Source organism: Panthera pardus, unplaced genomic scaffold, assembly GCF_024362965.1.
Source record: "Panthera pardus isolate Hobbes unplaced genomic scaffold, ASM2436296v1 HiC_scaffold_17, whole genome shotgun sequence".
Taxonomy (NCBI): domain Eukaryota; kingdom Metazoa; phylum Chordata; class Mammalia; order Carnivora; family Felidae; genus Panthera; species Panthera pardus.
In genome coordinates this window covers 79,090,041-79,378,398 of record NW_026526732.1, presented here as the reverse complement: position 1 = coordinate 79,378,398, position 288,358 = coordinate 79,090,041, and the positions used below count along the sequence as shown (strand labels likewise).

The 288,358-nt window shown below is 37.9% G+C and overlaps 1 protein-coding gene and 2 pseudogenes across 4 annotated transcripts; 1 reads left to right on the top strand and 2 right to left on the bottom strand.

The window, feature by feature from the left end:
• Positions 1-26,511: 26,511 nt before the first annotated feature.
• On the bottom strand, positions 26,512-27,989 carry LOC109263331 (cyclin-G1-like; annotated as a pseudogene).
• A 31,564-nt stretch (positions 27,990-59,553) lies between these two features.
• Positions 59,554-262,535, top strand: BCKDHB (branched chain keto acid dehydrogenase E1 subunit beta). 4 transcript variants are annotated; one of them, XM_019442718.2, is made up of 11 exons: positions 59,557-59,806; positions 71,997-72,074; positions 73,975-74,043; positions 107,640-107,773; positions 108,015-108,170; positions 110,755-110,863; positions 123,519-123,616; positions 125,693-125,803; positions 198,563-198,649; positions 260,100-260,248; positions 262,306-262,535. In XM_019442718.2, exons 1-10 carry the CDS (start codon positions 59,611-59,613, stop codon positions 260,238-260,240), a joined length of 1,179 nt encoding a protein of 392 aa, XP_019298263.1. In that variant the 5' UTR covers positions 59,557-59,610; the 3' UTR covers positions 260,241-260,248; positions 262,306-262,535. The 4 variants fall into 4 exon arrangements, 2 of the variants coding, with proteins under 2 accessions (XP_019298263.1, XP_019298264.1); XM_019442719.2 differs by having other exon boundaries at positions 262,239-262,535; XR_002078162.2 differs by lacking the exons at positions 198,563-198,649; positions 260,100-260,248; positions 262,306-262,535 and adding exons at positions 128,706-128,790; positions 129,653-129,729 and having other exon boundaries at positions 59,554-59,806.
• LOC109263333 (60S ribosomal protein L35a-like) lies at positions 187,556-187,935 on the bottom strand (annotated as a pseudogene).
• Positions 262,536-288,358: the final 25,823 nt, after the last annotated feature.

The following is a 288,358-nucleotide window of genomic DNA, read 5'->3' as shown; positions in this document are numbered from 1 at the left end:
TATATAAATATGTTTAAAATACCACTTTCAGTTGCTAAGTTAAGTTCATTTTTGCCTTATATATTTTGAGGCTATTTTGCTAGGTGCATGCATAATTAGTTTTTTTATCTTCCTGGTTAATTATGATGTTTACCATTTCATAGGGATCTCCTCAATTTCTAGATATGTATTTATTTCTTCTAAATGTGTCCTTTTCAGGTTTCTCTTGGTTAATAGTTCCCTGATTGTGTGTGTGTGTGTGTGTAATTTTAACTCAGCTTTTCTATGGCCTTTTAGGAATATCCTTTGTAAATAACATACTGAATTTTACTTTATATCCAGTCATTGATAATTTGTCTCTTTTGCCTGACAAATTTAATCTATTAATATTTGTTATGATTATAGTAAATATGTTTCTACTATAATATGTTTGCATTTCTATCTGATCCACTTGTGTCCTTCCTTTTTTTTTAATTTTTTTGTTTACATTTATTTATTTTTGAGAGAGTGAGACAGTGCATGAGTGGGGGAGGGGCAGAGAGAGAAGGAGACACAGAATCCGAAGTAGGCTCCACACTCGGAGCAAGCTGTCAGCACAGAGCCCGATGCGGGGCTCGAATCCACTGTGAGAGCCTGAACTGAGATGAAGTTGGATGCTTAACCGACTGAGCCACCCAGGCGCCCCTCCTTTATTCTTGTTCCTCCCTCCCCCTCCTTTTTAGTTTTGTGTTTGTTGTTCTATTCTATAATTTTCCCTCTGATGGCTTGGAAGGTTTAGAGTCTTGGTTTTTTTGGTTTGTTTTTAGTGATTAGTCTTAAATGTTACTGTTATTTAATTTAACAAAGACTTAAGTATCTCAGCCTTCTCAACCAAACAAGAAAGATTGTAATGTATTTTAACCACATTAGCACAACTTCTGTGACAATCGTGGTATATTTTAGTTTTATCCTATTATAACCCCAAGACTACTATTAGGATTTTATACAGAAATACTTACTTAGATTCACAGAAACATTTGCTATTTTATACATTCCTTGTACCTCAAATTATGCTTTTGAGAGGATCTCCTCTCTTTTTGAAGTATGCTTTTGGAAAATTACTTTAGCAAAAATCCATTGATAATAAAATTATCTTTTTGCTTACTTGAAAATGTTTTAATTCAGCCTTGTTTTCAAGGAGATTGTTTTTTTCAGAGTCTGTCCATCTGATTATTATTTCTAATATCCATCTATTTCTATATAAGTGATCTTCCTTTTTCCTCTGGCTACTTTTAATATCTAAAGCTCTGTGATCTGTTTCACTAAAATATGGCCAGTTATTGATTTTGTTTTGTTTTTAATCTTGTTTGGTATATATTATGCTTCCCAAGTCTGTGGAATCATATATCTTCTTAATTCTGAAAAATTCTCAGCCATTATCTCTTTAAACTTTTTCATTTTTAGAAATTTCCTTTGGTTACTTTTCAAATCTGCTTGTTCTTCCTCGATGGTTATTTGCTTCCTCCTCAAATGTGTGATTCTTATCATTTATTTCTTTAGTCATTTTACATGGAACAATTTTATTTTCCATATCTGCAATTCTAGTACTTGAAGTTTTTGAATTAAAATCTCTTTTGTTGTCTAATTCTGTCATTGGTTTCTAACTGTGTTGGAGGTCTCTAAGATCACCCCCAAAGTTTGATGATTTGCTAGAACTCACAGGATTTGGTCACATTCATGGCCATGATTTATTACTAGTGGATGGATATAAAGCAAAATCAGCAAAGGGAAAAGGTGTGAAGGTATGAAGGTGCATGAAGCAAAGTCTGCAGGAAACAAGCCACAGGTTTCCAAGTGCCCTTTCCCAGTGACTCATATAGGATGCACTTAATTGCCCAGTGATAAGTTGTGACAATACCTACTAAATGTTGTCTATGACAGAAGCTTATTACAGACTTGTCACTCTAAGTGTCTTGGGGGACTGGTCATGTACTGCCTAACATGTGCTGAAATTTTAGGCTCCCAGAAGGAAAGGAGGTATTTAGCATACACCACATTGTTTATACCTCACAAATCAGGCACTGGGAGCCTACTCATTATTTAGGCAATGGTGGGAACACTCCTCAAATCTGAGTTCCAAGATTCTGGCCAAAGGCAACCTTCCAAGCAGACCTTTTTAAGGACAGCAGTCTGAAGCTTGCAATGTTTACTCTTTACACTTACCTTCTTGTGAATTTGTTAGCCTTCATGATCTCCGATTTGCTTGATCTCAATTGTTGGAAATTCCAGAGGAAGCCAGTGTTAATCTTAAAAAATAAAACTGACAGTTATTTTACCAGCAAAAGATGGTTTTATTTGGGAATAGCAGAGAATTGCAATCTGGAACAAGCAAGCTACAGCAGAATCATAGGCAAGTCCATAGAACAAGACAGAGGAGCACTTTTGTAGAGGAAGGGGATGTTTGGAAGGCTGATATAAACAAAAAGTCTATTGGAGTAAAGTGGCAGTTTAAAGTATAGTGGCTTTTCATTGGCTGAGCTGTTGCCAGGCGAAGGAGGAAAGCTTTTATTCTTACTGAGATAGCAAAGTAGTATCCATATGCTAGGTCCATCTCTTCTGTTGGATTTGTAATTAACAACAGTGTTAGGACATAAGACCTCCCACTGCCCAACCTCCTGACTCCATTCTAAATGAGATTTCCTTTTAATTTTCACACCAGCATTTGCTATTAAACGAGTATCAGTATCAATCAGGGTAGGTTAGGTTTTGCCATGGTAACAAGTAACCCTGAAAGATGTCCATAACTTTAAACAATGAAATTTTATTTCTCACTAATGTCTGTGGGAGAGGGAGGAGTAGGATGTTGCTCTGCATTGCCCTCACTCTTGGACCCAGGCTATCTGGTGCCCCACTGTTGTTTGCTGTGGCAGACAGAAAGGGAAAGCATGATAAATTATTGCTTCTTAAAATTACCACTCAAAGGGGCACCTGGGTGGCTCAGTTAAGCGTCCGACTCTTGGTTTCAGCTCAGGACATGATCTCACAATTCGTGAGTTCGAGGCCTGCATTGGGCTCTGTGCCCATCCTTTTCACAATTCATTGGCTAAAGAAGTTGCATGGTTTAATGTAATGATCATGCGTCCAGAAAGAGGGCTAAAAAATACACGATGAACAGCACTAAAATTTATAAGAAGATACGGCAATACTCTTTCTTACTTTGCGTCAGTCAGGGATTCTTTCCCTGTATTCAGGGCCTCCTAGGACTACTAGGTATTGAGTGACACAGAGAGAATAAAAATATTCTGCTTTTTCTTGTCATGGCATTTTGGAGGGTTTTTAATTGATGCTACTTTCCCAAAGTATTGCAAACAAGTTTGGGATGCTTTCTATGGTTCTTTGCCCTTCCTCTTTATTTTCTTCCTTTCTTCCTCTCTGCTCTACTTGTCCAGAAAGAAAGTGTATTGTTTTGAAAAGAGAAATGTATTAGTAATCATATTGACTAGTTGTTTAGTAAAAGTAATAATAATGTTTATTATGTTACAATGTTTGTAGAGTCGTATGGGTGTATATATGGGAGTGATTTGTGTACTATGTTATTAGAAAAACACTAAATTAGCCAATTTGAGATAACAAGGTCAGCCCCTGTAGTCATAGGTGAAATGAGGAGGTGATTGTGAATGGTTTACATTCTTGCTACTACAAGAGGCAGGGAACACAGTTGTCTTTCTATCAAGTGGAACAGAGGATCCAGTGGAAACTCTGTTCCAAAGGCTCCACTTAGTTTAAGGATATTATAATCCTCTTTGAAAATAAAAAGCATATGCAGGGGAGCCTGGGTGGCTCAGTTGGTTGAGCGTCCAACTTCGCAGGTCATGATCTCACAGTTTGTGGGTTCGAGCCCCGTGTCAGGCTCTGTGCTGACAGCTCAGAGCCTGGAGCCTGTTTCAGATTCTGTGTCTCCTTCTCTCTCTGCCCCTCCCCCACTCACACTCTGTCTCTGTCTCTGTCTCTCTCTCAAAAATAAATGAACATTGCCAAAAAAATTTTTTTTAAAGCATATGAAGATGAAGAAAATGATAATTAGTCATGGAGCAACTATGGACTAGACGGAGGAAAATATAATAGAAGTTTGGTGGTGAAGCATGGGGTGGTGTGAAAAGACACCTTTGGAGAAGAGTTGGGAACACTGGGGTTGCATATGTGTGGGGGGGACTCGCGCATGCTGCCTCTCTTCCGTTTGGTGGCACTCTGATCAGCCTAAATAAACCTGGTACATTGCCTCTATCTCGTCTTGTTGGGTACATGTAAAGCAACTATAGATAGAGACTGTTGCTTGTGAAATATTCAATAGTGGTTTTTTTTTTAATGTTACTATCAAAGGAAAATAATAGTCTCATCTTAATCTACTTGAAAAGTATAATAGAAGCATAAATAACTCCCAGTCCTATCATCCTCAGTTAATTACTATTAACAGTTGGCATATTTGCACCGAGATAATATAACTTTATACTCTTTATTTTTCCACCTACCTTTCTCAAGCATTTTCCTAAGTCATTTAAACCCTTCATAAATATAATTTTTAATTCCTGTGTAATATCCTATGATGTGAATGTATAAGGATATTTCTCTATTTTTTGTTTTGTGTAAAATAATTCAGAACTGATGGGAATGGAAATTAATATTCGTCCTAAAACATAACTAATAACATAAACCCATAGATAAATAAAGATTGTGATACCATCATGGAAACTTTTTTTTATCAGCAATTTGATATTAGATTTGGCAATTGAAATTTGGGTTCACATTTAAGCTGTCGCTGATGTGTGGTGGCCAACCTATTATCTTTGTGAGTAGGTTTAATTAATATTTCAGGGCGGAGACAAAGGCTATTTAACCAGAAAATTCTGTTGATTCCATTTTCAATATATATCTAGAATTCAAACATTCCTCCCCACCAGCACCTACGTCACCTTGGGTCATTGCAATAACTTTCTAACTGTTCGCTGTGCTTTCACTCTTGTCCCTACATGTTCTGTTCTTTATAGGACAGCCAGAGTGATTTGTTCCAATATGAGTCAGGCACTTTGCTCTCTCTTCAGTACCTTCCAACTGACTCCCATCTAATTCAGAGTAAATGCCCATGTCCGTGAAGGATAGGGCTCTTGCTGTATGCAGGCGTATCTTGAGTGTGGTAGGCACACTCCTACCTTATGGCGCTTGGACTTGCTGTTCCCTCTTCTAGAGTGCTTTCTCCTTGGTAGCCACTAGGCTTTTTCCCTCATCTTCCTCTGTTTGTTCAAGTGTCATTTTCCTAATGAAGCCTTCCTTAAATAGCATATTTAAAGTCATTATCCCCTTCCCCTTCCACTCCATAATCCCCTTCCTTGCTGCTTTATTACTTTTTGTGTATTTGTCCTTCTAACATTCCCCAGAACGGATTTAGATTTTTTTTATTTTACTATTTATCCCTCTTTCCCTCCCCCACCCTCAGTATAATACCGGTTGTCAGGATGTAAAGCTTTTTTATCAGTTTTGTTCACTACTATATTCTCAGAGCCTAATATAATGCCTGCTCCATAGCTGACACTTGATAAATATTGGTTGAATACAGAGAAAACCAATATTGGCTATATCAGCAACCTGGCAAGCACAATGGACTGATGTAATCCTAGAGTAGTAGACAAAATAAGATGTCCTTCATGGTCACCACCCATTCCAAGTGACTTACTTTGCAACACTTGGATTTTAGGAATGAAGGATGTTCACAGATGCAGACCATTTTTTCCAGAAATAACCTTAACTGACAGGGAGGATTTCATACAGAATTAGGGATTTACCTTTCCACAGAGGCATCACATGTTACATGCCCCTACACGAAGTATGTCTATATTCAAATAAATGAAGTAAACTGAAGTTCCTGCCCTCCAGGTGCTTATTTCTGTGTTTCTCCTCTTCCATGATATGAAAAGGAATTTTTTTTTTTTTTTTTTTTTTTTGGCTGTAGCCCAGATGTCCTAGCATTGACTTTCTAGTTCTCATTGATAGTATGGTAGAGCGAGTACATAGAAGTGTTGACAGAACACAAGGGGCAAGCAGTGTGCCCCAGTGTGCCTGCAGGATCTGGGAGGCTGGTGAGGGCAGGATGTGGGAGTGCTGTCCTCTCTCCCCACTCTGTTGCTGTCTCTGAGGGGATCCTGGTTCCCCTTCTGGTGGGGACTCCCCAAGGGCCGACTCTGTCATAACCAGATATTCTCCCCACCCTGGGCTGGAGGCTTCTCCATACTCTGAGGCTAGCCAGAATTCTCTGTAGGGCTGGAAAGGGCCCCCTTGTGGTAAGGACAAGAGATACTGAGATGTCACCCATGCCTGAAGTTTGGGAGCTGTGGCCTAGTGAGTCAAGGTTCACAGCCAGCAGGTAGGAGTGGATTGACAGTGACAACAGTTGTGGTTCTGGTCCTAAGCAGGATTTTCTGGTTTGGGTGGGAGTTTACGTAAATGACTGATTTGAAACAATGCTGCAGGGCTCAGCCAGGGACTGATGGCTAACTGGGTCAGGTCAGGTTGGAAGACATTGTCACTCACTGATTACCCAATCTATCCAGTGAGCGCCCAGAGCACTTTCTTGCACTCTTGTGAATCTCTGCATTCCTTTTGTCCTCACCGGCTGGTCCTTGCTGCTTAATTGTCTGCGATCAGGGGCCACATGGAACCGGACAAGAAGGATTCAAGTCAAGCAGCAGCTCCTTATAAGAGACTGAACTTTTCGTCTTCCTAAAATCAAGATGGCTCTATATTCAACATTCTTCTTTTCTTTTTTGTGCTATTTTGGTCCACAGATTTGAACTCTAAATAATTTTATCTCCCTTTCTTCCTGCTTTGCCTATCCACACCCATCCGAACCACACATCAGTTTCTTTCATAATTCCTTCCTTTCGTTCCTATTTTAAAACCACCACTATTGTCTTGGCACTCAGGCATCCCCACCTCTTTATTGTGCTCTCCAATCCATCACTGGTACAACAGTGGTTCTCACTGCGTGGTTCCTGGACTAGCAGCATCTGTATTGCTTGGAAACTTTTTAGAAATGCAAATTCTCATGCTTCTCCATCGGAAACTTGAGGTGGGGCTGGGCCCTCTAGGTGAGAACCTCTGAGCCACTGATAAACGTGATAGCCAGACTCATCTGCTAGCAACATTGTTTTATCTGTTGCCCCCTAGCTCAAACATCTTGAATGGTTCCCCAGCCCCTACATGATTAAGTTGAAATTTAGCAACTCCTCTCTTACGTATTTCCTTTGCTCCATGTTTGCTGACATTTCTGCCATTCCATGCACTCCTCCCTCCATGCTCTCCATACTTAATCATGTCCTTGTGTCTTCAGCAGCATAGCCCAAGTCTTCCTTCTGGGCCCAGCCCAGAGCTCTCTTCTCCCCCTGAACTTATTCTGATCTTATGTACTTTTATGGTCTAACGCATTTATTTATCCCACCTTGTAATGTAATGTAAAAATCCCATTTTTAGTTTGGATCTAGTTTCCCCAAATAGATTACAAGCTTCTTAAGGTTTATAATAGTTAACTTCTTAGTGTCACACTCACAATGCCTGATTCCTTTCTTATACTTCACAGGAGTCTTTCCAAAACTGGCTTGATAATAAGAACGCCTGGCATATTTGTGAAAAACATGGATTCTCTAAGGCCCCACCATAGACCTTCTGAACTAGATTCTTCAGGGGAGATTCCTGAAGATCCATAGTTTGAATAAGTACCCACATGTTTCCCATCATGAAGCATGCTTAGGAAACATGGCTGTCAACAGTAAATGCTCAAATTTTGATTTTTTAAATGTTTATTTTTGAGAGAGTGCAAGTGGGGGAGGGGCAGAGAGAGAGGAGCAGAGAATATGAAATGGGCTCTGCACTGACAGCAGCGAGCTCGACGTGGAGCTTGAACTCATGAACCACAAGATCATGACCTGAGCCGAAGTCGGACACTCAACCAACTGAGCCACCCAGGTACCCATCAATTTTTGATTTTTTTTTTAAGGAGGTGACTTTTTGATTAAAAGAAATAGGGAAGAAAAGAGCCCTTGTTAGATATACCCTGTGAACACTTGATAAGTACTTGCTGAGTGCCTGAGTCTCTACAAGGGGTTGAAGAGAAACAGTCAAGGAAGGCAAATGGGGGTCAAACACCAGGAGATAGCAGCGGGGTGGGGGGATTGGGAAGGGGAGTGACAGGGAAACGGTGCAAGTGGACAGTCTGAATTAAGGGGCATGCCACTCGCATTTTAGTTGGTGAGTAGGAATCCAAATAGTGAAGTGGACATGTGAGTAGGAATCAAGGGAGATGTTGATAAAGTGCAACTCCCTTTTATTATGTCTCATGCTGTGAGCTGAGTGATTTTGATATTCACGAGCCACCAGGAGCCAGTGAATTACTCTCTCCCTGAATCATACATTGCAGCAATCCCTAAGAGGACAGTCTTGTTTTTAGAATGATATCATTCAGGCCAACCTGTGCCACCTTGTACATGAAGAAACTGAGTCCAGAAAACTAACTTGTCCCAAACTGCACTGCTGTTTATTTTCAGAGCAGAAACTGGAATTTAGGTCTTCTGACTCAACCATCCTAGGCCTCTTTTTTTTTTTTTTCCTTTTTAAAATCTGTACAGCTTTTTAAAAGGTAATTATATTTTTTAAGAGTTTATATCTCATGAATCTTTGTCTGGACAAGAATAATTAATACCTAATGTCATCCCAAGTTTTCAGAAGTGAGACCTAATCCTAACAAAATGTTAGTAACAGAGATGAAGTGAAATAATGATGAAAAAGCACCTGTGACAGTGTCTGGTATATATTTGACTTTTAACGCCTGTGTGTTCTTTTGGTCTTTGAATGGTAATTCACCTCATCTGAAAGTTTATTTCCATTGTTTGCATAAGTAAGGGCATTGGCTTTGGAGTTATTCAGATCTGAATTTGAATCCTGGCTCTGTCATGCACTGTGTAATTTTGTACATAATCGCTTAATCTTTCTAAGCCTTGGTTTTTCTACCTACAAAATAGGAATAATAATACTTTGCATGATTGCTCTGATTAGTAAATGTTAGATGCTTGAAAGTGCTTAGTACAATGCCAGACATTTAATAAGTACTTAATAAATATGAGTTGTTTCTGTCATTGACTTGTAGCAAAACTTTATTCTGATTTGTACCTTCTCAAAGAGACAGTAATGGAAAGAGAGTGTAACTGCCCAATTCTGAATCTTGGACCTGCCATTTACTTATTACTCGTGTGATCATGGAAGTGTCATTTAACTGTTCCATGCCTTAGTTATTATCCCCATTTTATAGATGAAGACCTTGTACCTACTTTGTGGGGTCATTGTGAGGAATGAATGAGTTAATATATGGAAAAGTGTTTGGTACAGTGCTCGGTACAACATAAACAATAAATATTAGCTGTCATTAATGTATTTCTTGTTATACTTATTGGCCTTGAGATTTTGCTGAGTCTCAAGAGATCTCTTCTTCTTGGCAAGACTGAACTTGGAAAACTTTCCCTTTTTTCTGTTTCTGTGTTAGAGTTTATACCTGATGGCCTATATCTCCAAGTCTGTCATTTCATCCCTACGTTGCAGAATCCAATGGTCAGAAAGTAACCAATTATGCATGAAAGACACAGTCAACAGTAAAGGAACAAGAAAACTGCTGGCAATATATTAGACATTTAAAACAATTTTGAAAATGAAAAAAAAGACATGATTTTCGGGAATATTAAAAAATGAGTTACAGGGCGCCTGGCTGACTCATTTGGAAGAGCATGCAACTCTTGATATTGGGGTCATGAGTTCAAGCCCCATGTTGGGTGTAGAGGTAGGTAGAGAGAGAGAGAGAGAGGGAGAGAAATTAAAAGAGTTAATCATCCAGACAGCATACAAACTGTGCTAAAATCCCTTGATAATAACCTATTTTCCTGGCATGTGAAGGAAATAATATAGCATCTTTCTGCTTGCCCAAAGATAAGTTCTTTTATCTTTGTAGCCCTGAAAATTCTCATTTTGATCTACTTACCTATTGATCCAATCCTGTCCCCATTAGTGCCTTCCCTTGCTATGGTGATCTTTCCAGAACATTGCTCCCTCCTTATCTTGGTGTGCTAGGTAGCCGCACTAATTACCTACTCGTTACCTTCCCCCCTTCTTGCTGGGGACAGGACTCTAATTCTCTAAGGGTACCCAACCCTCCTCCAAGAGACTCAGAGAAGAGTGGCTCTGTTCTCAGTTCTAGGGGTTAATCCTGATTGGCCTAAGCCCAACTTGGTCTCATTCATCTGTCAGTGATTGGTTTAGGCCTGGACATATATCTTCTGGCAAATGCAACATGAAGGAAATCTGCTAGGAGACTCTAGGAAATATATCTTTGGTCTTAAAAATAAATTCATGGGAAGGGGCGCCTGGGTGGCTCAGTTGGTTAAGGGTCTGACTTCAGCTCAGGTCATGATCTCCCGGTCTATGAGTTCGAGCCCTGCGTTGGGCTCTGTGCTGACAGCCTGGAGCCTGGAGCCTGCTTTGGATTCTGTGTCTCCCTCTCTCTCTGCCCCTCCCCTGCTCGCACTCTGTCTCTGTCTCTCAAAAATAAACATTTAAAATAAATACATACATACATAAATAAATAAGTTCATGGGAAGAAGCAATACGTATTTTTCTTCTGGATATGGTTATATCTGCATTTAATATCATGAACTACAGTAGCTTTCTTGCAACCACAGAAAAACTAGGAGTAAAAGGGCAAACCATGAGGGTGCAAAAATCATGGGTCCTGGTGGTATTCTAGAGCATGAAGTTAATCCAGAAGCCATCTGACCTTGAGAATTCTTGCTATATGAGATACATTTTCCTTAATATTTAAGCCAAGCTGAGTTTTATATTATCTGTTTTATGAAGTTGGAAGCATCCTAAATAATATATAAGCCCTTGTTCTGCTTATTAGACAAAGACATTTTCTCTGGGCCCCATAAGTTTTAAGTTCTATTATCTCTGTGAAGCAGCCCAGAAAGTCCAGCCCAAAATAAGCCCTCTCCTCTGAACTCCTTTTATCGACTCAGTTTGGCATCTCTCTCTCTTTCCATCTCTTCCTGCAAATTCAAGATCCTATGATAACTTTTTGGAATACTTAATTTCTAGTACAACACAAACACTTTAACATTTCTTTGGTGGTATTTAGAATAGAATGAGAATAATTTTGGCCTTTACAGTCTGCACATTGGTTTGCCCTGATTTGCATGATTGACAGTATGTTTTAATGTAAAGAGTGTAGAGATGGGGGCTGACCCGCTTGACCACAAGCTCCATCGTGTCCTAACTGTGGGTTCTCATGCAACTTGCTTAGTCTGTCTAGATTTCTGTTTTCTCTTATGTAAAGTGTGATTACTAATACCTTGCAACATTATTTTGAAGGTTAAATGAAACAATGAATGTGAAATGCCCAGGACATAATAGAGAGTCAATGATATCATGTAGAACACTTACCTATGTGTATCTAGATACACAGCTTTTCCATAATTTATTTGTGATTGCTGTAAGGGAAAACTCCTCCAAAGAGGACCATCAGCAGTGGGAGAAGTGGAGAATGAGATGATATTTAGAACTTATCTCACTAAAATTCTCATTGTACTAATGAGGAAAAGGGGGTCTAGGAATGTCCTAAGATTCACCCCAAATTTTACTGCTCTTTGGTGCATTTTAATGACACAGATGAGCTTCTTGCCCCAGCACATTGGTTTTAATGACTAAGATACATCTATTTTCCCACTTTATCCCTTTTGTTTGCACTGAGATTTGGATCAGGCAACAAAGGGGGAGATGTCAATGTGAAACACTTTCAAGACCAGGCCTAATGGAATTGGGTAAGAGAATACCTGCCCCCCAAAAATTACAAAAAATTACATTAACTTACCACAGAGACACAAAATAAAAATTGGGAATGTGAACAATTAACCATAGCAAAGAATAAGGGGAAATGGGATCATCTGTATTCTAGTTTTGATATTGGGATAGATGTTACAATCTCAGCAATCGATTAATCTTATTTTTCTTATCTATAAATGGTTTTGCTGCCTTAATTTCCTCCTTATTATTTGAAACAGCACAATAAATGGGAGAAGAAGAGTGGAAGCAAGGAAAATAAGAATGTGGAATGCCTTGGTCACCACTAAGTTTACCTTAAATTGAACACCAGCATCTCACAGGACTCTTGACTTACTCAAACTCATCATATTATTGAAATTTGCTCAGGGGATATTCAGTCCTCTTTTGCAATCCAGGTTTAGAAGGATTTGTAATATTGAGAAATAGAAAAAATTAGATCTGGCTTGTATATTTGCTTGTACATTTAGTGAACAGGTGTCCCTGGATGAGGAGGCTGAATATTTTTGAATTCAGAAGTCATAACATAAACATGTCCTAAGGCCAATCATTGGTAGGGTGGGAAAGGGAAAAAAGGCCCAAGTAGATCTTGGATTCCCAGAGCAGAAGCAGAGGAGGCTTGGCAGTTCATGTACCCAGTTGCAAGGGAAAGGGAAAGACTATTGCTGTTGCATAAGTGAGCATGACATACAGCGATGTGGGTGAGCAACATACATGATGTAACTGTATTTACATTTAAGTTAAGAAATCAATTCCAGAAGTCAACCATGGATCTTGCCAGTCTTTCTTCTTCTTTACTTCCCACTACACATACCCCAGAAGTAGCAAAAGGAAAATGGATATTCCTATAATTCAGCCAGTTTTCCCCATACTCTTCCTGTCGCGTACTCTCCAGGCTGTTAGTTTGCAAACTGACACTCGTATACACAGGGGAAGAGGAGACTGAGGAGAGAGGCTTAGACTACTCCAAATTTGTAGGTGAGCATGTTTAGTAAAGAAGGGAACTTACTCTGAGGTTTGTCTTAGGCAGCCACAAGATGAGTAGATCTCTTCAACCATCCACCAAATCTTAAAAAATCTATAGATAGACCTTAACTGGTTTTAGTCACATATACCACTTAGGTGGTCTCAACAACACATTGCTCTCTCAAGGCTGTGTCCTTGCAAACAGCTCCCACTGTGGGAATGGTGGGGAGAGTGTACATTTCAAGCACGGGGGAAGGAGTGAGGACCCTCCAATCGCTTGGGTCCAATCGCTTGGGTCAACCGGTGGTCACGGCTTGTCAATTTTCTTCTCCAACAGACACATCTATATTGATGATTCTTCTATTATTTTCCTTCTATAAAAAGTAACTTTGGGGACGCCTGGGTGGCTCAGTGGGTTAAGCATCCAACTTCAGGTCATGACCTTGCAGTTCAGAAGTTCGAGCCCTGCATCAGGCTCTGTGCTGATGGCTCAGAACCTGGAACCTACTTCGGATTCTGTTTCCCTCTTTCTCTGCCCCTCCTCCACTCATGCTTTGTCTCTCTCTGTCATAAATAAATAAACATTTTTTAAAAATGTAATTTTTTTTCATTTTAAACTCATTTATATTCCTGATTTCATTTTCCTTTACTCCCTTCTTTCTGTCTTAGATGGTACAGACCATATTTCAACTATTTTATTACAATAATATTTCTCATTTAAGTTGTTCTTCAATAATTTCAATTAGAATTGTTAAGCTTTTGAGTCTAAACAATCATTCCCAGAGAAACATTCAAAAATGTTATGACAACACATTTATGAGCAAGGAAATAGAGGTAATCTGGGTATCTGTTATGGGGGATATGGGGAGGTTAATGTGGGGAATGCTGTCACCAGAGTAGACTAGATGTCCATGGGCCACCATGTATATATCTTAAAAACATTGCTAAGAAAGTAGGAAACAGAAGTTCATTAAAATAAAGACACGCAGGAAAATACATATTTTATAAGGAAATATGCAAATAAAATGATGTACATCAAATACTAAATTGGGTGCACATATGAGGGAAGGCAATGGTAGTGGATATAGGGGGAAATGAGTAAATTGATATAAAAATCAATAGAAGATTTTTGCATGTGTTAGCAGTGATAATGTTCCATAAATGGGACAGTAATGTGATTAGTATGGATTAACTCAGTGCTCTGCTCTCTTGTTCCAAATAAACATATAAATAAATAGCTAAGGAGATGATTATATATAGTGGGAGGATAGATGTTTTTGCCTGGGCTGATAAGAATCAGAGATGCTATTTCTATTAAGAGGCAGACTTGATGTGTCCCAGGAATTGCACTATCTAAAGCCACACAAATGACAGTCCTGTGGGATGCTGGTGTTTGATTTATTTGCAAGTTGATGTAAATGTCAACACGATTGTCATGCCATCAGGGATGTTGCCATGCAGTTGCGTCATTGTAGATGGATAGCAAATACTCCTAAGGCAATTTTTTCAGCATTCTGTTACAAATAATAATCCATTGGTATGACATTTTAAATTATTCAAAGTACTTCTGTGTTATAATTCCAGTTGATCCTCCTGAATGAGACCAAGTGAAATATGATTATACATTTCACAGATGAGAACTCTGAAGCACAGAGTGGCTCAGTTACTGTCCTAAGGTCACACAAATTAGAAAAGACCTGTTCTAGAGCCCGTGTCTCCTGATCAACTGGTATGCTATGTTCTTTCTCCTGCTGAAAACAGATAGCTGACTGGTGGATACCCCTTTTTGCTTTGATTTCCAGGAAGCTCAGCATTAGATTTGAAGCTCTGATGAATTATATCTGATCTTATCATCTGTACATTTGTGTTCTTTTTTCCTTGGTCTTGAACTCTTTTTTCCCCGATTTTTCCTGGTCATAATTATTTCTACTTCTATTTTATCCTTATTTTATTCTATAGCAAATAGCACAGACTACACCAAATCATTTGTGAAAGTGGTAGGAGTATAAATACACGCATAAATGTAAAAGGGGGAAAGAAGCCCACAATCCTCAAATAAAGCGCATTTTCCTGGAAAGAAGATCAAATAGCTAGCTCTAATGAGGCTGGCCACATTTAGAAAATCCCTGTGTTTGGATTATACATGACTTGACTAGCATTTTGAAAACTGGTTAGGAAGAGGACTACATCTGCAGCACTGAATGAAAAGTGTGATTCTGTATTTCGAAACTTAATCAAAATGACCCTTGCGAAGTATTCCCTATTGCTTCATGGATAAAAAACAGGCATCCAGTGCCTCTCCACTCTGGAGAGGTCTGGTTTCTGAGCATCAGATTAGGGTACTGGCTTTATGACTTGTCCTCCATTAATTATTTAGATTGCCCTTCACACTGGATCATCTGTCCTCCACCTACTTGTCCAGCTTCATTACCAGCCCCCACCCCCACCCCACCTCTCATCTGGCACCTAATATGCCATGAATTCCCAAACTTCTTGCCAGTATTCACACTGGGTCCTCTGATGGATAACCCTTCACCGTTTTTCCTTAAAGGCCGGTTCATGCTACCTCCCTTAAAAAGCTTTCCTTGATTTGGCCTCCTTGTTGGTCCCAACACTCAAGCTCCTTCTTTGTGTTTCACAGCATTTTGAATATGCCACCATATTATAATTATCAACGGCTTATTTGTCCTGCTAGATTGTGAACTCCTTAATACCTATTTCATGGTCATCTAGGCCTCCTGTCACCCAGCATAGTGCTTGGCACATAGGAGGGACTCAGTTTAGCTTTGATAATGTGCACCTGGGTGAAATGATGTCTAATGAGTTGCCACATACATAGGTCAACAAGACCTTCTATCAGGTCATAGCTACACTTTGTTCAGGTATGCTTTCCTTTGGCCTGATCTTTACTCCTTGGGCCTCCAAACACAGTGTCTCCTTGCCTAGCCTTTTGTTTTGTTTTGTTTTTTGTTTTGGGGGGGGGGGTGGTCTTCAGTACTCTTCATTTTCAATTATTCTAATTTTTAATTGTCACTCTTTAATAAAAAACATCTCATTTTTTATCTGGCAAAAAGATATAAACGTCAATATGTTTATTGTGCTAAATGATGTTTTTAGGAAGCAGATAAAACTTAAAACAGATGTTTAGGAGATAAATGTATTTATGTTCTATGAAATATGCCTATGTGTGTATATATATATATATATATATATATATATATACATAATATACACACATATATACACATATCTGTACATCTATATAAAATATGTTTTCTATGACCACTTTCTAAGTGTTGAAATTGAGCTTTAGCTAACTTTGAAGTTTCAATGTGACAATCTGAAATAAATTTGAACCATTCATAGAAAATTCAGAGCTACAAAGTATCTTTTTATTTTTTCTTTGTTTATTTATTTATTTATTTATTTAGGTTTATTTATTTTTGAGAGAGAGAGAGAGACAGAGCACAAGCAGGGGAGGGGCAGAGAGAGAAGGAGACACAGAATCCGATGCAGGCTCCAGGCTCCAAGCTGTCAGCATAGAACCCTATGCGGGGCTCGAACTCATGAACCACGAGATCATGACCTGAGCCAAAGTCGGATGTTTAACCGACTGAACCACCCAGGTGCCCCTAAAAAGTATCTTTTTAAAATTCACGCTTCTTACTATATGCAAGCCTTCCCTTATTGTGCAAACATTTATCAAATCCGGGAGTGGGATAAGTGCTGGGGATGCAAAAATAAAGCTTCTATCCTTGTGAAACTGGTAGGGTCACAGCAGGAGCTGAGGCTGGAGCCAGGAGTAAGGGCCAGATGGGAAGAACTGTGTATACAATGCTAAGGACTTGGTTCTTTTCCCACCACTAACTGGGAATCGGTAAAGCCTTTCAAGCAGGATGGAGACATATTTGTCTCCATTTGTACTTTAAAATGTCTCTTTAATTCTTTGAGGACAATGGAATAGTGAGGACATGAGCAAATAGGTTTTTGCTAAAAGCTATGAGTGACAGTGAGGGCTTACACCCAGTTGATCAGGGGTGGGGAGAAGAGGATGGATTAGTAAATAAGATGGTCACTGTAGTTGGGGAAGGGGGGAAAAGAGAAGGGCAATTGTAGGCTTCCAGCTTGGGCAGTGTGGGGTGCCATTTATGGGAATAAGGAACATAGGAGACCAAAATTAAATAAGAATCCATAATATAAAAGTAACCACCCCTCCAAAATAGCTACATTTGAAAGTAAAAATAAAGTCACTTCAATTATTATTTAAAGGTCAAGATCCTGAAAACAACACTTTATACTGTACTTGTAATTGAACTGCAGGGGAGTGTATCATGTTTCTTTGGTCAGGCTACATTTTTCCCTTCTAGATCCTTGCACACAACTACATTGCTTGAGAGAGAAGCTGGGGCTGACCAATGACTTGGGTCCAGCCATTCTGAATTGCTGTTGTGCCACGCTATGTGTGAGAAACAGGGATCACAGTCAAAAATCCACATATAACTTTTGACTTATCTAAAACTTAACTACTAATAGTCTACTGCTGATCAGACGCCTTATGAAAAACATAAACAGCCAGTTAACATAATAGCATGTATCATATACATGTCAATGTGTTATTCTTACAATAATACAATATTGTATAATAATAATGTATTATTCTTACAATAAGGTAAGCTAGAGAAAGGGAAATGTTATTAAGAAAATCATAAGGAACAGAAAATACATGTACAGTATTACACTGTATTTATTCAAAAAATCCACATGTAAGTGGACCAGCTCAGTTCAATCCCGAGTTGTTCAAAGGCCCACTGTTCTTATAAAGCTCATGGATCTGTACCTTCTACCCACTCACAGTGAGGAGCGGGAGGAAGGAAGGCAGGAACTCCAGTAAACTAAATACCCCAGGAATCGTAACTTTAAGTCATGGAAAGTGCCCTGAGGCCTTTACTCTGAAGTCTGATTTCTGGCTAATGTGACCTTCCTTAGAGCCCCCTGGGTATGAAGTATAGTTAAGGTGACAGTCCTGGTTTGCCAGTGGCTTTTCTGGTTTTAGCAGTGGAAGTGTCACATCTTGGGAAACCTCTCAGTCCTAGGTAACGCCTTGGACCTGACCAAACCTGGCTAGTTAGTGTCCCTCGTACTATAGCTTGGTCTTTCTCCAGTCCAGGTGAAATGCCTGGAAACGTTCCTCTCTCTGCAGCCTCTGCTTTGGGTTTACTATTCTTCAGTGTCAAACCCTCCCTTTCCCCTTATTCTTAGAGTTTACATGATTGTCTTTATTCTTACAGTTTTTGAAGCTCTCCCTCAATTCAAACAAAGATCTGAGACCATCATTTACATTTACAACTCATTCATATGAGCAGGTTAATTCTTCCAGGTTTTGGTAATTTAAGCCCTTTAGTCTCAATTCTGAAAAGACATCTGAGGGAATTCGGGTGGCTGTGGGAGGTCATTTTGCAAGGGCGGGCATGTGCATTGCCTGGAAACACACGGTGGCAGCACTTGGTATTTTGAGGACTCTTGCAGGAAGAGGTTCAGAACAGACAGTACACGTGCTTCCATTTCTTCACCCAAGATTCCCATTCCATTCTCTCTGTGCCCTTGACCCTCTTTTATGCCTTGCAACTATAGGCCAAAATAGGCTGCCCTCAGCCTTAAGAGACAGAATCAGTGAGAAATTTAAAGGACTTCCTTTGAGCAAAAGTGTAACTTTTCCTGTGCTAAAAACAAAACAAAACAAAACACCCCCGAAACAAAAGACACCAATAACTCTTATTTCTCCTCACTGCAATTTTAAGCGACAAAGCCAAGCTAAACGGGCATAGGTTGATTTACTCTTGAAGAGCTAGAATCAGAGTCTTTTAAGTGATCAAGGGCTTTTCTTGTTTCTAGAGTTATCTGGATGCCTTAGTTACCTCTTTGCCTCCCTAGTCTCAGAACTGATATTTTTCAGGATGAGGTAGAATAGAAGATAAATGTTCTCGAAACCTGAAGAGAGATTTCCCCCTTTTGGTCAAGATCTTTTGAAGAAAGCAGCGCTCATCTAGAGTCAAGTTTTTTGTATTTAGTGGTTTTTGTCCCTTGGTGCCAGAAAAGACCTTTCCTGGTTGTCATGTACCTTGAGGGAAAGTACATAGCAGTTGAAAACCGCTTAAGGCCACATTTGAGTAGCAAGGAAGGTTAGGAGAGAGAGAAATCTCAGGCATTTCTTTTCTAAAGTCTTATCAAGGTGATAAACATTGGAGATCCTCTCCAAGCACTAAGCTAGCATCACCCTATTGGGTATGCCTTTTTTCACAAAGGTTTGACAGGCGACAGGTACAAAACTTAAAAATAATTATGCAAAGCAGAATCAAAACTAATATGATAAATCCAATTTAGACCGTCTTCAAAACCAGGAGCCCAAACCTGAAGGTAACTGGCTAAATAGGTCAAAAGACTAGAGGTCATTTGATAAAATTTGTTGTAATGGGTGGCCTTATTCCCTGATCTTGTGTAATTGAATTTCTACCTGTCCAGAGGCATTTATCCATGTGCAACAGGTCGTATTTGCTATTGCACAAATACCTTTTTGTTCAGCAAGTAAATAATCAAGGGTTATGCGATTGTCCAAAACTACTTTAACCAATGCCTGAAGTGATCATAGTTGGGCTGTTACTGCTTTGGCTATGGAATCAGCCAGCTCTTCTATTTCAGAAGAAGTTCCCAATCATGTACTCATTGACACTTACTCCAACAGAAGGGAGAAAGACTCTCCCTATGAAGGCAAACCTGCAGTCATGACTACTTCCTGGAAGTTCCTGTTTAAGTTAGCTCTAGAGGATGAGTGGGCAGATCAATGGGGGATTTCGGATTTATGGATGTTGACAGGGACAGCTAAATATCTCAGTAAGTTCCCCAGCTATCTAAACATTCATATGCCCTTGGGAAAGGCTAACCACAAACAAAAAAGATACCAGGTGGAGAACAGATGACTGCAACTAAGGTCTGGTCATTGATAGATCCATTGGCTGGAATTTCCTAATTGGCCATTTTAAGCCAGGGATCAGAGGAATTAGGATGACATTCTGTGAGGCACCATCCCATCCTTAAGGGGTCTTTTCTAAAAGCCTTAAATGAGGACTCGTCCCATTCATATTCCATTTGAGTATGCGGAATAGATTACAAGAGAAATGGGTTACAGTAAGACTAAAGGATCTCAGATATCATGAACAGATTGGAGTTCCTGTTGACAGATCCAACAGTCAGAAAGGTTTCTCCCTTTTGCAATAGACTGGGAAATACCGGTAAGATCATTGTCTTTCCAAAAAGGAGAGAAAAATTAATGTAGGAAGCAACAATGAGAAAAAGGTATACAGACTGGTCTGGATATCTTGGGAAAGCTGTCTTTATAAGATGCCATCTGGTTTCGTTACTGGCAATATTTACTTTTAGGTCACTAGTTTGTGTGCAGGGCCATTTGGGGTTTGCTGTTTTCTTTAGATGTGACACATGAATCTAGGAGTCTATTCCCTAAAGTTTGACAGCACAGTGTTGGTTAACAGTACCTGTAGGGGTCCTTCCAGCAAGGTTGAAGAGAGTCTTTTTGGAGGTGTCTTTTCCAATAGGCTAAATCTCTAGGTGGCAAGGTATGATGCTAAAGGTCTTTGTCTTGTGGGAGTGTTCTGTGAAACCATTATTCTACTAAAGCATGGTTATTCTCAACTAAGGCAGTTAGGTCTTTACGGTATTGGAGTGTATCTCCTTTTATCGGCTGTGGCTCCAAAGAGGCAGGGCCAGGTGCATCGGGTGCCCTGTGACTATCTGAAAAGGTGAGAGTCTATGAGTTCCAAAGGGGATGGATCTCATATTTAGAAGGACCAATGGCAATGCTTTTAGCTAAGGCATTTGAAGGGTCTCTACAAATTTTGTTGATTGAGTCTGAATGGTGCTGTTAGTGCATTCTACTAGCTCTGAGGGTTGAAGTTGGTAAGTAAAGTGTTGTAGGACCAGCCAAACAGCACACATCTATTAAAGTACTTGACTAGGGGCGCCTGGGTGGCGCAGTCGGTTAAGCGTCCGACTTCAGCCAGGTCACGATCTCGCGGTCCGTGAGTTCGAGCCCTGCGTCAGGCTCTGGGCTGATGGCTCGGAGCCTGGAGCCTGTTTCCGATTCTGTGTCTCCCTCTCTCTCTGCCCCTCCCCCGTTCATGCTCTGTCTCTCTCTGTCCCAAAAATAAATAAAAAACGTTGAAAAAAAAATTAAAAAAAAAATAAAGCACTTGACTAGTGAAGTGGGTCATCAAGTGGCTGCGAAACTCAAGTGGGGTTCCCCAGGTAGTAGTAGTCTTTTCTAACAGACTTTTTGCCACAGAAGCCCCCAGGTAGTAGTAGTCTTTTCTAACAGACTTTTTGCCACAGAAGCAGCAGTGGTCTATATACAAGGGAAAGCTTCATTCCAGTGAGAAAACATACAAACTATGACTAAAACATATTCAGATCCATGAGATGGGGTAAACTGTATGAAATCTGTTTATCAAACCTCAAATGGTCCACTGGTCAATTTAAAATCCTATAGGGCAGTGTGGGCAGGTTTCCAAGGACTGTATTTAGGACAGGCAGGACAAGCTAGATAGGCATTTCTTGCAGCCTTATTAATATTTTCCTACCAATATTTGTTCATGAGTGCTATCATTTTGTCAGTAGACCAATGGCTTAATTCTTGTACAATGAGTGGTAAGTAGTGGAAATTTGGGAAATTTTGGTAGGGCTGGATTGTTGTTTGGTCCAATCCAGAGTTATCTCTTTTTATCAAACCAATAATTATTAGATTTCCAATATTTTTTTTTCTTTTTTTTTTCTTTTTTCTTTTCTGGGGCCAATTGTTGGGTGTCTCTGGCCAATTTTTCCAGATTATCACTTAGGAGGACATCCCTTTAGACCATGATGGAAAGTTGGTATTGGTGTCCTTGACAGAAACATTTTTGGCTGAAACCTCAGCAAGGTAGTTTCCTTTGGGGGTCGAGTCTGGAAAGCCCGGGACTCATAATAATATCCAGAGCAGCGAGCAAAAGTATGGCATCTGATAAATTTTGGAGATGGGAGCCATTTTTAATTTTATCCCCAATGGAGGAGAGGAAACTTCGCTATTTCCATAACGTCTCAAAGTCATGAGCTATCCCAAAGGCATACTGCCTATCTGTGTAAATATTTGCAGTTTCACCCTTGGCTAAGGTGCAAACCTGAGTAAGGGCATACAACTGAGTCTGTTGGGCCAGAGCTGCCAAAGGTAAAATTGTCAAAGGTAAAACCTTGACAACTTCAAAAGGAATTGTTGCAATAGCATACCCAGTATGATATTCACCATTTTCATCCTTTAAATAAGACTATCAGTATACCATGAAAAATCTGCATTGGTTAGAGTTTTCTGTAAATTATCACAGGGAATCAGAAGGTGATTTGTCGGCATCAAGCAGGGGTGAGGGGTTTTATCAGCTAAAGAGGGGAGAAGGACAGCGGGGCTTAGGTTATCACAGTGAGGAAGAGTTACGTGAGGAGCAGTTGGCAAAAGGATTTCATAGAAGGTGAGATGGCCGGCCAAAAGATATTGAGGGGGTGAGTATTCAGAGGGGCTTCTGCATGGGGCGCAGGATGGTTAAAGGGGATCCTGTGATTATTTCTTCAGTGGTCTTATCCAAAAGGGCAGTGGCAGGAATGGCTCTGAGGCAAAGGGGGTCCTTGTGCCACAGAGTCCAGTCGTTGGCTATAATATCCTATGAATTGATGATGGACCCCATGTTTTTGGATGAGTACTCCAAGGACATTGCCTTCCTTCTCATATACAAAGAGAAAAAAGGGGAGTTGATGATCAAGTGTCCAAGCACGAGGGGCTTTGTCAAGCTTTTCTTTAAAGTTCCAAAAGCTATGTCAGCCCGATCTTTCCAAATAAGATCAAGTTTGTCATTTTTCAGTGAAGCATATAGAGATTGAGACATAAGAGAGAAATTTGGAATTGAATTTTGAAAGTAGCCAGTTAGTCAGAGAAAACCTCATAATTGGCACGTAATTTTGCATTGGGGAAGTTCAGGATACCGTGAAGCCTTGCCGGGTATAAATGTAGCCCCTGTTCCAAGGTCAGGTGCCCTGAATGCCAAGTCTGAGCAAAACTGCAATATTTCTTTGGAGACTTTATATCCCTTTAAGGCTGAAAGTTTTAACTGGTGGATGCTGTCTCCTCTGAAGAGAGGTTTGAGAAGAAAAGAGAAGCAAGTCATTTACATATTGTAACAAAGTAAAACGTGCAGAAAACTTTGTCATCCAAATCAGTCTTTAAAGTTTGTGAAAAGTAAGGAAGATTCTCATTAAAACTCTGGGGCATTACACTCTGGAAAGCAGTGTGGAGGTTCCTCAGAAAATTAAAAATAGACCTACCCTATGACCCAGCAATAGCACTGCTAGGAATTTATCCAAGGGATACAGGAGTACTGATGCATAGGGGCACCTGTACCCCAATGTTTATAGCGGCACTCTCAACAATAGCCAAATTATGGAAAGAGCCTAAATGTCCATCAACTGATGAATGGATAAAGAAATTGTGGTTTATATACACAATGGAATACTACGTGGCAATGAGCAAGAATGAAATATGGCCTTTTGTAGCAACGTGGATGGAACTGGAGAGTGTGATGCTAAGTGAAATAAGCCATACAGAGAAAGACAGATACCATATGGTTTCACTCTTATGTGGATCCTGAGAAACATAACAGAAACCCATGGGGGAGGGGAAGGGAGAAAAAAAAAAAAAAAAAAAGAGGTTAGAGTGGGAGAGAGCCAAAGCATAAGAGACTGTTAAAAACTGAGAACAAACTGAGGGTTGATGGGGGGTGGGAGGGAGGGCAGGGTGGGAGGGAGGGCAGGGTGGGTGATGGGTATTGAGGAGGGCACCTTTTGGGATGAGCACTGGGTGTTGTATGGAAACCAATTTGACAGTAAATTTCATATATTAAAAAATAAAAAAAATAAAAAAATAAAAAAATAAAATACTTAGGCATAGACCATAAAAAAAAAAACAAAAAAAAAAACTCTGGGGCATTAGTGTTCAGGTTTATTATGGCTCTTTCTAAGTGAAAGCAAAAAAAAAAAAAATACTGGCTAGCCTTATCAACTAGAATACTAAAAAATACACTACATGTATCAATTATAGTGAAAGATTTGCCTCAATGGGAATGGATGTCAGTAGCGTATAGAGGTTAGGAACAACAGAGTGCCAAGGGATAACAATGTCATTTATTGCTCACAGGTCTTGAACAAAACTCCATCCAAGGCCACTGGTTTTCTCGTAGGTAAAATAGAGTAAAGTTAGAAGGAACAATGCAGGTGATAATGAGGCCCTGAGCATTGTAATCTATTATGAGCTTGATGCCTTAAAAGCCTTCTTTATTTATAGATATTGATTAATTCTGGGGAGAGGTTTTCAGGGGTCTATTTGAATCTTCACGGAAGGTGCACCGTGGATTCTGCCAATATTAGTTGAAGATTTTGTCCAGAAGGAGGGTGGTAGCTGATCCAGTAGGCACAGCTTATCAGTGCCCTCAGACTCAGCTATAAAGCAAATAAAAGATGTTGAAGTGGGATTCAATTCACCTGGCTGGCTATTTTGATTACTACCATAAAATTCTAACATTATTTCCCTCTTTTTGGAGAAAGAAATTCCAGCATGATATTTTTCTAAGAATCTTGGCCCAATAAATGAATAGGGGTAGAGGGACTAAGGAGAAACGGGTGGTTATCTCTTGAAGGGCCTTGACAAAAGGGAATAGGTTCAGAGACAGGAACCTGTGGAGGGTTATTACAGACCCACACTATTTGAATCATTTTAGTACTCTGAGGCAGGGGCTGCTTTATAAAAGTGGTCCTGAGCATGGAGAATGTAGTTCCAGTGTCAAAAAGAACAGAGAGCGATTCCTCCTCAATCTGAAGAGTTGTTTCTCCTAGTCAATTAAGGGGGGGGGGGGGATTAGAAAAAAACCCTGTACTTCCTTGGAGCTCCATCATTTGGAATTAGGAGGACACTAGGAAGGCTGGCTAGAAGGTGGAAGGCATCTGGAGGGCTTAAGTTTGTAACAGTCTTTTCTCCAATGTCCTGGCTCTTTGCAATAATAGCAGAGACCTTTACATTTTTGGTTTTGTTGAGAGGCCTCCATTTGCCAGAGTTGAATAGTAAGAATTTTGGTGGACTTTCTTTTGGTTGAATCATGTAGGCTGCTGGCAAGGTGATTGGCCAAATTAAATTTGGAGTGGACCTAGTTCCCCATTCCATCCTGGTCCTTTTAACTAGAAGAGAAAGATCCCAGTGGGTTCAGCCCATTGATGAACATAGAGTTACAAGACCCCGACTGGATTCAACATTTAAAGGTAGACCAGATTTTTCTTTAAAAACAATTTGGAGGGGCACCCTGGTGGCTCAGTAGGATAAGCATCCAACTCTTGGTTTTGGCTCGGGTCATGATCTCACAGTTTGTGAGTTTGAGCCCTGCATTTGGCTCTGTGCTAACAGTTCAGAGCCTGTTGGGGATTCTCTGTCTCCCTCTTTCCTGCCCCTTCTGCACTCTCTCTCAAAATAAATAAATAAACTTAAAACAACAACAATTTGGAGCTGGCTATAATAATCATACATGGGCTCACCGGGCTTCTGGGCATAAGCCTGAATCTTATTCCAATTAGTAGGTTTGGGGAAAGCCCTAGCAACGGACTGGTGAGGTTGCTTAGCAGAAGTTGCATGAACGTGATCATATAACAAGGCAGATGGTCATGCCTTGTAGTTCTCAGACTTCTAGAGACCTTCCAAGATTGTCCCAATTGACAGTGTTCATCCAGAGTTATGCCTGGCTCTGCTGAAAAGCATGTGGACCTGATATAAAAGTGAGAAACTGGGTTGATAAGTCTCAGTAACTATGTTAAACTCCTCAGCAAATTTTTGAGGATCCTCAATCACTTTGGGAAAGTGTTTGTCCCTTGTAGTTCAGCTTTAGGTAGGGACTGTCAGAAATTCGGGGTTTAGCATTTGGCTCCTCAGAGGGTCTGCCTTTAAAGGAGCAGGTTTTTTTTTTTTTAATTTTTTTTTTTTTTGTTGTTGTTGTTTTTTTTTTTGAGAGCGTGCCAGTGGGGGAGGCACTCTCCCCAAGAGAGAGAAGGCAGCAGAGGACCTAAAGCAGGCTCTGCATTGACAGCAGAGGGCACAATGCAGGGCTCACAAACCTGAGCCAAAGTTGGATGCTTAACTGACTGAGCCACTCAGTGCCCCTAGAATAGCAAGTTTTATAAAAACAGCCCTTAGTAAAAACTTATGGAGTGTTAAGTCAAGTTTTTGGACCAAAGTTAATTTATGTTGAATTTCACAATAAAACCAGTTTTTCTTGATGGGATTAGATGGAGACAGTGGATATTGTATAAGTTTTGTCACAGATACAAATATTACCTGTTTTTTAGAAAAATATTAAAGATCACCTAATATGCCAAAATGACTAGGTCTGTAGTTTTGCTTTTATAAAATGCCCTCAAATTTAAATGTAATTCCCAAGTAGCAATAAAGTCCACATCTCTGGATTATCTATTATTTGCGCTACAGGTACCAAGAAACCATTTTCCCTGCCTAGAATAGTAACCCTTATTATGCCTTAGAAGTGCATTTGTGAAATGTTGGTTTAATGTATACCTCATAATTTAGAATTTAATTAGGTTACCACTTTTAATACTATCTAAATACAATATACTGACCCAATCTAGAAAGTTGGATCAAAGTTTGAAATGAAGATTCACAGTTTACCTTCCTAGGCTTGTTATTAACATTTCACATTTATACTCTTAGCTTTGACTTGTATGCCTCACAGATGAATTCAAGTTTAATTATAATTCCACTACACCATGTTAATTAGGTAGCTTTCCCAAATCTGAGAACATCAATGCTAATCTCTTCGTGATGTTTTGAGGCTTCACAGCTTAAATCCATTATAGTATTATGGAATCTATAGTTTAGGATTGTGGAGAAAGGCTTCAGAGGAGTATTTTGTTGTTGTAACAATCCAATTAAGGGACCATTTCAGGAATTGTTGGAAGGTGGGTTATTCTGTAGTAACTATGCTTCAACTGTCATGCAGTACATCCAGAAACAATCCATTTCAACTTCTGAACATTTGGTTTGGAACACTTGTTTGATGAATTTTCAGTTAAACACTTGGATACAAGCTCTTACTTACCAGAAGGTCAAATCTCTGCCGTTTATCTTGGAATGTGTCTAAAGACATTCTATTCCTTCTGTTAACTCTACACACTTGTGTGCTTGGATCTCCAGTGCAATGATAGACAACGCCAACACAGAAGGCTTGGCTTTAGAAAATATGATCCTGCAGTGGCATGCCTTAAGTTGAGCTTCTAGTCTTTCAAAATTAAGGGTATTCTTCTTTCAATTGGCAAGTTCTCTTGAGTGAATGAATAGTAGAGTTGCAGAAATTGAAAGGCAATAGTAGCTTTGACTTTCCAACATACCTTCTCCGATACAATCTTTTCCATTCTCATCAAGTCTGAAACCGTGAACCTATGCCGGCTTATTCGGATCAAGTCAGTTGCCAATGGGACATTCCTTTCCTCTTCTACTGGTTTTACAGCCCAACAGAAGCAGCTCAGCCCAACACACCCAAGGTCTGTACCTTTGTTTGGGACAGGAATCTGTCCAGTAAATTCACAGCTAGAGAAAGTGTCTCTGTGTCAAAGCCAAAGAACTGAGTTAGACCAGGAAGATCTTTTACTTCGAAGTCCCTTAGCCTTGCAGTCATTCTGAGGCCATTATCGTGTGCAGATTCAATTAGTCTCAAGCCACAGACCTTTGGCTGACATCTGCACTCCTGCTCCAACAGAGCATTCAGCTGGTGTAGCAGTTTCTGAGAGTCAGTTGTTGTCACTACCTCTATCATCTTGACTGTGACTGTGGCTCCTCTGCGGTAACCTCCCTCCCTGGGCCTGCTCTCACCTCACCCCACGATATCAAATCCGACATGCTCACGAGGCGAAGGGACTCGACGGTAAGAGGTGAGCAGCCCGGGGAGGGGGGGCCGTCTTGGGTGGAGGTCTCTGCAATGCTCCCAGACGACAGTGCCCATCACAGAGTCAGCTCCTAGCCCTAAAAGAGCAGGTTTGTAATAGGTTGGGGAGAGGAAGAAATGGGTGAGGTTTGAAGAAAAAGGGAAGTTCCATGAAAAGATTAGAATGAAGAAATAGAGGGTATAAAGAATGTGGAGCCAGTGCAGGAGGAAAAAAGAGAGATGGTGTCAGGACATCTGGCATAAAATGCCTGTTGCATACCTGGAGACAAAGAAGGAGGGGGAGGTGAGCAAGAGGGTGCCTGACACAAAGAGCATGGAAGAAGGGAGAAAGGCCTCAGGAGTTTTTTGTCTTCCATTAATTGTTCACCTTGGTTAATTTGTAAATGATATTTTGTAAAGAGGTGTTAGAATCCTGAAAATGTCTGGAAGCCTCAGGTTACAAGTTAAAATAGGCATCGTATTATTATTATTATTATTATTATTATTATCATTTCATTTAGAGCCATGGCAATTTAATTCTGAAAAAAACGTTTGGGGAGGTTGAAAGTTCCCTGTAATAGCCATTCTGGTTTAAATTATCTTTAGCTAAATTGGCCCATGTAATTAAAAATGTTCATGAGGAGGGCCATAGTGTTTAAACCGTAGGGTTTAAAACTAAGTGAGGGTCCCAGAAAAATGGCTCTCCTGAGACAGTTTAGAGGATTGGGATTTCATTACTCAAAACCAAGGTTCAACAAAACAAAAAAGAACTCACCAGAAAAGACAAAGCTTTCACAAAAACAGAAAAGATAAAGCTTTTAAGCAGATCCCAAATTAAGCCTGGAGAGCTCAAAACACATAGAGAGTAGGTCTTTAATCCAGGAGAAAACTTACCTCAAACTCCAGCATCAACCAAAAAGCAGTTAGAGCTCACTGGGTTCAATGGGTACCACCACCTGTTTCTCACCAGCCTTGGAGTTGCTGGGGTTCTACTCTGGATCCTACTCATCTGACACCAAGTAATATCGACCTTAGAACATTCAGTTATTTTACCAGCAAAATGACTTTATTCAGGAATAACAGAAGAGTCGCAATTCAGGTCATGTGAGCTATGGTAAAACCACAGGCAAATCTGGAGATCAAAGGAAAGGAGTGTTGCTTTGCAGAGAAAAGGGGGACCCTGGGGGGGCTGCTTTGAACAAAAGTCTACTGGAGGAAAACAAGAGTACAGAGTGGTGACAGTTTCTCATTGACTGAGTTGTGGTCTTTTCTCATTGGCTGAGGTAGTTGCTGGCATGGAGAAATTCTTCCTCCTGCTGGAGTGGTAAAGTACGTTTCTTCCTACTTAATGCAAGATACATCTCTTCGGATTGGGAACTGCAGTTGAAGAGAATGGTATGAAGTGAGAACTTCTCCCAGCCTCACTACCCCGTTTTAAATGAGGTTTCCTCTATTCAATTTCATAACTGCTACCAAAGAGATAGACCAGACAGGAATGCGGAAGTGGGTCCAGGGGAGTCTAAATTAAGAGGAGGTAGGGGCACCTGGGTGGCTCAGTCGGTTAAGCGTCCGACTTCAGCTCAGGTCACGATCTCACAGACTGTGAGTTCGAGCCCCGCGTCGGGCTCTGGGCTGATGGCTCAGAGTCTGGAGCCTGCTTCCGGTTCTGTGTCTCCCTCTCTGTCTGCCCCTCCCCCGTTCATGCTCTGTCTCTCTCTGTCTCAAAAATAAACGTAAAAAAAAAAAAAAATTAAAATTAAGAGGAGGTAGGGAAAGTGTCAAAAGCCTGGGAATTCCAGCTATTGGGGTGGGCTCTCTGGTGCTTGAAATGTATATTTGTAAGGAAGATGATAATTCACATGAGGTATCAGAAAATAACTGAAATTAGATGAGCAAAATTGTAAAGTAGGTTAAGGATGTTAAGGATTCTGATTCTAACTGCTTATGTGAGTTGCTTATAGTTTTAAGCAAAAAATGATATATGATTATACAACATAATATCTCTATATATCAAGTTAACCTGGTTGCTTTTTTGATTGAAACGGTAAATTCTACTTGTGTGTGCTTTCTGTAAATTTGTATTCATGGAACATGACCCTTTATTTACTACTTGAAGCAGCAAAGCAGGAATTCCTTAGAGTTTATTTTGGATGCAATATATCTGTGATGCTTTGGCATTGTCCTGAACATTTTACAAGCATTAGCTCATTTAATTCTGACAATAGTCCTCTGCTGTACTGTGATTAAGCTCGTTTCACACATAAGAAAAGGAGACATAGAAAGGTTAAAAAAACACAGACAAGGGGCGCCTGGGTGGCTCAGTCGGTTAAGCCGCCGACTTCGGCTCAGGTCATGATCTCGCAGTCCGTTGAGTTCAAGCCCCGCGTCGGGCTCTGTGCTGACAGCTCAGAGCCTGGAGCCTGTTTCAGATTCTGTGTCTCCCTCTCTCTGACCCTCCCCCGTTCATGCTCTGTCTCTCTCTGTCTCAAAAATAAATAAACGTTAAAAAAAAAATTAAAAAAAAAACCACGGACAAGTGAAATAATATATCATTGGTGGTGGCAATGTGATTTGTCTCTGGTGCCTTTGCTCTGCTCTTAAGCATTAAGTTGTGGCGTCTCTAGGTAGAACTGCTGCCTGGTTCTTTAGTCCTCAGTGGAGTGGGATCAGTGTTCGAAGTGGAAAATGCTCTAGGGCTGAATCTGTGAAAGCTTGTTAGCTTAACAGGAAGAGAGAAGGCAAAAACAATATAATAAAAAGAGGACAGATTTCAAAAAAGCAAAGTCATCTGGGACATTTGTGTACAATGCTTTTGTAGAAGGAGTTAACTACCATTGGGAAATTTGGGGTGTTATTTAGTATTTACAAAGTCACTTCTAAGAAAAGGGCTTGAAATTCTATCAGGTAAATCAACCAAAACTATCCCTCAGGTGACTTTAGTCCAAAAAAGCTTTTCTTACAGAACAGTACAATAATGATACCGGGCATAATGATAACCTGGAGACAGTAAGAACCCCCTTCCATACACACATATGCATATACTTTCATATATGCAACTTAATAAGGCAGAGTTGTGTGTGATTCAGTTTAAAACATTTCCATGAATATCAAGTTAAAGCTTTTTTGATGCATCTTTGGATAAATATGATATATGTACAGTTCTTTAGTTCCCTGATTTTTTCTAAATAACCCTCAGAACTGCAATTTTATATAGTATTTTAGTGTAGTTAATTCACCTGTACCAATCCATCCATCTTCATAAGTTATCAATATTTTACCACTATTATATCCCTATCCACTCTCCACCCCTTCCTGATTATTATTTATACTTCATTTTATATAAAATGTATATACCTTTATTGAAATGTGCACATCTTAGGTATACAGTTTGAACAAAGATATGTACACATGTCATTTGTGTATTTATTATACTATAGAACATTTGTAATTCACCAGAAAGTTTCCTCCCAGTTAACCCCTAATCCTTATGGTAGCCAGCCTCTAAGATAGTCCACAGAGATCACCATATTCCCTTGTACAGTCTCCTCCCACACTAAATAAGATTGACTAAGGTAACCCATAGGACGTTATAGATATGATGCAGTATATCTTTAAAGACATTTCAGATTTCATCTTGCTCTCTTTTGGATCACTTTTTCTGGGAAAGGTCAGCTGTCATGCTGTGAAGATACTCAAGGCACTGTGGCAAGGAACTGAGGCCTACTGAGGCCCGAGTCAGTAGGGACCTGAAACCTTTGCCAACAACCATCTGAGCGAGCCATATTAGCAATAAATCAGCCAGCCGTGGTCAAACCATTAGATGACTGCAGTCCTGGCCATTCTCCCGATTTGAGTCTCATGAGAGATTCTGAACCAGACCTTTTGGGCTATGGCACTCGCAAATTTCAGAAACTATTTGATAATAATTGTTTGTTATTTTAATCTGTTAAATTGGGGGTAATTTCTGGTATGGCAACAGATACTACTGCATTCTCAATATATTTGTTCTGAGTTTTTATATTATTATTAATTTGCCTATTCTAGAACTTCATATAAATGGAATCATACTGTGTGTCATTAGTAATTGATTTTTTTTATCTCTCTCTCTCTCTCTCTCTCTCTCTCTCTCTCTCTCTCTCTCTCTCTATTATGTAATCTCCATGACCAACATGGGGCTCAAACTCACAACCTCGAGATCAAGACTCACATTCTCTTTGACTGAGCCAACTAGGTGCCCCAGTAATTGATTTTAAAATATAATTTTATCTTTAATAGTTTGAACTTTACTTGAAAAGTTTCTGAAGGAATTAGTTATTCATTGAATTACCAAAGAAGCAATGTCCAATGGATAATAGTTTTTAATTGCCTTAGCAATTTCTTATTCATGTATGTGCGTGTGTGTGTGTGTGTTTGTGTAACCCATTATTTATTTAGCCTTTTCATCACATTTGTTTGTTTGTTTATTTATTTATTTATTTAATATATATAATTTATTGTGAAATTGGTTTCCATACAACACCCAGTGCTCATCCCAACAGGTGCCCTCCTCAATGCCCATCACCCACTTTCCCTTCCCCCCCCACCCCCCATCACCCCTCAGTTTATTCTCAGTATTTAAGAGTCTCTTGTGGTTTGCCTCCTTGCCTCTCTGTAACCTTTTTTTTCTTCCCCCTTCTGCTCCCCCCGGTCTTCTGTTGAGTTTCTCAGTATCCACATATGAGTGAAAACATATGGTATCTGTCTTTCTCTGCCTGACTTATTTCACTTAGCATAACACTCTCCAGTTCCATCCACGTTGCTACAAATGGCCAGATTTCATTCTTTCTCATTGCCAAGTAGTATTACATTGTATATATAAACCACATCTTTTTTTTTTAATATGAAATTTATTGTATAAAAAAACCCACATCTTTATCCATTCATCAGTTGATGGACATTTAGGCTCTTTCCATAATTTGGCTATTGTTGACAGTGCTGCTATAAACATTGGGGTACAAGTGCCCCTATGCATCAGTACTCCTGTATCCCTTGGGTAAATTCCTAGCAGTGATTTTGCTGGGTCATAGGGTAGATCTACTTTTAATTTTTTTGAGGAACCTCCACACTGTTTTCCAGAGCGGCTGCACCAGTTTGCATTCCCATCAACAGTGCAAGAGTGTTCCCATTTCTCCACATCCTCTCCAGCATCTATAGACTCCTGAGTTGTGCATTTTAGCCACTCTGACTGGCGTGAGGTTGTATCTCAGTGTGGTTTTGATTTGTATTTCCCTGATGAGAAGGGACGTTGAGCATCTTTTCTTGTGCCTGTTGGCCATCTGGATGTCTTCTTTAGAAAAGTGTCTATTCATGTCTTATGCCCATTTCTTCACTAGATTATTTGTTTCTTGGGTGTGGAGTTTGGTGAGTTCTTTATAGATTTTGGATACTAGCCCTTTGTCTGATATGTCATTTGCAAATATCTTTTCCCATTCCATTGGTTGCCTTTTAGTTTTGTTAATTGTTTCCTTTGCAGTGCAGAAGCTTTTTATCTTCCTGAGGTCCCAATAGTTCATTTTTGCTTTTAATTCCCTTGCCTTTGGAGATGTGTCAAGTAAGAAATTCCTGCAGCTGAGGTCACAGAGGTTTTTTTCCTGCTTTCTCCTCTAGGGTCTTGATGGTTTCCTGTCTCACATTCAGGTCCTTCATCCATTTTGAGTTTATTTTTCTGAATGGTGTAACAAAGTGGTCTAGTTTCATTCTTCTGCATGTTGTTGTCCTGTTCTCCCAGCACCATTTGTTAAAGAGACTGTCTTTTTTCCATCGGATATTCTTTCCTGCTTTGTCAAAGATTAGTTGGCCATACATTTGTGGGTCCAATTCTGGAGTCTCTATTCTATTCCATTGGCCCATGTATCTGTTTTGTGCCAATACCATGCTGCCTTGATGATGACAGCTTTGTAGTAGAGGCTAAAGTCTGGGATTGTGATGCCTCCCGCTTCTTTTTCAATATTACTTTGGCTATTACTGTGGTTCCATACAAATTTTAGGATTGCTTGTTCTAGCTTCGAGAAGAATGTTTGTGCAATTTTGATTGGGATTGCATTGAATGTGTAGATAGCTTTGGGTAGTATTGACATTTTAACAATATTTATTCTTCCAATCCATGAGCATGGAATGTTTTTCCATTTCTTTATATCTTCTTCAATTTCTTTCATAAGCTTTCTATAGTTTTCAGCATACAGATATTTACATCTTTGGTTAGGTTTATTCCTAGGTATTTTATGATTCTTGGTGCAGTTGTAAATGGGATCAGTTTCTTTGTCTTTCTGTTGCTTCATTATTAGTGTATAAGAATGAAACTGGTTTCTGTACATTGATTTTGTATCCTGAGACATTGCTGAATTCATGTAACAGTTCTAGCAGACTTATGGTGGAGTCTGTCGGGTTTCCTATGTATAGTATCATGTCATCTGCAAAAAGCGAAAGCTTGACTTCATATTTGCCAATTTTGATGCCTTTGATTTCCTTTTGTTGTCTGATTACTGATGCTAGAACTTCCAACATCATGTTAAACAACAGCTGTGAGAGTGGACATCCTGTCGTGTTCCTGATCTCAGGGGGAAAGCTCTCAGTTTTTCCCCATTGAGGATGATATTAGCTGTATGATTTATTATCATAAATGGCTTTTATGATATTTAAGTATGTTCCTTCTATCCCGACTTTCTCGAGGGTTTTTATTAAGAAAAAATGCTGAACTGTGTCAAACGCTTTTTCTGCATCGATTGACAAGATCGTATGGTTCTTAACTTTTTTCTTTTATTAATGTGATGTATGAATAATTCTTTTTATATGCTGTTGAATTTGATTTGCGAGTATCTTGTTGAGAATTTTTGCATCCATATTCATCAGGGATATTGGCTTGTAGTTCTCTTTTTTTTGCTGGGTCTCTGTCTGGTTTAGGAATCAAAGTAATGCTGGCTTCATAGAGTGAGTCTAGAAGTTTTCCTTCCCTTTCTATTTTTTGGAACAGCTTGAGAAGGATAGGTATTTTCTCTGCTTTAAATGTCTGGTAGAATTCCCCAGGGAAGCCATCTGCTCCTGGACTCTTATTTGTTGGGAGATTTTTGATAACTGATTCAATTTCTTCACTGGTTATGGGTCTGTTCAAATTTTCTACTTCTTCCTTTTTGAGTTTTGGAAGTGTGTGGATGCTTAGGAATTTGTCCATTTCTTCCAGGTTGTCCAGTTTGTTGGCATATACTTTTTCATATTATTCCCCGAAAATTGCTTGTATTTCTGAGGGATTGGTTGTAATAATTCCATTTTCATTTGTGATTTTATCTATTTGGGTCTTCTCCCTTTTCTTTTTGAGAAGCCTGGCTAGAGGTTTATCAATTTTGTTCATTTTTCAAAAAAACCAACTCTTAGTCTCATTGATATGCTCTACTGTGTTTTTAGATTCTATATTGTTTATTTCTGCTCTGATCTTTATTATTTCTCTTCTTCTGCTGGGTTTGTGGTGTCTTTGCTGTTCTGCTTCTATTTCCTTTAGATGTGCTGTTAGGTTTTGTACTTGGGATTTTTCTTGTTTCTTGAGATAGGCCTGGATTGCAGTGTATTTTCCTCTCAGGACTGCCTTCGCTACATCCCAAAGCATTTGGATTGTTGTATTTTCAGTTTTTATTTTTGTTTCAATATATTTTTAAATTTCTTCTCTAATTGTCTGGTTGACCCATTCATTCTTTAGTAGGATGTTCTTTAACCTGCATGCTTTTGGAGGCTTTCCAGACTTTTCCTGTGATTGATTTCAAGTTTCATAGCACTGTGGTCTGAAAGTGTGGATGGTATGCTCTCAATTCTTTTATACTTATTAAGGGCTATTTTGTGACCCAGTATGTGATCTATCTTGGAGAATGTTCCATGTGCACTTGAGAAGAAAGTATATTCTGTCACTTTGGGATGGAGAGTTCTAAATATATCTGTCAAGTCCATCTGATCCAATATATCATTCAGGGCCCTTGTTTCTTTATTTATTGTCACATCTAGACAGTGCATAGACGCTTATAATTGTTAGCTCTTCCTGATGGATAGACCCTGTAATTATTATATAATGCCCTTTTTCAACTCTTGTTACAGCTTTTAATTTAAAAATTTTTTTTTTCAACGTTTTTTTATTTATTTTTGGGACAGAGAGAGACAGACCATGAACGGGGGAGGGGCAGAGAGAGAGGGAGACACAGAATCGGAAACAGGCTCCAGGCTCCGAGCCATCAGCCCAGAGCCTGACGCGGGGCTCGAACTCACGGACCGCGAGATCGTGACCTGGCTGAAGTCGGACGCTTAACCGACTGCGCCATCCAGGCGCCCCACAGCTTTTAATTTAAAGTCTAGTTTGTCTGATATAAGTATGGCTACTCCAGCTTTCTTTTGACTTCCAGTAGCATGATAGATGGTTCTCCATTCCCTCACTTTCAATCTGAAGGTGTTCTCAGGTCTAAAATGAGTCTCTTGTAGACAGCAAATAGATGGGTCTTGTTTTTTAATCCATTCTGATACCCTATGTCCTTTGGTTAGAGCATTTAGTCCATGTACATTCAGTGTTATTATAGAAAGATATGGGTTTAGAGTCATTGTTGTGTCTGTAGGTTTCATGCTTGTAGTGATGTCTCTAGTACTTTGTGGTCCTTGAAACATTTCACTCACAGAATCCCCCTTAGGATCTCTTGTAGGGCTGGTTTAGTGGTGATGAATTCCTTCAGTTTTTGTTTGGGAAACCCTTTCTCTCTCCTTCTATTCTGAATGACAGACTTGCTGGGTAAAGGATTCTTGGCTGCATATTTTTTTCTGTTCATCACTTTGAAGATTTCCTGCCATTCCTTTCTGGCCTGCCAAGTTTCAGTAGATAGGTCTGCTACTACACTACCCTTATGTGTCTACCTTCGTATGTTAAGGCCCATTTATTCCTAGCTGCTTTCAGAATTCTCTCTTTATCCTTGTATTTTGCCAGTTTCACTATGATATGTCATGCAGAAGATCGATTCAAGTTACATCTGAAGGAAGTTCTCTGTGCCTCTTGGATTTCATTGCCTTTTTCCTTCCCCAGATCAGGGAAGTTCTCAGCTATGATTTGTTCAAGTACACCTTCAGCCCCTTCTCTTCTCTCTTCTTCGTCCGGAATTCCTATGATACAGATACCGTTCTCTTTGATTGCATCACTTAGTTCTCTAATTCTCACCTCGTACTCCTGGATTTTTTTATCTCTTTTTTTCTCAGTTTCCTCTTTTTCCATAATTTTATCTTCTAATTCACCTATTCTCTCCTCTGCCTCTTCAATCTGCACTGTGGCCACCTCCATTTTATTTTGGAGCTCATTTACAGCATTTTTTAGCTCCTCGTGACTATTTCTCAGTCCCTTGATCTCTTTAGCAGTAGATTCTCTGCTGTCCTCTATGCTTTTTTCAAGCCCAGCGATTAATTTTATGACTATTATTCTAAATTCTTGTTCTGTTATATTGCTTAAATTGGTTTTGATTCATTCATTAGCTGTCGCTACTTCCTGGAATTTCTTTTGAGGAAGTTTCTTCCGTTTCATCATTTTGGCTAGTTTTTTGTCCCTTATGCGTTTTAAAAGCTTGTTGTGTGCTCTGCACCTGTGAGCACTGCTATATTAAATGGGGGTCATACACTGTCCAGGGCCTGGACCTTCAGGAGGTGTTTTTTTGGAGATTGTTACTTGCTCTCTGTTGTTGTGTTTGGTTATTTTCTTACCCTACTTGTAGTAATATTTTGGACCCTCCCCCAGGTGTGCTTTGATTTGTTACTTGGAGTAGCCCTGTAAAGGAAACAGATAAACAGGAGACAAAAACGTACAAACGCACAAACAACACAAACAAACGAATAAACAAAAACAAAAATCTAAAGACTAAAAACAAAAAACCCAAAAACGCTGACGACAAGTAAAGAAGAAGGTGAGGCGGTGCTGATGGAAGAGGACATACAAAGAGAGAAATGACAGAAACGGGGGTGCTGGGGGGGGGGGGGTGGTGAAGAAAAAATAAACATTGACTAGGCGGAGAGACTGAAAGGCTTAATCCAGAGAGAGTGAAAGTAAGATAAAGAAGGAGGCGGGGAAAACGAAAGGAAGATAAAATTACCCAGACCGGGAATCTATATGGCTAGATTATTCCAGAGAAAGAGAAAAGAGTGTAAAGAAGGAGATATAGAACATGTATCAAGATAATATATAAAATATGCCTGTTTAGACAGACCAATAACCTGAGTAACCGGCCTAAGGGAGGGAAGAGATAAGGAGGAGAAACGGGGGGGGGGGGGGGGGGGGTAATATATCAATATATCCAGAATTGACCTATAGTTAATCCTGGCAATACTGCATCACTTGTCTCCAGTAGCTGTCCTCAGGGTCTGTGCCGCTTGGGTGCATACACAGTTACCCAGTGCAAAGGGGCGTGGTTTGGTGTAATCTGAACCCACTTCCACTATGTGCCCCAGGAGTGATCCCTAAGGCCCTGCCTCGGTGGTGGTGGGGGAGGGGGGAATGATGACTCCGAGTCTCTTCTCCACAGAGTCAGACCGGTGGACTCAGTTTGAGTCGTCCTCACTGTGCTGTGGGAGCAGAGGGGCCGGTCCTTCTCGCTCCACGAACTCCCGGGACCCTGTGCTTGGGTAGGATTCAGAGTCCTGCTCCGTGAGGTCTGGCGCTGGAGAAGCGCCTCTCAGTGCGGCGATATGTGGTACCAGCTGGCTTTGTCTGTGCCATAGCACTTCAGGGAGGACCGTCTTCTCCTACTGCAGACTGAGCCTCCCGCCTCTCCACCACGAGGCCTCGCCACCACGAGCCCCGCGGGTGGTGGACGCAGGCTGGCTTTGTCTTTTCCCACAGCACTCCAGGGAAACAGTGGCCTTTTCCTCCTACAGACTGTGCCCTTGGCCCGGCCACTGTGTTCGGGAGTGGCAGATGCAGGTAGGTTCTGTACTATCGCGCAGCCCTCCAGGGAGGGATCCACTTTCTCCAGCTGCGGACTGAACCCCTGACCTACCACTGCACCCAGGCCTGGTTCCCCTCCTCCCCAGGTGCTCGAGCAGGGAGCTGGCTCCAGTCCCAAGAAAGCCCCACAGTTTGAGATCGGATCCCTCTCAGTCTCAGTCTGAGGTCTTTCTCCTGTCCAGCTATGGTCCTGCACTTCCCTAGGCGCTCTTTCTCTTCCCTTTGTCTCTCTGCAGAAGGGGGTCCCTCCCCTCCGTGCCAACATGGCCTTTTTTCATCTCCCCCAGTTCACAATTACCCACCTATCTTTTTTCCAGCTTTCCCATTCTCTTCCTAGTAGATTCAGTCTCTTTGCCTCCCAGGCTCTGGTGTTCAAAGTCCTTTGGCTTCTACACTTCTTTGTTTGAGAGACACGGGAAGTATGGATTCCTCCTACTTCGCCATGTTGGCCAATGTCTCATCACATTTATTTAAATAAAATTACTTATTTAATCCTTAGGAATGATCCTTTTGGGATATTCCACTAGGACCTAGCTCAGGGCCTTAAACCCAGTTTGTGCTCATTAATACATGGTAAGTAAATACACAACTAAGCCAGTCAGTTATTGCCAACAATTCCAAATGTCTGGGTGATAAAGGATTAGATTGTGTGGTTCTTCCTACCTGTTGTTCATTTTGTCACTCATGCTTGCTGACCTGTAACTTGTGTCACAAACCATAACAGAAGTAGGTGTTGGACAGGGCCAGTTTGAGATTTCTGTAGCAATCAAAAGCAGCTGGGACAGGGTCTTGCATCATTGTGGACCCAAAACACATACCACCTGCAGATTTTGGCTGGTAATTCTTAAGTCGGGAATGTCAGGATGATATCACAAAAATGGACAAAATGTAGTTTCTCTTTTCTGAATCCAAGTTTTACCAGTGTCTCTGGATAATGCTACCACTTATTTTTGAGAACATACACATTGTTTAATTCCAAAGACATTAAGATAGGAAAATCTAGGTCCATTGTATTCATAACCAATATGGGGTATGAAAATTCTATTCTATAATAGAGTTTTGAAATTTGTTGCTTAAGGAGATAGAGGTGAAATTGTTGAATTCTGTTCTCAGTGATAACAACCTCTTGGAAGTCCCTGGGTCTCTGCTTACCTTTAGAAGACCACCTCAAATGTAAATCTTTGCATCCAGTTACAAGTGAATCTTTAATTTAAAGCACTGCAAAGATAGTCTTTTATAGTCATACTCAAATGGCTAAGTTCACCTTGTGTTGATTTTTCTTTTTTTCCTTGAATATATTTCTCTCTTATTATTATTATTATTATTTATATACAGCTAAAAGTGGTCAATATTCTTTGAAACCCAGTCACTAGGTAAGTGGAAAAGTAGGTAACCAGAATATAAATTCTCAAGCCTCAAAATATGATGGGAAGAAGTCAAAAAAGACAAAAGAGCCAGTTTCAAGGGGCTCGCAGTGGTTCAATCTGGGACAATTGAAAAAACATAGTAATGATGATACTAATGAATTATAACACGTGAGTATAACAAAAATCCATGGGTCCATGCTGACATAAGTACATTGAATAAATAATTACATGAAGGATAAGGAACTGCTATTTATTAAAGGAGAATTCTAAGTAATAAGTGTGGAAAGAATGATGAAAATAGAAAAGTCATATTTGGCAAAAAGGAGAGGAATAATTGTTTTAGGCAAGCATCATCAAATGGGTGCTAAAATTAGCACATGAAAGTATTTACATAGACCTGAAGTATCTTCCCACAAGATATTTATTAGTTACAAAGAGAAAAATAGTAACATTATAGTACAGAAACCTGGCAGACATCCCTTTAATCAAAGTTACCCTCAACTTTAAAGAGATAAATTGATATCATGTGCCTTGTGATAATCCCCATGAGGAGGACACAACATCATTTCACTGGCATTCTTGCCAAAAAATGCATATCCTGAATTTAATCACAAGCAAATATCAATCAAACCCAAACTGAGGGATATCCTACAAAACAATAGGCCTCTATTCTCTAAATATATCACATTCTTAGAAGACAGACACTAAGCAAGTGTCTAGATCAGTGTTCTAGAACTTTAGCATATATCATAAATATCTGGGAGGGTTTGCTAAAATGCATATTGGTGTTTCCCACCCTTCCCCCTAAGAATTTCTGATTCCGAGGTCCAGAATAGGGCCTGAAAATCTGCATATCTAATAAGTTCCTGGGTTATACACATGCTGGTGGTCTAAGGACCACACTTTGAGAACCAGTGGTCTACAATGGACAAACTATAGCCCATCAGCTAAATCTACCTGGTTGTTTTTCTAAATAAAATTGTATCAGGACATAGCCACACCCATTTGTTTATGTACTGTTTGTGGTTGCTTTCGGCCAAATTGAACAGTATTGCTAGATATCATCGGGCCCACAGAGCATAACATATTTATCACTTGTCCCTTTACAGAATATGTTTCCTCACCTCTGATATAGAATCTGGTTTAATTATGCAACATGAGAACTAAATATATGTCTCTTGAATTAGAACCTGGATAAGAACAGTGATATCAGTGGGAAACTTAGCAAAATTGTATGAGATCTGCAGACTAGGTAGTAGAGTTTATCAATATTTTTCTGTTTTTGATGGTTGGACTGTGGTTATGTAAGATGCTAGCATTTCAAGAATCTGAGTGGAGGCTATATGGGAATTCTTTGTATGACGTTTGCAACTTTGTGTAAGTCTGACATTTTTCTGAAATAAAATGTTTAAAGTATACCATAAGACAACTAAAAAATCCCAAAATTGTGTCCTTTGTAAGCTGACTGTTACACACGTGATCAGGTTAAAGATGTGCTGAGAGAGTACCTGGGTTGTAAATGATGAGAGAAGCTACTCCAATACGAATTGCTCCCTGAATAACAAGGAAAATTCCATTACATTATAGAACAAGTTTCAACTTATGGACCCAAAATTGATTGCACCTTCTACCCGGATGGAATAAAGTGCAAGAGGCATCCTCTCTGAATTTAGAGGGGAAAAAAGCATTGACACCCAATTTAGCTCTCAACTGCACCCCCTTGTCAGGAAATACTGCATGTCAGGACCTTTTGTGGGCAAAACAGTACTTGACTGGCTCATAATAAACATTCTCTATTATTATTTGTTCTTATTGTTTCTATCATCATGCTTGGTTTTGTTGTAATGAAATCCCCGGATTGTAAGCTGACATCTTCGGAGGGCCCAAAGAGGCACTGTTAGGTACACATCTCACATGTGGCTATTGCAGGGAATTAAGTAGTGTGGGAATTCAGGAGTGGGAAAGGCATTCAGCTTTGAGTACACTCTATTCCCTGTGGATCTCTCTATACCTGATTATCTTGCTTCTTTCCAGCTTCTCCCTACAGATGGCAAAAAGGGATTCATTCTGATTTCTTTTCTTTCCTACCCCAAACCTTGCTAAGCCATCACAGATTTTTCCTGGTAGCAGAACAATTCAGTGATTTTTCTATAATAAGCTAATAGCTTCAACAATTCTAATCTTCACACATTTAAAAATTAAGTGTGTGTGTGTGTATATATATATATATATATATACATATACACGTGTGTGTGTGTGTGTGTGTGTGTATAAATGTATGTATAAACAAACAAGTGGGGTAATATGCAATTTTCTTTTTTCTTTATGTAGCTTTTTACTTTTAGTTTGTACTTGAAATTTCCCCATGATGTGTCTCCGGCCTGGTACTGAAGCCTGCCTTAGGCACTGAACTCAAGGAAACTCTCACTCTCCAGAGGGAAAATGGAGCTCCTGCCCCACTGTCACTTGATCCCTTGTCACGATCGTGCTTTATGAACGACCTGAGACTATGTTTCTAACCTCCTTACATTTTATGACCAGGGATAGAAAAAAAGAGAAGAGGGCAGAAGTCACACCAACTCCAAAAAGGGATCACAAGCAAAAGGTGGGGGATGGAACTCTAGTGAATCTCTAGAAGCATATTCCACCCACTACAACCTTGTTTGTAGAGGATGAGTTCTACTGAGTCCTGTTTATGCACATTTTTTCTAGTCCTCACTGCATGCCACTAATGAGAGGTAGGCTTCAGCATCCCCATTTCCAAGGTGAGGAAACCAACCATTAGGGATGGATGACTTAGCCGGGCTACACAGCTTTCAAGTCACAGCTTGTTCCTATTTAGCTCATTTTTGTAGTTGTTTTGTTTCATTTTTTAAATCAAAGATTATAGGTAATATGCCAAGAGCCCTGTCATGCATACCACGCAAGGTTCCTGATCTTCACAGCTTCAGTCTGTGACTGAAGTCTGGTGACTGAAATCTTTTCAAGCATCCCCTACTATTTTCTAATTCCCTTTTTCACACAAGTCAAGACTTATAGTAATAGACTCCCCCCTCCCCCGCAACAACAAACATAATGCCGGTTTCTCCATGCTTCTATGATGGGGGAATGTCTAGCTTCCTTGAGTCTCTTACATGTGTCACACCTTCTCCCATTCCAGTCTCACTCATCTAAGAGTATCTTTGGAAGAGAAAGCAGAAAGAGACAGAGATAACCTTTCATCCTGGTTTAAGGGTTAAATTGTACTGTAAGGCTAATGCTTAGCTTAAAAGATAACAACTTTGTTCTGACACTGAAGGTCAAAAGATAACAGCCTTGCTTTTACTCTTGTAAATCATACTTCATACTCTTGTGAATCAGGCTTTACCAATGAAGGAAACAAAAGCTCAAAAAAGAGCATCAGAGACAAGGTCAAGGAGATCACTGGTTGCAACTTAGCGGCAGAAAGTCTAAAATAATCACCTCATTCGATAACTGTTTCTGACTCATCTGACAACTGTTTCTAACTCATCTGGGAACTGTTTCTCTGTTCTGTTCCCAGATAATGATAAAACGATGTGATCGGCTTTAAAAACTCTGTACCCCGGCTGTTTGGGGCCACACTCTTATCAAGAGTGTTGGTCCCAATCGGTCGGCCACACTCTTGTCAAGAGTGTTGGTCCCGATCGGTCGGCCACACTCTTATCAAGAGTGTTGGTCCCGATCGGTCGGCCACACTCTTATCAAGAGTGTTGGTCCCGATCGGTCAGCCTTGCCTCTCATTGTAATAAACTTTGTTGCAACTGTCACTGGTGCCCGTAGCATTCTGTTTCAGGAGTTGCGTGGATGCAACACTGGGAGTGGGCATTTTCGTTTGCAGGAGAACTGGTTGGCTGACTGCCTCCTGCCTCCTGCCTCCTGTCACCTGATGCTGACGCTTGCAAGTCCTGGAAGCTGTCGGGGATACTGAACAGCTGGAGCCTCCACTTTGTTGGATTTGAGGGCATCTCCAGGGGTTGCAAGGAGGTACTGTGTTGCATTTCAAAATAATTTCCTTGGCAAAATTAATTTTTTCTGTTAATTTTAACTCTTAAAAATCATTGGAGGAACTGAATATTGTGGTGTGATAATGGCAATGTAATTATGTACGAAAATACAAATGTTAAAAAAAATTTCAAAAATAGGTGAAGCAGTTGAGCAAAGTCTTGATAATTGCTAAATCTGGGTCATGGGGTTCATTGGACCATTAACTTTACTTTTGAGTATAGTCTTTGAATTTTTCATAATTAACAATTTATTTTTTATTATTTATTTTTTTATTTTTTTGAGAGAGAAAGAGAGAGAGAATGTGCATGTGTGCAAGTAAGCAAGAAGGGGCAGAGGGAGCAGGAGAGAGAGAATCTTAAGCAGGCCCCACGCTTAATGCAGACCCCGGACACCAGGTTCGATCTCACGACCCTGAGATCATGACCTGAGTGAGCTGAAATCAAGAGTAGAAGCCTTAACTGACTGACCCACCCAGGTGCCCCTATTTTTCACTTGTTTTAAAGTCACTTATATTTTTAGGAAGTGGTAAAAATATCATGAAATCCAACAAACAGAAAGTGTGCAATCCCTAAAAGGTTGGAGCCTTCTATCTGGGTCTCTGTTATATTGTTTAGAACACAAATTTAATTATATCTTTTAAGCCCTAACTGAAAAGCTGCTTCTTAAGTATAAACAATATAAAAATATAATAAACACATTGATATTTGTTATAAACAATAGAATGATAAATAGTAATATAATAAGTAATACAGTATAACATATATGATTACATATAATAATAAACTATGGTACTACTATAAATAATTATTCTTATTTATTATTATAATTAATAATTATAAATAGCTATAGTAAATACTGGTCCTCCACTAGTATGGTGCTATTGCTATCTTTGTGTACAGTTGAGGAAACAGCAGTTGGCCATGTGGCCCTCGGCCTTCTTTCAGGTGTTGTAGGCAGCCTGGTTCATTTATGCTGGGGTAACAAGTCTCACTTGCTTCACCCAGTTTATCCTCCATGTCTGTTGTGTCACAAGGTCTTGTGAAATGGACATATAACACCTAGTTTTCAGATTACCACAGCAGAGGAAGAGAAAACGGGGGGGGGGGGGGGGGCGGGGAGGGGTCATTTGGCCCAGAAATAGGAAGTATCCCTTTGAAAAATTAGTGCATTGTCTATAACTAGTTACAGGGCTTTACCTAGCTGCAAGGAGAGTGGGAGTAGGGCATGGCCATTTAGTGAGCGATAACATTTCTCTGACATGGGTGGATATATGACAACCCATGATCTGAATATGAGAGCGCTTCTGGCAGCAAAGATCCAAAAGCCTTGGGAAAGGAACATTGTTTTTACTGGATCTCCTAGAATGAACAGCCTCTGGAGAAGCAGTGTTGGGAGTGGAAGGATGGTGGTGGGAGGAAGGTACCTGCCAATAAAGTACTAAATGTTTTAGAGATCTGTTTTGCTAAAAAGGACAGGCTCTGTAGGAAGTTCTGGGAATGACGTTTAGAAATCATCAGTCGATTATATAGAGTCATATATACTATGCTAATAGGTTTATACTGTAGACAAACTTACTGAAAGGTGTTTTTTTTTTTAAAGTTTAAGTGTGTTTAAGTAAGTTTAAGTTCGTTTTTAAGTTTGCTCGTTTATTTATTTACATAATCTCAAAAAAAATTTTGTGGGGCTCACAACTCAGGACCCTGACATCAAGCGTCTCATGCTCTTCTGACTGAGCCAGCCAGGCGCCCAAAAATTTCCTGAAAGTTTTTGACACTTGAACTGATATTATGGAATAGGTAGGGGCAGTTTAACTGTGCCATGCCATAGATGAGGATTCCCTAAATGTAGAAAAGTATGGTGACTTGTGTAGGGCCATATAGGTAATTAGTAAAAGAACTAGGGTTCAAATTTCTGTTTCCTCATTCCAAGTTCAGATTTTGTTTAGCTATTTCTTGACTATGAGATGATTTTGGAAGATTAATCCAGTAGTGGTGTACAGAATGGATAAGGTGATAGGAAGGCCAGAGATGGGAAGACCAATTTAGCTAATAAGTTTTTTCTAAATGATGGCGAAAGGACTCTGAACTAGGCTGTTTTTCAAGAGGTATGGAGAGAGATATGATTGGAGCTTGAATGAGAGAAGTGCCCTCCCATTGGAGTCAGAGAACACTTCTCCATGCCTTTATGACTTCATGGACCAGGATGTCAGCCACATTCGTACTTCTACCTCTAGTGAGGTTGCAAGGGGGAAATGAAGCTGTGTGGCTCAATCCCACATTTTCTCCCCTTATTTTCCTTCTCTGCCATGCAGTAGGGGGATGGGGGCCTGTGGTGGTCAAGCTCAGCTTTGCAACTGGTGGGTGAGTAGAATTCTGTGTTGGAGGGGAGAGTGTTAGCATATTCATGTGGCCATGGATTTCAAGCCACATTTTCAGGCTCAGCACTGTCAATGAAATTGCTATTCTTCTGGTCACCATTTGTGTCTCTAGTGTGTTTTTATTTTTTAGTTGGTTCTAAACTCAGGAAAAGAAAGGGTGGTTATTTATTACCCTCCTCAAGCTGCAACAGAAAGAATAGAGGCTGTACAAAGGGAATCATAACTTTGGGATGGAAAAGACCTTGGAAATTTTCCGGGTCAACACTTTCTTTTTATAAGAAAAAGAACTGAGTTGTAGAAAGTTTGGCATACTTGAGGTCACAGTTACAGCTGAGTGAAGTGTTGAATACTATTAATTCAGAGATCTTTCTCTTTCTAGATAAGGATACAATGATAATGGGAAAATAGTCAACTATAAACAGCCAGCAGCATGCGTAGCAGGGAGGTGGATATAGGCCCAGAGCTGTATATTTAAGAGATTTTTTCCACCCCCTGTGGAAGTTTTATGTGTTTGTAATTGAATCTCTCACTAATTTCTTTTTGCTTTCCAAGTGTTATGTAAATATGTATCTAGAAAATAGAAGTCAATACAGAAAACACAAATATATGTTATATATATATGTGTGTGTGTGTATATATATGTATATATATATATATATATATACATATATATATACATATATATGTATATAAAATGTAGGCAAATATTTATAGTTTGTTTTTTTACATCACAAACCTTAACCCAATTGGAATTTTGATATGGCATGAGGTAGGACATGTTTAAATTTTCATGTCAAAATATTGTTTAATTAATTTGCTGAAAATATTATTTGTTGGAAAAACCATTTTTTCTCACTCATATGAAATAACACCTGTATCATATATCATCTCTTATATATACTTGGTACTTTTCCAAACTTACCTTTCTGTCCATTGATCTGTCTGGCTTGTATCTTTGCCAATTTCATTCTGCTGTAGGTAGTTTGAACTGCACCTGACAATCATCATGGACAGCATGGGAAAAGGTCAGGCATTGGGTTCAAGCTTACCTGGGTTTGAATCCAAAGTATCTCACTTGTAGATGTATATCCATATGGAAGTGAATTAACTCTCTGAGCCTCTGAGTGTATTCATTGGAGAATGATAAGAATTGTCATTAACTAACAGAATTTCCATAAAGGTCAGGGAAAATACATGTAAAGCACTTACACTTAACACTCTTGGATAGGAATATTATATAAATACTTTGCATTATTAATAAGCTTTCACTTAAAAATTCTTTATACTATGTTAAATTCAATATTGTGCATCCACATGCAAGCTTATAAAGCATAATAAACATGGAGATTGCTTCTTTTATTTTCCTGGAAAAGAGTTACTTTAGTTATGTCTTTATTCATTCTTCTTTAGAGGAATTAAGGATGATGAGAGTCGATGTAACAATTTGTTTAAATTTTTTTTAACGTTTATTTGTTTTTGAGAGAGAGAGACAGAGCACGAGGAGGAGAGGGAGACACAGAATCCGAAGCAGGCTCCAGGCTCCGAGCTGCCGGCACAGAGCCCTATGCGGGACTCAAATTCACAAATTACGAGATCATGACCTGAGCTGAAGTCGGTTGCTTAACTGACTGAGCCACCTGGGTGCCCCTTGATGTAACCTAATTTTTAAAGACATTTCTGTCAAGGCTTGGTTTGAATCCCATTTTTTCCCTAAGCTTCAGTTTTCTCATCTATAGAGTTAGTACCTAACTCCTAGGTGAGTTGAGGATAAAATAAAATAAGGTGTGTAATATTTGGGGCTTGAGCTGACATAAGCAAGGCAGAAGCAAAGCCTGACAGAAGCAAAGGCAGATACACTGAAATACTGACATGAAATTGCTACTAGAAGATGAATTAATACAGGCATTTTGAAATTTATATGTTGACTTAGCAAATTTGAATCTCAACCTTTTATGAACATATGTAATATGCAAATCATTATACAATTGTATTCTGAAGAGCATTATCAAGTGGCAATAATTTTTATTATCTCATGCCACCTGGTGCCTTGACCAAGTTACTACAACCCATAATTGTGAGTTGTTAATGAAAATAATCATAGCTAATATTTATTGGATATTTTTCTGTGCCAGGACCTGTGTTAAACCTTTTTTATATGTTAATTAGCTAATTGATTCAACAAATATTTATTGAACGACTGCTATGTATCAGCCTCTTGTATGTGTTCTGTGATTTTATCAACATGGCATCCCTCTAGGTCAGTTTTAATGTTCTCCCTGTGAGACTCAGAGAGATTGATATACCCAAGGCCATACAGCCAGACATAGAAGGACTGGTATTTAAACCTATTTCTTCTTTCACTGCCTTAGTAGCATATAATAATTAATTTATTCTATACTATATATTCTATAGTCTATAGAGTGTGCTGTACTCTATTTATGTAGTCATTTTTCTTTTACAAGATGATAATGATGATTTCAATATGACAACCATATCAATAATCTTTTAGTAGGTTTTCTTGCTTTGGGGTTAACTAAATATTTATTTCATTTTAATTCCTTTGTTAACTTCTTGGCTATACTTCTTTGAAAGCTTTTTTAGTGGTTGCTCTAGGGATTGCAATACTCACTCTTTATATATTACTGTTAATCAAAACAGTATGGTATTGGCATAAAACATATACATAGATCAATGTAACAAAGCAGAGATTTCAAAAATGACCATGCATTTATGGTCAATTAATTTACAACAAAGGAGCCATGAATATACACCAGGGAAGAGATAGTCTGTTTAAGAAATAACATTGAGAAAACTGGACAGCCAAATGCAAAAGAACGAAGCTGAACCATTATTTTACATCATACACAAAAATCAACTCAAAATTGATTAAAGACTTTACGTATCAGTGTCTACTTAGACTTAGTATCAGATCATTTCATACACACTGTAAGAAATTTGAACAGTGTAATTCCATTTATTCTCCCATTCTTTATGCTATTGTCACATATTTTATACCTGAATACATCATAAACCTCACAGTACAATGTTATGATTTTTTACTTTAAACAAACATTTGCATTTTGATGGAGTTAAGAAATGGAAAGGATAACTATTTTTTAAGTTTTATTTTTATTTTGAGGGAGAAAGAGACAGCACAAGTTGGGGAGGAGGAGGAGGAGGAAGAGGAGGAGGAGGAGGGGAGAGAGAGAGAGAGAGAGAGAGAGAGAGAGAGAGAGAGAGAGAGAACTGCAGGCAGGCTCCACACTGCCAGTGCAGAGCCTGATGTGGGGCTCGAACCCGCAAAACTGTGACCTGAGCTGAAACCAAGAATCAGAGGCTTAACTGACTGAGCCACCCAGGTGCCCCAGAAAGGTAACTTTTATATTCATACAACTATTAACCATTTTTAAATCCTTGGCATTCCTTTTACTTGACATCGTTTCCTTTATTTCATTTCTGATTCTAGTAATTTGATTCTTTTCTCTCTCTCTCTTTTTATAAGTAATCTCTACCCCCAACATGGGATTTGAATTCACAACCCCAAGATTAAGAGTCGCATGCTCAGTCAGTCATCTATTTCTTTTCTAATTTTCTGCCTAGTTGTTCTTTCCATTACTGAAAGCAGAGTATGAAGTCGTTGTTATTGTTGAATTGTCTATTTCTCCCCTTCATTTACATTAACTTTTGCTTTGTGTGTTTTGGTGTTCTGTGTTTATATTGCATATATAATTGTTTTATCTTCCTGATGGATTGATGCTTTTATCATTATGAAGTGTCCCTATTTATCCTTAGTAATTTTGTTTTAAAATTTATTTTATCTGATATTAGTACAGCTGCTCTGCCTTTCTTGTGGTTGTTGTTTGCATGATATATCTTTTCTTTCCTTTTATTTTCATGTGTATGAATGTAAAGTGTGTCATTATATGGATAGCACTTAGCTGGGTTTTTGTTTTTTATCTCGTTTGACAATCAATCCCAGCCTTTTGATTGTCTATGCTTTTTCTGCTTCTATTGAAATGAACACTTTTTTTTTTTTTTTAGTCTCTTGGTGTAGTCAATTGTGCTGATTTTTATTTTTATTATTATTATTTTTAATATATAAAATTTATTGTCAAATTGGTTTCCATACAACACCCAGTGCTCATCCCAAAAGGTGCCCTCCTCAAGAGAGCCTTTTGCTTTGGCTCTCTCCCACTCTAACCTTTTTTTTTTTTTTCCTTCCCCTCCCCCATGGGTTTCTGTTAAGTTTCTCAGGATCCACATAAGAGTGAAACCATATGGTATCTGTCTTTCTCTGTATGGCTTATTTCACTTAGCATCACACTCTCCAGTTCCATCCACGTTGCTACAAAAGGCCATATTTCATTCTTGCTCATTGCCAAGTAGTATTCCATTGTGTATATAAACCACAATTTCTTTATCCATTCATCAGTTGATGGACATTTAGGCTCTTTCCATAATTTGGCTATTGTTGAGAGTGCTGCTATAAACATTGGGGTACAAGTGCCCCTATGCATCAGTACTCCTGTATCCCTTGGATAAATTCCTAGCAGTGCTATTGCTGGGTCATAGGGTAGGTCTATTTTTAATTTTCTGAGGAACCTCCACACTGCTTTCCAGAGCGGCTGCACCAATTTGCATTCCCACCAACAGTGCAAGAGGGTTCCCGTTTCTCCACATCCTCTCCAGCATCTATAGTCTCCTGATTTTGTACTGATTGATTTTTAAATGTTAAACCAACCTTGCATTCCCATGTTTGACTCCATTTGGTCATGATGTATTATCTTTTTGTATATATTGCTTTATTATACTTGACAGGATTTTGTTGAGGATTTTTGGGTCTATGTCCACAAAGAATATTTGGTTTTAGTTTTCTTTCTTTATAGTGTCTTTCTCTGATTTTAATATTAGGGTAATGCTGTCATCATAGAATGAGTAGGAAAGTGTTACCTTATGTTCTATATCTTGGACTTTTTAAATGGAATTGGTAATATTTCTTCCTTAAATGTTTGACTGAGTTCCCCAGTGAAGCCATTTGAGCCTGGAGTTTTCTCTGTTGGAATGTTTTAAAGTATGAATTTAATTTATTCAATAGATACCGGATTATTCACATTATTTTCTTGCTCTAAACAAAGCTTTTCCTAAACTTCTCCCACCTGTGTGAGCCAATGACAAGTTTTTAAATTTCTCACTCACACATGAATTTGGACTTTGTAGACATCTGTGTGTTCTTATGTTCTAACTATTCTGTAGATTAAGTTTTGTGTGTTTAATTTCTCTTGCTTTCCCTTTTACTCTCTTTCTTTTTTAGGAAAACGTGTACAGGGATTCAGATTTATGAAGCCAAAATTATTCTGCAGAAATTCAGAAGCATTTTAAAGTGCTCTTTTAGTGATAACGTTCCAGTAATGAACTATGTTTCATAGTGAGGAATCCATAAGGAGGACTTTTCTGGTGAAATTTTCTTCACTGGAGGGACCACACAGGCACTTCCCAGGCAGGATGACTATATGGTCATTAGGTGTTCTTTTGGCTTCTAAGTACCAATTCCCCATTTGCTTGGTAGCAGCTCCTTGAGTTATGTTTGGGTAATCTTTTTTACTTTGTATATAGTATTGGTCAACAAAATACCCTCTCTTCTTTAGTCATGGGGTAGCAATGAACTAATCTGGGCTAACCAGATGCTCTCCCCGAGGAACTAAATCTTGAACAGAATCAAAGACAGGTGAGTCAATTCAAGCTAGAGGTTTTAATATCTTTGTAAGTCTCTAAATTACTTTCTGTTACCTGGATCTCTGGGTCTGCACTGGTGTCAGCTCTTTCTGAGCTGTTTGTTTCCTCAATTTTCGTGAGCCATCCCATATCTTATAAAGTAATTATAGTTCTGCGTAAATTAGCCACAGGTAATTCCAGTAGTTTGTAACTAAATAACCCTAACTGGGGGTAAGATGGTGGCTGTTCTTCTCTAGACAGGGAACATAGTGTATAGCAAGGCTGTATGGGATTTATAGGGTTTGTCTATACGATATGTGGACCAACCTTATCAAAGACACCAGGTAGGGAAAGCTTATTAAGAATGCAGATGCTCTACTCCAGGCCTAATGAGTAAGAATTTCTCAGTGTGGGGTTCAGGAAGTCTGAAATGTGAACAAATTGCTCAGAGATTATTCTGCAAAATACATTTGAGAAACACAACATAAGGGTACAGGTCTTGAAATCTGAAAAACAGAGATTAGAATGCTTTATGCTGTTTTAACTGGGGTTAGCCAATTAGTCCCACTGGGCTTGTTTTCTCATCTGTAAGATGAGGATTGTAAGACCTTGTTCATCAAGTTGTTTAAAGGATTGAAATATGCATGTAGAGATTTTCATATTGCCTCAACAGAGGAAAGCTGCATCATTACTGGGTGTTTATATCCCAAAATCTAATATGTCTTAGGCAAAAATTGTGACTAGCAAAAATTATGGTTGAAGATCATGTAAATCTATGATAGTAACCTATGGTCACAGTTATGCATCATGTTGGGGACAAATGTATGGTCTTTCACCATGTATATAACTAAGAATCTCCCTGAACAGTTAGAATAGGTTAGAGTAGCTAAACACCATGTAAAGTAGTTGGCTTGTGCTTAGAAGTCGTGTGCTATTAAAACAAACACATAATTTTTTTTTATTTTTTATTTAAAAAAAAATTTTTTTTAAGTTTATTTATTTTTGAGACAGAGAGAGACAGAGCATGAATGGGGGAGGGTCAGAGAGAGAGGGAGACACAGAATCGGAAGCAGGCTCCAGACTCTGAGCCATCAGCCCAGAGCCCGACGCGGGGCTCGAACTCACGGACCGCGAGATCGTGACCTGAGCTGAAGTCGGACGCTTTAACCGACTGAGCTACCCAGGCACCCCACACATAATTTTTTAAAGTATGTATGTATGTATGTATTTAGAGAGAGAGAGAGAGAGAGAGTGCGCGCACACAAGTGGGGGAGGGGCAGAGAGACAGGGAGAGAGAAACCCAAGCACAGAGGCCAACCGAGAGCTCCATCCCATGAACTGCGAAATCATGACCTGAACCTCATACTGAGAAATTCTTATTCATTAGGCCTGGAGTAGAGATAAATGGGTAAAAGTTACATCAACAACAAAAATTGAGACAACGTTAAGTGTGGGTGTCAAAAATTTCTTTTGGTCCCAGTACTCATGATTATGTAAGCCATAACTTCAGGCAGGCTTTTAGAAACCTGGCAATACTGGCAGGTATACAAATTATGGCAATACAAATTATGCGGGGAGTTAAAAAAAATCAAGGGGTGCCTGGGTGGTTCAGTTGGTTAAGTGTCCAACTCTTGATTTCAGCTCAGCTCATGATCTCACAGTTCATGAGTTTGAGCCCTGCATTGGGCTCTGTACTGACAGGGGGGAGTCTGTTTGGGATTCTCTGTCTCCCTCTCTGCCCCTCCCCTGCTTGCCCTTTATCTCCCCCCCCCCCCAAATAAATGAATAAACATTAAAAAATCAAGGTGGCACGTATTTCTGTTTATGGATAAATGGCTCTGCCTCTTACATATGCATGCAGATATCAATATTTGGAGGAGTTTTCTGAGTCATCATTTGTATCTAAATCCTTCCACCAGGCTAAGCACAAATGCCAGATAACGTCACTTTGAAAGATGTCCTTTCTCTGGTGTCTACTCACAAGATTTCTATCCAGGTAGATAATTCAGGTTCCTGAAAGATTGATCCCAAGTGTATCTCAAGCCCCTGCCGGAGATGAGAAGTCAGAGAGAAGTTGTCTGGATGCTTGAGAAGAGCAGAAAAAGGGATAATTCATATGCTGGATGGTATAGTAAGCTTAGATCCATTGGTTGGCTTAAAATAATGTTCATTAAAACACAGTACCTGGCACATGCAAGGCTTTCAATGCACACTAGTGAATAGTAGAATCAGATTCTTAAAATTAGAAAGACCATAAACAACACCTAAATGAAGCAGAAGGCCTCTGAAGAGGCTCCTCCCATAGTGTTCATCCAGCCTGTGCCTGCCTATCTCTAATGATAGAGAATTCATTACACCCAAAGACAATCTACTTAACAAGAAGTTCTTTATACAGAGATGGAATTTATTTCTTCTGTTTCTTGTTCTTCTCTCTGGGACCAAACAACAAATTTAGTCCTTTTTCTACAAGGGAGCCACCAAACATTTAAGGAGAATTAATACATCACTTTAAAAGTCTCATGTAGAAAAAACATCTTATGTAGACCAAATATCTCTAGTTTCTTTAACTCTACTCCAAATCACAGAATTCTGTATTGGAAGAAATATATTAAACAATGTACAAAAACTCTTTAATAATGCAGGCATCTCCAGAAAGTTCATCAAAAGCATCTATTCAGCTTCGTTTCTACCACAAAATCTCTGGCTGTTATGGATGAACTGTACCCATTCCCCCAAAAGATATGTTGAACCTAACCTCCAGTACCTAGTACCTCAGAACACGACCTTATTTGGAAATTGAGGTGTTGGAGACATAATTAGTTAAGATGAGATCATACTGGAGTAGGGTGGGCTCATGATCCAATAGAACTGGATGTGTCCTTACAAGATGGCCCTGTGAAGATACCAGAGACAAGAAAGGAAGAACAGTGAGTGAGAACATCTTGTGAGGACGAAGACGAGATTGAGTTATGCAAGTCAAGGAACACCAGAGACTGTCGGTAAAACACCAGAAGCTAGGAAGAGACAAGGAAGGATTGCCCTACAGCTTTCAGAGGGAGTATGAGTCTGCCAACCCCTTCATCTTGTACTTCTAGCTCCAGAACTGTGGGACAATGACTTTCTGTACCCAGTTTGTGGTACTTTGTTACAGCAGCCCTAGGAAACAAACACGTTGGCTTTGACTATATTTTGAATTTTCTTTTCAGAATGATACCGACAGCATTATTCCACATGGTAATAATCAGCAAAGCAAGCAAATGCTAAAGCTCTTCCATCTAAGTATTTCCAGCCCTGAATTGAAACCAATTTCAAACAGTCTATGAACTCACATACATGTCGTCAAATACATGCTGCAGGGGAATGAATCTCCTAAGCTACTTAGCTGTACAAATATAACTAACATTATTTTCCTACAACTTGATTTTGAAACAATAGCTTTGCTGAGATATAATTGTTACTAAATTCACTATTTTAGTGTACATTTCACTGGTTTTTAGTACATTCACAAAGTTGTGCGACCATCACCATTATATAATTTTAGAATATTTTCATTACCTCAAAAAGAAACTCCATACCTAATAGCAACCACTCCTCACCCTACTCCCTTTCCCTAGCCCCTGGAAACCACTAATCTACTTTCTGTTTCCACTGATTTCGCTATGCTGGACATTTCATATAAATGGAATTGTATACTATGTGACTGGCTTCTTTCACTTAGGACTATGCATTTAAGGTTCCTTTATGTCTTTTCATGACTCAACAGCTTATTTCTTTTTAGTGCCAAATCGATTACATTGTCTGGATATACCACAGTTTATTTATCCAACCCGATTGTTTATCCATGTAATGACAGAGATCTTGGTTCCTTTCAAATTTTGGCAATCATGAATAAAGCTGCAATAAATACTTGTGGGCAGTTTTTTGTATAGGTATACATTTTCATCTCCTTTGGGTAAATACCAAGAAGCATGATTGCTGGATTGTATGGCTACAGTATGCTTAGTTTCATAAGAAACCTTCAAACTGTCTTCCAAAGTGACTGTGCCATTTTGCATTCCCACTACCAATGGATGAGTTATTTGTTTATTTTTTAATTAGGTAACTTATCTTTTTATTATTAAGCTTAAGAATTTTGAAAAAGCATATTCTGGATACAAATGCCTTATCATTCTGACTGCTGGGCCTTCTTAAGTTCTCTGGACATTGATGCCACAACTGCATCTCTCTTGGCCATGTAAGAAAAGCATTCTGCTGTTCCAAATGCCATCCCATGGTGGGGAGTTTGGGGACTCTGTGGTACTCCTAGGTCTATCTACAAAGAAATACACCTACAGTTCTTTTGTGTTCTATGGGTTTGCTTCCATGGAAGGTGGGAAAAACTGGCTCTTAAATTAGCATGCTTTTTATAATATTTTGTTTAGATCATGAATTTTGTGCCCTAAGTCATTCAGGTTCTCTAAGTTTAACACTCAGAAACCAGTCTTTAAAACTCAAACTCTTCTCTCAAATTATTGTTTCTGCCATCAACATTACAATCTACTTTAAAATTCTAATGCAAGGATTTGAGCCCTTGGCTACTTGTGTCCCTGATGCCTCTAGTCAAGTTTGAGTGGGAACAGGGCCCAGGACATAAGGATATAATACTACAAATATTATGTTGCTACACATGAAGGGTTTCCAAAAGCAAGCTGAATTTAAACAGGTACAGACCTGTATAGGTAGTGAAGCTCAGTGACAAAGAATAAGCCAAGAGTCATCTGAAGAATGATGAGCAACTTCTCCTTGTGTTCCCTCCGGAGTCATGGGTTCTGTAGGTGTTCAGGGAAGTTAAGGTTCCAGAAACATAATTAGAAGTAAATATTATAGAGCAGAATCTATTTTAAGGGTATCATGGCATCTCATAGTCTCATGGAAACCCAGGACCTGAAAGTACATAGGCCTCAGGAACAAAAAGCATCAGGAACTCACATGTAGTCATATTTTTCACCTTTTCTGGTCCACCAGATTTCTGAAAAGTTTAAATTTTTGCATCTCCTAGTGGTATTTAAAGATACCTTGCCTTTCCAAAATAACCTTCCAAAATTCCCAGAAAATGACAGTTTTCCAACTTAATATCAATGAAACCTGGCCAGGGGGGGGCCCACTATAGGAACAAAGATATTTCCATGGTTACCAGGCAGAGGGTGTGGTGGGGATAGATAAAATTTAAGAAAATTATATTTTGCTCGGCGGACAAATCTTTTGGGTGTTCTCTTTGTTGTTCCTGACTATATGTAGTTAAGTCCATCCTTCTTAGACCAGCATATGAAGACCTTGAAAATATCCCTCCAATTTATTTTTCCTACTGCTGTTAATCTTTATACCCCAAGTCTAGCAGCTACCAAACTGTTTTCTCTTTATTGAATCCACTCTGTTCCTTCTGGCCCTGTTAGTTTTTGCATTTTTTTTTTCTTTGTCTAGAATACCTTTTCCTCCCTAGTTTGATAATTTCTACTCGTCTTTTAGCTAAGCTGAAAGCTGAGCATTACTTCTAGAAGCATTCTTGATTTCTAAAAACAGAGGTTATTGCTCTTTGAATGTTTCACTTTGTTCACACTGTTCTAGACCCCCTATCAGATTGTAGTTGTCATGTAATTTGTCCCCTTTCCCTACCAACTAGGACATCCTTACAGGCAAGATTATATATTGAATGTATTTGTCTCAATGGCAGCTCATCTTTGGCCAGCATATAGCAAAGTCTCAATACATTCTCACTAGTCCTTTTATTATTTTTCTGTTTCTCCCAGGCTGAAATCATCTCAGTACCCCAGCTCCCCAGACTATTAGCAGACACAAAATAAAGTTTGATTCATTTTTATCTTTGCTCTTTGTTCTCTTCTTTTTTAAATGAAAATGTAGCTATGGCAATGTAATTTAATTTTTTCTGCTTCTCCTCCGTTAAAAAATAATAAAAAATATCACACACATAAAAATGAAAAACAATACAGCACCCACACCATCAAACGGAAGTAAATGGTAACAGAATCCAAGAATAAAAATCCCCCGAAGGTTGCATTTTTGAGCTTGGTGTAGGAGTTAGGAATAATGGATATAATTCTGGTTCCCTGTAGCAGTTTTTAATTTCTGTCTCTCAGTTCCAATCAGAAAACAGGCAGTTGGTTCATCTCCTGCCCTTTCTCCTCACCCCATTTCTTCTCTTTGCTCTCTTGCCCCCCATGTAAAACCAAACATAGTTTGGGAGGCCAAGAATGACGGAAGAGGAACATTCTTTTCCCCTTTTTCTTCCTCTTCATTTTCTCCCAGTCTTCTCCAAATTCTGTTTGGGCTGGTCCTTCCCCCCCCCCTCCCATCTTCATCTGATGGAAACACTTTCACTTTTGTCTCATTCTACTGTGATTTTTACATTCATGAGCAGGGAAGGTATACTTTTAAACGTGTGGATTTTTAAAAAAAAGTTTGCGAAGTTGATTATTAGAAATGTAAATTAACCATTCGAATTCTCCAAGTTTTTAAGCTAGAGTAAGCCGGTCAGGTCCATTTTCCCTGCACCTGGGCAAAAATGCATCTGAATTCCTACTAAGTGGATTTATAGGCTGAAATCTAAGTTTATCTCTCCAACTATCCTCTAAATCCTGAAAAACAAAACCAGCAAAAATGTATACATGCTTATTAAGCATTCAAGGAAGATATGAAAAAAGAGCGGAAGCTTTGAGCAGTGATTCCCCCAGTTTTCTGAAACCCAAAACCAATAACCAAGGCCAATCAGTAACCCTTTACATTTTTTACTTATAAAATAATACAGATAAAGAATAGGAGAGGAGAAAAAAGGTTACATTTTAAAAGAAAGTATAAATCTTAAAATGAAAAAGTTATCGGAGGTAACAATGCAAATGACATCAGAAAATAACAAATCTAGGACTGGCGAGTCACATTACAGACACGCCTCCGCGTCCCGAGCCCACGCAGCGACTTTGAGAAGACTCCACCTTCAGGAACAATTTCATTGGAGCTCACCTGCCCGCTCGACCCCACCCCGTTTCCTCTGCCGCATGCGCACTACAGGCAAACGCCTGTGGCCTCCTCTCGTCACCTTCCCCACCCCCGAATTCCGAACTCGGATTGGTCTATTCCATGGGTCCGCCCCTTAGACTCAACCAATGCAGAAGTCGCCTCGGTGCTCCGCCCTCCCTGCCGGCAGTGTGCGGCCGCGTAGCTCGCAACCCTGGGCTGCAAGTGGGGATGGCGGCGTTTGCGGCGACTGCGGGGAGGCTGTTGGGGCTGCGTGCGGCTGGGACAGAGGGACGGTTGCTTCGGCTGCGAGGCGCGGGGCTGCAGCGGGCCTTGTTGCAGCCCGCCTCGGCCACTGGAGATGCGGCACAGAGGCGGCAGGTGGCTCACTTCACTTTCCAGCCCGACCCGGAGCCTCAGGAGTATGGTGAGCTAGGGGCTGCCCTGTCTGCTCCTGGTGCAACCCAGACTCCCAGGCCTGTGGGCGCCTCGCCAGGAGTGCCATCCTGCTCGTGTCGGCGGCGGCCGGCAGGCTGATCTCCTTGCATCTTGGTGTAATTCCTTCCCTGCTTTCTGGAGCCTCCCTACTATAGGGTTTGATTGTAGTTTCCACCTCGCTCTATTTTTGTGACTGAGCAACCCACGAGAGGCAGACCCTCAGAACCCTCGAGTTGGGTGAGAGGGCATGCCGCGGTCTGGAGAGGTCGAGGGTGGAGGGATGGTGCCCAGGGAACCCCTCCTTTTCTCATTTCTCCATCCTCGCTTTCTCAGCCGTGGCCCTAGGTGTTGTCTGTTCGTCCGGAGCTGGGCCATTAACTACAGGTAGCGGTATTTAAAAGAGAAATTTTTTTTTCTTCTTTTTAAAATTTTCTTTTATTACTTTTTTTTTTTTTTTTTTTTTTGCTTTGGCAGAGAAGAGGAAACGGAAGGATTAAGTAATTGAATTGATTTTTCCCAAGGTCTTAAAACAGGTTGTTCTTAGACATGGGAAAGAACCCAGGTTTTCCATTTGAGTCTAGCAATGAGCCTGTGCTGGACTAGGCTGCCATTTAGCCAAGGAGCAGGTAATTGGTGAAGGTGACCGGAAGAGGAGGCCACTAACACTCTCATTGGTAGGAAGGGCGCTAGCAAACTCTTCACAGTATGACAATTGCATGACTTTTACCATTTCTTCTGCAAGTTTTATGTGATCTCTGAAAGATCGAGTGTCTATTATCAGAACATTGGGAACATTTACCTTTTCTTTGTCTGATAACTTCTCACATGCTAGAGTGATATTTTTGGAAGGGTGTCTGTACTTGTGAATAATAAGTGTGAACATATATTGAGTGCTTACTGTAGGCAGGTACTATGCTGAAAAATTTACATTTGTTATTTCATTTGATGCTTAGCACAACTTTTAAAAGTGAGTAATGTTAACTGAGGTCTTGACATAGTTTGTCCAAGGTTACACAGATAAGTTAGTGATAGCTTCTGCTTTGGATTTTAATTATTCAGATTCTAGAGCTTCCATTCTAAACAATGGGCTATAATGCATGTAGAAATAATTTACTAAGAGGTGTCACACTTTTGTGAAACAGTAGATACCATGGTGAGTAGCAAGTTTTTCTCACCAACAAGATGAACCTTGAATTCTGTCTTCAAAGCAAAGAAACTTTAGCCCAATACGTAAGGAATAGAATACAGTTCTTCTTCATCCCCCACCCCCCTTCCACAACTGTGAAATTACTAAAGTCCAGGTAGAATGATAATCATGTTTATATGTTTGTTCTTATTATAAAAATAATAAACACATGTTATATTAATTTGGATAATAGAAAAAAGTAAGAAAAAGTAATCTCACCACCCACTACTATTTGTAAATACTGCTAACATTTTGGTGTGTATCCTTCCAGGTATTTCCTTTCAGTTTAGTAGAATTAAATTTTCCTGTAATTGTAGTTGTTTTTTTTTTTTTTCAATATATGAAGTTTATTGTCAAATTGGTTTCCATACAACACCCAGTGCTCATCCCAAAATGTGCCCTCCTCAATACCCATCACCCACCCTCCCCTCCCTCCCACCCCCCCCTCCCTCCCACCCCCCATCAACCCTCAATTTGTTCTCAGTTTTTAAGAGTCTGTTATGCTTTGGCTCTCTTCCACTCTAACCTCTTTTTGTAATTGTAGTTTTAATACAGATACAATCTGCATTCTTTAGTCAGAGGTATTTTCCCATATTATTGCATAATTTTCATAACCTTCTTTAGAAGACAGTGTGTTCTGTGGAGTAGAAACACTGTAGTCCAGTGGTTGAAATCTTGGCCCTAGAATCAGATTGTCCTAGGATTGGTTTTGGCCCTGCTACCTATGCCTTTGGACTACTCACTTACCCTCTATAAGCCTCAGTTTCTTTGTAAGTAAGGAGTTACTAATAATACGTACTTCACAGGTTGCTATGAGGAGTGAAGACAATTTTGCACAATGTCCACAAACCCAGTTTTGTCTGCTAAGAAACACTCATTAAGTGGAAACTTTTAATAATTACCATTATGCTTTTGTTTTACACTTTTGCAGTGTTATAAACAATGTGGATAGAAACGTTTGTGGATAGAAATGTTTCATGTATCTTTTGTGTATCTGAGATTATTTCTTTAGGATAAATTCTAGGGATGAAATTTCTGACTCAAAGATATGAACAGTTTAATGGATTTTTAATGCAGAGTTCAAATTATCAGTTTATATTTCCATCTGTGTGTATAGGAGGGTGAATATTGGGTGTCATGATAAAATCATGATTGTGCTGTGATACTGTGATTTATAATAAGAAATACATATTGGTCTTTGTCCCCTTTTCCTGGCACAGAGCTCCTGAAACCTTTGAAATTTCTTTTGATGAGAGTAATAAAGATGTCTTGTTATGCTGATGGTAACTTTTTTGGAAGCTCCTTGTTCATCTAAGGGTGGGAGCTGGTCACTAGAGGAGTCAGTTGTGAGATTAGAGGGTTGGGACTTTCAGTTCTGGAGGTTCTGGAGGTTGAATGCATTTGATCAATCATGCCTACGTAATGAGGCATCCTGTGGAAACCAAAAAGGATGGGATTTAGAGAGCTTTTGGGTTGGTGAATAGGTATTGGGTGAATAGAGGATTGGGGATAGTGGCATGCTCAGAGAACGTGGGAGCTCCATACCTTGCCCTATGCATCTCTTACACCAGGCCATTCCTGAGTTACATCCTTTTATATTAAGCCAGTAATCTAGTAAGTAAAATATTTCTCTGAGTTCTGTGAGCCATTCTAGCAAGTTAATTGAACACAAAGAGAGGGCTGTTGGGACCTCCAGTCAGAAGCACAGGTGACGACCTGGATTTGCAGCTGGCCTCTGAACTGGGAGGTAGGCACAGTCTTACAAGGACTGAGCCCTTAATGTGTGGGATCCGATGGTAGCTCCAGGTCAATAGTGTCAGAATTGAGGTGAGTTGTAGGAGACTCAGCTGGTGTTGCAGAATTGCTTGGCTGTGTGTTAAAACACACACACACACACACACACACACACACACACACACACACACACACACAGGAATTGGTATCAGAATTGTGTGTGTGCACACATGCTTGGATATTATGTGCTCACAGCATTTTGTTTTAATATATATTTGTTTTATTTCTATTAAGGAATAGTTACCAGATATTTGTTTGCTATATTTCTTTTTTTCTTATGAATTGGATGTTCCTTGTTTTTGCACATTGAAAAATTTGTATCATGATAATCTTTTTCTATCAATACTGATCCTATGTACCATTATTGAACAACTGCTATATTCCACATGTGTGGTGGACATCAGTCTATAACCCTCACAGTAACCTTGTGACCTAGAGAGTATTATGCTCATTTTGTAGATGGGAAAATTGAAGCTCAGAGATGTTAGTGGCCTGCCCAAGTCTGAGTAGTGGCAGGGCCAGAATTTGAACCCAAATATGTCTACCTTTAAAGTCTCCCACACTACTTTTGTGTTAATGTTTTGTATATTAAAGATATTAATGAAGATAATAACTCTTTGTCTTTCGTGGATGCTGCAAATAGATTTATTTTTGAAATTTTGGTTACTTTGACACATGATAAAGACTGCTTAAATAGAGTGATGGGCAAGGTTGACTCTGAGGAGGTGACATTTAAACTTCACTGTGAGGAATGACAAAGGAACTACCTCCACAAAGACCAGGGTAGAACAGTCTTTTCCTGAAAGAAATAAGGACAAAGAATGATGAAATCCCTGAGGTAAGGTAAGCTCGTTCACTGGTGACCAGGGAAAGCCATCACCGTTGGGGAGATAGGCAGTTCTCAGAAAGATAGGCAGTTGTTCAAGGGTAATGAAGAGTCCTCTTTGTGAGAATGAAGGTCTTCTTTCCAGTATTAGAATTTGTAGAGAAGGGAACAACACAAGTAAAGAGAGGCTAGAAAGCCTAGGGTTTTATGAGGAATGAGAAGTAGTGATTTTATCTAGAGGAAAAAGGGGAGGGGTAGAAATAAGTTTGGAAAGCCAGAAAAAAGGTTGGGGGGGGGCGTGGAGAAAAGATTGAATGTGGCTAATGTAGCTGACACTGTGCCGAGTGCATTACACGCAGGTTCAGATTTTATTCTGTGGGCTGTGGAGAGCCGTTGATTGTTTATAGGCAAGAGAGTGACTTGACGTGTGCTTGAATGAGATTCTTGGGAGAGTTTATAGAATTGATTAGGAAAGTAAGGAGGCAGAGATCAGTTAGAGGGATGTTGTACTGTCCATGAGGGAGGATGTAATTGTTTAAACTTGGGGAGTGCCAATGGGAATAGTTGTGCTTTCGAAGGAATTGGCTGCATTTGGTGCTGTTTTGCCCATGGGGGCTAAGAGAAAGGGGTATCAAAGATGACTTTGCCATTTCTCGCCCGGGAGGCTGAAAGGATGGTAGAGTAGTGGTATCACTCAAACAAATGAGGGATACTGGGGGAGAGGAGAGTGGTTTTGAAGAGAGGATGACTTAGGTTTGGATATGTTGATTGGATGTCTTAGTCCTTTTGGGCTGCTGTAACAAAATACCGTAGGCTGGTGGCTTGTAAACAACAGTAATTTATTTTTCACAGTTCTAGAGGCTGGGAAGTCCAAGGTCAAGGCATTGACAGATTCTATGTCTGGTGAGGCCCCGCTTTCTGGTTCTCAGTCAGCTGTCTCATCACTGTGACATTGTATATAATGGAAAGAGTGAGGGAGCTCTGTGGGGTCTCTTTCTAAGGGCACAGATCCCTTTCATCAGGGCTCTACCTTCATGACCTATTCCTCACCCAAAGCACCCCCCCCCCCCAAGTACCATTATATTGGGGATGAGGTTTCAACATACGAATTTGGGAGGGGAACACAAACATTTATTCTATAGCATTGGCAGTGTTGGCAGAATATAGCATCCTGAGGTCGGCTAGTCTGAGTGCTAGTCTGGCACCAAAACAACCATGTCAAAAGTTGGGACCTTTGAGACTAGATAATTCTCTTCATATCTCTTTTCCCAGTCTTATCAGAATTGCCCCCAACTGTGTCCTTCCTTTTTTCTCTTCCTACTGTGTTTCCTTATTCTTTATCATTGCTCATCCAGACTTCTCCACGGCACCCCACCAAATGATAATAATGATGACAGAAGACACTTTTATAAGAGGTCACCTGGTACCAAGCACTATTCTGAGTGCCTTTCATGTAGCAATTCGTTTAATCCTTATATAACAGTGCTGTGGCAGGTATCCTATTATCAACCATATTTTACAATGAAGAAACTTAGATACAAAGAGGTTAAACTTCTACTTTTTGACACTTGGGTGATGGGTATTAAGAAGGGCACTGGTTGTGATGAGCACTGGGTGTTTTATGGGAGTGATAAATCACGTGAAGCGAATATGACACTGTATGTTAACTCACTGGAATTTAAATATAAACTTGGAGAAAAAAACCCAAACTTCCCCAAGTGACACTATCTGTACGAGGTGAAGCCAGGCTTCATTTTTAAGTAGTGTGCTCAGTTTGCTCTAAGAGGCCATGCCCCTGAGCTCTCAACCACACTGTCTTTTGCATTATTTGTACAGTTTCTTCACACCACACTTTGCCCGCTCTTAACCCTACCTCAAACCTGGCTTTCCCCAAATTTGTTGCATCTTTTGTGTCTCATTTGAACAGAGACTCCTGTCCTCCTTTATTACTGTTATTTACCCACCTTCAAGTTTCTTTACTTATGGTCCAGGAACTTGCTTATTAGTTTCTCACCTCATCCCCGCACCTTTTTTTCATTTCCAGTGTCCAACACATTGATTCAGTAATTCTATACACTACTCAGTGTTCACCCAGATAAGTAAGATCACCATCTGTCAGCATACACCATTATTACAGTATTATTGACTGTATTTCCTCTGCTCTATTTTTCATCCCATTCGTACTCCATTTTTGCTATCATTTGGGAAATTGCAACTTTCTGGAGGCACTATTGCACGGAAGCTGAGAGCTGGGGTTCTTAAGTCAAACGTGCCTAAATTTGAGCCCCACTTTACAACTTAGCATTGTAAGATTGGCCGGGTTTATTAGTCTTCGTAAGCTTTCTTTTCTTCATCTGTTCTGCCTCAGAGCATCGCTGGAGGAACCCAGCGAGGTAAGTCATGTAATTATTGGTGCCTGGTACTGGTTGTGCTAGATTCGGTCTCCCGATTCTAGAGTAGATGCTCTTAAATATTTGACCTTTGATAGTAATCATCTCGCTGAATTCCCACACTGGCCCTAGACATTAGATATTATTCCTGTTTTATGGAGTAGGCAATGGAGTGTCAGTGGTTAAGTAACTTTCCCAATGGCCTCACAGATTCCAGGCCAGGCGTGCATGATTATGCCAGTGTGTGTGCTGCCTTCATTGCTCTGTGTTGCTCCCCAAGAACACATCGGGGCCTCTCCCTGCCCCTGATTTTGGACATTGTGTGCATGCGTGTAGGTTTCTGTATTCATTCTGTGCATTGTAGTTTTCTTCTGGCTGCCAAACTTTGTGCTAGGTGCTTAGCACAAAACACAAATGTGGAAATGGACCTGTCCTCATGGAATTTAAGTCTAGTGGGGGAGATGGACGAAAAATAGCAAGTAAATGCATACTTAAATCAATCCCAATTGCAATGAATGCCCTGTAAGACATGTTCAGGTGCTGGGAAAGAGAATAATAGAGACCTAACAAGGCCCCTAAGAAGAGGTTAGTATTTGACCACCCTCTAAGCGATCAGGAAAGAGTATCCAAGGAGGTGTGAAGGAGGTGCGAGGCAGAGGACCCAACATGCGTGAAGGTTCTGACGTAGCAGGGAGCTTGCTGTGGTGGAGCTGAGAGAAGACTCAGGTGGTGAGCCTTGGGGACAGTGGTGCAAAATAGGGCTTTTGAAGTGAACAAGGATGAGATCAAGCAGGGCTTTGTGGATGTGATGAGGAGTAGGGCTTTATTCCAGGTGCAGTCAGAGAACTTGGAAGAATTTTGAGCAGAGGAGTAACATATGCCATGCATTGCTTTTTAGGACTTCTTATAGCAGCTCTTTGATGAATGAGGGATGAAGGAGTAGAAGTGAGGAGGTGGTACTCTGGTCTGAATATATCATTTCCCCATTACTATGTTGAAGCCCTAATCCCCAGTGTGATTGTATTTGGAGATGGGGTCCTTGGGAAGTAATTAGGTCATGAGGGTGGAGGCTTCGTTAATGGGATTAGAACCCTTATAAGAAAAGACACAAGAGAGATTATCTCTCTACCTTGTGAGGATACAGCAAGAAGATGGCCTTCTGCAAACTAGAAAGAGGGTTTTCATCAGGAACTCACCTTGATTTTGGATTTGGCAACCCCCCAAACAGTGAGAGATAAGTTTCTGTCGTTTAAGCCACTCAATCTGTGTGGTATTTTGTTACAGAGGCCAGAGCTGACTAAGGCCGTTAGGAGATGTTTTTCAGAAACAGGAAAGACATGGTGAGTTCTGGAATTAGGACATGGTTGGTAGTACTAGACTTTAAGCTATATGTTGGAAGGAATATATTTGGAAGCTGGATTGGATGGATTGAATGTACAAAATGAATAAAAGGAAGACATTCAAGGATGCTTCCTCAATTTCTGGCCTGGATGCTTGGGTGGAGGATAGTGCTGTTCGCTGAGATGCAGAAGACTGGTTTGGGAGCAGACATCAAGCTTTCGGTTGTGTGCTTACTGAGTTAGAAAAGCCTGACACCCAAGTGGGGAATTGGTGATGGTTGGATATAAATCAGGAATTCAGAGGAGGAGTCTGGATTAGAGATACTCATTTGGGAGTGACCAGCATACAGAAGAGTTTAAAAAGCATTTAGAGACTGAGGAGAGAAGTGTCCAGCTAAAGGGAGGGAAACAACTGTAGTTTGTTATACCATGACATGAGTTACCAGGTGCCCTGAGATGGGGACCCAGGGCTCCTAGCCATAGTTTCTTCAACTTTAAGGCTTTCTTAGGTCCTCCCAATGTTGGCCTTAGGTGGCAGCCCCCTCCCCCTTTACTGGCACCTTAAAAAGGCATTTGTGTTTATAGATCCTTCATTTATATTTTAATATAAAAGATCCTGTCCCTCATATTTGAATGCTCCATGAAACTTACTTTATGGGTTAGAGTTTGGGAAACCCCATAGTAGGGATTAGAGTGGGTTAGAGGTACATTTCTGGCACATAGAAAGGGATTCCTGAAGAACAGGCATCTGGAGGGGTGGAAGAAGTTCTGTTGGATGAAAATAGGTAGTTTCTTAGGCATCTTGCCATTTTACAGTGTGGTTAATGCCAGATTATGCCACTAAAATCATCCATCATGCTTCAACAAGCAAATACTGATGGTCGTGTTTGTGTTAGGCACTAAATGCTGAGGTTTCTAAGGAATATGACATGAAAATGCTGTAATACACATCAAGGACTAGGCAGCTCCGAGGAGGGCCAGTGCTGAATGTGCTGGCAGAAACTTCGGTTTCTGAAAGTAGACCCTAACTTTCCATATCATAGCTGTGTATTTTTTAAAAATGTTTACTCAGAGAGAGAGAGAGAGAGAGAGAGAGAGAGAGAACATGAGTCGGGGGAGGGGGAGGGACAGAGAGAGAGGGAGAGAGAATCCCAAGCAGGCTCTGTGCTTACAGTGCAGAGCCCAACGGGGGCTCAGTCCCACCAACCACAATGACCTGAGCTGAAATCAAGAGTCAGGTGCTTAACCGACTGAGCCACCCAGGTGCCCCCATAGCTGTGTATTTTTATTTGTTCAGGATCTAACTACAAACATACTTACTGTTAAACATGCCCTGCTGTTGACCTGATTTATTTCTAGAGACTGCTCCTTGGGCACTCATTTGCCATTTTTGTCTTACATGCTCTAGCTGTGTGGAAGGCTTCTGTCTTCAATGCTACTGCATACTGAGTAGTTAGTCAGAATAACTGAAGATGCCATAGCAGTATCACTTCTGCCTCATTCCCCTGCTCCTGCAGTCTGACTTTGAATTGTAACACTGGTAGATGTTTTATCCTACTGTATTTCTTTCTCTTTAAGCAGTCCATTAGCAATATGCTTTGTAGATTTTATCTTTATTGAACCAGCCTCATATGTTCATTTGTGCGGTCATTCCACAAATATTTATTGAGCACCTGCTACATGTCAGACATTGTTATGAGCACTAAGCATATACCTCTGATCAAAAACAGATAGGAATCCCTGACCTCTTAGGGCTCATGTTCTATTGTGTTCCTATTGTGTTCTGACCCTGCATTACCTGCCACTTTATCTTTGCAGCAGTGGTGATGGCCTATTTTTTCACATGCTCTACTTAGGATAATTTCGAGTGAGTAGCTTACTTCTAGCCATAAAGCTGTCTTACCAGTGGGTGCCCATTAGCTTGTATCCTTGACTAGGGAAGTTGAACTGCTATGTATATTTTTGTTTTGTTATAACTTTTTATCTGGGAAAGAAGAGATGTCAGTCTGGTTTAGTAGCTTTTTATTAATATTGGTAATTGCATGATTGGGCAGCAGTGTTGAATAATTTTTAAGTGCTCATAGTTACATGTGCTACAGGCACATACTTTGTCATGAGGAACCATAGGCATATCTTACCATGGTCTTTAATGTAACCTGTAGGAGAATAAGTAATTCTAAGGGAAATAATTATTTGAAATGATCTTACCTGTGAATAATTTGTGATTTCTTCCTGACCCATTCACAGACCATACTGCCACCTTAAAAATAGTTGGGAGTAGATGTTACTATATTAAAATTATTTAAATCTTTTAAAAGCATCTGGTAGAATAGCAGTTAATCCAACCCCCTAAAATTTTGAATCTATTTGAAAAATATTCAGGAGTAGAAGTTTTTGTGCTTACATGGAAATAAAACCTTTAAATACTCTTATACATTGTTTTCATACAAGATGAGTCAATTCTTGGTGGTAATTAAGCAATACTTTCCAGATTTACTTGGTGTGTTTTTTTATTGTTAAAGTCTTTGCTTTCTTTGTACCTAAAACTTGTCGAATAGCGATGAAATAAGATGTCTCGGAGGCATTCCGGATTAATTCAGATGGTCAGCATACTTGAAATAAATATCACCTTAGGTGTTTAGGCATTTTTATCCTCCTTAGCTCCTTAGCTGTGAAAATCATAATAGACAAAAAAAAAAAATCTGACTTTAGGAAATGTATGAAATGGGAGAAGGAATGGGAATATCATGGCAGTCAGAAAAAAAGTTTTCCCTAAACCATTATCACCTGATGCTGGGTACCAATAAACACTATTAAAGAGTTTTTAGCGAATGGAGAAGGATTAAAGGCAAGCATCTATTTAAATGATATAGCCTTAGCCTGAAGAAAAATAAATTTTGAAGTTATCACAGACATGTGGTTTGATTATGTATCCTTTGGTATAGATGGCATAACAGTACTGTACTTTCTTGAATGAATTCCCATTATCCCCACCAAAAATAAGAGTAGAAACAGGACTTTATTCTTGGCACAGATGGCAGCAGGGCATTTTTGAGTGGATATTGCCAAGACTTGAAGCCTGGGCATTCAGCAGTGCGGAAGGGGTCAGAGCAGTTAAGAGAAGGTTGAGCGTCAGTGGATATTGGGAGATGGAAGATGTCATAGATCAGAGCCTGCTGTGGATCCAGGCTGGGCTTGGGACAAAGATGAGTCTTCAAGAAAAGGGTGAGTGACCAGCATGTGTCATGGCCAGAGCGTTGATGGCAACAGCACTAGCTGTTGTGACCCACATTGTGAATTAGATCTTGGCTTTTGGGACACAACAAGTTACCAAGGAGTACAGAGGTTAGATGGGACAGTAGTCAGGGTAATTAGCGGTATTCAAGGGATTTGCTACCAGCATGGCTAGCTATGGGTTAATGTGAAGATGGCCTGTGGATCAGAGAAGATTCAGGCAGAAGCCTCTCTCCATCCTGAAGAGTACTTTGGGAGAGGAGCTGACCTAAAGTTCTGGGATGTCTGTAGGTCCTGGGCAGCACCAAGACTTAAATCTCTAAAGTATGATGTTTCTGAGTTCCAACATTTGGAACTTTATTAAACAAAGTTTTCTACCATTAAGAATAATGCCAAAGTCAAGATGAAGGGCATGGAAAAAGTCCAGATTCTAATAATAAATAACTCATATTTGTTCAGCACTTACTGTGTTTGGGCACTGTTCTAACTTTACATGTATTGTTACATTTAACCATCCTATCTGTCTATTTAGGGAACTAGAAGTTGGCTTGCAGAGAGTCTACTTGAGCAGTGAGACAGTAGGAAGGACCGAGTCTGGTGTGTTGAGGCATGGGATTATAGTATTCTCTAAACACCAGCCTTCCTCATTGTTTTATGGCCCATGACCATTTGCTGTTACTGACATATTTAACACGTGCCTTGAGTCACGTGTATTTGTCAGGGATATATATATATATATATATATATATATATATATATACACACACACACACACACACACACACTTATGTAATGTTTATATACTTTTGAGAGAGAGTGAGAGAGAGAGAGAGAGAGAGAGAGAGTGTGAGTTGGGGAGAGGCAGAGAGAGGAGACACAGAACCCGAAGCAGGCTCCAGGCTTTGAGCGGTCAGCACAGAGCCCAGTGCAGGGTTTGAACCCATGAACCTTGAGATCATGGCCTGAGCTAAAGTCAGACGCTCAACTGACTGAGCCGCCTAGGTGCCCCTCGGTTTTATATTCTTAACACCTGTCCAGAATATAATCTCAGACCACTTTCACTCTGGCTGGTTATCTTTTCTGGCTTTTATTTATGGTCTACACACACTTGGTGACTGGATTATATTCATTTTTCCTTTTTTATACTTGTTTTTTAATTGTTTAATATGTGTCACTTTTGCTTCGTCGTCAAGCTCCGAAGTCTGTATTGCTTTTGTAATTTCTACAGAACCAGCATCATTGTGAATAATCCAATAAATTCACATAGTATATTCTATACTTTCTTTTCTACGTTGATTTTAATCATGTTGTAATCAACTGTTAAGAAACTGGTTATTTTTAATATATTTTACAATGTAGGGAATGTTACTTAAATTTTTTTTTTTTTTTTTTTTTTTTAATTTTCACAGGGCAAACTCAGAAAATGAATCTTTTCCAGGCGATAACAAGTGCTTTGGATAACTCATTGGCTAAAGATCCTACGGCAGGTAAAATTCCTTTCTGCTTGACTACGGTAGCTGTGTTAATTCAGAATCAAAAATTTGCTGGAAATGTTGAGTCTGGAGCTCAGTGGTTAACATTACATTTACCTGAAATTTTTTAAAAGATCTGATCAAATGATTAAGGTTATCAGATCATGCTATTAACACATTTTTTATTTTTTTTTAATTAATTTATTTTTTTATTTTATTTATTTATTTTTTTTCTACGGTAATTCTATTTTTTTATTTTTCGAGGGACCTCCATACTGTCTTCCAGAGAGGCTGCACCAGTTTGCATTCCCCCCAATAGTGCACAAGCGTTCTTTATTCTCTACGTCCTCACCAACACTGATTATTTCTTGTCATCTTGATTTAGCCATTCTGACAGGATTAACACATTTTTTAAATTAATTCATGGTGAATTAGTTCTGATGTATATCTAACATCTTCAAGTCAACTTTTTCCCATAGTGTGTGTGGTTTTGATATTATATTAATACTTTCTGGATTAATACCTACTGGGTACTTCTGTTTCTCCAGCATATAAAAAAAAAATGGGAAGTACCACTTCATTCAGATTTATGAATCTGTTTATGAAATGAAGATTTGATTCCATGCTTTCCTTTGAAATACATTGTCATTCAACTTAAGATATTTTGGAAATAACTGTAATAAATAAGTAGCTTATCAAATTTAATCATTGGTATAAAAACAGTTGTCCTGCTGTATGTTTTCTAAATTTGATTGGCTTTACTTATATGTGTTAGTATATATAAATATATATATATTTGGTATACCTTGGGCTTCCACTTGAAAATCCCTAGTTTTTATTATTAAGTTTTTTAAATGTGTTATCATTTGTTTTTGAGAGAAAGACAGAGTATGAGCAGGGGAGGGGCAGAGAGAGAGGGAGACACAGAATCTGAAGCAGGCTCCAGCTCCGAGCTGTCAGCACAGAGCCTGATGTGGGGCTCAAACTCACAAGCTGTGAGATCATGACCTAAGCCAGAGTCAGACACTTAACTGACTGAGCCACCCAGGTGCCCCTGAAAATCCCTAGTTTTAAGGTCAAGTGAAGAACGTGTTATTTTGTTAGGAGGAAGTAAGAACTATAATAGTGGATGATTAGATTTGGCTTTGTTTGAATGCTGAGAATGATCTTGAGTAAATAAGGGTGAATTGTTTCCTTGAGGTTCACAGAGCTGGTCAGATGCATATATAGGAATAGAATTCACCTCTGTGAACACCCGTTTTTATTTTCTTTGCCTTGCTCACTATGTCCCACCATACTTGCCTCCTTTTACTTGATTTAAGTCCTTTTCCTATTTGTGACTGTTCTCTCAGCTTGGGATATTTTTCCTTCAGCCCTTCAGAGTGTTGACTTTTATTATATACCATATATGAAAGAAAACAACCACTGGCCAGACACTCAGGAGGCTGGAGTGTGAGTCATAGTTCTGCCTCTTGCTTTCTTTCTGACTTGTCAAGTTACTTTACTACTTCTCTGGCCTCATTTTCTTCATGGGTAAAACAAAATGACGTCCTAGACTGGTGGTTCTTAATCAGTTGGGATGATTTTAATCCCCCTTCCTCCTCTCATGTTTAACAAAGTCTCCAGACACTCTTGGCTGTCAGGACTGTGTGTGTGTGGGGGGGCAACTGTCATCCATGGGATAGGGAGCAGGGATGCTGCTGTATATCTACAATGTATAGAATAGGCTGTTACAAGAAAAGAATTATCCAGTCCAGAACGTCGGTAATGTTGAAGTTTAGAAACCTTATTTTAAACCTTTGGTCTATTTCTGTTTTCTACTTTAAAATGTAAACATTGAAATTACTTATTTTTCATTGTTAGTATCATTTAGGGATTATCAGATAAAATATGTTCTTTAAACATTGTTTTTCAGTAATATTTGGTGAAGATGTTGCCTTTGGTGGAGTCTTTAGATGTACTGTTGGCTTGCGAGACAAATATGGTAAGTTAACATCTTTATGTATGAATAGTATTCCTGTATAACTTTTATTTAAGTATCTTGAAAATAGAGAATATTCCTGTTAAATTGTTTGCCATATCTTTATTGTATAAATAGTTGTCGGTTTTGTTTTTGCATTTGTTTTCTTCCATCCACAGAATGCTTTGGTCTAGAGTTCTTCCAATGTGTTCTAACTGTAGCATCCCTCTGACCTGGTTCATATTACACATATTATGGATGCCAAAATAATCGTAGTTAAATGTATTGTTTATTATGGCATTCAAATCCAGGAAGCTTTCATCTCTTACTACTGCCTACCTTAGCCATTTTCACTTCCATTGCCTCTAGTTCAAGATTGTGCCTGATTGGTCTCTGTTAATAGATTTCATCTTTTATTACCTGTACTAATCACGGTTCTCCAGAGAATTAGAAGCATTAGGATTTATCTGCATAACTATATCTATATATGTGTGTGTATATAGGTATTATATATGCATCTATATCTATTTGTATGTATATGTACCTCTGTATATTTATAATCTATGTCTATACCTGTATCTATATGCCTCTACCTATATCTATATTGAGAGAGAGAAATTTATTTTTTAAGGAATTGACTCACACAGTGAGGGGGCTGGCAAGTCTGAAATCTGTAGGGTAAGCCAGCAAGCTGGAAACCCAGGCAGTGTTTCTGTGTTGCAGCCTTCAGGCTGAATTTCTTCTTGTTTGGGAGACCTGCCTCTTCTCCTAAGGCCTTCAAATAATTGGATGAGGCCCATCCATATTATGAAGACTTATCCGCTTCACTGAAAGTCTACTGATTTAAATGTTAATCACATCTAAAAAATACTCTCATAGTAATATCTACTCTGGTATTTGACCAAATAACTGGGCACCATCACTTAGCCAAGTTGACCCATAAATTAACGGTCCCATTATCCTTCCAGATATTTTACCTCGGCTGATCAATGCCTTTTGCTTGGAGTGTGATTGATTTCTGTCTATTGCTTTCACTTACTTCATTTGACTCAGACTTCATACTGTTAGAGTACATTTTGGCCCATCCCAGCACCCCCCACTCCTGCCCTGCCCTGACTTGCTGTGTAAGGAATGTATTTCAACTCCTTATTGTTAGGGGTGACTTTGAGGTGATTTGACTTCATTCATTTCTTCTCTGAGTCTTAACTGATCTGGAAGTCAGCAAGGCACTTATGTTTAGGGGGAGGAGTTGACTCCTACCTTTCTTCTTACTTTTGCCACTGCCCTCTGAAGCTCATGGGTGCATGCAAGTAAGGAGGGAGGGTCTTTCCGATATTTTTTTCCTAATTGTTGTTCCTTCTTGTTCTTCTCTTCTCTGAGGTTATATTATATTTGGATCCAAGATACCATGGCATGGCCCATCTTGTTTACCAGGAAGTCCTTTTCTCTTTATAGCAGGTTGATTTTCTGAGTCCTGTCCCTCTGTTGTCTCCTGTTTCTAACAGCTGTTTAGATTTTGAGATGGTTGGGCCAATCTCAACTACCTCACACTATCTCAGTTCCAGCGACTTCAGACTCCGACAAACTTTAGCTCTTAAAAAAAATTAAAAACCTTTAAACATTTGATTTCAAAAGCAATGCATATACATTGTAGAAAATATGGAAAATATAAAAAAGCATAAAGGAGAACATAAAAATTGTCCATACTTCTAAAGTATGAAAAAAAACAATGGTACCCATCTTGATGCACACACTTCTAGACCATATTTGAATATATCTGAGTATATTTGCATATAGTAACTAATGTTTAAAACATAGAATTATACTTTTGTTTTCTTCTTAGGATTTTCAGCTCTATTTACATTGCCCATCAGTTCTTACATGCTGTTTACTTTATGCACTGGAGCCCTTAGCGCATTAATTATGGTTGTTCTAAATTCCTGGTCTGACAATTCCAATCCCTGCCATGTCTGGTTCTGTTGCTTACTCTGTCTCTTCGAATTGTGATTTTTGGTTTTTGGTTTGCCTTGTAATTTTCTCTTGATAGCTAGACATGATGCACTGGGTAAAAGGAATTGCTGTAAATAGGCCTTTAGGGATGCGGGAGTGAGGTGTATGGGGATGGGAAGCATTATATAGCCTTGTGATAGGTCTAAGTCCTTTATTGAGCCGATGCCTCTGGACTGTGAACTTCACAAGTGTTTTTTCTTCCCTGTCAGGTGGGACAGGATGGATGGAGCTGACTAGAGTTGGCCATTTTCCTTTTCCCATGTCAATTACACTAATTATACATACCCAGCAGATTAGGCTCTAGTTAACTGGTTTCACTTGAGGTCAGGCCTTTTTAAGAAGGGGGTGCTGTGGGGCACATGGGTGGCTCAGTAGGTTGAGTGTCCAACTTTGGTTCAGGTCATAAACTTGCAGTTTGTGAGTTCAAGCCCTGCATTGGGCTTGCTACTGTCAGCTCAGAGCCCACTTCGAATCCTCTGTTGCCCTCACTCTCTGCCCCTCCCCCGCTCATGCTCATGCTCTTTCTCAAAAATAAGTAAACATTAAAAAAAAAAAAAAAAAAGGGAGTGCTGTGGCAAGTTTCAAAATGGCTCCTTGTCCGCTTCCCCAGCTGGAAGCAACAGGGGATTTTTCTCCGATGTTTATCAGAGCTTCTGGAGGAGAGCCTCACAGAACTGTGGAGGCCTCTCTCTGACTGGATTCCTTGGAATTTTTAACTCTCAGACTTGTACACACTGAACCTCCATCAATTCCTCAAGTACAGTTCAAGTTTTCCTATCCTGGCACTGGCTCTTGCAGTGGTTTTTGCTCGTCAGTCTCTGCTCTGGTAAGTCAAGATTCCCTATATTCATCTGTCTGTCTCTTTAGTCTTGAGGACAACAGTTTTCTCTGTGTCGTCCCTTGCCTTGTGGGCAAGAGTTGTTGATTTTTTTAGTCTGTTCAGTTTTTCGCTTGCTGTTAGGACAGAGTGGCTACTTCCAAGCTCCTTGCATGTGGAACTGGAAACCAGAGGTCAAATTATACTTTTGTTTACTTAGTCTTGTCTACATCTGGTGTAGCTATGCTTCTGAGCAGACTCTAGCCCTCACTAGTCTGTCTTGCCTTAGCCAATGTGGTAACATGCTGAGCGCTTGTTTAAGCTGGCGAGTCTTCTGTTGGTTGTCTGCCAGGTTCTCTCTCATCCATGGTGCTCTTCTCACTGTACCCATTCTGTCTGGGGCGTTTCATCCACGTCCCCCGCTACTCACACACAAGTGACTTCAGATTTTCTAAATCCAGTCTAGACCTCTGGCTTGGGCTTCAGATCTGTGTATTCATTGTTCCACGGTACACCTTCACCTCAGTGTTCCAGCCACTTCAAACTCAGCATTTCCAAACTCCGGTTTTCAAACTCCACCCAGCAAATCCACGGCTCCCACCGCATTTCCTGTCTCAGTGAACATACCACTATCCATTCAGTTACCTGAGCCAGAAACTGGGGGGGATTCTAGTCTCTTCCTCCTTTCTCATTCTTCACCCCCAGTCACGTCCTACAAATTCATCTTCACAGCTTATCTCTGATATGGTCTCTGTATTCTTGCTTTCCTGGTCTGCTTTCAGATCCTTAATCCTCCCTGCTTGGAGATTTTTACCCCTTTTCTTAGCAATCACCCTCCCTCCAGTCCCTACTTTGCTGTGATAATTCTAAAAGGCACATTTCTTGGTGGGATGTACAAAAGACTGAGCTCTGCCCTCTACCTACCTACCTAACCTCATTCATTGTATTCTTTTTTTTTTTAATTCATTTTATTCTTTAAAAAATTTTTTATTTTATGTTTATTCATTTTTGAAAGAGAGAGACAGAGCACAAGCAGGGGTGGGGCAGAGAGAGAGGGGGACACAATCTGAAGCAGGCTTCAGGCTCTGAGCTGTCAGCACAGAGCCCGACGCGGGGCTCAAACTCACGGACCGCGAGATCACGACCTGAGCCACCCAGGCACCCCTAATTCATTTTATTCTTTACCGATATTGAATTGCTAGATGTTTTCTCTGAGCCTCTGCCTTTTGTTCCATCTCTCTTCCTTTGCACACACCATTTGGATCTTTCTCTCCCATCTGATTACTTGGTAAGCTCCAATTTTGCCTTCAGAAGCTTCCTCTCTGGAGCTCTTCCTGACCCTCCCAAACAAACCCAAGGGCTAGTTTTCACTGTTCAGATTTCATGTCTTTCACATATTGCAGGTTGCATTGCAGTTGTGTCCCTACCAGATCTCTGCAGCAGACAACTTCAGGAAGGCAACAGATATTTAAGTCATCTGTGCATCCCTAGCTCCTAATATTGTGTCTGGCAGTACTTATTAAGTGAATGTGGTTCACCCTCTCACCAAGACAGTGGCCTATTGCCTGAGAGAGGGGATTTCCTTATCTCCCTGTAATGATGTTGGTTAGTCTGATTGTTTTTCTTTTAAAAATGTTAAAACAGGGAGAAACTCTCACTTGAAAAAGTCCTCTACTCCTAGAGGGCACCTGCAGATTTATGTTTCTACGACAGGGGGTTGAGCTGATTAAGGGCTAGCTTTTTTAGCTTTATTGTCAGCAGCTGCTGTGAGTTTTTCTAAGCACTTTAGGACTATGACTTGAAGTTTTGAATAATTCCAGGTTGATCAATGTGAACAATTAAATCACCAGCTCTGTGTAATGAGAAGGAGTGAGCTTCAATTTTTAAGAGTAAAGAATAAAGGGAATGGTGGAGAGAAATATATTAAAATAGAACTTTTTCTGTATTAAAAAAATGGCATGTATCTTTTAAAAATAATTCTCTGCCCTTTTGAGTACAGGCCAGGGTGTTTAGCTATACAGAGGCATGTTTGTATTTTTTGAAGTTAAAAGCATTTGTATTTAAGAGATTATATTGATATAGTTGAATGCATTGCTTTAAATGGCATAGCAAAGAACATCTTGCAAGGAATTGTTTAGCTTTCTGGGGAGGAGCTGAATGTTGGGAGAATGGATCACAGTCGGTAGGTGGCAGCCTACACTTTGAAATGACACTGTCCTTGTTGGCCTGGTACCAATACTTTGGAACTGCTGAGGAGCCTTTTAAATTCCATCAGAAGGGAGAATTTGAAGAATTGCAGGTTACTGACTTACTACTGTGATGCTGAATGCTACTTAATATTAAAGAGAAGGAGCTGTGTAATTAGGGACCATGCTGTTAAAAAAAGAGAGGGAGAGAGAGAGAGAGAGAGCTCTTTTGTACTCCAGACAGTCCAGATGGGTGAGTTTACCACCACTCAACCATTTTTCTCCTTCCTTATCCTTTGATGGAACAAAATAATAGGGGTGGTTTGAAAACTGAAAATAGATAGTTTGACCTCATTGACACATTGCACACCAAATGTCAGCTTTAGCCTCTTTAAGCAAGAGATCCCTTGCTTGGGAGAACAGTTAGAACTAGGTGTGTTCTAGGGAAGCAGTGGGTAGGAGAGGGCAATTCAAAAAGTAGTTGATTTTTTAGGGTATGTATGATTTTATGTTGAATGTCACACATCCTTTCATTTATATAAGATTCCACGTGTCATACAAAATCTGTCCTCATTATTGTCCTTCTCTATATTGTCTGTGTTTTATTCACGTAACACTTTGGTATGTCAGGTTTAGCGTACGCTTTTATTTAATACTATTCTATATTAATGTGAACATTGCTGGGCTGTGGTTCGTAAGGCTCTGTTTTGGTTCACTTATTGGGGGAAACTTAGGTGAGAAAAGGAATAGCAGAGGACTTGCTGAATTAGTCTGTTGGCCCAAACATCTGCCTTTTCATGGGATTTGATGGTTTTCCATTACCATATTCATTCCTGTACACCACAACTGTGGCCTGTCCTAGCAGCTTGGGAAAACGAATATAACCACTTGTTTGTTTTCCTATGTAAATATCATAGAAATTGTATAACCAGACACTTCAATACACTGGATTCAGGAAGGAAAACTAGGGCAGGCATGTGGAGAAGATATGTTCTCCTCTATAATATGTCAGTATTTGGGAGTTGATTTTCAGCCTCTGTGGCCTCATCAGTAAAGGAAAGAGCTAGATGTTCCTTATGAGCTCATATTTTGGTATTCTTTGTGATTGTGTGTCTCTTTCAAAAGAGGAGTACATTTGCTTTATGTTTCAATTTCCTTTATATTTAAGGGTTTTAGGAGTATAGCAATTGTTCTGTCCTTTGAGAATCATGAGCACGTTAGGCCCTTAATTTTCTCATAAGTCCTTTTCCAGTATAAGTTTTAAATTTGGGGGATGAAAGGAAAAATCTTTTGACAAGTCTCTAATACTTTTACGTGAATTATGAAATTAACCTCTTCAACAGCAAAAGTGACCTTCTGCAGAGAAAGGATTACTTGGGTGATAATCATCCTTGCGGACATAATGTCAGGAATATCAATCTGTGAAAGAACGCTTGGCTTCTAGGCAGTTGAAACTAATTTTACTGAAGCAAAAACTTGGTAAAATAATGGCAATTCCTGAGGGAAATGCAGTACGTGATTTATTTTCCCTATGAAGTGTATACATTTATGACTTCATAGCAGATTGAACACCAGACGTAGGTTGTAAGATATTTAAATGTTCCATGAATTTAGAGTAAAACCAGGTATTGAGATGGTGTAAACTTTTTTCCTAATATGCTTATTAAAAAATATTTTAAAAGAATTGTTAGCTTTAAATGTCTTTCTTCCCAAAAGTCAAGCACTTTATATTGCTCTTGGTATTACAAGGCCCTTTGTTTTCTATATAAAAAAAAAATTTTTTTAACGTTCATTCATTTAAAAAAAAAATTTTTTTTTTTAACGTTTTATTTTATTTTTGAGACAGAGAGAGACAGAGCATGAATGGAGGAGGGTCAGAGAGAGGGAGACACAGAATTGAAACAGGCTCCGGGCTCTGAGCTGTCAGCACAGGGGCCCGATGCGGGGCTCGAACTCACGGACCGCGAGATCCTAACCTGAGCCGAAGTCGGCGCTCAACCAACTGAGCCACCCAGGCGCCCCAACGTTCATTCATTTTTGAGAGAGACAGAGTGTGAGCAGGGGAGGGACAGAAAGGGAGGGAGACACAGAATCTGAAGCAGGGTCCAGGCTCTGAGCTGTCAGCACAGAGCCTGATGTGGGGCTCAAACTTACAAACTGTGAGATCATGACCTGAGCTGAAGTCGGACGCTTAACTGACTGAGCCACCCAGGCACCCCACATGGATGAGAGCCCCTAAAAGTACACATTGGATAGACTAGATTAAAAATAAAATAATATAAAATAAAAGGATTTTAAATGTGTCCTTTATCTCTTTTTTCCAGTTGAAGGAGTTACCCTAGAAAATGGGATGAGAATATTGTTGAGATATACTTCATTTACATTTGTTTTCCTTATAAATTGTTTTGATGTTCTTTTGTGAATTTTCATTCCCAAAAGACTTTAGAATCTACTAAAATTAGAATTGGTACAAGTTGTTATTGTATTTTAATTTATCTAAAAATCAAAATCATGTCTCACAATTGGCATGTTGACCAGTGTCTTAACAAATAACATTTAAGAAAATAAGATTGAAGGGGCACCTGAGTGGCTCAGTTGGTTAAGCAGCCTTCATCTCAGGTCATGATCTCACGGTCTGTGAGTTTGAGCCCCTTGTTGGGCTCTGTGCTGATAGCTGGGAGCCTGGAACCTGCTTCTGTTTCTGTGTCTCCCTCTCTCTCTGCCCCTCCCCTGCTTGCTCCTCTGTCTGTCTCTCAAAAATAATAAACATTAAAAAAAAAAAAAAAAGAAAATAAGATTGAATATATTTTGTAGAATATCAGAGCTGGAATCAGTCCGGTGATTCTCAACTGGGGGTGATTTTGCACAACTGGAGACAGGAGTCTAGAGACATGTTTGTCACAACAGGGGGTTGCTACTGGCATGTAGTAGGTAGAGGTCAGAGATACAGAGGTCTTACAGTGCACAGGGCAGCCCCTCCCTCCCATAATGTCAATAAAGCTGAGGTTGAGAAACCTGGATCTAGTCCTCCACATAATCTAGAAACTGAAGTTCTGAGAAGTTAGATAGTACCAAACTGTTGAGTGGTGAGTGAGTGAGACAGATCCCAAGCTCAAGCTTCCCAGAACCCGGTTCTGAGCTTTTTGCATTATGTTGTTTTTCCTTCTACTTGTAAATGAGCGACTCTTATAAAACATGAAGAATGGAAGGAATATATAAGGAATTTTAATGAACAATGCTTAAGGGCTTTGATTTGAGTAGGAATAACCCATCCGTAGCCATCAATAACCCCTATGAAAAAGTTGTTAAAAATTCTTTTTGTGATTCTTTTGTGAACACGTTTTCTGATTAGTGCATTAAGTTGTTCTGGGATGGCAGCTGCTGCTTCAACTAGTTTTTCTGTTTTTCCATAGCTGATCAAACAGTAAATGTTAGAGCTACCAACAGGTGTTCTCTTTGACATTTTGAACATCCGAGTGTAATGCCCTTAAGCCAGTTTTTCTCAACCTTATTTGACAATGGCAGGCTTTTAAAATTATCAAATATGAGCACCAACAGGGCTTAGGAGATAGGCTTGAACTGAAGGAGACCAGAAAAAATGGGATTATAGGTCATTATTGTCAGAACCTATAAAAATTAAGTCATATTTTTGTAAACATCACAATAATTAGAAAAATGAAACTATATTGAAAACACGTTAAGGAGAGTAAAAGATCCTTTGTTTTACACTTTCACTGTCCAGTATGCCATATATCATATGTCCTTAATATTAAGGATGATGCTGTGAAATTAGCTTCCGATTTAAATCTGGTGTCAAGTCTTATGAATCTCCTCTTCCAGACTGGTACCTTTTTTTTTTTCTTTTTTTAAGATTTTATTTTTAAGTAATCTCCACACCCAATGTGGGGCTCAAACTCATAACCCCAAGATCAAGAGTCTCATGCTCTACTGACTGAGCCAGCTGGGCGCCCCAGACTGGTACTTTTGACAATGGGAAGAACGCACACTTTTCTTCAGTATTTAGTATTTCTTGAATGTGGAGGCGGTAGATATTATTAATTGTTTTATTTTGGACAGCTCACTTTCTAACTTTTACATATTGCAGCCGGTGATTTTTTTTTAACCTTTCATATATTCAGAATTGCTGCTTATTTGATTCAAATATACTTTTGGAATTATAAGGTTTTTTTAGATCTCAGAAAGTATCAGGGATGAAAGGGGGTCAGCAGGATAACAATTCTCATATACATTTCAGATTGTAGATCTGGGAGTCCCTGGCCCCCCCAATTCTGTGCTGTTCAGCTCGAGGAAGCCAATCACAAGCCCATTAAATTACAACTGAGAATGCTTTTCCCTCTAGAAGTAGCTTGCCTCATGGGCTTGTTAGCCCTGTGTTGACACTGCGCTCAGATATTGAGCTGTTATTGTCACTTACCTGAGGTCACATACCTGTCTCAAGAGGTTTGAATTTAAGTGCGTAGGTTGTTACATAGCTCTACAGTCTGTGCTTCGTTTCTAACTTGTAATTCCACTGTCTAGTGACTTCAGTGCAATTAGAAATTCATGTAATAATTAAATTCACCAGGAAAAATGATTTTCCAGTCCAATTGGAAGTAGCCAGTACAAACAGCCCCGCATGGAAGATAGCCTTAATGTCATTTGACAGGTATTTGTTGAACGAAGCCTCGTATGTAAAGTCCTAGAGGACTGGAGCGAGTGCTTTGTTTTCTGTTCCCGTTTAGTGTAGATGAAATTTCTTGGTTGCTTTGATTGGCAGAGTGGATAAGGGATCAGTTAGGTAAAGGTTGGCAAATGTCATGTGCTAAGGAATCACTTGGGAAGCTTGTTGGACAAAAAGTTTTCAGTTTCCTAGTGAGCAGCTACACCCAAAGGCAGCTTTAGCAATGAAGTGCTTGACCTTCTCTGGTGGCGTCCTGCCATCCCTCTCCCCCCGAGGTCCTCTGGCCACCAGCCAGAAATGGTGGCATCTGGCCAACCTTAAATTAGCCAAAAGATTCTTTTTCTGCAGTTTTGGCTCCGGGACACTCAAGCATCATTGGTAATAAGGGATTTCTCCCACTCTCAATTTCTGGGCACGCTGCTCATTTAACCCTCATGTTTTCCTCTTCTGGTCTCTGCCAGTGGGGAGTCCAGCAGAAACAAAGACACTAGTTTCTAAGCCAGAAACACAAACATGGTATTACATTCTTAATTAATCAAGACCCTGTAGCTGCTAAATTTGAGCATTTTGTTCTGGAAGACGTGGGGCTCCTTAAAATTCGAAAGGAAACTTTTAAATCACTTTGGAAACATGTTAATTCTTAAAAGGGAGAAAGGAACATTTAAATGGCATACACCATTTTATATCTATTCAGATCTAAATTGAATACTGATAGGTAGACATTAAAGAGAGAAGTTCTGTAGGATTCTCAACCAACAGTTTCCTAAGTCTGATAGGGCAAATCAGTCATTTGTCTGAAGAAGTCACCTTTTTCTTCTGTCAAAGATTCTGGAGGTTCCTCCCAAGGACCATGTAGCCGTTGAGCTTTTTATTGTTTTGTTTTTAATTCTATAATATTCTGTAATTAATATGTTAATTATATAAAATAATTACTTTACTTTTCTACTTTCAATATTGAAGGTTGCAACTCTGCTCATAGTGTGTTTTAACTCTGTATATAAAAAGAGAAAAGTTAGGGGCACCTGGCTGACTCAGTCAGAGGAGCTTGCAACTCTCGATCTCGGGTCGTTGGTTCAAGTCCCACGTGGGTGTCGAGATTACAAGACAAAGACAGAAAAGAAAAAAAAAGAAAAGTTAGATACTGTGGCTACAATGATTGCACTTCTGTTCGGAAATGGTGAAGAGCTGTACGTCCACTCTTCTCACTGCAAGACATGGATCTAACGTGTCAGGATTTCCTTGTTCAGTTTTGTTTTTTTCAGGTCCCCTTCTGGTATTATTTGTATCTATTTGTGGTTTCTAGCAGAGGCTTTGTTCAATAGCAACAGCGTCTCCTCCCTAATTCTGCTAAAGGATTCGGCCTAGTGGGTAGCATTGGATATATTTTCTCCCTTCCAGATCACGTGGCATCTGTCCCCCCCCGTCGCCTTCTCGTGGGTCTCCTTTTGGAGGCTTTAGTGGTTTGTCACAGTTTGGCCTTGCCTGTCCTTTTCTTGCCATCACTACGTGTGCAGCCCTAAGTGGCCTGATGTCCAGCCTCTGGAGGACAGCCAAAAAAGGCAATGAACAGTCCTCGGTTGATGGTGCAGGATCTGTGGTTCCTGATTTTGCTAATGTTGAGGTCTCAGGGGTGCTTGAGGTGACTTTAATCTTCACAGTTTCCCCAAACCATCTCATGCGTACATAAAATCTAAGTTAAAACAGCAGGGTAGCTATGAAAATGTAAGATTAGGACAAGCTGTCTGGCTCTATTCTCCAACCACAATGCTTCTCCTAAGCCTCTCCTATATAGATATTCTGGAGTCTCTGCTGCCTGGCAACTCCACCAGTTTTCTTTGTTTGGGTCAGTTTTATAGTTTCTGCAGAACTGGAAGGTTGCCACTCAAAACAGCCCTAGGTCCCTTCAAGCATGTGATCTGGATTGTGAGGCCAAGTGCTCACAAGTAATGAAGGGATAATGAAGGCAGCGGTGGGCGGGAGCGTGCTCAGCAGAGAAAGGCCCCCATTGACCCTTACCATTGCTACATTGAGCGGTGGGTGCAGGAAGTAAGTGGTTACTGTTAAAGTGTCCTCCAAAGGTTGTCTTGGGCTAAGGCACTTCTTTACTATGTCCTGGTATTACTCAGATTATTTTCCTGTGACCAGTTTACGGTGCCTTAAGAGTTTGTCAAAGATGCCATTCCAGGCAGGTAGATGCCTTTCAGTTGTATGTGTACACATGTGGGATAAGTGTTTGAAGTGGGTCTCCAGACAGCAGCAGCACTGTTCACAGTGGTGCTTCTCTGCCTGGCCCCTGTGTTGCAGGACACCCCAGAGATACGGGTCTCACCCCAGAGATTCTGGGTTACTGCTCTGGGTGCGGCCAGGGTGTTGGAGTTTTAAAAGGTCCCCAGGTGATTCAAATGTGCAGCCAAGTTTGAGAACTACTGCTCTAGAAGGTACTAAAACTTTTAAGATGTGGTCTCTGCCTTTAAGGAAATCCCAGTACACTTACTGGGCCAAAGCATAATTACATGGTGAGTAAAATAACAGTGTAAGAATGAAATCACAATATAAAACTATGTAAGAAGGTGCCTAGTAACTTTGTTTCTTTTATTTAGGCCAGAATTTAAATGCCAGGGGGTGAACTAAGTGGTACACTGGGAGAGTTTTTATAGAAAATGGCACCTGAAAGTTCTGGAAAAAGAGAGAATTGAACATAAGCATCTATTTTTGTTCCTTCCCTAAACCCCACTAAAATGTTAGGGGATCCTCTTTTGTAGACGCCTAAATCCTCAAGGATGGGGAGAGTGGGATTGGAGACCATGTGAACAAAGTGTTGGACTCTGGAAGGTAAAGGGCTTAATAGGCTTGGAAAAACAGAACCTGGAAGGGGCAGTGGAGTGGCCAAGAACCAGCCCAGTTTATGTTGCACAATTACCCAAAGGCTCAGGAATTGGCAACACCAAGTTCCTCTGGGAATAGGGATGAAGGGAATGATGCTCTTGAATAAGGAAAATTGGTCGAAAGTGTTTTTCAGAAGCTCTTAGCTCTCCACAACCAGGCAGCATCCTAGAGGTTATTCTCCATGGGGAGGGTAGGTATAAATGCACCTAGAGGTGAGGGAGGCTGGGAAATGTAGTATTTATTCTGTGCGGGTGTGTGCTCAGCTAAAACCATGGGGTTCTGTCACTGTAGAAAAGTAGAAAAAAGGGAGAATGGATATCGGGGGGTACCTAGCGGTCAGTACCATGCTTACATGTACAGGTATTAGCTACATTAGTATAATAACATTAGTAATAGTGATGATTAATAGCAGCAAATTCTTTTTTTATTTTTATTTTATTTATTTATTTTTTAACAATTCTTTTTTTTTTTTTTTAATGTTTATTTGTTTTTGAGAGAGAGAGAGAGAGAGACAGAGCGCGAGCAGGGGAGGGGCAGAGAGAGAGGGAGACACCGATTCTGAAGCAGGCTCCAGGCTCTGAGCAGTCAGCACAGAGCCCGACACGGGGCTCGAACTCGCAAACTGTGAGATCATGACCTGAGCCAAAATCAAGAGTCAGAGGCTTAACCAACTGAGCCACCCAGGTGCACCAGCAACAAACTCTTAAGATGCTTTCTGTGTGGCCAACGCTGTCCTGGGAACTTTATGTATATTAACTCATCTAATTCTCACAATCTCACAAGATATGAAATTCTATTATCCCATTTTGCAGATGTGGAAACTGAGGCACAGAGAGGATAAGTAACTTCCTCAAGGTTTCACAGTTATGACCAGGCCTGCCACTTCATCTTTCTGTGATTAAACCTGACATTGTGATTAAGTTTCAGAAAAACCTGATTGCCAGTTAATATTGTTTAATGTTCTGGTTTTGTGTTCTCTTTGAAAAAAAAAATGATTATACTGACATATGCTTGGTAAATATAAGGAATTAATGCTAGTTTTATAAGACTATATTATGTGTTCACAAATTCAAATAACATTAAAATACAAATTTAATTTAACATTTGAGGTCTTAGTTTTTTCTGTTTAAAATGGGTTCATATAATTTGAATACTATTGTAGAAAATGGCGAATGACATAATTAAACTGGTAATTTAGAAGGTGACTCTGGCCACAGCATGGGGAGCTAGCTGTGAGACTAAAGTCAGGGAGCCCAGGTGTTCTTAAACTTGAGCATGCATCCGAATCATCTGGAAGGCTTGCCTAAGCACAGATTACTGGGCCCTACCCCAGAGTTTCTGGCTCAGTAGGTCTCAAGTAGGGCCCAAGAATTTTTACTTCTTTTGTTTTTAAATTTTTTTAACATTTATTTAATTTTGAGAGAGAAAGAGAGTATAAGCAGGGGAAGGGAAGAGAGTTAGGGAGACAGAGGATCCAAAGCAGGCTCTGCACTGACAGCAGAGTCTGATGCAGGGCTTGAACTCATGAACCATGAGATCGTGACCTGAGCTGAAGTGGACGCTTAACCAACTGAGCCACCCAGGCGCTCCCCAAGAATTTTTACATGTAACAGGTTTCCAGATGGTGCTGCTACTGGCTGGTCTGAAGACCACAGTTTGAGAACTGTGGCATCTGAGTGGTAATGAGAATGTAATGTATGGCAGTGGAGGGAAGATGAAGTCAGGAAGGGGGGCAGTGAAGTCGGGGAAGAACTGATGAGACTTGCCATTCTTTGGAAGCTGGGACAAATGGAAAGGAAAGGACCTAGGGCTGTTGGCAGGGGTTAAACATTGAATGAAAGATAGACTGAGAAGTGTTGATTGGGTATGCAGTGAAGAGCCCATTGGTGACTTGCTGACCTAAAGAAAATTTTCGTGGCAAAGGGGGGTCCGAAATAGACTACTGAGGCTTTGAGGAGCTAACGATTATCCTGTTCCAGCATATAGAATTTAGAGTTCTTTAATTTTGAAGCCCTGGACTATGCTGTGTATCATGGCTTATTTTAGCTGGACATCTGGTTTGGACCAAACTAAAGGCTTCCATCATGTTATGCATCATGATACTGTCTGGCTTTCCTCCTGACCTTTTGTTTAGAAATAGATCTGACACTAAAAAGTGTCCAGTTTATTTGAAGTGAAACTCCCCCTTTTGCATATGTGCGTATTAGTTTTAGATCAATGTGGAAACTGTTTTCCTTGCATTTTATTATGTATAGTGACTTTCAAGCTCTATCTGCTTCTTGCATCCTGCTTCTGGATCTTCAAAAGAACTCAGATTTAAGGGGCACCTGGGTGGCTCAGTTGATTAAGCAGCCAACTTTGGCTCAGGTCATGGTCTCACGGCTTGTGGGTTCGAGCCCCATGTTGGGTTCTGTGCTGGCAGCTCAGAGCCTGGAGCCTGCTTCAGATTCTGTGTCTCCCTCTCTCTCTCTGTCCCTCCCCCACTCACACTCTTCTCTCTCTCAAAATTAAATAAACATTAAAAAAAAAAAAAGAACTCAGATTTAAAACTAGATATTGTCAAATTCTGTTGGCTTTACCCTGGGTTTTCTCTCACTACTGTCCCTAGCATAGTTCATGCGCACTTAGTACCTTTGATCTGAATGATTATAATATTTGTCATAAGAGCCTTTGTTCTCACTCTCCTCCCTACTCTAGTTCATATTGTGTACATCTGTGAGTTTTCCCAGAATGCAGTTCTGATCACACTATATCCTTCCTTGAAACTTTCCCCATGTTTGGTACTAAAGTCCAGTGTTCTTAGCTTAGCATTTAAGATCTTAAGTGATTTGGCTTTGACTTTTCTTTCCAACATTAGTTTCCCTCCCCCATATTCTTGGCTGCATCCACAGTGCTCGCCAGTTGTACCCATGGGGAAGTCTTCCCTGGGCTTCAAATCTGATTTATGCTACCAGACCTAGCACATCTTCCTCACAGCCTTCGCGACCTAGAAGTCATTTCTCTTAGTTATTCTCATCGGTTTCCATCTAGTGCTGCATCCATAACTCATCATGTTTATTTTGACCCCTATTTTACTTGTACATAAAATTCATTTTCATATCTCTTGTGATGCTCGTAATAGTGACACAGAAGTTGTTTGAATGAATGGAAAAAAGGGAAGCCAGTTGTCATGATCTAGTGCGAATAAAGTGGTGAGTCGTTTAACTGACACAGTAAGAGTATTGCATACCAGCAAATGCCTTTTACTGGAATTTTCTAATACTGCTGCGAGTGAGGCTCTAAGGGGACTTTGTAATGTTTTTTGGTCAGAAGTCTTTTATTTGACTGACTAGTTTTTGGTTGTTCTAGATATTTTAGTGAGCTGAGTAGCATCCTTATTGTAAGATGTCCCTTTTCCATTATCCTGTTTATGGCAAGCTTGGTAAGCATTATCCAGAAGACACATGTATGTATAAATACACATGTACGTACATAAATTCACACATTTTTACCTGAGATAAATATGGTGATGAACCGTGTTTTTCTACACAGTAGATAATAGTTAGATGGACTAATGGATTCACTAGCCTGATTAATGATCTGGACCAGTTATTTTTTGCCTTTTGATAAATTCCATTGTTGTTTTCTGATTCTGCTTTCATTTACTCATTGGAGTGTGAACTAGAAAAGTGCTTTCCATAAGTGAATAGATTATAGAAGTGATGCAGGGTTTGTTGGGTATGATTGATTTTAGAGGAAGAAACATCTAGAACTAGCATAAGAAATTGTAATGCTGTAAATTATAAAAATCATCAAACATTTCATATTTAGAAGAGAATGACTTCGAAAATAACTGGCTTTAATTTTGACTGAATATCAATCATTTGGGGCTTTTAAATTGTGTTACTTTGGGGACCATATTAAGGATCATAATTACGGTATCTCTGTGTATCTCTGCCTGTGTGCGTATATTGAATTAGTTTCTATAGCAGTGAGACTCACAGATATTTTTAAAAGAGCTGATAGTGAATGTTTATTTTCTGGTTAAAACCGGTTCTCGATTCTCTTGAGCTTTATTTTATTAATAGCTCTTCAATTTGGACTTAGAATTGGTTTAATGTCAACTTTCTCCTGTTTACAAAGGGGAAAGCTCATTTATTTTTCATGCTTCTTTGTCATGTTGTTCCCTTTGCTTCTGAGAAAAGGGCACCAACCTATTTAGATAGGGAAGTTTAGGCTATTTATAAAGCTAGGCAGGTTAATTGAAGTTGACAGCTTGGTAATGTCCTCCTTGTTGAATGACGCACATGGGTTTTAGACGATGTTGGCATGCTGTTTTCACTTATAGTCAGGAATCAGCTGGCGGAATTTGTGTGCTTTGAGCTTTAGTGTTGACGTAGGTACTGGGTACAGATATGTTTTAGGAAACATCTCATTTCCATATAAATGAATGAAGACTAAAAAAAAAAAAAAAAAAATTAGATGGCTTGCCCTTAAATTCCAGCTGGTATCACAAGGATGACGAAGATATTTCTTTTGACTTTCTGGAAAAACAGCTTTGGTTGTATTCAAGCAAAGTGAAGTTATTACAGCTTTATTCAGAAATACTTCTTATATTCATTTTTTGGGAGTCATTTTCAACATCAGCTATGTGTACATATATTTGAAAAATTATATTTTTGTGTACATTTCCCTGAACTCCAGCTTTCATCTCTTAACTTTTAGATAGCTTCACTTAAGAAATTTATAGTCACATCAATAACCATGTCAATTTAATTTTAATAAAAGGTAGAGGAGCCACAGTATTCATCTTTCTTACATGATAAAACTGTGGGTTTTGGTTGTTGTTGTTTTTTAAGACTAAATAACAATTTGACTGAAATGGGTTTTTGTGGTTTTTCTTTCCAAGTGTCACTTAAATTTTTTTTTTTAATGTTTATTTATTTTTGAGAGAGACAGAGACAGAATGCGAGTGGGTTAGGGGCAGAGAGAGAGGGAGACGCAGAAGCAGGCTCCAGGCTCTGAGCTGTCAGCACAAGAGCCCAATGCCGGGCTCGAGCTCACAAGCTGTGAGATCATGACCTGAGCCGAAGTCAGACGCTCAACCGACTAAGCCACCCAGGCACCCCCAACCACCCCCCTCCCCAAACTGTCACTTAAAGGAGAGTTGAACATACGCTTAGTGTGATAGTACATATTTCCTAGAACCCAAACATTCAGATTACACTTATTTAAATTCAATTTCATTTAAGATAAGGTGATTTCATAAGTGAGAATTGTATCTCTTTAAATCACATTGATCATGCTCAAAAACAAAATTTTAGTTTCTGTTCAGGTGTCAAAATGCCAGTGGTTGATTTATTACTGGTTATGATACGTCTTTCCTAGGTCCATAGTCCTCATCAAAGCCAGAGCTGGGCAGTTCCTGAGGATGTGCAGGGCTCTGAGAATGCTAAGTTGGTTCCATGCTGCTGTAAGGGTCATACTCAAATGTATAGTGAAAGCACACAACACACCTTTTAGGGACCAGTTGTTGCTTTGCTCAGGTACCCTTGAGGGGAGTAATATAGATGCCATTGCTTCCAAGAGGATGGCGTTTATTTACTTTGAGAGAGAGAGACTGTGCGTGCACATGAGGGAGGGGTAGATAGTGAGGAAGACAGAGAATACCAAGCAGGCTCCACACTGTCAGCACAGAGCCTGATGCAGGGCTCAGACTCACGAACTGTGAGATCATGACCTGAGCTGAAACCGAGAGTTGGATGCTTAACTGACTGAGCCAGTCAGGCGCCCCTGGGTGCTTGTTTAAATAGAACCGTGGTCTGTTGGGATCAACGGGGCCCTCATTTCCAAGCAGCACACTGGAAGACGTTAGGCTCCCTGGGATCCAGTCCTTGACCTGTGTGGTCTCCAGGCCTCTGCAGATACATGGCAGCAGCAGCATTCATTCATTTCTCAACTCAGGAGTTGATTTGATCACCAACTCTATATTCTCACCCCTGGGTTGTTTCTTGCAGGTTAGCAGAAGCCAGGCCTCCTGTTCATAACCCCCTTCAGCTCAGTGGTAATCCTTGGGATCTTTGGATAAAGATGCATGCATATAGACCTCCTGCTGTACCTGTTTGTGGTCTTGCTAATGGAACAAGATTTGGTTCCTAGTTTAGAATTGCCAGTCACCAAAGCTAACCTTCCTTCCCTAACCCACTCTTCACCCCAGATAAACAGAGAACTGACTGTGGAGGTCAAAGTGCACTCACCTCTTCGAGCTGTGATGGATTGGGGTTGAACGTGTGCAGGATGCAATGCTGAGTGGGTTCTTCCACCTGATGGTCTGGGGATCTTGAAGACCTCATATGGTCCCAGTACCTCTCAGTGCCAACCCTTAGCCTCCCAACTAACAACCATTAAATCCCATTGATTGTGTGGTGTTCTCAAACCCTTTTTATTTACTATTATCCTGATAATAATCACATTTTTATAATGCTTTCTGATTTGCAAAGAACTTGTACATGGCTTCTCTTATTACACCTCACATCAACCCCAGTTCTAGGGAGGTTCATTATTTTTATTGTCATTTGAGGATATGAATGAACAAACTGAAGCACAGTCTAAACTGACACAACCAGAAAGTGGAGTCCCATCTAAACCCACCCCTTTAACTACTGCTGACTTGCATACACACAGCAAACCTTTCCACCTTCATCTCCCACTAATGCCTCTAATCCCTTTATGCTTCAGCTTCCTTGGTTCATTTCCCAAACTCTGAGCTTCATGCCCTACCTCTGTGCCTTCAGTCACTATCCCCTCTTCCTCAAAAGGGGCCCATTCTTGAGTGGCCAATGGCATGCCTTCTCTTTCATGAAATGTTGCATGATCCCTCTGTGCCCATCTCTCCGAAAGAATTTCACTTCCCCCTCTCTTGTAATAGTATTTTATTTTTATATTATTTCCTGTGTCATAGTTATTTCCAGTTGACTTCTGTCCTTGTTACATAAGTTTTTCGAGTGTTTAAACGTTTGTAGTTGTTTAAATGATATCTTGCTTATCTCAATCATTTGTAGTATCCAACTACAGTGCCTTGTAGATGGTCAGGTACGTATTTTGTGTAAATATTGCATTGGGTACAACAAATCCTATCAAGTTATCTTTTACTGTGTCAGAATTAAAGCCTCTGATGATGTCAAGAGGATTCGGGAGGCCTTGATATTGTCCCTTCCCACACTTCTCCAACAGGCTTGTTTAGGAGGGTATGCTTGAGATATCTTATTCTTATTCTATCCTCAGTTTGGTCCACCTCTTAAAATCTTTAATGAATCAGTTGTATCCCATCTAAATGATGCTGCTGAGCACTTTGTTCATCTTAAAATAATTTCATCCCAATGTTCCATATTTATACTCGTCTCTCATCTGGTAATTGCTAATTGTAATTGAATTTCTTGGCAAACAAAAGAAGATCCAATTTCCAAGTATCAAAATCATTTTTGTTTTACCCTTTAAGATTTCTTTATTATTCATTAAAAAGTAAAAATCTGTTTAAAGTTGATGCATAACTTCGGGAACATAGCAAGCTGGAAATGTTGAATGCAATGAAAGATTTTTAGAACTAACTCTTATCATAATTAATATCATTTGAACTATGAAACTGATACAGTCAGTTGGGCATGCAGGTGAATCTGAACTGATGTGAGGACTTTCTCTAAAATTCCCTTGGTGTCTATGTAGTTGCTCCCTTTTTCCTGAGAGTGGATGGTGTAAAAACCACTTGATTCTTTACTCAAAATCTTATTTTTATGCACAGTTTGGAGATTTTATACTACTCTTTCTAGACAGAAACATGTATACATTTATACCGAGTAACATTGCTATCTTACTCTACAATTATTGACTCAAAGTTTAAAGAAGCCCTTTTAAAAGTTCTTAAGTTCTCAGTTGTTTTCATGATAATTTTTAAAGTTTACATATTTATTTTGAGAGAGACAGAGAGAGTGGGGGAGGGACAGAGAGAGGGAGACAGAGAAACCCGAAGCAGGCTCCGCACTGTCAGTGCAGAGCCCCATGTGGGGCTCGAATCCACGAACCATGAGATCATGACCTGAGCCGAAATCAAGAGTCAGACACTTAACCAACTAAGCCACCCAGGCACCCCCTTGATAATTTTTAATTACTGTTTTCTTTTAAAGGTGTTTTTTTTCTTTCACTTCACTGTTAGAAACTAAGTCATGTAATTTGAAGGCTTAACCCAGCTGTCTTTTTTGCTTAAACTTTTTGGGAAAACATTTGAGGGAATTTTAGCCTGTAAAGACTTAGTACATATACATTAAATGTTCAAAACTATTTTGCATCTGTGGCTGTAGTGCCAGATAATTAAGGTCTACTTTGGTACATTTTCGCATTTGAGTATAGAACCAATTTAGGAAAGAAGTTTCTCTAGCAGAGTGGCTCAGGCTTTAATTAGAACACCAAGACTGCCCATTACTGGCTGTTGTCCTTGGGCAAGTCACATAAATCGACTAAGTTTCCTCATTTGAAGAATGAGGGGCTGGTAGGCAGGTACTCAATGGTGCTAGGGTTTTGTGATTCTGTAATTTGTTATTCTGCTTGTTCTTATTCTACCCAACTTTTACATAATCATTACATTTTTCTCGTGGATTCTCTACCTAGTTTTTCTTTTTTTATTTAAAAAATATAGTTTTACCCCTTGTGAAATTTCTTATAGGTATAACTTTGAATTTTCCCCTAATAGATACAATATAGTTGTGTCCCTATATTTTCTTTAATTTAGGAATCTTTGTTTAAATTTTTTTAATGTTTTAGTTTTTGAGAGACAGAGAGAGATAGCGCAAGCAAGGGAGGGGCAGAGAGGGAGACACAGAGTCCAAAGCTGTCAGCTGAGCTGTTAGCACAGAGCCTGATGTGGGGCTTGAACCCTGGCCTGAGATTATGACCTGAGCTGAAGTCAGATGCGCAAATGACTGAGCCACCCAGGTGCCCCTAGGAATCTTTGTTTAAATGAAAAATGAACTTACCCCATGTGACTTATTTTTTCCAGTTAACCATGCAAAGTTAAAAAAAAAAAAAGCAAAACAACTTTTGGTTATTAATACTAATGTTTTTAAACAGTTGCCACACTCTCCATGTGTAATTTATTTTAAAAATACTTTTTTCAGTTTTATTTCCAAGCAGAATTTTTTTTTCTAAAATTGAACAGTAAAGTTGATTATTTGCTATTATTCTATTCCTGGGATATTGTTTCTCTAACTGCTGCTAGCTAACTCTGTAAGTCCATGGATATTCTGGGAGTTTTCATATTGTCAGTGAGATTTTAAAATTTTGGGGGTTTTTAATATCCGTGATAATAGTTAAAAAAAACAACAACAAAAAACCACATTCTGGGTCATCCAGACACCTGCCATATACTTGGTTAAGTATTACCACATGATAAAATTGGGGTTTGTGTTTATTGCTGTGTTTGTGCCATGTGAAGTCGAACTACTTCACAGTGTCTGAAGTGTATGAAGCTCTCACTGAGCTTCAAATAACACGCAGTGATAGGAGCATTCCTGTATGCCACACCCAAAGGATGTGGATTATCCTGCATTATCGCAGGAGCATAGTGATAACGTATTCAAGTTAGAGTCAGATGAGTTTCACAGATTCCATTTTTTAATGCATACCTTTCAATAGTTCACTAGCAGTAAGTTTATCAGTAATTATACACTGAAGAACTTTCTTCACCTGATTCCAGCAATAATTGAATAGCTACACATTTAATGCTGATTTTGATATGACTGTGATAACAACTTTCTCCTGAAGCAGCTTTCTTAAAATTATCATTCAAGGAATGCTTGCGGGTGGATTTATTTAGTAAGTCTGATTATCTTAACCTAGTAAAGAAAGCCATGAGGTCACACATACCATTTTGTAGGGTAACTTTAAGTGAAAAGGCATTGTTTCCCCATTAGAATGATTACAGTAAAAAAAAAAAAAAAAAAAAAAAAATCTAAAAGTACATTGGTACTGTGATTTTAGCAGGAAACCATGGTCTGTTACACTCTGTCTTTTCTGTTAATCTGAATTTAATTGGTTATGTAGTTGTTTTTGTATTTATAAATTTGTTTTGTCTTTGTTTTATCAGAGCAATAAATACTAAGTTTAATTTTGTGTGTATTAAAATAACATAATAAAACTGATTGAACTTGACATTAGGAGTGCAAGTGAATGTTTCTTTTAACCAAGTTGTCCATCTAGTACTGGTTTGAGAAAGCTTGGTCTATGATGTTGACCGTTATTTTATCATAATCATAATGGCTAACCTTCAGCCAGATGTTACCCCTGTGAGTCTTGACGAGTTGCTTAAAATTAACTCTTTTGCTTTTCTGTCAATTTCCAAAACTTATTTCTCTAAGATGTGGCCACTAAAATATGGCGATGAAATAAATAAGCCATTAATTTTGTGTGTGGATAATTGGATTTTCAAGATATTATGATCTAGTCTGATTTTATAATTTTCCCTGACTTGGGCTATCATTTTTATTTTAATATTATTTTGATCACTTTTTCATTCACTCACCTAGTTAAATATTTTTTAGATGTTGCCATGTTTAAGAACTGGTACTTGATAGAGATAATTGAGTGTAATTCTTATCTTTATGCTTGAGTGGTCCCTCCTTGTGGTCTCATTTTCCTATTCTATATTAAAAGAAAAAAATTCATGTATATGTTACTTAGTACATGTCTATTTCAACGAGATTTCTTTTTGCCTTGATGTCATATCTACGTGTCTTCAGTAATTGGTGGGACATTACCACATTCTGATTGCCACAGACTTAAATGCCTTTTCAACCCAAGCATGATGGGTCTTTTAAGCTTGTTCATTCAAGTAATAATATTCAATGACTAGTAAATTCAAGACATTGTGCTAGATACTATTGAATGTCCAAAGATGAAGGAAGCAGTCTGTGTTCTCAGGAAAGGACCTTACAACTTTTAATCTAGTCATTGAATCCTTGGAACTGATTGTCGAATCTGTGGGTATTTTTGGATCTGCTCCCAGAATTGTAGACTTCTCGATGACAAAGGGACTTTGCATTTCATCCCTCCATCTGTTCACTCAGTAAACATTTACTAAGCATATGTAATTGCTCCTGATTGACTTTCATCTTTTAATTTTCCTCTCTCCCATTATAATGACTCAGATCTCTTTGCCAAGAGTATTCTGAGAAAGAGGTAGAATCTATAGGATAAGGCTCACAAACAGCCCTTTCTACCCATTGTTGCCTGGAGGCATTTGGAAAACATTGTAAGATCGTTGTAAATACAGGTGAACTTCCTAAATCTGGAAACCTTAGAACCTGGAGTCATCTGGAACCATAAATATAGTGTTACTTTCAAGTCAAAGCAGGATGAGGCAGAGGGAGATGTCCAGAAGTGATAGAGGTCCTAGGACCACCTTGGCAAACCCTGTGGGATCTCTAGAGTCATGATGACCCTTTCGATTTTTTCTAATTGTGCTGAAATGACCAGGCCTTTATACTGTCACACTTATTAATCATTGGATGGTGGCCACCGAGCATGACCTCGAACTAGAAAGTTTATTACAGTTGATACAGCCCCTGTAAGGGCTGACCACTGATGTCTGTTTGCCCACAGCATTCTCAGCAAGCAGGGCAACAAGTTCTCCATGCCTGGGGAGCTGGGCTGCAGGCATCATGGTGCTGCCCTGGACAGTAAACTGTGACCATTACCTTGATGGTAGAATGGCTTATTCAATTCATCTTTTAATTTTCCAGCTCTGAATCATGAATTTCCTAATTTAGGATGCTAATACATGGTAGATTACTTATGGCTAAGGTGAGCACTTGGCTTTATATTTTCCTTATTTTTATAGGGATGATAATATTACTTAACTCTAAGAATAGTGACTATAAGTCTTGGTTTATTCAGAACAGCTCTGTTTTTCCTGAGACTACTCAGTTTAGGCCTGTTGAGATCAATTAACATCTGATAATTATTTTTAGTATCCATAACACTTCTAGACATTACAGTTTGGACCATGAATTGTATAGTCATTCTACTTAGTATTTCTTTTTTAAAAATTTGTTTGCATGTTTATTCTCTAAATGTTTTTCTGGTGAATGGAATACTCTATTTACTTTTCTACTTATTTTAAGAGGTAGCAGTGATCTTCTAGATTAACTTTTTTATTTTTCTTGACCCTGAAGTAAATGCTTTTCATCTTTATCAAAGTCTTTATCAGCAAACTTTAAAATGTAACATCACAACATACTCCAGAAAGTCTGTGACTGAAATTATTGCGATATGTTATCTACCCTCTTTGCCCCCTGCCACCCCCGTCCAAAATCGTATCTATAATGGCTTTTCCTCTGGTTTATTTTGTAGCTTCGTCACGAATGTTTCATGTCCTTATTTACCCTTTTGCTCAGGAAATCTGGGACTCATGTTTCCCTTATGGAGTTGATCTCTTTTCTGGAAGAATACTCTCACCTATTCAGATTTGTGTCCTAAGGAAATCATGTTGCTCAGAGATGGGCAGTTTTAAAGCTGCCTTTTCAGAAGTTTTATGGGAATAAAAATTTTAATTCTACACAAGGTAGATTGAATAACTTGCAGGACCACTATGTTCACAAGGAAAGCTCATTTGAAACTAGTTCTGGGTTCCAAAAAATGGGCACTAAACAGATGGAGGTACTCAATGACTTCTGTAACCTCCCAGGAGGTCATTGGTTGTCGCCTTAACCCATGGTTGGTGCTGCTTTTTTCTAATCGTTGTTTCTTTGCACTCTTCTCACTGTTTCTGCGCTAGTTGTGGCCTCAATGTTGTGGTAGGGAGCAGGGTTCACTGGTGGACTCAGTTCTGTCTACTTGTGTTTCTTTGGCTAGAAAAGCCATCTGCTGGTTTTCTTTTGATATTCGACATTACGTGGTGGACAGTATCTTTAATGTCTCGGTGTGCTGCCAGTGATGTGAAACTTCTTAATCATGTTCCCTTTACAAAAGAAAAAACCTATTATAAAGTGGTGCTACAACTTTATGCCCTGATTTTTGTCAACATATGAGATATTGATGTGCCAGTTATTTAAACGGTCAAACGTCTGGCAATCTACTAGACCCATGTTTGTGTGGACTCGAGATCATGGAATTATACAAAGAGAGAACCTAAAATTTAAGCACAGGTAGCAAAACTTAAGAAGAAGATGGCATGTTGTATGAATGTCCTTTCTTCTAGGTATCTGCAGTATCTGTAGCAGTAAGTTTATCTGAAATGTTAATTGAACTTTACTCTGTTATTTAAGGTTTAGGAAGAAGTAATTCAGATAGTATTTCCTTTTTTTCTGACCTAGTCAAAGCTTGTTGGGCACTGAAGAACTTTCAGAGTAGGGATAGTTTTTTCCTTCTTATGAAATCAAAGCCACTGGCTACCTATCAGAACATTTATTCAGCTTGATTGACAGCACTTTGATGAAGCCTCCTCCCTGCAGCTCTGCTTAAGCTTAGAAACTATGGTGTCATTAGATGCAAGCTGTCTTTGAGGGTTAGGAATTGCAACTGGTCTTAGATTTTATTTATCATCTGGATAAAGATTTCAAATTTTCATGTGTTTCAGGGCTATCCATTCTATGTACAACCTGACCTGCAGTAACGGAGGTCCCTCCAAGATCTCAGTTTAAAGCATCTCCAACTCAGACTTCCACTTTGACCTCCCCAGCTCACTGCTTCTAGTACCTGTAATTCAATAACCCTTTGACCTTATTTATTCTTAAAAGCCCTGTATTCTACCACCTTGTCACTTTATCTCACTTTCCTGATGACCTTTCTTCCCTTTATACCTAGTTTAAATTCCATGTCATTATTTGCTTGACAAAATCCAATTGTAGCTAACTCCTCAATTATCTATCTATTTAAATTTTAGTTAACATACAGTGTGATAGTGAGTTCAGGGGTAGAATTCAGTGATTCATCACTTACATACAACACTCAGTGCTCATCCCATCAAGTGCCTCCTTAATACCCATCACACATCTAGCCCCTCCCCCATCCACCTCCCTCCAACAAGCCATAGTTCGTTCTCTAATTGTTAAGAGTCTCCTGTGGTTTGTTTCCCTCTCTTCTCTTCCCCTCAACTTCCCATGTGTTCATCTGCTTTGTTTTTTAAATCCCACATATGAGTGAAATCATGTGATATCTGTCTTTCTCTGATTGACTTATTTTCCTTAACATAATACATTCTAGCTCCTTCCATATCATGGCAAATAGCAAGATTTCATTCTATTTGGTGGCTGAGTAATATTCCATTGAATGTATATACCACATTTTTATCCATTCATCATTTGATGGACACTTGGGCTCTCTCCATAGTTTGGCTGTTGTTGATAATGCTGCTGAAACATTGGGGTGCATGTAGCCCTTCAAATCTGTATTTTTGTATCCTTGGGGTAAATACCTAATAGTGCAATTGCTGGATTTTAGGGTAGCTCTATTTTTTGAGGCTCCTCCATACTGTTCTCCAGAGTGGCTGTACCAGTTTGCATTCCCACCAGCAGTGCAAGAGGGTTCCCCTTTGTCCACATCCTCGCCAACACCTGTTATTTCTTGTGTTGTTAATTTTAGCCATTCTGACTGGTGTGAGGTGGTATCTCATTGTGGTTGATTTGTCTGTCCCTAATGATGAGTGATGTTGAGCATCTTTTCATGCATCTGTTAACCATCTGGATGTCTTCTTTGGAAAAGTGTCAGTTCATGTCTTCTGCCCATTTCTTAACTGGGTTGTTTGTTTTTTGGGTGTTGAATTTGGTAAGTTCGTTATAGATTTTGGGTACTGCAAAGTTATAGGATATAAAATCAATGTGGAGAAATCTGTTGCATCTTTATCCACCAGTAATGAAGTGGAAGAAAAAGAATCAAGGAATTGATCCCACTTGCAATAACACCAAAAACCATAAGATACCTAGGAATAAACCTAACTGAATAGGTAAAAGGTCTGTATTCTGAAAACTATAGAACACTTATGAAAGAAAATTGAAGAGAATAAAAAGAAATGAAAGAGCATGGATTGGAAGAACAAACATTGTTAAAATGTCTATGCTACCCAGAGCAATCTATGTATTCAATGCAATCCCTATCAAAATACCACTAGCATTTTTCACAGAGCTAGAACAAATAGTAAAATTTGTATGGAACCACAAAGGACCCCAAATAGCTGAAGTAATCCTGAGAAAGAAAAACAAAACTGAAGGCATTACGATTCTAGATTTTAAGCTGTATTACAAAGCTGTAGTCATCAAGACAGTGGAATGAAATAGAAAACCCAGAAAAGGACCCACAACTATATGGCCAACTAATCTTCGACAAAGCAGAAAAGAATATCCAATGGAAAAAAGACAGTCTCTTCAAATGGTGTTGGGAAAACTGGACGGCAACATGCAGAAGAATGAAACTGGACCACTTTCTTACACCATACACAAAAATAAATTCAAAATGGATGAAAGACCTGAATATGAGAAAGGAAACCATCAAAATCCTGGAGGAGAACACAGGCAGCAACTTCTTTGACCTAGGCAAAGCAAGTTCTTACTAAAGATGTCTCCAGAGGCAAGGGAAACAAAAGCAAAAGGAACTGTTGGGACCTCATCAAGATAAAAACCTTCTGCACAGGGAAGAAAACAATCAACAAAACTAAAAGGCAACGAACAGAATGGGAGAGAATATTTGCAAATTACATATCTGATAAAGGGTTAGTGTTCCAAAATCTATAAACCCTCAATCTTAAACAGAATGTTGCTGGGGGAAAAAAGTCCTCTTGTAGCTGATGTCACTTTTAGTTACAGACTAGTACTCTCCAGGGGATACTTACACTACCTCCCATTGTGCTGCATGTTCTTGGTCCATTCACTCCTCCATTTTCCCAGATGACTATTTCCTACCTTTCTCTCCTCAACACTGCCTCCCCCATCCTTACTCTTTACTAATAATATAGTTTCATATTTTGCCAAGAAGGTAGATGCAGTGAAGAGAGAACTTTGACAAGCTCTTACCCCAACACATGTTCATGTACCTATGTCAGTGCCCATACACTTTCCTCTTGCACCCTGACTGAATGCAGGGGTTCCTGTTAACTTCTCCATACTAGACCCCTTCCTTCCCATCAGAGACATAGTTCCAGTTGTTCTTCTGTCTCTCCATTTCATTAATTTTCTCAACTATTTCTTCCTTTCTTATCATTTTTATCTGCCTGCAAATATACTTTTTTTTGTCCTACAAAAAAATTCCCTTTATTAATACCATATTTTTGTGCCGCTAGTTATGTATGACTCCTTTTTTTTTCTTTACAGCAAAATTTCTCCAAATAATGATCATTGCTCATTGTCTCCAATCTCTCTTCTCCCACTCCCTCTGGATGTAGGTTTTTATTTTCTCTGTCCCTCCTACTTTGCACATACTGCTAATGTCAATATCATACAATTCTCAGCCCTCATTTCACATTGAATTGGTAACAAACAGCACAAGTTGATTACTCTCACTTCTTAGGAGAGGCTTCTAGCCAGCATATTCTCCTAGTTTTCCTCTAAACTGTGGCTATTTTTTCTTTTCAATTTTGATTATATTAGTTCTCATCTCTTGTCTTTTTAATGTTGGATCTTTCCTCTATGTACTCATTTAAATTTGCTTGGCAGTCTCATCCAGTCCTGTGTTTTTAGTGCTATCTTTATGCTGAAGACTTTCAACTCCTGTATCCAACAGTCTATTTGATAGCTTTGCCTTAACATCTGAGGGCATCTTAAATTTAACATCTCCAAAACTGAACTCCTGATATCTCATCCCAACATACTTCATAGTTTGCCCTTTCTTAGTTAAGGGCAACTCTCTCCTTCAGGTTGCTTGACCTGGGCCAAAAGCCTTTAAATCATCCTTGGCATTTTTCTCTGACTCATACTCTACATCCATTTCATCAGCAAATCCTTTTGACTCTATCTTTAGACTATATACAGTCTCATACCTTTTCTGCAATTATGTGTCATCATCTCCCAACTGGAATTATTGCAGTATCCTGTAATCAGACTTGCTGTGTCCCTCTTGCCTTGTTAGAAGCTATTCACCAAATACCAGCTAAAGAGATGGAATGCAGTTGAGAGAATGGCATGATTTTGCTCAATGGCTTCCTGTCTCCCTCATCTACTTGATTCACTCACTGTCCTGGTAAAAGAGGGCCTACAGTGATCGACAAGGCCCTGTCTGCCCTGTGCCACCTCCCATCCCACCCTCTCTACTCTTCAGCTTCATCTCTTACCAGTATTTCTCTTACTCCAGATCAGGCACTCTGGACTTCTTACCTTTGTGCTGATGTAATAAAAATGCTCATACCCCAGGGCCTTTGCATTTACTAATCTCTTTGCCCAGAACATTTTATTCCCTCAGGTATATGCACAGTACACTTTCTCAATTCCTTCAGCTCTTCCTGTATATGTCACTTCTCAGTGGGGCCTCCCTGATCCTCCTATTTAAAATCACAGTAGTCCTGCCTCCTACTTCTAATTACCTATTCCCTGCTTTACTGTTCTCATCTAATACACTATATGTTTTACTCATTTATTTTGTTTTTGTCTGTTTCCTCTGACTAGAATGTAAGTTACACAAGGATAGGGTTGTTCTATTTTGTTTGTTTATTCTCTGCATCTAGAATAGAGTCCCTACAATATTAAATACTTATAAATGTTTCAATAAGTATGTTAATTATTTTAATCTTTTTAGTATCATGATTCTTCCATTACAGAGAAGAAATTGGACCACAGAGAGTTTAGTAATTGGTGGAGATAGAACTGAAAATCAGATCTGTCTTGGCTCATGGTGCAATACCTGTATGTATTAATTTACCCATTGGGATACTGTGTGTATGAACCTTTTATCAGGTTAATTGCATTATCCCATAGAGGAAGTCATCAGTGTTGTGCATTTTATGTGTGTTCTGTGCTCTTACCCTCAATCATTACCTTTCTGGGAGAAAATAGGAACAGATTTTAGTTCACGTCATTGTAGCTGTTGTTAAATTAAGCTGTTTCCTCAGACCAAGCATATTTTTGAGTAATGGTTCTGAGAAACTCAACTTTGCCACCTTCTAGCAGAAAAAAAAAGGCTGTATTTGCTGAGATGAAAAATACCTGAATCCAGGGAACTTGAAGCAGCAGGGAATAAATAAGAACACTGCATCTGGTTAAGGTGGCTCAGTTATTCCAGGGATGTGGATTCCACTGGAGGCACCTGGAATCTTTGTTCATTTTCTACTAATGAATTGTTCTTAGTTCAATGGAATTACAGATTTTCAGAAATGATCAAGCTTTTCTCAGTCAAATAGGGAACTGATGAGTGATAGAGGTCACAATTTCAGAAGATAGTCACAGATTGTGATGAGTATGAATCATGCTTTGAAGTCTCTGCAGCTGCTTTCAGAGTGCAAACTACAGGATGTGTCTGCCTGGCGTTTTCCAACACCTGCCCTCTTCATGGTTCATATTCAGAAGGCATGATTGAGCTGAGAGTGAATTCTGTGCACCAGGAAGAACTGGTATCCCTCGATTACAGAACTGAAATATGAATCCCTTATCTGTCCACAAACTTTGGGTTACCTGGCCAGACTCGTCATTACTTGTGTCCACCCAGCTCCCTGAAATGAGGATTTTTCATGAAATGCTGATATTGGCCAAGAGGTAGTGAAATTTCAAAGGAGAATTGAACACTAGCAACATGTACCTTGTGGTTTCAATGGAAAGCCTGAAGTGTTTATCAAGCTTTTTAATTTGAAGAGTCTCAAACTCCAAACTCTGTGTTCTCCTTAGTGGGTAGAGCAAATCTCTGCTCACCTCTTTGCACTTCCAGCTGTTATCTGCTGGACTCTTGGAGTCTTCTGCAGCCATAGAGGTCGGCCAAAGATTTGAGCGGAGTTTATGTGCAGACTTTGGGGTGCTCCTATGTAGTGTTCTTCTTGTAGGGGCTTAGTCCCTCAATGTTCTGCCAGTGGTGGCCCTGGACCCAGTTCTCGGATATCTCGAGATAATAAAGACTGAGTCTGTCTTGTCTGAATTCTGGTAGTCCCCTGTCACAGAGAATGGGGAATCTCCTCAGGGGACAAGCCTTATAAATGTTGTTTGTCCACTGCTCTTCCTTTCTTTCAAAGGTTAAGCCCTCTTTGGTGTAGGCCTGCTTTTTGGCTCTCCAATGCCTTTAAGTAGTTGTTATATGTTGTCCAGAGTTTATAATATATGTGGGAGGATTAGTCTGAAAAAAGCTACTCTAGGGGCGCCTGGGTGGCTCAGTTGGTTAAGTGTCTGACTCTTGGTTTCAGCTCAGGTCATGATCTCACGGTTCGTGGGTTCAAGCCCTGCATTGGGTTCGGCAGTGTGGAACCTGCTCAGGATTCTCTCTTTCCCTGTCTCTCTGTCCCTCCCCCACTTGAGTGCATTCTCTCTCTCTCTCTCTCTCTCTCTCTCTCAAAATAAATAAATAAACTTAAAAAAGCTACTCTACCATTATTGAATTCAGAACCTCAATGAGTTGATACATAGTTTTTATCATTCATTTCAAAATACTTTATAATTTCCTTATAATTTCTTCTTTGAGCCACAAATACTTACACATATTTAAACTTTTTTTCTAACATAGGATTTTCTATTTCTTTCTGTTATTGACTTCCAGCTTAATGTCATCATGCTCAGGGAACACACCCTGTATGATTTTCTTCAAAGTTTCTTGAGGTTGGATTTATAACCCAGTTTATGGTCAATGAATGTCAGTGTTCTGCTCACTCAGAAAGGGTTTGTATTCTTGGCTGTCAGGTGCAGTGTCCTGTTCATGTCAGGTCGTATTTGCTAATTGTATTCAAATCTTACCTAGTCCTGCCTTATATTTTGGTGGCTTTTTCTGTCCGTTACTGTGATGGATACAGTACTATCTCCAGCCATAGTGGGAATTTATCTATTTTTCCTTTTCATTCTGTTAGTTTTCCCTATTTATTTGGAGCCCATGTTGTTTCATGAGTATAACTTTAGAATTACGTCCTCCTTGTGACTTGACCCCTTTAATAGTATGAATTTTCTGGCTTTATCTCTGGTAATGCCTTTTCCCTTTAAGACTACTTTGTCTGTGATTTCTGTGGTGACACCAACTTGTTTGGTTAGGATATTCATTATTTGTTTTCTTTCTTCCTTTTTACTTAGGACTTTTCTGTTACCTGTATTGTTTCAGTGTTTTCTTTTAAGTAGTTGGGTTTTGCTTTCTTTTGTCCCAGAGTGGCAACCTTTCTTTCAAGTGAAACACTAAGATTACTTATGGTTAATATAATTATGTTTTCATTTAAACTAGCCATCATGCTAGTTCTTTTCTCTCTTTTCTTTTTTCTTTTTTTTCTTTCTTTCTAATTTTTTTTTAACATTTATTTATTTTTGAGAGAGACAAAGCATGAGCAGCGGAGGGGCAGAGAGAGACAGAGACATAGAATCTGAAGCAGGCTCCACGCTCCAAACTGTCAGCGCAGGGCCCAATGTGGGGCTTGAACCCACAGACCGCAAGATCATGACCTGAGCCAAAGTCATGATCCACCCAGGCATCTCTCTCTCTCTCCTTCCTTCCTTCCTTCCTTCCTTCCTTCCTTCCTTCCTTCCTCCCTCCCTCCTTCCCTCCCTCCCTCTCTCTCTTTCTTTCTTTCTTTCTTTGAAGGTGCAAGTGAGCAAGGGGCAGACAGAGAGAGAGAGAGAGAGAAAGAGAGAGAGGGAGAGAGAAGTGGGGTGCACCTGATACAGTGTGTCTAGTGTTTTTACTCTAGGTGGGGCTTGGGCTCATGCAATGGGAGGCTTGAGCTCACAAAGTGTGAGATCATGACCTGATCCAAAGTCAGAAAGTCAGTGCCTAACGACAGGGTCATCTAGGCACCTGGTAGTTATTTTCTACTTCCTTCACCTATTCTATGCTTTTTTTCTCCATCACCATTTACTCCCTGAATTTTCACTTGTATTGTGTATTACATTACTCTCATTTGTCATACTCTTTTTATTAGGAAAAGATAGAGTTTTCAACACCCCATTGTGTGAACAAGGAATCGTTGGATTTGGAATTGGGATTGCAGTCACTGGGGCTACTGCCATTGCGGAAATTCAGTTTGCAGATTACATTTTCCCTGCTTTTGATCAGGTGGGAGGATTTCATTTTACTATAATTGAACATTTCCTAGACAGAGTTCGGGGAAGTATTGAAGTTTTGCCTCCACTTTCCCACCTCTAATCTTGGGAATTTTTTTGTTGTTGTCTTAGAGCTAATGTGTTACAAGTTATTTTGTTATGGGTATATATTTAAAGATCTGATAAAATGGTTAAGGATATGGATGGGAATAAAGGACTCCTCATGACCCGTCCTTCCTCTCTTCCCCCCTCAGATTGTTAATGAAGCTGCCAAGTACCGCTATCGCTCTGGAGATCTTTTTAATTGTGGAAGCCTCACCATCCGGGCCCCTTGGGGCTGCGTCGGCCATGGGGCTCTTTATCATTCTCAGAGTCCTGAAGCCTTTTTTGCTCACTGCCCAGGAATCAAGGTATCCTCATTTGTGTGCTACATTTGATCTCTGTTGGATAGTTCCATTTTGGTTCATTCCGTTAACTAATGTGCTTATCTAGAGGAAAGCAAACAGGATTTATGGAATTTATGTGAATTTTTGTTTTATTTTTAGAAAGAGAGTATTTATTTTAGATCAGCTACCCAATTCCCAGGTTTATGGAATATTCTTATTGAAGTAGCACTGGCTTAACCCTGATATTAATTTCACAGACTTCAAAGAATAACACCATGAACATAGTTGGTTTATCCTCCCCCTCTTTCAAAGCTCTGTTTCTTTCTAATGGGCCTTTCTCACTTAAGGGATTCTGGGTTAATTTTAATAAATCTGTTTAGTGCATGCATATTTGCCTGAAAGTCAGAGGGATAGGACTTTTGCTTCATTCTAAGAAAAAACCTTTATTATCCAGATGTGTTTTCCAGTCCAGGTAAGGTAATACTTGATCAAACAAGGTTGAAGCATCTCTCTCTTCTTTTCTTTAAGTTTATTTTTATTTATTTTGAGAGAGATAGAAAGAGCAAGTGGGGGAGGGGCAGAGAGAGAGAGAGATAGAATACCGAGCAGGCTTTATGCGCTGACAGCCCAGAGCCCAATGTGGGGGTCGAACTCACAAATCGTGAATACATGACCTGAGCCACCCAGGTGCCCCAGTATGTCGTAATTTTTTCCATGATCTTTTCGATTTCTGTTTGCAAGAGCTTTCCAGGGAATCATGATAGAAACTCCTATATCTACCTAGGGCTGTGTGTGAGTTTGATAACATGAATTGGTTGTAAACATGTGTCTGTTTTATTTTTATTTTTTCTACCAGAGCAAAGTCACAAAGGTTTTTTTTTTGTTTTTGTTTTTTCAAGTGAGTAGAGGTTGCATAATTTTTCAATGTAAGCTAGAAGTGGTAGGTTGGGACAGAAGCCACATTTGAAGTAACAGGTATTTTTGTGCTCGAGCTGAACATTCATTCACATTTATAGTTTAAATGCTTACCCAGCATTTTTTAGAATAGATTTTTGTTTCTCGATCCCTACTTTCTTTGCTTCCCTCTTTTCTCTTTTCTTTTTAATACCAAATGAAAACAGTACAAAATGCTAAAAACACATGAAGAAAGCAGACGAAGAGAAACTAAAGTAGGAACATAAAGACATTGTGTATTATGGTAAGCAATGTGTTCTGTTTTACAGAAAATAGTGAGATTTGTGCTATCTTTTAAAATGTTTATTTTTTTGAGAGAGAGAGAGAGAGAGGGAGAGAGACAGAATCCCAAGCAGGCTCCACATTGTCAGCGCAGAGCCCGACATGGGGCTTCATCTCACAAACTGAGATCATTGAGCCACCCAGGCGCCCCTGTGCTAGTTTTTCAAATCAGAATCCTTCTATTGAAAATAGTGTAAAATTGATTCTGAAAGCCAAATGTAGTTTGTTTCAAGGAATCTTAATTGAGTCTTTGAGATAAATTCAGATTTCTTTTAATAACTCTTCCTCTGTAACACTGGTATTTATGCAGTTGTTGAACAGTCATTAAAAACTAGACATAAGTTTGTGATTGGGGACAAAGTGGTGTAGTAAGACCTCAGGCTCTGGTTTCAAAACTGTGGGAGAATCCCTGGGGTAGCAAAGAGTATAACTTTGAGCAGATTATTTGGTCTTTCTTTTAATCCTTTGTCTCTCTCTTTCTAAATTGAGGAAAATAATAGCAGCCTCCTCATGGGTTGCTATGAACAGTAGTATCCACATTGAGTGCTTGGCCCATTTAACACATGTGCCACTTGCTGGTATCATCTTCTTCCTTGTCAAAGTCCTTCTCAAGAAGATCCTGGAGCCCTTTCCTCTCGACTGGAAGTGGGCAGTATCCACACTTTTCTTTCAGCTTTGCAATGTAACTGGACATTCAATTGCCCAGATCATAAAGTTCAGTGGATTATTTTCCACTTAGGAAATGAAGACCCTATTATTCATGGAAAAGGAGGAGATTTTCATATATTAAAATTAGAGAAGAGTTACACTTGAAAGTATCAGCAGAGTATTAGAAGATACTGACTACTTTGCTTCTTGCAGCTTCCTTTTATTATGTGTCTGCAAGTTTAGCTTTTTAAAAAAAAATTTTTTTAGTATTTATTTTTGAGAGAGAGAGAGAGACAGAGCCTGAGCCAGGGAGGGGCAGAGAGAGAGGGAGATTCAGAATCCAAAGCAGGCTTCAGGCTCTGAGCTGTTAGCACAGAGCCCAGCACGGGGCTCCAGCTCATGAACTGTGAGATCATGACCTGAGCCCAAATTCGGATGCTTAACCGACTGAGCCACCCAGGTGCCCTGCAAGTTTAGATTTTTAAGAGAAGAACAATATCTTAGTTACCAGAATATGGTGAACATCTGATAAATACTCATTTAACAGGTGGAATTTTTTTGGGGTGGGACAACATGTAAAATTTATAATAAGTGGGAATTAGGCTAAAAATACAAGATTTCTATAATTAGTAACAATTAGTTGCCGAAATATCAACCCTTTATAAGTGAGTTTACTGGGCTACATTTTGTACTGAAATTGTCTTTAAAAAATCTGTTTTTGCAGGTGGTTGTACCCAGAAGCCCTTTCCAGGCCAAAGGACTTCTTTTGTCATGCATAGAGGATAAAAATCCTTGTATATTTTTTGAACCTAAAATACTTTACAGGGCAGCAGGTAAAGGTTTCCTTTATTTGATAGTTGTGAATATCTTTATGTATTTTGTTTTACTTAGCTCAAAAAAACTATAACTTTTTTATAAGCTTGATTTATATTTTCCTTATTTATAGAAGGTTCTGATTGCTCTCTTCTATACTTAGTTTGTCTTTCACTGTATATTTTATTTTAACTTTAGGGAAAATCCATCTAGCTGTTTTATGTTTTGATTGTGGAAACAAAGAAGCAATGTGAAATGTTAGTAAGAATATAGGGACTTATTTAGGTACAGAGTAGATGCCTAGTAAATGTAGGTTGAATGGAAAAGTGAATGAGCACATTGTGCCAAATAATATCTAATATCTTTCCAGCTAAAGTGTCTTTATAGGTCTTTATCTAAATCAGAATACATTTGGTAGTGAAAGGGGCACTGTTAATGCTGTGACATCAGGTCAACACTGGAATGACTGTCTAAGGCAAACTGAGATGTTCAGTTACATTTCCTTAAGTTCAAAATCATAATCCTGTAAACACTCATCTGTCAGCTATAATGGAAATTACTTATAAGCTATAATGGAAATTTTAAATATCAAACTATTCTGTCTAAAGTATATATTTTTATTTTTTTTATTTTTTATTTATTTATTTTTTTAATGTTTATTTTTGAGACAGAGAGAGTCACAGCATGAGCAGGGAAGGGGCAGAAAGAGAGGGAGACACAGAATGTGAAGCAGGCTCCAGGCTCTGAGCTGTCAGCACAGAGCCCAACATGGGGCTCAAACTCACGAACTGTGAGACCATGACCTGAGCCGAAGTCGGACGCTCAACCGACTGAGCCACCCAGGCGCCCCTAAAGTATATATTTTTAAACCTAACTGTAAGCAAATGACAAAGACCCAGTTACCAGCTTTACTTTTTTAAACCTGATCTTAAGCAAATGGCAAAGAGGTATATTTTATTTTGAATTCAAAGGACATTGCTTTGGCAAATATTTCTTTTTCTTGAATAGTTAGGCCTAACATTTTTTATCGTGATATGATTTGCATACAATAAAGTACACAGATATTAAGTGTTCAGTTTGGTAGATTTTTTGACACTCTTAGAAATCCAGGTAAAGATTGTGAAAACAAAATCTAGAAAAGTTTCATTACTCTAGGAAGCTCCTTCTGCCTCTTCCTTGCCAATCTATTCTCTTTGCACCAAACTTAGCCAGTTGCTGATTCTGTCCCCAGAGATAAGTTACACGTTTTGAGGGCTCATGTAAATGAGTCATACTCATGGGTATGAGTATACCCAGACACCCTGGTGTATTGGGTAATACACCAGGAATGAAATTGGTGTGTCACAAGGTAGATGTAGATTTAACTTTGTAAGAATCTACTGAAGAGTTTTTCAAAGTGGTCATGTCATTTTATACTTTCACTGGAAATGTTTCAGAGTTCCAGTGCTCTTAAGGTAAACATATTTTAAATGGAATCTTTTCAGTTTTTAGGAACTCTGTTGTGATCTATATCTCATTATGGAATTAAAAATAGCATAAGAATTTAAAGTCTTGAGGTGGATAGGAAAACACTGATGGCATCACACTGAATAACTCTTTGCTGATTACTGTGGATACTCTATGGGTATTATACTTGTAAGGCCAACCAACTGTTCAAGCCAATCAACGAATGCAGATTTTTTCAGTACATATTTAATGAATGGAATGAATAAGAAACTTGGAAAAGTAATATTCATTTTGCTGCAAATTTTGAAACCAAGATTCGTAAGGGAAATGTTTAATGTGACAGGATTCCAGCTAAGAGAAAGAGCTTGAGAATTTTTTTTTTTTGGCCTGGGCCCTAGAAGAGATTATGAAAGACCCTGATGAGGAATGGGGCTCAAAAGTTTTTCAGAAGTTTCCCAGTGATTGATTATGTGCCATTTCAAGGACTTGAACTCTGAATCTTTTCTTGACCTCTAGGGGCTCAGTAAACAGAAAAACACAAGTTCTTTCACAGCTACAGAACTTCTCTGCAGAAGAGAGTAGGCGAGGAAAAAAGCTAGCCATCAAAATCTTTATATGGATGTTCTCTAGAGTTGATCCTTGGGTCAGCAGCATAAGCATCCTGGGAGCTTATTAGAAATGCAAGTTATAAAATTAATGTCTTCTGTAAAAATTTCAAGCATCAACAGAAAGTGAAAGTTCCTTTTCCCTACCCCCAACAGCTTTTCTCAGACATTTTTGTGTACATTTTTATTTGCATGCATATGTGAATTTATAGAACACATTTACATATAAACAGTTATATAAGATCATACTATAGACATTGTTCTGTAACTTACTTTTTGAGTCTTTTTCCATGTGTTTACATTTATACAAATCTGTGAACGTATAGAGCATATATAAACATATAATAAAAATAACATATTATAACTATTCTGTAATTTGCTTTACTTACCAATATGGTAATTTATTTTGGATATATTTCAATGTATACAATTTCAATGATTTAGCTGATTTTTAGTTCATAAATTATAGCACACTCAAAGGAATTTTATTCTTTCTCCTATTATGGAACTTTGAGTTATTTGTAAATTGTGCTTATTCTAAACCATGTTGAAGTAAACATCTCTTTTATTTATATGCATATATGTTTTATACACACAAACACACACACATGCGCATGCATAGAAGGAAGAAATTACAAGCCTATGTTCTTTATTGTTTAAATTATAAAACCTATGTTTCTTAATTCCATTCTTGTCTTTGAAAAGTCTCATATATTCATTGATTAAGCCCTGAGTAATAAATGATTAAAGCCAGACACTGCACGTCTCTAAATGCAGTGGAAAAACTAGAAGGATAACGTATATTGACACAGGTCCTGTGGGGAGACAAACAGTTTACCTGTTTATGGCCTGAAAGCTAAGAATGAAAGCTGGAAATGTTTGCTAGGACATTTAACTTGAGAATACTAAGAATAAAAGTCTTGCATTTTTATTCTCTTGTATATCAGAATTTTGCTTGTTCTTGTATTTTTTTAAGACATCTTTTTTCTGTATTCTGTCATCATGAAAAATGTTAGTCTTCTTTGTTAGAAGTTCATCTTGAAATAACTGGTCTCAACAGTTTGTTACCCTCTTGGAAATGTCATCATAGTATCTGTGCCCACAGACTAGATGTCATTGAGAGCAGCGTTTAACCTGTTATTTCTAAATTATAGTTTTAGTTTTTAGTCTTTTAATTATATTTTTAGTTTTAAAGTCTTTGTTTAAGTAAGCAGAAAACATTAAAGCATTCTATTTCTTCTTTTTGCATCTTCAGTGTAATGATTCTTGTTTTCCAAGAACACGTTATCTCTATTTATTCTAACTTTTGTGTCCACTGATAAATTGTGTAGATATTGTAATTAGGTTTGACACCTTTGTTGTTAGAGTTATTTTGAGATGCTTAGGGTCTTTTTTGCCTGTATGGTTGGGATATTTTTTTCCATTACATATTTCCAATAGGTTTTTATTACTGGTATATAGAAAAGGTATTGATTTTGTAGGTTAGTATTCCATTTGGAGACCATTCCCAATTCCCTGGTAATATTTTAGTTAAGTATCTTAGACTTTCTAGGTGGAAAACCTTATCTTCTATAGCTAATAATAGAGGCAGAGAGGGAGAGAGAGAATCCCAAGCAGGCTCCATGCTGACAGTGCAGAGCCCTACATGGGACTCAATCTCCCGAGCCCTGAGCGAAAATCAAGAATTGGATGTTCTACCGACAAGGCCATCTAGGTGCCTCTCCACGGTGTTGAATTTTACCAAATTCTTTCTAGATATCTGATGAGATGATTATCTGGTTTCTCTTCTTTGATCTCTTGATGAGGGTATATTTCATTAACCTATTTTCTGATGTTTCAATTCTTGTATTCCTGGGATAAATTCTACTTTATCAACGCATTGCTCTTTCAGCATATTGCTGGATTCAATTGAAGATTTTTTAAAAAGAGCTTTATGTTCATATGTAAAATTGGACCATAGTTTTCTCTATTTACATGTATGAATATAAGCATATATTTATGTGTCAAATTGGTCTATAGTTCATCATTCATTCAGAATCAGAAGTTACCCAAGTCTGGTTTCAGAATCAAAGTTGTTCCAGTCTTACAGGATGAACTGACATGCTTGCTTTTTCTGTGCTCCAGACTGGACTGAATAACTAGGAATGATCTGTTCTATAAGGTTTAATATAATTTGCTTGTAAAACTATCTGGTTCTTGCGAGTTTGGGGACACATCTTTGACTTTCTTTTGAGTATCTTTTATGGTTGTTGGACTACTACTTATTCTTGAGTAAATGTTGGTCATTTATATCTTTGTATAATGTATTTATTCCTTGGATTTTTAAACTTAGTAGTATAAAACTTTTCTTTCCTAGTATCATTTGATTAAATATATTAATGCATGTAAATTATTTATCATGCTTATCTGATAATTAATACTTGATAAATGTCATGTACTAAAAGATGTTTCTGTATTATTTAAAAATCTCCAATGACTTATTTTAATATTAACGATCTTAAGCATAAACTTTATGCAGCCTGTTGAGCCATGAGCACAACTCAGAGTGTTTGAATTAAGGAGAGAGAGAAAGGTAAAGATTTCAGAGAGCTTTAGGAGGAGAGGCCAGCCAACGTTCAGCCAGTTTCAGGAATAGCTGGTCCAAAATGGTTTTGTGAAGAGGGAGAGATTGATCTTGTGGTTTAGGATCTGTTGGTTGGGCAATTCAGTTTTCGCAAGAAGATGGGGAAGAATAATCTCTGGGTCAGCAGTCATATCATGGCCACTCTAGGACATTTTTAATCCTTCAGGGACTCTTACAGATTATTTAGGATTATTTACGACATATGCTAGCTAGTTGGATGTGCATTGTATCATGTTAAATCAAACCAGTCTTCTACTTTTGATTATAGACAGTTCTTAATATGTTTCTCAAAATGTGTGCAAAGGCAGATGTCTAAAAGTAAAATATGGACTTACGTGTGATAAACAGTGTTCTTTATGAAGAAAGTTAAAATATAAAATTTCCAGTTAAACCTCACCATGTGAACATAGTTGTCAATGACATAGCATACAGACAGTAATATTAACAAGCCAAAACTGAACTGTTGATTAGCAGATGGGGTGTTTTTAGTTGATATTTTCATAGCTGATCTAAAGAATTTTAAATTAGGAATACAAGGCACACAAAAAGCTCTTTAGGAGTTTTCATGTTTAATGTATGTGAGTGTGCATTGAACAAAAAGTTAAAGATGTATAAATTACTTATACTTACAAGTTAGATAGTAAGCACTAAATTTTTAAGACCACTAGGGTTATATTTAGTAATTTTCACATACTTTTCACAGATAGAAATAAAGTGGTCAGGCTTATAAAAATTGCAGCTGGAAAAAGTTTTTTAATAACTTGAAATATGTATTAATTTTATCAATACTTTTTAGCATCCGTCAGTGTTGTATTTGAATTTATGGATTCTACCTAATTTATCTTTTTTATCTCTAGCATTGAATATAACTCGGGATTATGAAGTGACTATTAAGTAAATGATATTTGACTTAAGCCACTAGACTACAAATCATAGTTTCTGGCTGTGTAAGTATGCCTGGAGTCCTTCATAATTAGGTAGTTTTAATCCATAATTTGATATGAGGGGATTTATATGAAAGAAAAAGAAAGATATGAAGGAGTGACACACAGCACAACACACAGAGACCAACAAAGGGTGATATGTATGTGGAGAGTTTAAAGAATATTTGCTTTATTGAATATAAGGCCCACTTAATGTCTAAAAATTTAATTTGAGAAAATGAGGGTGAATTGCTAGAGGTCAATGAGAAATCTAGATTTAAATCTTGATTGGTTTCAGGGAAAATAACATTTATTTATTTATTTATTTATTTATTTATTTAAAGTGTTTATTTATTTATTTTGAGAAAGAGAGCAAGCACGAGTTGGGGAGGGGCAGAGAGAGGAAGAGAGAGAATCCTAAGCAGGTTCTGCCCTGGCAGTGCAGAGCCCAACATGGGGCTCAGACTCACGAACCACGAGATCATGACCTGAGCCAAAATCCAGTGGGATGCTTAAACATCTGAGCCACCCAGGCACCCCAGCAATAATTTATTAAGATTATGTTTTCGGGGTGCCTGGGCAGCTCAGTTGGTTGAGTGTATGACTCTTGGTTTTGGCTCAGGTCATGATCTCACTGTTGTAGGATTGAGCCCCAGAATCTAAAGCAGGCTCTGCACTGTCAGTGCAGCTCTAAACTCACTCACAGCACAGATCTAACTATTTGTGAGGTCACGTGACCTGAGTCAAAGTCAGGTGCTTAAGGGACTGAGCCACCCAGGCGTCTCCAGAGTCTCCACTTATTGTTGTCTCCTTAGTCTCCTTTGTTTTGGGATAGACCATTCTTTTGTCTTTTTTGTCTGTTATGACCTTCACATTTGGTAGAATGTCCTTCAATCAGTATGTCTGATGTTTCTTCATGATTAAGTTCAGGTTATGTAGATATTTGGGCAAGGATACCCCTGAAGTGATGCTGTGCCCTTCTCAGAGTATCACGTTGTGATAACACATGATGGTGTTCTCAGCTTGCTTGTTTTGACTTTTCTGTTATTTGTATATACTACCCTACTGCTTAGAATGCCAACCTTTTGCTTTTGTGCATCTGATTATATTCATTCTTCAGGATCTTTTTTTGTGGTTTTCTCTATTTGCTCTAGTTCATCTGCTTTCTCACTTTTCTGCAATCCTTTTACTCTAGTTCTCCATAAGACCTTGACATGCTCATGGTGTGAAGACCTATGTTATCATGTGGCTGTGATCTTCAATCACTGTCCCTTCTAAGAGACTTCTCTGGCTTATTCCCTTGATATTGAGACTTACTGTGTCAGTCTATGCTGTCCACACATGTTCCCAATAATCACCACCGGTTAAAATAGTATGAAAAGTTTAGTACTTAATTATTTTTTATTAAAACTTAATTTTGTCTTTTAATTAGATAGTAATATTATAACAACTATTATAAGGACAGCTCATATTGACAAATAATATTGGTAACAGTATATTGATTTGGTCTTACTCATATAGACTGTTAATCTTTAGATTTTCAGTATTTTGAGGTGAAGAGATGATAGGAAAATTGGGGAATAATTTAAAAGTAATTACTACAATTACGATAATTACTATAGTAATTACTATAATTACTACAATTATACCAAAAAAATTCACTTAGATTTCTTGTTCATATATTTTCTTATCTTTAACATCAGTGTTAGGAGGAGTTGTTGTTATGGAAGTGAAAACTGTTAAAAGTGTGATCATAAGTAGCCTCACCTGAAAGATTATTTGGAAAAATAATAATTATAATACAGAGATACTGGTTGATGGTTAAATATCAGTTTTATACAGCAAATGATAATAGTAGTAAGAATAACCGTTCCTAGAATGAAAAATTTATAGTTTTAATGACTATAACAATGAGATTGAATTATTTCAAATGTAAAACTGTCTTCTTCCTAAGAACTGAAAGGATGACCACAGTGATTAACTGAATATGTCCTCATTCTGTCCTTATGACACGGTCGACAGACAAATGCTGCTTTCCACAGTTAACAGATGGGATACTGGGGCATAAAAGTGCTACAATGCTTTCTAAGAGATCACCAATTTAGTTAGATGCACAGACAGGGTTGGCAATTGGGTTCTTGGTTGGGTGAATTTTCCCACCCTCTCCCATTAGACTGTAAATTCTGACAAATTCGGTAGACTTTCTCAGGTATGAAGATTTCCAATATGTTGTTAGTAATCAGGCAGCATTGAAGTAACATTTTAGAAATATACTCTGTTTCTTTTTAAGAAGAACATTTATGTTTTATCACTGCATCATGTATAATGCAACATGAATAAAGCCCTACCGACTTTCACATTTGTGAGGAAACTAGCATTACTGCAGATTAGTGCCAGGGCAGAGAAATGACCCTATTATCTCTGTAATGGTAATATTGTGCCTCACAGGGAAACTTGCATCATTAAGAGTGAATTATTATTTCTTGCAGACACTTTCTGCATGTGTTATTAATATATGAAGCCAGAAGGAACTGAAAAGGTTTTCCTGGGACTTTGGTATATAATTTAAAGCTTTCCCCTTTACCTGAAACAGCACATAAATGTATGTTGACTGGTGTTTGTAGATGCACACACACACACACACACACACACACACACACACACACACACACATACAACTTCACACCTCCATTTCTTTGTACACATCTTTGCTTTCTACATAGAATTCCCTCTGTATTTTCTCATCATCTCCAAGACCCCTGTCAATTGTGCCCTCCATGGTGGTACCGCTTCCTTGATTCTTACAACCAGGTTGTTGCTTCCCTCTGTATTCCTAGGGCAATTTATCCCTACCACTGTCTCTTGTTTTTGTTTGCTGATTGTGTCTTCCCATCTTCATACCTCCCAGCTGAGTATGTGCTTGTCAAAGACAGGGACTGCCTCTTTTAATTTCATATTCCAGTATGCTGTGTGATACCTGTATATATTGGCTATACAATAACTATTAAATGAATAAAAATATATAATACATAGTATATACATTTATATACAGCCTTATTTTAAAAATGTGTTTAAGATGACAAAACAAATTACAAGAAAATTAGAAGGAAAAAAGTAGGAGGATGAGGAAAAAAATTAGGGCGGGCATGAGCTAATTCATGCCATGAATCTGTAAGTATATATGTAATGTGACTGTAAGTGCATTTGCAATTACAAAGGAAACACATATATGGAATTTACAATGTATGTTTTAAAAATCTGATATTTGAGCAAAAAATTGCATTTTTTAATTTTGGTTTTAGAGTTCTTATTTTTCTGGGTCACACATTTGTGTTAATATATATCTGATATTGAAGGGTTTGTCTGGAATATTCATTAGTGCTACGATTTGAATGTAATCAGCATTTGGTGAAATGGAATGGTCTCATTTGGTCCCACTGCTATGAAAACAGGATTCTGTAATATGACTGTATAGGGGCTCTTCAGTTCTTGAAGTTTTCTGCTGTAACTCCTCTTACCTGTTCTCTTTCAAAAATCACATAGTCATGGAGTAGGAATGCAAGAATGCTTATTTGTAATAATAAGCTTCTCTTGGAGTAAGTATCTTTTACATTGGGGTAGCTAAGGTACTTGTGAGTTACGGCTTACCCTCTAAGTGACCTGTGTGCCACGTTTAAATAAACAAACATATTAAAATTGTATTCTTATTCTCCGGCTCTCAGGATTAAACTTATGTGACTCTAGTAGATTTTTTGGTTGTTATTAATATGAGACTCTTCTTGAATATAATTCCCTGTACGATTTTGTTGATGGAGAACAATGCCTTGTTTGCCATCTCATTCCTTAATTAAGTGTTAAAGTAATGAGGTCTTATTATGCTGGGTAATTTATTTAATACAATGAAGCAGTTAGTCACTCACTGGCAATTTCTCAGAGGAAGTGGGCCAAGATGCTAACCCACTTCTTTTAGTGTGCCAGCCATTAGAATTGTGCGTTCCAGGGATTTGCTAATCAGCTGGCAACTGATATAAAAGGCGGGAAAGACGGGACTCTTGAATGACAGCCACTGACTCACTGAAAAGACGGTGTGTGTACTGGCTTCAAGCCTTGTCTATTGGTATGCAGATCTTGCTGCCCTAGGAAAGACGACTTGATGATGACAAAGAGCCTATGGTGCTACCTTTCACAGGTTTGCTGGATATCATCAGCAAACTACCATCACTTTGGTTTAGCAACTGAGAACTGCTAAGTAGAATATACTACTCCAGTTGAATGTTTGTCTTCCTTCTGTGTGTTCCTTTATCCAGCCATATATCTGTTGGTTCATCTGTCCATCAAATACTGGATTTAAGCTGTCAATAAATGGGCTGGAATTAACCTCTGAAAGCACTGTTTAGAATTGAGGTTGGCAAACTTTTTCTATAAAGGAAGAGGTAGTAAGAATTTTAGCCAATAGGCCATGCTATCTTTTGTAACTACTCAATTCTGCTGTTGTAGGTTAAAAACAACCATAGATAATATATAAATGAATGGATGTGGCTGTACTCCAGTAAAATATTGTTTATAAAAATTGACTTGCTTACTCCTGGTGTGGATGGAAGTGTCTGGCTCAACATAATTTGTGAGCTACACAAGAACTTTTAAAGAAATGCTTTTAATTCTTATGAGTTTAAAAAAAATTTTTAACGCTTATTTATTTTTGAGAGAGATGGACAGAGCATGAACAGGGGAGAGGCAGAGAGAGGGGTAGACACAGAATCTGAAGCAGGCTCCAGGCTCTGAGCTGTCAGCACAGAGCCCCATGCAGGGGCTTGAACTCACGAACTGTGAGCCAAAGTTAGATGCTTAACCAACTGAGCCATCCAGGCATCCCTGCTTATGAGTTTTCTAACACAGCTTGTGTCTCATGTTTGTTAGTTAGCTTACTTGTCATCTGCTTTGAGTAGTTTTGTGGATTTTAGTGTATAGTTTAAATGTATTGGTGATTTTAAAAATATTCATTTCTTTCTCTGGCATTGATTATAGAAATGTTATTGGATTGGAAATATAAAAAAAAGAAAAGAAAAAACTTTCCATATCACTGAGAATAGTACCATTAAATTTGATAGTATTTATTTATTTATTTATTTATTTATTTATTTATTTTTACATTTATTTATTTTTGATAGACAGCGAGAGACAGAGCACAAGTGGGGGAGGGGCAGAGACAGGTGGAGACACAGAATCTGAAGCAGGATCCAGGCCCTGAGCTGTCAGCACAGAGCCCCTAAATTTGGTAGTTTTTAAAAAATCATTTATAAGTAAAATCTATATTTTTGACATGAAAACATGGCCAAGATATGTTGCCATGTGAAAAAATAGTGAGATGATAGAAGACTTCTGAACAGGGTGTACAATGTAATTCTATATGTGGAAAAAAAGATTCACATGTGTTGATAAGTGTGCATACTTGACTATTATAAATATCTGAAAAGACACTGAATCAGTCATGGTTCTTCACTTTCAAGCTGAGATCAACTCTGGCCAATATAAAAGCAGAAAAGATTTATTGAAGGATAATGGATAGCTGAGATATCTTTGCAGTGCCTAAGAGCCAGGCTTAGAGGCCATATGTCTAAAGCAATACCCAAAATTCCACTGCATAACTGGTTTTGCAAAGATGCCCCGGCACTTATTGGTGGATGTGGAACTGCAGTCTTGAATATTGATACCACTGAATCTGAATGCTGGATCTGCCTCCACTGTTACCCATACTCTAGGATGAGTTCTGGGTACTTGCTTCCATTTCATCAGCTTCCATTTCAGAGTCTGCCTTTGATTGGCAGAGCCCACATGTTGTGCCCTAGCTGCAAGGGAAGCTGGGAAAGTGCATATGTGGACCTTACTTCTGTAGTGGACAAAGTGCCTTGCCTCATCAGATGGGGCATTTCCCCAATTTAGGAAGAGGATTAAGAAGCGTGGATGACAGAAAGAATGAAAGCTGTCCCTGCAGACACCCAGAAAGTTGTTGGTATTGATTACTTCTGGGCAGTGGAGTTGGAAGAACTAACTGGGGCTCAGAGGGAACCTTTTTTTTTTTTTTTACTCTTCTTTGTTCTTTGAATTTAAAAAAAAAAAAGATTAAAACAACAATGATAAAAGATTATGGGGAAAGCCAACAAAAGGGAACTATTTTTCCCCACCACTTCTGCTGTTTCACTGCTCTCACATGGAATTCAAGAGGGCTTCCTAGCCTAATGGGGCAATTCCATCAACTTCCTACTCAATTTCATTTAAAAATTCACCTCATGATTTCCTCTGGAATTCAGTCAACTCTATATTGCTTGTGTTTGGTTGGGCAGAAATAATCATGAAATAGTTTTCTCTGGGATACCAGTGGCTTATGCTTCCTTTAGCCCGGTAGAGCTGCTTTAGCATATCTCTTCGAGATCTACAGGATTCAGCTCTGAAAATTAGGGTGTTGTCGGCTGCCATAGTGGATGAAGTGTTCATAGATGTAAGGCGCAAAAATAAAATATGCTTAAATATTTGGCCCTACTATGTATGTTTCATTTTTCAAACCTCCATAAATTTGCTTCTTGATAGAAAACTTGTCTGAGAACTTATTTCAGTCTGATCAAGTTTTAGCAGACATGTTAAAATTTTTTTTAGAATGGTTTTAGATTTACAGAAAAGGTATGGAGATAGTACAGGAGAGTTCCCATATACACCACATGCAGTTTTCTGTATTATTAACGTCTCCTATTAGTATGGCATATTTATTACAGTTGACACATATATTGACACATTGTTGACCAAAGCCCTAACTTTAAGTAAGACTTGATTAGTTTTTATCCAAAGTCCTTCTTCTGTTACAGGATAGCTGATATATTTTATACATTTACATTGTACTTTTTCATATGTGTAGTGATGTCATGGAGCCATATAATAAATGCTATTTCTGTTTTAAATAACTTAGGGAATTTGGGGGAAGAGTAAAATAAAGCTTTGCCACAATGAAATTCTTATATTCTCTTATGCACAAATGCCACATGAAAAAAAAATAACTTTTTATTTTTTTCCCCCATTACATATTCAGTTGAACAGGTTCCTGTAGAACCATACCACATCCCCCTGTCCCAGGCTGAAGTCATACAGGAAGGGAGTGATGTTACTCTAGTTGCCTGGGGCACTCAGGTCAGTAACATTTATAAGAACCAATAATGTCCATATTGTGCTTGGAAGCTCTCATTTTTAATCCTGATACTATAAAAATTTAAAGTGTTTTTCTTCTGTCTCAAATTTTAGTCTTGCTTGTGCTACATCTGTATTTGGTATTGATTTCTGGTTGAAAGTGAGGTGCCTATTCAGTTATATTAAAATATATATGAATGTGGTAAAGCCATTAAAATCTGTTGAGTTTATGCAAATGGATTCATTCAAAACTGTTTCTTTTGAGGCACATATTATACATCACTCACTCTGGCTTCTGCACTTGACCTGGTGTCTTTTTCATCACATCTGCTGCCATCTCATGTGATTATGTAGCTGGCCACGTGGGACATCTAGTGATCCAGCATCCGAGTTCTATACCTTCCTCTGTTCCAGCGAGCCTCAATTCTGATCTGTCTCCATTTTCCCAGTGCTTGTCATGCTGCCCTGCCTCCAGACTTTGAAACTCGGGACTCTTTGCTCCTCTGGCCATAGACTTCTATCTTTGACTTTTCTCTCTCCTTCTTTTAAAGAAATGGTCCATTTTTCTTTCTTCTGTGTAAAGGAAATACTTATTTTTAGAAAATTTGGTGCAACGTTAAATAACGAAAATAATAGAAATCATTTATAATACCACAACCTCCTACTCTCCTCTCCACTCGATGTTTGGCTTGGAGAGCCAGTCCTCCTGGTTTCTTACCTCCAGTGGGAAAATCTTGTATCTGTATCCCTTTCACGCAGCATGCATCCTTGCCTCTCTTTGTAATAGGGAAGTTAGTGTATTGGATACTATGTCCTATAACTTGCTTTTTCCTCATACCTTCCATGTCTGCTGCCACTCCTTTCTTCTTTCTCTTTGTACTCAAAAGAAGAGGTGTCTGGTTTTTATACCTACCTCTACAAATCTTTCAGATTATATTCTCTTTTACCTTCTCCAGGTCTGTAACTTACCAGCTAGTCCCTTCTCTCTTTTGCATCTTCAGTTTCTTCTTTCCACGTCCCTTTTATTAACAAGGTGTATATTTCTTAGGGGCGCCTGGGTGGCTCAGTCGGTTAAGTGTCCAGCTTCGGCTCAGGTCATGATCTCACAGTTCATGAGTTCAAGCCCCCGCATCGGGCTCTGTGCTGACAGCTCGGAACCTGGAGCCTGCTTTGGATTCTGTGTCTCCCTCTCTTTCTGCCCTTCCCCTGCTTGTGCTCTGTCTCTCTCTGTCTCAAAAATAAGTAAACATTGCAAAAAATTTAAAAAAGGTGTGTATTTCTTCTCTATCTAAAAAATACCTTTTCTCTACCCTGCTTTTCCCTTAAATACCAGTACATCTCCTCCTTTCTTTTATCACTAAACTTGAACAACCATTTTCTACTACCTATATTTAATTCCTTAACTTCCTTATGTTCTTGCACCTATGAGTTCTGTTCCCACTAATTTACTACAATTATTTCTGCTAACATTCCTAATTTTCTAATGATTAAATGCAACCCTTATCCCATATTGCTATGGTGTATGATACTGGCTGCTGTTTTTATGAAACACTTTCTTCTTTAGTTTCTGGGAGATATTGTCTCCTGAGTTTTCTTCGTGTTTTTTGTTGTTGTTGTTGTTGTTGTTTTCTTTCTTTCTTTCTTTCTTTCTTTCTTTCTTTCTTTCTTTCTTTCTTTCTTTCTTTCTTTTTTTAAAGTGAGCTCCTTCTTCTCCATTTTCCCCTTAAATGTTGGTCATCTACAGGGTTCCACAATCTGCTCTTTACTTCTCCTTCCTCATGCCCTCTCTAGAAACTCAACCTACTCCTGTGACTTTACCTTCTGTATGCTGATATCTTTAGAATCAATGACTCTATCAATGACTGCTCTCCTTTTCTTTGAGAACATCTTTCCAACTGTTTTCTAGACATCTGTGTTTGATTATTTTGGTAGAATATGGGGTTCAACATGTCTAAGATGTTTAATTCTTCATGAAAATCAGTTTCTCTGACTTTAAACACTGTTTCTATTAATGATATCAGAATTCAGTTAGTTTTTCAGGTCTCAATCTCTAGTTATTCTCTGCTGTTTTTATTTCAGGTTCATGTCATGCGAGAGGTGGCTTCCATGGCTCAAGAAAAGCTTGGAGTGTCTTGTGAAGTCATTGATCTGAAGACCATACTACCTTGGGACATGGATACAGTTTGCAAGGTATGAATACAGTTTGATAGGGTGTCATTTCTTTAAACTCTTGGGGAATATTTACTGGCAGTTTGCAGAGTTGTTTTGAAATTTTGAGCTTCATGAGCACTTTCACCTGATTGAAAACTTTAAAAATTTACACCGTGACAGAAGCATGTGGTGTATAATCAGTTTAATGCTCAAGGAAACCAATCACTTGACAGTTTTTCCCTTCCATAGTTCTCTGTTTAAAATATTACAAAACTGGAGTAGTGCAAATAGGAGCATTTCAAGTATGTTGAAAGTCACCTGTGTTTTTAACTATTTATCACTTGAACTACTTAGGATTTGATAAGCATTGTTTAATATAGTCTGCTAAATGGTTTGGCTAAATTTTCATTGTCTCCTCTCCAAAAGAGATGGAGATGGATTATGTTCAAAACAAAACCAAACCAAAAAAACCCCTCTTTGCACGGTCTTAATACTGTGAATCACAGTTTAAATCTTATGTTGTGGGATTCTGGCTGCTCTTAGTTTTCTGTCTAAGCAACCGCTTGGTAGTCCCTTCTCAAGAATATAGTTCGTCCCATTTACTTGGCTATAACTGATATCTTTCATATTAACGTACAGATAAACATTCCCACTGTGGTATGTAAGGAAAATTAAGCCCTTTTTTTTGTGATGGTAGTATCTACTAAAGTTTAGGTAATGTTGCATATATTACTTTTCCTTGATTTACTGTTATAACAAGTGAGTCATAAGACTGAGGGTATTTTACATTTATTTTTTTAAGGAATATTAAAATTTTTTATTATTAGAAGTATTCTTAGAATATATGTATAAGACAAAGAAGGAGGGAAATGACCATGAAGTATTAAAAGTTAAGCCAGAAATTTAATTCTGCAGAGGCTGGTTTATGTATCTTGATTTTTTTTTTTTTACCAATTTATTTCACAGCATTTATTGAGTACCTACATTAGCGAGTGTTCTAATAGACATATAAAATTAAGTAAGACAAGTTCCTAGAAGATTATTTTCTAGGAAACAAAAAACACTTTTTTTTAAATTTTATTTTTTATTTTTTAAAATTTATATTCAAATTAGTTAGCATATAGTGAAACAATGATTTCAGTAGATTCCTTAATGCCCCTTACCTATTTAGCCCATCCCCCCCCCCACAACCCCTCCAGCAACCCTCAGTTTGTTCTCCATATTTATGAGTCTCTTCTGTTTTGTCCGCCTCCCTCTTTTTATATTATTTTTACTTCCCTTCCCTTAGTTCATCTGTTTTGTATCTTAAAGTCATCATATGAGTGAAGTCATATGACATTTGTCTTTCTCTGACTGACTAATTTCACTTAGCATAATACCCTCCAGTTCCATCCATGTAGTTGCAAATGGCAAGATTTCATTCTTTTTGATTGCCGACTAATACTCCATTCGGGCTCTTTCCATATTTTGGCTATTGTTGATAGTGCTGCTATAAACATGGGGGTGCATGGGTCCCTTTGAAACAGCACACCTGTATCCTGTGGATAAATGCCTAGTAGTACAATTGCTGGGTTGTAGGGTAGTTCTATTTTTAGTTTTTTGAGTAACCTCCATACTGTTTTCCAGAGTGGCTGCACCAGCTTGCATTCCCAAACATTTATTATTTTTTAAGAAGTTTAGCATTCTCCTAGCTTTTATAGGCTGTTTCTTAGGTTAGTCACGTGAAAAAAAATCTGCAACTACTACTGATGTAAAAGTACAGCATAGGTTATATTTAGGTAAAGATTGTTTTATAATTTAATGAAAGATTTAAGATTTGTTATAGTAAATGTTCCGTGGACTCACTTGACATCATCTAAACACTGGACATGGTTACAAATGGTTTCAACAATATTCTAAGTCTTTATATTTGTAGCTTCCATCATTAAGGGCAGTATTTTAGGTTGAATTATTCGTAACTGCATGAAAGTAATGCTTCTTTAGGCTTTTTCAAATCGAGTCAGATGCGGGGTTTTCTTTTAAGTAGCCAGCTGTTCCAAATCATGGAAAGCTGGAACTGATAGCCTTTGCCCCAGAATGGGCTTCTTTTTTTGCAACTGTACCCCACTTATTCTTGGAGTTTATATTTATAAAGTGAAAGGTGCTTTTGTATGGGAATATAATGTTTTGTTATGGTACAGTGGGGGTACTGATATATGGGTAGGATAAGTACTTTTAAACTTTATTTACATTTTTATATGTCCAAACAGAGTTTGTAGCAGCTTATGGTAAAACACAAATGTAACAACACTCCAAGCTGATAATTGGGAAGGTAATGAAGAGAGAGGAAAAAGAAGGGGGAAATTGTTTACATTTCTCTCTACATCATTTGCTTGTGTGGAACTCCCCCTCCTCCTTTTATTAAATCTACTGGTTGCACCTTTGTATGGTCCTGGAATGTAGGTCCTATTTCCTTAGGGCTCTTTACTATTGGAAAAGATGAAAGAGGAGACTAGAGACCGCTGCTGCAATGAGAAGGTGATGCATCAAACCTCTGAGTCGCCAGCATCCTCACTGTAGTCTTGTGTTCGGGTGCTTTCATCTTGCCATTGTCTGGTTGATGACCCTCCAGTTATGACAGTGAAAGCCAGCTTGTCATATCTTGATTACTTTGGGTTCTTTGACTCTCTTCCCTGCTGGTCATGGTGATCTTGTTTTTTCCTTTCATGTATCAAAGGAAAGTTTTGATACTTGGCATCTTTCTAGGATTTGGAGATAACTTTAACAAGAGGGCCCTATAGCTAAACCTCATTAAAAGTGAGGCTTTCGTTGTTGTTGTTTAATTAGAGTTAAGTTTTTCTTTATGAATTCCATAGTAATCAAAATTTATGTTTATTATCTCTTTCAGTTAGTGCTGTGTTTTATCTTTTTTTTTTTTTTTTTTGTCTTATGATAAAATCAGATCCCTCAACTCTGTTCATGACATGTTAAGCTCAGCACCAAAATGCATCTTTTTGGAAAACCTAATCAAGAAAAGCCTATTAAAGGTAAAAAAAAAATCCTTATTGAAAATACACATTAGCACACTAAGCATAGTAAAATGACTCTGGGACAGTTGAGGAATTGGTTAATGAAGTCTGAATTTAACTGCATTTTTAAAAACATAGTCCTACTTTTTGCTTAAGCCTTGAAGCATTGTTTGGAAGTTATAATTTTGAAAAATTGCTTGGGGACAGAAAGCAGCAGAGTTTTTGAATGTTGCTCCAGGGAGCTACAAAATTGGAGACCTGAGTAGATCTAAGAACCGTAGTTCATTTATTTAATTCTGAACCTGATATTAAAGGGCTAAGCTGGAAACCTCTAAAAAGCAGAATAAAAATTCCTGAGTTTTGAGTTGCCTAGGAGACCAAGACCTACCCCGAGGATTTGGGGTATGAGTGGGGTGGGGGAGAACATCAGTGAAGAGAGTTGAAGGCCCTGGAGTGAGTGGCAAATGGACTCTTTTTACTTGGGGGCACCTGCCAAGTAAGTTTCAACTAGAAATTGAGAATCCAAGTGTATAGACTCCATATTTGATTGGGTTGCAATGACAGAATGGGAAACTTGGTGGGATTGTGTGTGTATGTGTTAAATACACAGTTAGTCTTCCATTAAAGATATTTGCCAAATTTTAAACCTGTGTATGGTGGGCGCTAAGCAGAAAATAAATACCTAAAAGGCCAAGCCATCACTGGAGACTAAAGTGTCAAAGACCAATCATACTCTCAGTTGAAAGCTGTAGAGTCAGGTCTTAGGATATGAATCAAACCAGAAGTAGATCACAGCTTCCCCAGTCCGCAGCAGTCTCACCCCCTCTCAGTTCCTTTCCTGGATTAATGTAACTTACCTTATGCTCTGTCTGCCCAGCAGAATGAGGAAACAGTCCTCCCATCATCTGGAACCTCTATGAATCTGCATTCAATAAAAAATTACTAAGTATATGAAGAGACAGGACCATTTGATTCAAAACCAAGAAAAAACACAAACAGTAGAAAGCAGAAACACAGGTGATCCAGATACTGGAGTTAGCAGACAAGGACTTATTTATGTTTAGGAACATAGAGGAAGAAAAGGAACAAAAGAGGTAAGAGTGTGGAGAATAATCCTAGAGGGTTGGTTGTGTGTGTGTGTGTGTGTGTGTGTGTGTGTGTGTGTGTGTGTGTGTGAGTGAGAGAGAGAGAGAGAGAGAACATTTTAGAACCAAAGAAATATTTGTCAATAAGATCTCAGTGGATGCGTTTATAAAGTTATTGGACTTAGAACATGATAGTATTAATGAACTAGAAGGCAAGTATATAGAAAATGTTTAAACTCAAGCACAGTTTGATTGATTGGGTGAAAATAAAATAGACTAAAACAGAAGGGAGCATAAAACACATTGGGGATCTGGTCAAAGGATCTGTCCCATATATGATTTGAATTCCAGAAGGAAAAGAGAGAATGAATTGGTCAGAAACAATATAAGAAGTATTTCTCATGAAACTTTCAGGACATCACTATAGTCAAGAGGATTTGTGAACCTCTAACGATGTATTAAAGAAAAAAACCCACACTCATGTACACAATGGGATGACATCTTAACTTGCTGAGGATGCCAACCTAACATTCTATACCCAGTGAAAATATACTCTTAAAATTAAAATGAAGTAAAAAATACTTTACACAAATATAAATTGAGAGAATTAATCACCAGCACATTTTCACTAAAAGAAATACTATAAGGGAGTTCTTTAGGCAGAAGGAAAATGATCCTCGAAGACAGTGAGAATGGGGCTTACATGAAGTTAAAATATTCCATTGTTCTAGGATTATTAAATGTAAAATTTTTATCAGATTACATTAATTTAGGGATGCATGTTGTAACCTTCGGATTAGCAACTGAAATAATATTGAAAGTGTATTTCCAGCAAATTAAAAAGGGAAGTATAGATTAATAGAAATATTTGGTTAAACTAAAAGAAAGGAAAATATATATTTAAAAAAAAAACCCAAAAACCTAAAAAGCAAAAGAGGTGTGTCCATAGAAAACAGAGGATAGATATAAACCTAAGTATGTAAGTAAGTAAACACAAATGGATTAAATCTAATAAAAGCCTTCATTAAAAACCTCATTAAAAAATAACACCAATATAGGGCACCTAGGTGGCTCAGTCAGTTGAGCGTCCAACTCTTGATTTTAGTTTGGGTCATGATCCTAGGTTGGTGGGATCAAGCTCCGTGTCAGGCTCTGTGCTGAGCATGGAGCCTGCTTGACATTCTCTCTTTCCCTCTGCCCTTCTCCCCCACTCATTCTCTCTCTTTAAAAAAATCAATCAATCAATCAATAACACCAATGTGTAGCTTAAGAGAGATACTTTAAATATAAGGACACAGAAAGTTTGAAAGGGATGGAAAAAAGACCGCTGGTATAGCCATACAAATTTCAGATAAAGCTTTTAAGGCAAGATGTGTTACTAGAAATAAAGAACATTTCATAACGCTAAAGGAATCAATCTACCTTGAAGATGTCACAATCTTAAATCTATTATGTCCTCAACAGCATAGTTTCAAAATACATAAAGCAAAAGAAAACACAATACTAAAAGGAGATGTAGACATATCCACAATCATAGTGGGAGACTTTGACACCCTTCTTAAAAAACTGATCAAACAAGCAGATAGTATCAGTAAGTATATAGAAGATCTGAAGAGTTAAACTTGTCCTAATTGTGTACTCAACTATATAAGGAATAATTCTTTTTTCTTTTTTCCACTGAAGAATAATTGACATATAGTATTAGTTTCTGGTGTACAACATAGTGATTCAATATTCATATACCTTATGAAATGATCACCACAATATGCCTAGTTCGATTGAATATGGAACACTTATCAAAACCAACCAAATGCTAGGACATAAACATACAATGCTAAACCTCTGAAGTTTGAAGTCATTTAGAGTATGTTTGAACAGTGGAATTCAGTTAGAAATTGAAATAAAAAATACCAGAAAAGCCTCAACTTTTTACAAATTAAATAATTTACGTTTAAATCATGGGTTGTACCCTCCCCCATTCATGCTGTGTCTCTCTCTGTCTCCAAAATAAATAAACGTTAAAAAAAAAAAAAAATTAAAAAAAAAAAAAAAGGGGGGCGCCTGGGTGGCTCAGTCGGTTAAGCGGCCGACTTCGGCTCAGGTCATGATCTCGCGGTCCGTGAGTTCAAGCCCCGCGTCAGGCTCTGTGCTGACAGCTCAGAGCCTGGAGCCTGTTTCAGATTCTGTGTCTCCCTCTCTCTGACCCTCCCCCATTCATGCTCTGTCTCTCTCTGTCTCAAAAATAAATAAACGTTAAAAAAAAATTTAAATCATGGGTTGTAAACTGCAATAGAAATTAGAAAAATACTGAAGTGTTATGAAGTTATTACATATCAAAAATTTCAAGATTTAGCTAAAACCATGCTCAGACAGAACAGTATGACTGTGCAAATACATATATTTAGAAAACAGGAATAAGAACAAAAAAATTAATGATCTGAATTTCCATTCCAGAAAGAAAATCAAACCTAGAGAAAATGGAATAAATGTAGTGATAAAAAGTAGAAATCAGTAAAACAGAAAATGTACAATAGAGAAGCTTAATAAAGTAAAATTTAGATCTTTGAATAGATTAATGTACTTGATAAACCTTTAGGAAGACTAATGAAAAAAATAGGACAAAAACAAATGACAGATATCAGGTATGAAGAAGCAGAGAATACAGACAATAGAAAGATATTGAGAGGATATCATGAATAATTTTACAAATAAGTTTGGGTGAAATGGACAGACTCCTGCAAAAATATAATGTTTTCAAAATAATAATTAGGTAATCTCAATAGTCATATATCAAAGAAATTTAATCCATTTTTATTAATGCTTATATAAGGAAAACCCTAGACTCATAGGGCTTTATTGGTGAATTCTTTAAAACACAATTCTTATACAAATTCTTACAGAAAATAGAACAAGAGGAAAAACTTCCACATTCTTTTTATAAGGCTGGCTTAATATTCATATCAAACCTGTTTCTGACAGTATATAAAGCAAAATAATAGACATTTTTTTCTTAAGAATGTAGATGTAAAAATCTGAAACAAAATATTGGAAAGTCAAATCCAGCCATATATCAAGAGACAAAGCTGAGGGTTTATTTCAAGTATTCAAAGGGTGTTTGACATTCATAAACATTCACACAGTGGTTGATGCAATTTCCCACATGAACAGAAAATGGGAAAAACAATCCTGATGATCTTCATAATACAGAAAAACATTTGTTAAAAGTCAATATCCGTTCATAATGAAAATTTCTTAGTAGCCTAGAAATAGAATGGAATTCTATTAATATGATAAAGGGTAACTTTATCTTGTAGCTATGAAGAGCTATAAAAAGCCTGCAGCGAAAATTATATTTCCTAGTGAAATTTTGACCACTTTCCCATTGAGATCCAGGAATGCAACAAGGATGTCCATACATAAACGCAAGAGATACAAAGATCATATGGATTGGGAAGAAGAAGTAAAACTTAGTATTCATAGATAATGTGATTTGTATGTAGGAAGATCTACAAGAATCGGTAGGCAAATTATTAGAATTAAGTGTACCAACACCCCTGGAAACAAGGTCAATATACAATAACTGTATTTTTATGTACCAGCAACAAATAGAAAATAAATTGAAAACATTTTGCAAAAATATCAAAGAATCAAACATCTAGGGAGAAATTGAGTGATGCGTATGTAACAGCTTTACACAGAAAATCACAAAATATTATTCAGAGAAATTAGAGAAGATGCAAGCAACCGACGCACATACCATAAGTCAAGATATGTTACAAGGTTATAGTAGTTACCGCGTTGTACTGGAGTGAAGATGGACTGCTGTGCTGCCATTGGTTAGCTTTTTATAGACTTAGAGCTTTGGTGTGCTCTGACCAGGAGGAGTTTTTTCCGTTATTCAGCCAGAAACCCATACCCCTAAGTAGAGCTGTTCTTCCCAAGCTCCCCAGGTATAAGAACCATGATTAAGTGTTGAGGGCTTGAGGGGACTTTCCTGCTGAGATACAGACCACATTCAAAGTGAGTTAAAAAGCGAGCTACAAGTTAAAAAACAAACAAACAAACAATGGCCAGGCATAGAGTTAGGTGTGAGGTGCTGTCCAGCTTGAAATGAAGTTTTTTGTTGTTGTTGTTGCTGTTGTTTTTAATGTGTAGAAATTCAGAGACGCTGCCTATGGATAATAAGCACTTGATGACAGTCTTTCAAAGAAACTCAGGATTCAAGAATAATATTGTCATTCAACGTAGAATCAACTACATAAAAGTGCAAAAAAAAGAAAAATGACAATTCATAAGGTGTGGGTGATTTCCATATGTTTATGGAGAAGAGAAGAGAGCTCTGACACAGAGCTTTGACATGCATTACTTTAGTTGAAGATTAAATTCTGCTAATTATTTAAATAAATAAGGGTTTGCCTTTACTCCTTGGAGCCTTTTTTTTCTTCTCCCTTTCATGTTTTGCCTGCCTACATTCAATTCCAAAGCAGATCCTGCTGCCTTGTCTACACCATATGTCCAAAAATCTGACCATCACCTCTAATGCTGTTACCCTTGATCCTGGTCCACACTGTGAGCATTTCTCACCCGGGTTTTGGCCATAGCCTCAAACTAGTCTTGCTTCTGCACTTTACTTGCCCAAGGCAGAACTGATGCTTTCAAATGTGAATCACGTCGTTTCCCTTCTAGTCTCAAATGGCCTCAGTAGTTTCCCATTAAATTTAGGGGAAAGGTCAAGTTTCTTAGCAAAGTCTACAGGGTTTTACTTCGTCTCACCACATTCCACACCCCATCATCCATCCCTCTTCAGGAAATGCTCTTCATGGACTCTCAGCCAAGCCAATGTGTTAGGTCACCACTCAAATACCATTTTCTCATTCAAGCCTTCTTTGACCTGCTTACTTAATATTAGATCCCATTCCTTTTACCAAGACTCCGTTTTACCCCTTCTTCCTTTTTTTTTTCTAGAGAGATTAAATGATCTATTATGTAACTTTATTATTTATACTGTCTATTTTCTTCCCCCATTAGCAGGTAAGTTCTGTGAGGGTAGGGGCTTTTGTCTGCTGGGTCACTGTTGAATTCTCAGTACCTGAAAAAATGCCTGGCATAGGTCTGGTGTTCAGTAGATATTTGCTGTGGAATTAATATGAATATCAGCAAAAGAAAGTTTGATAATATGCTATGAAAACTGTTTACTATTGAAATGTTTTGATTTTGGTACTTTTCCTTATTTTTGTTGCTTATATAAATGCGTAAAAAGTAACTCTAAAATATTGCTTTATGAATAAATCTATGTCAGGGCGTTTCAGTGGCTCAGTCGGTTAAGTGACTGACTCTTGATTTAGGCTCAGGTCATGATCTCACAGTTCGTGAGTTCAAAGCCTGTGTCAGGCTCTGGGCTGACCTGTGCTGAGCCTGCTTGGGATTTTCTTCCTCTCTCTCTGTCCCTCCCCGGCTCATGAGCATGTGCACACTATCTCTCAAAATAAATACATAAACTTAAAAATTTTTATTTTAAGCTGAAGCGTTTATTTTTAAGTTTTAGTTTGACCTTAGTTTTAATTTGTTTTATTTTTCTTGACCGTTGTCCATTTTTCATAATGGTATATACAAATTATCATTTGAATTCTCATTACAATAGGACCAATTTATTCTAAAAATCAAAGTGAAATTGACTCTCCTTAACCTCAGTTATCTGTAATTTCTGAGAAATGTGTTCTTATAATTTTCTACATAGATGAGAGTCACTATTTCTGTGTAGCAGCTTTCAAAACTACTTAACCTTTTGCATGTCAATATTTTCAAAACCTTTTCGCTTATACTTTCTCAAGGAAAACATAATGTATATAATTTCATCTTTTGAAAATAATTTAGTCCAAACAAACATGAGTTGTTACACTGTGTTAAGACGTTTACATTTATTAAGGTATATGGTTGTTTACTTCATGGATATATTTCTGTGCTTAATTTCATGGTTTTAAGCCTTTTTAAATTTAAGTGTTCTTTTATCTTTTGCTGTCATATCATCACCAGCTGTGCATGGGATCCAGATGACCAGACTTTATAACTGAGACTTGTACATTGGCCAGGGAAGGCCTGTAATGATTTCTCATGAATCAAGAACACATGCTTTACTCTTCAAACCTTATGATACTAATTTGGGCTTTTCAGAACCTTTCTCCTCTTATTTCCTTGCCTGCTTTGCAGGTGGGTCATTGTTATGGAATTTAGGGCTGGAAGAGTTCAGCCTGGGCCTGTTCCCTTTGGCCTTTCTACTGGTCTCAGGAGTGATCTGTGACTTTTAACATCCGTCACAGCTATTATGCACTGCTTCCTATGAGGGGTTTTGTCGATTCAAACAGACTGGTACAACACACTGTCTCAAAGCCTCACCGCTTTCCCCTCTCCCCCAAAGTAATCTACTTTTTCAGAGGTACTCAGGAGATGGGTCATTATGTTTTTAAATTTTGGAAATGGTGTAGACAGGAACTTCCTCCCTACCTGTTTGCTCTTCTCTCTACCTCTCTTGCTTTCCCTCTCTTTTCCCTTTCCGCCCCGAAAGATGGTGATGTGCCCATCGATGCAAATGGTTGTTCTTTGGCTTCATGCTGAGGTATCTGTAGTGTTAGTATTTTGGGGGCATCTTAGGAGCAGGGCAAGGCCTCTGTGATACTATAATGTGGGATAGCAGCTGGAAGTAATTGCACTGTAGCCTGAGGAAGTGACTATAGTCAGGAGGGAGGATTTAACATCCTCTTCTCCTGTCCTTGCACTCCAGCTCTTTCCATTCTTGCTTTAAAAGACCTCCCTGGTGAGGTGCCTGGGTGGCTCAGTTGGTTAAACATCTGACTCTTGATCTCAGCTCAGGTCATGATCTCAGCGTTCGTGAATTCGAGCCCCATGTGGGACTCTGTGCTGACAGCTCAGAGCCTGCTTGGGATTCTCTCTCCCTCTCTCTCTGCCCCTCCATCACTCCCACTCTCTCTCTCTTTCTCTCCCTCTCTCTCTCAAATAAATAAACGTTAAAAAAAAAAAGAACAAATTGGGACCATGGATAAAGGTAAGGCAGGTTCTGAGATTGGCAGCTGGGGTCACGGCAGGAGGTTCTGGGAGCTGAGTCCTTCAATAAGAAAGGAAAGGTTTATTACAGGAGCAGAACTGGGAAGAAGTTAAACCTTGGTCATTTGGGTGTGTCTAATCATTTATATATAAAGAACCAAGTTTGCTTGCTCTCTATATCTATACCTGGTGTTAGTGTATTTGTGAATAGTGCAAAACAGTTTCAGCAGACTCATATTACCATTGAAGATCAAGATAAACTCATAAGGGTTATATTTTATGACTTTAATTGTAATTTTGTAGCCTTTGAGTTTATTTTTATTTTCATAGGGTTGATTTTAGATTACCTTAGATTTCATTTTTATTAAGATTGCCAACACTAGCAAGGTAATATTTAGGGTGTATACTTTGTACTGAATGGCTCTAAATTGGTTTTATGGGGCAGTTGGAGAATTTGTCTTTAGAGAATCTACAATGGTTTAGTACCACCTGTTATATACATTGTTTTTACTTGATTTCTTGGAGTTGATTGAATAATTCACTGATTGAATACTAGCTCTTTGGCGTGAGGATTTTAGTTTGTGAGGTATAGGGGAGAGAGAGAATCTGAGAATGAATGAGAACTAGAGCAATACTAGAGTGTGGGGGCTGGGGTGGGAAGAAAAGCTAATGATTACCTACATCCACTAGAGGCCTCTCTTAAGCCAAGTTTCATGGAAACCAGGCTTCCATAGTGGGGCCTGGCTCTGTCATTGTAAATTAAGCATATTTTATGTTGTAGTTCTGAATAAATAGTATGAGAGCATTTTTTTCCCTAGAACACATATTATAATCTAACCCAAATGTTTTCTTTAATGTGTTTATCAGAACTGATGATCTGTTAGGCTGAAAACAAATTAGGAACCTCCCTCTGCTCTTCTTTTTCACCCTCTAAATAAGCTTTTTGTAAACACATGTAATCAAAGAATATGTCCAGATGATATGTCTGTTTGACACGGCAAGGATATTTAGGTTTAAAAGTGTTACTGATTTGCCATGTTGTGTTTAATTATTGAGAGTGGTATATATTTTTCTGATGTAGACTGTAAATAATTTTAACATTTTGTATATTTCTTTCATGACTATAATAAGCTTCTAATATCAAAAATCTATTTAATAAATGATTCAAAAATCTTTTTTTAGACTTAATATTGTCTGGGGTAAAAATTAAATGCTTTCCTTTAGGAGTAATGAAATTATCATTTTTAGTTTGGAATTATTCTGGATGTGGGTTGACCTTGCCAAGAATGCAGACAGGGAGGGCAAGGTCACCCTGTCTGATAAGAACAGTTGTTCTGTTCCAAAATAGGAAGGCTGACCATTTGGAACTTGGGTCCACCTTTGCCAGCTTCTCGTTCCTATAGGATTTTCTTTGTCATGACCACAACTAGTTAGTTGTGCTAACTGGAGAGAGTTCTAGGTTCTTGGATGCTATATTTGGGATGTGACTTCTGCATCTACTGTCCTGCATGGTGGCTCTTGGAAGATTCCTCTGAGTTCCATGAGGGCAGGGGAGTTTTGTGAATTTTATTACTGTATCCTTCAGAATTTTGAAGAGTGTACAGCATAGAGAAGATACTCAGTAAATATTTGTTGAATGATCTTACTACATTTCAAAAATAGCACAAAATGTGATAACAATAATGTAATAATAATTCAGTTTTTCAGTGAAAGAAATTAAAGGAGAAAGTGGTAATTTCTGTAGGAAAAAATACCCTGAAAGTATCACCCCTGCTACGTGGTCTATTTTTGGTAAGACTTATGTTTTAGACATGTTTTGAGAAAGATTAAGATAATAACTGGGGTCTGATCTAACTTTGTATAATATACATAATAGAACAAGTTTTAACATAGTGCCTGGCGAATGGATGGTAAATAAGAGTTTAAAACAACATATTTTGTGCATACCTCCTTTAGTATTCACAACAGTTCTGCTAATTAGACACCAGTGTCATTATTTATAGGTGAAGAAACTAGGTTTGGAGAAGGTAGAGTAACTTGCTCCATCTGGGTCACAAAGCTGATGAGATCACTGGGCTCTTAGCCTTTGCCTTTGAGAAGCATGCATCTTCTCAAGCAGAGTTTGAGCAGAATTTGTAAATATTTTTCAGATGTGATGAAACAACTGTGATTGATGCTATAATTTGTATGTAACTTGCAAGTATAGACGATATTGGCAATAGAAATGTATTTATGGGGAGGGGTAGTTTCTGTTTATTTTATGCTGGGCTTTCTGTCAGAACTGTTGTGTTCTGATGTAGTCATTTCCATTCTCTAGGCTAAGAATTTCTATTCGCATTTTAGAAATGAGGAAACTGTGTCTCAGAAAGCATAGAAACCTCCAGAAGTCACTTGGCTAATAAGTAGCAGAACTGCAGTTCAATCTTAGGTCTTCAATCCTGGCATGCTGACATTTTCATAGTATAACCATGCCTCATGTTAGGATAGTTATTTTACAATTATCTAACTTCATGCTTTAGAAAGTATCATTTGAGTTTTGCTGATGAAAAGCTTCTAAACTTGAGCTTGCAAATATTTTATAACATTTCAAGAATTTTCTTTCACATTTGCCCACCTGTGTAACATTTTTCAAAGAATATAACATTCCTGAATACTGTATATACCTCGTAAATCACATTACCATATTTCATTTCATTTGGCATTATTATTTTCCTTTCTACATGAACTGGAGAGAGCAAGATTAAATTTTATAATTACATTTTTCCATTTCTAATCCTATTTGATGTGTCCCCTTATACACTTAAATTATTTGAGTTTCACTCAAGATTTTATTTTGTTGAAACTATTTGCTTTCGCTGTTAAGAATAGCAGTGAAAAGAAAGAAATCCATTACCTCATTTCATAGTGAAAAAAGCTCATAGGTACTTTGTGTTCTTAGTTGAACATTTTCGGTGTAATGTAAGAAATCTACATTCGTTGGCTTTTTCTTCTTCTTCTTCTTTTTTTTTTTTTTTTGGATGGCATTTAAACTGGTACTTACACTTAGGAAATTGTAGCATTTATACTATAATTGGTAAGTTTGCCTTGCCTTTTCTATTATAACACTCTAGTTTTGCAGTGTCTAGCTGTTATAATTTAACTTAAAACTCTATTGAAACTGTGATCTACAAAGTTTCTTAAAAAATAAAATTGGGGAATAATACCATTTGCCTCTATAATTTATCTACTCCAAAATTGAAACTGCTCTTATCTGTCATAGATAGTCAGCCCTTCCAAATACATACATTCTCTGTCACACACTTTTGTTGCTTTTCTTACAGGAATTTGGTTTTCTCTCTGTTTTATGTTTTCTTTTAATTTTTTTTAAATTTTTTTTAATGTTTTTTATTTTTGAGACAGAGAGAGACAGAGCATGAACGGGGGAGGGGCAGAGAGAGAGGGAGACACAGAATCAGAAGCAGGCTCCAGGCTCTGAGCCATCAGCCCAGAGCCCGACGCGGGGCTCGAACTCACGGACCGCGAGATCGTGACCTGAGCCGAAGAAGGACGCTTAACCGACTGAGCCACCCAGGCGCCCCTCTTTTAATATTTTTTAATGTTTATTTCTTTTTGAGAGACAGAGACAGAGTGTGAGCAGGGGAGGGGCAGAGGGAGAGGAGACACAGAATCTGATGCAGGCTCTAGGCTCTGAGCTGTCAGCACAGAGCCCAATGCAAGGCTCGAACCCACAAGCAGCAAGACCATGACCTGAGCTGAAGTTGGATGCTTAATCGTCTGAGCCATCCCGGCACCCCCTGTTTGTTTTCTTTCCTCCTTCCTTCCTTCCTTCCTTCCTTCCTTCCTTCCTTCCTTCCTTCCTTTCTCTTTCTCTTTCTTTCTTTCTTTCTTTCTTTCTTTCTTTCTTTCTTTCTTTCTTTCTTTCTTTCTTATGTTTATTTATTAGAGAGAGAGACAGACAGACAGAGCATGAGTGGGGGAAGGACAGAAAGAGAAAGGGAGACACAGAATCTGAAGCAGGCTCTAGACTCTGAGTGGTCAGCACAGAGCCCCATTCAAGGCTCGAGCCTATGGATTGGGAGATCATGACCTGAGCCGAAGTATAATGCTTAACCGACTGAGCCACCCAGGCACCCTGCCTGTTTTCTTTTATATCTTTAAGTTACATGTTTTTTTATGTAGTTGTTACACATTTTAAGTTTCTTTTTCAGTATTTTTTGCATTTCTGTTGATATTGTGAATAACATCATTATTATTAGTTTTTCCTGTTTCCCCCCTTTTTCTGTGTGTAATAGAAGAGATTAAAAAAAATTAAAGTTATACATTAACATGTCAATGACACATACAGTTTAATGGAGCATATAATGCAAAGCAACATTTTCCATCCCTGTTTCTAGGTCCACCCCAAAGCAGCCACTTTTAACCACTTCTCTATTTTGTTCTTTGTACTTCCATATCTCTAAGAAACTGCACTGTACAAGTATTTTGGCTATAATACTTTATTCATTTCTGAAAAGGCCTGAATTGTAAACAAGTATCAAAAATAACAGGGTCTGTGGAAAAAAGAAGGTTAGGCAGACCTCTTAAAACATACACAGCTTTGTTACTAGAGCAAGGAAGGGTTTGTAACTAGAGTCAGGAAGAAGTGAACCTGCTGAGTTTTGGAGTTAAGGGCAAAATTCATAAAAGTTGGGAGAACCATGTAATAAACACTTCTAAAACAGAGCAGATGGGCTGGCCTGAGTCAAGAGGCATAGTGTATGGAACTGTTTTTCACTGAGGCTCTCAGCTTTATGGTTATGCTTTGCTTCTTACTGTGTTTCTTAGCAGCATAAAACATTAATGGGCTAGGGCGAATTGCATATATGCCAACATGAGTAGGCCAGCTGCTGGTGTCTTTAACCTAAAAATAGGCTTCGTACCTTTTGCCAGAAAATTGGACTCCCCTTGCCCAGTCCCTCATGTAATTCACTGGTGAATTGGGTTTGATTGACAGCACCTAGGTTACATCTTTATGTTAGCTGTGATGGAGACTGGACAATAGTTTTTGGCATTCTACTTTGAGAAAGTGGGATTAATAATTAAGGAAACTTTTAGAATGTGGAGAATGTGTTCAAAAGTTTTGGGTTATCCCACAATGAAAGGTCCAATACATACATATTCACATATGTATATACACATCTATAAGTATATGTATCAATGTGTGTATACCTTCATTTATCAATTTTAAACATTATTCTTCATTCTGACATACATGTGTTTGCATTATCTATTAACTTCACCTTAACATTTCCCCAGTTTTTAGCTTTTTAATCTCTTCCACTGATTGTCTTTTGATTTTCATTAGTTTTAAATCTCTTGTTCTATTAATTTTTTCTGAGTATCCCTCCACATTTCACTGTATAAGATGACATTAATGCCCTCTACCCCTGGTTTCACCTCTCTCCTCTCTCCCCTCTCCCAAGTACTGTCTTATAGCAACTATTTATTTTTACACATAAAAATAAACTGACAACATTGAATTCTGAGACTGACAACATTGAATTCTGTTCTGTAACCATAATTAAATCTTCCAAACTTTTGATTGTAAAAGTTAAAAACCAGTAAACACTCTTGATGTTATTATGATAACATAAATATTTTTATTTTATGTTGACCGAGGGGTAAGATTTTATTGTCTCTGACCCTGGGTGCCCAAAAGGAGATATTCTTGGCTTCTAGAACAAATGGTTTGCCTTTTTCTTTTATAGTTCATTAATTCCACAAAATCTTGTCACATTTTAGATGCTTTATTTTTGGCCATAGCATTCTTCTGAATCACTCTAGATTTTTTAGAATTTTGAATTACCTCTTCTTTTTTCCTTGAAAAAGCATAATCAGCCTTTAACATGCCTTGAAGATCAGTACCATCACTTGGAGTCCACGTTCCCTCCAGGAGTCCTCTGACCTCCTCTACCAGCCTTGACTACCATTCTCTAAATCTGCTGCAAATTCATCTTCAGGGATAATTCTCCATTGTACTCTTGAAGACATTGTTTTCTGGGTCCTGTGACTTTCTCTTTCATGGTTTTCTCTGTCATCTTGCTGAGAAACATAAATAATTCATCAAGCAGAAGTTGTGTGTGTGTGGGGGGGGGAGGCTTTCAACACCTGCATTTGGAAAAAATGTGTTTATTTTGCATTCACGCTGAATTGATATTTGGCTGGCTATAGAATTCTAGGTTTATAGTAACTTTCACTTACAAGTTTGAAGATAATACTTTTTTTTATACTTGTGTTGTGTTGTTATAAAAAATGTGATGCCAGTGTGATTCTCATCCTTCTGTAAGTGATTGTTCTGTGTGTTTGTTTTTCTAGAAACTTTTATGATTTTTTTTTTATTTTTATTTTGGTCCTTTTATACTGAAATGCCATAGGCGTGAGGCTCAATGAGAGTCTCTTTCATTCATCTTGTTTTGCCTCTCATGCATTTCCTCTGGGAACTTACTACTTATTTAAAAATAATTATATCCTTTTTCTTTTCTAGATTTTCTTTTCAAAAACTTATCAATGGGATAATAGACCTTCTGGATTGATGCTCTCTCATCTTTTCTGTCCCAGTTTTTGTCCCATTGTGTTCTTGTAGTGTTTTAAGCATTTTCTTTCTTTTTTCTTTTAATTCTTATATTGAATATTTTAATTTCAACAATCAATTTTTTCTTATGCTCCGTTCTTTTTGTACTTTGTTGTTGTTTTGTTCTATGCCATGTCTACAATTCTCCTGGGTATATCCATATAATATGCAAGTTATTTATATTACAAAATAATAGGCTTTTAAAACTTCTCTTCTGTAAATTATCTGTTTATTCAGTAGTTTGTTTCTTTTGTAATATAAATTTTTTCTTCTTGTTGATTATTTTGGAGTTCTGACTGGCTGTTTTCCTGTAGGTCTCTTTCCTCAGTAGGCATCTCTGTGGGAAGAACTGAGCAGATCTGTGCACCCGGGTGAGACTTTGCTTTAGGGTGAGTGAATGGGAAGTCTGTCCATAGGCATGAGGGGAGTGGGTGACTCTAGATAAACAAATAGCTAGGCTTGCCTTTTGGACCTCAACCCTCCCAGAATAGGCCTATCTTTGTAGGCAGTTTGAACGGTTTTATCACAGACTGTCTTCTTTGCCTGGATTGTCTCTGGGGTCAGGGTTGGAAAGATGTGTTTTATTTGGGGGAAGTGGGGCAATTGGTACAGCTGCTTTATTTAATTCCCCTGTTTTCACTCCCAATTCTTACACCCACCTTCCACACCTGCTGGTGAGCCCATCTGGGGTCTCAGGGGAGATTGGCTTCCTCTTCCCTCGTACTCCCTCCCTCTCCCATGGGTCTGGGCTTTGGCTTCTCTTCGTCTGTACCTTCATCACATGTCCACAAGACACTTGTTTTAGTCTCTCTTGTGTAGTAATCACTACTCCTCCCTAACGTTGTTTTGACTATTACAGGTTTTTCCCTTTTGTATTCGTTTCCTGTCTTGGGAGAGAAAGGCTACAAAAGCATATATTCAGTCTATCGGCTTGAGCTGGAAATCTTCTCTGTTACGTTTTTCATTTTTTCTTTTTTAATAAGAAGCATGGTGATTTCTACAGTTCAGTCTGTGTACTGTCTTTTCACCAAAATCTTATTCATTTCAGTAGTTTCTTAGTTGATTTTCTAGGTTGGTCATCTTATTCTGCAAGTAAGACCAATTCTGTTTCTTGTACTCTATATATATTTTCTCATTTGACTAAAACTACTGAAAAATATTGAACGATAATGATGATAGCTGACATTGAATGTGATATTTCTAAAGCCTAATATTCAACTGATTGAATTGTGAAGTAGAAAATAGAAAGTATTGACTTCATTATATAGAGTCCTGGCTCACTGAGCAAAACATCAGAAATTTCCTACACAAGTTGTATTTTTGAGTGAATGAATTTAGCACTTGGCCTGAGTACCTCTTGTATTTCTTTTACCAGTAACCACAAGTCAGAATTGGAGATGAGAAAGAAAGGAACGTAAGCTTTTTAAAATAAGAAATTCTTCCAGTAGAGTTTACCAAACTTCCGATGACAAAGATGCTTTCGTTGTTGGGGAGCAAAATTAATATGATTTCTTGCCAGTAAATCAAGGAAAATGAGTTATGTAACTGGCAGCTATAATGGATCTTCTACCCTAACGTCAGTAAAGATTTAGAGAAACAACCATAACTGGACAAATACTGCATGTGATAAATACAGCCTACATGACTGACAACTAAATGACAAGGACAAAAATACCTGGTTATTGATTATCAATAAATCAATTATCAGAAGAAATCAACTGCTTGTTTTATTTTTATGTTTTAAAGGTGCTTTAAGAATTGCTTTGATTCATGATGTGAAACTCTAGGGCATAGTATTTGGAAATCCTTGGTGGAAGTTGCAGGGAAGTGATTATCTGTTAAAGTAAAAAAGACTGTATGTCAGTTTTATCCTTAAAGGGACTTTAAATTAGTTGGGACTATCAAAAAATGAAATGAACTGCCTTTTTTTGGATGTGAGAATCTCATTAATTGGAGAGACTTGATCATCTGGCAGAGATGTCAAGAGAAGGAAGGGGGAGGATGATGTAACCAGTCTCATCTACGTCAGAGATTGTGTGGAATAAAGGAAAACTATCCTTTAGCATTTGGGAATGTAGTAGGTTTTCTATCTCACTACTAAATGATGTAATAAAATAATACAGATATCAGAAGTTATTCATGATCTTTTACACAGGAAATTCCTTTTTAATATTTCTAGTAAAATACCTGTATTCCTAGACTTTTCTTTTGCCAGCTTTATCTTTTTACCATAATCAAGTAGTATGTTATTTCTCCAGTTTTGTAAGTAGAACAGACATCCACTAGCTGAGTTTTATAGTAACCTTTTGTAACCTCTCTGGTGTTTACCTTTTTTACTTTCCATAGCTGCTACTCTCTTTTCTCTCCCTCTGTTTCCCCCACCCTCCACACCCCCGTTTAAACCCACTTTGCTGTAGGCTGGGCCACCTGCTGTACCTCTCGAACCATTTGTTATTTTCCAGTCTCATTGCCTTATTCAGACTAGCATCATTTCTCCCCAGGGCACGGTGTCCTCTTGCTCCTTTGAAGTCCTTCCTTCTTGCCAGGGTAATTTTTCAATCTGAAAAACTTCTTGGTCTTACCACTCATAGTTCAATTCTGCCAGTGCTTTCGGATTGCTCCTGAGACAAAATCTAAAATCTTATTATGACATATTTGGTCCCCCATTATCAGATCCTGGTGTGCTGTCTCATCATTTTCTGCCATTTTCTCCACACAGACAGGATAGCCCAGCTATACCAAATTGATTGTGGTTCCCAGAAAACCTCCTGTTCTTTGTTACTGCAGTGCCTTGGCGTATGGGGTTTCCTCTGCGCCTCCTTCCCCTGGATGGATCTGAGCTCTGACTAGTCTTCAACACTCAGTTTACAAGTTTTCTCTTCTAGGAAGCTTTTCCTGACCTGTTTTGCTGTCGTCTTTTATTTATTTGTTTGTTTGTTTATTTATTTAATGTTTATTTATTTTTGTGAGACAGACAGAACGCAAGCAGGGGAGGGGCAGAGAGAGAGGGAGACACAGAATCTGAAGCAGGCTCCAGGCTCCGATCTGTCAGCACAGATCCTGACACGGGGCTCGAATCCATGAAGCATGGGATCATGACCTGGGCCGAGGTCGGACGCTTAACTGACTGAGCCACCCAGGCGCCCCTCCTGTCATCTTTTAAGTCTGTCTTGTCACCTTCTCAGTGTTCACAGGGCACTACATCCAGTTTTCAGAGCTGCTTTCTTGGGTTGTAGTTTTTAATGTCCTCACCTATGTCTCTCACCACGCTGCCTTTTATATCTGTTTTCACAACCACAGCAGCATATAGAAGGTGTGAAGTAAAAATGTATTTCTTGTCCCATAATATATGAATGAACTTTCCATATATTCAGAGACTAGGTTCTGTAGAATCTCCATTTTCCATCATGTGGCTGAGAATCTTGAAGTAGGTAGAAAAAGACTTTTAAGTAGCTTGAGGGAACAGCCATAAACCCAGTGCCTAAAAGCAGACACACACTAATCCTGTAGGAGAGACTATGAGGCCCTTGATCATGTGCCTTTACCTTTTACCCAGAATTTTTACAAATGTGTTTACTTGCTGTCATAGCTCACATTAGATGTGGGGGTGGGCAAAGTTAGGAAGGATGTCAGAGGTAGAGATGTTGGCAAGACGAAAGCTGATACAATCATAGCCTGAGAACAAGGCACTCTATGGGAAAAGAAAAACAATAAAAAGCATATAAGAATATTTAAAAATCACAGCAGTTTGTAGTCAGTTAATGTAAAAACAAAATAGATATCTGCCTTGTTCGCATGGTATTATAATTGATATTCCGCATTCTATCCAGCATCATGAGGAGATTAATTTCTGTTCTATGCACTGTGTTTGAAATGCAATATTATTGCTTAAAGGTAAGAGCTGGGTGAACTCTCAAATATGTTGAGTGACCCAGCCTCCTACAGTGTTAGATAAATGAGTTCTTGCTGAGTTTCTTTCTGAAAGCTGCAGGGTACTGGTGCTCTGCTTCTGATCATTAATTTCCCTTTGGTTATATTCATATTGCTAACAATGTTATGTAGTGATCTTCTGTTAGGGCATTTTTCTATTAATTTCTGATTTCTCATGTCACATTTGGAAACTAATAAAATGACCCCTTTCTCTTGGCTCTTACTGTTCTTCAGTTCTTATAATTATGGAACTGCTTATGAGTTTTCAGTGGTGGAAACCTCAGTATATCATTAATTCTGATGCTACTTTGTATTAAGTCCATTTGACATTTTCCAAACTTTTCTTTCATTTTATTAAATGTTTATTTATTTGAGAGAGAGAGAGAGAGAGAGAGAGAGAGAGAGAGAGAACGAGCAGAGGAGGGGCAGAGAGAGAGGGAGACACAGAATCTGAAGCAGGCTCCAGGCTCCAAGCTGTCAGCACACAACCCAATGTGGGGTTCAAACTCACAAGCCATGAGATCATGGTCTCAGCTGAAGTCGGACGCTTAACTGATTGAGCCACCCAGGTGCCCTCAGACTTTTCTTTAACTGAATTGGTGAGAAGGAAAAAATACGGGGAGTAGGCTTCCATCTTTGAAGATGGAGATATTGAGGTGTGACAGTTACCATATATAGTAATAGTACTACAAGTCTCTGTGCTGGGGTTTGGAGCCATTCCTCTTCTTGGTGTGAATCACTTGAGGCATGTTTCTTTTGTCTCTCAGTGAGGTTAGACTCCAAGGGAGGTGGGCTGGTGGTGCCAGAGGGTGGAGGGTGGGTTGACTAATCTGTTAAGTAGCCTTTTATCTGAGAGTCTAGTTTCTCATTAGTATTTCTGACCAAACGCATAGATGGTTAGAAATGGAGATTTTTGTTTTTAATTAGTCTCTCTAGGGATGAGAGGCTTATTTTTGAAGAATGGAATTTTAAGGAAGCCTGACAACCTCAGTTTTCATGTGACTGAAATATTTTGGCAGCTTAAAAAGCTTTCACAACTACGAGTTAGAGCCAGACTTTCCAGTGGCTAAGCTGCTCTTTGGGAGTTAGACTCTCATCTCGTGGGTAACCTGTACCTCTGCTCTCAGATCATAGTGGTGCCTTTTAGGGTGCTCATGGCACTTTCATGTATTTTGCTTCCTGATGGTTCCACAGGCTTTCATGGGGTTTATCCTTCCATCATGCGTCTTCTAAAGATCTTCACTCTTCCATCCCATATTTATGCATTTTAATCAGGTTAATTTTAAGACACCTACCACAGGCATAGGGCAGTATAATGCTTCATTATCTCTGCAAGACAGATCTTTTCCTCCTCTCTTATACTACCACAAAATTATAATGCTACTGTTTTACCACTGTTTTATAAGTAGAGAGGTAAACGGATTGTTTTGCCCCAGATCCTGTAAGCACAGAAGTAGGCAAATGTGAGCAGACTTGGGAAGCCACCCACTTCGGTTCCCTGTGCACTGCGTTGTAGCAACCTGACAGAGATGGTCAGCGGTTCCTGCCAGACTCTTTCTGTCCAATGAGGTGACCAGTGCTCTTGTACAGTTCTGGCTGTTAGAAAGTTCAGGTGAAATTTGCTTTTCTCTAACCTCTACCTATTGAATCCTGTCCGCTCTTGTAAGATCTTGTTTATACCTACTTTTACTTGACATGTCTTCAAATATTTGGACACCTTTCAAGTTTCCTTGTAGACTTCTCATTTCTGGTCTAAATATTATATCCATCCCTCTTACCTATCACTTAAATCCTCTGGTTTTCAGATTTCAGATGGCAATTCTTTGGACATACTCTCAAAAGGGTCCAATGACCCTTTAAACTTCAAATGACTTAAAAATGATTCTTGAGATAATGTCTGTCAGCCACATGCCCACTCGGACTTGTTTTCTCCTAAGGTCTGACCTCTGTCATGACCTAGAAGGAGAACAATGCTTTCTATGTTTCTGTGTTGAAATACTTGAAAAGGTAGTGTGTTCCATGTCATTGGATATGTTAAGGAGATACACAGAGTGTCAAGGATGTTAATAGATAAACAGCAAATTAGGAGTGTAGGATCATTACGAAAGTAAATTAAAATGGCTATTTAAAAAGTACTTTTATGAAATACTAACTATAAAATACAGGACGAATTAGAGTACGTAATACTGGGAATAATGCTTGCGTGAATATTCTTCTCTCAGAAGGGCACTTAACATGCTTTTGTTCTTTGACCAATCCCTGAATAAACTTGCAGGGTTATTTTGCATCCGTGAAAGATTGCATCTTTTGTCAAACACTTTTAGCTCACAGAAGTCTCATCAACATTTTCCCTTCATGTCAACATACAGTGCTTTAATCTTCTCTACATTTGCCCACATTGTTTACTCCTTCTTTACAGAGTCAACATTTGGGGCAATACAATTAGGTTGTAGGTTCTTAGAAAACCCTTAATCAGTATTGTTGTTAGCATTATTTTGACCAGTACCAACTACTCACCCATTTCCCCTAGGATAATGTTCGCTATGCTTTCTTAGGTAATCTGAGCCATTTATCAGTGACATTTTTGTAAATGGAGTATTGTTTACTCTTCATCCTAAAATTAAGTTATTGAAAAATAGATTGACCTTGCTATAAATTGGGGACTGTGTAGGTGATTGATTTTGCCAAATTATGGCAATGAGAACTTTAGTGGTGTCTATTTTAAGATAAGTGATTCTTTAATGACGTTAACATCATTCACCTGTATAGAGTCTTACTGTCTTTTTTTCCATGAGGTAATTTTAAAAATGTGTGGCTGTTGTGAGACATTTAGTTCAATAATATATTGCACGTAAAGACACTCAATGAAAGTGTTCTGGTGTTATAAGGAAAGGATGTTAAAAACCCAAAATCTCTCAAGTAAATTGTGGTTTGTAATAGTTTCATTCTCAGGGAAGGGAGGCACGTTGAAACTTCCATGACTATTAATCTTGAGAAAAAGCATACATGGTCTTGTTGGACTGAAGCCTCTAGCCATCTTATCAAGCCAGGGATACAAATGTAGGCTCAATTTGCATCCCTTTTTGGCCCATTAATAAAAATGAAGATGGTAGGAGTATATGGATGTTAGGTTGAGTCCTTCAGCTAGTGTGGGATATGAGTCATGAATATTTCCTGTTTGTTGATTTTACTAATTGTCTCCCCTAAGTCACTCACCGGAAATATACGGTAAGAAGTTGAATTCATTTGGCTCACTTAGCTTGTTTTGGAGAATGGGGTAGAAAGCCTTCCAACTGAAGCTGTCAGTTTTTTTCTACAGCAGGCGGCTGCCTTTAGCTTTTTGTGAGAATAGCCCAATGTTTTTCCTTCTTTTGCTACCATGAAGCATACCATCTCAACTTTGGTAGGCTTCCAGACTGTAAAGCTGACTGCATAGTGTGGTTAGTACACAGAGTTCTAGGGCATGGACAGGGATCTCAAGGCCTGGTTTTCTGCTGGTTGCTGGATGACCTTGGGCAAGTGACTCAACCTCTTCTCTGCTTTCCTTTCTACTTTGTAAAATGGAGACTTTTTCCCCTTGTTTAGTCTTAAAAAAGTTTATAACAATTAAATAAATTGAACGGGTTAACACCTCTCTGAATACTTTAGTTAATACAGATAGGTTGACTCTTCAGATTATAAGAATAAATTAAATGAAATGGCCCAAATGGGTTCAAATATGTTTTCCAGATTGTCTATGTTAAATAAAAGATGTAAGTCTGGTCTAACTTGTATAAATTATTTTGATCTCTTTTGAGGAAAAGCAATGTGGTTGTTTATGTTGCCCATGTAAATGGTATTATAGCATTAAATATGTTCAGGCAGCACTGAAGGATTGTTTAGTCACTGAAACCTTAAAATCCCTCAGTTGGTGTAGTTGATTCTTATGGACCTTTTAAAATCATCTAGTGAATCAAATTTTTTAATTGTATCAGGATTATTTCATCTCTTTAAGGCTCTCACTTTTACATTTTGCTGTTTTTTTTTTTTTTTAAGTGGATGAATTATTCTCATGCTAGAAAAGTATTTGGGTTCTAGTTTATAAAATTTAATTCCAGTTTTTGTAACCCAGTTTACATAAAATTGACTTCAGTTTTTGTATCCCAGAAATCTATTAGGCCTTTAAAACCTTATTAGCTCATTTACCCTCCATTTCTCATATTTGGGTACCCTATAAATTTGTAGACTTTAAAAACCTGAGTTGTAGTCTTAGGCTAATAGTGCAATCTGATTTTAGGTGTATAACCATAAAATACCTTCAAGGGAGCCCTCTGTTTATGGATCTGAAATATGGGACTTGAGCTCACAGTGAGGCCAAAGTCTGATACGAGCTTTTGAAAAGTATAAAGCACGCTAGTAATGGTTGAACTGTTATCTAATCAGAGTAAGTCTGTGACTCATTGTAGTTCCCTTGCCTTTTATTCCCATGAGCTGTAGAAAGAACCCACTGTAGGGGGTTGGGAATATTCTTTCTTAGGATTGTGGGATGATGGAGTGGATGCTTTTTTCCAACCACCATATGTGGTGATTAGGCTCTTCGGAATGACATTGGGGTACTCTTTGAACAAACAGCAACAGCCTTCCAAAATAACTTATAATAAATAAAGTATGTAAGACATTTTCTTCATCCAGATGTAATGTTCAATATTAGAGGAATAAATTTAAAGTGACCTCTTACAGAAAAATTTGGGAAATGTGTGGATGGATTAAGAAAGCAGTCATGTTATTAGAAATTAACTCCTTTCCAGTTTTTAGGTGAGACTATATGATGGTTTACTTGAACTTCATTTCATGATTTCTTGGAAAATGCATTGATTGGTAAAACCTAAAGCCTCCAGTGAACTACTACTTTATTTGAACTATTAGAGTCTTTGTTTTCCATACTCAAAAGCATTTAAGCAGATAGCACACTTGGGTGTGTGGTTCTTTTTCCTGAATGTCTAATAATGATCTAATTTTGTAAATTAAATTGTATTTTACATGTAGTAGAGTGAAATCCAATTCCTGGTAAGCTTTGGATAAGGTGGTATCTTAAACTTGTGTCTCTGAACTCCCTCTCAACCACCTAAAACAGCAGTTTCAGAATTTCTAAGAGAAGGAAGTTGGGGGATTGAGTGGGGATCAGCTAGAGAACTTGTCTTAAAATGGTGTTTTCTTTACACATGGAGTGCTTTTATCTGGGTTTTGTGTTTATTCCGATGGGCTTGGGGTAGAGAGCTTTATATCTGTCAGAGCCAAGCTTTGGTGTCTCCACTGCTGTTCAAATCAGACCCAAGCCAAAGCAAGCACATGTACAGAGATGAGAGGTGTCTTCCTGACTCAGACAGTGACCAGCCTGGGCTCTCCGAAGGCTTCAGAACTTTGTTTACTCTGCAGGATGGGAGGGGGGAAAAAGTAGCAGTGGAGAGACTCATGTGAGGACCTAGACGTTAAAGCTGCCTGGGAGCCTGGGAACTCCTCAGGGACGCCTGGTACCTACCCAGTAGTCCTATGGCAAGGAATCTTCCCTGAAATACTACAGAAGACACCCTGGCAAACTAGGATATGCTAAAGGCTTTCGCATTAAAATTATCCTTTCAGTTTATTCCTTGGACAGCTCGTCATGGAGCAACTGCTAGCACTTTCTAGGTGGCCTAGAAATGGAGGACATAGCAAACTGAATACTTGTTTTGTTTTTTTTTTCCCCCTCTTGGAGTTTAGATTCTATTAGAGGAGACAACGAATAAACAAATATATATATGTTTAAGTCAGGTCATGATAAGTTTTATGGAGAATGATAAAGCTTAAAGGAATAGTGACATGAAAGGACACAGTTGGTCAGGGATAACCACTTTCAGGTGAGGTCTTCTGAGCAGATACATGATTTAAGGAGGAAGCCACATAAATATTTGGGGAAGAACAATAGGCAGCATTAATAGCACATGCAAAGGACCTAAGGCAGAAATATGCTTTGCCTGTTAGCGTAACAGCAACTAGGCTGGTGTGGTTGTAGGAGATAAGATTGTAGAAGTAACCAGCAGGCAGATCAAGAACAAAATAGGGATGCCCACTCTCATTATTATTAATCAGCACTATTCTGGAGGATCTAAGTAATGATAGAGACTAGAACATTAAATTGTAACAAATATAGAAAAGAGAAAACTACCTGAACTTGACATGTTTGTACACTTGTGAAGCCTGGGAGACTTTAAACAATTAAGAATAAAAGAATTGAGAAAAGAAGCTTGATATACAATAAATGTTTTAAAAATACAACAGTTTTTCCCTATTCTATTGATAAATAGCCAGAAATTGAAAATGTCCAAAAGATCCTATATATAATAAAAACAAACCATAAAATACTTAAGAATACATTTTAAAAAGTTTTTTTAAATGTTTACTTATTTTTGAGAGAGAGAGAGACAGAGACAGAGAGAGACAGAGGTAAGCAGGAGAGGGGCAGAGAGAGAGGGGCAGAGAGAGAGGGAGACACAGAATCTGAAGCAGGCTCCAGGACCTGAGCTGTCAGCACAGAGCCCAATGCGGGGCTCAAACTCACGAACTGTGAGATCATGATCTGAGCTGAAGTTGGACGCTTAACTGACTGAGCCACCCAGGCACTCCAAGAATACGTTTTACAAGAGGGACACCTGAGTGGCTCAGTCGGTTAAGCATCTGACTCTTGATTTCGGCTCAGGTCATGATCTCACAGTTCATTAATTTGAGCCCTACATCGGGCTCTGTGCTGACAATGTAGAGTCTGCTTGAAATTCTCTCTCTCTCCCCAACCCCCTCTTTACCCCTTTCCAGCTTGCATGCACATGTAATCTCAAACATAAAAGTAAACATTAAGAAAAAAGAATACATTTTATAAGAAAGATGGTAGATGTATACAGAAAATAATAAAATCTTATGGTAGACCTTAAAACAAGGCTCAAATAGACTGTGTTCTTGGATGGTACAGCAATATCACATAAATTATTTAATGCAACCCCAATTTCAGTCCTAATGGAGTTTTTAGTCTTTCTTTTAACTGCCTAAATATATTTGAAACTCTACATAGAAGAACAAATGCCCCCAAATAGCACCCCCCCTGAAAAAAAAGAGAATGAAGATTTTCTATTAGCTGAAGTTAAATTTACTGTAAAGCCATGTTAACAATCTGTGGCTAGCAATTAACATATAGATTAGGGATTAGCAAACTTTTACTGTAAAATGCCAGATAGTAAATATTTTCAGCTTTGGGGACCAAATTGTCTCTCCCTAGACTACTTAACTCCTTTAATTTTTAGGGTGAAAGCAGCTATATGGGTGTGATTGGATTTATTTTTCAAACTGCAGTTTGCTAATTCATGGTATATCTTAGAACAAAATAGTGCTCAGAAACTGATAGCACAATATGCAACAAAAGTGATATTTCAAGTCACTTGCAAAAGATGGTTTATTTTAAATGGTGCTGACAAAATTTATATTAATCTGGAAAAATGACATTAAATTCCAACTTAACACATAAAAATAAAATTCTTGATAAATATTTAAGTATGAAAACTGAACAACAAAATCTAGGACTGGAAGATGTACTTTTTTTTTTTTTAGTGTTTGTTTATTTTTGAGACAGAGAGAGTGTGAACGGGGGTGGGGCAGAGAGGGAGGAAGACATAGAATCTGAAGTAGGCTCCCGGCTCTGAGCTGTCAGCACAGAGCCTGACGTGGGGCTGGAACTCACGAACCGCGAGATCATGACCTGTGCTGAAGTTGCACACCTAACCAACTGAGCCACCCAGGTGCCCCTGGAAGATGTACTTTTAAACAAGACAGAAAATACAGAATCTATATAAAGAAAAGGGAAAAGGAGTGACTTCTTTCTCTTGGTATTAAACATTTACAGTTATTCTATGAGTTTTCATAGCTTGATAGCCCATTTCTTAAAAGTGTCAAATAATATTCCATTATCTGGATATACTACCATTTATTTATCCATTGACCTACTGAAGGATATCTTGGTTGCTTACATGTTTTATCAATTATGAATCAAGTTCTAAACAGCTGTGTGCAGCAAGTTTTTACGTGGACGTATGTTTTCAGCTCTTTTAGTAAATTCTAAGGAGCATAAATGCTGAATCATGTGTTAAGAATGTGGGTTTAGTTTTATAGGGAACTGCCCACCTGTCTTCTAAAGTTGTTGTACCATTTTGTTTTACCACCGGAAATGAGTGAGAGTTCCTGTTACTGCACGCCCTCACCAGCTTTTGGTATCATTAGTATTCTGGATGTTGGCTATTTTAACAGGTGTGTAAGTGGTATCTCATTGTTTTAATTTGCATATCCCTGATGACACATGATGTGGAGCATTTTTTCATATGCTTATTTTCCATTTGTGTATCTTCTTTTGAGGTGTCTGTTAATCTCTTTGATACATTTTTAAATTGGATTTTTTGTTTTCTTACTGTTTTAAGAGTTCTTTGTATATTTTGGATAACAGTTTTCTAACAGGCCATTTCTTTTGCAAATATTTTCTCCCAGTCTGTGGCTTGTCTTCTCATTCTCTTGATATACCAACTTTTGCAGAGCAGAAGTTTTTAATTTCAATGAAGTCCCGCTTATCAATTATTTCTTTCAGGGATAATGCCTTTGGTGTTGAAGCAAAATTGCCACCAATGCCTCCCACCCCACCCCACCCCCAACCCCAAGGTGCCTAGCAGCCGATTTAGTACTCGTACAGACCAGGAGAGTCCCGCAGTTTAATTACAATGAAGAATCCTGAGTGTCTGCACCCTGTACTAACACCATGTGATTTCTCTTCAGTGCTCTGAATGCCAAAGTGCAAAATTCAATGAAGTGTGGGTAAATGCATTTTATTCTGGTCTGTTTCTTCTCTTTTGCTGTCAGGCTGTCACTTGTCACTTCCCTCTGCTGTGAGTTCTTACTATATTTTTCTTTCTCCCTCGTTTTTAATCTCTGCTTCTAAGTAGTAAAGCGTGAGCTGGTGTTGGTATTGTGTACAAACTGAGATTCCATAGGCCTGGAGGGAGAGGACTTTTGTAAGAACAATGTGAATGAGCTTGGAGAATATGGACATTACAGGGCCACCTGGGTGGCTCAGTTGAGTGTCTGACTCTTAATTTTGGCTCAAGTCATGATCCCAGGGTCATAGTGGGACAGAACCCTGCACTGTGAAACCTGTTCATCTTAATTAGGCTTTCTTAGTTCAAAGGGATTATTTAGAATTTCTTTAGGTAAATGTCATATCCATTTGTAGTTCTTAATTTCTTCCTTTTATCTACTTTGCTGGTCAAATGCCCAATGAAATGAAATACTACTGCTGGGTCTTAATTTGTTAGGCCACCTCTTCTTTTATGATACTCTAAACGTACAACAGGCTTTATTCAGAAGCCTCTAAAGGAGTTCTGTCTTTCACTTCCTGAAATTCTAAACTTCAAGAAGTCAAACGGAATGGAAATAACAACAGTTGTATAGACGACATAGTGTCTAGTCACATTAATCTTGTGTCTTTTTCTTATTCCATGAAAAAACGAAGAAAACAGTTTTAAAAAAACACATCGTGGCTATTTAGGTGGATACTGATAGTTGGGAACTTAACTTTTTGTTGGCTATGATCAGAGATAGAATACTGTGCCTCAGGTGGAGAAGTAGGCATTTATATCTGTAAATTCAGAGCTGGGATAAAGGTTTTGAGTAGGTTAGTAACTTGACAGTAAGTGATACATTAAATTTACATTTTTAAAGTTTTCAGAGCAGATTCGAGCAACAGCAATAGTTAATACATCTAGTGTCAGGCATTGACCAAGCACATTACATTTGTTCCTCTTTTAATGCTGACAACCTTAAGGAATACTTGCTGTTATCATTTCCAAACTTGTACAAGTTGAATTAACCTGTGGTTAATCACTGAAAATAAAAAGCCAATTCCTAGAATATGTCTTCAGTAAAGTAGAAGAGATTAATTTTGAATTGGCATTAGAGCTGGGATTTAAACCTGGGTTAATCCAATAGCAAAGCCTAGGTTCTTGATTTTTAAGGTGTATTTGTTCACGTTTGATTGCCACATTAATTCTGTCTGAAGGTCAGTGGCAGTTAGTAGGTTCCTTGGAAAGAATTATAAGGAATAAAGTTAGGTCCTACCAATTCTCCTTGCATTTGCTGGCAGAGTAGTGGACAGCATAACTCATATCCTTCTTCTTGGACAGTCTCACTGTGTCATCTTTGAGCTTTTTACAGCATAAGATTGCAACAAGATAATAGTCTGAAACTGTTGGGAATTGACGCTTCTGTGGCACTGGTTAGTCATGCCATGCAGATGGAAATGGCTCTATTTAGCTGTGGAACCTGGGGATTAATGGCCAGTTTGCCAGTAAGATCAGGCTATGCTGTTCAGCCAGGCATTTAACTCATGCTGCATGTGAGAGGGCTGGTTCTGCAGCCCTTTGAATTTGGAGTGAAGTGTAAAACTGATTTTTTAAGACTAGTTTATGCAAAATATTATTCACAACAGTTGTTCTCTAGCTATTTAGATGTTCTGTTGTTTTTTTAAATAAAACAGTAGGCTATGAGTTATTGCCTCAAATCTTTAATGTGGTGTTGCTGTCTTCCCAAAGCACTTTACCCATACAGTGAATGCACTACCCGTGTTATGGTAATTTCTTTACATGCATATTCCCAGCCTAGCCAAGGACTGTTTGAAAGAAGGGCTGTCTTACACAATTTTGTGTTCTAACAGGTGACAGACTTCTGGGTGATCAGTTGGTATTGAACTGATTTGAACTCTAAAATTAAACTGCAACATTTCTCTGTTCAGAATGTATATATGGCACTTAAATTTAACTCAAACTATAGGTCTCAGTTTAGCTGGAAAAATGAAACTCTCATCTGTGAATATAGATGTAATTTTGGGTCTTGTGGTCTTACATATTTCCATATATATAGCCCGAGGCTTTCTATTATTTATATGGAAAAAGAGCAGAAGCCCTCACCGTATGGCTTTTTCAAGCATTTTACCTGTTTTAACTGATTTATTCCGTACCACATCAGCATGAGGTAGCTGGAGCGAAAATAACGAGGTACGGAGAGGTTAAATAATTGGTCCCAAGTTGCCTGCCAATAAAGGCTGAGCCAGGCAGCCCCACTCCAGAGTCTGTACACTTAACCCATCTATGCTGCCTCGTTTATCTGTACATAGCGCATGCATGTATATCAGTCTATGTCAAGGGAGAGATTGCAAGTAATGTTCTTTGTGTGAAATTTTATAATGGGCCTCATTATCACTTCTTGAAAAATATATAACATTTTTTTTCAGAAAAATCTATGTTTTTCTAACATCAGCTTTTTACATGAAGTAAAACAATTACTTTTTTTTTCATATAGATATACTTTATGTAGAATTTAGATGAATTGGAATGCGTTTGGAAGAGAACCACCAGGAGAGAAAGGGAATTTAAGTCCTGTTATTTAAGAGAATATGGATACTTCATTTTGAGAACATTTTATCATGAATTGAAAATGTTTTTCATATACTTGAAGGGAGAAATTAGTGGAGAGTTTGGCTTTGTTCTTTATAGCTTGGGCAGATAAATTTAGGACCACTTGGTTGTAGATGCTTTGGAACAACAGGTTCTTGCTCCATGTAACGAGGAGATTTCTTCATGGATGGGCTGCCTTAGAAAATGATGAGCTTTTTCTTAGCAGAATGCTCAGAATAGGCTGGAAGCAAAGCATGTCACTGAGGATAATCAAGCACTTGGCTGATCGAATAATTGAACGAGGTGACCGGATATAAAGTTCCTTGTAATTCAGTGATTCTAACAACTTGGCACAGAAGCAATTTTGCTTTATTACTTTACTCTTATTACACACCTCACCACCTAGAAAAGTTATAGGTCAGTGATTTTTAGTGAAATTTCTGCTCATTAATCACAGTGGTTGCAGAAAATAGCATCACAGACTTATTCATGATATCAAGCTCATGGAAATCATTCATAAAACTTGGTAATAATTGTTGCTAACGTTTCCTTCCTGTTTATTATGTGTTAGGCATTTGAGTAAGCACCTTATGTTTGTTACCTTACTTACTCTTCACAGTAACCGTGTAAGGTAGGTACTATTACTGTCTTTTCCTATTTTACAGGTGAGACATTAAGGTTAACTTGCCCATGTTTACATTAACCAGTAAGTTGGCATGGCCAGAACTTGAATTCAAGACTTTCAGACTCCAAAACACTCAACTGCTGCACAAACTTACAGCTTCCTAATCGAGGTCAGAAATTGAAAGTCAAGATAACCATTAAGTGATGGTTCTCACGATATGTGGCCTTTTGTTGTTTACATCAGGAGAAAAGTGTGAGTCCCCTCCATCAATTGGAGCAGACTGCTATTAAAAAAGCAAGGAATGAAATAGTAGAAAGAATGGGGGAAGAGAAAAGGAGCGAGGAAATTGTTGCGTGTAAACCATTTCCTATCTAGTTGAAATATGTTACAACACTTGAATGTATTTTTTAAAGTTCTATTTTGGCTGGCATGATTTCATAAAACCAAACTCTTTTCTTTTCCTCTTCCTCCCTCCCTCCTTGCCTCCGTCTTTCCCTCCTTCCGTCCCTCCCTCCTTCCCTTCTTCTTTTCATTCATTCGTTCATTCATTCGTTCGTTCCTTCGCTTGTTCGTTCATTCGTTCCTTCCTTCCTTGACATGGTTATTGAGGAGATTATGTTTATTTATTTGCTTTTGAGAGGGAGAGAGAGTGTGCATGCACATTCAGGGGAATAGCAGAGGGAGAGAGAGAATCTTAAGCAGGCTCCGTGCCCAGTGCTGAGCTTGATGCAGAGTTCAGTCTCAAAACCGTGAGTATTAACTATAGCCATTGTGCTGTACAATAGATCCCCACAACTTATTCATTTTGTAGTTGAAAGTTTATACCCTTTGGCCAATGTTTCCCCATTTCCCCAACATCCTAGTCCCTGGAAAACATCATTCTATTCTCTGACTTTTTAGATTCCACATATAGGTGAGATCATCCAGAATTTGTTTTCCTCTGTCTGACTCATTTCACTTAGCATAATGCCCTCAAGGCTCATCCATTTTGCTGCAAATGGCAGGATTTCCTTCTTTCTCATGACTGAATACTATTCCTGTGTGTGTGTATGTGTGTGTGTGTGTGTGTGTTTCTTTATTTATCTGTTGATGGACACTTAGGTTGTCTTTATGTCTTGTCTATTGTAAATAATGCTGCAATGAACATGGGACTGCAGATAATGCTTCAAGATAGTGATTTTATTTCCTTTGGATGTGTGATTGCTGGATTATGTAGTAGTTCTGTTTTTAATTTTTTTGAGGAATCTCTATGCTGTTTTTTGTTGTGTTTTTGTTCGTTTGTCTGTTTGTTTTTTTAATCAGGATTTTAGCACTACACTGGAGGAGAATGGATTTCCAACACACTGACTTTTTCTTTTCTTTTCTTTTCTTTTCTTTTCTTTTCTTTTCTTTTCTTTTCTTTTCTCTTCTCTTCTTTTCCTTTCCTTTCCTTTCCTTCCTTTTCTTTTCTTTTCTTTTTTTTTAAAGTTTATTTATTTGAGAGCTAGAGCAAGGGGGGGAGGGGCAGAGAGCAAGGGAGAGAGAGAGAATCCCAAGCAGGTTCTGCACTGTCAGCCTGGAGCCTGATGCAGGGCTTGAACTCATGAACTGTGAGATCATGAGCTGAGCTGAAACCAAGAGTCAGATGCTTAACTGACTGAGCCACCCAGGCATCCCTCTACACTGTTTTTTATAGTGGCTGCACCATTTTGTATTCACACCAGCAATGCACAAAGGTTTCCTATGATGTTAGCCATTCTTAACAAGTGCATTTTCCTGATTATTAATGATGTCGACCATCTTTTCATGTACCTGTTGGCCAGTTGTGTCATCTTTGGACAAATGTCTATTCAGTTTTTCTGACAATTTTTTAAATTGAGTTTTTTTTCTGTTGAGTTGTGTGAGTTTCTTATGTATTTTTGATGTTAACTGCTTATCAGCTAGATGATTTATAAATATTTTCTTTCACTCTATTGGTAGCCTTTTCATTTTGTTGATGGTTTCCTTTGCTGTTCAGAAGTTTTTTAGTTTGATATAGTCCCACTTATTTATTTTTGCTTTTATTACCTGTGCTTTTGGAATCGCATCCAAAAAGTCTTTGCCAACACCAATGTCAAGGAGCTTCTCCTCTATGTTTTCTTCTAGGAGTTTAATCATTTCAGGTCTTATGTTGAAGTCTTTAATTCATTTTGAGTTCATCTTTGTGACTGGTGTAACATAGGTGGCTAATTTTATTTTTCTGCATGTGATTATTCAGTTTTCTCAGCATCATTTATTGAAGAGACTATCCTTTCCCTCCTGAGTATTCTTGGCTGCCTTGTCAAATACTAGTTGACTGTATGCATGAGGGTTATTTTCTGGGCTCTTAACCCTGTTCTATTGGTCTCTGTGTCTGTTGTGGTAGTACCATACTGTTTTGATTACTATAGCTTTGTATTATAGTTTGAAATCAGGAAGTGTGATACCTCCAGCTTTGTTGTTCTTTTTAAAAATTGATTTGGCTATTTGGAGTCTTTTGTGGTTCCATGCAAATTTTAGCATTGTTTTTTCTATTTCTGTGTAAAATGCCTTTCAGATTTTGATAGGAATTGCATTGAATCTGTAGGTTGCTTTGGGTAATATGGACGTTTTAACAATATTCTTCTGATCCATGAACATGGGATATCTTAACATTTATTTGTGTTTTCTGCATTTTTTTTCCTCAATGTCTTTAAGTTTTCAGTGTAGAGTTTTACCTCCTTTGTTAAGTTTATTCTTAAGTATTTTATTCTTTTTGATGCTATCATAAATAGAATTGTTTTTCTTTTTTTTTTCAAATATTCATTGTTAGTGTACTAGATTTCTGTATGTTGCTTTCATGTCCTGCAGCTTTACTGACTTCTTTAACAGTTTTTTGGTGGAGTCTTTAGTAGGATTTTCTCTATATAAGATCATATCAGCTGCAAATGGAGACACCTTTACTTATTCCTTCTGATGTGGATGCCTTTTATTTCTTTTTCTTGCCTAATTGCTCCGGCTAGGATTTTCAGTATTATGCTGAATAGGAGTGGTGAGAATGAGCATCCTTGTCTTAATCCTGATCTTAGAGGAAAAGCTTTTAACTTTTCTTCACTGATTATATTAGCTATGAGGTTGTCATATATGGCCTCTATTATGTTGAGTTCATTTCTTCTAGACCCAGTTTGTTGAGAATTTTTATCATGGGAAGATGTTGTATTTTGTCAGATGTTTTTCTGCATCTATTGAGATGACCACATGATTTTATCTTTCATATTTTTATATAGTTTTACAGCATATGTATGCATAGCATTGCTTTAGATGTTTTATATTTTAAAAATTTTTACTGTACATGTTTTTCTACAATATGTGGTATTTTTTTACTCTCCATTATATTTTTTAGAATTTTTCATTCAACAAATATTTATGGGGACTGCTCTGTGCTTGACATTGTTTTAGGTGTTTTGAATACATTAAGCAAATGAAAGAAAGATCATTTTTCTCTTGGCATTGATATTCTAGCTAGAGGAGACCTATTATAGACAATAGACATTCCTAAAAAGTAACTAGGAGAAAACTTAGCTAGAAGGAGACACTATAGGGAAAAGGAAAGTCATCTGGGGTAAGGAGATTAGAAGTATTAGGGAGGTAGGGGATGGATGGTTGCAATTTTAAATAAGTTGATAAGGGTTGGCTTCATTGAGCAGTCCATTGGCCAGATTTTGAAGTGAGGGGATTACCCCTTCAGTTTTCTGTGGAAGAAGAATGTTCTAGGCAGAGAGGAAGTCATTGTAGGGGCCATAAGGCAGAACTGTGGTCTCATATACTTAGAAAACACCAAGGAAGTTTGTGTGGCTGAAGCATTGATAGTGACAGCAAGTCTCGTCATAGAGGAAGTGGGAGAAGTTAGAGAATGGAGTATTAGTACTTTGGCTTCTACCCTGAGTGAAATGCATGCTATTGTAGAGTGAAATGGTGTATTATATTGCAAAAGGCTTAATCAGGTTTCTGTGTTGGAATATACTGATTAGAGTCAGTGAGACCAATTAGGAGACTATTGTAGAAATTTGGAAGAGAAATGGTGGTGGCTTGGACCAAAGAGGACAATAGTGGAGGTGGTGAGAGAAGTGGTCAGATTCTGTGTGCATGTGTGTTTTAAAGGCAGAGACAATGGGATTTACTGAGCAACTGGGTGTAGAGGGTGGGAAAGAGAAGCAAGGATGACTCATTTTGACCAGTGCTATTGGAAGGGTGGAGTTGCTATTGAACAAAATGGTATGACTGTAAGGATACACTTTATGGAGGGAAGATTGGGAACAGAGTTTTGACTGTGTTGTTTTATACACCTCAGTCTGAAGTTTGGGAAAGAGGTCTGACCTGGGAATATGCATTTCAAAGTCATCCGTGTATAGAGGCATAATCCACGAGACTGGATAAGATCACCAAAGAAATGAGTCTAGACAGAGAGTAGATCTAGCAAGGCAAACTTGGGACACTCCAGCCTTTAGAGATTAGGGAGGAAGGAAGGCACCAGCGGAGGAGGGGACTGGGGAGTGATCAGTGAGGTAGGATACACAAGGTAGTATGAAATCCTAGGGCTGAGAAAGAAGGGTGGTCACCTGTGCCATACGATACTGATAGGATCTCTAAGATGAGTACTGAGAGCTGAACAGTTGGTTTATCAACACAGAGGTCATTGGTGAACTTAATACAAATTTTAGTGAATTTTTAGGGGAAAAGCCTGACTGGGGTATGTTTAAGAGAAATAAAGGAAGGGGAATTGAAAATTGCTAATGGAGAAAATTGTCAAGGAGTTATTGGCGAAGTGGAAGCAGGAGAGATGGTATAGGGTGGTAGAAGTTGGCTCAAGAATGTTGTTTTCTGTATTTTAAAGAGATGGGATTAATATAAATATCCATTTATAAACATTTTTGTTTATATGTACATATATTATGTACCATTTTGTTCATGTTTCCTTGTGCATTTATTATGTACATTTTTGCTCATGTTTTCTTGTGCAGACATGCACCATTTCTCTCTTGTAAATGTCCGGAAAGAAGTCTTGGTTTTTATCTGTATTGCCAACTTTAATCAATATTTTCAAATTGTTCTACAGTGTGATAACCCTGTATCTAACCCTAACCCTAACCCTAACCCTAACCGTAACCCTAACCCTAACCCTAACCCTCACATACTCACCAACAGTATGTGAGATGTCTTGTGATGGATTGTGTGAAATGTTATCCTGTTGGGTTCAAATTTATATTTCTACAATTACTAATGAGATTGAACATCTTTACATAAGTGTGTAGACAATTCTGGTTTCTCATCTCTAACTCCCATTTTTCTGTCAGCGAAAAATAACAATTTCTTACTGATCTGTAGAGTTCTTTCCAAATAAAAAATCTTTTATTTTTTCAAAAAAAAAAAAAAAAAGCTTTATAGCTATATATATTGCCAATATTTTTCCTCAGTCAGTTGCTTGGCTTTTCAGTTTTTAAATTGTAACTTTTGATACACAACAGTTTTAAATCCTGCTATGGTCAGATTTATTTATCTTTTTATTCATAGTTTGTGATTCTCTTGTCTCACTGAAATCATTCCTTATCACAAGATTATAAAGACATTCTTTTGTATTTCCTTGAATAGTTTTAAAGTTTTATCTTTCAGCCTTAGGTCTTTAATCATATTTGATATTTTTAGTGGGGCTTAAGATAAGAAGCATATTTTATTTTTCACTCTGTACCATTTTTTAAATACTCTGTCCTTTTCCATGGATTTGTGGTACATCTTCTGTCAGTATCTGATTTTCATATATGTGTGGGTTTGTTTAGGGCCTCTTGAGTGTTTCTTTGTATCTAAAGACCCTTCTGCTAATACCTCACTATTTTAACAATATAGCTGTAGGATAAACTTGGATAACAGTAGGACACATTTTCCCAACTTGCTCTTGTTCACACTTCTTCTTGGCTATTTTTGGTCCTTGTATTTTCTATAGGAATTTGAAGATTAGCTTGCCAGATCTCACACACATACACACACACCCACACACACAGAGCTCTGTTGGAATTTTGATGGGAATTACATTTGATTTATAGATATTTTGGGGAATGTGACATCTTGACTATTGATTCTTCCTTTCTATGAATATGTTCATATGTTCATATTTTCTATCCCTCCATTTCTTCAGACCTTTCTGAGTTCTTTATTAATCATTTGTAGATTTCCCCATGAACTTCTTGCTTATGTTTGGTTAGATTTATTCCTAGATACCTTACAGATTTAATTGCTGTGATGAATAGGATCTTTCTATTGTTTTTCCTATTACATTTTCTTTTCCTATTACTGGTCCAGAATACTCTCACTGAATACTGAGCTGTATGGAGGTTGAGTGGATTAGTCATGGAAAGGGCAGTTTGATGCAGAGTCTCCTAAAATGGAGAGACCATAACGAGGGACTGACCCAAATTAGCATCAGTGAGATGCTATGGAGAAGAAAGCCTAGTTTCAAAGCTGTCTGAGGCAGCCCTCAAAACTTGATGACTAAGGAAAGTGAAGGGGTGAGTGAGGAAAGAGACTTGGGAACATGATAATCAAATGATGATCCTATTAAATGAGATTGGATGCATAAGAGGAAGTATTGAAGAGGGATAGTTGAAGATTCACAGGAGGACTGCATTTTAGTTAACTAACTTTGACTGTAAGAACTAGAATTTATGACCACTAGCTCAGTAGAAATCTGGATAGCATTGTGTGGACTGAAGGGAAATCTAGGGAAGTCCAGTTACAGGAACTGGGAGTCCAGTTATGTCTCAGGGCTCTTTATCAGGTGGGTTTTGATTAACCAGCTCCTTGGTCATCCTGACTTCTTCAGCTCTCATCCAGCCTTTCAACTGTAGTACCTGCAACCAGCTGGCAATATTCCTGTCAATACTATTTTAAATTTAAATATTGGCCCAACCATCTTGTTAAGATGGCCCAACCATCTTGTCACAGGTTCTTGGCCAGCCCACAAATTGGCTGTTTTTGGCTTTTGTTTGTTTTGGTCAAGTGTTCACCATTGGTTCAGTCTTTCATAGGATGACTCCACATCCCAGTTTGCCCAGCCTAATTGTTGTCCCAGAACAATTATGTTAATTGTTATATAATATATATTATATAACATATATATAATATATATTAATAATGTCCCTTTTTCACTTTGGACAGTACAGTATCGGTTATATTCCTCATCACCAGAGGCTCCAGAACATGGCTTCTTATTCGAAAGGAGGGATTATGGGAGAGCAGTATGATTGGTAACTAGGCTAAGGGGTACTGAGTACCATCTCCTGTACTCCTAGTGTATAGTAATGGTACACTTGAAGAATCTGAGAGTCCCCTGGTAATGGGATCTTATGATAAGTGGAAAAGAATAGATAGAGTGTACCATTTGTGTAAATTTCCAAATACCCAAGTCAAGTAGAGGTAAAGGCATATCTGAGTATTCAGATTGGGGTCAGAGTAGAGAATGTTTTGGCAGGTGGTAGAGATTGGCATGTCTCATCAGGAAAAGGGTTCCTTCCTTTGGGGTTAAGGAGAAAGGGCTCAGGCATGGAACATCAGAGCTCTAGGGACACATCCCAGTCAAGGACTAACTAGACAAGATATAGTCACTAAAAGGTTGGACAGCAGGGTACAATTAAGCTAAAAAGAGACAAAAGGGAGCATGACCTTGCACTGAGACCCAACTGGAAATACAGGGATATTAAAATAATACTAAGCCAGCTCATTTCCAGGCATACTGTCATGTTTTACTCTTTAGCACTAGCATAATGGCTGAAATGTCAGTGGGCATAATCCCAAAGGTAAGAATTTCCCCATCAGGGGAAGGGTAAGGAGTGGGGAGCCTTGTGGGTCATTACAAACTTTGGTCCATGGTGAGGTGATAGTAGCTGAATCAGTACATTTCTGATGTAAGAAGATTGAGGGTAGATAGAACAAACTCAGGTCAGGATAAAACCAGGTTCAGTTAATCATTGTTTGACAGCAGCTAAAAATGAGGATGTAAAATTTTCTAATATCTATATTTTTAAAAATCTTACTTTAAATGGGTCTCAGGTGTAAGGGCAGGGACGTAGAATTATGAAGGATATATTTATATTTGCCTATCTTAATAAGTTTACCTAAGGATGAAGAACTTTTTCAGTAAACTACGACAGTGAGAAGTTACATGTTCTAAATGTATTCAAAATGTGTATGAAAAAGTACAGTATTTCATGATGACTGGTTCTATAAATCTGAGCTTATAAAATAACAGAAGCTCCTGGGTTTTTATGTTGAGGAAACTGTAACTGGGAAACACATGTTAAGTATTGATATTTGAGGAAGGCTGAGGTGTTTGACGACAGAAGTGAAGGCTGGAGAGGCGTGGAGAGGGAAGGGCAGAGTTTTGAGATTATTTTGTGTGTAGGTATATGTCTTGAACCATAAAATAGTGTAACTAAAGGCATGTGTTATAGTAGAAGTAATAGCTAGGCAATGAGTGGTTTCAGAAACATGTTAGGAAATTAAGCTTCCTTTTGAGTATTATCCCATAGAGATTCTAACATGGGTTGCTCATAAATCAAATCCTGAAGGACTCCCAACATAATTATACAAAAAAATAAATAAATAATAACAGTTAAAATTACCATTAAAAGAATTAGTCATAAATCTTTTTTATTTTGTTGTTATCCAAATAGAGAATAAAATTGCCTTTGTTCTGAGGGAAAAATGGATACCAGGCGTTTGTTTGTGTGGTTTGTACTTTATGTATGTGTGTGTCTACTATAACAGTAACAGATAATGTCTTTTAACAGCTCATGGAAAGAATTAGTTTTTTCCCCTCCCAAAAAGCTAGGCTTGTGGAAGCTGACAAAAGTCATTATATTATTATGATTTTTGGCTCAAGAAAATAATGATATCTTGGAAAAAGTGAAGGAGTATGGCTGTGGAAGAAAGACATCTGTAATACAACAGACAAATTATTTAAACAAGAGATGCAGTGTTTCTTTAATTGGATTCTCATGGACTATTGGTTTAAAATGTGCTGACCAAAGGCAGTATCTAGAAGGAAGGAACTTCGGATTTCTGAATCTAGGTTTTCCAGCTTGGGTTCAATTTAACAAACTTTTATTGAACATCTACTCTGGAGCGTGTAGCCTGAGTTTGATCCTCAGTTCTGTTATTCTGCCTCTCCGTGCATCTGTTTCCTCATCTCTGAAGGGGAAATGATAATAGTTGTCCTTATCTTCTGTTATTATTTTGAGGATGAACTGAATTATGTAAATTGTACTTTACAATTTAAAATGTATGTAAAGTGCTTAGAACTGTGCCTACCACTTTGGCACAGAAAGTCAAGTGAATTAGAGACTGGGGATTTAAAGATGTTTACATTGTCTTCTTGGGAGAGACAGGTAAGCCACCCAACAATTTGGTATTTCCTGATAATGCCAAGAAAATATTATCAGAAGGTTGCTATGGGTACACAGACCTGGAAAAAATAACAACCTTAGGGGGATAGTTTTTTGGAGTAGATTTCAAGAAAGGTTTTCTGTAGGAAAGGGGAAAAAATTTCCCCCACAAGGCCAGGAAACAAAAAGTAGATGAAGCCAGAGGCTGGGACACATTCATTTGTAGCTTTTGGAGCTTCTTTCCTTATTAGGTTCACCTTCTTTCCTTATTAGGTACGATGATGGAGATCATTTTAAGTTTCAATATGTCTTTCATTTATACTATTGGTGACAGAGTCGAGCTGAGTCTAGGAGCCTTGGAATAATTGGAATAGCAAAAGATTATTCCCAAGTGCATTTCTCCATAGTATTAGACCGAGTATTGACTTCAGGGCTGGGTTAGAAGGAGGCCACAGAGAATGAGCAGCACCCACGTGGCAGCGCCCTTTCTTTCCACTCTTTCAGTTCTAACGATTTAGAAGAGAAATAAGTATTATCTTGTTAAAAGAGAAAAAGGAAGACATTTTAAGATCAACATGTGGGAATCATACTTTAAGATAATCTTGCTCTGATAATTTGTGATGCTCTAACCTGTGAAAACTTCAAACTGTTCAGCAATGTCAAATTTATACATTTGTGGGTGTGCAGAAATGTGACTATATTTCTCTGTAACTGAACTCAGCTTAGCTCTGGAAACTCCTTTTCTGCTGGTATGAGCAAACATGTAATATTGCTCCTTTAAGTTAATCTCTCCTTAGCACTTGGGAGTAAAAACCTAGTCAAGTGCAAGATGTAATGCAAAACTCATAGTCATTCTTAGAGCTGTTCCCATTCTGTGGTTCTTCCTCCACTCCCACTCCCACCATTCCCCAGCACACTCCAGATGGTCTCAATGTAGGGAAAGCCTTAGAAGAAGGAAGGTGTCCATCTAAATCATTTGTCCCCTGGGCCTACCTGGCCTTTCTCATGTGTCTCATCCTGATAGGGCTTTGCCTTTGTCTTCAGGTTTCCGCATCTATGGTTGTTTTTATTTATTTATTTTTTTAGGTGAGCTAAAACCATGATGACTGCTTGCTGGATTCATTGGCTGACCCCATAGTTCTCCATGCTCAGTATCCCCACCCTGTCTGCCATTGCTGCAGCAAAAGCTCTGCCAGACCTCCCTTGAAGGGGCCATGGGAATGTTTTTGGATTTCTTTGACATCCAAAGAAATCCTAGCTCCCGGGGATGATAGGGAAGCACAGAGATCTTAATCCCATTTTGCCACCACTGCTGCTCTGTATCTACCCAACACTGACTACCCAACCTAACCATCAAAATGGTTCTCCCAGAGGTGTTTAGATAGGAAGCTGGGCACAAGCCCCTAATGTTTATGGATACCCTTCTCAGTCTATCTGAATTTTTTTTTTTTTTTTTTACCATCTTGCCACTCCCATCTCCTGTTTATCCCCCTACAGGCATTCACTTGCATATACACACCTTCAAGGACCTAGACATTGTCGTCCTTACCTCTTTCTACCAGCCAATCAGACTTTTGTCTGTTTTCCTAGAGCCAGGAAAACTGCTCTAATACTATGTTGTGCTGTTGTCATACTCTGTGAGTAACTTTTACATGAACTCTCAATTGTAGGTATTGCAAGTCAAATGCTTTTGGGACATTTCTCTCTCAAGTTCTTGCAATACGGAGTATGGGTTTTAGGACAGTTGCTTCTGCTGATCTTGTTTTAAAAATTCTATTTGGAAAGTTAGATCTGAACAACAAAGTCTTTGTTTTTGGCTATATCTGCCTGTCCCCCAAAGCTGAAGGTGACTCATCCTTACTGGGTACAGCAACAAAATCAGGAAGAATGAAAAACAAATCAGGTCCTATTTCAAAAATACTATCCTGTTAAATCTTATTGCCTAGACCTGAGTTGTTATGTCACAGGAGATGAGTCCTCAATCATTTATAGCCCTAACTTTGTGATGAGTCAGGCTGATGATACCCATGCATATTTATAAACAGAATTATTAGTTTGTCAAAGATGTGTTATAGGTGAGCTAATGTTAGATGTTGAGGGGAAACTGTTGGTCAAAATTTAAATTCTGATTCCTCTCTGATTCACATGGATGTCTTTACAATTTATTTAAAGCTTCCAGAATCTTATCTCTCAAACAGACAGAATGACTCACTTATGACAATAAAGCATATTGTCTGTACTTTTGGAAACTCAATGAAGGATGTCAGCAGCCAACCAAATTCTATTATTAGAGATGTAAAATGAATAGAAATGATTCTTGAAGTGACCCTGTTCAGTTCCTGAAATAGCAGCTCCTTGGATGATCGCGACTGTGAATTGCTGCTCATGGCTGTTAGTGGAAGTCTGTGTGATGATGAGAACCACTTGACCCTGGCTGTGTCAGGCTGCTGTTGATGTTTTCTGCTACTTAACATTCAGAATGATTGAGGGCCTGCTTGTTCAGAGTCTTTCAAAGAATAAAATGAGATAATATATGTGAACATTGCAAGCATCAACTCTATGCAAGTGTTAGGTTGTTATTTTTAAATTTTGACTAGCTCTCCTGCTGTACTCTCTTTCTCTTTCATATACTTTTCTCTTGTTTCATTGGTTTGAGGTATTCATGCCTGGAAAGCTTGATTTTTTTTAGAGGAAGTAAGCTTAAAATCAGCACCCTGGATGGTCAGTTTCATTTGTTATCTCAGCATCTTTTCCACTCTTTAAACCATGTCCTGGGACTTCTTTGGTTCTCTTTGGGTCTGTGACTCTTCCTGTTGTTTGAACATGGGAAATGTTTCCAAGTGTGAACTACATTCTCTGCTGCATAGTTTTAATTTTTTTCTCCAGTCTTCCTTGAGCTTATCACTTACACACTGGTTTGAAAAAAGATTGATTCGAATTCAACATTCAGATCAAGTGCCAGTTATGTGCAAAGTGTAGTGATGGTACTGGGGAGGGGGATGAGCCCCGGGTGTCCAGGCTTCCTACTTGAGTTGCGGTCAGTAGTGGTGCCATTCACCAAGGCTGGGAACACAGAGGTGGAGTGGAGGAGGAGGGTGGGCAGAGTCAGGGAGTAGTGAGAGATTGCTCTGAGTTTGGGATATGGGGAAAGCTTGACTAGGAGATGCTTGGACTCCAAGTGGCAGATTGAAGCCAAGGGAGTGAATGAAAGAAAAGGGAGATGAATTCCATGTTGGGTAACTACCAGGCTTGCTGTGGTTATTCTTCTGTAAACAGATATCCTGGTGGGGGGAGACCCCTCAAAATAGCTATCATGATGTTGAGGTGTCTACGTGCTGAGTGTCATTGATGGACTTTCTGGAAATTACAGTTTTGACAATCAATGACAGACTTGGACTAGAGCTTCCCCACCTTGGCACCACTCGCATTTTGTTTCAGATAATTCTTTGCTGTGGGGGACTGTCACGTGCATTGTAGGATGGTTAGCAGCATCCCTGGTCTCTACCCACTAGATGGTAATAGCATTTCATTCCTTGCCCTTCCTGCTTTCAGCTGTGACAACCCAGACTGTCTGCAGACATTGCTAAATGTCCTATGGGCTAGATAAAGCCACCTGAGCAAGTTCTTCTCTTGAGTTTATGTAAAGCATGTTTGGAGGAGCTACATTAGCTTTTCTCTTCCCAAACAACTGAAAAGTACATTTGTTTCTGCAATTATCCTGATCCCCATTTACGAAGCAGGTTACTTACCTTGGAAGATCTATTAAGTAATTTTATAGTTTGTTTTTTGTTTTTGGGTTTTTTAAATTATGTCCTGCACATAAAAGCACAAATAGCTGCTAGGTTCAAATCAAATCTTGTTTTTCTCTGTGTGAATCATATATAAACGAAGGGGATGCTGCACTCCAGAGAATGACCTCGCTCGTGGTTATGACACAGCCATTTCACAGGAATTGCTGCTAGTTCCTTATGTGCCAAGTGTTTTAAGGCAGACCATACAAAAGAGTTATCTGAGAATACTCTTGGGGTTGGAGGTAGGAGAGTGGTGTTCAAGTGAGGCAAATATGAGCTTGTTATAATAATTTGAATGTAAAAATATTAAAACATGAGAGCTAGTACTTAATAATTTTTAATGCATACTCTCTTATAGTTCATAAAGAAAAAGGATGTAAGAAAGTAACTTGATAAGTTACCTGCTCTAGTGGCTGAATAAACTTGTAGCTTGAAACAGTCCTCTTTGAATTAGTACCCCAGTTAATAGACTATTTATAAGATATGTCCATGGCAAGCACTGGCCTGTATATATGTTGCTCTGAAAGGATGCTATTAATTATTCTATTGCAGTGCAAATTCTGTGAGGACAGGGATTTTGTTCCCTTTGCTCACTTTCTTTTCTTCACCTCCCACACTTCCTCCCTCTTCTAGTTCACAGTGGCCTGGGGAGCAGCCTGTGAGAGTATTTAGCATCCTTTTTGGTTGGCTCTATTTCTTCCCTGACCTCTGGCGCCCTTCCTCATAGCCTAGTGTCCCTGACCTGCAGCTGGGGAGAGCTAAGGCTGGTAGTACCACCTCTTCTCACGGATCTTCCAGCATGTCTTCCTGTCTGTGGCTACTGCACATTCTCTGTGCCTCATAGTACTGTGGCTATTATGACTTCCAGCCCCAATCTTAATCTCATTCTACCAAATGGAGGAAGAAAGATGGATTCAAGCCTTTGTCACATGTATTCAGCCCACACTCAGAGGCATCCATACCTATGTTCTCAAAATCTGATCACAGCCTTGATTAACAGAAATGGGGGGCTTGCAGAGAAAGGAGAGAATACCAGAGCTTGGAGATCTTTGTACTGCTTTTCCTCCTGGGGACAAGAAGAGTGGTATCTGGACAGCTGAGGGAGGCGAGGGCCTTTTCTGTGTACTTCTGTCATTTGGTTGGAATGAATAGGCCACTTTGGAACCAGCAACTGTATTTTATCATTTGCGACAGAACTAGATTTGGGCTAATTTGGTGTTATACAGTACAGGAAATGTGGAGTAAGTATAGTATGGTAACTATGAGTCTCCTCTCACGAGAGTCTCCGTGGTGCAGTGAGTGGATAGAGTGTTTATCCAAGCTTGCTTACTGGCCCCCTGTGTCTGGGTCAAGTTAATTAACCTCTCCAGTCCTGACTCCTCATCCGTAAGGCCAACTCAAGGTTGTCAGGATTTAATGTGATTGTTGTGTAAAAGTGCATAGTGATTTTTATGGTTTAAATGCTATAGATTGTTTATTTGCTCAGGAATTGTGTGATAATGGCTTCAGAATTGTTGCCAAGTTGTTGAAGATTAGGATTCTTGTTTTGGCTTTACTAAAGAGGTAGAATCCTTGGCTAAGCCATTTAACTTTGTGCACCCTGGATTCCTCATATCCAAAACAATACACAGAAATGATTGATCTTTTCATTTTCTAAGCTCTGAAATTCAATTTTATTTTACTATTTAAAAATCTCATTCCTCTTGTTAGAAATGCATCTTGTGACTCATTTGAGCTTGACTCATCTCAGTTTGAATAGCCACTGCAAACTGTGAAGTCCCTCACAAACAGTCCTATCATTTTTAGGTAAATATGCACAAGTAGAGCATGTTGCTGAATTGATATTTTACAACTGAATTATGTCTTAAGGAGTCCTGTGCCAGGTGAGAGGACAGTATAAACTTTTTTAAAATGCCTCCAGAGCACTCAGTGTGTCACAGGGACCCATGACAAAGGCAAAATTCTCTGAAGACGATATTTGTAACCAAATGCTCCCAGTTTCCCAGCTCTCTGTTGCTCTAGGGGGTGCGAATCATGCATCCTTTCTGTGTTTAGATTTTTCTCCTTCGGCCATATGTTTATCTTGTGAACCAAGGAGATTATGTACAATTTAGAGAAAACAACTTTCACCCCTGGCCTCAGAGTTCAAGTGTCACTCATACTGTCTATTCTCATGGAAAACTACGCTTCATGTCTTAAAGACCATCTTCTTCTTTTACGTATTTCTGTTTGTTTTCATAGTGTTGGTAGCAACCAACATCAACAGATGGTTGATTCCTGCATATATTATTTTTAAAGTAATAACAGGGAGTTAAATTATTAAACTCCAATCAAACTCACAAAAATACTTTCGTCATAAGCTGTGTACAGGTTTTTGACTGAGCTGTTAATTTAGGGGGTTGTGCTGCTGCTGCATAAAAGTCAGTATGGACTTTATCATATAAATATTTAAAAACTACTGTAAGTAAAGAGAATAAGAACTGACACAGAACAGAAAGTCACTTTTATGCCCTAACAACAGCTAACAGAATGCTTACTGTGGTGCCAGGCATTATGGTAAGCCCTTTCTGTACATTATTTCATTTAAACATCCCAACGGTGCTCCTAGGTCGGCACTAGATAGGCACTCCTGCTGCATCCATTTTATAGATGAAGAAACTGAGGGTCAGGTCGAGACACTTGCCCATGTTCACACAATGCGTGAGCTGCAAGGCTGGGGGTTGATCCAAGCTGCCCAAGTCTAAAGCCGGTGCTGAAGTTGCATTTTACAGTAAAATTTCCAAAATTTCCTTCAGACAACACTGGGATTTATTTTTGTGTATATTAAATGAAGTGGCAAATTGAGTGGTTTCTAGAGAAATTCAAATCCAAACAATGTTACTGCTGAGATCATTCAGATTATTTTGTCATTAGCATTTGCTGAATAAGACTGTGTCCTGAACTGAACATGGTTATAGAATTAGGAAAGTACCTTAATTCTCCACTGTTTTCTGAACAGAAACTGAGGAAAAATTATAAATTGTTTTAAAAGCATCAAATAGAGCTTATCTACTTTGCACAAAACTAGGGTGATATATGGCTACCATCACAGATAGCTACTTCTCTCTGAAAATATGTTTAATATTTGCAACAATTTAAATTTAAATTATTCTCAGCATTGCAAGTTTTGAAAATGTTAATTTTATTTAAATCTAAGAGATACTAAAAGTAAGACACTAAAAGTAACAGATAAATATTAATCATTAAAAATATAGTTGAATGATTAAAATCTGCCATCACACAGTTAAAGCAAAGCCATTTAGACATGCCTCATTGTAAAGTTTCTTACAGTGTAGACTTTCCTTTTCTTTCTTCTTTTTCTTTCCTCACTTCTTCCTCCTATCAGCATCCTGTTCATGATCATCATCACTATCCTCTCCATCAATTTCTTCCAGACTCTACATCACTGTTTTAATTGCAAGCTAGAGAAACTTACTCAGGCTTAGTTAAGCAAAGGAGTGATCTAGGATACCTTGCAGTTTGCAGTTTGAGTACAGTCAGAAGAATCAAGCCTCTTCGAGCAGTGCCAAAGCACACTGATGTGCTTATAGTGGGTTATAGATATTGATCTATTGGGAATAAATATTGATCCCTTAGTCTAAGGTCGGCTGGGTGGTTCCTGGGGCCATTTCTTCCAGCCTGTTAGCAGTCTAGCCCTCTAAACCCAGTGTGCCATGCAGATGTTAAATTTTAACGAATGCTAAGACTTAAGATGGCTGAGAAGTATCTTAGAAGAACAGGATACCCAGCAGATCTGGAGATGAAAGAAAGTTGCAGCAAGTAGTGGATGGTCTTTTCAGTTGTCACTTTGGCCGGGCCGGGGGGGTGTCATGGAGATTTTGACCTTTGTGCAAACATGCTATTTATTCATATGTCAGCTTTCAGGAGAGGTTATTAGCCTTACCTTTGGGCTCTGTGTTCATTCCTTGCTCAAGAGAATGTCAGGTGCTTTGGTTGATGGCGCCTTCAATATGTCACCTTACAGAAAGGGGATGAAATTCCAAAAGAAAAATCACCTCCAGGAGAGTGGGCATGGGTGGTAGGGAAAATTGTAACATGTCATGTTATTCCATGTCACTTTATCATGCATCAAAATAATATATCTTTTTAAATATACTAATCACAGGGGATCTTTGGTCCAAAACTCATGGCTGTATATATAATGTTTTTCTGAATATTATGTAGTTTTCATAATGAACATTGGTGAAAAAAAATTTTTTTTTGAGAGAGAGGGAGCAAGTGAGCAAGGGGTGGGGGTGGGGGTGGGGAGGGGGTGGAATCCCAGGAAGGACAGAGGGAGAGAGAGAGAGAGAAAGAAGTGGGGCTCACCCAAAGTGGGGCTCATGCTCATCCAGAGCTGGGCTTGTGTTCACCCACAGTGGGGTTCAACCTCACCTGATATGGGACTCAAACTCACGAACTATGAGATCATGACTGGAGCCAAAGTCAGATGTTTAACAACGTGAGCCACCCAGGAGCCCAATGAAAGAAGATTGTAAGCCATAACTTGTTTTTAACCCTAAAGGAGAAGATAGTAAATTTTAGCTTTTATAGATCATTAATTCCTATCAAGGTTTCTAAAACTTAAATATTGTTGAAATAGAAATATGCTTTTAAAATATCTTCAGAAATTGAATTAAGTTATCTTTAGGCAACATTTCATAAATAGTCATTTCTCTGTTGAAATAATCATGATCCTTCCTTTATTATAAAATAACTAAGGTGTATCAATGTTCATGTTTGTTTGATTTAGGCTTTTATGCAGTGTGCATATAGGATCATATAGGATGGGCCATAGAACCTTTTCCCTGTTTATAATTAAATCTAAGAAACTAAAAATTTCTCCTCTGATTTCTTAGTATCTTAATATATTATTGTTACTTTATACCCATAGCTATTTTATCCTAATCCTATCCCTCTGTCTTTTAGTGGACCTGTTTTTTTTGTTGTTGTTGTTTTTACACGTCATGGTTTTTAATCAGATTCTTTTTGAGAATTTATTTTTCTTTCCAAATTCTGTATTATTAAGTGTGATTGTAAACTAATGTGAGTGATCTTTTTAATTGTCCATAAACAAATTTTAAAGTTAATTACAAAAAATTCCAAAGGTGCATTAAGCATTTATGACTAGAATAGCATATTGGTATATTTAAAATTTTTTTAATATAATTTATTGTCAAATTGGCTAACATACAGTGTGGACAGTGTGCTCTTGGTTTTGGTATTTTGGAGCACAGTGTTCATTATTTGTTTAAAAATGAATCTGATTGTATTGACACTACAGGTTGTATATGTTTTATCTATATATTTTATTATTATTATTATTGTTGTTGTTATTATTTTAATGTTTGTTTACTTCTGAGAGAGAGAGAGAGAGAGAGACAGTGGCATGGTGGGGGAGAGGGCAGCAGAGAGAGGGAGACACAGAATCCAAGGCAGGCTCCAGGTTCGGAGCTGTCAGCACAGAGCCCAACATTGGGCTTGAACTCACAAACCGTGAGATCATGACCTGAGCCGAAGTCAGATGCTTAACCAACTGAACCAGCCAGGTGCCCCTCTATATACTTTAAAATATACCTTCAATGATTTTCTAGATTTTAAGTTCCTTAGGCAGAGCCCAAGTGTTATTTTTATTGATTTTGTACCTTATTAGCTTTCCTGAGTGTACATTGCACCTACATAAACTGAAGTATGGAAAAGAGATGTGTCCTATATAATTCTTTATGAGAATTATAACATCGTTACTAATATTTTTCTCAAAATCTGTTAAAAGTAGCCATCCTTCTAGAGTTTGCCAAAAATGAATCTTCCATGAAGCGTTTTTCACATTCAATTCTTTCTTTCCATTCATAGTGGCCTCTCTTCTTCTGTTTTTAAAAACTGTTTTGGTATTAATTTCTCAAATACTTTGATTTACAAAAAATGAAAGGACAAAATTCAGATCACCACAGATAGTTCATCACTAAAGAGCCTGACATTACAGTGTGCAGTAGGGAAAAAACTAAATATGGAGCAAGCAGTTTTCCGTGTTACAGGATGATAAGGTTTTAGATCTCTGTGCAAAGAACTGGGGGCAGAAACCAAATGTATTTTCTATTATCTTACACCCCTAAAGGTTGGAAGTTGTCTTTGAGAAACCATTAATTTCCCTTTGGGTCTTCAAATTGGCAGCTGAATAGTAAGCTTAATTAAGTCAATAAAATTCAAAGTTGGCAAAAATGTTTCACATTATTTAACTTCTTTAATGTTGCATTTATATATATGTGTGTGCATGTATATGTAATTAGGTCTATATACCTATATGTATGCATGTGTATATGTATATATGTAAAGTTGTTTACGTAAACCTCTATTTAAATTCACAAAATTGCCAATTTTTGTAATGTTTTTTATAGTTTAGCTTTTTATTTAGAAAGAAAACAGTCTCATGGTAGTTCTTCCTAGGTTCAGCTAAATAGCACTTTTCTCTGTGCTGGAGAAATCAGGTAGCTCTTTTAGACTGAAGTCATACTTTTAAAATTAAAAAACCAATTGACATCTGTTAGCGTTTCAGGCAGGAGATATAATTGTTAATATTGTTTAGCCATGATAAATGCACTGTCTCATAGTATACTTTTTTTTTGACAACAATATTGTTCAAAACAGATTTCTAATTATACAATTATTGGGTAACAGGAGAGGATGTTTTCAAATTTGCATATTATGGTGGGTGATTTTACTTTAAAATCTAGTGGTTTCTTGCACAATTTTATGGTTTCTCCAGTTGCTTAAATGTGAATACCTACATTATTAAAAATAAATTTCACACAGAGAGAGACAAATACTATATAACCTCACTTGTATGTAGAATCTGAAAAAAACCTCAAACTCATAGAAACAGAGACCAGATTGGTGGTAGCCAGGAGCAAGGTGTGGGAGGTGGGGAAAAAGAGTAAAGGTAGTCAAAGGGTACAAACTTCAAGTTGTAAGACTGGTAAGTTCTGGGGATGTTGTAAGAAGCACAATGATTATAGTTAACAATACTGTATTGTATACTTGAAAGTTTCTAAGAGAGTAGATCTTCAAAACGTTTTCACCACACACACACAAACACACACACACACACACACACACACACACACACACTATAACCACGTGAGGTGATGAATGTGTTAGCTAACCTTATTGTGGTAGTCATTTTGCAACATATACATCACACACCTTAAACTTACATAGTATTATATGTCAGTTATACCTCAATGAAGCTGGGGAATAAATAGTAAATTTGGAAAAATAAATTTTCCCGTTAGAGTTGCAGTTTCTTTGTTATATATGAGACTACTTTTAAAAAGGAAAAAAAAAATGTTTAGCCCTTTGACAACTGAGGCACCAAGGCCCAGTCATAAGAAAAAAAAAAAAAAGAAAGAAAGAAAAGAAAAGTCTGGTGCACCTGGGTGGCTCAGTTGTTTGGGTGTCTGACTTTGGCTCAGGTTATGATCTCATGGCTTGTGAGTTGAGCCCCGCATTGGGCTCTGTGCTGACAGCTCAGAGCCTGAAGCCTGCTTCAGATTCTGTCTTCCTCTCTCTGTGCCCCTCCCTCACTTATGCTCTTTCTCTCTCTCTCAAAAATAAATAAACATAAAAAAAAAAAATTAAAAAAAAAAAAACAGAAAAAGCCCTTTCTGTATGAGGCTTACATTCTTACATTTGGCTGATTGACTACTTAAAAAAAAAAATTCCTACTTCCTCTTTAATATCTCTGTCTGCACACCTCCACATACCTTATCCCCAAAATACATATATACATATGCACACACATACATACAATACTATCTACATATATGTATGTATATAAGATATATAAATCCCTTGTGTCAGGCAACTCATACATTTTTTTTCTTTTTTTATGATATAACTTGTAAATCAAGGAATTATGTTTAACAGTAATGCACATTCTAAGGATTTCAAATCTGTCTTAAATTTTTTTTCAATGTTTATTTATTTTTGAGAGACAGAGAGAGACAGAGTGTGAGTAGGGAAGGGGCAGAGAGAGAGGGAGACACAGAATTCAAAGCAGGCTCCAGGCTCTGAGCAGTCAGCACAGAGCCCGACGCAGGGCTCAAATCCACGAACCATGAGATCATGACTTGGGCCGAAGTTGGACGCCCAACCGACTGAGCCACCCAGGTGCCCCTCAATTCTGCCTTTAAATATTCCCTATTAGGTGTACTAAGTTTTCCACTTACTGTTCTGTCTCTATAATACGTCCTCTGCATTACTTTGTTCACAGACTTTTTCCTTTTCTTTGCTTGACTGAAACAAAATTAAATGAAGAGACGAATGAGGCACCATTTCTGCCTGAAAGTTCAAAAGCAGTCAGAGATCAGTGGCAGGTTGTTTTCACCAGCTCCTGGTCAGCTTTTCATAGTGGAGGTATCTGAGAGAGAAGGTCACCAAACTGAGCAAAGGATTCATATTTTCAGGGGCTTTTGGAGCTTGAAGGGACTTAGGCAGTTGTTCATCTAACTCGTAGAAAACCAGTAGAACACTGATTACAAATAAGGGGTATAGTAATGGATTAAGACACTTCCTTCTTTGTTTAGAAGGATATCAGAGAAAATCTTCAACAAAACTTTCTTTCCTTAAAAAGAGTCAAACTTGGGGTGCCTGGGTGGCTCAGTCTGTTGAGTGTCTGACTTTGGCTCAGGTTGTGCTCTCAGGGTTCATGAGTTTGAGCCCCCTATCAGGCTCTCTGCTGTCAGCACAGAGCCCGCTTCTGATCTTCTGTCCTCCCTCCCCCTCCTCCTCCCCCACTTGTGTGCATGTTCTCTCCCTCCCTCCTTCTCTCTCTCTCTCTCTCTCTCTCTCAAAAATAAACTTAAGAAAAGACTTGTAAACATTTTGTCATCACTAGCCTGTAGTTCTGTGTGGAATAAAAAAATTGTGAAGCAGCAAACAATGATTACTGACCCTCTCTTTCCCACCTTTCTTGATGTTGACACTGTTCTACTTTGCTCTTCTGGTGGGTTGGATGCCTTGGGGGTAGAGATGGCTCTGAGCCACACCCAAGCACCAGGAGCGTGAGGATCTGCCTTTTCTCGGCCCAAGATTCCCAGTTAACTCCTATGCAGTGATCCTGTGAGAACAGGCATTATAGGGGTGGTATCAACATTTATTCCATGACGACAGGGCAACAGTTGAGCAGCACTAGTATATTCTATCCCTGAAACTCAAATTAACACATGAAAGTATAAACCATATTCTTCAACTTCATGTTATAACTCTTTGGTTGTAATTCTCTCTCAAACTGCTCCCTAGAACTTTCTCCCAGGCTGGAGTTAGAGTGGATGTCACTGTGGTTCTAATTATGGTTTGTTTCATTTGATGTCCCCCTTCCCCCCAACATAAGGCTATTGCTATAAGATGTCCTAAGGGATGGCATCCTATGGTCAGGACACTAGGAATGGAGAATACCCCGTGTTAATGGATCATTCTTTAACTTCTTTCAGGTCAGATCCTGTCCTTGTTCTGGGAACCTTTCTCTCTTGACCTCTTGAACATAAAGACTATACTTAATACACTGTGTACATGAAAACAAAGTAGGTAAAGCAATATCAATAATTCTGTCATAACCTCCTCATTTTGACTTTTCTTCAGGGACTAAGATTCAGGAGGTGCTATTAAGTTAATATTATTGGTATAAATTTCATTGCTTTTTTTTTTATATGTTCTTCGAAATTTCTTTGGTGTATGGTTGTATAAGAGCTATATACATAAGGAATTTTATTTTATGCACATTTAAGTGTCAGAATAAGTTCATAAATTAGTTTTCAAAATTTTTCTCTTAAATGGTGTTTATCTGAACATTATTCAAGCTGAGACACATGGGACAAGGGCCTCTGTGCGTGCAGTTTGCAGCGTACTGGCTTAGATCGTGGGTCCTGGGAAAGCACACACTCTCTCTCTCTCTCTGAGGTCTACCTCCTGTGTCCCCTCAGGCCCACCACTATTGTTCATTGCTGACAGTGGATGGTGATTTGGAGCCTGTAGTTATAAACTCTCCACTCAGCGAGGGCTTGCAATCTATTGGAGCCCAGATGCTACCTTAGGAATCACATAATTCAAATGAGGTTCAATTTTGTTTAGGGACCACAATCTACTTAACCCCCCAAATTGGTATTCGTCACATTGGCTAGGGTCATCCATCCTTTTAGGACCAGTTTCCCAGTCTTTAAGTTCATATAGTTTGGTGTTGATGATGATGATGATGATAAAGGCAAGCAGCTATTATCATTCATTTAAGTGAGTACTTTCTAGTGCCAGGCATGTCATGTATGGAATTAGTGGTTCTCACAGCAACCTTGAAAGTAGGCAATACAATCCCCATTTTATGGATGAAAACCTGGGCTCAGAGAAGTTATCTTACTTACCTTAAGCCACATAGCTGGTAATGAGAATCGAGGTTTCATTTTAATCTGAGTCTTTCTACACCCCCCTCACCCCACCTATGTGCATTGCACCGGTTATGTTGTCTCTATTTCAAAACTGAATATGTGTTTTAGAAAAGATGGGAATGTATGCTAGGGACACCTGTTGGCGAATTTGACTTCTCTTTAGAGTTCTTTACATAAAGATGATTATTTGAAGATAGATGCCAGCTCCATGACCTTGTCTTCTTGTTGAAGACTTAACTCATGATTTAAAAAAGTCACCCAAACAGTTCAGTATTGAAGGCAGATATGTTTATTAGTATTACTGATACCACCACTTAATTTTATTCAAAGAACTGGTCTTTGACATTTCTCAGATTGGTTACTGGCTCTAAGTGGCTGTAGCTTATTGAGAATCTGCAGATTTATGTCTCAAATGGTGTTCCCCAGCCACCCTTCCCTCCCCACTGCCTTGTTCAGTGAGCAGGGTAACTTGCTGGCCCAGGCCAGCTACAATATTATGGTTTCAGTGTCGGTCATGCAGAACCAGCCCTGTTCTGATTTCAGAATTATGGTTGGCTGTCCTGGTGTAAAGTGACTCCCTCCTTTGAAGGAGGGTGGGACTGGGGAGCAATAACATTAAAGGTTATGCTAATATTCCATGCTCGTGAAGGTTTCCTGGTTTCATTTGAAGCTGTCGTTTAAAATATATGAACTTCTAATAGTATCGATAAAGAAGTGTGAAAAAAAGGTGTGCATAGAAGCAAGCACACGTATTTTCCAGGTCATGCATTTTTTAAATAATAGATGTGAAAAAATGGTTATTTTTCTTTAAGACAGAGATTTATGAGTGATTTCTTATAAGTTTTTTTTTAGAACTCGAAAGAATAACAAAACCCTAGTATGTTTCCCTTAATCCACTGGAAATAATTATAACATTAATCACCATTAGAACTAAAGGGGAAATGTATTATAGATTCAATAACATCCATTTTTATGCCTAACAGAAATGAATTTATGATTAGTGAGGGACAAAACCCTTTATTTTTGAGCATTTTGAACCTAAGATGTACCAGATAGGGGGGTTGGTAACCTTTGGGAGGATGGTAGCAGTGGTGGTCAGGTGGTAATTACCCATCGTCCTGAGCCCACATTATGACTGTTAGGAGAACCTTATGGTCCTATCCTCATCATTTGGATCTTTGGATTTTCCAGCCCCTTTTCTGTGTGGGTCCTGAAATAAACCTGATTATTTTCATGGAACCACCTTCATTCTCTTCCTCTGCTTGAAAATGTTGGTCATGGCATCTATGCCTCCTTGTTATTACCTGTTCCTTGTAGCTAAGGCAGGCACACCAACTTTGGACGTTACTCTCACTGCTGTTGGCCTGGCCCAGGTCCAATATTGATGGCCACAATTAGCAATTTACACTTGCAAAAATTGGTGGTGGTGGTGATGGGAGTAATAAAGAGTTTTATAGATTCCCTTTTACATAAAGAAAATTTCCTAGAAAATTATGTTTTTGATAGGAGAAAAAAGTTGTAATCTATGAAGGACTAACAATAATTGGCACACTGATTTTCAGCCCTTCCCTAGGGTACAAACACACTGGAGTTCTCGTGGTCAGGCCATGTAGGACACAGTTACTGAGCGCATTGCAGGGAAGAGTTTCAGAGCTGTAGGCTACTTGTTTTTTCCTGCACACGTAAAATTTCAAGTGCTGTAATTGTCCACTTATGATGTCATTTTGGAGCATACAGCAGGACTACCGAAAACTTAGTTTACACGTTATCTTGGATAGCTTATTGTTTTTCTGGGTTTTAGAAACACGTGGTGAAGAAATGGCTCAAATGTTTTTCTTCTGAAACACTGGGTCTGCTCTGCTAAATGTAACGTTCAACAGAATGGATGTTTATCCTGCTAAATATCCGCAAAATGTTTGGTAAGGCCAGGGTGGAAGGCTGCCTAACTCAGTGTATAATTTTGTGGTAAAGATAACATGGCAGAAAGTGCATCCTGACATTTGGAAAAAAAAAAAGAAGTGTTATTTTGCCAGAAAGATGTTTCCTTAAAGTATAGGTTGCAACTCTCAGGCAGATCCGGACTGGAGGCATATTTTGCTTGGCTTTCACAGTATTAAAAACAAAAAGTCTGACCACCTAGGTTGGAGACCCTGTTTGCTGGTTGTCCACACTCCCACCACTTGCTTTTGTCTCGGTTGCTCACGTTACTCCCCAGGGTTCTGAGACGTTTCTTTTGTGTCTCTTCCTAAAAGAAAGCTATTTGTAGGCAATGTCTGATTGCCAAGCCCTGAAGTTGCCATTGGACTGTTAGAAGAACCTCCTTCTTGCTCCTGCTCCTTGCTCCTCTTGGCTTCAGCCCAGGTTGGGCAATAGCAGGCCCCTGCTGGACTTTGGGAAAAGGAAAATGGAAGGAGAAGGGGAAGAAGTCCTGTCTGTGCTTCCCCAGCACTGGTCCCCCAATGTCCAAGGAGGTGGAGGGAAGCCAGGGAAAGGCTGCTCAATGCCATGCTCTAGCCAGGGAAGGAAGAGAAAACACCCCTCTCCTTACTCATCTTGTCTTCCTGTGTGCTTGTTTCTTGCCCCTGTATTTTTTAACACATGTGTGGGGTCCAATTAATCTGTTCTCATTTATGCAGCATACAGTTTTGAAGTCCACAGAACGTGGGTCACTGCGCCGGGGTCGTGGAGGGCAGTAGGGGAAGATACCCAGATCTGTCACTGCTGTGAATTTTAGTTCTATTATTGTGGTTTTAATTCCCACGTGAGAATTTCGAGGGTCAACTATATCCTTCACCAACCATACAATATCCTTAGAATTTTTATTTCTGTCTCTTAGAGACTAGAACTTGTATTCTCTTGACAGTGCACAATAGTTGCTTAACACTTTCTTCTGGCTCTTGAGTAGATCATTTTCAGAGACAGGGTACTTTCCAGCATTTTTTTTTTTTTTTTTTTTTTTTTAGTAGGCTCTATGGTTTATTCTTTGTTTTGCTTCCTTTACTCATCTTTGAACAGGGCGATATCATTTTGTCCGCACTCATTTGCCAATAGCCAGAGTGTGGGGTTCACTTTGATTCTGCCCTGTTTGTTTGCTGGGGGAATCCCTTTCTCGAATTTCCAGGCCAAAGGGTAGGCCATGCAGCTCCCAGCCTGAACGCCAGGATAGGAGCTCTGCTTCCAGGTAAGAGCTGCTCCTGCCCTGCCAGCTTTTTCTACCTGCTTCTCTGCCACTCTGAACCAGGGGCTGTAAACTCAGGGGCCTGAAGAAGTTAGGCAGATGAAACAAAATTATTATGGAAGCCATTGGTCTTAGACATTATGCAATGTATGGTGGCTGTGGAAGGCATTTAAGTGCAATATTTCTAAAGTGCTTTGCCCTTTTTTTTTAATGTTTATTTATTTTGAGAGAGAGAGGGGGAGGGACAGAGAGAGAGAGAGAGACAGAGACAGAATCCCAAACAGGCTCGGCACAGAGCCCCATGCAGGCTGGGCTCAATCCCACGAACAGTGATGTCATGAACCATTACATCATGACCTGAGCCAAAATCAAGAGTCAGATGCTTAGGCAATAGAGCCTGTGCTTTACCCTTTAATTTTTTTATTAAAATAATTTTTTTAATGTTTATTCATTTTTGAGAGAGAGAGAGAGAGAGAGAGCGAGTTAGGGAGAAACAGAGAGAGATGGAGACAGGATCTGAAGCAGGCTCCAGGCTCTGAGCTGTCAGCAGAGTCTGACATGGGGCCTGAACCCACGTGTTACGAGATCATGACCTGAGCTGAAGCCCGACGCTTAACTGCCTGAGCCACTCAGGTGCCCCTCTGCTTTGCCCTTTAAACAGTTTGCCCATGAACCAAATATGGTATTGGAGTCTTTTGTGTGAGACCGTGTTTCTAAAATAGTGTTTCTTAAACTTTTTTTGATTTTTTTTTTTGACCAAGTATATGCACATGATTTTTTAAATTAATTAATTAATTAATTAAAAGTTTATTTATTTATTTTGAGAGACAGAGACAGCATGAGTGGGAGAGAGGGACAGGGAGGGAGAGATAGACTCCCAAGCAAGCCCTACACTCAGTGCAGAGCCCGATGTAGGGCTTGAATTCGTGAACCACGAGGTCATGGCCTGAGCTGAAATCAAGAGTTGGATGCTTAACTGGGTAAGCCAGCCAGGTGCCTCTGCACATGATTATTTTTAAAACAGAAGTCCAATATTTTATATTTTGGGGATTCTTTTCTGAGAGTAAATCTCAGAACTGAGATTGCTTATTCTAGGAGTCTAAAAATTAGTAGCGTTTTTTGTTTGTTTTTAAATCTACACCTTTATTTATTTACTTTTCAGTTAGTTTAAATCCTTGAGGGGTACAACATCACATGGATTCTCTGGCCAATGGCTTTAGCAGGAAGGTAGCTTGGGAATTTGGCATGAATCATGCCACTATTTCCATGAGCATGAGTTACTTTTCCCCAGATTACTCTGGTTTTATTTGGTTTGCCACCAGGAGTCACTGTGTTGTTCTTTGCTTTGTACACATAAGCACATCTCTTGCCTAGATAGAATTCAGTTTCATCTCGAGCATAAACACCTTCAATTTTAAGAAGAGCTGTGTGCTCCCTCTGGTTCCGGAGACCCCACTTACACCAGCAAAAATGGCTTTGGACCCCAGGCTTCCAGACATATTTGTCATTTCAGGAGTCCTGTTCTCAGCAGGCCTCCATGGGTTCCAAGATGGCAGAAAGAGACTAAACATTAGTAGCTTTTGATAAATAGATTCCCAAAATGTTTCTCAAAAGATTTATGCTGGTTTACATTGCCTAGGCAATGTTTTTTTACTGTAACCAGAATTCAAATTTAAATTATTTTGTGATTTTTAATGGATGAGGTATTATTTCATTCTTTTTTAATTTATATTTTAAAATTTATTAGAGTAGTGGAACATTTCATTGGTTAGTAATGTTATCTTCTCTTATAATAATAATATTCATAAAAGATATAGTAAAATGAGCAACTTATGATAAAGTAAATCAACAAGCACAAAATCTTCTTAGATCACCCCTCAAAAAATGACTTTATCATTTATCTGCAATAGATATGTCTCACTTTTTGTGGTATAATGGCCACAGTTATCTTACTCTATTTTATTAGTCCTTGTCAATAAATATGTTGCAGAACAGAGAACTGTGCATCAAACAAGAGTGGACTGTTAATATTTTTGTGGTTTATAAGGAAAGAAATTTTCAGGGTGTTTTCCCTGGGGAAAAAAAAGTTTAAATCTAGATATAGTTGATTTTTCAATATTGAGTTTTATTTCTGGAAAACTATTATACCACATATAACTTCTCACTAGTATTTCATTACCAATGGATTTTGATACTGTAATTCTTACCTTGAGATATGTGTACCTCTGAGCCCTTTACCTTCTCCAGCAAATCAATGAGTGTTTTGCAGACAAATATTACTATTCCTGCTAGATGGATTCTTTTCCTGACTTTACCTGTCATATAAATAGCTTCTCCCCATCATCTTGGTTTTAATGAAAGTATGAAATCTATATACTTTTATTTTTCTGTATGCCATCTTAGTAATATATACTCAAAACTACATGTATAACTTTTGCTGAAATATCTTTTGAGTTTTACTATACTACTCTTTTGAGTCATAAAAAAGACCCAAAAGATTTTAAGCCTTGCCCATGTATTATGAACTACACATGATTTTTGTTTTGTAATGGACTAAAAACCCATTTACTTCAACAGAATTGGACCAGGTTTTAGAAAATAAAAGCATTTATCCATGGTGATGCAGAATTGTAGCAGTGTTTATACTTTTGATCATTCCTTAGAGAAGTATTACCTTGGTAGACAACCAGCTGGCTTCAGGGAAAATTGTACCCTTGATACATGCTTAAAACAGCAGTGTAAAACGTAACTGGCTGACCGTGCTGGTTTTGGTTAGGGTCACTTTCTTATTATTCATGGTATGCTGGGAGCACAGGGGATGATATCAGTTTCTACCCTGTAGAACTCTTATGATGGCCAGACATAGTATTTCCCTTTGTTGTCAACACTTGAGAAAAATTTGCCAAGTGGAGACTTATGAATAGAAAAGGAGAGAATATTAGTAATTGTGGTTTGTTTTCAGAAGAGAAAAATGCAGTTTTTCAATGTTATTTTAGAAAAGATCTTAGGAGTTAAAGTTTAAAATTCTAAAAAACTTTTGTTTTTAACAAATAGGGCATGATTTTTAATCCCAGTATTCTTTAATTTCTTTCCTAAGTATGTTTTGTCCTAGGACATTGTGGCAACCCATATTACAGTCCTTTGGGACCTGGGTTAACTCATCTTTGTTTCCCTAGTATTGGCACATGTGAACAGTTCAATAAATTGTTTTTGACATGAACCAGTGACCTTGGAATTTTTACAACATTAAAAATTAATTGAGAAATTAAATGGGAAACATAATAAGATGATGGTGATTTTTCTGGTTGGTACCAATGTTCCAGACTTTCTTAGTTGGCGTTGTTTTATCTCCTAATTACTGGCAGAGTAGGGAACAAAGACAGGAAGCTCAGAAGGTTCTCTATTATGTAGCTAGACCCCATTGTTTTTTTGGGCAGTGGACTACAGATGCTGTTACTACCTGTAAGTTATCTTCATGATTCTAATTGGCTGATTTACCTTTGAAGTTTTTTTCGGGAGAGGAAAGCCATTTCAGACAATCAAGCTGGGAAAGGATCTATGTGGCATTAGTGATCTTAGGAAAAAAATGTCTTTGTGTCTGTTTCAGAACAGAGGATAGTGAGGAAACCAGATGCATGGTTTTCCAAGAAAGAGGGCATGATGAACAATTAAGTTTGATTATATATTTTTATATTTGGGATGTTATATTATGAAGAGATTTTATTTCCAGATCCCAAAGGGACCGATGTGCATCAACAACAAAAATCAAACAGCCTGATTTAAAAAAAAGTAAAAGATTAAAGAATTTTCAGTGATGAAACTTCACTAATCATCAGGGAAATAGAAATGAAAACCACAATGAGATACCACCATATACCTATTAGGATGACTGCTATAAACACACACACACACACACACACACACACACACACACACACACACACAACAAAATGACAAATGTTTTGAGGATATACATAAATTGGAACCCCTATGCATTGGTGGTGGGAATGTAAAATAGTGCAAATGCCTTGGAAACTGGTATGATTATTCCTCAAAAAGTTAAACATAGTATTACCATGTGATCAGCAGTTCCACTTCTGGGTATATACCTAAAAGAAGTGAAGGCAGTGACTTGAATAGATATTTCTACACCCATGTTCATAGCAGCATTTTCACAATGGCCAAAGTATGGAAGTAACTCACATGTCTGAGAGATGAATGGTTATAGAAAATGTGGTTCCTGCATGCAATGGAATAGTATTCAGCCTCAAGGGGGGAAATTCTGACACATGCTACAACATGGATGAACCTTGGAGACATTATGCTAAGTGAAAGAAGCCAATCACAAAAGGACAAATATTGTATGATTCCACTTATATGAGGCTCCTACAACAGTCAAATTTATAGAGTCAGAAAGTAGATGCTGGTTGCCAGGGTTTGGAAGAGGGGACGAATAAGGAGTTGTTGTTTAATGGGCACAGAGTTTCCGTTGGGGAAGATGAGAAAGTTCTAAAGGTGGATGGTGCTGATAATTGTGCGGCAGTATGAATGTGCTAAATGCCATAGAAGTGTTCAGTTAAATGGTTAAACACTTGGGGGCAGTTAAACAGAATGGTTAAAATGGTGGCACCTGGGTGGCACAGTTTAAGCGTCCGACTTCGGCTCAGGTCATGATCTCATGGTTCGTGGGTTCGAGTCCTGCATTGGGCTCTGTGCGGTCAGAGTAGGGCCTGGAGCCTGCTTCAGACTCTGTGTCTCCCTCTCTCTCTGCCCTTCCCGCACTCACACTCTGTCTCTCTCTGTCTCTCAAAAATAAATAAACCTTAAATTTTTTTTTTTAAAAAAGAATGATTAAAATAGTGGAACAAACAAAACTATCTGTATGGACATTTCAGTCAGCCCATAATCATAACCTAGATGCTAAACATGAGTCATCTGTGAATTATCAACCCCTTCTCCCACACAATATGTCTATATTACCATGGTAACAAAATAATACTACTTCAGTGAAGGTAAACTACTTGAATTAATAAATGTAGTGGAATGGTACCACCATTGGTCTTCACTGTTGGATCAGGTTCTAGATTTGCCAAGAAGTGTATAGGAGCTATTGTACTCCAGCTTCTTCATTTATTATGAGAGTATAATCATATTGACAGCAGAATTTTAGTTGTGGTATTTCTGAATGCTTCTGTTGCTGTAAACTCCAAAGAAAAAGTCTCCTAGAACTCAACATGGTTCTAAGGCTAGAAGATGCAGAAGATACAACTCCCTGTGTTTCCAAAAGTACAGCTTGGCTTTGCACTAGGTCTTGTTAACAGTTTTCTAAAATAGTACAACATGGAAGTCAATAATGTTCATATCCAAATGACATGTTATAGCTTTTCTTCCTGAAAAAAATGCATAGGAGTTGCAGGGGAGATGGGTTATGAGTTTATGGAAATATTCTAAATCCTGCTGAAAAACGATAGAGCCATGATAAAATGAACACAGTAAAAAAGCTTGAGAAGTGGCTGCTTTAGTCATTGAAAAATTGTCTAGGCACAAAAACATGTTGAAATTTATGGATGGTTGTGTTTTGCATGATGCTTAAGCTAACGGAGAAAATGAAAAAAGATCTTTTAAGACACATTTATTTATATATTTACTCATGGCTTAACTGCATATTTAATAAATGTCCACCAGTCCAGTTAATGCCTTTATCATCATGGTGACATGACCTTTTATAAATAGAGAAATGAAATTTATGTTCAGTACCAGGGAAAGGAAATGTTCTGTTCATGTTTTTGTTACAAGTATGCATTTAAAAGGACTTCTTTTTTAATGTATTTTATAGCTCTGTGCAATCTCTCCTAAAAGCTTAAGGGCATCAGAGTATTGGATGTTTAATGATTCATTTAAATCACTGTGTTTGTATGCTTCTTCCTTTTTTTTAAGTGAACCTTAAAACATTTCTTGAGTCCTCATCCACAACCACACATTAGGTATTGTAGTTAGGTACATAATACATGATACCTTCTGAATTTTGTGCTTTTGAATGAGTTAGAGTCTTCTGGGAGAGAGAGTACAGATACCCCCACCTACCTCTCTAAGAAAAAGAATACCCTTAAAAAAAAAGAAATAAAAAGATGCTTAAGTATGTTTTCAAGCTGTTTGTTTTAATAATATATACGTTTGTCTCCAAATAATAACATGAGCATAATTTTCTCAATTTAATGCATATTTGTCATATGGTATGTTCTGCAATAGACATAAGCAGTTTCTGCCTTCAAATTTGTGATTTTGAGTGTGGTTGGAAGGGCTAATATGACAGATGTACACAGGGTAAATTACTAGTATTCCTAAGAGAGAGATAGCAATGAGTGTTGCCTTGACCCTAGTACTTGACCCTTGCCCTTGTACCCCAGTTTTATATTTCATAGAATATCCTTGCATTGTCAGCTACTTCAAATTCTGTTAGGAAATGGTCGCTAGAATGTATATAATATAATATGAAAAAGGGGACCAACGAGGAGGTATTGTGTGAGATGGGTCTTGAGGGAGGGATAGAATGCCTGCCAATATGGGGAAGGAAGTCAGAGGTGGGAAAGTATGGGTCAGATTCACAGAGTAGTGAATGGTCTTACGTGACCTAAGCCTAGAGGGACTCTAAGGAAACAAGCCAGAAAGGTAAGGTTGACTGGTAGAAACATGTTTATCTGACATGGTTTGAAATTACTCCTGAAAGATGTCCACTTTTAATTTTTGCAAGAGTAGTTTGTCCTTGACTCTTCAATATTTGAGCTCTGATTGTACAAATAATTCAGACAAGAATGAACCAGTGAAGATGTCTGTAATTTTCCCAGACATTTCATGCCTTTGTTAGTAGTATTTGTTCATTCTTTTCCTGTTGATTTTACTCAGTTCTCTGTGCTCTGCTTGCTCCCTTACCTACTTTTTTCCACATGGGTGATAAAGCCCCGAGGATTTAGTTTTTCTCCATTTACTCCACTTTCCTACAATAGCAAAATATTTGTAACCCCACCACTAATATCCTTGCCAAAATGGACTTTTCCGGACTTTCTCTGGAGTTCATGACTGTTCTTTCTCTTTCAGCATTGGTATTTCTCCAGTGGAATATCAGTACATGGTCTGCGCATGAAGATCATGCAGATTAATAATTGTTATTGGGCATATTACACATTTGCTAGCCTGTGATTAATTGTGGTTTTTTTCTGGCTAACATTTCAAATGCATTTGGCTACTAAACAAGAAAACATTAAAAAAAATTCATTCGCAATGATATTTGAAGCTAATTTAAATCATGTTCTTAATGATTCTGGATTATTTAAATACTGATGAATACATTCTTGATTAATGAAACACAGGTGTGTGATTTTACTATTACTTCTGCTTATATGTATTTATAAACATTTGATTTCAAAAGGAAATGGTAAGGGCCCTGCTATGGTGTTTCTTTTGCTTTTCATTAGCTTTATACTCAGATAAAAACAATGTATAAAAGGGCTGTAAATTACCTACCCAAAGTATTACTTTCTTAATTTATCTTATGAGCAGTCAGAATAGGCTACTGAACTTTGTGTTGGGTGGGTTGAAATGCTCTGTAGGAGAAAGTCTTGCTATGGAGTTTGAGAAAGAAATATATATATATTTTATATATTTTGCTTTTTGAATATCAGTGTTACACATTCAGGCGTATGCAAGCTTAATGCTTCGCTTGTCTGTATCATTTTCTCCTGGAATGACAGCTTAACAGTTTTCCTGGTTGGATTGTGTTAAAATCTTTAAAGGCTACATTCACTAAAACATATGTCCAATGTTTGGGCAGCCAAAATCTGTGCAGTCATTTTAACAGAGTATAACTTAGCAATCCTGCTATTACCACAGATATCTTATTGTCATTTCTACATTAAAATATCCTCAGTTTGGAGTCTACTATTTCATAGTTAAATTGTGGGATGTGCTGAAGTATACTTTTGCCTATCTTAAAAATGGAGCTAGCTAAGAAAGCAATAGCTTCAGTAAATCACAGGAGGACATACTTAATATAATGAAATTATTTTATAATAGGTTTTTATCTAATTAACTTTTCTGGAGCATCTGCCATATTCTGAGCATCGTACTAGGTATCCTGCATAGAGAACTTGAAGTGATAGCCATTTGTAATGACGTCTGGGTAGAAGAAGTACTACAGGAACACATCATGGAACAGTCAGACCAGGAACAAGGCATCGCCAGGGTTCCATCAGAACAGAGGTGTCTTGATCTGTCTGCTGTAGGCAACCTTGCTGAGTGTTCGGTATTGAAATTCTGATAACTCCTCTTATGATAGGCTGCCGCTGGTGCCCTGGGGGAGAGGATGGCTAACTGAAATAGTGAGAAAGTGAGACTCCATGAGAGAAATCCAGGGCCAACCAGTACTAACGGACTTAGCAGCCACAGGCTATTTTACTCCTCCTAGCCTTTCAGAATTGCTTTTAAAGTTTTCTTGACAAATCTTCTGGAGCCATAGGGAACAAAGCCCTTTTGTTGAGAGGTAGGGGATACAGAGAACAGTTATTCACAGCCCTGGTCTTTAATTGGCTTAGCTTTCCCTGGTGCCATTTGTTGCCTCTAACTCACTGGTGCTCCATCTGCCTGAGGCCAGAATCCTGGAGCAGGTCTTAGTGGCAGAAAGTTGAAGAAGCAGATACTGGAAAATCCAGCCTTACGTGATCTTTCCTGGCTCTGATAGGTTTAGCTTTTCATATTGAAAAGTTGTTTAAACTCCTTTAAATTTTTTTCAAGTGGTGAAATAGGTTTATCTCAGAAGAAAACTTGAAACTTTAAACATTTCTTCTAAAGAAAATGAATTTTAAAGTATTATTACTATTTATATTTATGGTTATTTTAAAAAGGTTAACAGCTGTCCCTGTTGAAAGGCACCATATTGGTGTTTACTAAATATATCAAAATACTAAATTTGGCTAGCAGTATGACTTGGCAGTTGTGTACCATTGTGCTTAAATGTATGAAAATTAAGTGCCTGTTAAAGTTGACAAAAAACATGCAATTTAATCAGAATATCTAATTGAATCACAAAGAATAGCGTAACACTGTCCAATTTTCTAGATTTGTAATGATCTCATCAGAGTATTAGCAAAGTGTTAATAATTTCCAAAAGTATAGAAAAAAACCAATCATCATAAATTCTAGTAAATTAAAACTGCAAATGATAAAAAAGAACATACCAAGTTGAATTTATTTATATCTTACAAAATTATTGAAATGCATTTATAGACTAATCTTTAATAATATATGCTAATTCTTTGATGATAAGACTTTGACAATATCAATGTGACTTCTAAATTTTGGCAATTTTCAGAATTTTGATGTAATTTTATTTTACACATTTTAATACTTTTCAGATGTCAGAGTTGACTTTAGGAAGCAAAAATGAAACTTAGGTGCTTTCCAAATTAAATTAAGTAATCAATCTAAAATGGTCAGCTCACAGCCTAGCACATAGCAACTTGCAGGACAACCAGTTGTTTATGATTACCATTATTTCTGTCTCTTTTCTTCTTGCCACACTGTCTCCCTCTGGTTTTTATACCATAATAATTTCCATAAACTCACAGTGTTATTACTTTTTGTTGTGTCTACCCTTTAGCTCTTGGTGTTTTAGAAATTTCTAGAATTTCTTCTGTAACTGTCAGCATAACTCCTGATCTAAGAACATGCATGTACATAACACACATATGGAGGTGCTGAAGAATTCTGTTTCCTCCTATACTAATAGCTGATTTACCGTGCTGTCTAGGATCCAACAGTTTGAGGGTCAGGAGGTGAGCTGGATATAATCCTGACATGGAGCATATCACACAGAGACTGACAAGGGAAGGCTGAATCCCTGTGTTTTTAGTGTGCCTGTTTGCTGCTGGAGTTTGGGACCTTAGGGTTTCCTTGTATGTGAAGCTACTCCAAAATGCCATTAAAAAAACCCCAAAACACATTGTTAACGTTTTTTGAGGAGATTATGACTACAACATAGCAAGTACTTGTTGCCTTCACCATTAATTCAAGGGCTTTACCTTTATTTATGACTTATTGAGAATACTTTCAATAATATAAAAATACTTTTTACATAAAGTGAAATACAAAAGCCTTTTCCCAACAATTCCTTCACTGTCACTCTTTAGGAGGAACAAGTTTTGGTAGTTCGGAATAAATCCCTCCAGACTGTTTACACAAGTTGACTCAGTACATACAGCTAGTTTTATTGGTGTCCCACTGCTGTGGTAATTGGGTTTTTTTATTTGTTTTTTTGTCTTTTGTAAAAATGAAGTTATATTGCTCTGCAGTTTGCTGATTTTACCAATTAATTTACCATAGGCCTCTTTCCATGTCCTCAGTCTTTTTCATGACTGTATAATACCCAACTGTATTGCTATAGCTTGGTTTATCTAGACTTTCTCCTGCTGAAGGACACTCAGATGGTCTCTGGACTTGGAGATTTTTGTTCTGGCTACATCTGTGCTTAGTTTCCCACTACATTCTGCAGGATTTAGGAAGCCAGGCTGTCTGCCCTGGTTGGTTATCAGCCTCCAGGGATCATTCTGAAGGCTGTCATTTGATCTTGCATGGGACTTAGCTCAAATAAAAAACACCAAATCTGTTGTGTGGAGGTCTAAGGTAACAGTAGCATTTTTATAGAAGTGTCTCATTTCTACCTCCTGGAGATTTGAGATGCATCCTCTAGCTGGGATGGATTTTAACGAGGTCATCTCTGGACACTTAGGCATTGGCAGATTTCTGAGTTTCAGAGCAATAAGAAAGGTTTAATTGTCAAATCTGTTTCTTCTCATTGGTAGATCAGCATTGCTTTGAGAACACATTTGTTTTTTCATGATCGTGGACTGTTTTTGTCTTTGTATATTCCTAACCAGGTGCGTTGAAATTTGTGACTTTTGTAAATGGCATAATTAATCACGGTCATAAAATCCAAGTAGCAGTATCCCAAGGTTAGCATTTCACTGGGGGTGGGGATGGTATTCATTAAGGTGTCCATAAAATTTTATGTTCTTAAGTCACTATTTACTCAGTATATACAATAACTTATTTTTATCATGGCTATTGGCCATATCTTAGGGTTTAACATCTGCTGACTGAAATGGTTGCATACTTTTAAGATTTTAAACTCTAATTGCTTAGAATGAAGGAAATCTTTTAGCTTATGTACATATTTTTGCTTGGAAGATCTTATTTCATATTCGCAAAATATTAATGTAGAATTTAAGAAAGTTGTTATCAAATTATTAGACGTGTAGAGGAAAATTACCCCTTTGGTAACATGTAATTATTCAACGTATTTTAAGCAGTAACTTGCTGTTGATTTTAATATTTTTTACCTTCCAACACAGCTGGCATCCTGCTATGATATCATAGCTATTCTTTTTGATTTATTATTGTACAGAGTATATCATGCTGTGTGAACAACCACAGTGAGCCGGTATTGAGAATATATCTTTATTGTTTGTGACATTTCCTATGTTAAAATAGAGTTGTGGTCGTTAACCAGGTTTTAATGCACAGGGACAGAAATGGTTATAACGCTTTTACTTCTGCAGGGATTTCTTCCTGCTCAGTTTCCTTAAATATCTAGGAGCTTGAGTTTTTCCTGCAGTGCAGCTTTTATATGCTATTTTTGTGTTTTCCTTTTCCACAAAATAATATTTTCAAAGGCTATTTATTTATATTGCAAATACACCCCAAAATGAACCAAAAAAAATCACTTTGATTCCTAAAGCAATATGAAGAAAAAATGATTTTGAGATGACAGTGTGAAATACAGTAATTATGTTTGTAACACAAAAGTATTTTATAATGGAATGCATTTTTGATGACAAGATTACAAATCTCATTTTTCTTTGGTAGTAGGATTAGAAACTATATTGAAAAATTTTGTAACAATGCAAGTACCAAATGACTGTCCAGTGTGAGAGAGTTTTAACTTCCTTGGCATAAAATTGTATTATTAATTTTAAATTATTTATTGGACTGAAATCAGTTGTTTTTATTCCTTAATCAAAACTGCCATCGTATGCTTGAAAACATGTATTCTCTTCAACATCAGATTCCCCCTTTCTTTTCCAGTCTGTGATCAAAACAGGGCGACTGCTAATCAGTCACGAGGCTCCCTTGACAGGCGGCTTTGCATCGGAGATCAGCTCTACGGTTCAGGTAGAGTCACTTCTTGGCACTGATTTTAACATTCGTGCGATGGTACTTGCCAATTCCAAGAAAAAGTTACTTATCACGATACATGCACTTTTTGGAAATGCATGTTTTCCATTTGACTCCACTGTCCTTTAGTTAGTTAGTGGTCTAATTACATCTTCTGGAAAAGAAATCTTGAAGTAATAAAAACTGAAATTTTTATAGGAAGAAGAAAGTTTGAAGTGAGTTTACAAAACAAATGTAAGTTCTGTCTGCTAGGATAACAGGAAATGAAAACTTTTAAATGAATGTGGTATTTCTCTTTTGATAAAACTTAAGCTTTTTATGCAATATGTTGATTTTCACAGCATTCACCTTAAAAAAGATGAATCTGTCAAAAGGTAATAATATAAATTCAATAAATAATTTCAAAAATCAATAATTAATTTAATTAGTTTAATTAATAATAATATTATGTTATGCTATTAGCCACGCTTTAGAAATGGTTTAAAGCCTTCTTTTTTAAAAAAAACTCAGTTAAACTGCAGCAAATTTTCCCATATACTGCTTTATGGAGGAGTTTTCTTTAAAATATTTGTTTGCATTTATCTCACAGATAGGAAATTAAGATGATTTAAATAAGTTTCATTTTTCCGAGTTTTTTAAATTAAAAATTGAATAACGATTTTAAATATAAAGTATATGCTTTTTAAATTCAGAATATCTTTACAGTTTGCAAACATTTTACTTCTCTTTACTGGTGTTCAGATGATTCTGTTGTTAAGATACATGTAAGTTGAGAGTTCCTTTAAGTGTATGTGGTTTAAAATTTTGATATAAAGTTATGATATATGAATAATGATAAGTTGTTATAGGTTAAGCTTTTAACCAGTAAACAATGATTTCTACCAATAAATTATTTTTAAGTGCAAATTGATGACATTGTAAGCACTTTGAAATTAAATGAAGCAAATTTAAACAAATGTTTATAAAACTAGATTGACATAATCTATAATTTATAGTAAAAAATTATACTGCTATTTTTATATGTTATATATTGTCACTAACGGAATTAAGAAAAGCAAATATTTGAGTTTGCAGATTTGTTTTTTTATTTATTATATAAATTAAAATTTGAGGCATACTGTTGCTTATCATTATATAACATGAGTGCCTGGTATTGTACATTTTATTCATTAACATAATGTACTAACTTTGTAAAAAAATGGGGGTGCAAGAACAAATCACCCTAAAACCAATATGCTATTTCAAGTCAGAGGCAAAACTGGAAAAAGAAACTGGAATTTTCTGACTCCTAGTCAATATGTAGTCCACTAAATCATTTGAAATGCTTGTGACTTGCTAATAGAATCTTGATCTAATAGCATTATTCATTTTGCTCACTGAATTCCATAGTGTTATCTCAAAAATTTCATTTTTAAATATAAAAAGAAAACAAGTACAACGCAGAATTAGACATTATCTCTTGTGAAGTTCACTTTCTCTAAGTGTGCTTAAGCTTGATCTCCATAAATTATTAGTAAGCTGCAGTAAGTGTAACATATTTTTCAGACTGGAAAGGAATTAGAAAGATCACCTAATTTAGTGTCTGTCGGTCTTGAATAACGTGTGGACTTGTGTTCCCAGAAAAATGTCAGGTCTCAAGAATACATTTGTGAATTTCAGTTTGAGGACCATCGTATCATGAGTTAAACAAAGTCATTGCAAAAAGCTAACACGAACAAGATCATAACCGCTGTGTTAAGACCAGATCCTGAAATTACTTGATAATAATTGGTGGTAAAAGTTGTGAATGAGATTATCCAAAATATAATTATATTTGTATCATAACATGAAGACAACAAAACAAGACACCTTGTAACCCTCTCAGACTCCCAAGAATATGCCCATAGGTGTCTGCAGTCTACAGTCTGAGAAATCATGGCCTCATCTGACCCTATCCCTTTTACACACTCGTGTTTGTCATCCAGAGTGCATTTCACTTACCCAGTTTAAAAAGAGAGTGGAAGATCTGGAGCTAGGACAGGAGTCTGGAGCAAATGTTGAGTGTGTGCATATGCACTGTTTATTCAAGGTTTCCCCGAATCCCAGGAGGAAGATAGAAGTTTTAAATTTATTATAAAATGTTCTGTTTTCCATGTTAAAATCATTCAACCAACCAACCACAAAATGAATTAAGGCAATGATGTAGAGGGGTCTGCATTTGATGTTTTGGGGAATTAGTATTTAGATTTAGTAGTATGAGGATGAATTTGAAAATACAGGTGTTTTTGCTTATTCACATTTTATTTGCACAAATGGAAAGTATGAAAAATGAATTTTAATAAAATATATCAACATAATGTCCCCAAATGTTTGCCGATTGTGGCTTTTATGTACTGATAAGAGAGGGGGAATAAAGACACCTTGAGAGGTTTTGTTGTTGTTGGTAATAAGATTTGCATATAATTTGCATATAATTTGCATGTCTGAATGATAAAATCTACTTTTTCGTAATTGTTTCACGCACATATGCAGCTAAATGCAGTGTACTATATTGAGCATCTTTTTTTATGGGAGGCCTCGTTCCCTGTTACAAGTGAAACCTACATCCTGTTACCAGGGCCTTGGATGATTTAAACTGAAATTACTTAAGTGTGACATGCACTTACTTTCACCACTTGGAATGATTCATGTTTCCATATTTCTTTTTGTCGTATAAACTACAATGTAAGGTTAAAAAAAAGACAAAGCAGGGTTAAGATATTGAAAGCCAATTTTCTGGGACAGCAGGGAAAAGGTACACAGAGAACTTTTCATTGTTGTCTTGGAAAACAAGTCTGAAACTATGGATGAGAATGATCTATAAATTTTGAGCACTATTGATTAAAATACTGAGTTATTCTGATTGTTTTATCAACGAATGTAAATTTTATGTAAAAGTGAGCACACACACACACACACACACACACACACACATCTGCTCCACAAGCACTAGTTTGTGGAAGATCTCCGGTACTTCAAAAGGTCATGGTTAATCTTATACAAAATTGCTCTTAATATTATAGTATTTTCAGAGAATGAGGATTAACAATAAAACTACTGTTTTTAAATATGTTCAAATCTGAGAGCACCATTTTGTTTCCCTTACATTTTGAATTATTACCCATATTAAAAATAAAAAATATTGAAGGCAATACAGCACTTTAGAATATTCTTTTAAGTGTATGGTCGGTATTTTTAGATAGAAAAATTAGATCATACTATATAAAATTGAATATCAACAGAACATTTTTTTCTGCTAGGTATAGGAAGTAGTATATTGCTGGCATTACTATTAAGGGTTTTTTGTTGTTCTACAGATAAAATATGAAAAGAATGAATATGAAATGTATTCATACTTTATTTACATAACTTTTCAATTTACGGCAGATGCTCTTCCATCATACAAGGAATTCATTGTCCACATCTTAAGTATGTTCGTGCCTGTTGCCTCTTTTTCATAAAGAAAATTTTATTTTATTAAAAAAGTATTCATTGTTAACAGCCTTAGTATGAAGTAATGTTAAACTCACAGAAGTGACTAAACATAACATTTTTAGAACATGTTTGTCAATAGCTTCTTCGTGAAATTTATATGAATGCTTACGGAAATCAAAACCAATGCATCGAATCTAAGAACTGCTTTGCATTCCTATTGGATTTAATTTGGATGTTAACTAAGAGGCAGAACAAACTGAGGTCTGGTGTATTTGGCTTCCCCGCTGGGGAAGATTTCTTGGTCCATCATCCAAAGCTTCCCTGTCTCTTCCCATCTAATTTTACATTCCCATCTGTTCTCACTTTGGGGGTGAAGGAACTTTTTCCTTCTTTCATTTGACACATACTGAAACTTGGAGATGTGCTACTTTTAGGGAGGTATGCGTTCCATTGTGCACCCTGATTTGTAGAAAAGCACAAAGACAACAGTTTAGGTGGTTCATTGACCTCACAGTGTAGTTTGAGCAAAGATTTCATTGTTTCAGAGAATTATATAAATTAATTATGTGTGATGTTTGTATTCCTCAGCTTCATGTAACCCCAGGTTAAAAAAAAAAAATCATTCCTTTGCAAAAAGAAATGTGTTAACCTTATCCACTTTAATATTCCTCTAATTAATTTATATTATATGCTCTAGAATGCAATGTTCAAAATAGGCATTATTTATTTAAATATTAAGGCCAAGTAATTTATGGCATTTGAGTAGCTTTAAATAGTATAATTTCTTTAGCCTTGTAGAAACCAACCTTTATTATTAATTTCTAACACATTCCCATCATGATGAAATAAATCTTGACTCTGATAGGCTTGTGATAATTTTTTTCTTCTGGATTCAATGCTTAATATGGGCGCCAAAAATTTTAGGGATTGGGGTTGGCTTAAAGGTTTGAATTTTTTTTTTTTTTAACACATGGAAGCAATAAGTCTGCAATAAAGAGTCCAATTGGAGAGGATGGTAAGTTTCCATACCATTGTTCCATCCTTTCTGTGCGGTCTCTTTTCCTAGAATAAGAACTCAGAAATCGTGCATACTGACATATATTTTTAAGGTAATCATATTCTAATAGTTTGAGAGGATTTTTATAGGGTTTACACAAATCACTGTGTAAAAGGAAACTTTCATGATTTCAAATAAAGGAATTTTTCTTTTCTTACTGTTTCATGCTAGAAAGGATTATACAGAAGGATTTTTTAAAATAAACTTGTTATTACTACCAAATTTATGAACACTCTGTTTAAAAACATCAATCTGAAGAGGGAAAAACTCCTAAATGGTCTTGAGTTTTTATCATTGTGGAAAATGTTATGTTATATTAAAATTATGATGTTAAAAAGTAAGAGTTATCAGAGAAAGCTGTCAGAGTAGTAATTTGATGAATAGTTTATTGCAATTTTATAATCTTAATTTTTTAATTTATATTTTTAACCAATGATGCATTTGCCAACAACAACGGATATAACATCCAGGAGAAATGTACTTCTGCATTAAAATCTATTTAGATGGAGCCAGAGCATCAGAAAAGCAGTTTAACATAGAGTATTCAGATATAGGATGGCCTTCTTTAACATGGAACTTCGCCTGGAAGCCTGTTCAGTGTTCAGCAAACAGTTTCTATGGCCATAGATGTGAACGAAAGACTAAATCTTTCCAGGGATACATCACGGCCGGGGCCACTGCTTCACTATTTGTAGTCATAACCAGGTTACATGTGGTGGTCCTCCTCCTTCCCCTGATCATGCCAGTGTCTCTTTCTCCTTTGCTCAGTAGTATAAATGTGGCCAAGGCTCCATCTTTAGCCCTCCTCTCCCTATTCTTTCTTGGGCAGTCCCAACCTTTGGGTGGCTATTCTTGAAACTTTCAAATTTGAAATCCTTCAGGACTTATTCTGCCTTTTGAGTGTTAGACTAAAAATTTCAACTTCATGCTAGTTTTGTTAGTGATAAGAAATTTGTATGATAAAATGGTGTATGTGTAAGGATTTTTAACATGAGACTGAGAAAAGGTGGGCATTAGCACATGGATATCCTCCAGTTTCTGGAAATCAGCTTATCTCAAAATGAACTCTTATTTTTCCTCAACTCTTTTGGGACCTTTTATTTTTTTTATTTATTTATTTTTTTTAAAACGTTTATTCATTTTTAAGACAGAAAGAGACAGAGCATGAACGGGGTAAAGTCAGAGAAAGAGGGAGACACGGAATCCGAAACAGGCTCCAGGCTCTGAGCTGTCAGCACAGAGCCCGACGCGGGGCTGGAACTCATGGACCGCGACGCGGGGCTGGAACTCATGGACGAGCTGAAGTCGGACGCCCAACCAACTGAGCCACCCAGGCACCCCTTTCAGGACCTTTTAAATTGTCTTGTTATTTATCTCTGCCCCTCAGCCTCTCACATCTTATCAGATTACTATTTACTGTTTTCTTAAAACACATCAAATTTTGTGCATCCTCTGTTTGAACACCTCCAATAGGTCTTCTTGGGCTATAGAAGTAAGATCTTTATGTTGACACTGAAGATCTTCATCTGCCCAAACCAATGTTTCCAGTAATATCTCTCACATCTTTATGTGACTCCAATGTACTGTCCTACTGGCCACTTCCTGAATGATAATTCTTGCAACCACACTTTATTGAGTGCTTTGGGCACAGCCTTAATTTGGGCATTTCATTCAAGAAATGGAGTTCTTGTTTTGTGACACAAATTTAGTAGCAAAAATAGATGCTAAACAGATAGTTATTCAACGGTACATGATTAGATAGAGAAATATTCTGAGGACTATGGGATTATAAAAAATTTACTCACCCAACCCATATTCAAGCTGAGTCAACTCTTGGAGGATGAGTATGACCCCGTGAGTGAAGGTCAGTGGTGGTTCTAGGCAGAAGGAATACGGAGGCAGGAAAAATATTTGATTTTCTAGCAATTTCAGTGGTTTGGTTATGGTTGAAGAGTAGTATATGAGGCTATAGCACCAGGTAAGGGTCAAGAAGTTGGTATGGTTTAGACCCTAAAGAATCTTATATGTAATACTAAGGAATTTGTTTTTGCATGGAGGAAAAAGATGACAGAGTAGAGCCAGCTCCCATAGATAATAAATTTCAGTTCTCCTATATAATTTATTTAAAACACCTCACAAATTTCCTGGCAAGTAGGAAATACAGCTCTTCCTTAACTTTATGGGGTTATGTCCCAATAAACGCACTGTAAGCTGAAAATATTGTAACTGAAAAATGCATTTAATATACCTAACCTGCCGAACATCATAGCTTAGCCTAGCCTAACTTAAATATGCTCAGAACACTTATATTAGTCTGCAGCTGGGCATGATCATCACACACATAGTCGATTTTGTAACAAAGTATTCAATATCTCATGTAACTAACTTATTGAGTACTGTGCTGAAAGTGCAAACTAGAATGTTTCTAAGTGTATGGGTTGTTCCCCTTCGTGATTCCTGGCCAACTGGGAGCTGCAGCTCACAGCCCTGCCCAGCATCAGGAGGAATATTGTACCACTAGCCCAGAAAAATATCACAATCCAAAATTCGAAGTATAGTTTCTATTGAAGGTGTATCACTTTCACACCATTCATAAAGTTGAAAAAGTGCAAATTCAACCATGATAAGTTGGGGACCATCTGTAGTAGTAAAATGGTGGTCACAATTACTTTCATTATTTAATGTAAAAGGTCATAATAGGATTTTAAGCAGGAATTAGCTTAGAAGGATTTGCAATTTAGAAAGGAAAGACTCTTTGGCACTTGTGTTGAGGACGTATGGTGAGGGCTGAGACAGGAAGTCACAGAGATTAACAAAGGAACTATTTGAGTAATTTAAATGAAAGATTTGAGGGTCTTCTAATCAAGGGCATGAGAGTGGTGTTGTAGAGAAAGGTGAATTTTAAAACGGGGAACTTGAAAGAGACTTGTTGACTGATGAGACACGAGCAGTGAAGGAACTGAGGTGAGTGACAGAGGCAGGCAGGAGTTAAGAATAAGGCTTAGCTTGGTTTCTAGGTTGGATGATTTTTGAATGGAGGTGCAGTTTCATTGGAAAACAGGTGTAAGCATATCTTTTGTGGAAGATGATGAATTCATTTTGGACTTGTAGAATCTGAGATGAGGATGAAAAAGTGTGTCTTCAGCCCAGAAGAGAATCTAAGGTGTAGGAAAAGATTAATGATTTATCATCTTATGGTGATGGCTGAGGTCATGGGTATGGTTATGATCACAGGGGAAGTTTCTAAAGAAGTCCCCAGGTACATCAACATTTAAGAGGAAGAGAGGAAAAAGCTGTCAAGGAGTATGAGATGGAGTGGTCAGAGAGAAAGGAGCAGAAAAAAGCCATTACAGAAAACAAGTATGGAGAATTTCACCATAGTGTATGTAGTCAACATTATTAAATTAGCCAAAGACTGACGGTTGTAACTGGAAGACACTGGTAACTGAAGACATCGGTGACGTTGAATGTAGGGTGGTAGTCAGGATGGTGGCTGTGTTATATTTGGGCTGGTGAGTGAATGAGTGGGGAAGACCTGAAACAAGGAAACATGACTTTAAGAAACATGACTTTTAATAAATAAAAGGGAGAAGCATAAAGTAGAAATCAATCTCTAAATGCTATTCACTCAACATAGAAAGCCATTTTTCTCCATTTGAACCCCACTCCCTCACTGCCTCTTCATCCTCGTCTTCTCCCTTACCTCTCCATCCCATGTAGCGTTGAGTTTTAAACATCTCTCAAACATGCCCTTTGCTTTCTACTTTTCTAATAAACTCTCAATGGACTTAGAAAGAGCGGCACCTAGGTGGCTCAGTTGGATAAACATCCGACTCTTGATTTTGGCTCAGGTCATGAGCTCATGGTTTGTGGAACTGAGCCCTGCATCAGGCTCTGCGCTGACAGTGCAGAGCCTGCTTGGGACTCTTTCTCTCTCCCTCTCTCTGCCCCTCTCCCACTCGTGCTTTCTCTCTGTCTCTCAAAATACATAAAATTTAAAAAAATGGAAAAAAAAGAGAAAAACCCCACACAATCTAAAAGGAAAATGTAGGAAGTAACTGATATTAAGATGGGTAAGAAGATTTTGAGCAGAAATTTAAAAAGCAACAATTACCCACCATGTTGTCATAGATTAATATATTTGCATAAAGTAAACAAGCACAATTAAAAAAAGAATGACAACTAGGTCAGTGTTGAGGCACATAAAAAATTAATATTATATTAAACATTCTTAAATATCAATAAGGAAGCTAATAGTACGTTTATTTCAAAGGTCAGAGACAGATGGGTTTTTTTTTAGAACTATTAGTGGCCGGCAAAGATGAAAATATATGCCACTTGGGGTGCAGGGGTGGCTCAGTCGGTTAAGTGTCTGACTTCGGCTCTGGCAATGATGTCAGAGTCCATGGATTCAAGCCTCGTGTTTGGCTCTGTGATGACAGCTCAGAGCCTAGAGCCTGCTTTGGATTCTGTGTCTCCCTCTCTCTCTGCCCTTCCCTGCTCGCACTCTGTCTCCCTCTCAAAAATAAAATAAAAACATAAAAAAAAAGAAAAAAGGAAATATATGCCACTTATGACTAAAAATGTAAATTTCAAAAATGAGATAACTGTCATTTGTTACTAATAAGAATGGTGCTGATTAAAAATAAATTGTATTTAGTGTTGAGATGGTGCAGCACAAGTGTAAAAATGGATTGCTCTTTTAGGAAAGCAGTTTGGGAATGTCTATTGAGACTCTTCAAAGTGTGCATATTCTCTGACTAATTCCAGAAACCCTCACTTTGGAGTTCCATACCAAAGAGTGTAAGGACATTTTTTTCTCAGTGCCAGCCATATGATAAGAAAATACTGAGAATAATATTAATGAAACAGGAATATAGTTGAATAAGCTATGGTTTATCCATGGGATGAATGTTATAGATTTATTAAAATTGTTAAAAGAATAGTTGACAGCATTTCTATGGATATAACATTAAATGAAAAACTCACTATGCAAGCCTACAGGTGTTTTTACTTGCCCAGCTTTGTGGAAAGAAAAAAAATCAACAACATGTATATCTAGGTATAAGGGAAAAAAACGTATAAAATGTGACTTTTTGATTTATATATTCTTCCTAATAATTTCCTCATTTCCTACGTACAGATATCATTTATAGTAATTAAAAGCTTTATTGTAGTTAGATGTATCTAATACATGTCATAGTAAATCTTCCAATTCTTGCTAAATTGTTTTAAGTAAGAAAGCCCATGTTTTCTCATGAATTTGATTTTTAAAATATCATAGTACTTTACTTTGACTTGGTTCCTTAATCATGTACATTTGTGTTTGGGGAGCTGCTGTCCTTAGTGATCGTGGCTACCTACTCAGATTTGTAAACTGAGATAGTTTTAAAACCAGGAAACCCTACTTACATAGATTAGGTTATTCTGCAGATTAGTTCCGTCCCTCACATGTATGGCCTCTATGATTTATTGCTCTCATCATAAAAGTGAAAGCAGCATTATATTGAGATATTCAGATTATTTAATCTTCCTATGTTAATTGGTTAGTGATACTGAGACTAACATTGGAAATCCTGCTTATTTTCTCTCCCTCCTTTTGGTATTAGCTTTACAAAAGATTGCTGTCATTCTTTTTGAAATCTTTTTGGATGTGAGCCAGTCAGAAGAAAGATCATCCACATTCCATCTTTCTGGGTAATGATAAAGTACTCCAGTTTTTCTCACACAATCCTTAATATTTTCCCTGACAGAAGTAGTCCCCTTTGAATTCAAAGGCACATTCATTATGTACCTCCCTCCTTTCTCCCTTTCTTTGTAACCTCTGGTTAGCATTTTGTTGTGTCCTTTTGGTGATGTCCCAAGACCACTCCTGTCCATCCTGCTTAAGACAGACTGATCTGCCAGTTGGATGGGAAAAAGTAACTGCTGGAATGTTTGAAAAGAAATGTGAAAAGTGAAGGGTTATGTTATAAATGTGTAGTCCTTAATCATGAGGTAGACGTTATTTAAAGGAGTATGGATTCCCCAATAGCCTCAATTTTGAACTAGCATCTCCTCAGAAAGGCTCTCCCAGATGTCCCCTCTATAGTGGCTGTCCACCCCAGAGATTTCCCCCATCACATTACTCTGTTTTACTGTCCTCATTGCCCTTGAACTGTCTGTAGGTTGCTTGTTAATTTGTTTAGTGCCCTTCTTGCCCAGGAGAAGGCAAGCTTCATGAGCTTAAGGACCATGTCTGGCTTGTTCACATCTGCCAGCCTGGTGGCTAGAACCATGCCTGATGCTAAGCAGGCACTCAGATGATTAAATGAATTTTTTGCCCCCCCAGCATCACTGCTGTTAGCAATTTCTTTGAAGAAGGATGATATCTTGCTGGTTTGTGTTGTATATAGAAATTGCCAGTCATGAAAACTCCTAGATTGGACTGTTGCCTTTTGTATACCACCACCCCAATTTGTTGACTGCTCCTGCACCCCCAAAAGATTTGTTCTGTTTATGAGTTAACTTCCAAAATGAGCCCTGATATCATGTACTGGTGTTCTTCACATTTCTACTTTGTGTCCTCATTTCTTTTGAATAATCTGGTGATACTTTTTTTGTTTTTAATCCTCATAATTCTCTAGTGAGGCTAAAAAAGACATTTTCTTTTATATAGTTACCGGTGAAGTTTCCTAGAATGAATAGACTCTTTAATGAGTAATATAAATTCTTTATAGAAAAGCATTACTTTCTTTTGAAAGTTACAGTGACTTCCTATAAGTTGAATTGTGCTCCCTTAAAAAATAAAACTAAAAAAAAAAAAAAAGTTAGAGTGATTTCTTTGATTTGGTACCTTTAAGTTATATTTTAACACCTAAAGAGTTGTAGTTTACTTTCAGAGCAATTCTTGAAGATCTGGTTGTAGCCTCAAAGAAAATTATAATTGATTGAAAATATTTCATTTCCTTATTTGGTGTGAAATAGTTTTTCTTTTAAAATATGTATAATCTTAAGATTTTTCAAACTAAAATAAAATTATTTAAAATTCTATAAGTGAGAGACTGCAGAGAATCTATCCATGACCTGGCCAACTCTCTCGGCCACCTTGTAACATCAGAGGCAAATGTGGAGAAGCATATTAAATTTGTCAAGAAATTTTAGGTATGTTTTGTCAGCATTGTATTCACAAACAATAAGGGGCTGGGTTGGCTCTTGGAGACAGAACAAAATTTCTCAGCTAGTTCGTCATGCTTCTTGGTGGGCAGTAAAGTTGCTGTTGTTGAAAGCTCATTTTATTTCGGTAATTTAGTGTAATTAAATTTACAGCTCAAATTAGTTTATGCTTTGTTACAAGGGCCATCATCTCTTTTCATAAATGAGTTCACAGCTCACCAAAACATGCTTGAGTTTAAAATAGACATTAAAATGAAGATTAACTACTGCTAATGAATTTTCTGCTCAGTTTGAATCCAAACACTTGTGAAAATTAAGACGAGGTAAAATCAACACTTACCTCAAAAACAAGCAGTTGAAAATGAAAGTTATAGGCAGAAATCATCTAGTTTATAATTGTTTTGATTTTTAAATCTATCAAAATTAATGAAAGTGTTAGAGATGTTTTAATTTGCAGAATGTCTGAAAATTTGCATGTGATTGGGGAAATGCTGATTATTTTCTTTCAAGTGACATTAAAGAAGGTACTTTATTTTTTATTCTTGATCTACTTGAAGAGACACACTTTTCTGTTTTAATCCTTTAAAGGGCCATATAATGATATTTACTATTTAAGGTAGTTTTATATTACACATGGCACCACGAATTTTCTTTATCAAAATTATTAGGTGAGAAGTAGAATTCATAACTATTCTCATAAGAAGGTCTAAATATTTATGTTTTAAGAAGTGCCTTGAGATGACTAACATTTCAAAATCCATATCCTTATTTATATCATCCACAATTATAGTTGTATCCTTGTTTAAAACAAGTCCTGATTATTTCCTTTCTTTTGGTAGGATTATTTTACCCTCTTAATAATTACATTTCTGCATTTCTTCACTGCACCAATTTTATATTCCTAGCTTAGAATACAGATGTTATAAAATACTCCCCATGCCTGTTTTTTTTTTTTTTAATTAAGATTTTCTTTTTAAGTAATCTCTACACCCAATGTGGGGCTCGAAGTCATAACCCTGAGATGAAGAGTTGCATGTTTGACCGACTAAACCAGCGAGGTGCTCCCTACCCCACCCCATGCCTGTGTTTTGAGTACTTTCTGGATCAGAAAGACATAACCTTGGTTTTTCCTGAGATGGCTTATATTTGTAAGTTTTCTAGCACCATTTTTCTTCTTTATTCCTTTAAAAATACCAATGGTTAACTCTATATTAGCAGTTAAAGAAACTGAAACTTAGTCTTACCTTTACAACTCATTACTGAAGAGTCTCCTTCCTCTGCACCCCAACAATAAATTTATGCTTTATTTTTCTAACCGTGAAATTTCTGGGCATCGATTTCTACCTACGAGTGCATAGCACACAAAATTGAATGTATTTTGTGAATAATATTCCAGCATCACACAGTCCTGTGTTATTAAAACCAGCTCTCCTATGGTAGTTCCAAAAACATAGTTCAGGTACATTAAAATAATGAAGTATTATACAAATACTGATAAAATAGTCTTTTAATGTGAGGGAATGTTTTATTATGTATGCAGCTATCAATTTACCTAATAAATTAAATACAGTATCCATTTTAATAAAACCCATGTATTTTACAAAACTAGGACCTTGACTAACCTATATTTAGAGTCACAAGAGCCACAGTAGTGTGGTTGAAGCTAAAGGTTCCTATTAGTGAGCAGGCCAGATTCCTTTTGTTAGCCCACCAGAGACCAAGAGTATCTTTTTTTTCCCTCTTTTCTTGCCATCTTGCCTCCCTCCCTTTCTTTTCCCCTTGCCTTTCCTGACAGTTTTCTTTATGCTAGCCTCAGCAAACATATGGATCTTTGCAGCAAAACTATAATTCTCTTCTCACCTTGGGCAGTCTAGCATTATTCAGGGTAGTTTGTGCTTATGAAAGCCTTCTCCTTCCTAGTAGGCACAAATTGGAAGTATCCTGTAATATTGGTTGAAGGTAGAGGGATAAGGTAAATGTAGGCAAAGCTTTTCTTTTTCACATGGTTGATCAAAGGTGATCTTTTTAAAATGTATGGAATTAATACCATTTGTGACACATTTTTAAAGGGAATCATTTATCAGTACGAAGTATGTGCGTGTATATTTTTTACTAGTGATTTTTTTAATGGAATAAGGGAATGGGGTGTTATGTGGGATGCTTCTGTCTACACTGTTAATTTCCTCCAACAGTAGTTTTAATGATGCTGTTAGAGGATAATTTACTGAAGTTGAAACTAGGGGGATCATTAGGGCACATAATTAAGAAAGACATTCTTTTCCAAATCTGAAATAAATAAAAGAACAAGCAGAAGTCCATAAAACGTTTTTTTATTTTGCCTAAGAGAAGACCCAATTTTCATTTTTTTTTCCTTCACAACAAACATCCTCAAAAAAAAAAAAAAATTCTCATGTTCATTTAGTGGTTATCCTATTTGAAGAAATTTGCTAAGCCCTTGAAAAGTTCATTTTGAATGACTTTTCTTACTCCTTGCCTTGTCACTCAAAATTGGGAAAGAATATTATTTGTTCATTCATGAAGATGCATTTAGTTTAATAATATAAAGCAGAGTTGTGTCTAACATCATTATTGTGTTACCTCTATTAAAAAAATTCTAGAACCAAGGCTTAGGTCACTTGCTTCCAGCTAATGAGTTTGCTTTCCTCAGGGACAAACAATCTTTAAATAATGTTTTCTGAGAGGATAGAATTCCATGTTATACAAATAGAGATGCTTCCCTTGAGTTACAGGGAAGGATGGGTGGGCTTATCAAGTGGATACTAGTTTGTCTGTTGAAAGTCTTTTGCCTCACAACTGCAAAGCCAACAGTCTCTCTACTGTCTAGAACATTTTAAAATTGATAACTATTTCAGAGATTAAATCTAAAGTCCTTTGTTTTTAGTGACTTATTTTATTCTTTAGTGTCGTAGAGTTAAAGTATGATCACCTGTAATATTTATCTTTTCATATTCTTTGCAAGTCAAGGATTTTAAAGGTGATTTCCTCTTTGCTTTGGTTTTCATGAAGACTTGGGTCATCTGTATGTCAAATAGAACTGACATCTATATTAGGATACATTTATCTCAAGAATAAACGTTCACAAATTTTATAGTAACTGACCGTAGTCTCAGCTTCCATCTCAGGCTAAAGAGAGGTGAACTGGTAGAAAGTAAAGAAATTGGTTCAGCTATTTAAAAAGTTATTTCCTTTCCCACCTATTCTCATGTCCAGTTGCCTGAATAGGAAGCCTGTCATAGGGACAGTGAGAACTTGACCTAGTAGTGTAACAAAGGTGATCGTATATTTTATCTTCCAAATTTGGACAGTAGGCATAAATTGGGGTCATTCCATGACAACCAGGATGTGTAATTACTGACTTGGGCTACTTTAGGGAATATGTCAACTACCATGTTATACAATTAATCTTAAAGATTAGTAACAGTGGAATTAGAACTATGGAGGAAAGATTCTTAGTAAATCAAATTTAGATTTCTTAAAGGTCCAAGAACTAAAAGAACAAACATGAAATAACTCAAGAGCATAAGTGCCATTTCTTCTTTCAGTTATGTCTTTTAAATGTAAAAGAAGAATTTAAGATGGGTTGTTTTTGCCTAGTGGCTTGCCGCTGCTTGTTCTCATGTGTAATTTATTTTTAGTTATTGGCAAACTACCTGGGAATCATTGAATGACTTGTTTGTTGTGCTGGACATTAATCCTTAATAGTTTTAAAATGTCAACAAGTTCTAAATGTATTTAAAATAACTTTAAAATCTCCCCTAAAGTGAATGTTTGGTTGTTTGTACTATGTACAAAATGAAGATGAAAATATAATTATATGACAATATGACTCAATATGGCTTTTACTTCTTAGCTGCTCTACCGTTCTGTGAATGACAAAGTGACCCTTTTTATTAGTGACAGCTTTTAATTTTTAGAAATTTGACGTTTTGAAATAACTGCTGAAGGGGGAAATTTTATTGTTCCTGAGTGGTAAATTAAGAATCTGGGGAGATTCATTAACCGTTTCAGTGATTTTAGTCTTTCAGTAAACTTTATTTTCATTGCATTGAATCAAATTATTGGGAGGCCTGAAATGATTCTATAACGATTATTTAATTGCTTACTGACTTTGGGGTGTATGTTTCTGAAAAATGCCTTGATGAGAAAGACCCAGTTGGCAAGATCAAGATCTCATAGATAATAGGGATGTAGGAGCGAATGTGACATTAAAAATACTTTAAATATGTACTTAAAGTAAGGTAAATCAGGATACTACTTCCAAAAGAAAGTGGAAAATGGATTTGCCTCTTGCATAGGCACCCCTTCTCCTGAGTGATCTTTATTTCACACAATGGTGCAGAACCACATGCACCATCAGGTATATTCTCTCACAACTTTTGTGTTATACAGACTATACTTCATCTTTTAAACATTAGCTTTTAAACTTCATCTTCTTTTAAGATTTTAAAACTTTTTTTTTTTTTGCATTACAAGCTATTTGTGTGTGTGTGTGTGTGTGTGTGTGTGTGTGTGTGTGTGTGTGTGGTTTTCCTTAAATCTGGGCAAAATACATATGAAACTGCCCAGCCTTTTCACACATTGTCCTGGGGCTTATGGCTGTGGTTTTCATTTCCTGGTCTTGGTCCTGTATGCAGTGTCTAATAGGCAGTGTTTAGAAGCCGGAGGTGTAGAAAGCAGGAGTGGTTCAGCGTCCTTTTGTTTAAGGGGACAGAATGTAACTGAGCACATATATAAATAGCTGTCACGTTTTAAAACTCTGGTGGACAAACGTGAAGCTGTTTTCAGCAAAAGCGATTGGTAAAACGCTCATTGCTAGATGGTTACTGAAGGGCCAATCTGTGTATTTCTAGAACTTTTAAATATCTTATTTTTGTGTGTGGGAGAAGAGGAGTTTCTTTGAATTATTTTTTTTTTATGTTGCTAGTAAGGTATTTTAGATAATATGGTTGCATTTAAAATTTTACTGCATAGTGCAAAATTCAAGCGAAATATAGCCACCTTTTTACTGATTCCATAGCTCTTTAAGGGTTGTACACAGTACAAAGTTGGATTTCTCCCTTCTTTGAAAAGGTAGGATTGCCAATTATATAAGGTGGTGAAGTAATTATCAAATTGGAGTGATTAACTGCAAAAATATCAAGGAATGAACAAAATGCAGTGATAAAAATAAATGTTAGAAAATAGTGGTCATTTGTAATCTTAAGTGATAAATAACTAACAGATCATTTGTCACTTGGTATAGTTGGCCAGTTCCCATAACATCTTGATTTGCTGTACTAGAAAATTTAGTTAAATATATTTAGGGTCGACAGATACTATCTCACATGCTAGTACTTCTATTTAATAAAGAGTTCTTTTTAGAGTTTTCAGAGAAACCTTTGGATGCTAAAAAGATATGATCAAAGGGGACTTCTGCTTTAAATTATAGTTATATTTCTTTTTTGAGATATTTATATATAGTCACTTTTGGGTAAAATCATTTAGAGAAGGTTATCTTTCAAGTTTATTTAGAAAGATTCAAGAGAATTATTCTAAAACTTTAGTAGATGTTTGTTTTTTCTAGGGAGAGGAATTGTATGTATGAGTGATTTTTAATTCTTTATCGAAGGCCTTATTGATTCCAAAATTTCCAACTGCTTGCTTCATATCTCCATTTGGCTCTCTGAAAGCTCTTTAGGAAAACAAAAATGTCCAAACCCACTGTTATTTTCTCAGTGTTCCCTACCTCAGGCCAAAAGCTTGGGAGGCCTCATGAATGCCTGTTTTCCCTGTATGCTGTGTTCAGTCCACCAGGAGGTGCACTGCTCTAGAAATATATCTCTAATCTGACCACTTAGCACCTCTACTACCTAAGTCAAAGCCAGCATCTTTCTTCCCTGAACTATCAACTTCTCACAAGTTTTTCCTGCAACGTAGCTGGAATATCCTTTAAAATGTACAAATTAGATCCTGTATTTCCTTGTCCCAGTTCAGTCCCCCACTCTCACCATGAAACCCTAACTCCTTACTATAGCCTGAACAGCTCTACTTCTTAATCTTATTTTCAAATTCTCTCTGCCCTCTTCACTCTTTTCTAGCCTCAGGGACCTTTTTGGTCCTTGAATGAATGTAATTGTGTTCAAAAAAAAAAAAAATTAAACATAAGGCAAAAGGCAGATACTTCTGATGATAGCTTCAGAATATCTTAGTGATTAGACAAAACTAGAAAATTTGATCCAGATAATGCAAAAATGCCCTAGACAAGTAACGTGAGTTTCTTAGGGTGTGGTGTTATTTTTCATCTTTCTCATAATGCCATATTTTGAATAACACAAGTTGCAACATATAGTTAATGCCGATTTAGGTAATTATGAAAGTAGCTCTGAAAAATTCTTTTAGTTTCCTAGATAAATGTTACATTTGGTTGTATGTAATTCAAAATTTTCTGTAATTTTAATCACTAACTCAGTTAACAAAAATTCAATGTAGGACTTTCTTTTTTTTTTTTTTTTAAATGTTCCACATAGACTTTTTATTTATCTCCTTGTAACTTAACTGATGATGAGAATTGTTCTCCATTACACTGTTAATGTTGTTATAAAAGTAATTATGTAATTGAAGTTTCAGAAGGGAAGGAGAAGGATAGGAAATTCAAAGACATAGATAGAATTTATAGACAGACAGTAGCCAGAGGAAAAAAAGAGGAAAATTACATACATATAGGGAACAGCACTCAAAGTTGTCTTATTTCTCATTAGGAATAATGGAAGTCAGAAGACAATGGAGTGACATCTTTATAGGGCTGGAAGTAAAAAAAATACCAACCCAGAAATCTACATTCAGTCAAACTAGCCTTCAAAAATGGAGGGAAAAATAAAAAATTTTTCCGATGAGCAAAAATGAGAGAATTCACTGCCATTAGACCTGTGCTACAGGAAATACTAAAGGAAATTCTTCATGCTGAGAGGAAACAACACCAGATGGTAACTTAGATCTATAACTAAAAACTGCAGAACACACATTCTTTTCAAGTGCACAGAGAATGTTGGCCAAGATAGACCATATGTTGTTATACCATAAACAAGTTTTAATAAGATTCAAACGTTTGAAATCTTACATAATGTGTTGTCTAACCACAATGGAATTAAATGAGGTATCAATAAGATACCTAAAAAATATTCAAATGTTTGGAAATTAAAAGGAAAATTCTAAATAATAATAGGTCAAAGAAGAAATAACATGGAATTTATAAAATCTTATATTTAATTTTTTTAATGTTTGTTTATTTTTGAGAGACAGAGACAGCATGAGCAGGAGAGGGAAGAGAGAGAGAGAGAGAGAGAGAGAGAGAGAGAGAGAGAGAGAGAGAGAGAGACAGACCCAGAATATGAAGCAGACTCCTGGCTCTGAGCTGTCAGCACAGAGCTGACGCGGGGCTCGAACTCATGAACTGTGAGATCATGACCTGAGCCAAAGTCAGGTGCTCAACCGACTGAGCCACCCAGGCGCCCCTGGAATTTATAAAATCTTATGAATTGAATATTAATAACCATGCAGAATAAAATATATGCAGAGAAGCTAAAACAGTATTTAGAGGAATATGCATAACTGTATTTGCTCATTTTAGAAAGGAAAAAAAAAAAAACCACCTTAAAACAATGTTTAAAATTTCCACCTCAAGTAGGGAAAGAAAAATATACCGGTAGTATACCGATAGTATATATACCAAATATACCGATAGTAAGTAGAAGGAAGGAAATAATAAATATGATAATAGAAACAATAAAAAAAAAAAAAAAAAAGAGAGAGACCCAAGAAAGATCAAAATGATGTTAAGGAATACTACGAATAACTTTATGTGCTAGGCATTCCTTGGTCCCCATTCTCCAGTAATGGTTGAAGGGCAAGGACAGGACGTGGGAGGGCAGCGGAAGGCGGGGCAGCTCTCAAGCACCTACTGTGTGCCGAGTGCTCTGCTGGGAACTTGACACACCTTTTATTTCATCCCTTGCCATCTTAATGAAGTGTCTGTTATATTAATTTTTATAGATTAGGCAATTGAGGCTCAGGGAGGGTAGTTAATTTGCATGTGGCTAGATTGCATGCAAGTAAAGGAACAGGAAACTGCCCCACATCTGCCTCCAGGTTCCATATGCTCCCTTGACTCTCTATGTATTATGAACATTGCAGTAATTAATCCGAGCAAACCAAGGAGAAAACTAACTGAGCATGTGAAACTGGATCGCCTAGGTGGGGTGTTACTCAGAGGTGTCTGATGACCATGTTGTTTCCTCTGTTTCAATTCAAAATGTAATTATTTTTTTAAGTTTCATATTCGCAAAACCCATTTTTTCTATTTGTAAATGAAATCCATTTTTTTTAAGTTTATTTATTTTGAGAGAGAGGGAGTGCATATGTGTGCGGGAGGGGCAGAGAAAGAGGGAGAGAGAGAGAGGGAGAGAAAGAGGAGGAGAGAGAGGATCCCAGGCAGGCTCCCCGCTGTCAGTGCAGAACCAACGAACGGTGGGTGAGATCATGACCGAGCAGAAATGAAGAGTCAGACGCTTAACTAAGTCACCCAGGCACCCCTGAAATCCATTGAAATTAAGCAGAAGACTGTTATAAAATACTTTGAATATTAAGAAAACGTTTTTCCCATGAAGTTGAAAGTACCTTCCACCCCAGCATGGATGTTAATAGCATTTCAGTAATTAAATATTCATTCTTATGAAGGAGGAGTGATAACACTCAGAAAAATAGATTTTATTTTGTTTTCTTTCAGGGTACACACACACACGTATATGTACATATGTATGTATGTATGTATGTATGTATGTGTACATACATGTACATGTATGTATATATACACATATATGTACATATATGTATATGTGTATATATACACACATTAGGAAAAGGGTTTTTTTTAATTTAATGGCTATTTCCTTATTATATCTGGCAAGTAGAATGTGTCAAGAAAAGATTGTTTCTGTTTGTAGAATGCAAAATATTTTCAAACATATTTAAAAATAATGAAAGATACAATTGAATACACTTTTGTAAGTATTCCTTTGCATTCTGATTCAGCTTTTATAATACTTAAATATTTACATTAGGAGATGAATTCATGCTGGCTCAGTGATTCATCTGAGAAATATGTATGTGAAGCTTATGTTAAAATTCTAGGAAAGAAGTATCTTTGCAGGTACTGAAATATATTTCATATTAAATATATAATTAAAACTGTTATACTAAATTGTTTTTGAGAACAGAGCCTAGATTTTTCCTTTCTTTCGTTCTTTTCTTTCTTTCTTTTCTTTTTTTTTTTTTGATCCTAGATTTTTTCCTACGAGTTTTGTGCTCTCTTGTGAGTGCCAAAAGCTTAAATACATCTTTTTATTTTGCAGAATTTTGAGTTGTATAATCATGATATAATCAACATGAACAGTGTTGGAGGACTGGTTGTTTGAAATGCTGACTTGTCTGGCAAAGCCATATGTTGTCAAGTAGGTGATAGAAGCATTTCTAATACAGCTAGCACAGTATTTGTCATAGGTCATTGTAAAGCAAAGGCATTTGCATTTTCTGACTGGTCAGACCTTGACAACAACGAGTTCTATCATTAATTGAGGTTTTATTTTTGTTTAGCTCTAAACTATACTTTGGATTTGTGGTTTTCTTCAGTTACACCGTGAAAGGGAAAATACTCTATGAAGTTGTGCTGAAACAAAATTCTGGGGAAAAAATGAAATATGAGCTATTCTGTAAAACATGGCAATGTGGACATACGGAACAAAGCAGTATTTATTAGAAAACTTCATCTATGAGGTGGCAGCACTACTTTGGTTTGAGATTCACAAACATCAGTGGGAGCTTAAATGGGATGATGGTGCTCTAAAAAAAAAAGACAATTTCCAGTGTTCATGGCAAGAAATATAGATAGGACCTTATTTTATTAAAACTAGGAAAAAAAACATGCAAGGAAAAGTCTTCACATGATATATTACCTGAACTCAAAGAATAACTCTGTTGTATCTTCTGGCCTTAGTTAGCGGCATTTATATAACCCTGTGTCAGGATCCTCTGGTGCTCATGTGGTGTAAATGTAGCAGACTAGATGGAGAAAAGTAAGTATTTTCAAAACTAGCGACATGTACTTAGGAGTTGTAACTGCATAAGTCTGGCAAAAATAGATGACAGACAAAGAAAACTAAACATTAGGGCAGAACATAGGAAATCCTAAGGAAAAAAAGAATCTTAGAGAATGTCCAACCCAACTTCCCACTTCCTGTGCTCCCTGGGAATGTTTTTGCATGCTCATGAGTATGCCCACACAAACCCACCCATGGGACAAACACAGGCATCTGCATAAGAACCAGTAAGGGTTTGTAGGCCTAGAGCAAGTTAAGAAAAGACTAGAGTCTACTCTGCTTGTGCCAAAATCTCTTTTTAAAAAAAATTAGTCCACAATAAAATGAGAACAATAAGAGTGTTGTTTCCTTCCCTTATTTAATGGAAATAGAAACTCTTCAAACTTCCACATTCCTCCTTGGAAAGACAGTTTTTTATTCTGCGATTTTGTCTATCTTCCTTTTACATATGTTTTTCTCTTATCAATGGATTGTGTTAATTGGCTTTTGTGTTATTGTCTTTGCCAACAAGTCAGCCTGGTGTTAATCATCCATTTCTTTCTTTTTTTGTGTGTAGGCGATTGTACCAATTCATAAAATGGTTCTATATATTATACAGCTGAAGGTTCCACTTAGATGGGTCTCCAAGAAAATATTAATAGGAACAGCCTGTACTAAAAGGAGTGTTCCAAGACTGTTCAGCTTTTTCAGTAATTTTTAAAAAAATTTTATGTGGGGGCACCTGGATGGCTCTGTCGGTTGAGCATCTGACTTCAGCTCATGTCATGATCTCGTGGTTCGTGAGTTCGAGCTCCATGTTGGGCTCTGTGCTGACAGCTTGGAGCCTGGAGTCTGCTTCAGATTCTGTGTCTCCCCCTCTCTCTGCCCCTCCCCCACTTGTGTTCTGTGTCTCTCTCAAAAATAAATAAAAATTTAAAAAAACTTTTGTAAGGGGCACCTGGGTGGCTCAGTCAGTTAAGTGTCTGACTTCTACTCAGGTCATAATCTCCCAGTTCGTGGGTTCAAGCCCTACATCGGGCTCTGTACTGACAGCTCAGCTCAGACAGTCTCCCTCTTTCTGCCCCTCCCCAACTTGTGCTCTGTCTCTTTCTCTCAAAGATAAATAAACATTTAAAAAAATTAAATTAAAAAAAGTTTTTAATTAAAAAAACCTTATACATTTCAAGGTTTTAAATATGTTGGAGCTAAGTAATTAAGGAATTCAATTACAGGTACTATTGGGCCATTGAAGTACAAACTAGGTAATTAATTTCAAAAAGATACATTTTTAAAGTTTTTTTTCCCTCCACTTTAATTCATTTTTTTTTTACCATTTGCTATGGTTTGCTGCTACTCTGTTTAAGGAAAATAGGGAATGTGAAAAGTGAAAATAAAGGTTGTATAGCCAGCATTTATTATGCTAGACCCCATTTTAAACTTTTTACCTGGGTTATTTCATTTATAATACTGTTAATACAAAACTGTAACCAAAAAAAAAAAAAAATGATACTATCAAATAGAACCCCCTCTGGGCTGCATTTTACAGATGAAAGAACTGAGACACAGAGAAGCTTAGCAACCTGATCAAGATCACACAGCTAGCAGGTAGCCTATTTAAACCTTGGTCATCTGATGATAGACTGTTTAATTTCCCTAAAATTTGTCTGACAGAAAAACAAATACTATATCTCTAGTAAAAGTTAAAAAATACTTCCATTAAATATTTGTAAGCACACTTATGAAGAATTTGAACCACTGGAATTAGTTTTAGGATGACTTTTCCATCTGTTTTAATACACTTTTATTGATAGAAAAACAAATGCTGCATATAATCCCTAGTTGAACAATCCTTTGTATTTTTAAGCAGCAAAATAACTTTGTAAGCTTTTAAATTATGAAATTATGCCACAGTTGATATCACCATAGATTTTGGCCAGGTTGTTTTTTTGTTTTTGTTTTTGTTTTTACATAAGTAGGTATTATTTGTAACATCATGTTTGTGATAATGTTATTTGGGTTTTTTTTTTCTTCAAGAACTATAAGGTTTCATTCTATACAATTTAAAAGTTTGTAGATAATCTAAGTTTTAAAATATCAATTAACTTCCACATTAATGATAAGAGAAATTTGGCAAGCAAACTTTCTGACTTACTTTACAATTGTTCAAAGACAATAGAAATAAGTAAATTGTTAGATGGTATGTCTGCATGTTGTGGGTTCTGAGTGTGAAGTATTTGATCTTTAATTAGATGTTCAACTTGTAATGTTATTTCCCAGCATTGGTTAATAAGCTTATTCTGTAAGACGACCAGACTCTTGCCTAAGAAATAGAAATGCAAGGAAACTTTTCCATATTTTAATATCCTTTAAAACTTTTATTTTTACTATGCTCTAGAATTTAAAATCAATATTAAATATAAAAGAGGTGAAATATATAATGAGTTAATTGTATACATCTTTTAAAAAATTACATTATCAACAAACATGAACAAAAGCTGTAAATGGGCATGAATTGTAATGATATAGATAGTTGGAGAAGGAATATAGGTTTTAGATTTTCATTACCTAGTTGACTCAGTTAAAAAATACTCTTAAAAATAACAATATCAAGAAAGCACAGCTGTTATTCAGCACTTGGTTGTTTTTAGTCACTAACTGATTTCTGTGGACTCATGTGCCTGGATTTTAGTTTTACTAGTGAATATCTTATTTGAATGAATTGTGAATAGATTTGAGGTACTCATAAAACCTTTGGGGAAATTGTATCTCATTTTTGGGGGGCACTGGAGCATTTTGGGGTTGGTAATTTGCAGGTCTAGAGACTGGATATTGTTTGCTGGTCTTACAGCTCCAGTCCTCACTCAGGAGAGGAGCTGTTCTATGCTTAAGCTGGAAGCTTCCCTCTAGGCACGGGAGAAGGTAGTAAACTTACTTAACATCTTTTTTCCCCTCAGCTTTGTTTTTAACTTCCTATTTCCCTAACTTTGTTATTGTGCCATCGTTATATTTCCTATTAATTGTGCTTATTTCCATGGGGAGAAGAAAGCGGAGAAATAATGGTTCTTAGGTCGTTTGCTCACACTGATATTTCAGGGAAATCAACTAACCCTGTTTTCAACCTACACCGTTATGATGGAGGTTGCAGGAACCTCTAAAATGTCAGAGTGAGAAAATTGTTCATGACCTCTTAACAGCTCAAAAAAAATTGGATGCAGTTTAACACCATCTGTGAATTCTTTTGAGACTCTGTCACATCTTCTTTCTTTACTATTCTTCCTTGCTCCTCCCAATTAAAGACCCCCCTTTTTTTAAAAAAAACAATAATACTTTCCTCTCTTTTTTTTTTTTTTTAAATAATGCTTTCCTCACTTAGGGCCTCCTAACCATTTGCTGTTTCTTCCATATATCTTTAAAAACTAATGATTTTATGAGCCATTTAAGTATCATCCCGGGGACTTGTTAGTTGACTTTGAAATTCCCTTTAGTTGTGGAATTTATTATTGAGTTGCTTGGTAGAAGCTTGGGAGCACAGTGTGACTACTGATTAAATTTTTCTTGGTCTTAAAGATGAACAGATGCTACTTCTTTCAAAGACAGCTATTGTCTGAAAATGTTAACTTGAGTACTTTTATAAAAGGCTTTTAGAAAATACAAGTTTTATATTTCAGATCACTTATGGTGTTTTAGAAATCACAGCAAACACTAATTTTTTTCTTCCAAGATTCTAAATGACTCTTTAAGGTAACAGACAGGTTCTCTGCTGTGAAGCTTTAGATGGAGATGCCATGTAAATTTTTAACTCCTAAATTCCTTAGGTCTATTTGCTCTACCCCAGCTCTTTTTACAGAAATTTGAAGGAAGAAATGACATATTGCTGAAGCAGCTCATGCACAAGGTTCTAGGGATTTGTAATCTTATTTCTGATTGATAGATGAAGGCCTAATGCTCAATATCAGTTAAGAGTGAAGTATGACTGAGTGTCATAGTTTTGTGTAATGTGGTCAACATCTTCTTGAAGTTGGGATGCTAATTTAATGGGGGGAGAAAGTAAAAAAATGGAACCAAACTAAAGATTGTTTTATATGAACACAAAGGAATGTTGGAAAGAAATAAAGTTTAGAAAATAGTTTATAATTTGCTGGAGATAAGGAAGGCTATGGTAACAACAACTGATTAATTCAAAAGCAGTTACCATTCTGATGAGATTAAATGCTCTGAATTACACTTGTAAAAATGTCATAAGAGTATAAGAAAGTAGACATGTTAGCAATGCTATGGTATTTTCATTGGTTCTTATTATAAGGGGCCTTTGGCAAATCTGGATTGTCATTGTTATCTCTAGTGGGGTAGAGATCTGTTGATATCTTTTACCATTGCTGCATTTTGGATTTGGGATTTCTGGATCTGATTTAGTGGGCTTGCTATAAATTTTTACTTGTTTTCTAATGACCCCTCCAAACTTCTGAATTTAATTTTGTGGATGTCAGTTTAATGCATAGTTCTGACTTTCCTAGAAAAATAAAAATGAACCAAAATTGACCCAAGAAGAAAAAGAACTCAGATCTTCCTGTAGTTTGAAAGAAATTCAGCCAATAGCTTATCTTCTCTTAAAGACAGCAGGCACATTTGATTGTATAGGTAAGTTCTACCAGAGTTCAATGTTTTATATGCTTATAGACTAGAAATTCGCCTAGAGAATAGAAGAAAGATCCTGGCCCATCTCATTTGATGAAGTTGCTATAACTTGAAAACCAGAAAAGGACAATACAAGAAGAGAAAACTGGAGACCAATCTCACTCATAAACTTAGATGCAAAGTTCTTACAGCAGATTCAATCCAGAAATATTGAAGACCAAGTTGAAGTTATTCCAGGAATGGCAAGTTGGGTTAACTCTGGACAGTCCATTAATATAATTCATTATGTTAGCTGACTAAAAGAAGAAAAACTACACAGTCATCTCAGTGAATGTACAAAGAATAGTCAGTAATTTTTAGAACTTGCTTATAATTAAAAGTAGGAAAAAATTCTTAGCAAATTAGTAATTTCCTTTACTTGATCAAGGCCATCCACCAAAAATATATAGCTCACCTTATATTTAATGGTAAATGTTGGAAGCATTACTTTTTAAATCAGAAGCCAGGGTACCTACTGTAACTAATTATTGCTATACTAGATGTCCTAGCCAGCACAGTAAGCCAAGAAAAAGAATTGAAAATTCGTAAGAATAGGAGAAAACAAGAAAGAAAATTGTCATTTATTGATGGCGAATATGATTTTCTACAAAGAAAACCCACCTTAATTCCTATATTGCTTATTAGAATTAATTGGAGAGTTTAACAATATTTCTATAGATAAACCTCAAATACAAACTGAAAATAAATAAAAAAAAAAACACTTTAGTTTCTACAGCAGCAATTATAGTTGTGTGACAGTAATCTTTAAAAAATTACTGAGACCTTGATGGGAAAATTATAAAACTTACAAAATCATTTAAAAAAACAACTTTTAAATGATTTTTTAAAGACTATGTTTATAGATAGGGAGGTTGATTACAATAGTAAGTCATTGTTTAATCTATAGATTCAGTCCAACCTCAAACAAAATCCAGACTTTTTTCTTGAAACTGACAAATTGATGCTAAAATGTTATATAGGAAGAATGAGATGAGGCATAATCTCTTCTTCAAACTAACCCAGAAGGAGAAGTGCACGTGCAGATAATGTTAGCATCGCTTACACAGCACTGAGAACTGTCTGCCCTGCCACTCACCTGCAGAGCCATGGGACCAGATCAGTGGATTCAACTTGATTTATGCTCCTAGTATGTTCATTCCTCCTGTCTCATAGAACTGCTTTCAAGGATTAAATGAAAAGGAATGTATAAATCACTAATACTGGCAAGGTTTTGACTGACAGTGGTTCAGAGCAGTGACTGCAGAGCTACACGGCTTAGATTGAAATACAAGCTCCACCCCGTATTTGATGTATGAGCTGATGGGCATTTGATCTTCTTCTGCATCAGCTTCCTTGTCTGGAAAATGAGGGAAATAACTGTTTGTTTGGGTTTATTTGGTTTTGTGTTTTTGTTTTTTGGTTTTTTGCAAAGTGTTATTGGGAGGAGTAAATGAATGAATGACTTCATGTAAAACTAGCACAACATTATCTGGTACACAGTACTCAGGAAGTATTAGCTGTTACTGTTTTTATTTCTTTACATTGTTATTCTTTTTCTCAAAATACTTTAATCAATGTGCCAGCTTTTGAAAATACCTTGTTTTAGGTTTAATTCAGTGTTAAAATGCTGGTGTTCAAACAGTATATATCTGAAGCAATAAGAACAACAGATAGAATACCAAGTTTATTTAACAAATGAATACTGAGCACCTACTGTAGGCTGGGTTTAAAGAGGGGCTATCAGGCCAAAGATACAGGTTTAGTGAAGACACATAGACACATTTGTGGGCGAATGTTGTGATTTTCGAGATGCCAGTACAATGGCAATACATACACAATACAATCTGAACATAGAGAAAATTATGCCTGAACGAACCTAAGAAAAGCAGTCAGAAGACTCCTAAAGAATGCAGGATTTTCTCGGAGACTTGAAGAATGAGTAAAGGTATCCTAGACAGTAAGCAGCTAAGCCAGGGCTGATATGACTGGAGTTCCATTCATAGGAAGGAAGTATTTAATAACCTTGTGGCAACAGGATGTATGTTGGTGGAAAGACACTATCAGACACAGATGAAGAATTTAGTTTCACTAAGAGAAAATGATACAGAAACTTATGGAAACAAATCCGGTGAGGACACAGCATGCTGTCACATGGAGGTATAGCTTTGCGTTTTCCAGTGCAGTCAGGCAGCTGTGGATTGATACCAGGCCCGAACACTTCCCTTTGCCTTTGTCCTGACCCCAGCTTCCTCCTGGAGATTCTCCTTCTGGAGACTGGCTCCAAGCCCACCTGCTAATCAAGAGCGACTGGCTGGTACAAATAAACCACAGCACATTTCTGAATGGTATTTGCTGTGAGACTGAGAACGTGAAGGTCAGTTTCCAGAAGCATTGCTCATTAGGCCAAGCGCCAGCCCATCTGAGACCTGTTCATGAAATTTCTTCACCCTTGAAGCAGAACTTGCGTTCTCAAGCCTCTCCTGTCATTTACGTTACATAACCAGCAGCTTATTCTGAGATTTGCTCCTCAGTCCTTCAACGGGTCTTCACCACCAACTTTTCTTTTCCAAGGGGAGAAAAAGGCTTTAATTAAATAGCCTGGGCTTAGAATCTGTTACACAATAGCTTTGTTTTCTTGGGAAAGTGATTTTCTTTTATACATCTTAAGTTCCTTATCTGAAAAATGGAGACGATCAATTTAACATGCATTGATCATATGCAATGATGTATCCAAAGTGACTAGTACATTGTCAAATGCATAACAGAAATGCAGTAAGTTATTTGTATTATTTTTTCCATCATCTAAAATTGGACCATATCCAATATTAAATGTCTCTGCTCCCTCCCTGTCAGTGTTCTGTGCTTCACAGCGCTAATGATTTTCTGTTACCTTTTTTTCAGACACATCCCCCATGAAAGAGCATGTTTCTCTTAAAATTTCAGTTGAGTCCAATGAAACTTAAAAGTCTCCGGATGTGTCCATTACTGTCTACAAAAATAACTTCTAGTGAAAAATGTCAGTATCATACAGAAAGGGTAACAAAACTACAAAATACGTAGATATTTTAAAAAATTTATAATTTATTTGTGTTCACTTTTAGGCATATTCTGTTTTAATATGGGACAATTCTGTTTTAATATGGGACATGGTCTAAATGTTCAAGTTGCCATTTGTTCTCTACAATTTTAATATTAGTTTGTTACACTAGTTCCTCATTATAAACCTATTGGATATTTTCTGGTTTACTATTAAAAATAAAGACTATTGGCTGTGAATTTGAGGAACAAGAATGCATTTACCTAGGGGCACCTGGGTTGGACCTGGGTAAGTGTCCAACTTCATGCTCAGGTCATGATCTCACGGTTCATGGGTTCAAGCCCTGCGTCAGGCTCACAGCTGACAGCTCAGAGCCTGGAGCCAGCTTCAGATTCTGTGTCTCCCTCTCTCTGCCCCTCCCCCGCTCACACTCTGTCTCTCAAAAATAAGCATTAAAAAAATTAAAAAAAAAAAAAGAATGCATTTACCTACTATTTTTGTCTCACACTTTCTGTAGCCACTTCAATTTTATTAAAATATTTTTCTCTGAAATAGTTACCTGTTGTATAATAGTGAATTTTAGTTCTTTTAGAGAGGAAGTAGTTTTATCAGGTATTTTAGCCTGTTGTTTATTTCATCTATAAAATGTAGCTCATAGTATTTCACTGGGATGATGTGAAAAGGAGTTCTTTGAATATTTATATAGCACCTACTGCAATATCGGACACGTAGTAGGCACAGAATAAATGACCATTTCCTTCTCTGTCTTCTTTTTTGGCAACATTGAGTTGGGGCACAAACTGGTCTGCAGGGGAGAATAGAAGGAAAAATGCTTTATCAATTGGAGCCTTTTAAAAAGTAAAAATATCTGTCAGGGATATCATCCCACCAGGCAAGTTGTTGGACTAGAGTGACCTCTCAGGTTTCATTCAGATTCTGTAATTTCCAGTTTCTGAAGCAGTGAAAACAACTGGTAGGCTTCGTTAGGTAGTACAGTCTCAAATTTAGGATAATTTAGTTTGACAGTTAAATCCTAAAACAGATGTTAAAACATTTACAAACCTCAGTGAGCTATTTTTTAATTGAGCGTCCAATCATCTTAAGAACTAAAGTTATACTCGATTATCTTAGATTTTCCTTGAATCATAATGATTTAATTTGTAAATGAAAAGTAATTCTAGTTCTGTATCATTATACGACATAATATTCAGCGAATCTCAAACACAAACAGGCTATTTTTTATTTCACTTTGCGTCTGTGTTTTTTTCCATATTACATGGTCATTATTTTAATTCTCTACAAGGATAAAAATATGCTTCTTTCCATCAGAACTTCCCAGCAACTACCAGGTTCGTATTATATGATTATATGATGGGTAACAGCATAAGCAAATGTGTTTATGATGTCCATTCTTCGTTCACTTTATCCTCACTCTTAATTAATGGAGAGAATTATGAAATCAAGATACTTCCCACAGGAGTTCTTAAAATAAAATGCCTCAGACCACTAACATTTGCCTTGTGATTTTTGCTTTCTTTGCCTAGAAGTACTGGCAAAAATGAGAGGAAAGGGATCTTACTTGTTTTGATCTCTCAGTGGTAACAAGCTATTGTTTCCCTGCTTCTTGGGCATGGGGTTTGTTCCAGAAAGCTTTGTGGACTGGCTCCTCGTCTCATGCACAGACTGCTCTGACCTTGGATTGCAATGGAGGGCAGAGACCGTTTAGGAGCACTGAACAGTGTGACTCTTATTCTGTTTGTTTTTAGACATTCTGAGTTGGCTCAAATCAGCCTTCCCAGAAGAGAATCTTGGGGTGGGGTTTAGAATCAGAGCAGCATTCCTCCAAGGATGAAAAAGATTTATGCTATCAGCCTTTTATATTAGGTACTCTCTCTGGGCTTGCTCTGATTCTCTAAAAGGTTTTCCTTCCAATTCCTCTCAGGCTTCATTGAGCTGTCAGGGTCAGATGTGGCCTTCCTCTCAGCCTGGGCTTCTAACACAAACTTGGAGCCTCTGCAATGATTCCCTCAAGGGGCAGACTTGACTGAGAATTTGAAGACCCCTGTATTAGTTTTCTATTGCTGCCACAACAAATTATCACGAATGTAGTGGCTTAAAACAACATAAGTTTATTATTTTACAGTTCTGTACATCTGGATTCAACACATGTCTCACTGGGCTAAAGTGAAGACGTTGGCAGGGCTACGTTCCTTTCTGGAGGATCCTCTAGGGGATCATCCTTGCCTTTTCCAGCCTCTAGAGGCTGGTTACATTCCTTGGCTCATGGCTCCATCTTCCTCCATCTTCAAAGCCAGCAGTGTTGCATCTTTCTGTCTTCTTCTGTTGTCTTAGCACCCTCTCTCTGACCACAGCTGGGAAAGTTCTCCAAATTTAAGGATTCATGCAATTAGACTGGCCCTACCTGAATAATCCAGGTATTGGTATCATCTCAATATCCTTGATCTTAATCAACTTCTGAAAAACGCTTTTTGCCGTGTACGGTAATATTTCCACAGCGTCTGGGGGATTAGGACGGGGGCATTTTTCAGGGCAATCACCCTTCCTGCCACAATCTGCTTCCCTTTGTGTCAGCGGGTCACACTAGTCCGGGGACCTGAGGGAGACCAGCATCCCTATTCTTCCTCATAGCAGGCCCAGGATATAGTTATTTTAAAAGCACAAAACCCAGTGCATAGATAAAGGCTTCTCAGCCTGTTGCCCTTCTGTTTAACAGACTGGAATTCTGCCTGTCTCTCCCTCTAATTCCCTCCAGCAGCTCTACGTCTTGCTTTGACATGTTTTCTCCCCGAGTTCTCAAAATGCCGGTTTTCTCTTCTTCTTGTGACTTTCCTCAACTCCTTGCATCAGGATGTACACTGTGCTGCCCAGAAATGGCAGCGAAATCCCAACAGTGGTGGGTGTTTGGGCAATAATTCAGAACCCTATTGTCTCCTACTTATTCCCACTGAAGCTTTTCTCTATCAAAGCAGGTTGAGGCTTCTAAAACCAGATGAGAAATTTAATCACTTAATCACTCAAGTGTGCAAAGTATAAGGATAATCAGATAAAAAGTTTAGGGCCCCTTTCCTCAGGAAGCTAACAATCTAATAGGCAGATATGCAGTGTGATCATTGCCATTACAAGATGGATGGATGGATATGTGCATACATTTATATATGTGCACGTGTGTGTATTATCATGGGAGCTCAGGGAAGGTAAGCCCTCAAGTCTCCCTGGGGGATTCAGACACAGTTGTCCAGAGGCAGCTAGGGTTGGGCAGATGATGGTATGACCAGGCTAACCAGAGAAGTCTTCTGCTTTTACCCTATCTTTGTGGAAAGAGTTATGCTTGTGGAATTTTTGATGTGGAAAAGAAGTCTGTGGCACAACTTGTTTTTTTTTTGTTTTTTTTTTTTTTTTTTTTTTTTTTTTTTTGCTTTCTCACCCCTTGCTTTTAAAGAAAACCAATAGGAATCCAAATACTGGCTGGCACCTTACTGAGAGTGTAGTCTTGCACAAATTTCTTAACCTATCTTTAGTTTTTCCATTGGGGGCACCCATCTCGCTGAATTGTTGTGAGGTTTGAATGAGTTAATAACGTTAAGCGTTTAGAATGGCATGCAGTGTACAAAAAACATTCAATAATGGCTGTAATATATTACTGTCACCATTTATCATCATGATATCTCTTGAATTACTCATCACTTTTCTGCCATCATAATATGGAACAAATGTCTTGATTCAGACCAGCTTTTCTCTCTTATTTATGGTTTAGGAGTTGCCTCTGGATGCATAAGGAACCTAGATGTCCTCTGATTGTATTCCATAAGTGAAGTCATGTGAATACAACCTACAGACACGGAAATGTAATATAGGAATTATCAGTTTCCACAAGATAATTTATAATGCTTAACTTATATTAAGAAGATAGCTCACATTTTTCTTTAAGCATTATATGTTTATAAATTTGGTGAGATAATATGGAAAATGATAATTTAAAAGAAACTAATTTTTGTTATGCTTAAGCTATATGATTAGTCTTTTTTTTTTTTAATTTATTTTTGAGAGAGGGAGAGAGAGAGAGAGAGAGAGAGAGAGACAGAGCATGAGCAGGGGAGGAGCAGAGAGAGAGGGAGACACAGATCTGAAGCAGGCTCCAGGCTCTGAGCTGTCAGCACAGAGCTCAACGTGGGGCTTGAACCCACAGACTGTGAGATGACCTGGGCTGAAGTCGTATGCTTAACCAACTGAGCTACCCAGGCACCCCATAAGCTATATGATTAGTCTTAAATGTGGCCTTCAAAGTAGCTTCTTTAAAATATTAATAGGATTGTAGAATCAATTGTTTTTTGGAGTTGGATTATCAGCCGTATGTCATATTTGCTTATGAATGTTTAATAGAATAGGAAACATTGTATAAGTGTTGCTAAATGAATATATTGCTAAATTTTAAATGTAGTAAATATAAGCATTTTCTCCTTAGTCTCAAATGAGCAAAATGAAATCTGACTGATACCAAAGTGAACATGTGTTTGTTTTTTTAATAGAGAAAGCATGAATTCAACTTTCATGAAAGCATTATAAATAAGACTATGTCCTTTTTTCTACCAAATTTGATAGAGTATGTTTATATTTTAAATTTGCTTTAATTACAGTATCATACTATAAGTAGTAACCAATATATCCATACATTATTTTCTTTTAGCTTCTTGCTTTATAATATATGTAAATAAATATTTTCTTACATTTATACATGTACAACAACCATACTTTTGAAATGTAAAGGCTTCTCAGAGATTATTTTGGCCACTGAATAAATTAAACTGATAATCTCACAAATATGAGATGTTTCTGCACTATACCTGTGACATGCTCTCCCCAAAAAGTATGAGATTAATAAAAATCCAATAAAAATACCTAGAGACAGTATACCCCAGGATAGAGTCTATTATGATCTAAGCAAGCTCACATTATAAAAGTGTGACATTGTATCAGAAAAAGAATTAGACAGTGTAGTTTATCTAAGCTGATATCAGCTACCTGAAGCTGATAGCTTTCATTTCACATGCCACTCCTGTCATTTTGGGTAGGAGCTACCTCCAGTGTGTGTTGAGAAGGCTACTGCATTCAGAGAAACATGCCGCCATCTGGTCTGCCACAGGCAGGGAATGACAGCAGTGGGTGAGGAGTGGCACACATTTTCCATCCTTAAATGTCTGGGTGGAAGGGACATAGAGAACAGTAGACCCCTCATCTTCCGACTCATAACTTGGGATCTTTACCCAATTTTGTTGAACCACCTTTCCTGGAAAACCCTGTTTCTGTAGTCCTATCCTTTGTCAGGGAGGATTACCTAAGCAGGACACCTGAGGAATGGTCATAGTAATTTTTTTTTTCCTTTTCACCTTGATAAGTGCGGTCATCATCTGTCACCATACAGTGTTATTAAAATATTATTGGCCATTTTCCCTGTGCTGTACTTTGCATCTCCCTAATTTGTTTTGTAACTGGAAGTTTGTACCTCTTAATGCCCATCAGCTATTTCATCCATACCCCCACTCAGCTCCCTTCTGGCAAACACCAGTTTGTTCTCTGTGCTTAAGAGTCTGTTTTTTTGGTTTGTTCATTTGTTTTGCTTTTTAGATTTCACATGTAAGTGAAATCACATGGTATTTTTCTTTCTCTGTATCTGACATATTTCACTTAGCATAATACCCTCTAGGTCCATCGATCTTCTCACAAATGGCAAGATCTCATTCTTTTTTTAATTAAGTAATATTCCATTGTATGTATAATATATAGCCCACATTTTCTTTATCCATTCATCTGTTGATGGACACTTGGGTTGCTTCCATATCTTGACTATTGTAAATAACGCTGCAATTAATATAGAGGTGCATATAATCCTTTTGATTAGTGTTTTTATATTTTTGGTATGGGGTAAATACCCACTAGTGGAATTTCTGGATCATATGATATTTCTGTTTTTAATTTTTTTGTGGAACTCCATACTGGTTTACAAATTGGCTGCACCAAAAACAGTGCATGAATTTTTCTTTTTCTACACATCCTTGCCAACACTTGTTGTTTCTTGTGCTTTTTTTTTATTTTAGCCATTCTGAAAGGTGTGAGGTGATATCTCACTCTAGTTTTGATTTGCATTTCCCTGATGATGAGTGATGTTGAGCATCTTTTCATGTGTCTATTGGCCATCTGTATGTCTTCTTTAGAGAAATGTCTGTTCATGTCTTCTGCCCACATTTTAATCAGATTGCTTGCTTTTTGAGATAGAGTTGTATGAGCTCTTAGTATATTTTGGATACTAACCCCTTATCAGATATCTGCCCATTCAATACGTTGCTTTTTTATTTTGTTGATGATTTCCTTCACTGTGCAAGAGCTTTTTATTTTTGCTGCTGTTTCCACTGCCTGAGGAGACATATTTATAAATATGTTGCTAAGGCTGATGTCTAGGATTATGGCCTATATTTTCTTGTGGGAGTTTTATGGTTTCAGGTTTCACATTCAGGTCTTTAATCCATTTTGAAATTATTTTTATGTATGGTATAAGAAGGTGTTCCAGCTTCACTCTTTTGCATGTAGCTGTCTGATTTTCCCTACACCATTTATTGAAAAGATTGTCTTTTCCCCATTGTATATTCTTACCACCTTTGTCATAGATTAATTCACCATATAAGTGTAGGTTTATTTCTGGGCTCTCTATCCTGTTCCGTTGATCGACATGTCTGTTTTTGTGCCAGAACCATACTGTTCTGATTACTATAGCTTTGCAGATTGCTTTGGCTATTTGAGGTCTTTTGTGGTTTTATATAAATTTTAGGATTATTTGCTCTAGTTCTGTGAAAAATGCTATTGGTATATTAATAGGGATTGCATTGAATCTGTAGATTGGTTTGAGTAGTATGGACATTTTAGCAATATTAATTCCTAATCCGTGAGCATGGTATATCCATATGTTTGTGTTGTCCTATAGTTTTGTGTTGTGTTTCTTAATAGTTTTCAGAGTATAGATATTTCATTTCCTTGGTTTATTCCTAGGTATTTTATTCTTTTTGCTGCAGTTGTAAAAGGGAATTGTTTTCTTCATTTCTCTTTCTGCCAGTTCATTATTAGTTTATAGAAAATGCAACAGATTTCTATGTATTAATTTTGTATGCTGCAACTTTACTGAATTCATTTATTCTAATACTGTTTTGGTGGAGCCTGTAGAGTTTTTGATATTTAGTATCATGTCATCTGAAAATACTGACAGTTTTACCTCTTCCTTACTAATTTGGATGCCTTTTATTTCTTGTGTGATTGCTACAGTTAGATCTTCTAGTACTAGACTGAATGGTCATGGTAGTTAACTCACATGGACATAGATGAATTGCCATCCATGTGGTCGTGAAGATTATGTTGGATTCCTAACGTGGGAGCTTGATAAGAGCCGTATCCAAACTTAGTCCTTTTGAAACCTAAAAATGTATATTTTTCATTAACATAACTGCAACTTATTGAATCCTCAGAAACTTTCAGAGAACCCAAACTTGCCTAAATTTTAAAAAAGGATGCTTAAATGCTGGATAATTCTTCACACATCATCATCTTTAATGTATTTCAACTAATATGAAACAGGAAAATAATGTCTCATATTCTTGAGAGCTATAAAATATTCAGGAGTTATCAAAACATAAAATGTTCCCTTTCCTGATCTTCTGTTTCTATGTACTCCCAGTTACAGTTTGTAAAATTAAACAACTACATATGAGATATTCCATAGAAAAATATGATCGGAAACAAAATGTGTTTCCTCATCTAATATGTATATTGTAGTGTTTTGTTGAATATCAAATGTTAAATGAGCTCAGCGGATATTTACATGGAGTCTACCACATGTGTTGGGCAGTAGAGAAGCAGTGATGAGTAGAATATGGTACTTGCCTTCAGGGAGCATTCACTTAAGAGGAGAGATGCTCTAATTTGTATCATCACTACATAGAGCATATAATGTGTATATTTTTTAGCAGCTAAAAGGTGAGTACTTTTCCAGAATACTGCCATCATTTCTCCTTTATTTACTATGAAGCTTCATTTTCAAGACCATGGAAGCCAGCTGGTAGTGTCTGTATTCTAAACAGAAATGAATTCACTAGGAACTGGGAGCTGCTTAGCCACCTTTAGTTGGAGACTTTGCCAAAGTGACTTGTGGTTGTGTGGAAATGGAAAGCAGAGCCATTGGGAAATATATTCACAACGGGAAGACTTTAAAGTTGCAGAAATAACATGAATCAAGAATAGTATAAAATTATAATTTGACCATCACCAATAAACATTCATGGAAAACCCCGAGTGACTGGCTCTGGATTTTACGTTTTAAGTTAAACTTGCTTTTGCCTTTGGTTTTTGCTGTCCTGTAATTGCCCAATACATTCTCTGTCAATTTGCCTAATGATTTTTTTTTTTTTTTTAAATATAGTCTGGTGTGTCTGGGAGTTAAAAAAATTAATTTTTTAACTCATTTTGGTGGATTCATAACAGTGTATAAAAAAGCATATCAATTAAAGACTCAGGCTCTGGAAATGGACAGAGGTGGTTTCAAATACTGTTTCTGGCACATGCAAACAGGACTAGTGACCTACCTCTATGCCTCAGTTTCCTCGTCTCTGAAATGAGGATAATGAAGTTTCTTTCCTCTCACAGGGTTCATGAGGATTAATGACACAATGCAAGTCACACTTAATACTGGCACCCTGGTAGATGAAGCTATCTATTTGTGATAGTATTATTAGTGTTATTTCAGTTACCGAAAGACATCTTTGTAATTTTTTTCTGCTTTCGAAGTATTATCTCTTGAAGTATTGTGTTACTTGTGAATGCATAACACAAATAGGCCTTTTTTTAATGATCATTTTTGTCTCTGAAAACACACAGAAAAGAAATTCTGGTATCTCATTTTCTTTTAACACACACACCACCTCCCACCACAAAGAAATTTTAAGGCACTATAACACCTTAAAGGAGTTTTTCTGAATCAGTTTAATAAGTGGGTTTACACATTATAGAGACCCATTTCCAATTGTTCTGTAGTAGAGAGGAATTTGATGACCATTTTGTGTGCACTGATTTCTCCTCTTTTCCCTTCAGTATTTTTCCTAACATGTACTTTCTCAAGCAGTATTGTTCCCCTTAAAATTCTGGCACCTTAGCTATCATAAGTTACATATTCCTAGAGCTGTTTTCTGCACATTGATTTTGTTCTTCTCTTTTTCCAACTTCAGGGGACGTTTGGTGAAAAAAAGTATTATTTCTCCTCTTTGCTATTTTCTACCAGTCCAGCTTAAGGGAGAAACAGCTGAGCAAAATTCATTGACTCCAGTGATTCAGAGGTCATTTGTAGCAGCTGCACAGTGGTATAGTGGTTCTCGATCCTACTTGTACAGTAGAGTCTCCTAAGGTTTTTAAAACTCCTAGTGACCTGACTATACCTCAGACAATGAAATCAGAGCCTTTGGGGTTTGGAACTGGGACATCAGTTTTGAAGCCCTTCAAATGATTTTTTTTAATGTTTATTTATTTATTTTTTAATTTTTTTTAATGTTTATTTATTTTTGAGACAGAGAGAGACAGAGCATGAATGGGGGAGGGGCAGAGAGAGAGGGAGACACAGAATCGGAAGCAGGCTTCAGGCTCTGAGCCATCAGCCCAGAGCCCGACGCGGGGCTCGAACTCACGGACCACGAGATCGTGACCTGAGCTGAAGTTGGACGCTTAACCGACTGCGCCACCCAGGCGCCCCTTAATGTTTATTTATTTTTGAGACAGAGAGAGACAGAGCATGAACGGGGGAGGGTCAGAGAGAGAGGGAGACACAGAATCAGAAGCAGGCTCCAGGCTCTGAGCTGTCTGCACAGAGCGCGACGCAGGGCTCGAACTCACGGACCGTGAGATCATGACCTGAGCCGAAGTCGGACGCTTAACCGACTGAGTCACCCAGGCGCCCCCTTCAAATGATTTTAATATGAGCCCTACACTGGGAGAGTGTTATGTAAGACACAGATTAGAATAATTGCAAGAATGAGTGGCAGGGGAAGAAACCAAGACAGGAAATGTGGACTATCATTTTGTTAAGTTTTCATGGTTAAAGGAAGAAGAGAGATAGGACTGTACCTCAAGGAACCATAGCTTGTACATATCAGTAACAATTTAGTAGCATATTTGGGTCAGCATACATAGCAGGGAGGCTCAGCCAGTCCCTTAGGGTGGTGAGTTGACAATTTAGGGGTCAGGGATGAACCTGAAGTTCATAAAACCTCTAGGTAATTTTGATACACCTCTCCTTTCCCCAGTAACCTCTCTGCTGTCCCCATCCTTCTTTCTTTCAGTTGGTTGAGCGTCTGGTTCTTGATTTCTGTTCAGGTCATGATCTCAGGGTTGTGGGATCAAGCCCTGCATCAGGCTCTGCGCTGAGCATAGAGCCTGCTTGGGAAACTCTCCCTTACTCCCTTTGCCCCTCTTACCTGCTCACCCTCTCTCTCTCTCTCTCTCTTTTCAAATAAAAATTAAAAAATAAAAATAAGGGCACCTGGGTGGCTCAGTTGGTTAAACATCCAACTCTGGGTTTTGGCTCAGGTTATGATCTCACTGTTCGTGAGTTTGAGCCCCGGGTCGGACTCTGCGCTGACAGTGTGGAGCTTTCTCTCTTCTTCTCTCTCTGCCCCTCCTGCATTCTTTCTCTCTCTTTCTTTCTCTCTCTCCACAAAAATAAGTAAACAGACTTTAACAAAGTAAAAATGAAAAAATAAAATAAATATTTAAAGTCATATTTCCTGAACCAGAGACTGATGTCAGGAGAATGGAATATGCCAATTTGCTAAATCAGTAGAGGCCCACGCTTGAACTGGGGAAAGTATCAGCTTTCCCCCAAATACATGGAGATTATCAGGCAAACAGATTGCTATCCTTTTTTTGGTTGCTATTTTATAGAAAAATGTGGTTCCTGGGTATATCATTTGAAGATTCTACAAACTCTGCCTAGAGAATGGAACAAATGCTAATGAGAGCTTTTTAAAAAATGTATTTTTAAATGTATTTATTTTGACAGAGAGAGCAGGGGGGGTGGGGAAGAGAGAGAGGGAGAGAGAGAATCCCAAGCAGGCCCCATGCTGTAAGCACAGAGCCTGACATGGAGCTCATAGTCAGGAACCATGAGATCATGACCTGAGCCAGGAAATCAAGAGTCAAATGCTCAACCAACTGAGCCACCCAGGAACCCCGCAATGAGAGCTTGGTAAAGGACTGTCAAAGCCTCCTACACAGTTGAAATAAAAAAAGGTTGTTAGAGGTCTGAAGCCTGTTTAGGATAAAGCTCATAACCATCAGTCTTAGAACTGTTTTGTGTTTAGTTGTAATTGACAAATGTTAGGTTGATCTGTTTAATGGTGACAATAACGTTCTTAAGAAATGTTTAGTATCCCAAAGCAGTTTCTCAACAAGAGAATAAACAAAACCACTTGCTAGTTTCTGGAAATTTAAATTGTCCAACTTAATCACCTCTCTTCAATTTGGGATTAAAGTTTGGGACTAAAATTACTTGAGAAAAAAACCCTGTGACTTCACTCCAACCATGAGAAAATCATCAGACAAAGCCCAATTGAGGGACATACTACAGAATACCCGACCAGTACGCCTTAAAACTGTCAAGGTCATCAAACACAAGGAAGGTCTGAGAAATGTCACAGCCAAGGAGATGCTAATGTAACAAGAAGACACTCTGGAGTGGAAAAAGGACATCAGCAGGAAACTGAGGAAATAGGAATAAAGAGTAGACTTTAGTAAATAATAATGTATCGACATTGTTTTGTTAATTGTGACAAATGTACCATCACTAATGTGAGATGTTAGTAATAGTGGAAGCTGAGCATGCGGTATGTGAGAACTCTGTACTATCTTCACAATTTTTTCTGTAAGTGTAAAGCTATTTTAAAGTTATTTTTTAATTTTGGGGAACATATTTTGCAGAAAAGACTTTCTACCACAAGGTAATGGCAGCCGAGCCTCAAGGTACTGCTTGACTAAGGCCAGAAGTCCTGTGTTCTTTGGAGTCCTCTGTGCAGTCATTGAGGCTGAGGTAGCCCTGAGATTTGACATTTGGACTTCTTCTGGGCCTATGACCTTCTTTCTGTCTGGCTGTCTGTTTCACTATAATGTAGTATAGGTTAAGAAACCAGGAAACTTAATCCACTGTGTGGCAAGCACGTACTGGACTTCACTAAAATTAACACATCCAATTTTTAGAAGCTTGTGGAATAGACCTACTATTTCCACAAATGAGAAAAACTGAGATTCAGAAGACTAATTTTCCCAGAATCAGATGCTTCCTGTTAGACTCCACCCAAGAGCCTGGTTATTACTTCAGTTCTAGGCCTTTAGACCTCCTTATATGTGTGCCTTCATTGTGTTTTGTTTTTGTTTTTGTTTTTTTAAGTTTATTTATTTATTTTGAGAGAGAGTGAGTATGAGCTGGGGAGGGGCAGAGGGAAGTGGGAGAGAGAATCCTAAGCAGGCTCCACACTGTTAGGACAGAGCCAGATGCAGGGCTTGATCCCACAACAATGAGATCATGACCTGAGCTGAAATCCAGAGTCAGATGCTTAACCCGACTGAGCCACCCAGGTGCCCCAATGCCTTCTTTGTTACGGAGAGATGCACATCAGCAAGATATTCTTTTTAACCTATACCTTTAAAAAAATATTTTAAGTAAGTGTTTGAATGATTAGAAGCACTCAGGAAGTTGCAAAAAAATAGTACTCACAGCCCTCTGTACCCTTCACCAAGTGTCCCTCCATGGTGACATCTTATATAACTCTAGTATGATATCAAAACCAGGAAACTGACATTGGTACAATGCTGTTAACTAGACTACAACACTTTTCACCATTTATTCAACCTATATTTGTGTGTGTGTGTGCACGCGGTTCTATGTAGTTGTGTCCCCTGTGTAGACTTGAATAGACACCACCACAATCAAGATACAGAATTGTTCCATCACGATACCTTTTTATATTTGCACCCTCCCCCATCTCCAGTCCACTGTCAACCACTAATATTTTCTCCATCTCTATAGTTTTGTCATTTCAAGAATGTTTATATGAATGGAATTTTTTGAAATTTGACATTGTTCACTAAGCATAGTGCCTTTGAACTCCATCCAGGTTGTTGTGTACATGAATAGTTTGTTCCTATTTATTACTTATTAGTTTTTCATGGTATGTCTGAACATACCACAAGTTTTTAACCATTTCCCCCATTGAAAGACAGTTGAATTGTTTTCAGTTTTTGCTATTGTGAAGAAGCTGTTGTGAAATTTGTATGTTTTTGTGTAGATATGTTTTCACTTCTGTGAGATAAATGCCCAAGAGTGCAATTGCTGGGACATATGGTATGAGTGGATGCTTAGTTTTATAAGAAATTGCCACTCTGTTTTCCAAAGTGTCTATACCATTTTCCGTTCCCCCTACCCATGTATGGGAGATCTCCACATTCTCACCAGCATTTGGTGTTGTCACTATCTTTATTTGTGGTTCAACAGGTGCGTAGTGATATCTCATTGTGGTTTTAATTTTCATTTCCCCAGTAGCTAATGTGTCGAATATTTTTCTATGTACTTATTTGGCATCTATCTCCTCTTTGATGAAATGTCTGTTCCTGTGTTTTGCCCACGTTCTAATTGGATCATTTCTTTGTTTACTGATGAGTTTGGAGAGTTGTTTACATATCCTGTGATATAAGACCTCTGCCAGATAAGTGATTTGTAGGTATTTGATTCCAGTCTTTCCTGTGCCTACATTTGCTAAATCAAACATTTTACCATGTCTTAGAGGTTCTGATTTTCCCTTGAGGGATGCTACTACCTTTTAACCTCAGGAATTTATGCTTTCGCATTTCATCATCAAAGAAGTTTTTGTCAGACTTCTGGGTTTTTCTTACAAATGAAAGAGTGTTGTCCCTACCCCCTCTGCCCTCCTTATTCACGAGATTCTGACACTTCTCTTTGATGATGTCTTCCCCACCCATTTTATTAATAAGATATTTTTCACCAATATGGCCAACTCTTAAGTACTTTTGATCTCCTTACTATGGAATTAGACCCTTTCAGTGTTTATTCTTTTTTTTAAATGTTTTATTTTATTTATTTTGAGAGAGAGAGGGAGCGCATACGAGCGAGCACTTGCATGTGAGTGGGGGAGGGGCAGACAGGAAGGGAAAGAGAAAATCCCAAGTAGGCAGGTTCCATGCTGCCAGCCGCAGAGCCCAACCCTGGGCTCAACCCCAGGAACCAAGAGATCATGACCTGAGCCCCAGTGTTTATTCTTAAACAAAAGCATTTTGTGATTTCTTAAGGTCCTTGGGGCTTCTTTTGTTTTCTTCCTTTTAGTTTTGTTTGTTTTGTTTTGGCTCTGTGGCCATCTATATTATCATTTTTTTACCATTTGAGTGTCAAAATGGTCATCTGACAACTTTGAGTCTAAGCTTTGTCAAGAAATCAGGGCTGAAATTCTTTTTGTTCAGTATCTATTGGCTTCTGTTTTCAGTATTGAAGGGCAAATGACTCTCAAGCCCTTGCCCTTTTCCTTGTCTGAAAAATGTGACGATAAGTGAAAACTGGAGTTTTCCAAGTAAACCTCTACTGAGTGAGTGCCTGCTGTGTGCCAGACATTGTATGCTAGGATGACTTCTAGTAAAGGCATTCAGGAAGGGCATTTACTCTTTCAGTGACTGGAGTTCGATTTCCCTTATTATCATGCTGATCAATGCACCCTGGCAGGCAGTGTGAATGATTAAGAGAAGCTAGAGCCACACTGTCTTGTCACTTACCTAGCTGATAACAGATTCAGGACAAGGACCCGAGTCTTTTTACTTTCTGGTACAGTAATTAGTCCGAGAACCAAAGAAGTTGAGATGTTTTGTCATTCTTTTTCACAAAAAGAACATTTTTCCACAAAACAAAAAGACAGCTAATTGGAATTAAACTTTCTAAGAGATTTCAACTAATAATTCCAAATAACAGAACTTTCAAATAATCAGAATCTTTATAAATCAGAATTAAAATAAATGCTAAGCAAAAACAAATAAACCCTTCTCAACGTTGTATAATTGAGCGCATGGGAAACTTCCTAATTATATTTTTCCTTCATTTTTTTTTTTTAAATTTTTTTTTTCAACGTTTTTTATTTATTTTTGGGACAGAGAGAGACATAGCATGAACGGGGGAGGGGCAGAGAGAGAGGCAGACACAGAATCGGAAACAGGCTCCAGGCTCCGAGCCATCAGCCCAGAGCCTGACGCGGGGCTCGAACTCACAGACCGCGAGATCGTGACCTGAGCTGAAGTTGGACGCTTAACCGACTGCGCCACCCAGGTGCCCCTCCTTCATTTTTATATTACCTCACAATCACCCCAGCTTGCTAGGTAGCAACATTATTATGGGACTAGCTCAGAATTTGCTATACTGTAATCAGCTTTGATGACAGAAAACCCAGCAGGGATGGGCTCCTGAGTGGCTCAGTCAGTTAAGTATCTGACTCTTGATTTCAGCTCAGGACATGATCTCATGGTTTGTGAGATCGAGCCCAGCATTGGGCTCTGTGCTGACAGCTGGAGTCTGCTTGGGATTCTCTCTCTGCCCCTCTCCTGCATGTACACACATGTGCTCTCTTTCTCTTTCTCTCTCTCTCTCTCTCTCTCTCTCTCTCTCTAAATAAATAAACAAAACACAACACAACAAAACAAAACCCCAGCAAGCACATGAATGAGAGGAAAGGTTTTTCTCTACTGCCCCTAGATGGAGCATATGAAAATATGTTTCTATCTGCAATGGATTCCTAATCCTTGCCAAAGGAACAATAAATAACACTTACAAAAATATAATCTTCATGCACGTTGCTAGGTTTTTCCGTTTTGAGCCTTTTTCTTTATAATACATAACCATAAAAAAACCACTGAGAGAGATGCGGAGATAAGAAATAGGGAGAGGAAGTCAGTAGTGTGAGTAAATGGGAAATTTATATTATCGTTAAGGAATTAGATATGGTAGTAAATCTATTGAATTACTAGAAGAGAAAAGGTATTTGAATATTCACCAGGAAGGGATTCCAGTTAGCCACAAAGTATAGTAAAGTACTTCCAATTCTAAAATCCCCTATTTTTATTTTCCTCAGAAGTGGGCATTTCAGTGTTGATCCTCAGAAAGTTTTCTACTGAATGAAGTGATCACTTCCCAAAAATTTATTTGGAGAATAAATTCTGCTCCCCCCCCCCCCCAAATAGTCTGTTTATGTTGTGTGCTTTGACTTACTACCCTCGTCCCTGTGTTCTTTGGTGTCTCATTATCAGCAAGTCCAGTATCCATCTCTGATGATATTTCTGATTTCCTGAAAATGAACCCTGGGTCTACCTGGAGAATCTTGTAAATCTCTGTAGGTACTCTTGTATGTACTCAGTAAAATATAGATATGTGAAGTATCAAAAACATATGTTACTGTTTTCCTGCCAGGGCTGGTCTGGTGGCCACCTGGCCATCTGGTTGTCCTGCCCCGTTGTTCCTCCTCCCTTGCAAGCTCTCCCCTCCTCCTGTGCTACAGGCCCACCAGCTTTCTCTCCCTCTCTGGATCACGCCAGGCTCTTTTCTGCCCCTGGGCCTTTGTACTTGTATGACCTGGCAGGAATGCTCCTACCTGTTTCTGGGCAGAGCTAGTTGCTCATGGTTTTCAAATACCACCTCCTCAGAAAGCTCCTTCCTGAGCTCTCAGTATCTCTTGGAGCTCTAGCTCCCTGTTATGATCTGTCACAGACCCCTGCATACTTCCTTTCCAGCCCGTCCTCATACTTATTTCCCCCACTAGAATATAAAACTCTATGCAGGTAGGGACATAATAGGCTCTGAAGCATTTGACGAATGATTGAATACATGAATTTTAAAAAATCAACATCAAGGTTGTGAGGCTTCCTGGAAAAGGGCATTTGAGCTAATTTTGCGATGTGGACTGTGTGAAGCTAGCAAAGGATAGCAAAAGCAGGGAATTGGTGAAGAGAGGTTTGTGTAAAGGCAGTGTTATAACATGGTAAGCTTCGGAATGGAGGTGGGCCTGTGCATGTCTGTACGGGGCTGTGAGAGAAATCGGGGTAAATAAAGAATAAGCTTTGGGGAGCCAAGGAAAGCTTTTAACTAGGGGAGGGCATGATGACAATAAACAGTGTGGCGTCTGGTAGATGAGTAAGACAGCATTCAGTAATCGCTAAGGAGCAAAAATGTCCACACCCCAGTTCCTGTCTTGTTGACTTTTTTGCCTCATCAGTGACTAAGCTCATTAATGCCCCAGAGTGAAACAATGTAAGGAGAAACTAGATCTGTTCGGTTAGGAGATATCTATTGGGGCCCACTCTGTGTCAGGCATGTACCTCTAAGACAATGGGCTGTGGAGAGCAGTGTGCATGAGACTATGTAGTGTTGGTTTTGCACACCTCGAGTGAGGCACAGCTGGAGAGATGGATACTTGAATCCGTGAAGACAAAGCTGGCAAACGCTCGTCTCCTTAAGTGGGAGGGAGATGTTATTTAATTTAATAAATGTACTCAGCTTATTTACTACCCTGCACAGTAATAATTACGTATCTGGAAATAACTACAGATAAGAAATGCAGCTCTTCAAATGTGTGCTTCTTTTAAGAGACTCCAAGAGCTGGGTGGAAGCATGTTGTTTTCTTGGAAGTTTTGCTTCCGATATGTCATTTGTTCTCAGGAGACCAGCTTTATTCTTCTGCCTGGACCTCCACACATCACACATTCCAGCTGTGACATCCTTAGATTACTTACGTCACAACTTTTACCTTGTTTTGAAACTGAACTGGGGTACAGTGGCTCATTTCACTAGTTTTACATTTATTTATAAAGACGAATTCTAGTGAATTCAGTCAGCAAATGTGTTGTTTGTTTTGCACGAAAAGTGGGATATTTCAGTCTGGAAACTAGTTCATATCGTTATGGCCACAGAAAAGGAAACCATTTTTTTAAGAATATCAGTGTTCGGAGCTGTTGCTTATTGATAGGGAAAGGGTAGTTGCCATAGCGATCTAACAGCCTCTGGAGGGAATGCGGTCATGGCCTGAAGCATCCGGCAACCCACCCAGTTTGCAGAGCCCCTCTGAAAAGAATTTCCTTCCATGGAGATTATTTGAGTTACTGAAATAAAAATAGTTTAATTTCTGTAAATTCAGATTTGTCCATAGATTTGTTTTGCACACTTACTGACTGTAACTAAAAGAAAAGCATTTACAATAAACACAGCATATGTGATTTTCTTCAGGAATGAGGTTAACTATACTGCACGTTAATTATTCCACAAATATGTTCTCAAACACAACAAAGCAACTTTGACTTTTCTTGCGTGAGGAATAGAGCTTGAAAACCAGTTCAACAAGATGCTGATCGAATGCATTTATCACTGTTTGGGGTTTTCAGAGTTTCCGTGAGTATCCGTAGGTGGAAGAAACTCTCATGACATATAGAAATCTGTTCAAGCTGTGCTGGGTGAAAATACCCATATATAATACTTATTTAACAGTAACATAAACCTGTAATCGGTAGTTCTGAATCCGAAATTGCTCACAGGGCAGATTGATGTGTGAACACTGTATTTACAGGACCAAGACCGCACATTTGCTCTGCAGCTGTGTTTAATGGTTATCAGTTTGGCACGCAGCATGATTGTCTTGGAGGGAGAATAGACACTTCAGATCCCCTTCGGCAATTCTGAAGTAACTGAAGTACCTACTGCTGAAGTGAATCATACACACTTAATTAGATTTGCTACATAATTAGCATTTGAGGAAACCTAAGGAAAATCCTCGTGGGTTGGTGATTTGTTTTGTCAGACATATAAGCATGCTCATTCAGGGGACTGAGAACTGAAAATGATGAAATTTTAATGCATCCTAACTCAGATATATTATATACATATATGATTTTTTAATTGAGCTTTTAAATGTGATATTTTCTTCGGGATGTCTGGAGTTCTTGTCCCAGACAACTGGGACCTATCTGTTTTCACGCACGGGGATGGACCCGTCCACACACAGTCATGTCCACTTGGTGGCACTTATGTGTGTGCAACTAGCTTTACACCTATAATGAGAGCCCACAGCTATTTAATAAACACCCCAGTGCCAGCTGTGGAGCCTGTGCCAGTAACCACTAATTGAAGCCAGTGAGTACGGTCTGAGACAGGGAGACCCCATACTGCACTTAAATTTACACTTCAATTTCAGATTAATTTAATTGCAATGTCTTATTTGTTGATTGTTGTTTTAATTGCAAAAAAAAAAAAAAAAGAATTTAATCTTATTCTCAAAAAGACATTTCTTTACTCCAGGAATTTTCTTCAGTACTGTTAGAGCTCTACTAAGTGAGTTAACCGTGGAGAATAGCTATAAAATATTTACTGCAAGGAGAGGATTAAATTTCATATTCCAATTTAAGTTAAAGGCTGGGGTAAAACTTGTAAACCTGTGTGTATTTAAACTATTTTTCCAATCTATCAAAAAGCTGTCACATTCTTATCAAATCACTTAGCTACTTAAGTTAAATCTCGATTTTCCCATAGATAAGGAAATGAAAGGAAGCGAGTTTCATTTCCTGATGAAGCACTTAAATTATTGTCTTTACTCTTACAGTAAAAGAAACTCTAAGCTCCCAGCCTAACCACTGGTGGAACATTCAGGTTTTTTCCTCAGAATTCAAAGTCAGTTTCAGAACTCACAGTGGCAGTTTGTGCCCTGCACTCAATCAAACCAATAGTAGAAACAAGATCTATTCATGTCCTCCCTTCCCCTCATTTTCCCGTCTTCTCCCCAACAAGCATCTAAAAGAAGCCAAACAAATAAATCTGAGCTTAATCTGCTGTAGCTCTAGAGACCCATCTCTTCCTAATGACCACCGTGACCCAAGACTCTATACTGCTAATAAGCTTTTTATTAGACTTAATATATATACATACATACATATATATATATATGTATATATATATATATATATATATATATATATATATATATATAGGACTTGGCATAAACCAGTAGACAATTCCACCAGTTTCTCTTTCACAGGTATAATGAGAGCACTAAATACAAATTTTGCCCTATATCCAAGCAGTATTCTCTTGCCTACTCATAAATCTAAAGCCCTGTGCAGGATACCTAAGAGTAAGCAGCAGAGCTGGTTTGAATACCAACAGAACTGTGGGCACCTGCGTGATGTTGGCCACCTCACTTAACCTTTGCCAGTGGCAAGGTTCGCTTTGACACTCCATAGGGTTGTTGAAAGAATTGAGACTACATAAATAATTGTACTTGTTTATTATTAAACAAGAACATCTCTTGGGTTACTATTTAGTAAATGTCTGGGCTTTTTATTCTCTGTAAACATGTACATACTCCTTTTTCTGAAGTGACAGGCACATGGACAAATACATTTCTTTTCCTGTAAGGCTCCATATTGTTTCTCGGGATATTCACGAGGATGTGTTGATACACACAGAATTATTTGTGTCCATGTGTCTATGCCCAGTAGGGAAACGCCTGTGATCTCTGTGGGGGAATCCGTGCTATGTATTTTAGCCTGATTCCTCATTGAGGGACCTGATTGAACTTTTATAGAGTTCAGCCTCAAGTAAGTAGATAAAAAATAGTAAGTAAATGCTTTGGTCCATTTACGTAAACTGTGTGAACATCACCCTTTTACAGAAACTACATAAATTGAGTTCATCTAAAAACAGTACCTTTGGCATTTTTAATATTATATTTTTGCACTTAACTGTGAAATTATCCAGAACCAGGTCCCAGTTACTAATCACCTTTCACTAGTGTGTCTGTCATTTTATCAGGCATATTAGAAGTTTGTCCACAGTGAGCATGCAATATGGTCTTTGTGAGAATTGGGTTCATCTTACCTGCATACAATTAACCCAGTTATGGGAGTAAAAAAAAGGAAGTATGTGTATTTTTCACCTCATTCTGAAATATCTCTTATTCTTGAAATTCTGAAAAGGTGTGTATGCAAAAACATAGACATTTAATTTGAAAAGCTTCTTTGTAAGAAATATGAACCAACTTTAAAGGTAGAAACATAGATCTGTAAATACAGTAAAGAGGAAAATATATTTTGGAGTCTGCATTTTATTTTAATTGAATGCAGACAACAATTACAAGTGCTAGATTTGTTTTAATGAAAAGGTTAAACTCATCCTATTAGCAAAAGTCATCTGCATGTAAATAATGAGAGCCCTAACAAGCCTCTTCTTACTTAGGTCAGAGACTCCTGCCAAAAACTTGTTTGCTTTGTTAATTTGTTCAGTTATTAAACTTTGGGAGGGCTGCTACTGCAGGGATCCAATTAACACATTTTTGCCTACATCTCCCTAATAATTGATGATAGCCTTAGAACATTCATTTCTCTTGTGCTTTTCTTAGTAAAATTGTAGTTATCTGGTGACCAGAATTAAAGTGCTGAAAAATAACCTGGTCTAATTTATTCATTCAGCAAAACCCAGCTTAAAGGCTATGTTGCTATGACACCCAAGATTAACTTAAAAAAAAAAAAGTGTGTTTAATTTCAGTAAAAACATTGACACATCTCTTTGGGCATTCTGTAGATAAAATAAAATTGATTTTTCCCTTTCCTTGCCTTTTCTACATTTAGCAAGTTGTTTTAGCATGTTTTAAACATAAACTAAAACATAAACTAGAAATTTGACATATTTAAAGAAAATGAAAAAGCAGTAAACACACACACACACACACACACACACACACACACACACACATGAAACTTTATATTGTAACAAGAAATCATTCATAGAATAGCAAATGTTTTAGCCATCATTTCTTTATCCAGCTTCTCAAGCTTTTTAGAAAGATGGTGCTAAATAGGGGCTAGTAGTTTCGTTTTGTGATCAGTCTCAAAACTTAAAAACAGGTTGCAAAATTGGGACAGTGACAGATCCTAATAGAAGTTTTCCTAGTGCAGGTTCAGTTTCCCAAATTCTAAAAGAATCTATTTTTTGTGTCTACGAGACAAAGGAATCATTAAGCTGCTCTTGCCAAGGATTGATTTCTGCCTTCCGAGGACCATTTGGTAGCAGAATTCTATAGGAATAACTTTATGGTAAAGACAATCAGAAAAACGGAATGCTTTATAAAATCATCAAAAGTTGCTTTATAGGAGTATTTGAAGTTTCCTGTTGTCAAACAAAAGCAAGAATCCTACCTGACAGAGAGTGGTTTGTTCGTGAGACGACCCAGTACTGCACGCCGCTTATGTTTATCGTTATGCACCCACATTCTCAGGAAATTCCACTTTCAAACTTTGCTGCTGCCGATGCTTTCTTCTATAGGGAAGAATTGTGAACTATAAAATTTGAGAAGCTTCAGCGTCTGTGGAAATTTGAGAGCATTGCCTTTTTTCCCCCTCTCTATTGAATATGAATTGTTTTAACAAAAGCATTGTTGCCGCGGTACGTTTTGAATGTCTGCACATTTATATATCTGCACATAGGATATCTGAAAAGAATCTTAACTTTAAATTTTGAACTTTTAAAGCCTCAGAACAGAACAGACTGACTGCTGCAAATAAGCACGATGCTTCTTTGCAGGAAGACTTAATGAAGAAATGACCTTTTTAGCTGCTGTTTCTCACCGTGCTGGTCAGGTGAAGGTGATGCGGCAGCTCAAGACAGTATCTGGGGCAAAGTTGGGAAGCAGAACCAAACTTGTACCGGTTTTACCTGGAAAACCAAAGTGGTTTGGATGGGGTGCTAGTTTTACCTCTGTGGTTGCTAATTTAGTTTTTATGAACAACAAAATGAGTTAGTGTTTGTAAAGTAGTTAGTTCAGTCCCTGGGCTATAATGAACACTATGTACTTTCTTAAAAAGTGGTTTTAGAAAACATCAGAAATTGTAGACATGAGTTATCACTTACTTTCACTTATTTTCTGATTTTACAACAGTGAAATTTATAAAAGCCATCATTCTGAGAAACAAAAGCAATCCCTTTTATATAATAAATCGTTTGTTTTAATGTTATAGTTTGATTTTAAAATGTGTTCTACTTTAGTTTCCACAGTTAATATATTGAGATTCATAGATAATTTTATAGTAACATGTTTATATCTTAACGACTATAGAATTTGAGGCATGAATCGTTTCTATGCAGATTTTAATATCATACTCCAACTTTGTTTTAGGTAGCTAGCCTATATCCAGGGAAACACATTTAGTTCAGAAATAATATTTCTAACTTCAGAAAATAAGCTTCCATTTTAAAAATGGAATTTGAATTTAAATGAAAATCCTAATTTAGAATTCAGCTCCATTCTTTAGCTAAAGAAATCGTAGAAAACAAAAATTGTACCAGATTGCCAGTAATTTGCATTCAAGAGGAAGAAATGGGATTTTTTTTTAAGTCCTCAGATACTGAAGACATTTCAGCGAAGTTAAATAATAGAAATCTCAGCTTTTAATTTAGTCAAGATTATGATTCTACAGAGAAGCCTTGCTGAAATACATGTTTTTGGGACAGACTATACATGTTTTTAGGTATTATAGAAAGCTAGATAAAATTATATTACTCATATACTGTTTCAGTTAGTTGTACTGGTTCAGCTGTGTTTTAAACGTGAGAAGCTTCAAATCAACAAGTGTTTGTTGAATGCATCTTGTGTGCATATGGTATTAGAAACATAAAATAAACGTAACTCTAATGTTTGAGGGCAAATTAGGGACTGTGCTATCTGAAGATTTAATTTCATAGGTCTGTGTTATGTGGAAAATTGGTACAGCCTAATATGTCTTCTAAGCTATATTTTAAAAACATGATACATACTACTTAAACCATTATTTAAATGAAAAATAATATGTTACATTAGTAAAAGTTGTATTTATTTAATTCAGTAATGAAATTAATTTGGAGTTGCTGGCATAGTGCCTTCACAGGTTTCTGTGACTCATTTGCTAAGGAAGTGTGATTCAAGACACCAGAATCATTTTTTTCTCATCTGCTAAAGCTCATGTTTTGGCTATGGGCAAGTTTTGATGGCAGATTTAAATCAAATTTAAAACAAATATTCTCTGATAGTATTGGGAGGCTGGATGATGTCTAGCCTTACATAGATAAGACTAATCAACTTAAGTCTCGAAGTTCATTGACTTTATGGCTATCAAGTTTACATCATCTGGTATATTCAGGTCTTTTTCATATTTTTTAGAGTTTTACTCTTGCACTGCTCATTATGACCTCTAGACAACTAATTGAACTTAGAAGCAAAATCTCTTGTTCTATTGTTAATTTAACAGTTTAACTAAATTAGGACTAAATGGTATTGGAATTCAGGTTGGAAAGTAAGCACATCCAAAATCATTTAAAGCTGTGTATTATTCTTTTTCTCCTAGAGAAGAAATGATAACTCTATGATCTATGTCTGGCTTGGTGCTTATTACATTTATAGCTTAATTTACTCCCATCCTATCCCCCTCTTGGAAACAAAATATATTCTCATAGTTTAAATGGGTTATTGGTGGCATAATAATGATTATGTGATATATTTGGGACCTTTTTGTTTGCAAAGTAATTTAAAAATCAATTTCTGAGCTATAACTTTGAAATTAAGTAATGAACTGATGTTTCTCATTATTCCAAGGAGGAACATAAAATCTTGATTTATCAGGTAATCCTATAGGCAATGTATGCCTATTCTGACTTGTGATGTGTTTCTCATTACAGTGTCCTGCCTTTCTGACCTTCCATTAAATGTTTAGAAAAATTAGTTTTTCAGGAAAATTTAAGTAATGTAAACAGCCTATATCAGCTATAAGAAATTAGGTACATACATAAAAAACACTGAAGTTTTCTTATCTCACTTTTAACTTTTTTTCACAACTTTCCAACTCAAGAAGGTATGTGGTCTTACACAATAGGCTGTATCCAACTTTCTGTCATTAGAAGAACTGAATAAAAATTATCCAGAATTTTTCCTAGAAAGAAATCCAAGCCTAGGTTTGCCTTGAAATAAAAAGCAAAACCAAATGGTTACTTTAAAACTAAATCAAATGATACTGCATGGTCTTTATTCTTTACTGTTTTTCAAAGTATATATGCCCTGATTACATTCAATTAGATTGGGCTCTTTTACTTGTAACCATCCAGTAGCTAACTGACAGCCTACTTTTCTATAGTGGCCCTGCTGGGAAATTATGTTCTTCTGGGGGAGAGGGGGTAGATTTTTTTAACCATTTCCAGAGCTCTTGACTTTCTTATCTAGCCACACAATCTGTCATTCCAGCCCCAGGAACTGGCAATTTGTGTCCACATTCCCTGACTCCCACCAGGGGGCAGCACCGGACCCTTGCTTTCCTTGAGGCCTGAATGTAGCCTGTTTCTCTCATAACCTCAGCGATTTCTACCCTCCTTCCTCATACAGCACTTAGTTATTTTTGGTATTTTCTTACATTTTTTAAGGCTTAGTAAGTCTCCAGTAAAGGGTAGCCGTTCAGGCACAGTGCTATAAGGGATATTACTTCTCAGTGTTGACCGTTCTGTGTACCAGAATCTTTTCTTCATTGATGATTTGATCTATCATTTCAAATACTTTGTGTTTATTATAACTTAGAAAATCTTAAGAGAAAACAAAAACCTAGCAATTACTGAGCACTATGATGTGTCAAGCTTGAAACCTGGTACTCTTCATATGCTACTGCACAATCTGGAGACGCAAATAGGCAAAGTAACAATAGAGTTATGAAACAATAGGATAATATAATATTTTTCAATACCTCTAATTTGCTATTGAGTAAACAGGGGTTTGGAAAAATGAAATCATAGGAAAACAAAGATTCCCTTTAAATAGACTTCCAAATTCCATGCTGTATCAATTATATTACACAGCTTTGCCATAAAAACAGTGAAAAGATTTGTGGAGAGAGTGATTGAAGCCACAATGTGGAATGCCTGAGACTGATTTCAGTGCCATAACTCCTGTGACATTGTGACAGGAGAATTTATGGTTGATATACTTAAAACTTTAATGGGGAGATGAGGTTACGTGTTGAGAGATTTTGTGAGATCCCATGAAAGCCCTAATATATTCATATTTGCATGCACATACTATACAATCTATATTACAGTCACTAAAACACAGGACTGAATGTAGTACACTTAATTTTTAGAAATGTATTGTTAATTTTATTTTTCTTAAAACAATAATGGATCCAATTTAATTAATTTTTACTTGTTCTCTCTTACCTGCTAAAAAATATGCAGGATCTCTGTCCTCTGCTATCTTAACAAGATACTTAAAACTTTGTTTTGTTTTGTTACAAATAGGCAAATAAAGAATATATTTCGTTCGCATCTATAGTTTTTATGATTTGGAATTGTTATTTCAGATTGTCTGCTTCCTTTTCTGGTTATAATATGCATAGCAACCCAGATGGCTAATATATAAACAATTTAAGTTATGTTGATTTAAATCACTTAGGATAACTCAGGAGGTTGCTGATACCCGGGACCATCTGTTTATTGCTCTATGTGTGACTTTTAGGCTTACAGGTGTGCTTTTCAAGTTCTTTACATGTCTTAGCCTCTGCCTTCCTTATGTATAAGACTGCATTTAACCCATTATGCCTCTTGAGACTCTGTTCTAAAACCTCCATCCCAGCCTGCTTTCTATTTTACCATTCTTCTTTATTCCTATTTTTATCTATCTATCTATCTATCTATCTATCTATCTATCATCTTTCTTGTTATTACTATCCTCAATAGTCATTTTGCAGAAGAGTGACTAGGAACACGGGCTTTGCAGTCCAGTTGGAATCTTAATTGGCTATGTATGTAGCTATTTGACCTTGGACAAATTCTTTCACCTTGATTTCCTCATCTGCGAAATGGAATATAATACCTACCTCATAGATTTGTTAGAGATAAAATATAAAGTATAATTCATTAAGTACCATTCCTGTTACATCGTTAGTACTGGTTACTATTATTAACATTTTATTTTAAAGGTTTTTTTTTTTCTTTGTTTGTTTGTTTGCTTTTTTGAAAGAGGGAGAGCAAGAGTAGGGGCGGGGCAGAGAGAGAGGGAGAGATAGAATCCTAAGCAGGCTTATGCTCTGTGTGGAGCCTCATGCGGGGCTTGAACTCATGAACCACAAGATCATGACCGGAACCAAAACCAAGAGTCAGATGCTTAACTGACTGAACCACCCACGCGCCCTATTGTTAACATATTTTAGAAAAAAAAATTCTCAGAATGACAGATATTCAGAAGTAAATTTTGAATACCATATACTAGAATGTCACACAATGGTCTTTTGGAAGGAATTTCTGTTTCCTTTTAAGCACCTGATTACTATGTGAAAGCACACACCACAACAAAATGTAAGTGTAACTAGGCGATTGCTTCAGGGTTCATGTACACTCCTTCTCACTGGATCCATGGTGATACTTAGGACCATGAATAGCTGGAGAAAAGTTTCTCTTGGCACCTGTCTGGGTTCTCTTCTGATGTCCCTTGTTACATATTACACTGTAATCTGCTTTGGAACCTCACAGTTACATCTGTAATTGTCCCATGTGGACTGAGCTGCTCCACATACAAGCTCTCCAAGGAGAGGAGCAGAAACCGATGTTTCCCATGTTAGCCCCTGTGCTGGACAAGACCTGTAGTTCTCACAATTCTGTGGGTTAGGTAATTATTTTTTCTTTAATTTTATGTGAGTTACTATTTTTGAATGAAAAATCATCATAGTTTTTATTTGTTTATTTTTGAGAGAGAGAGAGAGCATGTGTGTATGAGCAGGAGAGGGCCTGGGGGGATGGTGGTGGGGAGAGAAAGAGAGAGAGAGAGAGAGAGAGAGAGAGAGAGAAGAGAGAGAATCTTAAGTAGGCTCCACACCCAGCACGGAGCCCGACGAGGGGCTCCATCCCATGAGCTATGAGATCATGATCTGAGCTGAAATCAAGAGGTGGCCACTTAACTAACTGAGCCATCCAGGAACTCCAAGAAAACATCAGTTTTTAAAATATGAGTGTACTTATTCAGTCAATGGAAAAGAAAAATACAGTTAATCTGGCCTGTCTTGGAAATTCAGGTACATGGTTACGATAATTATGGTGTCATAATGTGGTATATAATAGAGATATGATTTCTGGAGGATTAATCTGGTACATTGATCTACAAATCTGCTGATGAAATTCAAATATTTTTTTGTAAATGTGAGTGTGAATATAGTTTCTGTATGAAAAAAACAGGGTGAACAAGGTTGCCCTGTTTTGATGGTTGCAGAAAGAAACATATAGCCACACATAAATCATTTGTGTATGAACCAGTTCAGTAGGAAGTCACTGTGTGCAGCTGCTTGACCCAAACATCTTATTTCCAATCTCTTTACAAGAAGTTTTAACACAAGTCCGTGGAAGGAATAACTTAAATCTCTAATATTACTTCAGTTAGCAAAGCATTAAAATTTCAAACTGTTTCAATTGGTTAGGGCCTATCCTTACAAAAATTGAGCCATAGTCCTCTGTTATCTATCCTTATATTATCCTCCATGATGTTAAAAATATACTTTATATATTTACATATAGTACTTTATAATCCTTTAATTCCATTTAATGTACAGTAATTATTTCCAAATTAAGGAAATGCTACGTATAAAGTTACAAAACTAACATAAAATAGTAATTTTTATTCACATAAAGAAGGTGATCCTTTACTCTTTTATGTCAGTGTCATTTAATTACGAAAGTAATACTGTTTCATAAAAACTCAAACAATACATTTGAAGTGTGAAGTAGAGTCCTTTCTCGAAAACCTCTTTGCCTCAGAGGGTGACCACTGGTTATAGTTTAAGTGTGACATTTCAGACCTTTTTCTGTGCCCATGCAAACACACAGAAGTATCTTGTTTTTGTTTTTAAATTTAATTTATTTTTTTAAATTTACATCCAAGTTAGTTAACATACAGTGCAACAATGATTTCAGGAGTAGGTTCCTTAATGCCCCTTACCCACTTAGCCCATCCCCCCTCCCACAATCCCTCCGGTAACTCTCTATTTTGTCCTCCATATTTAAGAGTCTCTTATGTTTTGTCCCCCTACCTGTTTTTTTTTTTTTCATTACCTTTGCTTCCCTTATGTTCATCTGTTTTGTACACACAGATGTATCTTGTAAAGGGTGACTTTAACATTCTTGAGGAATTAGGAGCATTGCTATTTGAAAAAAAAGTTTGATGATGTTAGTCATTATGTTAAAGGGAGTCATTTTCACAAATACTGGCAGATCGTTCTGTTGTAGCCCAGCTTTCCAACTTTGAAAGAGCAGTATTTTATAGCAGGTGTAAAGTCAAGGGCATTTAGTAAAATGTTTTACCTTTGATTTTCTGTACTTGCAGTTATGAAGAGTAAAATAATCAGGGAAGATGGGGAAAAGCCCATATCAATTAAAGTAATAAAACTGAGTTAATCCCACATCAACAATTTAAATCCCTTTAAAATTACTTGTTGCAGTCAAGAAACAATCCACCTGTTTTTTGTTTTTTTTTTTTTAGCATATTAGTAGTGGAATTTCTTAGGTTACTCTTTAAGCCTTATGTATATAGTGTTCTCAAGTTGTTAATGAAGATTTCCTGTTGTGAGGAAAAACTAGCACTTACTTGGTGTTTGATAATATAAACCACAGTGGTTATGGGGGCAGACTGAGGTCTGTTAATGGCCGGTTGTATCTTGATGCTAATTTGTTCTGTTCCCAGGCTCTTTCTGCCCTAATATGCTTGTCACTTGAAGAAATATCCACAGAGGATAGGTATTGAACATGAGTTGTCATGTTTCCTTCATGTAAAACTTTCTGCTCAAATGAAAATGTCAAAATAATACAATAGCCAACTATGGAAACAGCCCAAATGTCCATTGACTGATGAATGGTTAAAGATGTGGTGTATGTATATGGTGGCATGCATATATATACACACACATATTATAAATATGTAAAATATATTTTTAAATCATGTATACACACACGCATGCACACACACACACACACACACACACACTCACACACAATGGAATATTGCTCAGCCATAAAAAGGAATGAAATCTTATCATTTGCGATGATGTGGATGGAGCTAGAGAGTATTATGCTAAGTGAAATAAGTTAGAGAAAGACAAATTCCATATGATTTCGGTCATACGTGAAAATTAAGAAACAAAGGAGAGAGGCAAATCAAGAAACAGATTCTTAACTATAGAGGACAAACTGATGGTTACCAGAGGGGTCAGTGGGTGGGGAGGAGGGGTGAAATAGGTGATGGGGATTAAAGAGTGCACTTGTGATGAGCACCGGCTATTGTACAGAAGTGTTGAGTCACTGTATTGTACACCTGAAACTAATATTATACTGTATGTTAACTGGAGTTTAAATGAAAACTTTAAAAAAATAAAACATTTGTGTTAAGCAAAAAAAAATAAAGTGCAATTAAGTACAATACGTAAGGAAAGGTGAACCTCAAATCCTTTGTAAAGCAAGGTAATGTAGAATGCAGGTGCATAAAAAAACCTAAGGGTTCTGTTGTTGTTGCTCTTGTTTTGTTTTGTTTTAGTGTAGTTGACACACGGTGCTACATTTGTTTCAGGCATGCAACTTAGTAATTTGACAAGTTTATGCATCATGCTATGTTCTCCACAAGTGTGGCTGCCTCCCATTACATGGCTATTACAGTATCATTGACTGTGTTCCTTACGCTCTGCTTTTTATTCCCGTGACTTACCTCATTCTCTAACTGGAGGCCTGTACCTCCCTCCCTCTCACTTTGCTCAACACCTCCACTCCCCTTCTTTCTGGCAACATTCGGAAAACACCTAAGATTTAATTTGAGGTAATAGCTGTGAATGGTAACATTAATATCATTTTCATAGGAATAGTTTAATCATATATCTCTCTTCAGATTTTTTTAACCTCCTAAAAATTTTAAGTATGAATTTGCCACCTGAATAACTTTTTTTTTTTCCCCCTGAAGATAATTTCCTACAGGATTCTTCTGTGGTTGGGATTTTACATTTTTGAACCAGAGCTCTAGCTTCATGGAGTTCATTGTCTCTCAGGAGAGACAGATAATTAGGCAACTTGCTGATCTTTCTGAGTTCAGTTCTGCGAGAGCTCAGGGCAGAAGCCCCTCTCTTATCAGTGGTGCAGGGTTGGGGAAGTGCCACCAAGGAGGGCTTCCCAGCAGAGGTGACTCCTAACATGATATCTGAGAGATGTGCACACATCAGTTAGGCAGAGAGTGATGGGCTTGGGCAGTGACTTGGGCAGGGGACCATCAGCATCTACAGAAGCCTAGCCATGAGAGAATGCAGGCAAAGCTAAGTAACTGGTAGATGTTCAGTGTGGCAGTGTAGAATAATTACAAACATAGATTATGAACATAATGCATGTCCATTGCATACACAACTAGAAAAACACAGGAAACAAGAAAAAACATATACCATCACTAATTTTAAGCCGCAGAGTTTCCTGTGAACATTTCATTATGATTTTGTCATGACTTACACTTGTATTTGTAGGACAGCGTGTTTGGTATAATCCCAATTAGACTTAAGCGGTAGAGGTATGTGTAGGCATAAATTCAAATGCCTGTAGATGAAAACATTTTAAGTAAAATTGGGTTGAGCCCAACATGCCGTTTGTTACTTTATTTTTTAACTTTTTTTTTACATTAAAATATACTTAATTATTTTAATGCCCTTGGATAAAACCGTATTCTAAATGAAATCATTTCATCTCTGTGAATAAAAGAGAATATTCTTGAAGTTAACTATCTGTGTTCTTCTCTGCAGGAAGAATGTTTCCTGAACCTAGAGGCTCCTATATCAAGAGTATGTGGGTATGACACACCATTTCCTCACATTTTTGAGCCATTCTACATCCCAGACAAATGGAAGTGCTATGATGCCCTCCGAAAAATGATCAACTATTAACCATATTGGTAAGTCTGCCCTGCATTTTGAGAAAGCTAGCATGGCACTCTCATGAATGTACCATTTTTACGAAATTTTTTAAAGTTTATTTATTTTTGAGAGAGAGAGAGAGACAGAACACGAATGGGGGAGGAGCAGAGAGAGAGGGAGATACAGAATCCGAAGCAGGCTCCAGGCTCCGAGCTGTCAGCACAGAGCCTGGTACGGGGCTCGAACCCACGAACCCTGAGATCATGACCTGAGCCAAAGTCGGAGGCTTAACTACCTGAGCCACCCAGGCACCCCACCCATGAATACTATTAACCAATGGCAATGGTCATCAATGTGTTGGCAATTTCTAAAACAAAATGTGGACTTAAGAAAAAAGTTCACATTCATAGTGGTATATTTACATTGAATAGAAACGCATCGATTATTATTATCTGATGTATTATCAGATATCTATAAAACAGATGTGTGCACATATTAACATTGAGGAATCAATAAAGAGGAAGGTGCATATGCTCTGTGCCATGGTTGGATTGCAAATATACCTTGCTCCACTGTTCCAGTTTTATCCTCATTTCTGTATATTTTTATCAGCTATTTAAACTGTTCATGAAGAGGGTTAATTTCTGTTACTTAAAAATGGGCCTTCAAGCACCATTAATGTGGACTCCAGTGAATTAAACTATATGATGATCCATAACATAAAATTTGTATTATCTAAAAACAGGTTTGTTGAGCAGGAAACTTATTTATTGTGTATTAGGGAAGTTTCACTTAAAAGAATCCAGAACCACCGCCATTTCCAGATTCCTTTTTGGCAAGTGAATGTTTTGGCTTTTTTAAAGTTTATTTATTTATTTTGAGAGAAGGGGGAGGGGTAGAGAGAGAGGGAAAGAGAGAGAATCCCAAGCAGGCTCTGCACTGTCAGCACAGAGCCCAACACAGTGCTGCAACCCACGAACTGTGAGATCAGGACCTGAGCTGAAATCAAGAGTCTGACACTTAACCGACGGAGCCACCCAGGCTCCCCCAAGTGAATGTTTTTATTTCTTTTTTCTTTTAAAGTGAATGTTTTTAAATTGTGGATAATAAATTGATATTTATTCATTACGATTTTTCATGTCATGCTTACCCCTTTGGCAGTATTGTTCTAGCAAAAATGAATACCATTAAAAACTGTTTCGTTTTCAGGGCTTTAATACAGAAGTTACTATCACTGACACACTGCTTTATTTTATCTTGACATTTTTGAAATACATAGATAGGATTAAATTTTAGATTTAACGTTTGAATATTAACATGTGATATTTACATTTTAATATCTAAAAATAGTAATAACAATACATTTTGAAGAACCACCATCTTGCTAAGAAAAAGGGAGAATAGACTCTGTGTAGTAATGTAAGCACATACTTCTTCAAGATAAGAAATTCTGTCGTTCTTGAATTCTGTGTTTGAGGAGTAAACCTAGCCCACCTAAAAGCAGAGAGATACCTTTAAATTTGTACAGAGAGAGAAAAAAATCCCCCCCCCCAATCTGCCACTGTGATCCCCAATTTTTTGGGCCCTGACAATGTTGCAGATGTAAATTTGGGCCCTTAGTCCCAAACACCAGGAACATATCCCTGGTGTTCTTTCAGACAACAGTAGATCTGGTGTCCTCTGAATGTCTATGAAAGCCACTGGCTTCTACAGTAAGTCACACCTATGACTAGAGGAACGCCATCTTTGTTGTCCATCCTATAACTTCCATGGACCATCTCTAATGGACAGTCAAGGTAATAATAATGTGTGGCCATAGTATTTAGGTGCTGATTTAAATATGGATACATATTTCTTTTTAAACATAAAAAAATGGTTAAGCCTATCATGAAAACATGACAAAAGAAGAAATAGTTTTTCTGTGCTTAAAGCAAAATATGGCATTGAGGAAAATAGTCATGCAGTTAAGAAATCTGTTAGTTCGTGGTGGCCAGAATGTCTATAATTGTTATCGAATTTCTTTTACAGAAAAACTGGAAGATTGTGACTAGATATGGAAATATTTTTCTGAACATTTTTCTTTTTATTTCCTCAGACTTCTCTCTTCTTGAAAAGAGTTTTTATGAACTGAACCACCTTGGATATTGGCTGAAAATTTTAAATTAGTTATGGTATTAACACATATGAATCGATGATTTCCAGTAAGAGTGTCTCAGATTAACTTTTTTAAATGTTCCACTTGGTAGTCTTATAAATTCCATTTAATTACATCTGTAAATATTGGATTGGGATAATATTCAATAAAGCAAAATCAGATTGTCCTCAGGTCATGTGTCCTTTTTTTTTTTTTTTTTCATTAGTAAAAGAATTTTAGTCAGAGTAATAGATTATCTTGTCAATTAAATCTGAATGAAAATGAAATGTTTAGAAATGCAGATTTTCAAATTCATTATATTTATTATAGTTCTTTGTGGTTAAGATGGTTGTATGTATGAAACTTGTGGAATATTTTTCCTCGTCCTTCTCTCTTGTCTCAACAAATCCACTGATGGACATACTCACTTTTTCTCCAGAAGCTGGCAGGCGTGGCAGGATTATCCTTGCTGCCTCGCTTCCCAATTGTGGGAGCTGGACAGTATGAGCCTTTTTTTGTTATAAAATTGCCAAGCTTTTGATACAGTTGGAATTTTTTTTTTTTTTTTTTTTTTTTTTTTTTTTTGCCATGATGTTGCAAAGCAAATATCTTTTTCCATGCCCTTTCTAGTATTACGTAGATGAAAGCAGAACAACATGAGCAACAACAAATGCTCTGGCAGAGGAAACCTCTGGGCTGGGGACATTGCCAGGGCCCCTCATTTCTCACCCTGCCCTTCATCATAGTTTGAGACAGGCCTGAACAGCCTCAGGAACCTTCGCCGAACACCTCATCTCTGCGGGCCCGGCCCTCACAGATGGTGCCGTGAGGTCTGTCGCCCCTTTCGTAGATTCCAGAAAAGTTTGTTCTCACCAGTCCCAGCAGAAAGATCCACCTCCCTACAAATCAGAGAAATAGGGTCATATAGCATTTTCCTTTCTCTATGAAGATAATGGATATTTTCTTATGATGACAAATGTTTATTTTACTTTAAAACTACAGTTTAAAAAGTTGTGTTCTGTTCATTTTTATCAGATATATTTGGAGGATACAGAAATCTACAGTGATATTTGTAGATAGCAAGAAACTTGGAGGTAAATTAAAGGCACTTTATCACAGATTCTATATAGCAATGGGCTGAAATAAAGAACCAGAGCACTTGTTAGGGTAAAAATAAAGCCCTGTGCTTGGTTTAAAAATAGAAACACCTGTATATTATAGAATGGGAAAAGATGTATTTGTCAGCAACAAGTTTGGAAGACATTTAGTGAATCCAGTTGGCTTATGAGACAAGACATTCTGAGTTTAAGATGCCAAAACTCAACATGGACCTTGACTTTGTTTTCACTGTCCTCCAAAGTCATGAGGCATCCTTGCGGGAAACTCTTAACTCACATGGTCAGCCTAGGAAAGCCAGGAAATATGCAGTAGTCAACCATATCTTGGCCTATAATGGGTTCTATTCAAACATATTTGTTTTAGCTGCACTAGGTTTTTTAGTTGATATAATTTATAATTTTAGTTAAAGCTACTTATTTTAAGTTAATTGCCTTTGATATCTTCTAAATACTATTTCTTCTATTCATCTGGTCTTGTAAGAATTTTCCCTTAAGCCATTTTAATTTTATTTTCTGTTACTCTGTTTTGAAATACCAAGCATGAAGACAACTGTGCGGATAATCTACGCACTAGGAGCCTGAGTTCCAAGGCATTTCCCCTTCCAGTTAGCCCTTCAGTCCCCACCACTAAACACCCTTTTCCCTCCCAAAATAAATGAGTTACAGTTAATATTAAACTCAGTTTGTGGCAGAGGATATATACATCTAAATAATTGTGATAAGTACATTTTCTTTACATGACGCAAATGCTTCACACTATAAAAGTGAGAATGGTGGAATGAGACACCTAGGAGGTGTTACATGAACACTAAATTCCAAGTCCCCAGGACTCTCAGCTCAGCACAGGAAAGCCACACTCTCTGGGACAACATGGATATATAAGTGAAGGTAGTCTTCTACACTTCATACTTCCCAATTCCTTTAGGAAAAAAACATGATTAACGTCCACATTCTATACAACGGATAGGTATTACCCAAGTTACATGTACAGACCTGTATCCATTGGAAAAAACACAAGATCAAGATCACAAGCACAAGATCAAGAAAATGACCTCAGTTCAACCCTTTAGGTTTAAGTCACATAATCTAGAAACTCTGAGTAAGAATACTGAGAAGATACCCCATAGAGGGTCCACATTTGGTCGAGTGAAATCCCTTTCCCATCAGCTTGCCTGTGGTGGACATGTGTGGTTTCCAGCTGCCAGGCATCCCTACCCCCCACCTTCTAGTAACAGAACTGATGTTTGTTTGAGAACATTTGTTGGGAACTCCCGCCCCACTGCATGTGGCTCTGGAGGGGCTGCCAACCCCAGTGCCATTCAGCACTAGCCACAGAGATGGCCCTGGCCCAGCCCCATCCGATGCCTCAGAATGGAAAGTCGGGTTACCCCTGCAGAAACAAAACTTGGCCTCAGCCTTGTCAACGACGCTAAATTCTGAAAGACTGGTTCTCACACTTGTACCTATTTCAAGTATACCTGAGGATATACCTGATGGGTGTTAACCAGCTAGGCACACAGTGTTGCCTTTAGCAGAAATGCTTGGCTGAGGAGTGAGAAGCGTGACCCCAAAGCCATCCTGTCAGAATTTCCAGAGAGACGTGAGGTTTGGAGACTCTGATACACTCCCCGAGGCCATCTAGTTTGGAAAGAAATAGAAAATGTTCATACATGGGCAAAGATTTAGAAACCCTGATACCTGATACCTCCCTGAACATCATAATTAAAGATATTTGCCAGGAAAATGAGAAAATAAGAACAAGAATGAGGAAATCATAGCTGGAAAAGACTGGAAGTAAGAATGAAAACAAGTTAAATAAAAAGATCTATATCTAAAACAATTGTCTTAACTACCCTTTTTATGCAAAACAAATGTTCCCTATTGTAAAAATAAGAAAATGGTGGTGATAATAAATGTGACTTAAATTGACAAAGATTAGAGTAGTAGGTTTGCCAAGAGGAATTCAGAAGTGCCAAATTCTTCAGTTTCAGTAAAGAGGAGTAGAACTTTATTATTCTCTTGTTAGTCTTGAAAGTTTAAGATTGGTTTCTAAATGCTCCGAAAATTAATCACTAATACGGTTAAAAGCAGCATGTGTATCTTTCATAGCATTGTACAAACCATCTATGCTATACTTACTAATTAATTCCACAAATGTTGTAGTGGATACTTGTCTTGGCAAGGTACTGAGCTAGATTCTAAGATGCAAACTTAATTAAGAAACATCCCTAGCAAAGAAAATGGGGAAAAAAATGTTTAAAGAACAAGGAAAGAAAAGCAGGGAAAAGCGAGGCCAAATGTAACAATTATGACTATAAATATAACCGGGTAAATTCCCTAGTTAAAAAAGAAAGAATGTAGAGTGACTTAACAAACAAAATCCAGTTAAATGATAAATACTAAGGAAGGATCTTGAAATAAGTTGACCTAGAGAGGTTAAAGTTTAAAAATGAACAAGTCAAAGTTAGGCAAAAAATAAATATGAAGGACACAAACGTGGCAGAATTCATATCAGACAAAGTAAAAGACAAGGGGAGAAAAGTATGCAGTCAATAGTAACAAAAAATATACTACAAGGAAGATATAACAGTTAAATTATTCTTTTTTTAATGTTTATTTTTGAGCGACAGAGTGAGCACACAAGCATGAGCAAGGGAGGGGCCGAAAGAGAGGGGGACAGAGGATCTGAAGTTGGGACTGCACTGACAGCACACAGCCCAATGTGGGGCTCAAACTCATGAACCTTGAGATCATGACCTGAGTCAACGTTGGGCCCTTAAATGACTGAGCCACCCAGGTGCCCCAGATTATTTGTTCTAAGGGTGTAATATAAAAATGTAAGCAAAACTTATAAAAAGGAAAATATGGACAGAATAGTTGTAGAAGACAACTTTGTGATCCCACTGTAAATTTGTTAGATGAAGTAGATAGGAATAAATAATAGAATGGAGTCAACAGAAATATATCTTAAACTTTGTCCCTGTAAACAGAGACTGTATCACCTTTTAAAGCACACATAGCAGTTAAAAAAATTGATCGAATACTAAGGTACACAGAAAAATATTAAAAAGCAAAAAAAAAAGTATTAAAAAGCACCATGTTTTTTGTCCATATTCCAAATTAATAGCAAACATTTGTAACTACTTAGAATAAAAACATATCCAGCTAAGTAACTATGGAACCAAGGAGGAAATGTAAAACAATACAAAATATTGACAACTTAATATCACTGATATGCTTCAGCCAAGATTTTACTCCGAGGTCAAATCGTAGACTTTAAATCTTTTCACGAGAAAAGTAGAAATCCAAGATTGCAAGAATAAAGGAGGAAGAAGCTCAAGAATAATAATTTTAAAAAACAAGAAAATAGAATAAAAGAAAATAAAAAGCAAATAAAAGCAGAAAGTTTCAAATGAGAAAAATAAATTGTAAAAGTTATTTTTTCATCAAAATGGAAGTTTTCATTCATTTTTTAATGTCTGTACCATGTGAAAGAATATTACATTACATATGTTTTTATGTAATTATGATATAGTTGCAGGATTTTTTTACCTCAATGTCCAGGGTTCTCTCTCTCACCCCTTGGAAGAATGAAGAGGTAGACACAGAATAAAATGAGAAGCAGGCAAAAGTTTATCAGAGTATAAGATTAGAGAGTAAGAATAGTAGGAGCGCCTTGGTGGCTCAGTTGGTTAAGCATCTGACTTCAGCTCAGGTCATGATTTCACAGTTAGTGAGTTCAAGCCCCACTTTGGGTTCTGTGCTGACAGCTCAGAGCCTGGAGCCTGCTTTGGATTCTATGTCTCCCGGTCTCTCTGCCCCTCACCTGCTCATGCTCTGTCTCTCTCAAAAATAAAAATCAACATTAAAAAAAAAGTAAGACTTGTATGAAAGCTCTCTTTACAGAGAAGGAGTATTTGAAAGTGGATGCCCGAAACTATAGGCAAGGGGCCTTGTTTTATAGGGTTTTGCTTGGCCCCTTTCCTTTCCCCTTCTTTCTTCTCAGGTCCTACCTTATTGGCTAAGTAACTCTAAACGCCTAATCATTTTCGATTGGCTCATTTCCATTGTATGAGAGGTGGTCTATGGCCATACCATTCCTTGTGGGTACGTATTAGGGTCTACTACTTATTTTTAGTTAGGTCAAATCGCTGAAGGAAACCTGAGGGGGAGTAAGTGGTGTCTGCTACATTCTGAAGAGGAACCTACGCCTCAGGGAGTTGGCTTGCGGTCAGAGGCTCCCAGCAGTGTCCCAAAATGTGTGTTTTTCCCCACCCAAGGACCTTCAAGTCCTAGCCTCTCCCTTTCTGCCTACTGAATCTTATCTTTTCCTGTCATAATATCAGCAAATAAAGGCCACATAATGGCTGGTCCTACAATGGCTAATCCTGTCAGGTCCTTTGTTTGATGGGAGAAAATTATTTAGTATAACCTAATTGTTCACCCATAGTATTGATAAGTAAATGTCTTTGTTTTTAGGATATTTTATTCCATCACTTTAAGAAAATAATTACTAAGGTCTTGTTTTGCTTAAAGTCCTTCAGTTTCTTGCTGAAGCCTAGTTGGCTACCATAAATATTTTATTATACTATAAAATTTTCAGAAGATACAGTGACTAAAGAGTTAGAATAATTATTTTTGAAATGTTTTCTTGGTCATTTAAAACATCTACCTATGTTTTTTCCTGCTTTCTCCTTGAGGATTTTGATGGCTTCCTGTCTTACAGTGAGGTCTTTCATCCATTTTTGAGTTTATTTTTGTGTATGGTGTAAGAAAGTGGTCCAGGTTCATTCTTCTGCATGTCGCTGTCCAGTTTTTCCAGCAGCACTTATTGAAGAGACTGTCTTTATTCCATTGGATATTCTTTCCTGCTTTGTCAAAGATTAGTTGGCCTTTCGTTTGTGGGTCCGTTTCTTGGTTCTCTATTCTGTTCGATTGATCTGAGTGTCTGTTCTTGTGCCACTTCCATACTGTCTTGATGATTACAGCTTTGTAGTATAGCTTGAAGTCTGGGATTGTGATGCCTCCTGCTTTGGTTTTCTTGTTCAAGACTGCTTTGGCTATTCGGGGTCTTCTCTGGTTCCATACAAATTTTAGGATTATTTGTTCTAGCTCTGTGAAGAATGCTGGTGTTACTTTGATAGGAATTGCATTGAATATGCAGATTGGTTTGGATAGTATCAACATTTTAACAATATTTGTTCTTCCTACACAGGAACATGGAATCTTTTTCCATTTTTTTGTGTGTCTTCTTCAATTTCTTTCATAAGCTTTCTATAATTTTCAGTGTATAGATTTTTAACTTCTTTGGTTAGATTTATTCCTAGGTATCTTATGGTCTTTTGTGCAACTGTAAATGGGATCGATTCCTTGATTTCTCTTTCTGTCGCTTCATTGTTGGTGTATAGGAATGCAACCGATTTCTGTGAGTTGATTTTATATCCTGCAACTTTGCTGAATTCATGAACCAATTCTAGCAGTTTTTTGGTGGAATCTTGTGGGTTTTCCATATAGAGTATCATGTCATCTGCGAAGAGTGAAAGTTTGACCTCCTCCTGGCCGATTTGGATATCTTTTATTTCTTTGTGTGGTCTGATTGCAGAGGCTAAGGCTTCCAATACTATGTTGAATAACAGTGGCAAGAGTGGACATCCCTGTCTTGTTCCTGACCTTAGAGTGAAGGCTCTCAGGTTTTCCCCGTTGAGGATAATATTAGCGTTGGGTGGTTCATGTGTGGCTTTATGATCTTGAGGTATGCTCCTTCTATCCCTACTTTCTTGAGGGTTTTTATCAAGAAAGGATGCTGTATTCTGTCAAATGCTTTCTCTGCATCTATTGAGAGGATCATATGGTTTTTGTCCTTTCTTTTATTGATATGATGAGTCACGTTAATTGTTTTGTGGCTATTGAGCCAGCCCTGCATCCCAGGTATAAATCCCTTGGTCATAGTGAATATTTTTTTTAATGTATGTTGGAGCTGGTTGGCTAATATCTTCTTGAGGATTTTTGCATCCATGTTCATCAGGGAAATTGGTCTATAGTTCTCCTTTTTAGTGGGATCTCTGTCTGATTTTGGAATCAAGGTAATGCTGGCTTCTTAGAAAGAGTTTGGAAGTTTTCCTTTTATTTCTATTTTTTAGAACAGTTTCAAAAGAATAGGTGTTAACTCTTCCTTAAATGTTTGGTAGAATTCCCCTAGAAAGCCATCTGGCCCTGGACTCTTGTTTTTTGGCAGATTTTTTATTACTAATTTGATTTCCTTCCTGCTTATGGGTCTGTTCAAATTTTCTATTTCTTCCTGTTTCAGTTTTGGTAGTGTATATGTTTCTAGGAATTTGTCCATTTCTTCCAGATTGCCCATTTTATTGGCATATAATTGCTTATAATATTCTCTTATTATTGTTTGTATTTCTGCTGTATTGGTTGTGATCTCTCCTCTTTCATTCTTGATTTTATTTATTTGGGTCCTTTCCTTTTTCTTCTTGATCATACTGGCTGGTGGTTTATCAATTTTGTTAATTCTTTCAAAGAACCAGCTTCTGGTTTCATTGATCTGTTCTACTGTTTTTGTTTGTTTGTTTGTTTGTTTGTTTGTTGTTATTTTTGGTTTCTATAGCATTAATTTCTGCTCTAATCTTTATTATTTCCTGCCTTCTGCTGGTTTTGGGTTTTATTTGCTGTTCTTTTTCCAGTTCCTTAAGGCGTAAGGTTAGGTTGTGTATCTGAGATCTTTCTTCCTTCTTTAGGAAGGCCTGGATTCCTATATACTTTCCTCTTATGACCGCCTTTGCTGTGTCCCAGAGGTGTTGGGTTGTGGTGTTATCATTTTCATTTGACTTCCATATACTTTTTAATTTCCTCTGTAACTGCCTGGTTAGCCCATTCATTCTTTAGTAGGATGTTCTTCAGTCTTCAAGTATTTGTTACCTTTCCAAATTTTTTCTTGTGGTTGATTTCGAGTTTCATAGTGTTGTGGTCTGAAAATATGCACGGTATGATCTCGATCTTTTTGTACTTACTTAGGGCTGATTTGTGTCCCAGTATATGGTCTATTCTGGAGAACATTCCATGTGCACTAGAGGAGAATGTATATTCTGCTGCTTTAGGATGAAATGTTCTGAATATATCTGATAAGTCCATCTGGTCCAGTGTGTCATTCAAAGCCATTGTTCCCTTGTTGATTTTTTGATTAGATGATCTGTCCATTGTTGTGAATGGGGTGTTGAAGTCTACTATTATGGTATTACTATCGATGAGTTTCTTTATGTTTGTGATTAATTGATTGATATATTTGGGTTCTCCCATATTTGGTGCATAAATGTTTACAATTGTTAGGTGTTCTTGGTGGATAGACCCCTTGATTATGATATAATGCCCTTCTGCATCTCTTGATACAGTCTTTATTTTAAAGTCTAGATGGTCTGATATAAGTAGCCGTATGGCTACTCCTGCTTTCTTTTATTGACCATTAGCATGATAGATGGTTCTCCATCCCCTTATTTTAAATCTGAAGTTGTCTTTAAGTCTAAAGTGGATCTCTTGTAAACAGCATATAGATGGGTCTTGTTTTCTTATTCATTCTGTTACCCTATGTCTTTTGATTGGAGCATTGAGTCCATTGACATTTAGAGTGAGTACTGAAAGATATGAATTTATTGCCATTATGATGCTTGTAGAGTTGGAGTTTCTGGTGGTTTTCTCTGGTCTTTTCTAATCTTTGTTGCTTTTGAGATTATATATATATATATATATATATATATATATATATATTTTTTTTTTTTTTTTTTTTTTTTTTTTTTTTTTCTCTCTTTTCTCCACTCAGAGAGTCCCCCTTAAAATTTCTTGTAGGGCTGGTTTAGTGGCCACCAACTCCTTTAATTGTTGTTTGTCTGGGAAACTTTTTATCTCTCCTTCTATTTTGAGTGACAGCCTTGCTGGATAAAGAATTCTTGCCTGCATATTTTTCTGATTCAGCACACTGAATATATCCTACCACTCCTTTTGGCCTGCCAAGTATCTGTGGATAGGTCTGCTGCAAACCTGATCTGTCTTCCCTTGTAGGTTAGGGACTTTTTTTCCCTTGCTTGTTTCATGATTCTCTCCTTGCCTGAGTATTTTGTGAATTTGACTATGATATGCGTTGTTGATGGTCGGTTTTTGTTGAATCTAATGGGGGTCCTCTGTGATTCCTGGATTTTGATGTCTGTGTCTTTCCCCAGGTTAGGAAAGTTTTCCATTATGATTTGCTCACATAACCCTTCTACCCCTATTTCTCTCTCTTCCTCTTCTGACCCCTATGATTCTGATGCTGTTCCTTTTTAATGAGTCACTGATTTGTCTAATTCTTAAATCATGCTCTTTTGCCTCAATCTCCCTCTTTTTTTCTGCTTCATTATTCTGTATAAGTTTGTCCTCTATATCGTTGATTCTTTGTTCTGCCTCATCCATCCTTGTCGCTGTGACATCCATCCATGATTGCAGCTCAGTTATAGCATTTTTTATTTCATTCTGAGTATATTTTATTTCTTTTATATCTGCAAAATGGGATTCTAATCTATTTTCGATTCCAACTAGTATTCTTATTATCGTGATTCTAAATTCTGGTTCAGACATCTTGCTTGTATCTGTGTTGGTTAAAACCCTGGCTGTCGTTTCTTTGTGCTCTTTATTTTGGGGTGAATTCCTTAATTTTGTCATTTTTAAGGGAGAAAAGGAATTATGAGGTATAAAAACTAAATTAAAAAAAATATTAAAATTAAAAAATTAACCCCCCCCCATACACACAAAAATTGAATGAATGATGCTAGATCCTAGGTATGTTTTGGTCTGGGTGTTGAAAGTGGTTTAACAGATTAGAGGAAAAAAAAGAGGTGGGGGAGAGGGAATAGTTTGAGAATTTGAAAAAATGAATGCACTGAAGTAGACTAAAATGAGATGATGGGAGTAAAATAGAATTTGAAAAACTTTACACAAAAGTAAATAATATAGTAGAAATAAATTAAAGAAAAATATTTTTAATAAATATTAAAAATAAAAGATTTTTTCTCTTTCTGTATTCAAGAAAAAGAAAGGAAACGAAAAAGAGAAAAAAGAGAAAAAAAAGGAAATCGCTTGAAAATTTGAAAAAGTGAATACACTCTATTAGACTAAAATAAAATGATGGAAGTAAAATAGAATTTGAAAAAATTTACATAAAAGCAAAAAAATAGCAAAAAAATTAAGGAAAAATATTTTTAATAGAAATTAAAAGTAAAAATGAAGGTTTTCTCTTTCTGCATTCAAAAAGAAAAGAAAAAGAAAAAAGGGAAAGAAAAAAGTAAATCGTTTGAAAATTTGAAAAAGTGAATACACTGAAGTAGACTAAAAAAAATGATGGAAGGAAAATAGAATTTGAAAAAATTTACACAAAAGTAAAAAATATAGTAATTAAAAATATTTTTAATAAAAAGTGAAAATAAAAATGATTTTTTCTCTTTCTGTATTCAAGAAAAAGAAGTGAAAAAGAGAAAAAAAAAGAAAAGAAAGGAAATTGAATAGATGGACCTGCTAACAGATTGGAATAGGACAGAATTACTTCGTTTTTCCCCATAAGTCAGACTATGAAGCGCTTTATAGTCCATAAACTAAGTAGGCAGTGAAACTTGTGTTCTTGAAGAGTGAGGTTGGCCCAGTTGGGCGGGGCTCAGTGTAACGGCTCCATTCTCCACTAGATGGCGCTGCTAGCCCACAGGGGTGTAGTGTTGTGGCGCCGTAGGTGTGTATGCGCATGTGCGGGAGCGGTGAAATTGGCGCCACCCACATACCCAGTCTGTTCTCTGGATCAGTGATCGCGCACCAGACCTCTGTCTTCAGCTTTCGTCCAGTCCCCATTTTTTCACTCTCCGTGACTAGGCCCCAGGCAGTACCTCTCTCCCGAGTTTTGTCTCAGATACGGCTGTTTTCCCCAGCCCCTTACTTCTGAAGGACTGCGGCTTTCACCCGTTCAGCCCCTCTGTGTGAAGGTCTCACTGAGCAATGGCCAAATGCCGGCTGCACCCAGGAATGCCTGCTGGACCCTGCTGCTGCTGGTGCCCCGAGACTGTGGCCAGGTGCCAGCCTGCCCTGGAAAAAATTCACGAGATAGTGTAGCAGCAGCGTTTCCGGGATTATGGAAAATCACAACTCACATCTGGGACCAGGCTTCACCCTTAACAACCTTGTTCCAGCGTCAGCAAATGTGACCATTTTCTGGGATCTGCTGGGACCAGGTGGCTTCAACAGTCTCTACCAAATGTCCTTCCAGCAGTGGAACCGCTTTTCCCCGTGTGGCCTGAGAACCTCCCAGACCCCATTCTGTTCCTGGGGATTTGCCCTTCCCACCAGAGCACCGCCAGGTATTGGGCTGCAGAGTTGCAGACTTTGCGCTTCCCTTGTTTACAGTCTTAACGGAATTTAAACCCTCTCCTTTCTCCTTTCTCCTTTCTCCCTTTTTAGTTTAGTCCCTGTGGCTCTTTCCAATTTTCTACTTTCTCTCCAACTGCTTTTGGGGAGAGGTACTTTTCCCGTATTGTCCCCCCCCATCCCCCCACCCCCTGCCTCCATCCTCTCTCCACCTGCAAAAGCGGCTCCCTGCCTGCTGCATCTTCTCACTCCCCAAATTCACCTCTCCGCACCGTGTACCTGCTGAATTCTATGGCTCAGGTTGTGCAGATTGTTGTGTGAATCCTCCAATCAGTTTTCTAGGTGTGCAGGATGGTTTAGTGTTGTTCTGGCTGTATTTCACGGACACAAGATACACAAAAGACTTCCATGCTGTTTCGCCATCTTGGCTCCTCCCTCTATTTTCTTAATTTCTGTTGTTAGCGTCACAAATGAAAGGTCATCCTGGCTCAGGGTTATCCTCCCAGTGGCCCTATCTGTGCTATAATACCCTTCTTTGTGGTTAGTAGAGTCTGTAGACTTGAGGCTGGGTAGGACTGGTAGGACACCATTTCACAATGGCTTGTTGCAGGATAGAAGGTGACCAAAATTGGGTCAATGAGAGCTCTTCTTCAGTATTTTTCAAACAAATGGATCTGGAAAGATGTTATTCTGGAGGGACCCATGGCTACCATCTTTATCTGAAAAAGAACAGAATCCTTGTACTGAGGAAGGCTGCAGCACAAGATGGAGTCTGTCCTGGCCAGATTTCAGTCTCTGGAATCAGTCACCCCCAAGGCCAGCTCCACTTCTGCCGTGTACAGCCTCATGGTTCCATATTTCCTTTCATGAAGAATTACCCCAGGATCTTAACAATAAACTATTTCTTTGTTCTAAGCTGAATTTTGGTTGCTTGCAACCAAACCCATTCTAATTCAATCATTCTAAGTGCTTTGAAATGCATTCAGTTTGACAAGAGAATGCCCATGTGTTTTTAACAAAATATACTTGAAGAAAATTCTCCACCTTTGGGACTCCTATAGGTATTGTGCTTGATATTTTTTCCTATCTACGACATGCAGATTAGCTGCAAATACTGGTGTATTAACGTCAAGTGTCTTAGCCATAAAATAAATGAATTCAGACTTTCAGTCTACAAAAGTTGAATGCCTGCAAGCTTCCCCTAGGCCAGGAAAATGAGCAGTTCCACAGCATCTGTCTTTTAGAAGATGTAGTCTTTGGGGCTTATTCATATAAAATTCTTTACTGCTGTCATGAGACCTTAGAACCGTTGTTAAACTTACCCATATGGCTGAAAAACAGCCCTTGGGAATTTTATTTTTCAGAGAAATTTAAAATGCCTATTGTCAGTCCAATAGCAATTTTTTGGGGTGAACACTTTGTGCAAATTCCTTATATTTACCTTCCTTCTGTTGAATCATATGTTTGCTTTCACCCTTCATCTTTTATGTGAAATACTTCAGAAGTTAAAGAACAATGTAGTGAATGTCCGCGTACCTTCCATCTAACATAAAAATTGTAAAGTACAATTCACCTTTCCTAGACTGCCTTAACCCAGAGGAAATCTTAAAGCCCTACTAATGGTAACAAGAAGTGTTGTTTAAAAAATTTTGTCCCAACTGCTAGACAGCCTCGCAGAGGTTTCTTTATATAGGGGATTTGCTAGAGGGTTGCTTTACAACAGTCATTTGAACAACCAAGTGGAGTCCATGCTTCTTTGGTTCTGGTTCCAGTTCCCTGCAGAAATATCTGCTGCTAGCTGTTATGGGAGTCTCCTTGGGGTTGCTACTATCTCAGGGTCACCTGCAGCTGGCACTTACTGCCCTGAATTTCCCTTCAGAGCCTCCCACATAGCATTTGCTATTAATGCTATTCATTGGGTTCCTGGAGTCCTAAGAGTGCTATGTTCTCCCTGGAAGCAGGAAAGTCTCTCATCTCCCATTGAGATACATGGATCCCAAGATAGTGTGGCCATGTGCCCCCAGTCTCTCATGGATATTTGGTGAAAGAGATCAATTGTCCGTAGAACCTCTGTCCCTTCCTGGGGCTCAAGCCCTGCCACTGGTCTATGTCTGGTTCCCTACTTCCCTCTTCTCTGAGAATAGCCTTCTGCACAAAGCTGCTCTGTTTCTCAGTACACAGAGACCAGCAGCCAACTTGCCTGCCAGTCTTGCAGACAAGTCTAGATCCTGGAGCAAGCATACTTCAGTCCTAAGTTGGTTTACTCTTGTGAGGAAAGACCTCATGTCTCTCAGATTTATTTGATGTTTTGTGCACGGTAACAATTTTCATATAGATTATGAGAAAGTTGCCTAGGAAAAAAAAAAGGAGCTATAGTGGTTTGTGATTTATGATACATCTGTATGATTAGATACAATGTAGAATTTGCAAGTAATGATTATGAAAATTATGTAGCAACATGGAAACATGCTCATTATATACTTTTAAGTGGAAAAATCAGGATGCAAAATTTTATGTGTATTATAATTACAACTATTGTTACTTCTGATTTTTTTTTTTACACAGGAATAGAGAACATAACAGCGGTGTTAAAATGAGGACTGTGAATTATATCATGTTAAAAGGGAATTTCTTTTTTAGCATGCTTACTGCAAAGTAATAAAATACTGAATATATACTTTACTAAGCTTAGCCAAGTATTAAGCATTGCATAACTGTCCTGTTCTTTAAAACATGGTCCCTAAGCATCAGTTCTAAAGAGTCTTTTTGTTCATCTGATTACTGCCAGAACCAGAAATAAAACACATTTTTTTTTTATCATCCCTTTCTCCCTCCCTCTCTATCTCTTTCTCTCTCTCTCTCTCTCTCTCTCACACACATCCACAAATGATTTGTTAGGTAAACTCTGAAGGGAAAGTTAAAAAAGAAATCATCTTCTACAGTACTATACATGCCTTTGTAAAGATTTTTTTTTTAATTTTTTTAGTTTATTTATTCATTTTGAGAGAGAAGAGAGCATGTTCAGAGGAGGGCAGAGACAGAGGGAGAGAGAGAATCCCAAGCAGATTCCACACTACCAGTGCTGAGCCCAAGGTGGGGCTCGAATTCAAAACCTGTGAGATTTTTGACCTGAGCTGAAATCAAGAGTTGGATGCTTAACAGACTGAGCCACCCAGGTGTCCTGCCTTTGTAAAGTTTTGAACTTTGTATTAAGATGTATAAGAGTTTGTTAGGGTCACAGCAGAAAAAAAGATGTCACATTCGTAGGTTTTAACTGAATAGAGTTTTATATTAAAGGGACTATTCACAAAGGTCTGAGCAGATGTCAGGAACTGGGAAGGGAGAGTGAAGCATCTAGGAATTAACAACTCTGAGAAGTCATTACTAAGGGGGAAGGTATGTCCAGGGTCCTGGTGAGAGCTATAGCCATGGAGGAGGGACTCCCTGACTAAAGACAAGAGTTGTGGCCACAGAGAAATGGAATGGCTGCTCACAAAACAGCATGGAGAGAGAGGAGAACACATATCCTGGTCTTTCCTACCTCCTGATGGCCTACTAGTGCTTCCCATCAGCCAAACCCAATTGCAGGCCAATAGGGCAAGGTAGCCTGGCGATGCACTCACTGGAAGCCAGCCTTTCTGGAAACAGAGCAGGACAAAAAAGGATGGAGAATGGATTTAGAGAGGCAAATGGAGAAAACTGGCACAAGGAGCCCACAGCTATGCCACATCATAGACAGCTGGGTAGATTACCTGTTTAACTACAAGCTTATTTTTTTTTTTAAATAATTAATTGTCAAGTTAGCTATCTTGGCTTCAGGAGATTTCTGTGATTTATCACTTACATACAACACCCAGTGCTCATCCCAACAAGTGCCCTCCTTAGTACCATCACCCATCTCCCGCCCCACCCCCCCCCATTGTCTCCATCAACCCTCAGTTGTTCTCTGTATTTAAGAATCTTTTATGGTTTGCCTCCCTCTCTCTTTGTAACTTATTTTTCCTTCTATTCCCCTATGGTCTTCTGTTAAGTTTTTCGAATTCCACATATGAGTGAAAACATATGATATCTGTATTTCTCTGACTGACTTACTGCACTTAGCATAATACCCTCCAGATTTATCCACATTGTTGCAAATGGCAAGATTTCATTCTTTTTCACAGCCAAGTAGTATTCCATTATATATATAAACCACATCTTCTTTATCCAGTTATCAGTTGATGGACATTTGGGCTCTTTCTATAATTTGGCTATTGTTGATAGTGCTGCTATAAACATTGGGGTACATGTGCCCCTACGAATCAGCACTCCTGTATCCTTTGGATAAATTCCTAGTAGTGCTATTGCTGGGTTGTAGGGTAATTCTACTTTTAATTTTTTGAGGAACCTCCACACTGTTTTCCAGAGCGGCTGCACCAGTTTGCATTCCCACCAACAGGGCAAGAGTGTTCCCATTTCTCCACATCCTTGCCAACATCTGTTGTTTCTTGAGTTCTTAATTATAGCGAATCTGACCAGTTGAGGTATATCTCAATGTGGTTTTGATTTGTATTTCCCTGATGATGAGAAATGTTGAGCATCTTTTCAGGGTCTGTTTGCCATCTGGATGTCTTCTTTGGAAAAGTGTCTGTTCATGCCTAATGCCCATTTCTTCACCGGATTATTTGTTTTTTGGGTATTAAGTTTGGTAAGTTCTTTATAGATTTTTGATACTAACCCTTTCTCTGATATGTCTTTTGCAAATATCTTCTCCCATTCTGTTGGTTGCCTTTTAGTTTTGTCAATTGTTTCCTTTGCAGTACAGAAGCTTTTTATCTTGATGAGGTTCCAATAGTTCAGGTTTGCTTTTGTTTCCCTTGCCTCTGGAGGCATGTCTAGTAAGAAGTTGCTGTGGCTGAGGTAAAGAGGTTTTCGCCTGTTTTCTCCTCTAGGGTTTGATGGTTTCCTGTCTCACATTTAAGACTTTCATCCATTTTGAGTTTCTTTTTGTGTATTGTGTAAGAAAGTAGTCCAGTTTCATTCTTCTACATGTTGCTGTCCAGTTCTCCCAGCACCATTTGCTAAAGAGACTGTCTTTTTTCCATTGGATATTCTTTCCTGCTTTGTCAAAGATTAGTTGGCCATACAATTATGGGTCCAATTCTGGGTTCTATATTTCATTCCATTGGTCTATGTGTCCTGTTTTTTGCCAGTACCATACTGTCTTGATGATTACAGCTTTGTAGTAGAGGCTAAAGTCTGGATTGTGATGCCTCCAGCTTTGGTTTTCTTTTTCAACATTACTTTGGCCATTTGGGATCTTTTGTGGTTCCATACAAATACTAGGATTATTTGTTCTAGCTCTGAGAAGAATGCTGGTATTATTTTGATTGGGATTGCATTGAATGTGTAGATTGCTTTGGGTAGTATCGACATTTTAACAATATTTGTTCTTCCAATCCATGAGCATGGAATGTTTTTCCATTTCTTCGTGTCTTCTTCAATTTCCTTCATAAGTTTTCTATAGTCTTAAGTGTATAGATCTTTTACCTCTTTGATTAGGTTTATTCCTTGGTATTTTATGGTGCTGGGTGCAATTATAAATGGGATCTATTCCTTCATATCTCTCTGTTTCTTCATTATTGGTGCATAGAAATGCAACTGATTTCTGTATATTGGCTTTATATCCTGTGACTTTGTGGAATTCATGTATCAGTTCTAGCAGATTTTTGGTGGAGTCTTCCAGGTTTTCCATGTAGAATATCAGGTCATCTGTGAAAAGTGAAAGTTTGGCTTCTTCTTTGCCAATTTGGATGCCTTTTATTTCATTTTGTTGTCTGATCGCTGAGGCTAAGACTTCCTACACTATGTTAAACAACAGTGGTGAGAGTGGACATCTCTGTCATGTTCCTGATCCCTGTCGTGTTCCTGATATCTGGGGGAAAGCTCTCAGTTTTTCCCCATTGAGGATGATATTAGCTCATATCATGAGCCTTTCATATATGGCTTTATGATGTTAAGGTATGTTCCTTTTATACCAACCTTCTTAAGAGTTTTTATTAAGAATGGATGCTGTATTTTGTCAAATACTTTTTCTGCATCTATTGATGGGATCATACGGTTCTTATCCTTTCTTCTATTAACGTGATGTATCATGTTGATTGATTTACAGATATTGAACCAGCCCTACAGCTGAGGAATGAATCCCACTTGATCATGGTGAATAATTCTTTTAATATACTGTTGAATATCTTGTTGAGAATTTTTGCATCCATGTTCATCAGGGATATTGGACTGTAATTCTTTTTAGTGGGGTCTTTCTCTGGTTTGGGAATCAAGGTACTGCTGGCTTCATAGAATGAGTCTGGAAGCTTTCCTTCTGTTGCTATTTCTTGGAACAGCTCGAGAAGAATAGGTATTAACTCTGCTTTAAATGTCTGGTAGAATTTCCCTGGGAAGCCATCTGGCCCAGGACTCTTATTTGTTGGGAGATCTTTGATAACTGATTAAATTTCTTTGCTGGTTATGGGTCTCTTCAAATTTTCTATTTCTTCCCATTTGAGTTTTGGTAGTGTGTGGGTGTTTAGGAATTTGTCCATTTCTTCCAGGTTGTCCAGTTTGTTGGCATATAATTTTTCATAGTATTCTCTAATAATTGTTTGTATTTCTGTGGTGTTGGTTGTGATCTCTCCTCTTTAATTCGTGATTTTATCTGTTTGGTTTCTTTCTCTTTTCTTTTTGAGAAGTCTGGCTAGGGGCTTATCAATTTTGTTTAGTTTTTCAAAAAACCAGCTCTTAAATTCATTTATCTGTTCTACTGTTGTTTTTTTTTATTCTATATTATTTATTTCTGCTCTAATCTTTATTATTTCCCTTCTTCTGCTAGCTTTGGGGTTTCTTTGCCACTCTGCTTCTAGTTCCTGTAGGTGTGAAGTTAGGTTCTATATTTGGGATTTTTCTGGCATCTTGAGATAGGCCTGGATTGCAATATGTTTTCCTCTTAGTACTGCCTTTGTTGCATCCCAAAGAGTTTGGACTATTGTGTTTTCATTTTCATTTGCTTCCATATATTTTTTAATTTCTTCTTCAATTTCATGGTTGACCCATTCATTCTTTAGTAGGGTGTTCTTTAACCTCCATGCATTTGGAGGCTTTCCAAATTTTTTCTTGTGGTTTATTTCCAGTTTCATAGTCTTGTGATCTGAAAATAAGCATGGTATGATTTCAATCCTTTTATACTTGTTGAGGGATGTTTTATAACCCAGTATGTGATCTATTTTGGAGAATGTTCCATGTGCACTCAAGAAGAATGTGTATTCTGCTGCTTTTGGATAAAAACTTCTGAATACATCCATTAAGTCCATCTGGTCCAGTGTATCTATCATTTAAGGCCATTGTTTCTTTATTGGTTTTCTGCCTAAATGATCTATCCATTTCCATAAGTGGAGTATTAAAGTCACTTATAATTACAGTATTATTATCAGTAAGTTTGCTTATGTTTGTTGTTATGCTCCAAGTCGGGGGCATAAACATTTACAATTGTTAGCTTTTCTTGATGGATAGACCCCTTAATTATGATATAATGTCCTTCTTCATCTCTTGTTATAGTCTTTGTTTTGAAATCTACTTTGTCTGATATAAATATGGCTACTCTGGCTTTCTTTTGACTTCTAGTAGCGTGATAGATGGTTCTCCATCCCATTACTTTCAGTTGGCAGGTGTCCTCAGGTCTAGGCAGCACATAGATGGATCTTGTTTTTTTTTTGTTTGTTTGTTTTTTTATTTTTTTATCCATTCTCATACCCTATGTCTTTTGATTGGAGCATTTAGTCCATTTACATTCAGAGTGATTATTTAAAGATAAAGATTTAGTGTCATTGTGTTATCTGTAGGTTTCCTGCTTGTGATGTCTCTAGTCCTTTGTAGTCTTTGCTGCTTTTCACTCACAGAGTCCCCCTTAGGGTCTCCTGCAGGACTTGTTTAGTGGCCTTGAACTCCTTTAGTTTTTTGACTTCGGAAAACCTTTATCTCTCCTATTCTGAATGACAGCCTTGCTGGATAAAGTATTCTTGGCTGCATATTTTTCCTATTCAGCACATTGAATATTTCCTGCCACTGCCTTCTGGCCTGCCAAGTTTAAGTGGACAGGTTTGCTACTACCCTTATGTATCTACCCTTTTAGGTGAAGCCCCATTTGTCCCTAGCTGCTTTCAGAATTCTCTTTATCTTTGTATTTTGCCAGTTTCACTATGATATGTCATGGTGTTGACCTGTTTTTGTTTATTTTGAAGGGAGTTCTCTGTGTCTCCTGGACTTGGATGTCTGTTTCCTTCCCCAGATTAGGAAAGTTCTCAGCTATAATTCGTTCAAATAAACCTTCTGCCCCTTTCTCTCTCTTCGTCTTCTGGAATTCCTATGATACAGATATTATTGCATTTCGTTGAATCACTTAGGTCTCTAACTTTGCCTTTGTGATCTAGTAATTTCTTTTCCCTCTTTTTTCAGCTTCATGATTTACCATAATTTTACTTTCTATTTCATCTATTTTCTCCTCTGCTTCTCATCCTTGCTGTCACTGCATCTAGTTTATTTTGCATCTCATTTACAACATTTCTTAATTCATCGTGACTATTTCTTAGGTCCTTGATCTCTGCAGCAATAAATTCTCTGCTGTCTTCTATGCTTTTTTCAAGATTACCTATTAGTTTTATGACTATTATTCTAAATTCTTGCGCAGATATATTGTTTATATCTCTTTTGACCAATTCCCTGGCTGTCATTTTTTTCTGGAATTTCTTTTGAGAAGAATTCTTCCATTTCGTCATTTTGGCTAGGTTTCTTTATAGCTTGTTATATGTCCTGAACCTGCCAGTACTATTATATTTAAAAGGGGTCAGACCCTGTCCAGGGCCTCGTACTCCAGGAAGTGTTTTTGGAGTGTGTTGTGTGCACTCTGTTGTGTCTTTGGCTGCTCTATCCCACTGCTCGTAGTGGTGGAAATTTTGGACCTTCCACCGGGTGTGCTTTGATTTGTTCACTGAAGTAACCCTGGAAAAAGGAAAAGTGTGGGGGATACCTTATCCCATATAAAGAGAGAAATAAAATGAAACAGTCGGGTAAAAAGAAAAAAAGAAACAGGCAGAGAATCAAAGAAACTGTAAGGCTTAATTCAGAGAAAGAGAGAAAAGCAAAGAAGATAAAGAAAAGATATAAAAAGAATAGAGTAAAAATCCCTGATTAAACAAACAACCAGAACAGAGAAAGAAAGAAAGAAAAAAAAGAAAGAAAGAAAAAAAGAAAGAAAGAAAGAAAAAAGATATATATAAAGGAATTGACCAAAAGCCAAATGAGAAACTGAGTCTGATTCCAAAGGAAAGGAAAAAAAAAAAAAAAAAAAAAAAAAAAAAAGGAGGGTAAAAAGAAAAAGGGAGAAGAGAACAAAAGGAAAGAAAAGAGAAAAAACTAATAATAAGAAACAAAACAAAACAAAAAAACAGATTAACATACAAAACTGCAGGACAGTTGTCTGTTGGTGCCTGGGACCAGTGGCTGTGCTGGTCTGGAGAAGAGGCCATCTGGTTCTGTCAGTGTCAGTCTCACTCTGGTAGATGAGCAGTTATGCAGTTACCAGGCACGGAGGGGAGAGGTTTGGTGTAAGGGGTCCCGCCCCTACTGGGGGCATCTGTCCTGTTCCAGGAAGCCCCACGGTGTTGATGTTGGGGAGAAAAAATGGCAACACCCCAATCTCTCCTCCTGAAACTGGGTGTCTCAAACCAGGTTGTTAGGCAGCCCTCACAGAGTAGCCCAGGCAGGCACCCTGCCCTGCTCCACAGTCTCCCTCATCTCCTAGGTGCTCGGCTGGGATTCAAAACCCAAAGAAACTATAACAGCTTAATCCAGAGAGTAAGAAAATAAAGAAGGAGGTGTAGAACATGTCTTAAGAGAATGGATTAAATATGTTCGCTTAAACAAACCAACAACCAGCGTAACCAGACTAGAGGAGGGAAGAGATAAGAAGAAAAAAAGGAAGGAAGAATATATCTATATAATAAGCATTGTCCGAATTAAACCAGACAATGCAACCGTGCTGGTCTGGAGGAGGGGCTGTCTGGTTCATCAGCATTAATCCTGCTCCAGTAGATACACAGTTACCAGGCACGGAGGGGCGTGGTTTAGTTTAGGGTGGGTCTGCCTCCACTGTGAGCCGAGTTCCCTTCGCTGAAGTCCCACTTATGGCCCATGGGGTTGTCGCATTGGATCTCTGGAAGCAACTCTGTCTCTTTTCCTCCCGGACTCTTGGGGTTCAAAATCCTTTGGCCTCAACACAGCTCTGTTTGAGAGATGAAGGAACTTCAGATCCCCCTACTTCTCTGCCATGTTGGCCCCTCCCTCCAGCCACTCATTTCTGAAGTACTTTGACCTGCTCAGATCCTCTGGGGGAGGGTCTTGCTGAGCAATGGCCGGGTGTGGGTCCGCCCCCAGGAACATTCACCAGACTGTGCTGGTGCAGGGGCCCAGAGACTGCGGCTGGGTGCCATCCCCGCCCCAGAACGTTCACATGATCTTGTAGCAGCAACGTTTCAAGGTTTATGGAAAATCACAACATACATCTAGCGCCCGGCTTCCCCCTTAACGTCCTTGTTCCAACACCTCGCTCTCCACTCCTGGGGATTCGTCCTTCCCACCAGAGCACCACCAGGTATCGAGCTGCGGAGTTTCAGATTCTGCACTCTGTTTATAGAGTCTTAATGGAAGTTTTTGGGGGGATGCTCTTCCTATACTCTCCCCGTGTCTCTGTCCTCTCTCCACAAGCAAAAACATCTCCTGCCCTCCCGCGGCTTCTCGCTCCTCCGCGCCGTGTACCTGCTGAATTCTATGGTTCAGGTTGTGCAGATTGTGTTAATCCTCAGATCAGTTTTCTAGGTGTGCAGGATGGTTTAGTGTTGATCTGGCTGTATTTCATGGACACGAGATGCAAAAAAACTTCCATGCTGTTCTGCCATCTTGGCCCCTCCTGGTATTCAAAACCCAATGTCTTAAAGGATCCTGCTCGCCTGGAGTTAGCACCACTCCCCCCAGCTGATGAAAGTGGTTAGCACCACTCATCCCAGCTGGCGAAAGACCTCTGGCTGGCACCTGCAGGGTCTTTTGTCCTTGGGGAATCAATAAACCCTCTTCCCACAGTACTTGAGGGAGGGGACTGTTATCTCCCAGTGTGCCCCCAAGATTGCTATCACACCCTGGGCTGGCTCCCTTCCCCACCAGGCATGCACACACAGTAGTGGCTCTGGTCTGGAGAAAGTTGCACACTCCTGAAAACTCCAATCTTTAGCTCCTAAAGCAGTTTGCAAAGTAGAAACTGGTTCTCTCCGTGTTGTTTTTTTTTTTTTTTTTTCCCCAGTCCGTGGTCCAGGGAGGTTTTCCTCTTGCTCAAATACCACACTTCCACAGCCTCTCTTTGTGTTCCTTTTGTCTCTCCAAAGAAGGGGGTCCCCTCTCCTCCATACCTATGCTGCTTGACACTTTTATCTCTCCCAATTCATAAACGTGCATCTCTGTCCTGCCAAGCTGTTTCTGTACACCTGTAGAGATTTTTCTGTCACTCTACAGCCTGTATTCCTGGGTATTCCAAGTGTTCTGACCTTAAGCTGTGTTTGAGGGATGAGGGAAATTCTGGTCCCCCTAGTTCTCTGCCATTTTAATTCCTCCTACAAGCTTATTGTTTTTGAAGCTGGTGAAAATGTAGATTCTTTTTAGCCATACCAACTTTTCCTGGGGTGGGGGCTAGGTTTTGATGGCTATGTATTCTGCTGGTGGAAATGTATGGCATTTATATCTATATAGTGTATTTGTGATGATTTTCTGCAAGTCTTCAGTCTTCCTGCAAAAATCTGGACTGAGCGCAAAGCTGCCACACTGGAGGTGTTCTGTGCTTACATCTGTTTTGGGAGTCCACGATTTTTCTTTTTTCTTTCATTTTGTTGGAGCATATCAGTAGATTCCTTTTTTAAAAATCTCAATTTTCTGAGACTTCTCATGTCAGAAAATGGCCTTGCTCTAACCCTTGACTGATAATTTGACCGAGTGTAGAATTTTAGGCCCAGAAACATTTTTGTCTCAGAATAGTTAAGGCATTGCATAATCACCTCACACTTTTCCAAGACTCTTATTATTTTTCTCAAAGTTTGTGTCTTTGTCAGGCTTCTTGGGATATTTCCTTAACCTTTTCTAACCTTCTTTATGTTATTTTTCTTTTGGCCAATTTTTTTTAAACCTGTGTTCATCTCTCACAGCACCCTCTTATTTTAAGGCTGCCTTTTATGTATCTATGTGCATATATGTGTGTATACACATAAATATACATATACATACACGTGTGTGTGTGTGTGTGTGTGTGTGTGTGTGTGTTGTTTTAATCTCTTGGGATATATATTAGAGCTATGGCTTTTTTGGAAGTTTTATTGTGTTTTCTGAACTATATTGTTTTTTCCAATTCCACTTTTCTGTTTATTCTCTCTTTTGTCTTATGTATGGTGATTTCTAGTCATTTTTATTCAAGACTGAGGCATCAACAGCTGATTTGGATTGTAGTATATACATGCCAAGGAATATTATTCAATCCTAAAAATGAATGAAGTTCTGATATATGCTGCAACATGGACAAATCTCTAGAACATCATGCTAAATGAGAAAAACTAGAATCAAAAGTTACACATGGTATGATTCCATTTATGTGAACTATCCAGACTAGTTCAATCCATGGGGATGGGATGCCCATTGGTGGCTTCCAGGGGCTGGAAGAAGGGGATAATGGGGCAACGAGTGCTTAATGGGTAAGGGGTTTTACTTTAGAGTGATGGAAATGTTTTGGAACCAGATAGAGGTGGTTGCACAACATTGCACATGCACTAAATGCCACTGAATTGTTCATTATAAGATGGTTAATTTTGTGTTCTGTGAATATCACCTCAACAAATTTTTTTTAAGTTTATTTATTTTGCGAGACAGAGAGAGAGAAAGAGAGCCAGCAGGGGAGAGGCAGAGAGGGAGAGAGAGAGAATCCCAAGCAGGCTCCACGCTGTCAACACAGACCGATGTGGGGCTTGAACTCATGAACTGTGAGATCATGACCTGAGCTGAAGTCAAGAGTTGGACGCTTAACCAAATGAGCCACCCAGGAGCCCCAGTAAATTGGGTTTTTGAAGTTGACTGGATGTGGGTGTGTGGCAGGACAAGCAGTGGCCTTCATTTCTGGATGATTAGGCAGAAAGCCTACCCCGTTGAAAGGGCTCAACACTGTTGGTATATGAAAAAATTTTCTCTGGGGCTTTTTCTCAAGAAAAATGTTCTAATCTGCCGCCTATAGGGTAGCAGCCCAGTTCATTAAGTGCTGGTTCTGGGGTCCAGATGTAACCTCAAATTCCATGTTTTTCACCTTGTGCATTTTCTATTCTTGCTCTGAAGCAGATTTTCCTGGTCCTAAAGGCTCTCCCTCTCAGTTTTGCCACAGATAAAACCTCTGGCCTCCAATGGGCAGGTAGACATGTTGCTCTCATGGGGTGAGGAAAGGGAACCCCACAGTTTTCTTACTCTTGCTTCAGTCTTATGGCATGCCACAGCCTGCCCCTCCCAGGGTCTTGGCACAACAGGTCAGCCTCCTTCCATTGGATATGCCTGGCCCCCACTGTTCCCTTCCTCCTCTGTCACAGCTCCTCTCACTGATTTTACTCTTCTGACCATGTGCTCATGTCCCCTATCCTGTTTTCTTTGTCATTGGTGTTTATACTTAAAACTTTTTTTTTCTTCATTATCATTTTAATGCCATCTCTGGAAGGAGAGGATATAAACCTGTTGTTCAACAGTCTAGTTTAACTGGAAGCCTGCATGTTTGTTTATTTTCAACCTGTCAGGGGAAATTTTATCACAGAATGAAAAAAAAAATGCTGCCCAATTGTTAGCTTTAACGTTAGCTGTTTTTCTGGGGAAGTTGGTAAATTGCCTAGTCTTTTCATGTGCCTGATTTTTAACTGTCAAAATGGTTATTGGAGGTGCTTAGGCGTGGCATGACATGGGGGGGGGGGGACCACATTTATCAAATGCTGGTTATGTGCCAAGAGAACACTTTGCCTCAGGTTTCAAGTGCAAATTGCTAAAATTGAAATGATGTTTCCCTCTCTGGTGTGACTGTTTTCGCACAGTATCAATTCTCATAACTATCTTTGAAGGAGGCAAAAATTCAACAAGGTAATGTTTCTGGAGCCTTAGAACAGCAACCTGGACCTCTACTGCAGACTTTTCACGTGCTGTTGTCATTATTTGTTCACACCTTTGACCCTCACTGCACCCCCCACCACGAAGAAATCCTGCCTTATTCATCACCATGCACAAAGTAACTCAATGAATGATTCTACGATATATGGAGATCCTGATATAGGAATAATAATTTAAATGGAAGAAAATAAGCTGGAAAATGTAAAGTGAGCTTAGAATTCAATATCAGGGATGACTGAAACAGCGAGCCTTATGTTCACAGATCG

Coding starts and splice junctions, on each gene's coding strand:
- BCKDHB (XM_019442718.2), top strand. CDS start 59,611: ATGGCGGCGTTTGCGGCGACTGCGGGGAGGCTGTTGGGGCTGCGTGCG. Junction 107,774..108,014: donor TTTTCCCTGCTTTTGATCAG/GTGGGAGGATTT, acceptor TTCCCCCCTCAG/ATTGTTAATGAAGCTGCCAA. Junction 123,617..125,692: donor TAGTTGCCTGGGGCACTCAG/GTCAGTAACATT, acceptor TTTTTATTTCAG/GTTCATGTCATGCGAGAGGT.